General features: G+C 41.6%; 7 protein-coding genes across 10 annotated transcripts; 5 read left to right on the top strand and 2 right to left on the bottom strand.

Annotated features, from left to right (window-relative positions):
• Window positions 1-12,191: 12,191 nt before the first annotated feature.
• On the top strand, window positions 12,192-30,804 carry LRP11 (LDL receptor related protein 11; the record flags this gene model as incomplete). The annotated part of the gene is made up of 7 exons (XM_083857785.1): window positions 12,192-12,720; window positions 17,561-17,721; window positions 20,195-20,336; window positions 22,378-22,503; window positions 23,214-23,423; window positions 28,851-28,952; window positions 29,223-30,804. The coding sequence occupies 7 exons, from the start codon at window positions 12,192-12,194 to the stop codon at window positions 29,375-29,377; spliced, it is 1,425 nt and encodes a 474-aa protein (XP_083713911.1). The 3' UTR covers window positions 29,378-30,804.
• A 5,244-nt stretch (window positions 30,805-36,048) lies between these two features.
• PCMT1 (protein-L-isoaspartate (D-aspartate) O-methyltransferase) lies at window positions 36,049-71,889 on the bottom strand (the record flags this gene model as incomplete). Of its 2 annotated transcripts, none has more annotated exons than XM_083858445.1 (8): window positions 36,049-38,264; window positions 46,790-46,959; window positions 48,635-48,720; window positions 53,400-53,520; window positions 56,794-56,898; window positions 58,644-58,675; window positions 59,786-59,890; window positions 71,631-71,889. In XM_083858445.1, the coding sequence occupies 8 exons, from the start codon at window positions 71,887-71,889 to the stop codon at window positions 38,252-38,254; spliced, it is 891 nt and encodes a 296-aa protein (XP_083714571.1). In that variant the 3' UTR covers window positions 36,049-38,251. The 2 variants fall into 2 exon arrangements, with proteins under 2 accessions (XP_083714571.1, XP_083714572.1); XM_083858446.1 differs by having other exon boundaries at window positions 46,743-46,959.
• A 6,283-nt stretch (window positions 71,890-78,172) lies between these two features.
• On the top strand, window positions 78,173-86,380 carry NUP43 (nucleoporin 43; the record flags this gene model as incomplete). The annotated part of the gene is made up of 8 exons (XM_083856051.1): window positions 78,173-78,292; window positions 78,679-78,801; window positions 79,048-79,125; window positions 80,039-80,216; window positions 80,860-80,995; window positions 81,878-82,029; window positions 83,918-84,040; window positions 85,311-86,380. 8 exons carry the CDS (start codon window positions 78,173-78,175, stop codon window positions 85,523-85,525), a joined length of 1,125 nt encoding a protein of 374 aa, XP_083712177.1. The 3' UTR covers window positions 85,526-86,380.
• Window positions 86,381-87,453: 1,073 nt separating this feature from the next.
• LATS1 (large tumor suppressor kinase 1) lies at window positions 87,454-108,899 on the top strand. 2 transcript variants are annotated; one of them, XM_083856886.1, is made up of 8 exons: window positions 87,454-87,510; window positions 91,334-91,839; window positions 93,929-94,079; window positions 95,923-97,448; window positions 102,071-102,653; window positions 103,343-103,525; window positions 103,766-103,872; window positions 104,792-108,899. In XM_083856886.1, exons 2-8 carry the CDS (start codon window positions 91,489-91,491, stop codon window positions 105,305-105,307), a joined length of 3,417 nt encoding a protein of 1,138 aa, XP_083713012.1. In that variant the 5' UTR covers window positions 87,454-87,510; window positions 91,334-91,488; the 3' UTR covers window positions 105,308-108,899. The 2 variants fall into 2 exon arrangements, with proteins under 2 accessions (XP_083713012.1, XP_083713013.1); XM_083856887.1 differs by having other exon boundaries at window positions 93,929-94,064.
• Window positions 108,900-111,098: 2,199 nt separating this feature from the next.
• On the top strand, window positions 111,099-129,429 carry KATNA1 (katanin catalytic subunit A1). 2 transcript variants are annotated; one of them, XM_083858448.1, is made up of 11 exons: window positions 111,099-111,224; window positions 116,083-116,257; window positions 116,972-117,129; window positions 117,923-118,106; window positions 120,016-120,137; window positions 121,507-121,612; window positions 121,967-122,125; window positions 123,218-123,344; window positions 124,877-125,011; window positions 125,272-125,398; window positions 129,093-129,429. In XM_083858448.1, exons 2-11 carry the CDS (start codon window positions 116,087-116,089, stop codon window positions 129,289-129,291), a joined length of 1,488 nt encoding a protein of 495 aa, XP_083714574.1. In that variant the 5' UTR covers window positions 111,099-111,224; window positions 116,083-116,086; the 3' UTR covers window positions 129,292-129,429. The 2 variants fall into 2 exon arrangements, with proteins under 2 accessions (XP_083714574.1, XP_083714573.1); XM_083858447.1 differs by lacking the exon at window positions 111,099-111,224 and adding an exon at window positions 111,465-111,637.
• Window positions 129,430-132,672: 3,243 nt separating this feature from the next.
• GINM1 (glycosylated integral membrane protein 1) lies at window positions 132,673-151,655 on the bottom strand. Its single transcript, XM_083856137.1, has 8 exons — window positions 151,530-151,655; window positions 142,826-142,885; window positions 142,555-142,651; window positions 139,647-139,798; window positions 137,281-137,437; window positions 136,393-136,523; window positions 135,497-135,660; window positions 132,673-133,613 (listed from the first exon to the last, which is right to left on the bottom strand). Exons 1-8 carry the CDS (start codon window positions 151,647-151,649, stop codon window positions 133,505-133,507), a joined length of 990 nt encoding a protein of 329 aa, XP_083712263.1. The 5' UTR covers window positions 151,650-151,655; the 3' UTR covers window positions 132,673-133,504.
• Window positions 151,656-196,234: 44,579 nt separating this feature from the next.
• FNDC1 (fibronectin type III domain containing 1) lies at window positions 196,235-235,395 on the top strand (the record flags this gene model as incomplete). Its single annotated transcript, XM_083856550.1, has 19 exons — window positions 196,235-196,436; window positions 196,825-196,923; window positions 198,744-198,858; window positions 199,944-200,131; window positions 200,783-200,890; window positions 203,099-203,287; window positions 204,039-206,396; window positions 207,585-207,700; window positions 209,495-209,606; window positions 210,593-210,973; window positions 216,100-216,165; window positions 218,019-218,180; window positions 220,166-220,396; window positions 220,787-220,895; window positions 227,913-227,992; window positions 229,657-229,686; window positions 231,312-231,473; window positions 232,162-232,284; window positions 233,719-235,395. The coding sequence occupies 19 exons, from the start codon at window positions 196,235-196,237 to the stop codon at window positions 233,832-233,834; spliced, it is 4,947 nt and encodes a 1,648-aa protein (XP_083712676.1). The 3' UTR covers window positions 233,835-235,395.
• Window positions 235,396-288,358: the final 52,963 nt, after the last annotated feature.

The following is a 288,358-nucleotide window of genomic DNA, read 5'->3' on the forward strand; positions in this document are numbered from 1 at the left end:
CAAGCAGCATCTCTCAGTCTCTAATCAGAGCCTCTATCTTTTCTCCCATTGAGAACCTGGTTGCTTAGTAAATGCCACACTGACATCCAACCTTTCTTCAAACCCACCTCTACTTTAACTCATGCCAACTCAACTGTGCTGTGCAGGCAACCACAACCTGCCCCAACTCTTGGAATGTTTTGGCTGCCTAGAGGACTGGGTGGCTTTGTGTGGAGGTAGTGCTAGGTGGCATCTAGGGAACAGTATTCAGGTTTCCATGCAAAAGTTTGGGAGTGGGGCTGTGTACATTTGTGGAGTGTGGTTAAGGGGCAGAGCTGAGGTAACCTGTGTGCAAATGGGTTGGCAGAAAAAAATTTGGAGCACAACGACTCAAGACCTGGCTAAGCTTCTTCAGCTCCTTTCCTTCAGCTTGACAGCTGGAGATGGTCTGTCTTAACTGAAGTCTTCTTGAGCAACTCTCCACACCATGGTAAGCCTGATCCACAAACAATTCAGGAAAAGGGAAGCAGTAAACTCTGGTCTCAATCTATGTCTTTCCAGAGCAGACCAGGATAAAAGTGCCATGTTGTTATTCCCCAAATTAATCACAAGATTATTTTCAATAAAAGGTACGTAAAACTATCAAAATTTTTTCTAAATCCTTATCCCATCATTTTAATGTAGTCAAAGTTCAGAAGGATGCACAAATTTGTCTTAGCTAGACAAGAAATAGTGTAACAGCCCTGGGACCTTACTGGGGGAAGAAGGCAAAACACAGCCTTTTCATGACCTTGGTAAGCATTTCAATGTATTCCTTTACTCTCCACTGTACTCTGCATAATAAAGGCTTTACACACAGAAGTCTCTCTTCTCTTTTTGCATAACCAGAAAAAAAATCAAATAAGGGCTTGGGGTTTTTAATAGAATTAAACCCCGATCACATGTGGCTGGGAGAAAGTTATGGGCCTGAAAGGGAGAACAGGGGGACACAAGTGTGGAGGTCTGGTTGGGAGAGCTGGTCCCAATGTGCAGAGCAAGGAAAAGGGCTGTAAGGGTCTGCCCTGTTTGGTGGACGTGCTACAGGGGAAGGGAGAGCAGGGGAAAAGGGAGTAGAGTGGTTATGTTCTGCCTGGGAGAAGTGAGGTGCAATGCTGGCTAGTTTAGGGAAGTAGAGAAAATTCATAAGGGCTGTGGCCTGTTTAAGAGAGGCAGGGCACAAGGACTATTCATTATACAGACTTGGGGTGTAAGGAATGCAATTTTATTTCCAGTACAAATTAAATCTACTTCTCAAAGTGCAGGGTCAGACTCTTCCAACAGATCAAGCTCCACTTACTCAGTGTCCTGATCCAGAACTGGGATATCCTAGGGGAAATAAGTGCAAGAACAGCACTGAGGATTTTCTTCAAGATGTCAAGTATGGAAGGAATTTGCTTAGAGAGAAAGTCATGCCATTTTTCAAAAGCTCTTGGATGTAGAAATTGTTTAAGAAGATTTTCTCTTTCTTCTTTTTGTCTAACAAGTGTTATATGCCATAATACCAAAATAATAACACCCTCTTAGATAAATAAAATTCTATTAAATGCTAATGTTAAATTATAATGATAAATGCTATTTTTCACATTCTAAAGCTGAAGTGTTGTGTAGGGATGATCCTGGTGTCTCTGGTTTTGGAGAGGCAGCCTGGATTAGTGTGGCTGCCTGGCTGTTGAAAGGCCATGAGCTAGCTGGGGCAGAGCAGGGTGATGGTTGGGCAATATATTGTGAGGATTTGGCAGCTTTGTTACAGGAGAAAATTATACTGGGTATTCATGCAGGCTATTGCTAAGCTCTTTAAAGCAACACACAGATTAATAAATAATTGAAACAGCTTAAAGGAATAGGAGGATAAATTTGCTGTAATCAAGGGACACACAGCACAAAATAAGGCAGGATCCCAAACTCCATTAAGAACAGGTGCATGACTAAGTGGTATCTTGACCAAAGGCAATGCCAGGCTATGGATAGGTGTGCTATAGTCACTGAACAGCCTACAGGTGCTTAAGCAATTTTAAAATTTTATAATTGTGTAACAAATCTGCCATTCCTTTCTGTGACAGACCAATGGAGAGACAAAGAGAGAATATCCAGAGGCCATGGAAGACCGAGACATCATGGAGTCAGATCCCAGGTTTTAAATAGTCATTACCTTGAGATGATATTCCATCTCAGGATGTACTGAATATGCAATAACACCAAAGAAATGATCCTCAGACTCGAAGTTTCAACAACAGCTCACAGAAAGTGACTAAGCAAAGCTGGAATTCCCTATTAATACCATAGCTGACAAAACAACAGTAAAGTCTTTCCCTTTTTGCCATGCATGCTGTAACTAAAACATTAACTGGCTAATGGCACTATTCTTGAAAAAACATTACATTATTATTATTTTCAAGGAAGATGTTTGCTCACAAAAATTTTATCTCCACTAAGGAGAGGAGAGTTCTGCTGCAGGAGCTTAAATTTTTTTCTATGAAGTATGGAAATTACCTAAATATATTTCACCTAATTTTTTTCTTGAAAATAGGAGTTGAGTAACAATTACATAAAAAAAATATTATGACACTGTAGTTAAAATGCTAATTTGTGTAAACATTAAATTACATTATGCTTCTTCCCCTTTTCTTGGAAAAAAAAGAGGTAAACATATTGTTGCCTCCTCTGGATTAAAAAAGTTGATGATAAAAATGGAAAAGCTAAGGAATTAGAGGAGAGATCTTTTTTTAACAACATTAAATGAAGCATATAAACTTTCCTGAGAGCTGTTCAAAAATACCAGAAAACCCTATAGCACATACCATTATCACTTTAATCTACCTCTCAAATAAACTGTCAATCCCACACACTATCCAAACTTTCCATACCATCTGGCAGGAAGTTTATACAGAACCTGAGAAAATTCCTCAGATTCCAGTCTGGATGGACCCAACAGTGCGATTTGTGAGGTTGATCTAACTAAGCAACACATTTGAATCCTTGTCCCACACATAGCCAAATTTCTTAGCCCTTGGAGAAGACTTTCATTTTTTATATAGAGAAAGGAGAATGGAAAAGAAAAGGTATGCATTCCAGTATTTATCTAAGTGTTAGGAATCTGAACACTTGTAGACTGCATATTGGCAGAGAGCAAGAGGTTGAAGTCTGGCCCAGCTGGAAGAGATCCAGCCAGATCTACTCTACAACACTTACTTAGATAAGAAGAACAAATAAATTCAGTAATTTTATCAAAATCAGCTATTGCAGTGTGTGCATGCTTTACAATCAAACAATAATAACGAAGACATTCTACAGTCAGGTAGCTCCATAATATCCTATAGCAAAACCTCAGGAACTCTGCTGAATATGGTATGAGTTCCAGTCAGGAATATGACTTACCAGCAAAAGGCATCTCACTCAAAGAACTAACATTACTCTTGTGACATGGGCTCAGGACTAGTCCTTTGGCTTTTCTGCAGCTGCTGGAGATGCAAAAATATGGGCAGGCTTTCAACTCCAGAAGTGCCAAGCACATATGCACTACACAATAACTTGACTGTGCAGGGAAAGCGTTTTAAAATGACTTCATGATTCAAATCAAATACACTCTTACTGTGAATTGCACTACTTCTAATCTCAGTTTCCCAGTTTTGGGTATAAATAACTTCTGTACAATATTAGCATTGAGAAAACCAGCTAGGTGAAAAGTATACTGCGCAATGCATTTAAACTGTGTTCTGTCACAGCCCTTTACACTGGCTAAAGCACTGTCTGGTTTAAGTAAGAATGTAGTATCTTCATGAAATAGAATCACAGAATCATAGAATGGTTTGGGTTGAAAAGGACCCTGAAGTTCATCTGGTTCCAAAATTCTGGCCATGGGCAGGAACAACTTCCACAGACCAGGTTGCTCACAGTTCCCATCCAACGTGGCCTTGAAAACTGCCAGGAATGGTGCATCAGTAAGTTCTCTGGGAAACCTCTTCTAATGCTTCACCATCCTCACAGTAAGGAATTTCTTTTAATATCCAACCTAAATTTCCCCTCTTTCAGTTTGAACCCATTACTCCTCTTCCTATTACTGCAATTCCTGATGGAGGGTCCCTCTCCAGCTTCCTTGTAGGCCCCCTTCAGATGCTGGAAGGCTGCTCTTCTCCAGTCTGAATAGCCCCAACTTTCTCAGCCTGTCCTCATAGAAAGTCATCTCCCTTGACTTGCTGCCCACACTCCTTCTGATGCAGCCCAAGATAGATATATATGTATACAAACATGAAAAGTCAGACCCTTGTTTCTGAGGGTCTGAAATAAACGGTTTCCAGATAAGCTCAGAGAATAAGTGTAGAAACTCTGAGAAAATAGTTGTTATCCCAATATTCCAAGTCCAGTTTTGAAGTAATAAAAGGTATTCATGTGCATTTAAAAATTTTTTTTCAATAATATTACCAGCCAGTTCTGGAAATTGTAATATGCAATAGCTCACATATGTATTCAAACTTATTAAATTCAAGTTCTTATTAAATAATAATGAAATCTGAAGTGTTGGGAAAATTTTGAAACTTACACTCCCTGAAACAAAGTCTATATCACATTTAGGACCTTTTTTAGTTAATGCAACCAGTGATCTTCATTGCACAATTACCCTGGGCAATCTGTATCAAAATGCAGATATTCTCCCACCACAATGTATATACTGTGAGAACACTTAAAATACAGATGACTAAGATAAAATGACTGGGATTTTTAATGCTGACACCCTGTGTGTTATTTGCCTAGCCAAGTTTGTCACCTGTGAGGAAATATATGCATCCTTGGAGGTACATACTGGAGAACAGTAGGAAGAACATTGGAGGATTATTTGCATTCAAGTCATTTTGCCTCAAGCTTCAATACAAAATCTGTGATTTGCAGCCCAGTTTAAAGAAAATTCCACTCTCTCATCTGTCTAAGTTAATTTAACAGCCATCCTGCTTTGAAGTCCAGAAAGACTTTTTTAATGAGGATAGAAGTTAAATGCTTGGGATAAAACTCATGTAAGTGCTCCAATTAATAGGCCAGTTTTGACACACCTAAAACCTGTTTCTCCACTGGCAGAAAAGCAGAAACATCACTACACCACACCACTGATTTCATCTGGAGAGATTTGTGTGTGCGTGACCTACAATGCAACTGCTAGAATTGAACAGCCAGAGTGCTTAAAAAAACCCCACAGATACACAAACACAGAAATCAAAGGCAAACACAGTCAAATCAACAGCAAAAGAGGAACTGAATTGTACTGAGTGAGAAAGCCAACAACAATATTTTTAATTGCATCACTTAATTATTCAACACAATGACCTCAAAATGTGTTATTAATGTTAATTATTTTTTTCTCTTGCAACGCTCCATTTATAGATATCTATTAACATTTCCAAATTGCAAATAAGAGATGCAGGTTTTGAATCTGACCCAAAGACAACTAAAGCCAGCAGAAGACTTTTGTCAGAGCTGGGAGGACAAGCTACATGATCTGCTCTCCAAGACAGAGAGAGGATCTATCCATCTTTTTTGTACACCTTCAGACGACGAAAAAATGTGCTTCCAGCTATCATGGGTTCATTTTTTTATGCCTGCAGTGGAAAAATACATTGGATCCTACTTCTTTGACAAAATACTAGCTAGGCAAACCAACGTGGCAAGGCTTTAAGCTATCGCTTCAATTTTTAAAAATTAAGTGAAAACCTAAGAATGGTCTTCTACTGTTTCTGAACAAGGTTCAGAATTTCTTTACATTAATTTTATCATCTTTCCACCCAATCATGGCTGCATGTGCTTAAGACAGTAGAAGGATGGGAAAGCGTCAACTCAGGCAACTGACTGAACCAAACTGCACATTTTCCCAGTGCTAGCTGATTTATTAAACCAGGCAATGCATTCTCAGTGTTAAGACACAAAGTTTTATCCAAGAAATTGCTTTAGAAATGTCACTTTAGAAATGTCACATTAGCTGTAACACAATGGGTTAAAATTATATGCAATGATTGCTACACTCATTACCATTATTTAACATCTCCAAGAAAAGAGCAGAAAACAGAGAAGTCTGGAAGAAAATGGAAGTATATTTGAGTTTACAAGGAGTTTTATCTTTTGTAATGGAGATCAAAAGGAAGCTGTAAAAAGAATGGAGTGGAGGAAGCTGACTCCTTTCAGTATAGATCAACCTGTCAGTCAGCTCATGATTTTTACTGTTGCCAGTAAAGTAAACATTATCATCATTATATTTCTGTTTTCCTGTAGAATCAGGATACAAAGGTTCTGCTGCCATTGCAAAACATTCCCAAAGAGTTTGGAAACTGCCAAAAAGGAAGAAGTGCTGAGAAGCTCAAAACAATTCATGTAAGAGGAGCATACTAAATGAAGAGTTCATAAATGAAGAATTCTATATAAAAGTGCTCCCAATGACCAACTCTTTGGCTTCTTTTTGTCCTTTCTATGAAAATCATCAGCGATAATTTACAGAAAAAGGAGTGTTGGTAGTTACATCCAATGTATGTATTGTTAATTCTGTGGCATCTGCAGACCCCGCTATTATTTTGCAATGTGTTTCAAAATCTTGACATTATTGATCAATGTCAGGGCTGTCACCAGCTCCCATTGACTCACTAATCATGAGCATGTTACCCAACTGATTTTTATCACCATGCTGTGCTGCAGAAGAATCCATGGCTGAAATAGCAATGAGTAATGTTTTCAGCTTGATATTTTCCTTCTGAGAAGGGATCCTTTGTAGTTTTATGCATATCAAAACTTCATGCATGTCGAAAAAACCCTCCAAAAACCTAAGCATAAAGGATTTGTCAGTTCTGTATGTTCAGATAGTACATGAAATAGTTTTCCACACTTTCAATATGCATTAGGAATTTTTTTCAATGACTGATGGACACAGCTAATACAAACCTTTGTTTGGCTAACACCTTGGAGCACAAGTTGTTCTGCTACAGTACAAATACAGAGACAGTGTCTTCAAAGGTGATAATATGCTGACTGTAAAAAAAATGCATAGTATGGATCCATCTTCCTTCTCTCAACTGGTCCCCTCTTAATGACTCTGTTTACAAGGCAAATTAATTTTTCTGCTCCCAGCTTAACCTGGGCTCTGACTGTTAAATTAGGTTTTTGCTGTTTGCAAATCATTGGCAACCTATTTCTACAGAACTGGCTGAAATTCTGGGTAAAAATCTGCAGCTCTGATCCTAACTAACCCTTTCCCAGAGAACTACTTTATTATATTTTTTTAAATAACTGTCCTTCATTGCTCAGACTGTGGTTTTACAGGTTTAATGCCTCAAGAAGCAGCTGCCACTGCTGTTGCACTGACCAGAAGGATGCTGAGGAGTATTTGGTGGATTCCAATTGAAAAGAAATGTGTTTTTCCAAGATCCAGCAAAGATATGTGCTAAGAGTGATAGTATTCTGTCAGCAATACCAGGATTTATTTGCTTAGTTTTACGCTGCCTGATTTTAATTTTGATGAAAGAGTCAGTTCACCCTAGTAATGACTTAGGAGAAGGCAGCAAGGAGCATGATGATTATGTGACCTCTTCCCAGAGGGAATTTCACCTTACGCCAGTTAATAAACACTGCTAACTTCACTTCACAGAAATGGCTCCCTTCATCTCACCCCTACCCATCCTTGTTCTCTACAAGGAGGGGGTTTTGTTATTTTTTTGGAATATTTACCTCAGAGGCAGAAGCTCAGTGCTTTTGCCATCAGAGTGTCTGTGTTGGTACCACGTGGTGCCGGGCTAATGCTGTGCAGTCAATTATGCAGTATCCGGGCAGAGAAGCACTCGCAGCACCGTATGAACGTGATGTTAAAGCAATCACCTGATGCCTCAGCTGCATCCTTACCTCTGCTGCTAGTGGGGAAGGGTCTCTAAAATGCAATCTCTTGCATTTAGAGGAGTCTCTGACTCCTTCCCAGTTTTGTAGTGAAATACTTGCTTTGTGTTAGGCACAAATGCAGTCAGGCATATAGAAGGGAGGGGAATGTGGGGGGGTGTGTTAATAATAATCCACTTTATCAATCAGGAGAGCTCTCATTTTTAGTACACTGATATTTAATACAGCAGTAGAAAGACAAGCACAATTATAAATACGCATACACATTCCAAAGACAGGGCTTGGCTATTTTTGTCTCCTTTAAGAGGGCAATGAAAAATGTTTACCATACTTGGACTAAAACATCTCAAGCTGGAACCAGTCATACCTTTTTAATTTGCATCACCATGGGGTGTTCACAAAATCAATTTGATATGAAGCACTTTCACGATCACATTTACATTTTCATTCAGGAATTTGAAAAATTATTCCTCCTGCTGTTTTCATACTGGTACCACAGCATTACACAATTTTGCTTGAGAGGCATGTGAAATATTAAAAAAGACAAAACACAAAACCTGAGTTAAATACCTGAGTTAATTCCTTTGCCTTCACTCCAACATTTACCACCCCATCTTATGTTATCTATTCAGAACTCCTCTTACTCTCACGGTCAGAAACCTGAATTGTCAAGCTGCAAAGAAAAGGTTATCACTTCAATTCATTCGTGGGCAAATTGCTCAAACTCAGCTGTCAATCAACAGTCCACTCCAGCATCCGAGCTGATTTGTATCTATCATGGGTGTTTACTCGACAGATTCTCACAAGCAAACTGGAGCAGAGAAAATGTGTCTAATGATAACATCATGCCGACAACATGTTTTCTGCAGATAACATTTGCATTATGTGTTTACTGTTTGCAGAGCGTCTGGAAGGCATCAAATGAAAAGGAAGATACGTTTCTTTTTCTGAGCACATACTCCAAGAAAAAAAAATCCCTAAAAAACAAACTAACGAGAAGAACATGACTTCATAGGAAAGCACTTCAGATGAGGAAGCCTAGATATAACTTTGCCTTTAGCCTTTTCTCCCTGCTCCCTTTCTACATATTCCATTTCTTTTTTATCCTATTCCATTCCTTTTTGTCCTCCGCTTTTTAAATTTCTGTTATTCTGTTACTTTGGAGAAAATCAACTAAAGGAAGAGAAAAGCAGATGCACACAGACTTTATTCCCATAGTTTCAGCTATTTTATGAATTTTGAATATGAATAGAGATTGAAACTAATCAACAGATGGTTGGAAACATGAATATTCATGAATTCTGAAATCCTGTATTACTTTGCCAGGTATTGTTTGGATGTAAAGAATATATGTGTAGTCTAATCTCCACTTTTGGAAAAGAAATCTAGCAGTCTCTTTAGCTGGCCCATGCCTGATGAAAGGGACATTTTGGACAATAAACTGTGGTACATGTATCCTTTGAAAAGGGAAAAGAAAAAGTAAAACCTGACAAATATCTTTATTAATTTCTACGGCCCTCTGCATGAAAATCAGCCATCCCAAAACTTCAATTTGATGAGAAACAGGAATAAAATATTTTTAGTGTTACTCTAAACTAAATATTATTTTTGATTTGCAACTCCACAACCCAAAGAAAAGCTGGGGCACTCAAAACAATGAACTAGTAAAGAAATGTGAAATTAAGTATCAGTACTTATGAATCTAAGATTTGCCTTAGGCAGACATTGCTGTTTAGCAGCCATCTGTTTTTTATAAGTAATAAGCTGCTGCCACCTTCTGAAAAAAGCTCAGCATAACTACAAATGTCATCTTTCTCACAAGGCCAGGGTAACAACATCCATATTGTGAGCCAAGAAAATTAGGCAACGAAACAAGTTCTGCTCCAGCATCAATTAAAAAAAAAAATATAAAAAAAATCTGCTGCATTTAGAAAATATACCCCAAGAAGATAATCTGAGGGTGGTGTCAATACTTCCACGTCAAAATGTAAGAATGTCATCCTTATCCTAACTTAGGAAGATGTTCTGACATCCTACTAACTTTCAAACTGCTAAATGAGACACTAAAGGAAGACAACAGGCCTGTGACGTCCCTTTTGCCAAATCCTTCTTTATCTTTTACATGCTCATCTACTTGAAGAGTCTACTCTCCTTGGAGATACCTTCCAAGCACAGCTTCCTCACTATAAAGCATTAGAAAATGATCATTTTTATTTGTGTTTTCTGCAAGAACCTGCTGCTTCAGTGTCACCACCACTGACAACCAGGGATCAGCTTTCTGGTAGAACTGGATACAACAAGGATGGTGGGATGAGTGACCCTCTGTGCCCTGTAAATGGGCCCCCACTAACAAACAATAGCTGTGTGCTGATGCAGATGGGGGAACTTCTGCTCAAACAGAGCAGTTCCAAATCTTTGATGATTCTGAGAAGGGAAGATCTGGTACAGTTTTTCCTCTGCTAACTTCAATGTGCATCAAGCTTTATTTTGGTTTATATTCTGGAAGCAAAAGCAGTATCAGAGGGTACAACAGCTGAGCAGCAGCAAACCAAATGTCACCTCTAGCAAACCAGTGTTTCACGGTCAGTACCTCTGTTATGAATAGATTGATCACCTGTCCAAAATATTCCTAGAAATAAAATTGTGGCATTTTAGTCTGATTTTCACAGCAAATGAGGTTTATATCATCTTAGTGTCTAGCTCCTCCATCTTCCCATAATCTTGGAATGTATTGATAAACACATTTAATTTCAACTAAAATTGACAGGAAATTGAAAGTGTCAAAAATATAATTTATAGAAATTTAGAAAACCCATAGAGCACATAGAGAAAATCAATCTTCAACAGTTGCACTGCTGACAGGCCAGCATGCTTCAATGAATCACTCACTGAACTACAGTTCTGGGATTTGGGAGAGGAGGAGGAGAAATCATAATCCAAACTACAAGCTGCATGTGAATTTCCTGGGCAACACCCAAGGCTCCATGACGGCAGAATATTAAAGTGGATTTTTTTGGAGGCAATTCTGAGTTATACTGGGAACGTGGCCTAAAACAAGCCAAAAATACTAAGGAGTACAAAGATGTCTTAAAACCATTCCTAATATGTCTTCTTTTTGCTACTTATTCTAAGCATCCTGACATAATGACATTTTTGATGCAGCTATTAAGCTTTTTGAAGTAATTTAAGAAATGAGTCTGCTTAAAGATGCTTGGAAGAATGAACCAAATGAAAATGAAAATTTGACCTGTTACAACATCCCTTAGCAGGCAGCTCAAAACCCATCACCACCTCTCTCCATTTACTGTCAAACTTATATTTTTCAGTGCTCGTAGACAGGTCTCAGTGTGCCATTCCAGCACTTTGAGGCTCCATACATCTGACGAAAAATAACCAAGCAGCTGTTTTGAAGGATTGCTGATTTTCAGGGATAATACTGTTATTAATTTGTGTTAAAGAATCGGCAATAATTTCATGATAAGTTGTGACAGACGTAAAACTGACTAATTTAATTGCAAGTATCTCTCTGAAATTCATTTAGCAAAGACTTCAGAGACTTGCACGGGGAGTTCTTCACCATTTTTTTGGGTGGTTAAGATCCTAGCTGGGATTTTTTTTTTTGCAGGTCAAGATTTCACAGCTCTGTGCATTATGTTCTGACTACTGGCTTTCTTTTTTTTTGTAATTTCTGAACAGAAATGCCATGCCTGGGATGGAGTCTTTCACAATTTCTTTTTTGTCTCTTTATTTGTTTGTTTCCTCAGGTTCACAGAAGCACCAGCAGTTTCAGTGACCTGCACCCAGTCCCGGTTATTTGCAGGTGTCATCTCCCCGTGTGGAGTCATAGAATTGCCGAATCACAGATTGTTAAGGGCTTCCACAGAATGGAAAGGACCTTACAGGTCATCCAATCCCACTCCCCCTGCCATGGGTTGGAATGCCTTCGACTAGACCAGACTGTGCCAGGCCCTATCCAACCTGGCCTTGAACGCTTTCAGGGATGGGGCACCCGCAGCTTCTCTGGGCAACCTGTTTCAGTGTCTCATCACCCTCACAGTAAAGAATTACCTTCTAATATACATCTTAAAATCCCCCTCTTTCACTCTGACCCGCTTACCCACTCCTCCCGCCCCCCGCGGCTCCCGAGGCCTGTCCCCGTGGGGCGGTCCCGGGGCGGGGCGGGGCGGCCGGAGCTGTTCGCGCGGCGGGTGCTGAGGCGGCCGCTCCGCCTGGTGCAGCCGGGCGGGGCCGGCGCCTCCCGCGCCGCTGCCTGGGGCTGCCCGGGGAGCCGCTCCCGCCGCCCGGGGCCCGGGGCCATGGCGGGGCCGCTGCTGCCGCTGCTGCTGCTGGCGGCGCTGGGCGGGCGGGCCGTGCTGCCGGGCGGGCGCTGCGCGGCGCCGCTGGCCGACCTGCGCTCGCAGATCTCGGGCGTGGAGACGCTGCTGGAGGAGTTCCGCCGGCAGCTGCGGCAGGAGGAGCCGGGGCCGCCGGCGGCGGCGGGCGGCGGAGGGGACGGCGGGGAGCGCTGCGGCGGGAGCGGCGGCTTCTCGGCCAGGCCGGACTCCATCATCCGCACCAAGGACTCCATCGCGGCCGGCGCCACCTTCCTGCGGGCGCCCGGCGGCGTGTCGGGCTGGCGGCAGTGCCTGGAGGCCTGCTGCGCCGAGCCGCGCTGCACGCTGGCCGTGGTGCAGGGGCCCGCCCGCCCGCGGGGCTCGGCCGCCGAGCCGGGCTGCTTCCTCTTCAACTGCACCCACCGCGGCCGGCCCGTCTGCCGCTTCGCCCCGCACCGCGGGTACAGCTCCTACAGCCGCCGCCCCGCCGGCCCGGCCCCGCCGCACTCGGGTAAGCGGCCTGCGCGCCGGGAGGCGGCCCCACATGGCGGCGGGGCCTGGGGGCGGCGGGGAGAGAGCGGGTCCCTCAGGCTGCCCCGGCCCCGCAACCCGCTCCCGGGCCGTGGGGTGTCGGGGTGGGAGGACGGGGCGAGGAGAGCCGGGATGCGCCCGCCGTGCCGTTCGGAAGGGTTCCCTCGGCCGGGAGAGAGAGACCCTGCCCCTGGGAACATTCCCAGCGTGTGTAAATACCGTAAGGGGAGGGGGGTGCCAACCTTGGTGCTGCCCAGCAATAGGACAAGAGGCAACGGACAGAAACTGATGCACAGGAAGTTCCAGCTGAAAATGAAGAACTTTACTGTGGGGTGACCACGCACTGGAACAGGTTGTCCAGAGAAGGTGTGGAGTCTCCTTCACTGGAGATACTCAAGAACCATCTGGACAAACCCTGTGCCCTGTGCTCTGGGATGGCCCTGCTCGAGCAGGGAGCTCAGACCAGGTGACCCATTGTGGTTCTTCCTGACCTGACCCGTTCTGCGAGGGCTTTGGGGTGTTTGGCCTTGGGGGCACACATCCCTCAACAAACACCTCTGCCTCTGCAGAGCCCTTGGCAGGGCATTGTGCCATCCAGCTGGTGGCTGGGAGCCAGAGAGGGGGATGTACATGTTCACAGCCCCTGCACTCCCTGGGGAACCAGAGAAGTCCCAGCTCCCCAGGAAATGTGCATATTGGGCACCTTGGAAAGCATGAAGTGCTGGTCCCAGCTATGCCATAACCTGGTGTGTAGCCTGAGAGCAAGCACATGCCCTTCTTGGGGCTGCTGTCCAAACGTCATTGCCGGAGACAGCTTCTTACGCACTTAAATCAAGATTTTTCATGCTTAAGAGCTCGAGAGCTAGACTGAAGAAGACAAGGATGGCTCACCAGTAGTCCAGACGTAGCAAGGACATTCTCCACAAGCACATCAAAACTAGGCCACATCAAAAGCAGCAGTTTGTTCAACTCTGAAGCAGATTTAAGAACAATGTAATCCAGAGCAAGCAGCTGTAGATGAAAACAAATCTGGATTTCTAAATTTGGAATCTGTTTCCTAGCACCTAGCATTCAAAGAATTTATTTGCCTTTCCCTACCTCCTGTTGTTAAACAGTCTCCTCTCAACTAATTTTTGACTTCATTTCATTATCTCTGTGGATGATACTTGCCCAAATGTCATCTGCATCTTACTCAGCAATAGATCTCATCTGAAGTAAATTAGTCACTGTGTGCAACATGAAGAAGTGTTGGTGTGGATGAGAACAGTGCCCAGATGTGCCTGCTGTTACTGCTCTCTTGGGAGGGGAGACCTCAGGCTTGAAGTCTATTCAGTCCTGCATGTTTCATGAAAATGTCAGTGGGAATCCCCTGGAAATACAAGAGACCAGGGGCTCGATTTGTAGAGCCATTATGATGCCTAAATATTTTTTGCAAAGTGCATGAGCAGGTAAATTAGAGAGCTGTAAGGAAGGGTCTTACAGCAACAGAGACGAGGCAAGCTTAAGGTACCAGAAATACCCAAGGTGTGATTTTGACATTTTCAACAGGAGGAATATTAATTCCACAGTATTATTTACATAGCAGCTTCAGGGTAATTGTATTTCATAAGCCTGTATGCACTTGTGTGATAGAAGGCTTAAGATGAGATTTTACATCAAAGTCACACAGAATTAGGCTTCAGTTTGAACTGCCTTAATTCTGTTAAAACCTGGAACTAATTCAGAATGCAATATAAATAATATATTGTATAAATGGTGTTCTGTCTATTAGAAATCTTGAATTTCTTGAATTCTGGAGCTCTTAAATGCTTTGCCTTTTTGGCAGCTTTTTTGATTATCAGCACTGGACTTGCAAGGCAATTTCACTTCCTAGTCTGTAAATTGCTCTGTGTCCTGTTGGTTTTATTTAAAAATCTGCCTTGTGGATGATGGTGGTATTGGAAACAGGGGATTATGATTTCTTAATGCAATTACACTGGAGCTGAAGCAAAGCCACAAAGGAGAATGAACTTTTATTCAAACATCTGTCAGATGTGACACAGACCAGGAGAGAGAAAATGAAGATTGAATTATTTTGCTCTGATGTTTTGTTACCAGTGCATTCTTGAATTACATTGAGAAAACAATCTGCACAACAGGATAATGAAGGCACATCTCTTTTCCATTCTGTCATGAATGAGTTTAGGAAATTTAGGAAAGAAGCTTTCATTTCAAGATTTTTTTTTTTCCAATTTTAGCTGCTCCTTTTTTTTTTTTTTTTCCTGTCAGAGTACTTTGTTCTTGAGTCTTCCACTGTTTTCTTTCTGATAATACCAAACCAACGTTTACCCACAGATGTGGTGCCCTCATAATTGCAAAATATTTCTGTGCATTGGGATACAGTGATCTCTAAGATCACTAGTGGTGAGCAGTGGAAGGATTCAACATCCAGGTAAACTAATACCAAACACATTCAGGAGCTGGCAGTGAAATAAGCTTTTATAACAAAGCCTTCATTCAGAAAACTAGCTGGAGGCTTCATTATTGGCAGGACAAGTTGGTATAAAGGTTGGAGGAAGCAGAATAAATAAAATGCAGGATAAAAAAAAAAGTCTGCTGTGTTTGCTCCCAAAGAAAAAAGTGCTTCACCCCTTTTTCTAGAAAGCAGCCAGCTGCAACCTCTCAGAGTGTTGCCCTGGTATTTCAGTTCCATACTGCTTGTTTACATTTAACGTAAATGCAAGTTGTAAGCAGAAGTTAAGAGATGATTTTTCTGCTGATAGTGCTTTAATCCCACGAGTGGTGGTTGCACGTGGCTCCTTGGAGTATTCCTCCAATGAGTTTGCCTCCTTGGTTTTGTGTGCTGGCTTCTTATTCCCCAGATCTGGAGGTGTTTCACTCTCTAAGGATCATGTATTCCATTGCTTAAAACTTTGCTGTGGAAAAAGAATCTTCAGCTCAATAGGCTGTCTCTTCCCATGCCAAATGTCTCTATCAGGCCAGATTTTCCTTTTTGCCGTAGATTTACCTTTCTGAAGATGATCTGGTGGCTTACAAGCAAAAACTGATGCCTCCATCCTTTGGGACCATAGGTCTGTGTGGTCCCTCACTCATCTTTAGCAAAGGGCTGGCATGAATTTTTGTGCCTGTCTCTATGTGAAGTGGTCCTTCTTTTGCAACTCTTACTGCTGGAGTATAAAGTTAGTCTAGGAAGAGAGTGCCCTTATTGCTTAGGGGAAATGGGGCTCATCTCTACCCCTGCAGTGTGTTTATCAAGTCATTTAAACCAGAGAGTAACATGAAATGCCTTTCCAAGGTAGAAGCAGAAGACTGGGCTGTGCTCTTTGAGATCCAGGTCAGTCTCTTTTTGACACTTATTTGTAAAGTAATTGTGTGAAGACTGCACATAACTCATTTCTATCAAATGAAAGTTGCCCTGGCACCATTACGATAGTGTTCATTAACAATTATTTTGAGGGGTTTATTAGCAATGAGTTTTGGGGTGTTTTTTTGCACTTGGATGTTGCTTTTTTAAAGAAAGTTGTTTTTGAGGAGCAAGTGTATACAAATTAGGCAAAACTTCCTTTGTCATCAGATGAATAAGAACCGTTTCATGATGTCTGTTATTAGACCTGGTTTTAGTTATTTGTATGTTTTCCTAACTTTAGGCATTTGCCTTGAAATTTTCTATGCCTGACCTACTACTGAAAAAAACACAAAGTAAGAATTTTGCTGTTCAGTCGGAGATAAACAGTTGTCCCACTGCTCCCATGAGTTCCAAGGTTTCAAGCACATTTGTGATACTGTTGAAGAGCATGTGCAAGGAAGATTCCCCACACTGATGGGAAAGCATCTTTCCTTGTGCAGCTTTGCCCACACGGAGTGCATTGATAACCCTGATTTCAGTAATTGCTCTTTGGAGCATAACACCAGTATCCTTTACAGGATATCCTTTGCAGAGGTTGAAGAGCAGAGGGCACCCTGGCACTTCAGAGTGCCCAGAGAAGGAATGAAACTTGAGTGAGGAACTGTAGATTGATACAATCTTGTGGCCAAAGTTGTCAAATACTAACTTGTAGAACCAGATTTTTTATCCCTCTCTTCCCTGCCTGAAGGTTGCAGAATAAATGACTTAAACCACTTCTGACAGGCTGTGTCACCTAACAGAACTTGGCTTTCGTTAGTCTAACCCAAAAGCTTGTGGTCTGATTAGCATTCACAATTTCAATCAATAAGGATTGTACTTTGAATATAGCAAAATGCTATAAATCCTACATATTCAGAAAATCAAGCTTTCAGAGTTTAAAATGAGGCACTTAAAATTGGTAGTCTCTGATGATTTTTAATCATTGTGTGCACTGCTTCATCAGGGTGCCACCTTATGCTAAATAGGTCTTTCATTTCTATAATGACGTATTATAAATTGGGACTAGAAGCCTATTGAATTTTGCAGAGTGCTATAAAAGGTATAAAAAAGGTGCTGTAACTGCCATCTGTATGTAAGTCATATTTAAACCTGTTTTCCTTAGTTCAGATTTAAAAAGTACTCTGATGCAAATAATCCTGTTTGTTGTATTGCTGAAACATCCAGGTACCTAGAGAGGTTTTCTACGCCAGATGCTTCTAATGTTAATTCCTGAAGCCATCATAGGACAATTAACTAAAATTGAAGCGGATACTACTGTGCTTAACAAAGTGTGCACTAATGAACATGTTCCTCTTTCAGGAGGTTGCAGAGAGGTGAAACAAAACCTTAACCAAGAAAAAAAAATGTTTTATATAAAAAAACCACTCAGCCTCCCCTCATAAATAACTGATCTTCTCCTTTTTTATTGAAGAAGAAGAATATGATGAGCCTCCACAGTGTAAGGCGGGCCAGGACCTCGTGCTGCAGTCACCTGTGGACTGGGTGCTTTTGGATGGCCGAGAAAGTTCCGATGACCACGGGATTGTGCACTATGAGTGGACACTGCTGCAGGGCGACTCGTCGGTTGAAATGCAGGTACATGTGCAGCCCCCTTTATGGCCAGTTACTGCCAGATTGTTGTGTTTTAAATGTACAGCTAAAAATATGAAATATATTAAAATTTAGGTACAACTTTACCATTTATTTCACACAAATGTAGGACAGCCCAGGTTGAAAGGGACCTCAAAAGATCATCTGGTCCAACTGTTTGTGGGACAAGGAGCCTCAATGAGATTATTTTATCTGTCCAATCCCATCCTGAAGACGTCCAGTGAAGGAGACTACACTGTGTCCCTGAGTAGTTCCAGTGATTATTTCTAATGGCTTACAGAGTTAATCTCTATCCTGGATGGCATGGGACAGCCAGCAGCAAACAACTGTACTTGAGCTTTGCTTTATTTGCACTCGCTGCACTTGGTTTTCAGCTTCTGTCACCCCAGTTAGAGACCCCTCAGTAATTTCACTCAGTTACTAAAAATAATAAGGGATTTTCACCAACAGTCTTCTGTCAGTGCTTATGGAGAAGGTACAAAGAAACATGATGAAAACCTTATGAGATACTTTATCCATACATTTTCTCTGCACTTTGGTGTCAAATTAAAATTACCCATGAAGAGAGGAATTCTTAATTTTAGTCTTTTTTGTGAATGCTCTAGGATCAGCACAAAAAGAAAGAAAAAATTTCTCAGGTCCACAGACTCTACTCATAGTCTGTTCACAGCCCACAGCATCCAGGGCACACTAGGAACTCCACCTAGAGCAAGAAGGATATGTAGAGGTGAGAGAGTGTGAACCAAAATGAAGCTTTAAGAATAGTTGCTAGGTATCATCTAGATAAAAGTAACATTTTGTTACCAAAGACTTGTTTATCTACCTCTTGCAGCATTATTTTCTTTAAAGAGCAATTAAATGCTTTTTAAATTAATCTGTGATTTAGTAACATAGAGTAAAACAAAAATTAGAATTTAATAAAAACATTTAAAGTTTATATTTTTAATATTACTCAAAATCACTTCATAAAATAGAGAAAAGTCTTATATCCTTTCAAACTTGTAAAATTCACATTAACCTTGGTGGCTTCTTTGTATTTGTTAACAAAAGATGAATTTGACATACATTTATGCTTAAACAAATACTTTTCCATTGTGTTCAAATGAGCAGGGATTTCTCCTACAGATATGTACCCTGGTGATTAGCCATGATAATTTCAATTTTAGAGTTGAATTAATAACTGTGATTTTTTTCTTCATCCATTCTTCAGTTGATGTCTTTAGTGCTTTGGTTACTGCCCTGAAGTTACTGGATTTCATGTCATTTATTCTTTGAGAATAATGTATGAATCCATAGCTACGAGGGAGAATGGGAGTGTGTTTAAAGAAGATAAAAGGCAGCTGTTGCATTGCTCTTAGGTAGCAAAGAATAAATAGAAGGCAGAGGAGGGGGAAGGACTGCTATAAAGAGATCTTATCATATTATAGAAGGAAGCCTTTTTATTTTTTTCTATTGTGACTGATTATTGCTTTTTTAGATAATTTGCTTCTCTGATTGTTACCCCCCCTTCTGTAGCTGCACACCTCCTGGACACTTAGGGATGGATGGTAATGGGTTGGGGTTTTTAAAATGCTGATTATCTGTTTTGAGCCAAAGTTTCTGTGCAAGCAGATACAGGGCAGTATTCTTCAAGGCAGCATGAAAATAGGAAAGCACAGAGGTCACTGGGAGGTGTGGTGGAGTATTCAGAAGTCAGTGGCATTTCTCTGTCTCTGCACTGGGAACAGACTTGGACTCCATGGCTCATGAGTTTTAAATACCACATTTGCTCTCCCAGCAGTCACAGTGAACAACAGCAGGTGTTTTTTAGAGCATAATAATTTCTTTAACACACTAAAGAATAAAATTCTAGGGGGTCATACGCTCCATCAGGAGGTACTCAACGGTCTGATCAGGTAACTGAGTGCATTCATGTAAATAGAAAAGAAATTTCAGTTAGGAAATATTTTCACTGACAGAAAAAATGTGTTTATCAATACATTCTTCTATAATAGAAGGTCTAGGACTCTTTAGACCATATTCATCAAAAATTCTTGTTCTCTTTCAGTCATGAAAATTTATTTCTGTGGATCTATGATATATATTGTCTACAGACTAACTTGATAAAGAGCAAAAGGCCAATATTTTACTGCCTATCCTCTAAAATGACATTTCTAATTACTCAAAAATTGAGTTAAATGTATGGGACCATTTGTTCTCCATTTGTGTGCTGAGATCCACAGCTCCAGATAACTGAGTAGATAACGAAAACACTACCTGAATGTTGTGGGGTTTTTTTTACAAATGAATGCAAAAAAAAAAAAAAAGAGATCAAATGTTCCATGCTGAAATACATGCTTGAATAGGCTGACTAGACTGAAGAAAGTATTTAATCTCCATGATGAGCTCCTTATTCCTGGAAGATCATGGATAGATCCATTGTACCAATATGTTTTTTTTACTGTGTGCCTTTCCTCAGGTTCCACAGCCAGGAACGCTGAAGCTGTCCCATGTCCAGGAGGGCGGGTACATTTTCCAGCTCACGGTGACAGACACTGCAGGTCAGCGGAGCTCTGACAACGTCTCTGTCACTGTTCTGCCCATGGTTCATTCTGCAGCAGGTGAGAAAATCACTGGAGCCGTTGCCTCTGTGACATCTAGGGTATGGTATTCAGAGCAGAGCAAGGGTCTTGATAAAGGTAAAAATGTTATTCTCCATTTCCAGCATTTCATTTTGCCATTGTTCATTACATAATGACATCTCTTTCAGCTTTTAATTGCTCTTTCAAAGTGAGGAAACAGCAAGCATCACTTGCCTGTTAAAGCAATAATACTTTCAGGCACTGAATATTTGTCCATCTGTTGCTAATAAGCGTGCAGGGTTGGAAGAGTGAAATATTGACCACAGGTATCAGGTGCATTGTAACAGTCAGATTATATGGGCAACATGACAAGGCTTTGCTATAGGGAAGACCCAGTTAAAATTACTTAATATTATGTTTGAGGAAGACTAATAATAATATTGACCTTCATCTGTAGTCTGAAAGTTGGCATGGCTTTTTGTTTTAATGCATTTAAGTTTTTCTGTCTGATGGTTGGTGTTGAAGCCTTATGCCACTGGGGACACTGAAACTGGAACTGACCCATCATTTTTAAACTCTGACCTTCAGAAACATTTAAACAGTGTAAAAGGTTTAAGGAAAGTTAGATTTCAGTAGCTGTCAGTCCTGGTCTTAGATGTAATAACTTCTAATTACATTGTAATTAACAAGTTGCTGGTGCAGATCTGCTGCTCTGGCACAAAGTAAAAGTTAAATAGCGTTTTCACCATGTTCAGCAAAACCAGTGAAACACCAGCACAATATCTCTGTGTGAGAGGCTGGTGGCAATAAGCTGTTATTACAAAAAAATCTGCTTAATTACTGCCTGTGTTCCAATAATGGATGATAGAGTTGTGTTCATTAATGTTTAATTCAGCTAAAGCAGCCAGAGAGGTTTGCTGGTTTGTTTATTTGCTGCTGTGGGTATCTGGGGTATCTTTTGTATGGAGCACATAGGGGATTTGCTGTCCTTTTTATTTTTCTAATTCCCCAGCTACATTAGCAATTCAAGTGCTACTGCTATAGATAAACCAGTTCCTGATGCCTTAATGCATTTAAGATCAGTGCTATTGCTAGTGCTGAAGTTCAAAAGATGTATTTTCAGATTTTAGGGGTTTTGAACAGTTGTCTGCACTCCTGGCATCCTTCCCTCAGCCTGGTGCAGCGTTTGGTACACAGCAGGATAACAGCCAAAGGCTTGACTCCCTTATGCAAATTGATTTGCTCTTACAACACTAATCAAGTACTGAACTGGATAGTGCTTTACAAAGTGATGAACTGCACTGCTGTTGGAAAGACAAAAGCACAGATGTAAACACTTGATAATTACAGAATCAGAATGGGTTTCAGGAAAGCTTTGAGTATGTAAAATGGAACATCCAGGGATACTCTCCATTTCCAGGGGAATCTAAATGTTAAGGCAGGCAGCAGTCCATTCTTTGTGGTAGAGGTAATTTGTGAGAATGTGACCTAGTCCTGTTCTGGTGTGTGCTGTATTGAAGTCACTGCACTGCTGATGTCAAGAAATGATGAACATTCTTTAAGTATTTTAATTTGGTTGCAGAAAAAATGCCGTAAAAGATCCCATATAGTCCAAATGTGTGCATCTAAAGCAGCATATTGGTGTTGAATGGATATGTAGTAGGTGTTACGTGTTGGAGGGATGCAGTTACAGCCACAGAGATTTCATTTATTTATTTTCAGGACTGTTCTGCATCTTTTAAGCCTAGGGAGATCTCCTTTCAGCTTAGGCCAGCAGAAAAATCAAAGCACTGTAAGGCTGCAGTACAAAGAGTAAGGTGCAACAGCCTCCAGGTTGAGTATTCCTGTAATAAAGAGGTTGCCAGGCTAGAGATGAAGGTGCCAGGAACAGCTATTGCCTGTATTTACTTCTGTGTCAATATGATGTCACACAGCTGAGTCTGGACTTTCTGCCTTGTTCATGGTGCCTCTTGGCATAGCGCCGTTTTGCTTTTTCCTCCATGCCACAGATTTTAGGCACTGACTCAGTATTTATGACTTGGATTTCTCTTTTGGTAATTTGGGAATTGTTTCTCAACAGCCTGTGCTGGGGTTTGCTCTCGCTACCAGTTTATCTGTGATGATGGCTGCTGCATTGACATCACGTTTGCGTGTGATGGTGTGAGACAGTGTCCTGATGGATCAGACGAGACTTTCTGCCAGAATCGTAAGTGTGCCAGGCCACAGTGGCACAGCAGACTGAAAGTAATCACAGCCTCAGTGACCAAAGGGGGAGGATGCTGCTTCTGTGGCCTCTCTCCCTATGAGCAAGCAGTTTGCTCCCAGCCTTTCACTGGAATTAGCAAGAGGGAAAGGTTTAATATCCACATACTCAGGTGCTCAGAAATTTTCTTCAAAGCATATTAAAATTGTCAAGGGGCCCTAAGTGACAGGTTTTGTGTTCAGCAGTTAAAAGATCGGTTTTGCACTTGCATGGTGATTCTGGAAACAAGAACCATGTTTCTGTCTGAAAAGGTGTCTCAGAGGTACCCTTCACATTGCTGTTAGACACCTTGCAAGAATCTGAAACACTGTGGACACGCAAGGGAACCAGCTGATTCACCATCATGCTGTTTATTTGTGTTAGTCATCCCTCAGCATGTGCCCATGCTCAGCTAAGTGAACAAAACCCATGAGAGGGTGAATGGCCACAATGGCTAACCACTCTTTCATTATATTTTAGATGCTGGACTTCACTGTAGAGGTCATGAGTGTACTCTTGCAAGCAAGTGTTAGGTATCTGTGACTCACATTTCATCATACGTTGTGATATGAGGAAGTTGTTTACTCTGCCTCAAGGCCCATCTTGGACAGATTTCCTTAAGAACTCTTCCATTCCCTTCAACGTTGTACAAAACCTTTTGTTTCTGTTAACAGTCAGCTTGGGTCGGAAGACAGTGACACATGCAGCTCCTGGCACCACCCAGCAAAGGACTGCAGGACTGACTGAAAACACAGAGGAAAACTCTGCAGAGAATGCCCTGAAAGCCACTGCCAGAAATCAGCCACTTCTCCCAGTGGATGCAGACATGTCTAACCAATCGCTTTCTCAGGGACCAAAGAAACAAATCAGTGGATTTGTGCCAGGTAAGAATTGAATCAGTTTCAATAAATCCTTCTTCTTAAAGAAAGGAAGTGGCTTGCACCCTAAATTTAATTTAATTGTCTTTTGGTGCCTGGCTAAGAGGAAAAAAAATTCAAATGTAGATACAAAAGAAGTAATAATGTAATGATGAAGTTCTAAGTAGGTTTTGATTTATTATTGTTAAGTCTGTTTTCTACTAGGTACAAAAAGAAAGTTAAAATGTAGGAATGCTAGGGAAATAATAGAGTCTAAAGATCAAAATGTGCAGTGAACTAAATAAAAATACTGCCACAGGTTCAGCTGTGTAGGCTGATGTATTAAGGCTCTTTAAATCTGCAGGGGAGTACTTCAGGGGAACATAATAAAGTACTGTTCAACCTGGGTGCTGGTGCTAAGCATTACCTTTTTTTTTTTTTTTTTTCTTTTCTCCTGAACTAATATCTTTATTATTATGGGCATTTTTTTTTTCTGAACTCTGTCTCCAGGGCAGGAGAAGTCTTTCATCACTGTAGAAAAGTCTCAGGCTTTGGTAACAAGTTACCTCATGTGTCTGTGTACAGGTCCCCAGTATTGTTCTGCACATTGGCTGCAAGCCTGTAGTGAGTCACTGTGAGATGTTACAGGCAGAGCCCCAACCTTGGCCTTGGTAAAGCTCCAGAAGCTGCAATGAAATTGATGTGTCTTTTAAGGTTCATGCTGATGAATTAAAATTATCTGAAATGGTAATTATATGAAAGCAAAACTGTGTGCAAAGAGCCTAAAATCAGTACGAACCCTCCACTTTTATTTCTTCATGGTTTAGACTGATTCCTGTGCCCCAAGACACAGCTATTTATAACCAGCTTTATTTTCCAGTTACAACAGCACAGTGCTCAGTGCCCTCTGCTGTTGACTCTGGAAAAGGGCACTGCCCTGGTTGGCACCTGGACATTACTTCAAGGTGCTTGTACTTCATCTGTGGAGTGCAGAAGGGGTGAAAACTCTGCAAAGGGAACACTCCATGAACACTCTTGCAAAACAATGTAGAAACCATGTTCTCAAGAACTTGATGGCCTCAGTGAATGTGTGGGGCCTGACAGCAAAATCCTATCCCAAACATTTTCTCCTTTCCTGGCAGTATAGATGACCTCTAGATGATACCTCACTGCTGACTAAAATTCTGACGTCTGCTTAAACCCTTTTCCCTCACACAGTCTTGAGTGACACCTGATATGGGGCCACCCAAACTAAGTATCAAACTTCCAAAGGGCTTTGCAGGCACCACTAGGAAGTCAGCTGCAAAGTAGGTCTCAAAAATCATTTGGCTTGTGAATCCAGGCATAAAACCAGAACTGAGGTCACAACCTTCAGCAACTGATAGTCAAGGGTTGTAACTAGAAGTACAATGCAGAAGCATTTTTGCATAATCATTTTCTGTGTTTACCCGTTGTACAGTAACTTACTTGGACCAGTTTTGCTCTAAAGGTAGCCTTTTGCACAGCAGTACACAAGCAAAGAAAAAGATTCTTAAAAAATTAAAGTTTGATGGGGCTTCAGTGATTAGTGTACTACCAGTACCTGTTGTAATCTAATTTCCAACAGGCAAGATTTCATGTTATTTTAATTCTTGTGGGTTTTTTATTTTTCTTTTGACAGGGCTCAGTCAAAATTTAATTTTAGATGCTTAGTAATTTCCCTGTAGAACAGAAGGATCCAGTCTTTACTGACCCAGGAGCCCAATGCTTCTAACAAAAAAAAAAAAAGCAGGAAACAGCTCAGAGAAGTTTGAAATTGCCTACGGATCAATTCCAGTTAGGGTGAATGGGGTGGGACGTGAAGAGGTGCTAGGTATGTGCTAGGTACATGAGTCTGAAGGGCAGCTGCCAAAAACTGCTCTGTCAAACCCTGCTCTGAGCTGCTGTCTTCTCCTGCAGACACTGAAACTTCACAGAGTCCCATGCTCTGTGTTAATGCTTCACAGAGGTCCAGAGAGGCTCAAGTCCTGCTCCACTGGGAAGCACCACAGTGTTTATGGGGTCGAAGAGACAGGCATCTAACCTATTCCTTAAAATCCACCCAGATGCATTAATTAGACTTTATTCCACCACTGCCATCTCAAGGAGGTTACAGACCAAATCTAATAATTATGTGATACAAAAATGAGAGGCACAGAAATGCTGGAGTAGCTCCAGGAAGTTTATCTGGAAATGTGTCCAGGAGGGCAGTAATGCTAGATGCATTTTTGAGGAGAGGTAGCAATGCTGAGCAGAAATCATACCAGCAGCCTCAAAAGTTCAGCAATTCCACTGGCAGAAATCCCGTTCTGGGAGGGATTGTCTCCTGCTGCTGGGGCCAAGGTACAACCTCTGCCTCTGAAACACTGTAAAGCTCTTTGTTGGACCAAGGCAATTGTGTTCTTGTTGGCCTGGAGCTGACATTGCAAACATCCTGGCTTCTTATATACTATTTTACATAAATTTTGGAAATAAGCTTTAGTGGTTTTAATGTCACTATGGTGAAAATCTGTCTATTTAAGATACATATTAGGGGATATGGCTTTACAGTGGCAGCACAGGTTCCAGCTTTTCACTTGCAAGGGCTCCATTCAGGGCCACATTTTTCTTAATTCTCAGCTTACAGTTTCAGATCATCATGGAAAAACAATCCAGGAAGGAAAATGTAATGCTCTTAAATCCAGTGATTGCAAGGCAGAGTAAAGTGGTTTTACCTACTGGTAACAGCATTTGGCACATTCCAGCTGGCTGCTAGACTTGATGTTTGATACAGGAGCTTTCAGTTGATTTTTAAAGAGAAGTTTTTTCTCAAGACGTTGTAGGACTGGGGAGTTAATTTGTTTTGGTTTTTACATTTGTTTTTTTATTAGTGGTGGCTAAAGTACTGGTAAAGACCTGTCCCTTCTGCTACGTACCTTTCCATAAACAGCTTTCATCTCTGAGATTTCAATAAAGATGTCTAATGAAAGGACTTCCTTGTCAAGTATGACCATATTTATCTTTTCTTTTTTTCTCCAAAGGAGTTGGGCTAAATTGTAATGTTTTGGACTGTGAGATAGTTCCTGCTAGCAGATAAATGAGCTTTCTGCCTATGAGGGTGATACTGGGGGAACTTTTTTCCAGAATCCATTTTCTCTTAATAGTTTCTCTGTTCCAAATTTTCTTTAAGCTTCCTTAAAGTGGCCCTTCATGCTTAGCTCTGACTTGATACAAGCTCTTAAATGATTTACACTGAAGTATGAAAATATGCAAGTCCAAGTTAAGGACTGTTCAAAACTTCTGCCTGACCTAAGAGGGGATCTATTCACAGTAAAGGAAAAAAAAAAAAACAAAACCACAGCCAACCAAAACAAAACCCAAAAATCATTGATTGTTTACAATGGGTAAATCTTCTTCTGTACTCCCACCTTTTCAATGGGATTCCTCTACAGTAGGGCAAGTCCAGGGGAACACCAAGACTGACTTTGAGATAACCCCTTCAGACACTCAGAGCACTGAGTCTTCTGCAATAGACTCATGGTCTACTTTTGCCCAAGCTGAAAGGCCAGACATTTTCTTTTAAAGTCGGGAGTGGATGGAGGAAAAGGCATTTGATGTCAATAAGAGTCCTTTCTCTCTCTGCAGACATGTCTCCATGGTAGTAAAGTTACCCAGACAGCATCTCCTGCAAAGGCCAGTGCAGCATTTCTGCATGGCTGCCTCCAAATAGCCCCAGTGTCCTTCTCCAGGGAAATTCTTAAGCCCAGCTGCATATTCTGGCACTCCTGAACTTGCAGATGAATACAGAAAACGCTGAGCAGCAGCACAGCACTCTGGAGTGAGCAGTGGGCTGGTTTCTAAGCAGCAGTGGCCAGTAGCAAACAGCGTCATGCAGACGGGCTGAATTCACGAGCAGGCTGAAGATTTGCACTCCCCAGCACAGCCAACCCAAGTGTATAAATCACCATAACAGCTTTGCATTCCCCTGGCACAGGGTCTCTGCCTCTCCCAGGCTGCCCGTGCAGTGCTGTTCTGGGCTGGGATTACAACATTTGACTGAGTGCCCAAGCCTTAGTCATGTTTTTACTGTGGAGGCACCCACAGCAGTAGCAGTAACCTAGATCTGTAATTTAGGGTAATTGGAAAGGGCTGTAAATGGCAATTTCCTTGGAATAGACTAGAAAATCAAGAGAAAGTGAAAACCAAATTAAACCCATGTAAAATGCTTTATGCCAGGTTCCTAAACTTCTTTGGGGAAATTACTCTTTGTGCTCTAGAGATAACAGATAAGATATTGAGCAGCATTGACTCTGATAGTCTCTCCAGCCATGTAAGAACAGCCACAAGTCCTAGCAAAACCCTACAAGCTTTATTGAAAGCATTCTATTCTTTCTACCCTTCCAAATATTTCCCACTAAACTTCTCTCCATATTTGCCAAATTTCTTTACAAGCAGTTGACTTAAATATTCCCTTTACTTAAATGGCAGAGAAACAAATTTCTAAACCAGGCATTTAGATTCAGGCTGGAGCAGCTCTTCAAAAGAGCTGATGTCTTTTGGGTATTTCCAAAATAAAAACAAATATTAATTTAGTTTAATTCAGGAAAAACGGAAGCAGAAAACAGCTGCTGGTTTTGGTGTCAGTTACATTCAGGTTGTCTTGCACATCTCTGATACCATAATGGTATTTCAAGGGCAGTACATTTATTTACTCTTGGGGTTTTTTCAAGGCCACTTTACATACCAGGACAACATCAGGGGCCCAGCGAGGAGAGGGCCATGGCTTGTTTCTGCAGTTTTCCCTGCGGGTGTTTATGCACCCCCAGCCAAAATGGCAGGGCAGTAAAGCTGCAGGCTGGGAGAGGCTGTGTTCTGCCTTGGAGTGGGGACATTAGCATGGACTTCCATGACAGTACCAATGAAACTATTTAAGCTTTAATTAGCAGTTGTGTGCATTTGCTGCTGCCACTGCCAGGGACACCTTCTGCAGCTCTTCAGAGCTGGTGGTGGTGGGTGGGACTTACACACAGTGAATGTTCCAAACTAATTTACTTAAACACTTCCTTAGCACCCACCACTATATGTAATTCCAATTACAACATTTCACATTCATATTCTACAGATCTTGCAGCATAGTGTGTTTCTGCTAGCTCTGTCACACTTCTGAAGGCTGCCAGCAAATGTATCACAGCACAATCAAAGTGCCCTTGCTTTTAGTTGAGATGCATTGTGGTTTGGGATTTTACCCAGTTTTGGGTAAAATTGAATTTAAACTTTAGCTTTAGTTTCACATTGTTTCAAAAATTCAAGTTATACAGTTAAAGTTCTTAAGCTGTCCTTTTGTTTGTGTTTTTTTTTTCCCTAAGTTTAAGCACTTCACATTATTTAATACTAGTGGGTAAGACTTCCTGAGTCACTGAACTGCAGTATTCATTTGTCTTGCTTGATTTTGTGCAGATAACAGTTCCTCAGGGAAAAGAACAGATGATAAAAATGGGGATGGCATAATGATGCCAAAGAGAGATCAGCTTGGAGGTGGTCGCCCAGTCCCAGAAACAGGTAAGAACAACCATGTGAATTAATTTCGAATTACGTCAGTTTTTCCCTCAGGTGCTATAGATACAGATAAAGTGGTCAAGAATTCAATAATGTACTTACATATTCTGAACTGTCTCTAACATGATCGTACAGCTTAGTTTCATAGCAGTTGTTCCAATTACTATCTTCTAAGTAATAGACTAGCTGTATTTTAAAGAAAAAAATTCAGGTTTTCTCTACCAGCATCTCACTGTGTTAAATAAAATGTAATTTCTCTTAACCTCATTGTAGGTGCTGTGTTACCCTTAGCCTTAGGCTTGGCAATCACTGCTTTGCTGCTGCTTATGGTTGCTTGCAGACTGCGCTTAGTGAAACAGAAGCTCAAAAAAGCTCGACCCATTACATCTGAAGAGTCCGATTACCTCATCAATGGGATGTATCTCTAAAAACTGGATTTGGGTCAGTTGTTTTCTCCCCTTTCTCCTGTGTCCATGAATCTCTGCCTCTATAAAAGGACCAAAATCCTTAGTTTATTTTCAAGTGTAGAAGAAGCCTATGAGATGAAAAAGATACTCTTCCCCTTTGGTGATAATATAAAAAGTGGGTAGATGTCCTTGCTCAGAAAATAAGAAACATTCAGGCTCCAGAGAGTAGCTCCAGTTGATTGTTGTGCAGAAGACACTGCAAGGTGGGGAGACCCCAAACTGTATGTGGGGTGCCCTTGCCCTCCCCACAGCAGTTGGGTCTCATCCAGGGCTGAGTGCACCCCAGGGCCCAGGCACTGGAGCAGCCAAGACTCCACAGCCCAGCTGTGTTGGCCAAGGTGTGGGGGGAAGCCTGTGCCACCTTGCTCTTCTCAGTGCTGCCACCACTGTGGGGACAGGGATGCTCCAGCCAACCTTTTCCTTCACCATCCAGCAGAGACCAGTTGAGTTCTTTCCACCTGATGTACTGGGAGCATTTTCTTTAAAGAATGTGTCTTGCTTTGTTAATTAAAAGCAATTGCTATCCAAGCACCAGCTTTTGCCAAGAAAATTGGGATTTAAGGAAGAAAGCATCTTACTTTCACTTGGTTTAAACCTCTGTGCTGCTAGCAGACAGCCATGCTTGCTAAATGCTGAAGTGAAAAAATGCAGCTCCTCAGCAGATGAGCTTGGACTTCCCAGTGCTCAACAGCAGTTATGTACTGCTGCCTAAAGAATCTGTGGATGCCCCATCACTGGCAGTGTTCAAGGCCACGCTGGATGGAGCCCTGAGCAACCTGGTCTAGTGGAAGGTGTCCCTGCCCAGGGCAGGGGGGCCAGAGCTAAATGATCTTTAAGGTCCTTTCCAACCCAAGCCCCTCTATGATTCCATGTACGATCCCAGAGCTGTGTCTCTCCCAAGAGCTCAGGGCTTGTTCAGCTTTTTCCACATCCAGCCCACCACCCTCCCACAGCCTGAGAATGCAGCACACAGCTGTTTCTACCCGAGATGCCAGAGCATAGGATTCCTGCTGGTTATCCCCTAGCTCCCTGCAAAGCTTGAAAGCTTCGGTGATCTGCCCTCACCCCAGAAAAATTCTCATAGAATTAGAGCAAGTAATTGATATGTGTGAGTGAACTGCAGATGTGTTACCAGTAAAATGTGTACAGTACATGTTATATATATCTATATACACACACACACACTGTGCTGTCTGTCTTGTTTGGCTGTCCAAGGATGTCACATTCCTCATGGGTCTCAATAAAACCAGAGTCAAATGAGGCATGCATTGTTTTGTATGTTGTCTTTTTGTATTTCAGTAACTCTGAGTCAGCAAGAATATTGCCATGGTATACAAATAGTTCTTCAAGTAATTTGTTCTTGATTACTTTATGTAAAATAGCTCTAATAAACCGATTCTATTCTTATATTTATTGCATTGTCTTTCGTTTCCATTGCCAGCTCAATTTTGTGCTACAAGACTTTGTCATGAGAGCAGACAGAAGTACATTTCTCCTTTCTGTGAAACAGCCTTATAAGAAGCTGGAAATGTATTCTGGTGTGGTGGGCGTTGCTGAGATACTTGTTTCAGGGAAACAGAGAAGGACAGGGCATCTACCTGTGTGAGCCGTCTCTCAAGCAGTGCTTGAGCTGAGCAGGACAGCAGTTGTAGAGCTGGCTGTGCCAACCACTCAGGGAATCTGGTTGCCAGTGTTCCTCACTCGTGCCACATGAGGCAAAGTCTGGTTGTTTGTACTTGGGTGTTACAGTGGGTCCAGGAGACCATCTGCTGATGCTTCCCATTTCCAGTTTGGGAGTACGGCTTCTCTTCCATCCCAGCCCCCAGCAGACATGGCAAACAGCACAAGACCAACAGACCATATTTTAAATACAGCCTTCTAGGGAAGACTCACTACCCATTTGGTTGGAGTCTTATTTTCCACCATTGAAATTTGCATTGGGTTTTAATTAAATACCTAAATGTCCTTCACCACCTTACCAAAGCAGCAAGAAAAGTGGTCTTTTCTCTCTGTGCTTACACACAGCAGCTTACACACAGCTTTCTCTCCTATTATCAAAACCCATTACCCTGGCACACAGCCAGCAGCAGAACAAAAGCCTTGGTTTTGTTCTGCTGGGCAGGACAACAGCAAGATGTGGCACAAAGCACAAGCCAGCCAGTACAGCTGTGGTGCAGGAGTTCAGTCACTTTACCCAACAGAAGGCTCTGTTTCTGTGCTGCTGCTAGTGGAATAATCCTTCAGGGATTTTGCATATGTCAGCTGAGAATGAATGTCTCCAAGCAGAGAGCAGCAGACAGCAAGCACGGTACAGGACTCCGGCTAATGCTGTGGCAGAGCTGCCACAGCCTTCCCAGGGACTCTTCTTTCTGCAAGGGGAGATGGTGACAGTTGCTGCCCTGCAGGCCACCAGCTCGAGGCCTGTTACTTCCCAGGTGACAGCAAACTCCATGGGCTGGAGTGAAATAAAATAGTTTTCACCTTATCAGAGAGCCTGAGGGCATTGTCAGCTGGATGGAGAGCAAGAGAAAGTTAGCAAAGTAACAAATTGGCTTGGCAGCTCCTGCAATTAACACACACTGATCTCAATACCATGTGTTTGCATTTAATAGCTTTCATGTTATTTGATTTTAAATAAGTTATACTGAACCACTGAGCTAGAGCACACCTGGGAGTAGCAGAAAATACTGTCAACATACTCAGGATGCTTTTCCCCTCTCCCCAGCCACTGCAGCTCCCAGCCACTGCCTTCTGCTGACACCACTTTTGTAGCCCCTTCCCAGCCACTCCCAAGGTTGGGTTATCTCCTGATGTCAAAGGAATGCTCAGAGCAGGCAGTACTTCAAGCCCATCTTCATGGCTGCTTTGCTAAAATGGCATTCATGGCCTCTCATGCAGACCCCAGAGCTGGGGAGTTTTACACAGTCACACATCACAGAATATTCTGAGTCGAAAGGGACACCAGTGTTCATCCTGTAGCAGAAGTGAGACACTCTGTGTGAAAGTTGTCACTATTTGAAGTCTGTCAGATCCATTTTTTCCTGTCCTAAACACTGACATTTATCTATCAACATACCTGTGAATATGTTCAGTCCACCTATTCTTACCAGCATTTTAGGTAAGCAGAGACTATTGACTACCCTGACTGCATAAGCCTGTGAATGTTCCTCCTCTGTGTATTAGGAGAGGTCATTAAAATTTATTTTGTCAGTGTATTTTAATGTTGATCAAGATTCTTATTTCACTTAGATTGTTTTTTTAAAACTGTTTTGCCCTTCAGAGAGCTTAAGGGTACAAATTACTTCAGAGTAGCAACCACTACAGTACTTCCCTAGGTTTGATCCATATTTAGAAGTAAGGGGTTTTTTTTCTTCCATAATATTTTTGCAGGGGATCCTAGCCTAAATATCTCACTGTAATCATTCCATAGCACTGTAGGATAATAGCAGAGGCAGTTCCAAGAGCACATTTGCAAAACAAAAAGGCTGAAATAGGTCAGTGTGATGCTCCATTTGCTTTTCAAATCCTAGATAAAGCATAAGAGTTTCAATCCCAAACTGCACAGAGCCAGTCAGAGACAGGAACCAATAGCAACACAAACACGCCACTCCAAAACAAAGGGAGAGCCTTTCAAGTAAGCCCTAACAGAATCGACAGTCATGCATCACTGAGGTCTGTGCTGGCTGTTTTCATGTGCATCAGGAATTGGGACTTTTCAGTTTCTAATGGCAAAAGCTAAAAGAGTAAGAGCAAAGGGAAAAGCTAGAGAAGATTCAGAGAGCGTGGATGGGCATAAAGACCAGACAGAGGCAATAAACAGAGTAATTAATATGAAAAAGATGCCCATGACACAATTGGTCTGAGCTGAGTGACAGGGAAACATGCTGTAAAACAAGGAATATTTAAAGGGGGGAAAATGTGTAAAAGTAACTCTGCTCTATATTTTTCAAGTAATAGTTACTTAAAACAACTGGAAAAGTGAGCTGCACTCTGCACTGGAGCCCTGAAACACAAAGAAAGAGAAATCTAGAACGACTGGATCATCACACTTCAGAAACAAGTTTTTAATTTTTTTAAATAAAATTTTTAAATTTTGCAAGTTATAAGGCTCCTGGCCGACACTTATAAACCAATATAAATCAATGAAAAGTGTCTTTTGAGCAAGCTGGCGGAAACCAGACAAAGCAGAAAAGTTCTGTGAAGGACTGAGAGTCACCACTTCCTTGGCCAACAGAAATGTTCTAAAGAGGGCAGAGTGAGACATTTTAATATATTTCTTAAAACTACCAGATCCTAATGCATTAAAGAGATGCATTTAAGATTTCTACACTCAAAGTAAATGATGGGACAACACAGACACAGAGGGAGAAGGGAACTTGAAAGACTGAAGGACTGTAAAGGACTTGAAAGCAGGCAGCCCAGTGGAAGATTGGGCCTACAGGGAAAGCACTCCTGAAGGCTAATTCCATGCCCAAGAGATGACTGTCCTGAGACTGGCTCTATATGCAGAAGAGAGGAGCTTCTCTAGAGCTCTGATCAGAGTAGGAGCCTTGGTAGGTGCTCTCAATCATCCATTTTCCTAACCAGAGGCTTCAAGAGTGTCCTCCTAGTCCATAAGGCACCTGCAATTAAAGTTACTGATTTATCTCAGATGTCACTTCTCCATTATAGCTGAAAAAGGATTTGGCAGAACATAATAAACAAGAAACATGGCTTGTTCATAGTACAAACACATAAAATGCAAACATAAGCCCAAACATGGCTGAAAAAGGAACTTCAGCTTCTCAGAAGTATTAGGAATGTTTTCAAGAGCATCTACCAGGTCAGTTGCTCAGAAGCATATGATGAAAATGGCTGGACTACAAAGAAACCTTAGAAAATCAAAGTGAGATCTCAGAGTAACTTTATCAACAGTCTTTATGAAATAGTCTGTTGTTGCTAAAAAAGTTTTGCTAAAAGGCACAGGATTGTCTCAAGTTCTGAATTTGGTATGATGAGACACAAAGTGAGTTATTTTCATGTCTCCTTCCTGAAGCTTTCAGGCAACTCTCAATGGACAGCTGGATCTCCTCCATACATATTTCAGCAATAGCTATGTCCACTCAATTCATAAGTTAAAGAAATACAATTTTAGTTCCCAAGCACATCCTGCTGAGCATCTCATTAACACCCTGCCAAGAGCATGAGAGAACAGTAACAGCTTTTCACAGGAAAATTCAGAGTACATCTGCTGCATCATGAACTTGTGCTGTGTAAAAAACTACTACCTGGAACAAAAAGCAGCCCTGTATTTCAAGGATGAAGTGTGGGAGGTAAATAGGCCAGGTAGAGGGAACTTTACATCACCTCTGGCAGTGTAAGGCCAAGTTTTAGTCCATGCTTATTTCCTCAGACCTGGCTGAGGCATGGAACCCCAAACCTTGCCAGCTGGCGGGTCTGAGCACACAAGCATGAGTTATTTACAGTAAAGGCAAAGTGGGGTTATGATAGCTTAAGAGCGTCTGTGCACTTACAACAACTGGTCTGCAGTTCACGACCTTTCACAGTTAAAAGGAAGGTTTAAAGGACAAAAATCAAATAGACCCAACAAAGGCAAAATGTATGAACCCACAAAAACCACTGAAACCCCATGCTTGAAGCCATCTACTGTATACTACAATATAACTCTAATTTACCCTTCTTCCTGGCAGGAAGGAGAGTACTAGTTCAGAATTTTCCTCAGAATATTTTACTCTACCTCTTTGTGCTGATGTGTTAATTCCACAGTCCCTCCACACTCTAAAAGCCTGGAGCTTGTCACCCTGTCACAAAAACAGTGTACATGTGGAGAGAACTGCTGCCAGCTGGAAGCTCCAGAGCCTACCACGCAGAACGCCCTTGGCTCCAGGCATTATTGCCTGTTTCAAACTCGATGACTACCAAACATTTCAGGAATCATCCAGGTGGCTTCATCAGCAGTGCTGGTGCATACGTGCTGGTTTCCCTCCAGAAAAAATCATGTTACAGGCTCTGTGGCCTCAAGCCAGCTGACCAGTCTGAACAGAAAAAGTATATTGTCATTCTTGCAACATAAACAGAAAGAATCCATTCAGCACATCAAACTCCTCCGTGGAGAACCCACAACTCTTGGTGTGTTTTCAAAATACAGGTATTGGCTTCTAAGTCTTCTACTGTCTGGATCCCAGAAACAACTGGATAAACAACTCAGAGTTCAGCCGATCCATTCTCCCAAGCTGTTCTGGCTTAGAGGTGATAGTAACAGCCCAGTAACATGACAGCACCTCTTAAAAAGAGACAAAACTTCAATCCTTGCAAGTGGCAAATCACACTCTCCGAGGTAGCTGGATTTAACTATGGACAGCAGACAGAACTGTGCACAGAGCCTGTTCACCAAAACACACAGATGTGAACTAAGAAAAATTGCAAACAGCCACCAAAAACCCCACTGACATTCCAGGTAGTATTAACAGGCTTTGTAACTGCTGCAATACATTAATTGACTGAAAATGGACACATAGTTCTGGTCAGTTAGCAAATCAGTATTTTTATATATGTTTTCTTTTGGATATGTGACATCCTGTTGAAGGTTAAAAAACAACAAAACCAACAACAAAATCAGACAGACACCTAAATACAGCTTCCTCTCAATTTATTTGGCAAAGTAGCAATTCAGACAGTTCACACAGCATTTATTCAAGCTCTTCAAGTCTTCTGCATTTCAGCTTGTCCTTGTCTCCAAGTTTTTACTTCAGAACCATTGCTCCATCATGGAGGAGATTCCATTTTCGACTCCTAAATTCTACTCCTGGATCTCCTTTCTGTCTGAGTACCTTGACTATCATTGACCCCTTCAGTGGAATGGGTGCACTATTCTCACCAGCCTTGGTCCCAGAAGCCTTACGCCTCCTGAAGTGGTTCTTCTCCAGGAAGCTGTCATCGGGTCTCAGCTTTAACACCACTTCCAAGTCAGGCTAGCTTATTACACTGTGTCCAGAGACAGGAATTTGGATACAGTTGAGCTCATATCTTTCATTTAACGTATTAAATTAGTGAGAAGATGTAAATAAAGCTGAACTCAAACTGAAAGATACAGCGACCAAAAGGTTGAACGTTAGCATGCATCAGTTAAGATATTTCACTTCAACACCAAGAACTAGAGTCACAGTTGATTGTGGGTTAGTACAAATTTGTCAGACGCAAGTGGATTTTTCTGGATTGTATTTTCTAGAATACACGCTATATTAGTTTCTTTAGAAGATTAATCTTGTGCATGTGCTCCCAGGCTGCAGTCAGATCAGGAGGTGGTACATTTATTTCCAAGTATTTAAATAAATTAAGTCATATAGTATCTTTTACAGAGGGACAAAATGGGTCTGACCTTCAAAAAGCAGGTTATGTAAAAAGTTCCATATCCAGAGGCCTTTTAATTTTAACCTTTATGCTTCCAGGGATTAATCCTATCAAAAAATTATTGCTCTTCCACCATAAGAAGTTGTTATGGTTTTTTCCAGTGATCACTATGAGTTGTTTTATTCTATAATCCTTCTATCATAAGAAAAAAAGAAAATATAGTAAGCTGTTTATTTTAATTCCTGGTTGCTCAAATATGAGCAGGATGACTGAAGACACACTTCCCCCCTTTCCCAGAGCAGCCTACCTTACTGTACTGCTTTGCAATTTGCTGTTGACATTTTACAGTACCAAACAGAAAACTTAGGGCAGAAAAAAGGGTTTATAGCCTTCCAACTATTCTTCTATATGAAAACTGAATAAGTGCATCTGTCTGCACTTAGGGGTCCAGGATTCTTTCTGCATGCATGATGTGTTCCTTCTATAGCAATTTGGAATTCACTTTCTAAAAAGCCAGAATTTTTCCTGGGTACCCACAGTTTTAAAAATAAGAATGTTAATATAGCAAATGGCTTTGCCAAAAGCAACTTTCTTTTAGAACCAAAGGGGGGTTTGGTTTTTAATAAAGAACCTAGTAACCCATATCTCAGACTATGTACCCATCCTAATCTTCCATACAAGCACAAAACCCCCCTTCTGCTTTTAACTTTATTTGGCAAAGCAGTATTGCATAAATTGTTCAGTGATTGGAACACACCTCACCTCACATTTATGGAGGTTGATCCATGTGCATCACACCAGCACTGAGCTATAAACCACAACAGAATTTCAAGATTACATTAATGAATTTTAGAAGGAAAGGGAAAACCATGTCTGTTACGTCCAGCTTGAACAGCAATGTTTGATAAGAGCAGCCACCTACCTCTGATGTCTTGAAATTTAATATATACAAATGCCTGGCTTTAAGGTAAAAAAGCAGCTGATTGTATCTACTACATGCTAGTCTATGACACCATGTCAAAAGCTTAGAAAGGAAGTTCATCTCCTTTTAGTAGCATCTAGCAGACGTTGGAACACAGAAAACCTGGTATTACCTATGTAGTGTCGTAAGGTGCACAGAAGCAGTTTTACCAAGGGACACAGGAGCCGAGAGAAGTGAGTGTTCAAGTTCCCCCATCAAAATTAGAGCTCACAAGCCTATAGGTCTTTATCTGCACTTTTGCAGAAATTCACTTTGAACAGAAGAAAGTGAAATAAAGGCATGTTAAATAAAACAGTGCCCACATAAAATTTTCCACCATTTCTTTATCGGTTTTGCCTTGAGCATCTAAAAAAATAAAACAAACACCACGCTTTTCCATGCTGATAACAACAGTATAACGAAGTCCAAAACAAGCTGCAATGCTGTTGGTTTTCAAAAAGCTTTTAGAACTGGAGATGAGCAGTCCACTGTAACACTATGTTTGGGTCAAGATGATGTAGCTTTTACAATTCATCCCTGTAGAAAGAAAACACATGCCGTTATGTTTCTTCTCCCCTTGGAAAGGATATTTGAAAAGTTTTCATATATTGAATCAGGTTACATTTAAGTGCTCACGCACATCAGCAAAACTTCAGAAATCTCTTCAAGCATTTGGAAAAAAACCCCAAACAAACCAAAGGAAAGGCAACAGCAATCCCATATCATCTCATACTATTATGTGACTTATAGTGAAATATGGGACCCTCCATTTTACATTTAATGGATCGTTTGCTTTAAGGAAACTCCACACACTGCACAGCTAGTAACACAGCTACCTGCCGTCCAAATTCTGCTGGCTACACCCTGGCAAGCAACTGAGCCAACTTACTAGACAGAGTATTGGCAAAACCATCCTCTGTAGCTGCCAAAAAGGCAAGTTTAGCTTCAGCTGCACTCAAGAACTCTCAAGAAAGTGGGAACACAATCTTGCATCCCTGTCATGCAGTTTGTACCACTCAGTTTATTTATTTCTCAGAGGAACTCGATTAGCTCCTGGGAAAGGCTGGGGGCAGGGCAGTGTGTGTGTCTGTGTATGTGTGTGAGCTAAAAGAAGATCTAGTTAGGAGAAAGAATGTATCAGAAGTCTCTCTAAATCGCTGAAAGGAATCTAGAAAATGCAGAGGTTTCCTGTAGGACATTTAAAACACACTGAAACAAGAAACCCATAAAACCTGTATTAGAACCATAAAGTTATCATATAGTAGGGGTTTGTTTAAGTATTTCTAAAGCATTAATTTTAATGCAAAATGCCCATCAAATTTGAAAGCTGTGCACTGTGCCACTCTGAGCACTGGAAAACTCAATGAGAAGTGTTTTGCCTCTTTTTTTTTTTTTTTTCACAAGGCACAAGTGATCTATAAATTCAGAATGAGTTTGCCACAATTTTTCTTTTCATAGGTGCATCAGCCTCATTAGCCAAAGCAGTGTCTGAATTAGAAAAAACCCCAGTAATGTGATTGCTGGCTCAATATATAATAGTACTTCCAGCTATCATGCAAACTAACGCACAAAAATCTAGTTCTACATGCACACATACGAAACTTTTAAGTTACAAAGATGTTATTATGCTCCAGGAATCATACAGCATGGAATGACAGCATGCAAAACATTTTAAAAAGCAACTGAAAAGGCTGTAGAAACTAGTGCTTAAATGACTAGTTTTCTATCTAATGCAGTTGAGATGCAAACCTTGTGATTTGTAAGTGATAAATATTTGCATTCTTTGCACTTTGCACTGCCTCCTAATAGTAAGGTACTAATCACACAGCTTTAGAGCACTGCAGTAATTACAGACAGCAGAAAAAAGCAGGAGGCAGAAGAACACATCTTGGCAGGGATAAAGAAAAATCTTTTTATAGCTAAAGGTTTGGAAGCTCTCCTTATTTGTCTATCTCACAGAATGGGTATTTGCTTACTTTAAAAAGAAAAAAAGAAACGAACATCTGATACCCAGTTTAAAATGCAGTGCCAGTGAATTCAGACCAAGTGCTTCATTCATCCCTAACATTTCCAGGAGCTGCATCATCAGTTAATTTTTACAACTTCAATAAGTGTATGTAAGTAATGACTATTGCTGTTGCTGGCTTAGTCTCATATGCCTAATTGTGGGTGTGATTTTTATCCTGATTCCTACCACATACTCACAGCTTTAAAAAACCCTGATCTTTTATTGTGACAAGCAATTCTTCATCCTTCAAACCTAAGGCAGATAGAGCCTCAAGAAACTATAAGCCTAAGAAACATTCTGTATTTACTTCGAAACTATTAAAGACAATGATTTTATCCAGCTGCAGATGTTAGCAAGGCTTTTGCCTTTTTGCTAATGCACTTAAGGTATTTAAGCTGAGGGTTTGTTTTTTCTTTTATTTTCTTATAAATAAAACATAAAAGTATTATATAAATAAATAATTTAAAATAAATATATAATTTACTATAGATTATATTAAAATGGCAATGTTTTAATTGCTGTATTTTTCATTGCTTTAACATATTCCTGACCACTACATCCTATATGTGACATTCAAAAAAAGGATTTTCACATTTTATTTTTTAGAACATTTACTGTATTAAGGGAATCAGCTTTCCTCAAGAGATTTTCCACTTGCTCTTCACTACTCATTAATCTAATAACAGCATGCCAGCCCAAACCAATCCACGATATAAGTGTTAAAAATATACAGCACTTATTTTCTACAGATAGAAGTTGAATTTATATGTCCATTATTGGACTGTATGTATTAGAAAGTTCCAGAAAAGTCTCAGATCACCAAAGTTAACAGTTGTCAGCTTTCTCCCTAATGTAGTACAGCTTGCAGACATAAATACATATTGCAAACCAGCATCAGCTGACCTGAGCTGATCCTGTATGGATCAGAAGCTGCCAAGCTATGAAATGTACCAGGTTTCAGCTACTGGTAAGAATCAGGATATACAGGCCTATCCTCCCAGTCAAACAACAAAATCTATTCTGCTACAAAGCTTAAAAGAAGACTCAAAAGATAACTCTTTCCTTGTTAAAACTATCCTGTTGTCCCCTAAAGACACAGGAAAGATCTACTAATTTGCATTCTTTCTGGCCACAGCTGTTTGCTGTGATTCTTACACAATTTACAAAATTTCTCTCCACCTTCATATATGTACTCCTTCCAATCTGCTTACCAGCTCCTGCTTAGCAAGCAATATATATATATTTAGGGTTTAAGTCATCACAGTAGTCCTTCTCAGGCCTTTGGAATTCCAGCAAGAGAACCACTCATCTGTCAACTGAGGCATCAAAGCAACTTCATAAGCTCAAGTTAAAGCAAATTTCAGAAGTCACTAGCTCAAAATTACTATTCTTGAAAAAAATGTAAGAAAGTTTGAAAAACTTTGGCTTACTACTAGGGAAAACATATACATGAATATTTGAATATTCCATGCTTCCCATTATGAATATTCAACAACAAACTAAGAAACATTCCTAGAAAAAAAAATCCAATAGACAGCATTTTGGGTAAATAACAGAGTTCGTCAAGAAATAAAATAAAGAATCTATAATCTTATCAACAATAAATTTGGGATACAAGTAAGTCATGCAGCTATGCAATTCCTCACCACCTCTTTAGTGGAAGGCATTCAAATTAAGTATTTGAACAAACATTTATAAATCTATCTGAAGTCTGTATCTCAATCTTTTAGATTCACTTCAATTTTCTGGTAATTAGGCAGCATTTGACTTTCCCTTTTCAATATGTCATTCATCAATGAAAAATATGTTGTCATTACTGAAAGCAAAGTTCAGAGTGAACTTTTATGAATTAGAAATACAGCATCTACTCAGTGTTTCAGCAGGCCATTATTTCTCACTTTATAACTTTAAAGATGCAATATTTACACTTGTAGCATTTTAACCTGGAAAGGTGCTATTATAAAATATTTATTATTTGCTATGATCAATCATAAAATTGAGAGTAAATTGAAATTATATAGAATTTTTTTCTATAATCTACCGTATCTGTAATCTACTAAGATATATCACATGCACTTCTAAATAATTGTATTGGGTTTGCCTGGCAAGGTTTGGAAGGGGGAAGAAGGGCAGGGCTGCAGGGTGGCTTCTGTGAGAAGGTGGCAGAAGCTTCCTCCATTTTCTATAGAGCCAACACCAGCTGGCTCCTACTCAGACCCTCACTGGCCAATGCTGAGCCAGTCAGGAATGGAAGCAACACCTCTGCAGTAACACATTTAAGAGAGTAAAAAGTTATTGTGCAGAGAAGAGCGGGGTGAGAACATGAGGGAAGAACAGCCCTGCAGACACCCAGATAAGGGGAGGAGAGGCAGGAGCTGCTGCAGGTACTGGAGCTGAGATTCCCCTGCAGCACCTGATGCAGACCATGGTGAGGCAGCTGTGTCCCTGCAGCCCATGGAGGATCACAGGGATGCAGAGATCCCCCTGCAGCCCATGGAGGAGCCCATGCTGGAGCAGGTGGATGCCTGAGAGGAGGCCATGAACCCATGGGAGGCCTGTGCTGGAGGAGGGTCCTGGCAGGGGCCTGCAGACCCATGGAGAGAGGAGCCCACTCTGGAGCAGGTTGCCTGGAAAGACTTGTCACCCTGTAGGGAACCTATGCTGGAGCAGGCTGTGCCTGCACGACTGCCTCTAAAGAACAGTGACCCACCTTGGAGCAGTTCATGAAGAACTGTCGCCCATAGAAAGGACTCATGTCGGAGAAGTTCATGGAGAACTGTGTCCTGTAGGAGGGAGCCCACACTGGAGCTGACAAAGGACTCCTGTCCCTAAGCAGCAGTGGGAAGAATGTGTGATTAACTGACTGTAAACCCCAGTCCTTGCCTCCTTGCACTGCCTGGGGGCAGGAGGTAGAGGTAGGAAGGATGGAGAAGGGGCACAGGAAAGGTGTTTTTAAGGTTTGTTCTACATCTCATTATCCTGTTTTGATTTTGCTTGGCAATAATTTCAATTAATATCCTCAAGTCAAGTCTGTTGTACCCATGGTGGTAACTGGTGAGTGATCTCTCCCTGTCCCTAACTCATGAGTCTTCTGTTGTATTTTTCTCTCTGTCCAGTTGTGGAGGGAGCAGCTTTGGTGAGCACCTGGCATTCAGTCAAACCACCACAATAATACATACATAATTCTTAAATTTAACCTAAAATATTTTGTGCAGAGATTTTTTTTACCAAAGTAAAATAAACTTGAACCATAATCATTATTCTGCGTGGTCTGAGGAATTCCAGCAAACAATACCTGCTGAATTGAAACTAAACTGGTCAACTAGCTCATCAGGGGCACTTGAAACACTGAATTAAGAGTTTCTAAGCAGAAACATATTAAAATATAGCCTAATAAATACATTTTCCAGAAGGGTGTTAATTGTGGTTGATGTACAGATAAGAGAGTACAGTAATAGCCTCAGTTTAGTCACTTAAGTTTTTCCTCAGAAACATCATACTGTTATTATAATTTTGTATTTTATCAGCAAGTATGAATTTAGCATGACATTTATAAATAATTTCTACTAATACAATATGTAAGACAGAAGTAGTTGTTAACATTTTTAAACAGCTGCCTGTCTGGAAATCAAATCCAAATTGCAACAAAGACTCATCGCTAAGTGTTATTAACATTGTCATTCTCTTATGCATCACTATCAGCAGTAGTGTGGCCAGCAAGACAAGGTATCCCCTGGAGGTATTTAAAAAGATGTTAGAACTGGCCCTTAGGAACGTGGTTTATTGGTGGACTTGGCAGCACTGGGTTAAAATTTTAGTCAGACTCAATGACCTTAAATGTGTTTTCTATCCTAAATAATACCCTGATTCTGTGACTTTTTAAAATTGTCTGTCCCTATAAGTAGTAAGTGAACTCTCACAGAGAAATAAAACCAGAGAGATACTAATTTATACAAGATCTGCCAATAAGGCAGCCATCAAGTCATGTTCCCAAGTGTGCAACACAAGAGGCCTTCTCTCCATCCTACTTTTCAGTAAAAAAACCCAAAACAATTGAAAAGTTTTATGTGATAGGATACCCTTATCAGTTTAATCGCATAAGTGGGCATTGACTGCTGGATCTCTGGCAAACTGCATTGTTTTGTTTCGTACCAGAGTTATGGTTCCTATGTATATTCTACTTCTAAATGTCCCAGACAGTCACATTTGAAATGATTGCACTAATACTGGGAGATTGAAAAAAACAGTACTTCAACTGAACCAAAACTAGAAAGTCATGGCCTAAATTTAAAGAAATTTAACAGTATTTACAAAAAAGATGCTTTATTTAGCAAATGTATTGAAATCCAAGGAATCTTTTCCTTCCAGCTAGTCCAGACCTCCTTTTGCTAAAAGTTCCAGTTTTACACAGTGAAGCATGATACAAAATACCTGAAGATAGGTTTGACTTCAAACACCACTTAAGAGTGTTGTGCTGCTTTGCAAAAGCACCTTGCAGCCCCATTAAAGAACATTCCAAAATGTGAATGGCTCAGCAAAAATGTAAACAGCTTCTTTTCTGCCAACTGGAAGGTCTGCTAGCCTAGGAAAATGCTGCTGGCATCATATTCTGTGAAGGGACACCTTCCTTCAATGTGATGGAAGAGTTACTACCTGCATTAGGAATGAAACCACATAATGTAAACTAAAAGAATGACAAACTAAAAACATATAGAATTGAGCTAATCTTAAAATGATTACTGTTTAATGAATTTGAGATTTACAACAACTAGTCTCCCATACCCTACAGATTTTTATCACAGAAACACTTGGAGTTGCTTTTTCAGAGGAGTCTCTAACGGAACTCTTCTCACAGATCTTGAGCAATTTAGAAAAGAAAAACTGAAATCTAGGAAGTGAAGAAAAAACACCTCCTTCATCTTTGATACCAGCATAGATAGCAAATGCTGACTTATAATTAGGAATTTCCTTAGCAGCAGCTGGGTGACAATACACTTCATAGTCAACAATAGGAAAAACAACAAAAAGAAAGATGTGACTTCCTGTAAGGTCAGTGGTACACTGACAGTTATCCTAGAAAATGGAATGGCAATTTTCTTCAGATCAAATTTTCTTCATGACAAAAAAGACAATTAAAAAAATATCAAATGTTACAAGAAGTGGACTTCTGAGATTTTCTTTAACAGAGAGTTCCAAGACTGAACGAAATTTAAATGTGCAAGGCAAGATAAACCCTCTATGCCACTGCAAATGAATCCTTCAAGCTAAGCACTTTATTTTTCTGATAACATGACTGCAAATTCTTAAATTAAAAATAAATAAATAAAATCAAGAAGTGCTTCAGAAAACCACAGAAACTGGTATGGATTTCTGGGGAAAATAACCCTATAGTATGCATGACTGAAGAAGGCTCAAACTATTAGCTCTTCCCAGGCTAGCAGACAAAATGAAATACCAAACTGCACCAAAGAGATGCAAAACCCTCAAAATTCTAGTCTTTAACATAGCACTCTACCTTCACTTGTAGCAAGGGATAAACTATCATTCAAGAGACTCTTCCTAAAGTGTTTTATGAATACACAACTGCTGCTACCAAAAAATCCCAATTGCTACTATAATCAGATAAGGTGGAAATGGAGAAAAATCTATGAAACCTTTCAGAGAGAAGGAAGGCTTAAAGAGATGACTATTCTTTTTTAGAGCAGCAAAGCATGGACTCCAAACTTAAATAAAACATTTGCCAGAGGAGGAAACCGACCACAAAGGAAAGCTTCCAAAGCCTTACAAGAGGCAGGAAACCCCTGAGTACCACACTGAGGGAATACTGGCAATATTCGAGGCCAAAGTATTCATTTGCATAACAAATACAAAACATTTGAATAACAAGCACGCTTCACAAGCTTTGAGCTAAGCTGTATTTCACTGAAGTTGTTTTAAGAGTTATTTGTACGTGGTGGCTATATAGTAACCCAAGAAACACTGAAATAAGTTTTCACTAAGCAACAGTATGCAAACTGCATTATTTGTACTTTTTATGAATGTTTTGATAGGTTAGACTAAGTATTCATGTATTCAAATCACAAGCTATACTCCCGAATATCAAGGGAAAAAAGCCAAAATTCTAAATTTAGGTTATAAAGCTCAAGAGTTGTTTTCAGAGCTCAATGCACATCTCTGCACTTCACTAATGCCAATAACACATTCAACAAGCACTTTCTGCCAGGAAGCAAAACAGCAGTGCTGCTTTGTTCATTCACATACTAATGTCTAGCATGGCTTAAGCTGACAGCTGCATTAAGTCTATTTATTTATTTATTTATTACTGGCTATTCAATTCAGCAAACTGGAAAGTTTCCTGCTTCCAGAAAGGCCTTCAGAGTTTGCTGTATCGGCAAACGCAAATACTGCCCCATCAGAGACAGATCATACACTTCTAATAACATGTCTGAGAAAATTTTCTGAACACTACTCAACTACATTTATACTCTAGGGAAGAAGGAATTATCTTCTCTACTTTTTGCTACTTGGGGGCTAAAGGAAAAATGCTTGCAAGATCATCTACATTTTCCACAAAGGATTTTGCAAATATTTTTCTTTCTTTGTAGTGCTTCAGAAAAATAAAAAACGAACACCCAATTACCACTAACTTAAAGGACAAAATAGTATTTATTAAGTAAAATTTTACACTTCACCTTAATTATTGGGCAAAATAGTTATAAAAAATTCATTAAAAGTGAAATTTAACCTTAGAAAATAATGTGTTTAAAACAACAAATAAGAATCTTCAGAACACCAAAGACTAAAAAAAATACGTCCAAAAAAGACAAAGTGCAACCCATGCAATATTTTTCGTCTGCTTTTAATTTAACTCAAACTTAGCATAACCTCCTTTGGGTGATGTAGTAATGCAGACTGAGTCACTTTTCATGGTATGGAGGAGCAGAAAGCAATGACAGCAGCAAAGGCAGGCCTTGCAGTCTATCTGCTTAAAATTCACACCCTTTCACCTTGCATGTGTGTGGAAGAAGTAAGTGGAACAGAAAATCACTTCCACCTGGACCACTGCTTCTCTTTATCTGTTAAAGGCACATATATCACTCCCATCAGAGGCTTCATTTTGACACTGCCATCTTCTAGTTTGTCATACTGTTCGAGCATCTGGTTTCCCCCAGCAGGGCCAACTGGTAATATCAATCTTCCGCCAGGTTTTAACTGGTCTATAAGCTAGAACACAACACAGAAATTAGAATGTAACCAGCCACTTCAGAGAAGCTGGATCCAAAGTTTGTTACAGTAAATTAATAGCTTTGCCAGTATGTATCTATCTACTTTTATGCAGTAGATAACTATTTCCATTAGGGGAAAAAAAAGTGCACTGAAAATGAGAGTATCACAGCAACACAGTACAACAACTGGTATTACAGTAGAATAATTAACTGGGTAGATTGCAGTTTTATTTTCTATATATGTAGGGGAAACATGTAAATCACAAATTAATTTTACAGCAGATTCAATCTTTTGAAAATGTTTAACTGTTCAATAGATATTGTGCATCAATACAGGCCCATTGCCAAAAATTCTGGGGGTAACTGATTTCCCCTTAAGCCTTTAGAATAAAATATGAGATTGGTGACTTTTTATTACTTCTCTTCCTGGAAAAATTTTGTCTACAACACACTCACTAACCAACAGCTCCTCTTTCATTCTGTGAATGGAACAGCCTTTTATGAAACTTGTGTAAAATATATGAATATGAGTAAGATAAGTGACACATAAACATAGTATGTGAGAAATGCTTGCATTTTTTTTTCACAGTTAAAGGAGGCTAATCACAGTAGTCTCAAGAAAAATTTCATACTTCCCAGATGTCATGAAAAAAACCCTTGATCCCCATTGCTAACAAAAGTTATACTTAAGAACTGTTTCATTCACAAATAAGCTTTCAATTACTTTTTAAATACCTGTCAATATTTTGCTGGGAACACCCTCCCCACACACCCCCTCCCAAAAAAAAAAAAAAAACCCAAAAAAAAAACCCAACAAAAAAACCACAAACAACAAAGCCCAAACAATAAATCTGCCTAAAAAACCCCAAAAAAACCCCCCAAAAAACCAAAACAACAACAACAAGAAAAAAAAAATCCTCCCAAAAACCCCACAACCAAGTTTAAAAAAAATGAAGCAGAAAACCGCAACAAAACAACCCACCACCACTGGTCGTTGTCTGGAAATGTCCAATCTATCTATAACAACTCAAAACCCAGTCTTTCACTATCCCTCGCTAAGTTTAAAAACCTTAACTGGCATCTAGCATATAAAAATCATGCTATGTATTACCATGTGCCTGATGAAAGGAAGAGAAAAAAAATTATCTGCAAAAATGACTGTATGTATGCACACTCTAAAGCCCCTAGTTACTCTTCAGCTTCTCTAGTGGATGGATGGATACTGCCCTGTATCCATTCTGGATACTGCCCTGTATCCATTCTGAAAGCTATGAACAAATGGCACTGTTTGTACCTCCAGCTGAGCATTTTACTTTTAACAGACTCAGTGCTTTGGAACTTAGAAAACACACTTAAATTCTGTAAGTCACTGTTTGATAAAATTATCCCATTAAACAAAATGCTCCAGTTCACTGTTGTAATAGAGGGCTGCACACATGTCATTTTAAAACATGTTTATTTAGAGCAGAGTTATTAGAACATACAGCTTTATCAAACCAACAGGAAGCCCAGTTGTAACAGAGACAAAACCCCCACACCATACAGTAATACCACACTGCCCACTGATACTCCCAGCAGTGCAAGCTACCAAGTATTTTACATATAGATGTATGCAAAGCATTCTCTACAGCTAAGATATTACAGAAACACACACACAAAACATAAAGGCTTACTGCTTGGGGCACAACTGGGGCTGCAGCTCCAACATGAATGGCATCATAGGGAGCTTCTTCTGCATATCCCATTCGTCCATCTCCCACTGCAAGAAAACACTATTTTTAAAAACATTTTCAAAAGCACTGTAGAAAACAGCTGTTTTCCCATATCTATACGTTAAAAATAATCACATTTGTATAACAAATGCAACAAAACTCTCTTATGTATATACACATGCTTATAAAATATACTAAATAGTATTGAAGCATCTGAAATTAGAAAGCATGGATTTATAATGAAAGTTCTTGGAAACACATGGTCTGCCTAGAAAAGATACTAAAGTATTTATGTTCCCTACCAACTCCAGCACAGCTGAGTTTCTCCCCTCATTACCCTCTTAGAACATACACTTTGCTTTGCCTTTATGCACACCATTCCTAAATATTATGCAAATCGTAAGTCCAAAGCATTAAATGTCAGAAGCACGTATCAGAAGACTCCAAAGGTGAGGAAAAGACAAAGGAAGTGCTCCACGGACTATATGCCTACAACTGCATTACCAGTTGAAACAAGAGCCCACACGTCTTTGCAAACATTAATGCAGAACTGCAGTAACCTCTGCACACCCCTCGTTCCAGCAGAGGGGCCTCACTATTCTTCCTGCAGACAATCACCGGACTAACACAGAGAGCCACGTCAGACTCATGGCCAAAGCTCCAGGTGGCTGCTTGGAAAATGCTAGGAGTAATTAAGGTTTTCAGGGGTTACCAGTGCTGCTGCAGCTTTGGTGGAGAGCTCATGGAGAAGCACCCAATCACAGATGTCTCATACCATCCCAGTTATGCAGAAGGAAAGAGTAACAGTTTGGGGTTTTTAAACCAATGAAATGTGACAAACTAAACTGGACCTCGGGTTAAGTTCTGTAAGAAGACGATGTGAATATGGCATCCACAATATTTACAGGAAAGCAACAGGAAGTCAGGCTCTCTCTGCAGTTATTTAGAACAAATGTAATAAATAAGGCTGAACCATCCATAAATTCATACTCTGTGATTACAGAAGATCCAATAATCAGTCAAGAAGAAAACACATGGAGGTTAATGAGCATAGATAGTCCTCTGATCAGCACAAGTAATTTAGGGTTTCCCACCTTCAGGCTAAGTTTTGACTTCTGTGCAAACACCAATATCACAGGTTAATTAAAACTGAAAGAGTCAAAAGAAGTGCTACGCCCCAGTCAGAGGCTGAAAATCTGTCAACTGTTTGCCTTCCAAAAACTCACAAGGCAGGAAAAACACACAGTTACCCCAGCAGGTTTCATTCTGACCTCCATGATAAGGAGGGCCATCTGGATAGTAAGAACACCCTTAGGAATCCAAGACAGTACAGGACCTGGACAGCTCCTCAAAACAGTTAAAACTGAGGTGTTTGTTATCTTCCTTATGAGGTCCTAAAAGATGACCCTGGCAAGGACCTTCTGCATCCATGCTCTTGAAGAGCCTCTTAGTGGTCAGTGACATAAATACTCATATCACCAATCCTGACCAGCACAAGCTCCAACCAAGGGCCACAAGCAGAAGCTGCCAAGCAAGAAGTACCACTGCTTCAGGAGAACTCATCCCTATCAAACACCATTTCCACTAAGTCAGATGGCAACAGAGATCACCACTAATAAAAGTTCCAGTATTTCCAGGGTGTAATCCCTCTGACTGCCAAAGTGGGTTCTACTGGAACAACCACCTCAAAGCAGTCAAGTATATAATTTATACTTATATATCGTAGTACCACTATACAACTCTTCTAAAGAAGCAGCAATGATGTGTTTGTTACTGTATCAAGCTGCTCTTCCATCAGAAATGGCAACAGAGAAAGACTTACTTAGTTTAATCATACAGATTCTGCTAAAAATTATGTTAGTTACACAAGGAGGCAGATCCTCATTCCCCAGGGTGCACAGCAGGCATTAGAAGCAATGATCTACAGTACTGCTGGCAAAAGAAGTGACTTCCAAGTTGAAGGAGCAGCTGTGAAAGAAACTGCTGTCACTTCTGAAGAAGAACACATGTATTCTGACACATTAATGTCCCTAGTGCACTCTCCAAAGAAGTCTGAATGTGACTTCTGCACATCTTAGCACTTTACTGACAGCAGTGAAACAGACTCAAAAACAACTAACCCCTTTGCTCTTAGCAATAGCTAACCTATTGCTTAGCTAACATCTTCATCAATAACACTAATAGCTAACATCTTCAAAAACAGCACACACCCAACCAAAGGGAAAAAAAAAATCATGCTCCTTCATATGTATCAGGCACAGCATGGGTCTTTCCTTTTAAAATCCACAAAAATTCTTATGGCTACAGAAGAACCATATCCACCTACAACGGCAACACTTTTAGATATACAGAAGATTTAGAACATGATTAAATTTGCATTCATATATTCAACATCATTCAAATTATTACATTATTCAATGTCCAAGGGGAAAGAGCAGCCCAAATTTTCAGCTTGTGTTTACATCCTGAATAACGTCACCAATCCTACTCACATCTCCAGTTACATGCAACCTGTTAGTGAAATAATCGTGGTGGTGGGTGATAGGTGGTGATGGGAAAAAAAAGGTCAGGACTTTTTGATATGAAAGGGTTCTGTAGCTTGTTTATAAATCTAGACCTGACCTGCTGATCACCATACTCAAGCCTTCAGTGCCTCTATGTAGACCTGTTTCACACAGAGTTGTAGCATGAGCACAGAAACAGAAGAAAATTACTTCCCTCAGTCATTTAGAATCCCTCATCCCTGCTGGCTATGGCTGCATCAGCAAATAGTGCAGTACAATAGAAGCAGATCTGTACAGCAAAAGCTTTTGCTGAGAACCTGGCATCCATGCAACATATGCATTTCAGGATAATCGCTGCAGTCTAGATCTAAATCTTATCATCTTAATATCCACATATCAAACATATTTGGTTGCTTCTTGGAACACAATCTTGTCAAGTTTCATCCAAGAGAATCAAATTTTGTGCTTTCCAGGAGTACTCTCATGTGAACCAAAGAGTGGTAAGTAGAAGCACTTGAGAGATTCACCTCAAAAGCTTCCTCCTGATATTAAGAAGAAACAAAATAAAAATTAAGCTATTAAAAAAAAAGACCCACAAACTAACAAAGACATGTTAGTCCAAGTATATCTATTCCCAACTTCTCAGTGCAGTTTTACTGAGACACCCCAAAATAACTTTAGTATTCCTGAAATACAATTATGGTATATGTGAGATATGGCAAAGCAGAGTAGAATGTCTGAAGCACACTGTGAAAAGCAGCAATTGACACACCTGGTCTTATTTCATACAGTTCCCATCATCAATCAACTGATTTTCACAACTTTTTTGTGTGTGTTCGGGATGGGGGGGGGTTTGGGTGGGGTTTTCTATTGCTGTCTTTTTGTTTTATATAAATAGCTGTCTGGATTCTTGCTCCACATCAAAGAGCTCCCAGGAATCCAGCACAGCTGAACCATTCTTCTCCACCTAATTCACAGAGGTATTACTTGTCCATCTGTACTTTTTAAAAATGTACCACACAACGAAATTATTCACAAGTCTCTTAGTTACCCTGCTACATAGACAAAAATAATATAAATAATGATGATTACTTAGAATTCTAGACTTGCAAGACCACCAGAGTTTGTTTCTGGAACGACCAGAAGCTTAAGTCAAAATTGCTTTTGTACAGCAACAATGGAAATTATTCCCTCATTCCCCCTCTACAGCCCTAGCAACTCCTTTTCCAAGAAGTTTTTAGACATAAGTAGTCTCAGTGAGATACATTGCATTTTATACATGCGTACATGTTGATAAACTTATTTTAAAAACATTTGGGAAAGTCTCTCATTTACAAGAAATGACCAAGAATCAAAATAGTAATTAAACTAAAAGCCAAACATCACATAATAATAATTTTTCCAAGTGTTCTTGGAAGAAGCCTCAAAAAGCATCCAGACCTTCAACTTCTTTTTTAAACTTCATGAATCGAATGACACTTTCCTCCTGTCAGCTTTGCATCTTCTAAGAAAAACAAACAATAACGAAACAAAATATCTCAAACAAAGAAAGAAAAAACAAACAAAAAATCCCCCTCAATTTCTTTTTTTTAATTTAAAAAAAACATTATTTAAAATAATACACTGTCCTTGCATTGTTTGGGCATTATTTCCTCTCAGTAACTCTAACTGAAATAAAGTACTTTGGTGTCAATCACTTCCATAACACAACTACTGTCAAGATAGTAGATTTTAAAATTAGTGAAATAAACTTCAGTGGTGCATACTGCCAATCTAATACTTTTTCCACTTGAATCTTCACATGCAGCTTTCTCAACTACTTTATCAGAAGTGTGAAGGCTTTGTTAAAACACCCAAATTTAGACAACAGGGTATTTATTCAAGAACAGTTGTGAATTCAACCCCTATTTTAAATAGCAAATATAACATGACAGACCTTTAGCATGTATTTTCACCAAAAAACCATTTCCCTGTTAACCTTTTCTAGAAGAATAATAACATAGTCGTTGAGATCACCAGAAGTCATATTCTGAAAACTGGAGGAAGATACTGTTTTTTAAAGGCCTAAAGACAATTTAGATTTTAAAGTTTTCATTTGGCTTCTCTTTCTTGGGTTTAACTTCTTAAATTCAAACTTTTAATAACATCCAATTCAGTCATTTTCAACCAGCTGCTAGAAAGAATATCAATTTAATTAGTAAGTATATCAGTCTGATGCTCACCAATCAGTTTCACTCTTCCTGAAGACAGCAATGTGGGATCGTCTTTTTTGACATTATTTATTGAGTCATCTACTAGTTCTTTGATATGATCAATTCCTACAACTTGTCCTTTGGGACCAACCTGGAATAAAAATATACAGTTGAAAATTTTCTGCTAGTTTTATTTACAGAATGAGTACTTACACTTCCTGACCTCATTTCTCTAAAACAAAAACAGCAAAGAGCGAAGTGGAAGTGTATTTTCCCAATGTTATTAAAACTACCATTGGAAATGACAAATCCTGACTGCTAGAAGCACTTGATAATTAAAGTATGTCTGCACTGTTTTATAAACACTTGTTAGAGTGATCTTTTTGAGATGGGATTCAGTTGTGTTATACTGTTAGCGGAGATTTCTTCTTGGAATTTTTAGAAATTAAATTTCATCATGTTTGTTTTCATTACCTGCAATAAAAAGTAACAACATCAAGGACAAAGACTAGAACTGATCTCCTTTCACACTGAACAAAACTTACTAAGGATTAAGGTTTTTCTAGAAAAGACACTACTTCAAGGATTAAACCATGATTTTTATTCAAAATCATCTCAAGAGTCCTATTCTTTCAGAAGCAAATGCTGCAATTACCAGGGACAAATTACCTTCCACTCACCCTTGCACTCATGAATCTTCTTTCAGATTTACAGCTCTCCTCCACAGGAAGAGTGGAACTTGTGAGAGCTCTTAACTCAAAAAAGGTCACAAAAATCTCTCTATTCTGAGAGGGGGAAAAAAGGACTACTAACAAAAACTTCTCTATTACAGGTATTTCTTCCAGAATTTTGTCTTTAGTCCAGAAAAAAACATTCAAAACCAATTCAAATCTTCAAAATTGTGACCACTTTTAAGAGGATCCAGCTCAAAGAACACAACAGCAGAGTATGTCCCAGCAGCAGCCCAGTGCTGCCTAACAACTGTCTTTGAGCACATCTGAACACTTTGTTTATGTTTCTGTATCTTACATTTTAATATTGTTAAGACACGGACAATTAGTAACTGGTTATCCTGGGGAATTTTTTTGGTTTTATTATGAACAAGTCCCACATTAAAAGCATTAAAAGAGCAGTGCTGGGTTTAAGTGGAAGACCACCACCCCAGCCTTTGAAACAGAGCAAGACACAGAGCAAGTTCTCACTATGACAGCCATGGGTTGCTGGTCAGAGGAATGCCTGGCAGTCAGTTGTACTCCAGTATATTCCAAACAGTAATGTCACAGAAATGAAAATTTAGCAAAATGGTCAGAGCATGAAATAGCCTGATAAAGTAAGAGAACCTCCTGCTGCATGTGACAGCCCATTATCTGAGTCCTCATCAATTAACTGTCTATTACTCTGTAACTGTGAAGTCCATGCAATTGAGACATCAGAAGGATGGCACAGTTTTTGGGATCTCCATGTTAGGAATAAAAATATGTCCCACTCTTGTTTATAAATCCAGTACTGACAGGATGAAAACACTAATTCATTTAATTTGCCAGCAACCCTCGGAAGTAAATAAACTTAATTTTGCAAGCTGTGTAGATAAGTTTATCACAGAAGTTTAACATGAAAATCCAAACAACAATCTTAAAGATACTTTACTAGTCTAAGTAAAGATAAAGCTTTCCCAGAGGTACCACAAATGAGATTTTCATCGTAAGAGTAAAGTTGTCATTTACGTGCACTGACACACTTGTGCCACAAATGTGAACTACTAATTCTAGATCTCAAGTGGACCGAGAAGCAACATCAGCATAGTCACAAAAAGCACATCCCCAACTGAATTTTGGTGGCAAAACGCCCTACCATTAATTCCCATAATACACTTCTTTCAAGTTTTTGTTACTGTCACAGTGCTATCAAGCAGAATGAAAGCATTTACTCAGTTTTTTACGACACGTTTCTATGCCATTCCAATGCAAACCACCAAGGAGGATTCATAAGAGGCGCATGACATTCATATGCCAATAGGAATTTAGAGGGATTAACTGCAGAAAATTTGGAAAGGGATTTCCTTTTTGTGCTGATTCTGACTTCTCCATAGTTGTTTTAGTAGAAAAAAGTGCACACCCACAATTTAGCACGTCCTATTGCAAATGGCAATTCCTTTATGCATTCATAACTTCAGTGAGAAATACATCCAGCCTGGACAAAAGTTTTAATGCTTGTAGGATTGGCGTTCCCATGCCAGTAATTGATTACTGACTTCACAGACCAAAAATAATAGGCAGTTGTTGAATTAAGTGCCATTTAAGATTTCTTCTAAACTTTAGTTTGGTTAACTTATTTCAACTACTTTTTTTTTTTTTTCTTTTTTTTCTTTTTTTTTTTTTTTTTTTTTTTTTTAGGTTTCTAAGTGTTAGTTGCAAAATTAAATACTTTTACAAATGGATTGCCCAGTCCTAAACATTCTGAGCTAATTCTTAACACAGAAACAGAAGTGATTGCAGACTCAGACTGGTGCTTGAAAACAGAAAACTAAGTAGCAAAGAAACCTTAATGAGAAATTATCATACGTATTAACACATTTAAATTAACTTTGCAGAAAGACAAAACAAAAAATCTAGTTGGCAGTTTAATGAAGGCCCCTACTAATCATAAAGCAATTATAAAGCCCTGGAACAGAGAAAGAAGAACTGATTATATTTCTCTTCATGGATCAGTCTAACAATACAATAGCTACAGCCACTAAACCCCAAATTTTTTCAGCTTTCCCCCCGCCGCAATGTAAGATAGCTAAGAACACAGAAAATTCCTTAGATACAGGTTGAATAATACAACTGAGATTAAGTTACTTGGCAAGGATGTAAAACTCAAATTAATATCTAACTTACAAAAGGTTAAATGGACATTTATAGTAATGCTTGTGCAATATAACAAGGAAAGAAAGGAATTAAATTCAAAGACAATTTATATATATACTTAAGATTTTTTTCCTGTGGAAATAGGATTCTTTTAGGCTTCACTAAGCTCCCATCATAACAGGAATCCATGACAATCTATCACGAGAACATTCAAAGCCACACAAGATAACAAAAATGGAACTGTTCAAGACAAACATCTTCTTCCTTCAAGGTATAAAGCAACAACTAAAATTCAATCACTAAAAAAAACCCCAAAACAATCCAAAATCCCTAAACTTCCTTGTTAGGTAGTTTCTTCACCATTATACGATTTATTGGACCATTTACCATGAACATCTAGTATCAGCTACCATAAGAAATGGGTACCAATCACAGCCAGGAGAGAAAGTTATTTTCTGTATAATATATTTCAGTGTACTACAAAGTGGACAAGTGCTTTTCTTTGCCCTGTAATTCAGAGTTACACTCGAGTTCAAGCAGTTCCGATGATCAAGTGATTAAACTGAACAACTTACCATTCGTGAAAAGCATGCTGTAAGAATTCCACTTCCAGATCCTACATCAAGTGCTTTGGCTCCTTCATGTAACTGCTCAGACAGAAGTTCAAGTGCGTATGCATGCTAAGAGAAGACAGAGACAAAATTTCAAATTATTTTAAGTGTCTTGTTCTACTCAATATATGTTAATTTCTTCAGAGATTTTGGGAAATGCCCTGAGCATCTGTGTAAGGAATTTCAGAATCATTTCTATTACAAAAAATGGGGGAGAGGAGTTAACTTCATGACATAATCATTGTTATTTCATTAGCTTCAACAAATTTCATGGGTGTATTTTTTTTTTGTTAGTATCCATATACAAAGCCTCAACTGACCATTCAAGCTTCTAGCATAGACTCTACTTATATATTGGGAAAGACACTATAAATCAGTTTATTTCTCCTCAGGTCTGGTGACTCTTACTATTCTGGTAGTATATGGCCAATAAAGAATTTAGTTTATCATTATGCTATATGCACTGGAATAAGCTGGTACAAAAACTAGCTAGGAAGAAGGCAGCTCTAGAGCATCAAGAAAAATGGCTATTAAAACTACCTCCTGTATTACCTGCACACTTGCTGAATCAAAGAATAGGAAAAACTTTATCTGTCTCTTACAAAGGCAGATAGCCAGGCTCAGGTATGAAATGCAATAGTCTGTAGACACACTTGATGACTTTTGCTTTGCTACACGGTGGACCAGTACACAAACTAAGCTTAGGCTGCACACTAAAAAAACAATTTGTTCTTTCATGTTTCAAGGATAGCCATTACCATACTCTTTCAGCTTAATCCATCCCCCCCAGAAAACCCAAATAATTAGAATACTCTCTATTAGAACATTTCTTGTTAATATTTGCTTAGAAGATGTATTACCTTTTTGCTCTAACACTTCATACACTACTACTGCTAAGCAGTGGAAAAATAATGACTCAAGAGACTTAAAAATTTTGAACCATAATTACTACTTATTTTTCCCCTTAGCAACAATACTTTTTTCTGTCTTTTCTTGAATAGTATCATTAACATCACTGTACAAAAGTCCTGATTTTTTTGTATTGATAACTACGTAAATTCTAAGCAAACTACACAGTTTTTAGTCAAGAGAAGCAGACTTTTACTATTTTTATACACTTTCCAAACATCACAAAGACAAAATACTTGCTTCTATACACCTTTTATCTCAAATAAAGATACACAGAAAAACTGTATGTGGGTTAGATGTATCCTCTGAAATCCCAACTGGAACACTCACTCTGGTCACAGACCACTTGGCAAAAACCCTGCAACTCAGTACAATGTATCTTTTTTCCTGTCCAAAGATTTAAAGGCATTACAGCAGTACCCTACTATAGGAATCACTGTCATTCACTCCTGAATTCTTATGATTTTATAAACTACAGAGTAATTTACAATGGAAAGATCTCTGGAAATATTCTGGTCCAATCCTCTTTCAATACAGGGGCATTTTAAATTAGGTTGCTTAGAACCCTGTTCAGTGAGCTTCTTTGTGTATCAAAGAACAGAATTTCCACAAGCTGCAAAGCCTGTTTCAGTGGCCAACTATCCTCATTTTTTTTTTAAAAACTCTAGGAACTAATCAGATTTTCCTATGTTGCATTTTTTTGCCCCCTACCCCTCATTCTATTATTGCACATCTGCAAGAAAAATGTTGATCAATCTTTTCTACTTCCTCCCAGTAGGCTATTCACAGAAGTGTCACTGTAACCAACTGCTCATTAAATTTACTAGGGTAAATACTTTATTTCAAAAGCACCTGGATGTTTATAAAATCACAGTTTATACTAATCACCTAGGTTTAAAGCTTACCATATGTGGAGCACTGATTGTTGCTTGGAAACCTGTAAAACAAGAGAATGGAAGATGTTCATTGTTGTTCAGACAGCAACATTAAAATCTTTATTACCTTGACTATAAAGTGCAACACCTTCACTGTCACCCTCATTTAGGCTATAATATCCACACCCCAGCAGTCACACAGGTACTCTACATCAGAAGTGAGTTACGTCAGCTGAAAGCTACTCTGTGTCAACTCTGGACAGGAAAAAAAAAGAATTTTATTCTTGATCTTAGCTACAATCTCCATTTTGTCACTACACGTTGAATGAATATCACATATTGAGCAAGTAGGTTTAATTCAGAAGAGTAATGTCCCCCAGAATAATGTCATTCCTTTTTTAGTCAGCCCCTATGTAAAAATCTGAATTTGTTAGTTAAGAGTTTCATGTAGTGGTGACCATAGAACACCTGGAGAACAACCTCGTGTATTCTGCAAACAGCAAATGAGGACAAACACCTATAAGAATGAGAGGAACACTCACCTATATTTGTTTTTGTAAAAATACATAAGCATTTGAGTATGTATCTTAAAATATTTTTTAATTTTCCTATACAACTAACAAAATCCTAATAAAATTCACTCACCATGTACTACTAAAAGCAGGAAGAAGATCAAGAAAAAAGAAATTAGTACATTTACATAGCTCTTTCTCTTGTCTTGGAAAGATAAAGCAACTGTCCTATCAGTAGACCTTCCCATTCAAAGCCTATTTTTAAAGATTTCATGTAACAGTTAAGAAACTTTGCATTGGTCCCAACTGATTAATTTCTGTAAAGATAAGGAATGTTTCTACCATAAACTGGATATAAATTATTTTTAAGTATTCATCAGCTGCACCATCACAAGTTGCTGTGGCTTGAAAAATAAACACATATTTACACATATTAATATTGGCTGAAAAACACCTCTCTACCTGATGTATCCAAATAGGCCAACTGCATTCCACAAGAAATTGAAGCTTAGTTAAAAAGTATGCAATAAATTGATGAAGAACTAAACAACCTTTCAAATTAAAAAAAAGTATTTTTACATTCTTAACACATAAGTGACAAAAGCAGTCAAAGTTACACAAATTAAAACAATCTCAATCACTTTTGCAAGATGCTCTTACCTATAGACTGTGGAGAGTCCATGTAAGGGTTGTATTTTGCATAGTGGCAACGGTCTGTAGCCAGCATTACTTCAAATACCTTGTCTGTTTTGATTATTCCATTTTCTATAAACAAAAAAAATATATAAAAATGAAGAGATTGTTTCTCTTCTGCAATGCAGGAGTCTGTGAAATTTATTAACATATTCATAGCATTGGGAGAAATCATGTGTCTCACACAGATCTCTAACACTCTTAGTCTCATCATACTGCCTGTGGCAGGGGTTGGACTACACCATCTTTAAAGGTCCCTTTAGCCCAAACCCTTCTGTGATACTGAAATTAAATCTGGGGTCCAGAGATCAAACAATGCTTAAGCCAGTGAATGTTGAACAAGACTTTCCCTGCAGTTACAAATGCTTTTCTGAAGCCATTGGTAAAGATCTACACCCCAGGAAAACTCAACTTCATGCACACCTTTGATAAATCCCGAAAATACAGTCAGTAAGACATTAGTATTACTATGCACACCAAACAAGATATACTTCACATTTCTAAGAATCTATACAAGTAATTATTGAAAAATACACAAAAGCAAGTTGGAAATGTGAAGCATCATTGCTCAGTACTTTAGTCTCCAGATCTCTTTGCCTTCTGTTAGCAAAGAAAAAAAAATCCTTTTGTAAGGAAACTCCCACTGAATTGGAATTCTTTTGCTGGGACAGACTGAGGCAAAAAAGTTTCTGTATCAAAACACTGAATCTTTTTACACTTTTCAAAATAAAATATAAATGCATGTGCATATAAAATGTCAGAAGTAGCCATTTTTCCTTGCTGTTTTACTGAAGTTTTTTTAAACATTAATAATTCCATTTTTTTGAAGTTCTGAAAAGCCCATTAATGAATAACAAAAAACTTTGGAAAACAAATGCAAGAAATTAACTAATTACTTGCATTAAGAGATAATTGACAAATAACTGACATTTCAATGATGGATTGCTTCGTTAACTACTTTCTTTAAATTACAATTTCTTTGCAAAATTGTACTTTAAAAGACAAAAAAGATCATTTGAGCACCATTAATATCTAACCCAAAACATGAAAATCAGATTATGGAACTTCTGTAAGATTGTCCTGAAGTTGCACCAGTGAGTTTTTTTCAAGTACCACCAACAACAGGACTGGGCTAACTGCTGCAGAGACTTTCCTGACTGTTTACTGGGTGCTCCCACCTACACCTATTAATCATGGAATTTTCCTGTCTTTTTTCCTTATCTACTATCTGTGTCCAGAATTAATTATCCTATATAAGATAGACTTGAATTCAGAAAGGAAAATAACTCCTCAGATCACATTCCCTTTGGTCTGAAGACAAAGTATCACTTAGAACTGCAAAAGGAATATACTATTACTAAGGAACATTTTAAGAAAAACAATTCCTTTTAAAAAAATATTATTTAAAAAAAATATTTCTGTATCTGGTAAATCCCAGAAAAAGCATAAGCTCCTCTTACATGTCCCTCTACTTACAATGTCCCCACACAATAGACATGTCCTGTTCTTTTACTTCATTTTGAACTAAATACTACAGCAGTTCCAGTTAGAAGAAACTCATTTTTAGTAAGGTTTTAAACCCGAGCCAGCAACCCTTTGCAGCAGTTCATATGTTTACTTACCGAGCAAAATTGTACCCAAAAAACCACAAAAAAAATCAATCCATTAATACATTGGTACTAATAACAGAGAATAGTAAGGAGAAAAAAAAAAATCCCTGACCACTAGAAATTAGTTGGATTAGTTGTATAGCAGTTCTGTGAACAAAGCATAAAAACCAAAAAATCAAACTTTTACTGTTAGACTCTCATTAGGAATCACTAAGAAGTTAGTATCTCCAAATCAATTATACTTTAAAAAAAAAGGAATAAGCAAGCCTGATTATAACAAAAGTGAAGAGATAAAGGCTCAGGATGCTCTCATTCAGCAAACAATTGTGAGATTTTCTGACTCTTGTATTGTCTTTGATTACTGTCGTCTCTTTTGTCAGTAAATAAGAATTGAAAGATATCCATATTCAGAGTCTCCAGCAGAATCTGTGGGAGAAGCTGAATCCGCTGTCAGCCGTTTATTTCAATTACTGAATAATGCTCCATCCTCATAAAAAAACCCCACTCTCTCAGCTATCCCCCCATAGATTTTCAAATTTGCTTATTATACAATGGAAATAACGTCAAATTTTAGGTGGGAAATAAGAAAAACAATCAAGCCCTAAATAGTAAGGTCAATATTGACTTAGTTGTAATTTTTATTGTGTTGATAATAATAATATTTTTTTTCTTAGTCTCACAGCTGAATATAGGGAAACACAGCAACTGTAAGGTACCAAATTGCAAAAAAGTCCTTTCTTTCCTGCAATAGTCAGTCCCAAGATGATCCAGTTGCCAGGATCTTAATTCTATCTAAAACATGTCTCTAACAAATTCTCAATTAAGTCCAGAAAACAAGTATATCCCCTAAAGAAGCCAATAATAGAAGCTTATATTGCAAAGACAACATTCTAATTTCATGCCATCTCTACCAAAAAAAACCACAATCAAAAATAAATTAACTATTAATAAAATGCTAACTAAAACCATTTTCTAGATCTTAAAATGAAGCTGTATATTGCAAGAAAATAATTGACAATTAAATGTACAGTGGAATATCCTTTCCAATTCTAATGTGCAGAGAAAACTCTCCTTGAGGAGACTGTTGGGTTTCAAGACCAATAATCAGTTTGTACTGCAAACAAATCAGGTATTAAAGTGTTTACAAGGAAAGGATAATATGCAAACACACTGACAGCTTGAAATAAACAGTAAACTCAAATAAAACAGAGTTATATCAGCACAATTTCCAAGCTTCAAAGGGCTGAAGCCAAAAAGTAAGTACTTAACAGTGGAGCACTGCCTGCCAAGTTCAAGAGTTACTCTGTGCAGAGGCTGTGGCAATGACAACTTGACATAATTGGAGCATGTTTTGAAAACTCTCGCTGGTCTGCCTCTTTTCCACAAATAACACCATGAAAACAGGAAAAGAGCTCAGAGTAGTCCTTGGACTTGAAGGTGGGAATACACCACTGTTGAATGTAACCTGGGAAACTGGGCAGTTGGCTGTCAGAGAGCAAGGAAAGAAGAATCTGAAAAGGCACCATGGACTTGAAACAAATAAAAAACCTATCTTTTTATTTTGTCTTTTATTTAGCAACAAATGCACTACTGAAGTGCTTATGTTTCAAAGAATTGCCTACCTCACTGATGGTATCCTGACTGTTGATCAAACACACTTCTAACCAAACCATAAAATACTAGCAACATCTACACCAACACTGGCTTCCAGAGCAGAAAAGAGGATGTGTCATTGCCACATGATCCAGCACACAAGCTTACTATACAAACTATTACACCTACTCAAACTCCTCCCGTGGCTGAGTTTATGTATTTAAAAAATGCTCTTGCAAATCCCAAAACCATTTACTGTGCAACTACTTCAGCATCCACAGAGTTCAGCTTTGATTACTTTCTCCATAACCACGACAGAATACTTCACTTTGGAGGACAAATTTTCAGCAAAACAGTGATATTTTTAAATCATACAGAGGTCTTAAGGCATGATGCAAAGCACATATAGCTTTATGTTACAAAAGATTCATTCATGTAGATTATAATTACTGATGTGACAAATCATAGAATGGTTTGGGTTAGAAAAAACCTTAAAGGTCAACTAGTTCCTTCTTATGTTGGAGGCCCCAGAGCTGGATGCAGCACTCCAGGTAGGGTCTCGCCAGAGCAGAGGGGCAGAATTGCCTCTCTTGCCCTGATGGCCACGTCACTTTTGATGCAGGACAGTTTGTTCTCCACAAACTTGCAGAGGGTGCACTCAACCCCGCTGTCAGTGTCAATAACAGAGATGTTAAACAACACCAGTCCGGGTGCCAGGCCCTGAGCAACATCACTCATCACAATCTACACTCAGACACAGAGCTTTTGACCACAACTCTTCTGAGTGCCACCACCCAGCTTTATCTATCAAACGGTCCATCCATCTAATCCATGCCTCTCACTTGTAAAGACATGGATATAGTGAAGGACAAGGTCAAATGACAGTCTCCATCTGACCCCCACAAACCAGCCAGCAGCTTTCCAGAGGACAGGCTGGAACAGAACAGTATCTTGATTTGCAAGCAATGTCAAGATTGTTGGTTTTAAGCACTTGATCAACTGACATTTTTAAATTCAGGGTCTTTTTGTTTGAGCAGAGGAAGAAAGAAGATGGGAAAGAATGTGGTTCAGTTAACAGAATTTTATTTAAGTAACAAGCATTGGAAGATTTTACTGTGAAGCATGAACACAAAGAAAGCACTTAGAACAAGAAGTGATGCATCAGCACCCTAAGATCCAGTAACAGACACTGACCCAATACATACAAAGCTCTTTGTGCTAAAGAAATTGAAAGTAGGTGTTTGTAAACAAGTGTTTCTTGTACAGTTCATACATGCAAACTTCTTGTGCTTTGCTGATAATTTAAGAGCTATCTGCCTCAAACATTCAGCTGCCCATCTATTGTCCCTGTGATTTGGATTCACGATATCCAAATATTATCCAAACAGGATGTTGCATACATCTCACTGGAAGGAATCACTTGAGAGCCCATCGTTCAGAGACAAAGACTGAGGAAAGCAAGACTCCATCAGAGCTAATCTTACAGTCCATATATTACAAAGTCAGTATAAAGTTCCATGAAAATTCCAAAGTGACTGAAACTAAAAAGAACGGGAGTAATAATAATAATAATATTGAATTACCATTTAAATGCTACTCAAAAGCTGCAGAGGTAAAACAACATGGGAATCATAAGCTAGGCTCAACACAACAAATTAGTATATAGCCTCAAGCTTTGGTTAAATACAAACTTACCTATCAACATTTCACTTTTACTTTAAGGTAGAATTCCTTCCCTACTTAATTAGAATCACCTTTAAAAACAACCTATCCATTTTGGTGTAACATGTAAGAGTTTTCTATTCATTTTCATGGATCTGAAAGTCTGCAGTTAACTAATTTAGACATTTTAACCACAGCTGTATTGCCCTCTCCTACTTCAGGCCAATGTTACAAAGTTGGTATTAACAATTTTCTTCTCCGGGGAAGGAGGAAGGCCTACTAACACAGCCTGGCAGCACATGGATTTACACAGAAGTTCTCTGTAATGTACTCATATTTATCATAATGGTTATGTTGATTTTGTCTAAATCCGTATCAACACACGAATGAAGAAACTTTGAGGAGTACACAAAAGAAGAAAGTAACTTTAAGGTTGGTTTCTGCACACAAAAACATAGAACTTCATCTTCCAATCAAGTTTAACATCCACGTGCAGATGAGGGAGACTTTAACTTCAGAGCACCCCTCAATCCCTCAACATTTGAGAATGCTGAACTTTACTTACACATCACATGGAAAGTCAAAACTAAAGAGTTCAATACAAACTGGCAACAACCATCGTAATAACGAAAAAATGTTGCAGAGCTTAAGAGAAACTCAGCTGGATCAGACAGATAGACAAGAAACTCTCTTCACAGTAGGGCTTGAGGCAAAACTACTTACAGCTTTAGATCCGTAAAGAAGGCAGATGGTGCACATCTCACACCTTACTGAGCAGATTCCATGCAAGCACTCTGCAGTTTTCTGAAAAGCCTGCGCTGTTAGGACCAGCAGCTAGACCACATGAAGAGCTTGTTATTATGAAGGTGGTTCCATTAAGGCAGGCACTAGTACTACACAGAAATTGAGGAAAATCAGAAGACCAGCAAAATATAACTCTGACTCTTGGGACAAAAATGACAAAGAGCTGTCCTGCTAGAAGAAATTAGGAAGAATTTCTGAAGCTGTATTTCAATAGTGCAAGCATTTAAAACTATTTTGTGCTAAAGTCTACTATTGAAGTATTCATGTTCTGAAGTCTTAAAATGTAACTTACAAGTCAGCCAGCCCAGGAGAAGTCCACAGTTTACTGATCTCAAGCTTTAAAAGAGTTCACTCAGTTTTTGCAAAGTGTTAGTAATTCAAATTAAAAATGAAAACATTAATAAAATTAACCTAATTTGAAAATTAATTAAATTATTTACTTAGTGTTATGTAGCACTAAAGAACAATACTTTGAGGGATAATATTCACATAAACAATCACTCAAGAGAACATAAACATTATACATTTCTTTCTAGGCTTTCCAGTAGCCCTTAGTGATCTCTTGATACTACATCAGGATGAAAGAAACAGTAGCATTAAAAGAAAAATTTAGAGTTATACTGAAGCTAAACCATAGGAGATTCCCTCTTTTTAAAACACCTACATGCAACGGTAATGACTGGTTTTGGACACATTTCTAGTACCATTTCTATTTTTCTATGGATTACTAGGCAGCTCCAAACCACCAGGAAAAAATTATATCATGCCATTATATTCATGTACAAAAATAAAAATCTATCTCCAATCAAGCAAAAGAACTAAACATTTTTAATTAAAATGATTTATTAGGAGTTATAAAAAAATTTGATGTAAATAATCAGAAAAAAAAAATCCCTCTTTTTTTCTTGAATGATCGAGGACTTGGATTTTGATGCGCTGAATTTTGGGAGTTTCTAGGAAAGTATAGGTATATTTTTAACATTACATTGACATCTTGTCTAACATTAAGGGAAAAAATGACAACACAAAGAACCAGTTAAGAGCATAATCTTAATTTACACACCAATAAAACATAATAAGTGTTCTTAAATTTAGGTTGGGTTCTTTCCCTCTGTTATCATTTCCTATTATCTGGGATATTTAGTTGTCTTGATTTACTTGAAGGCCTGCATTTTAAAAGATCAAGAGTGTAGAAATTCCTTCAAATGTTTCATTGATATGGGCAACTCATTAAAAAATACTCAAATCTTATTTAAAAATAAAAAAGTTTCACAACAACTCCTTTAGGCAATTATTCAAATTACTTGCTAACAATCTTTTTTTAAAATCTCAGTGCTCCAAAAAATAGCATCACAGATTTCAAGTCTGCCACCTGAGACATGAACTAAATCTAAGAAATTTTAGATATTCTTAAATTAACATATCAGTGGATTGTTAATTTTTAATTGAAAATAATAGTTCACTTTCTAACCGTTTCCCTACCCGGTCCTAAGTTACAATGCTTAGTCACTGAAGCCTCAATTCATTTATGATGAAGGAAAGGGTGGTCACTGAATGCACACAACAGGCTGCAGAAGTGCTCGTACAGGGGAGTCATTAAATTTGGTCTAAATTTCCATTATCATTTCCCTTCTTCATGTTCATCTAAGTTACATTACTCTTCCTTAAGCAAAATTAGATGTAGAAGAGATTTGGATAAACCAAGAGAAAAGACATGACATGGGAAAAGAAACAAAACCAATGTTTACTGCTTGCTGAACCTAACTTAGGCTTATTATATCCAATGCTTTCCCATTCATGGCAGTTCCCAAACAGATTTGTCCTCAGCAACCAGAAACCTGCACCAAAGGTGCAGATTCATTGCAGGTAAGTCTTCATCATGATAATGCATGCCAAGATGTCATTTTTAATTATTTAACAACTAAATAATTAAAACACTTGGAGAAATACCTTTAGCGTGTTTAAAAATAGAATTCTCAGACCTTGATAGTACATGAATATGTACCAATTTGAAGCATCATTCATACTGAAAAATTAACATTTGATCTTAGGTGAGGCTCAAAATTCTATGGATTTTTGTAAATTAGAGTTGCTAACTTCTGTGACACAAGATAATTAGGTGAGGAAGGTAAAAGAATGTAGCAAGAAACAAACCTACAGTTATTTAACAACTTCAGCCACGGCCAAGTTAATTGACCTTCACTTTCACCGAGAATAGGAGTGCAAGAGCAGGTATTGGTAATGAAACACCATTGACACAACATGATCAGAGAAATAAGCAAAGCAAGCTTGTCATGTGGCAGCATGACATTGACTGGAGGAAAAAGGCACAATAAGGAAACTTAATGAACTTTGCTTGTGAATTGGACCAGGAACCAATTTTTCTGTCCTTCAGATGTGAAAGAAAACCTGATTTCTAAGATGTTGGCAGGTAAAACAACAGGACTCGGCAAAAGCCCAAATATGAAAGACAAAAGATGAAATAATCTGATAGTGAGCTATTGGCAGGTAGCTCAAGATACAGAGAGGGGAAAAAAGTTACAGATTTAGACTCAAAAGACTTTCAACCAGGCAAGACAACAGTGAAAAACTCACCAATTCTTTTCCTTTCCCCAGCACTTCTATATGACAGATTCATAATCTAAAAAAACTCCTGTCAGTTGTTTATTTAAACACAGGCAATTATTTCAGTGTTTAGCGTGATCTCTAACCCTAGAGTAACCTGCATTTACAGAGTTTCCTAGAAATGTTGTCTGTTAAAAGATCTTACTTTAAATATATTTTAGGGGGATGTTTGCTCAAGTTTGAAGGCACGTGTTCAACTGTTTTCAGTTAAGAAGAAACAAAGATTTAAATAATTACTCTGTATGCGTTTTAGGCTTTAATGAAGAAAGAACCATTCAGATTAAAAAAGGCATTTTTTAAAAATGAGAAGTACTTTCAAGAATCATTGAAACAAAGCAGCTGAACATCTCATAGCAACAGCACAATCAAGGACAGCATTTTTGTTGTGAAGAGCATGTTTTAAACAAGTTTATTTTGCATATGTCAAATTGTGCATCTATGATGTGTCATTAACAGCACAAAAACATGTTTACAATGCAACAAGAAGTTAAAAATCAAAACAACAAAGCAATGTACTGCAACACTCTTCAGTCACTTCTCCCTAAGCATGCGCTGAAAAACACGCAAAGTTCCAGGGCCCTTTTTATTAGTTTGTTCCTTTCAAGACAGGACAGCAAAGATAAAGCCTATAAAGAATAATTGCCTAAATCCACATTGCAAATACCCAAAATCACTTGTCACTGTCCTAACACAGATTGTTACCGTTACAGAAAAGTTAATTCTATAGTTAAAGCATCAGTGAAGTGAGCAGTAAAGCAAATGCCATGGAATGGAGAACTTTATTGCCACCAAACAGAAACACCAGTAACTGTCAATAACAATGATGTTTTTATTTGGAAGCAAAACCACTTTACAAAGTTCCCATTCTCCCCAGCCCAAATTTACCCAGAACCAAGTTCACGGTTTCTTGAACCATAACAGTACAAGGCTGACAGACATCGAGGAGTTCAAATCTTGATGTTTCTTTGACAAGTCACGGGAAAGTGACCCGGTCTTACAGCACTGCCTCCCTCACAAGCAATTCTACAAGAACAGTCAAGAGAAGAATTGCAGCATAAGGGCAGGGGCAAGAACCTCTCTACCAGGATTTGCTGCAGAAGAAAACATACTATGTCACTACAACCTGCACTATTTTATTTAAGTTACACAAAATATACACAACATTACACACACTTTTACAAGTTACACACAAGACAAACACTGGACAGCATCAAATTAACCTCATCAAATTTGCATTCTTACTTTTAGCATAAAATGCTGTAAATGCTACATTTACTGTTTTTAGAGAAGGGAAAATACATTGACGGATCTACTACTTACTCCAAAATAATTCTCTAGGACATTTTAGTCTTTCTGTAACCAATAATTTTATGTTTGTTGAAACATATCTGGGAGAATTGTATCATATTGAACAGTACTTTCTTCTAAATCTGCTCTCAACTTTAGCAACAAGGTATCATCTTACCTGAGGAACTCTAACTTGAAAGTTAAGGTCTTAAATTCAGCAGCTGCTTTGCACTGATAAAGCCTCACACCATGGCAAGAGTCCCACTGAAGCTGACAACACAATCTTGCTGCAAGATCAAAGGCCTCTGTGCTTCCACAATATTTTATTGCCAATCCCCTATTTCCCTGCTTAACACCCCTCAAAACATTTTAGCATGCATATGCAAAACAGAGAGGGGGAAACTACAGACTATAATTACCATCAGCGCATACTTTGAGATTACAGTATTGAGTGCTTCTATTTCACTTTCCTCTTCCTATGCAACTATTGCTGTACACTAATTACAATGGGTTTTAGCTTTGTCATCATTATTTGCAACGCCCTGAACAGTTTCCATGTGTTGAAAACTGTCATTGTCTTCTGCAACAAAGAAACAGGTTTTGCCTTCAGGTTCTGAGCACCACAGACTATTCTGGCAATAACTGCTTTTTGGATGTATTTTGGAGCTTAATGTTGATTTTTATGTCAGAAAGCTTTTCCCTGTTGTGTAAGAGAACAGTAGTATTTCACTGAAACAGTATTTCTAGCCCTTTCAGTTGCAGAACAAAACAATAACAAAAAAAATGCATTGCAACACTTGTAACTAGAGAAGTTATTATCTATTTATTTAACAGAATTTTTACAATGAAACTCTACAACAATTAGTAGTTTTTACAGGGAAACAGAAAGACACTTCAGCATGTATTATTCTTCTGGATGGGACAGTTCTCAAAAGAAATACTGGAAAAGACCACAGGATCAGATGCTCTAACATAAGCAGAGAAAAGGAGAAAGGAGAAAACAACAAGGGTGATTCTCCTAGGACAGCTGAATAACGAGGAGGCCATAGAGCTGAATTGTCTGTGGTCTTGTAGTATCACTAAAATAGGAGACAACTGCCATAATACAGGCTCCAAATCTACATCCTTGTACATCTAGGACACGGACTTGAGAAGAGGAAGGGAAAAGGCCAGGAGCAGAGACGAGAGACACCCTAAGTATATTTAAGAGAAGTTAATTCTGTTCTAATATGAAAAATGGAAGCTGCGAATACAGAATGTGCTGACTGTCCGTCCCCTCAGGACCTGCAGACCTGAGGATGTACCGAAGCACAGCGGCGGAGAGACGCCCGCCCCGCACCTTCCCTTCCCCGTTCAGCACGGGGACAGCACAAGCCCAGGGCGAGCACGGGGAGCGCCCAGCGCCGGGCGGGCACCGCAGAGCTGGGCTGGCAGAGCTGGGCTGTCACAGCGCGGCTCCGCAGCCCGACAGCTCCTGTCCTGCCCCGTCCTGTCCCCGCGGCCCCAGCCCGGCCCTCGGAGCGGAGCGCTCCGGACCCCGCCGGGAGGGGGAGGAGGGCGGAGGGACGGCTGCCGCACGCCCCTTCCACACAACACAAACACCCGCGGCCTCTCCGGCGCGATTCCCAAACGCGGGCGGCTCCCGCGGCGTTGTTCGGCCCGGGCCTCAAAGAGCGGAGGGCGCCCGCCGACACCACCAGCCGGTCCCGCCGCCCGCCAGCCCGGAGCGAGGCCAGGCGGACGCCGATCCCGGGGCGTGCGGGAGATCACGGCCCTCCGGCCCCGCCTCGGCTCGCACAAGGCGGACGGGGCCGAGCCGGCGGGAACGGGGCCGGCGAGGGGGGGACGCGGCGAGCACGGAACAGCCAGGGCGCTTCCCTCCCCTCCGGGCCCGCCATCGGCGCCACCCCGCCCGCCGCATCGCCTCCCGCAACAACAGCCGGCCCGCCCTGCGACACCGCCGCCGCCCGGACACACACCCAGCCCGGGCACCGGGCTCGCCGGACACACCCCCGTCCGGACACACAGACGCGCACATGCCGATACGGAGGGACGGACGGACGGACAGCACGGACCCGCGGCCGGGCGCCGGTGCCTCTCCCCGTGACAGTCGGCGGCGGGGCGGGCGGTGCTAACGGGCACCGGGCGGCCGGTAACGGCCCCCCCGGCACCCAGGCTCCCCCCTCGGCACCCGGGGCCCCGCCTGCCCGCGCCCCCACCCCGGGACTCACTGCGGAGGTTGTGGATGAGCTCGGAGTGGCTGGCGCCGCCCGACTTCCAGGCCATCGCTAGGCACACTCTGCGGAGCAGGTAGAGAGCCGCCTTCAGCGCCGCGACTGCGCACAGCAGCTTCCCCAGGAAGGACACAACCTCCAGCGCCGACACAGGCGCCGCCTCCTCGCCGCCTCCTCCCGCCGCCGCCGCCGCTGCGGCCGCCGCGCGCTCGCCGAGGGGAGGGGCCACGCGCCCACCGCCCCGCGCGCCCGACATGCCCCGGCCGGGCCGCCGCCGCCGCTCCGCCGGCCCGCGCCGCGGCCCCCCCGCGCATGCGCGCCCACCGCGCCCGGGGCCGCGCGTGGGGAGATCCTCGCGCGCCGGGGCGGGGATGCTCGGCGGCCGCTCCCGGCCCGCGCGCTTTATTGCCGGGGCCCTGGATCTCGCGCCAGTCCTGCCCTCGCCTCAGAAACGGCGGCGGGGCGGGACGGATCTGGGGGCGCGGGTATGTGAACTAGGAGCTCTGTTAATGAATGAGATAGCGAAACGGCCCGTTGGTGCGCACGCACTTTCCCCCTTTCCCCGGCCTTAGCCGCTCCCGTGGCACAAGCCGGTACGGGCCGGGTACCGGAGAAGGCGGTGTCCGGGCTGGCGAGCCCCATCACGGTGGCTACGCCGCCAGCTCCCGGCTCGGGCCCAGCGCGCGACCCGCCGCCCTTGCGACGGAGCCAATTAGCGGCGTCTCCCGGCGCGGTGTTTTGCATGGGGCGCGCCTATTGGCCGCGGCCAGCCCGCGCGGGCCAGGCCTACGTGTTAGAGGCTGCCATTGGCCAGGCGGCGCGGGGGCTGCGTGTCCCGTGTGTGCCCACGGCAGGCCGCGGCGGGGACCGGCACCCGGGAAACAACGCGAGAATTGGGGCGGGGTGGAGGACAGGGAGAGTTGGCACAGCCGTGCAGTGCTGGGAGCTGCCGGGGTACCCCGGTCTCACGGGAGCATCTGCCCCTGCAATGCCGATGACGTAGGACCAAGTTGCAAATTAAAACTACTTTTAAAAGGTGTCCAGGACAATAGCTCAGAATTTGGTAAATGCCGATGTGTCTTTATTCGGTCCCAGCATAGGCCCATGATGAAGTAGCAATCTTAAGGGAAAAGTAGCACCTTCATATCCTCCCACAGCTTGTAACATAACGAGGAAAAACAGACAATTCACTTTCCACAGTCATGTAGTGTTTCTCCCCGCTCTGAATCTCCTTTATGATCAATTTTGTCGCCAAAATTCGTTTGCCACCTGTTATTTATAAACGTTTCTATTGTTTAAAGGGAAAGCATATACCATCTTTGCAATTTTGGGGAACCCACTGTCAGTGGGTCTGTGACTTCTGCATTTGGGCTGCCTTCTGGTACCTGCAGATGGGCACATTGCAAATTCACACCCCTAGGAATAGTTTTACAGCACTTCTTTCTTAACCAGGCACACTGGCACAGGTGTTTAATCTACATGGTACCAGACAGCAGGGTTTGCAGTTCTTGGCTTTTGAATCGTGAGAATAGTGATACATAACTATGGATAGGTCAGCCCTATCAATAGTGTATTGTATAAACGTTGGGGGAAACAAGATGTCATCCAGCAGATATAATTTCAAGTATTATAATTTTTTTTTTCATAAAAGCATTTCTGATACAAGGACATGGCCTAAGACACCACCACGGGAGATTACACAGATCTCTCTGTGAGAAAGCCCATCTTGGCTGGGAGTGTTGAACCTGTTCCAGCTCCACACAACACATCTATTTCATCCAATCATTGCTGCTTCAAGTGAAGAAGTGAAGGTGGGAATCTGCTTCTCTACCTTGCAGCCACTCCAGGGCAAATATGACAGCTGCTCAATGCATATAGCAACCAGATCCTATCCATAGACTTCCCATCTGGTTCTTTTAATCCTGGAGACAGATCCACTGCTTCATTCTGTGTTCTCCCTCTAGCTTCTCCTGAGCATGATCTGGCAACTGCAGTCTGTGTGAGGCTCCCAGCCTGTCCCAGAATATAAAAGGTCTCCCTGTTACACCCAGTGGGCTGAGAGAGAAGGAAAGAAGTCATGGATTTAGAGGAATTCCCCAAAGGGCAGCAAGTACAGAGAACAGATAAGACATTGTAAAACTACAGCTTAGAAATACTTAATTGTTTTAAATGCAAAAGACATTTTCTGTTGTCAGTTTCAAGCAAACTGCATTGCTCTCACATAGAGAGGTTGCTGGCAAGAAAATAGCTGGCCCATGTTTTAAAGCATTCCAAGGATAGTTACCCCCTTGGGAAACCAAAAACACAACGGAAACCATTTACATACAAACTGATGCTGCTTACCAGGACCAGCTTGAATTAGGCTTAGGCTTGTCACAGAACACCAAGAGCAAGCCTGAATTTCTCTCTTAGGAGTTTGCAGTCTTGCCCAGTTGCTTTCTGACTGAATGTATCTACTTGCCATGTTCTTGACATGAGTATTCAGAGAATTAAAACAAGTGTGGGCCTTCCTTAACAATATCTGGGGTGTCTTGGATGGATACCAGGCATGTGTGAAGGAAACAGCATTTGGCTTGGCAGGTTTCCAGGAGCTCTAAGACAAGCCAAGTTGCTTCAAAGGGCCCTGGGAAACTAGCATGCACCAGTAGTGGCAGAATGCACCCATTTATGCAGTAAACAAATGTAGGAGTCCCTAACTCTTTCAGTTCCACAATCTCAGGCCATGAGTCCATTTAAAAAACCTATTAGGAGCACATCCATTGAGACTAAACTAAAAGCAACACAGACATTATTTACTAGAGTAAAATAGAAGCAGAAATAATAATTTAAAAAAATGTCTTCTGGGCATCATCATTCATGTGGAACCTCTCCATTGCTCCGATACTCAGGATTTCTGTATCCTGCTCCCCCTTACTTGTCCAAACCAGTGTGAGCACCTTGGTCCCCTGATGCCCAAGGGGCATCTGCAATTGCAGGCACTTCCATTTCATTTTCCACATGTAGAGCCATTTCCCTAGACTCTCCAGGGAGCTTCTGCATGGACAGTCCTCTTAGGGAAAAGGCACAGGAATGCCAGCAGCCAGAGTGGGCCACCATATGGCAGTTCTGACACTAAGATTCCACTAACTGTAAGCACATCAGCTCCTCTTCCTTTGCTGCACATTCACCCACATCCCAATCCTCTAGCTGTACTTACATGCATTTATATATAAATCCCTCCAAGCTACTATTTCTGTTTCATTCCTTCCCTCCCACCTCATAGACCCATTAGATTTTTTTAAATTCTTTGAAATTAGAAGGAATTTGAAAAAATGCTCATCACTGTCTGCTGCCATCTGCTTCTGCATATCACAAGCAGAAATTTCCCTGTGAAATGTTCCTGCTGTACATTTCCGCAGTTATGTCCCAAACCCTACACTAATTGGCTTTTACACCTACACTCCCTCCTCTTTTTGACTCCATTCTGTTTTTTAACTTAATCACTCTCCTTCATCTCATTTCTTTTCCTTTAAGCTCAAGCCAGTTTGGTGTGTAGCTTCCTTCTGTATTACCATTTCAGAAATTTACATTATTTGGAACTCCACATCCATGTTTTACCAGCTCTGCACTCAAAGATGAGGTGAGAAGGACTCAGTCCCATCAGTGACTTTCCCCATTAGGGAGCAGCAGAACTGGGACCCCTTCATGAAGGAAGGTCAGCCTTCCAGATGGGACATCTCAGATGACACACTGTCCCACAGCATCTATGCAAAACAGAGCAGAGCTGGGGACAGAAATGGTTTTGCCATCAAGTGAAATGACAAGTCAGGCCCCAAGTCAAGCCAGCCACCAAGTCTGGGCAACATGTCTGAAGCCAAGAGCAGCTGCCCCAGCCCAGATGGGAGCCCCAGACAAAGGCAAGGCTTATGAGTACACTCAGGGCTGGGCCCTCTGCTGCTTCATCTGCTCTGCAGTGCCCTGCACTGTCACTGCACTTGTTCAAGAGAATGGACTGGGCACAGCTCCAGGCATTCTTGCCAGCTGTAAACATTGTTTTGGCATCTTTAAATATTGTTCAATGATGATTGGAGGAAAGCAGATTATAAGCAAATCCAGTTCAGTATTAGCTTTATCCTGCCCTAGTACAACCACTGATCTAGTAAGTGCCTTTGTTCTCAGGCCCCCTACCTTGTCTCAGAGACAGGTATGCCTTCAGTCCAATTCCCTTTCACTCGCACTCCCAGCTTTAGCCATATTTAAAGGTAATCCATAGATGCTCCTTGTTTTCTCAGCTGATGTGTTTGGCCCAACGCTCAGAGTCAGCTTCATCTAGACTTAACATCCTTTTTGAAAACAACAGAAATGCTAGATGAGGTGTATTTTCTCCTAGTGCTTATTTTTGCCTTTTATATGTTTATTTAAATCTGCCATTACAGAAATAATATACTAACACAGTACACATCTTTCACAGGGATCAAGCACAGAGAATATATTTAAAGGTTTACAAAGCAGCCCTAAATCTATCACAGCTCTCACTTCCATCATATAACACGCTGCCAACATTTTCTCTTAAAAATGTAGGACAGGGAAGAAAAACTGTAACTCTTCTTTTCCTGTAAGTGAAAATAAGCCTGTATGTCCAACTTATTTCCCTTAATACTTCCCAAATGCTTTTGAGCAAAGAAATAAATCATACAAAAGCACAAGGTAAAAAATATACACAGAAATCACAAACTAACCAACAGAAATATTTGCCTAATAAAACTTTTCAATAATCCCAAAGTGTTTTCAGCTTTCAGTTGTCTGGTCTGTAGCTGTATTCGGAGGCTGCCTATTGATATTTCTCACAAGTGTTATAAGATTTAGCTGAAAATACCCTTGGAGTTGACAGTGACTTGCAGAACTGCTGTTAGCAGCTTAATAAAGGGTGCCAGAAGCATTTGCTACTGTAGAATAATAATGCTACTGCCACATGCAGCAAAGCTGTTTTAAGGTTTGCAGTAGTCTATCGACTACTACAGCATCCAGCTTTTGGAATATGTTCAGTGTTGGATTCTCTTGGATTATGGAAAATAAAGTCAAATGAAGTTCAAAAGATGCATGAAGCACATAAAATATCACTGGTTTGGTATCAGACCTGAGGGATTACAAAACAGCATAGCAGACTTGAGGAGGAACTCAAAAATGCGGTACAGAAGAAATCTGACAGATGCCTTTAGCAGGAAAACTGCAACAATACAGTGGAAAAATTGTCCAAGCCACTGTTAAGTCCATCTGACAGAACCTCTGAGACCCGGCAGCATTAGCTTTGGGAAAAAATGCAGCAGAAAACAAAGTTGTAAAAATCTTTGTGAGAAAGTCCCTTACTGGACTGCAGTGATTGGGCCAATAGTCTCATCCTCTGAAATGACAGCTGACAACACAACTGTGTCAGCCTTTAATTTCACAAGTAACCTCTGAACTTTTTATTGCATACTTGTTTAGGTCTCAAGTGAAATACTAGAAAGGAAGTACATGTGTGCTCCTCTTTGATTTAACATGCCATTTGGGACAAAAAAAAATCTGTTTATTTCTGCATACATAAGAATCTGTCAGAGCAAGGAGAGGAGCAGAGTATCAATCAGAAATACATTATCATGTTTAACCCCAGCCAGCAAGTACCAGGCAAATATTTGGTCACAATAGCCCCACAAACCCCCCCAGCCCACCCTAGGGGGAATAGGGAGGACAACTAGAATAAAACAAAGGTAAAAAACATGGGTTGAGATAAGAATAACTTACCTCTTAATAACTTTATTAATTTAAAGAAGATAAATAACCCGTCTCTGAGCACTAATTGGTCCCTGATGGCCAATGCCCCCCAGTTTATCCAGTGTGTGTGATATTCTGTGGTATGGAATATCCCCCTGGCCAGTGTGGGTCAGCCGTCCTGGCTTCTCGTCCACCTGTTCACCGGCAGAGCGAGGACTAAAAACATCCCGGACTCGGGGTAAGCGCCACTGAGCAACGAGTAACACATCAGGGCCTCGCCAACATTATTCTCACATCAAATCCGAAACTCACCGCTGTGCCTGCTATTCGGACGAAAATTAACTCTGCCCCACCTGAAAGCAGGGCACACTTAAAAGCAGATCTGGACCAGAAATGCTCAGTCGCTGTGTAAGTCGCTCATTTTGAGAAAACACCGGTCGGTGCACGCCTTGGGAAGGTGACGCATGGACACAGCGTTCCGGTGGCCGCGGCCCAGCCGGGCACACAGGTAACACAGCGGCGCCATCACTTCCTCCGGTATTTTCTCCTCTCCGGACCCGACCTGCAGCCGACGTGGAGCCGATACGGGCGGGTGCGGCGGCTCCCAGGGGTCTGGGCAGGGCGGAGCCTCCCCCCGGCCCGTCCCGGTGCCCGCGGGCAGCCGCCGCCGACCGGCCCCTGCAACCGGCCCGCGCCCCCGTCTGTCTCTCCGCGCCCCCGGTCTGTCCCTCCGCGCTCGCCGTCGCGCCGCAGCCAATCAGCGCGCGCGGCGCGGGGCGGGCGGGAGCGGGCGCGGGGCGGGCGCGGCCATGGAGGACGTGAGCGCCAAGTTCGTGTCGCAGAAGATCAGCCGGACGCGCTGGCGGCCCCTGCCCGCTGCCGCGCTCCAGCCCCCCGACATCTTCGCCACCGGCTCCTGGGACAACGAGGTACCGGCCGGGCGGGCCCGGAGGCGCGGCACGACCTTCCCGCCCGGGCACGGGGCGGACGGCGGCGGCGGCACCCCACGCCACCTCATCCCCTGCGCCTCCGCCGCTGGGTGCGGGAGAGCGGGGCCGGAGCCGGCCCTGAGCACTGCCTGGCGCCGCAGTCCCGCCCTTTGCTTGACCGTGCCGTGCTCGCGTCCCCAGGGAAGGCGTGGGGCCGCCCCGCCGTGCGGCAGCGTTATCCCCCTGGGCAGGCGCTCCCCTCCGGCCGGCGGCGCCTTCCTCAGGAGCGGCGCGCAGCCCGCTGCCTTCCCTGGCTGAGGCTTATTGCTAGCTTATTGCTAGTTTCAAAAGCATTTTCCTGTAAATGTGGTATCGTTTCCGTTCAGGATAACAGGATCTCCATTTGGTCTGCTGGCGACCTTGGAAATACGGGCCTCAATGGTGAATATCATGGAGAACCTCGTCTGCTGTGTGACATCCAGCACAACGGTGATGTTATGGATATGCAGGTAAAATAGCTATGATGAATAGATCTGGACTTTTTAAAGGCTTGTCACTTAGGAGAAGTTAAGTTAAAGCAAACGGTTAAAATGCTGAGATTGGCAAAAAAATTCTTATGAAGAAAAAGGACAAACCAGTCAATATTTCTTTGTGGGTTTGGTTTTTTCCCCTCCAATAATTTAGGTTACTCTAAGATCAAAATTATCATGTTGGTACTAACATTGACCAATAGCATTCTTGTTATCTCTCTCTAGTTTTTGGATCAAGAGAGAATTGTGGTTGCCTCATCAACAGGAACTGTAACTATATTCCGTCATCATCAAAATAATCAGGTATGTGACATGCACTGGCTTTAAGATGATATTGTCTGTAATGCAGGTCACTTTGATCTTAGCATTAAAAACATCTGGCTACCAGAATCAATTTCTTTTTAAAATCTGTTAAAAAAAGCTTTGACTTTACACATATGAGGAAAGAAAATAGCGTTTTGCAACACATGCTAGGTAAACTAGATGCCAGAGCAAGATAAACTGGAGTATCTCCTTGCCTGTATCTGTAACCATACAGCCCATTCACTGAAAACATACTTTAAGACATTAGAGTGTTTGGGGGCAGTAGATATTAATGGACTTGTACCTGCCTTATCAGAGTTTTTGCATTCTTGAACTAAATAACTCACGTTCGATTCTAAAAAATCATGAATGAATTCTTGTGAGTGTCATGTGAAGAAAGATATGTAAAATCCGTAGTCTTTTGCTTTGATTATAAATCACTGGAAATAAATGCATAGTTACCTTTCTATATATGCTAACAACGACACAGTAAAGCTGAATGTCAGTTAATGTTTTGGTGTGGTACCTAAAATAAACAAATTCCTTGCAAACAAGATCTCAATCTGACCTTTTATTTTCTAAGGGTCGTATTTTTTTTCCCCCTCCTGGGGAAATATTGAAGACATCAGCCTACTGAAACACATTTTACAGTCCATAGTGTTATTTCTAATTGCTAGATCATGTGAAAACGGTGGTTCAGAGAAGAAATGATTAACATTTTGTAGAAGGGTTGTGTGCTTAAGAGTTGATGAAAATTTAGATCTCTCAATTAGTATTTGTATAGGAAGCTCTCATTCCCATGTAATAGTGTGGCTTTCCTGGCGCTTGTTTCTGGTTTTCTGGGTATTCTGGAAGCTTTGTTCTATCAGGTTCATTATTTAAGACCATCATTTCATGTCTGGTTACTACATAGACGTTGTCTGCCAACCACCGTTGGGACAAAGCCCATTATCACGTGGATCAAGACACATCTTGTGGTGGAGCTGCCTGTACTGGAGTCGTCTGCAACAACCCAGAAATTGTCACTGTTGGAGAAGATGGTAGAATAAATCTCTTCAGAGCTGACCAAAAAGATGCAGTAAGAACTATAGGTATGTGAAATACCTGGGTTTTAAAATTAGTTTAATTCGGAGGGGGTTGTTTGGTTTTCAGCTTATTATAACAAAACAAAAATGTTAGTTGAGTATGAATTTCAGTATTCCAGGCTGAACGTGTTTGTTACAGATTATTCCTGTATCCCTCCAGAACTGAAATACTTGAAGCATATTTCAGACATATTTCTATATTCATGTAGGTATTTGTAAGTTCATGGTTTTATAGTAACAGAGAGGGAAGAGAGAACATCTTGGAAGACGCTCTCTGGTTCTTCAGGATGGAGTTCTATGGTGTAAGCAATGTGTTTTACTGGTTCCCAATTCACTGACACCTTGACATTTCCCTGGCACTAAGCTGAATCCCTAACACGAAAATAGAACTCTTGTACCTCACTCAATAGTTACAAAGGAATGCCTTTGTATTTTTGTTATTGTTTAGTGGATTTAACAGTGCAGTACAAAGTGAATAGGTTTGTAGTCAGTTAACATAGGAAAAAAAATCTCTAAAGTTAGAAATTATGTAAAAGTCTTTTGGAGCCATAAGCAGCTGTGTTCTATTCTCTATTAAGTTATTTTGTTGCAATTAAATGGAGACTAGCATTCCATAGGCTTACCTGAATGCTTTCCTCATCTCTTGCAGACAATGCAGATAGCAGTACCCTCCATGCAGTGACTTTCCTTCGCACAACTGAGATCTTGACAGTAAATTCAATTGGACAGTTAAAAATATGGGACCTCAGACACCAAAGAAATGAGCCATCTCAAATATTTTCTTTGTAAGACCTCCACTTTTTTACTTCTTTACTGAAAAGCATGTGCTACTTTATGTGATCTGATTCAAATCTTTCCTAATAGGTCCCTAACAACAGGATGGTAAATGACTGAATTTTTTAAAGGATTTTAACTTTTTTGGTACTTAAATAAGCAAAGGCAGACTGCTTAATGGCTGAAACACTGTTGTGACTCAGCATTGTGCTTAACAGGTCTGTTTTATAATTTAACTTTTGAAGGATTATTACACCTGTACACTTCTTTTTTTTGGAAAAAAACTTTCAATCCTCAACCCCAAACTCTTTACCCGTTTATATTTGCTTTTCTTCACAGGCCTAATCTAAGATTTCTGGCATTTGGAATGTATCTGAATGGTAACTTTGTGCCTTACAAGTACTATGGGAAAACACAATGAGCTAGATTTCAATCCTGTTATTGTCTGTGTAATAATTCCCATTGCTGTTCCTAGACTGATTTTGTTACTGCCCAGTCTCCCTTTTTAACTCTGAATATATACTAAAATGATAATTATATTATTATTATTATTATTATTATTATTATTATTATTATTATTATTATATGTAGAGTATTATTTGTTTCTCTCTCCTATAAAGTTGCCAGATGCTGTGTAGATGTCAGATGCATTCCATAGGGCACAGAACCCGATTGTAGCTTCATGTTATTGCCATACCTCTGGTTTCCAGTAGATGTCATGTGCCTTCAGCCTGGGGTGGTCAGATGTTACAGGAATTGAAGGTGCTGTCGACACTGGTACCTCGCTCATCAATGCTCCTGATGCCAAATTAGGGATTAAGAAGGGGAAAATAGAAGCTAAGTAAAAATTTCATGTTTGGGTTATTTGGTTGTTTCATTTTTTCTTTTTGCAGGGCAGGTGACAGAGTTCCACTTCACTGTGTGGACAGGCATCCCAATCAGCAGCATATTGTGGCCACGGGGGGCCAGGATGGAATGCTGAGTATATGGGACATCAGGCAGGGTACTATGCCAGTGTCTCTGCTAAATGCTCATGAAGCAGAAAGTAAGTATCTAAAATGGAGGGGGAAGAAGGTGGCATTTTAGAGAACGATTCCTGTAAAAAATAAGTTGTTGTAACTGTGGTAATAAACAATCACATACTTGCTACTTCATTGAATCATGGAATGGATTGGGTTAGAAGGGACCTTAAAGCTCTTTTACTTCCAACTTCCCCTGCCAAGGACAGAGGCACCTTCCACTAAACCAGGTTCCTCAGAGGCCTTGAATATTTCAGGGATGAGGCATTCACAACTTCTCTGAGAAACCTGTTCCAGTGCCTCACCACCCTCACAATAAGGGATTTCTTCCTAATAACATAATCTAAACCTATTCTGTCAGTTTAGAGGCATTCCCCTTTATCCTATCACTATATGCCCTTGTAGGAAGTCCCTCACATGTCCTTCATGCATTTTAGCATAGCTTCTAGGAGGATTTGTTCCGTGTTTTTCCCAGGACCACCAGAGCTGAGGCTGACAGGTTGGTAGTTCTCAGGGTCTTCCTTTCTGCTCTTTTTGAACATGGGTTTGTGCCCATCTTTCCCTTTTTGCAGTCCCCTAGTTCTTCACCTGACTGCTGTAGCCTTTCAGATATGGAGAGTGGCTTGGCTACTACACAGTCCAATTCCTTCGGGACTCTGGGATGCAGTTCACAGATTTATGTACATTCAGGGTCTTTAGGTGATGATGAACCTGAGCCTCCTTTATAGTGGGAGGGACTTTGCTCCCCCAGACCCTGTCTTGCAGCCCACCCACTTAAGAGGTATGGGAAGAGAGGTTGCCATTGACGACTGAGACAAGCAGGTTATTGAGGTGTTAGGGCTGGGTTGGACTCGATGATCTTGAAGGTCTCTTCCAACCTACACATTCTGTGATTGAGTACCTCAACCTTGTCCCGTGTTACAAGTTTTCCAGCATTGATTACTGGGGGGCATACACCTTCTTGGACCTTCCTTTTCTGGCTGACATACCTGTAGAAGCCCTTCCTTCATCCATTGCCAGATTCAGGTTCAGCTTCTCTTTGGCCTTCCTCACTCTATATCCCCAACCTTTGTCTCTATACTCTTCCCAGGATACCTACTACTGCTCCATGTGTTTTCATCCAGTTGGCTTCCTTCTCTGTAGAGGAGACCATTCTTATCTAAAAGTGAACTCTCTCTAAACTAAAAGTAGACTTAGTAAGCAATTCTTCAATGAGCTGTTAGATGCATTTGATCAGAATGGCTGTGTTTCTAGCAGGGTAGGTGTATAAATAGTCGTGGAAGCTGGTGCAGTGTTAGGCAGATAGTAAAACAGAATGCAGATACTAACAAACTTGAAAACATGGAAGAAGGGGAGACTCAACATTCATTTAGTGTCTCCACAGTGCTGAAACAGCTCACTTTCCTGGTAATTATGTGAACAAGACAGCAATTAATTTTATGCTGAAAATTTTGTGATTTGATGCTACAATTAAATTAAAGGAGTAAATATATTTCTTGACATTAAGTTTTACTGACTTAAATGTCTTCTGCAGTTGTGGTATTTAGACACAAAATAATGTGTGTCCTGGGAAGGAATGCATGCTGTGTGCAGATTTAATAGCAGGGAAGATGACATGATACTATGCAGAATTCAGATAAGATTTTAACAATTTTCACAGTACTGAAAATGCAACAAAATAGGGTGTTTTTCTTTTTTTTTTTCTTCTTTTTTCTTTTCCCCTGCCAGCAGAGGGAAAATTGCAGTATATAACTTAGGATGGAGCTTTGGGTTTCCTACCCACACACAATTAAAAGTGAAAGGTTTTGATGGAAGCATGGGTTCTTGTAAATGCTTGTCTATATCATACTATACAAATGCATTGATCTAAATACTTGAGACTTGTACTGAAGTGGTTTTGTTTGATGCTTCCAGTGTGGGAAGTTCACTTCCATCCCTCCGACCCTGATCATTTATTTACATGTTCTGAAGATGGATCTCTTTGGCACTGGGATACTTCCACAAATGTATCTGAAAAACCATCTTTTCTTCATCAAGGTAAGGATGTTTGAAATCCATCTGCACTGAATTTCTCAGTTGGTAACATCATTACAGTCTGTGTTCTTACATGACCCAGTTAATAACACAATCCTAATACAGAAAATGAAAAGCAGGTTTCTTTTCTTAGAAAGCGAGTCCTGATAGGCACTTGAGGAAAACTACTTATACGGCAAACAGTTGGGCAGGATTTTTCGTGGTCTGGTTTGTGGTTTTTTAATCTGATACCCTCTGACAAATGTGTGAAGGGGCACATCTGTGATTTCAAAGACAGACTGTGTTCACTTAAAAATTATCTGTATGTATAAAAGAGACAGAGGCAGCCTGACTGACATTAGTGAGTCTCTGAGGGAGTTACAACTAAGTTAGAATACAAAAATAATTGATAGGCTAATGAGATTGTAGAATTATGAATTTACAATTCAGGGTAATAATTGGATTTTTCAATAAATGAAACTGGATCCTTTTGCATGATGGCAAGATTTTAAAGTTGTGATACTGACTTTTAATGCATGCATTTATTTTCACATTCTAATCACAAAGGCTGCTAAGTGCTTGCCACTTTAGACTGTAAATAGTGGGGAAACTTTGAGATGCCACCTGCTGCCTTTGGTCTCAAAGTTGTCATTCAAAGTTAAGTTTTATCTGTGGAAATTACAAGATGACTGATTCAAGTTAGACTGCATGTTTTCAAGTATATGAAGTATAAATCCTTTAGTGTCATTTCTGACACCTGCTAATCTTATGCTGAATGACAATGCTAATCTTATGTGTCAGTTTGAATCTAAAATGTTTCTTGGAAAAAATTGGAAGTCAAATATAGGTATATCACTTGCTGCATAGTAAGTAGGGAGGAGGAGCAGTAGGGGATAAGTGTTATTGCAGCAAAGCTGAAAACCCCAAATACAGCAAGACACTCTATAAACAGACTTGTGTTCTTGTATCCTTGCTTTAGTATCTGGGTAGAGAAACTTGCAGGTACTTACACAGTTCAGTGAGATGAGTTAATAGCTGTTGTGATGTATTTGTCTTAACTGAGGTTAGAGCTGGTAGAAAATTTTTGTAATTATTTCAAGTACTTGATCTTTTTAAGCTGTTTTTATCTTAATTTACCAAAGAAATGACATCTCAACTAATCTGAAAACTGACTTAAATGTAAAATTATATTTCCGTTATGTCTGACCCATGTCTACTGTGTTTCTCCAAATTCTGAGAATGTGTAAACTAAATTGGAACTTACTTCCTTGTCTTCCCTCTTTCCTTCTTTCAGGAGGAAGAAGCACTGCCTATCTTTCCCACAGTACCATTAACCAGTCTGTAGTAAGTGCCTGGCTAAGCAATGATCCGACCAAAGACCGCATGGAAATCACCAACCTGATTCCAAACCAGACTTTGTCTGTGAATAGTTTAGACGTTCTAGGACCATGCCTGGTATATGGTACTGATGCAGAGGCTATTTATGTGAACAGACAACTTTTTGCATGAAGTGACTGCGGTATCCCTTTGAGGTATTGACCAGCTTGAACCACTGGGAAATGTCAGGTTCATTCTTAATGCTACTCATTAGTCTGTTATTGGCGTGTGTGGGAGAGGCCTCAGATTGCTCCTGGTGCTGTGGAAGAAGTGAGAGACTTCACATTCTGACAGTTTGATGCTCCAGGATGGGTAACTGAGCAAACTTACACGCCATTTCTTCCCTTCTGCCTGCTTGGTTTTGACAAGCAGGAAAGTAGTCACTAAGGGCAAAATCTTTGCTGTAAAGTGATGTCCATTATACACATGCACATGAAAACAGAAGAAAAGGTAAACCCTGGATTTTTATTTTTCCCTGTAAAGGTATTTTTCAAGTATTATTTCTAAAGCAAAACTGTGAGCTTCATGGAAATTTTTATGTCACCTGAAAGAGATGTGGGGTTTTTTTTAAGCTGAGGTTTTTTAATATGTATAGGGGAACATAACTTTTAATGTTAGTTCATGAGAGTTGGAAGGAAGACTGTTAAAGCTATGAAATGTGAAAGGTTCTATAGGAATCTAAGCATTCTAGCAACATTATTTTGAATTATTTACAGCTTCATCATGGATGCTGCATGTTAAAACTTGGTAATGCACCAGTAAATCTCCCAACAGAAAAGTGGGGTTTATAATTAAGAAGTCATAATTGACAGATGTGTTGGCTGTGTTTTCAGGTGTAAGAATAAGAGTTTCTAAACTTGAGACATAGTCTGTCAAAAATTCACATCTGGTTTATTGAAATCTTACCTGCTAATTTTATTATTAGCATTGTACCTGCTTTTTGTTACAAAGAACCCTTTCTCTTTTTAATAAAAAGTTTTGCACAAGTTGTCTGACTTACTAAAATAATTCCAGTAGATGTGCTTGCAGGAACTTACTTTGATTGAGCCTGAGTATTGAATCTGAAGGATGGAGAAACGTCTGTATTTGGGCAGGAGCAGGTTAGTTATGAGGTGTTACATGGCATTTTCAGCATAGCCGCTCTAGAGGTCGGCGCCGAGAGGCTCTGCTGTGGCAGGAACACCTGGTGCACATTCCCTGTGTGTCTGCCTGCAGGGGCTGCACGAGGCGCTGGGGACAGGACAAGGTACTGACTCGCCAGTGAGCTCCTTCGAGCAGCTTAAATTTTGCTTCCCGATGTATTTGAAACGCAAAAGACGTAAATGAAATGGATCACTCCGAGTGCCAACCGGTTGGGTTTTCCTTTCTGTCGGTCTGTACCGAATCCATCGTTAGGGCATCAGCTGAAACATGAGGCTCAGCGGAGATTTCTCCCACTCGTTAAAAGAAAATGGGTAAATTAGAAAGTGGGAATTTGTCCGTGTGGCTCGGCAACGGTGGGGGAGAAGCCCGGGGCTGTGCAGTGCTGTGCTGTGCGGTGCTGGGCTGGGCTGTGCCGTGCAGAGCTGTGCAGCGTTGTGCCGTGCAGTGCTGGGCTGTGCAGTGTTGGGCTGTGCAGTGCTGGGCTGTGCAGTGCGGTGCTGGGCTGTGCAGTGCTGGGCTGTGCAGTGTTGGGCTGTGCAGTGCCGTGCAGAGCTGGGCTGTGCAGTGCTGGGCTGTGCAGTGCCGGGCTGTGCAGTGCAGTGCTGGGCTGGGCTGTGCAGTGCCGTGCCGTGCAGTGCAGTGCAGTGCCGTGCGGCCCGGGCGCGCAGGGGTTACAGGCAGGCGCTGCCCGCGGGGCGGCTCCATGCGGGAGCGGCCGGCGCCGCGCGGGGCAGGCCGGGATCCGCTCATTTCCGGGCGGCTCCGCGGCGGGGACACTGACAAAATGGCGGCGCCGAACTGAGCGGCCCCGGGCGGCGGCGGGCGCTGGCGGAGGGACCGAGCGGGCGCTGCCGGCATCGCCGAGGGGCGGAGGAAGGGCGCAAGGAGGGGAAGGGTCACGGCCGTCGGCGCCGCGCGGGCGGGGCCGAGCTCTGAGCGCCCGGGGCGCTGCCGGCGCCTCCTTCTCGGCGCAGGTAGAGTCCGCCGTGCGGGGGGGCGCGGGGTAACGGGCCCGGCCCGGGTCCTGGGCGCTCTGCGGGGCCCGGCCGGGGCAGGAGCGGCCTCCGGTCACGGCCCGGGGCCGGCGGGGGACCACGAGCGCAGGTGTCCCGGCGGGACGCGATTGGGATACTCCTCCCGGCGGTGGAGCCCTCCTGGCCTGCGTGGTCCTTGGCAGGCCGGGTCCCGCTGTCCCGCGGGAATCGGTGCCGGCCCGCGCCAGCGCAGCGCGGCTGGGGTGCTCAGAGCCTGCCCTGCCGTGAAGATCGCTCCGAGCTGCGCCCGAAATGACTCCTGCTGCTCCCAGGAATGCATGTGAACCCAGGAGAGCTGCATCCTGCTAAAGGAGATAGCAGAGCGTAAGAATGGGAACAAACCGAGCGAATGCACAATGTTCCTAGTGTTCAGCTGGCCTCTGGTTCTTTCCAGCTGTGGTTTCTCTGACCGTATGTAGTAGTGCTTATGTGCTAATTTCGGGGTCCAGTTTTCTCCTTATCCCATGAAAACTTTTAGCGTTGGAAATGCATCCTTTGGGAAATTGCTGTTGCAGCTCAATGACTTGTTACCTGAAAGAAGAGCTTCCTTTCGTTGGTCTGAACCACGTCCCTACAAACTTAATTTTATTACTTGTGAAGTCTCTGTTACTTTCGTTATCCCTAGCAGTGAAACACTGTGATTATGTGATTATAAAATAAGCTGTTGGAATAGGTACATGATGGAGGGTACCTAAGTACATTAATAAGTGATGTTCAGCACTTAGTTGGAAATGTGAGCATTGAAAGTATTTTTATAAGGAATGTTAAAGTTAGGTTATAGAGCTGTGTATTTTTTTCCCTCAGAAAATCATGGGAGTCACTGACAGTTGCATGTTGCTGTTCAGAGCATCACAGACTGGTTTGGGTTGGAAGAACCTTAGAGATCATCCAGTTCCAACCCCCTGCTTCTAGGCCAGGTTGCTCCAAGCCTCATCTGGCCTGGCCTTCAACACTTCTGAGTGTTCAAGCACTTATTTATACAGGTCTAATTTATTATGATTATAATGTAAAAAAAACACAAGGTGGGCTTTTTTTTTCCCTTAGAGTTTGACTTGTAGAAAAAAATATGGTATTCTGATATTTTGAAAAGAAGTGAAAGATAATCTTTTTCAACTCCTTTAGGGAAAGTAATTTAATCAGCACAAACAGCTGCATTAACAAACAGATCATTTAAGGACACAAAACTACAAGAGGGAATAGACATCCCTTCCATTGGATACAGTTGGTGTTTGATAGTTAGAAGTACAAATTTGAGATAGATTTCTTACTCAGCATTCTTTTTCCTTTAAAATGTCTGCCAGTGTCTATAAACAGAGGTCACTTGTGAATTTTGAAGTTCATATATAAAGCAATGTGAGCTGTAGTAATTCCTGCTTTCTAGAGGACTAATTTAATTTGTTTTCTTAGAGGTAAGATTTAGTTTCACATGTACATGCTGGTAACCATCAGTCCTGCCAAAAGGAACAACCAAAAAAAGTTATTTATTTGGGTAAGTTCCTTAGCTTGGTTCATGCTGTGTGGCCTTACAAACAGTTATGCTGGTAAGTGGTGGGAGATAACTGGACTGGCTTGTTTACACTCCTAAACCTAAGCTGCTGCTAAAGATTTAAGTTAGAGTGCAGCTTTATTTTCCAAGTCTGCTCCTGATTTATGATTTTAGTGTCCTGTTAATTTAACCTTGATTTCTTTTAGGGGTGTTAGATTTGTCTGGCTCAGCTACCCGAGGTGTAACCATAAAGTGAATATGGAAATACAGATGAAATTTGTAGGTGCAAACCCCCTGTGTTCTCCTGAGATCCAGGCCTTTGGAATTTTTAAAAAGCTCATGTATGGGTATTTTGTCACGTTCTTACTTCATTTTCTTTGGAAAAAGTTCTCTGTGGAAAAAGTATTTTCACTGTGGTCTTAAGTACGGCATGTTTGGAAAACTATTTTGAAAGTGGCCAAAATTAAATTGCATTTTAATTGCTCTCATGCTGTAATTTCTGCTGATTTCTGGATTTCTTAATGCTTTGAGCAAAATTTCACTGTTAATTATTGAAATCCACTGTTGTGTCTGATGATCTCTTCTCTTTTCAGTGAGCACTGAAGAATTATATGCTATCAGACTGTATTAAAAAAATACAACTACCCAACTACACTCATTTATGATTTCAAAAGTATCACTGCAAAGAAAGCTTGTGGATGCAGTTATACCCTTTAAGATTTAGAAAGGTTCATAAGAGAAGTTCTATTATTTCTAAAATGGTTCTCCAAGGAGAATGGGTATCCCTTGTGTTTCTTTTCACAGTCTTCATTTATGTCTTACTTTCCAATTTTCAGGTTTTATTTATATATGGGTACCATGAGTATTTAATTAATATAATTTTCATGTGTTCCAGAGAGTTCTTTTTCCTGTTAACTTGTTGTGTTCTTCCTCAATGCTGAATCACTAATTGGTTAGTGCAAGTATTACAGAAATGAAATGTGAAAGAAGAAAGAGTGACTTTTTTGTAGACTATGTACACTTTAGATACTTGTTTAATTTATGTCTAATAATGAGAAACATTTAGCAACACAGTAGTAAAGGAACAGTGTGAGTTGAGGTTCAACACTTTTGTTGCCTGTGAAGAAAAGACAGCGCTGAAACATTTAGTTTACCTTGCACTGTCTTAGTAACTGATCTTCCTCTGTGAAGCAGTAGAGACTGAAAAGGTTTTATTTCATGATACTCTAACGAGGCAAATGCTGGGCAATTTCTTCAGTGTTACACTGGGGTTGCTTTATCCTTTGACATGGCAGTTGCAGTAATAATTAGTGCCCAGCCTGGACACAGAGATTTGAGTTCTCTGCAGACACGGGGCTCTTTCCCTGATGAGTCAGCGCCTTCAAAATGCAAACGTTTTTTATTTGGCTTTTGGCAGAAAATTCTGTTTCCCTTACCAAATGTCATAGCTATGCTCTCAGCAAATTTGATGCTTGAGTTGTTAAACAATATTACATTTAAAAAAAAAATCTGATTAAATTTTCTTTGTTTCTCTTCCTGCTCTCATTTTCCCTTATGTAAAATAAATTTTAAAATTACTTAACTATTGATGAAGACTGGTTCAAGGAGACTTGAGCTAAGAGACTGTGAAAGCCTCAGAATCTGATCCCTTAAACAGATTCAAGTGGCAGATGGTACAAGAAATCATAAAGTTGCATGTGATGAGCTAGGCAAGTGTTTACTTTTAACACATAAGACTGTGTGAGAATGGATAAAATCACTGTAATTACATGCTATTACTGGTGTACTTCTAACTTCCATCTTTTTCTGGAGCTGCATGTCAGAGTCATTGAACAGCAAGGTTATTTGACCCATATCCTGAGTAACTGGGTAGTAGAGTTGGCCCTTCTGTCTAAAAAGGTGTTGATGGGGAGAACACAGGTGACAAATGGACACAGGAGAGAGGGGAGGCAAGGAAGCAGTGCTGGGTTAGCACACACCAGTGGTTCATATCTGGTCTTGAAACCTTTGTCCACCAGACAGAGGAGTTGCTCTTTACTGTGTCCTCATCCTTTGCTATTCAGGACTGTTTAGAATTGAAGCACCTAAAACATTTGTTATTAACAGTTAAAAAACCAGCACAGTTTTTAAATTAGTTTGAGTAAAGACTGCCTGAAGAATTTGCTTAGCATGTTTTTAATATCTGTGAAGACAGTGCTGCATGTGAGCATTTCAGTGCTACATTGTGAATTTTTTGTCCTGCTCTATTAACTGTGATTTGTTTTGTTTTGTTAACAGAATAGCAGTTTTGGGTTGTGACAAACTCCAGTGCTACAGGAACCAAGGTTTCACAGTGAGGAGCCCCTGCGTTCACGAGTTCTGACATCAGCCAGTCTTCCTTGAATTCTGGTGTGTGCGAGTCCTTGGTGGAGGTTGCATATATACATGTTTTCATGAAGAGGAGTGAGAAGCCAGAAGGTTATAGACAAATGAGGCCTAAAACTTTTCCTGCCAGTAGTTATACTGGCAGCAGCCAGCAGATGCTACAGGAGATACGAGAGAGCCTCAGGAATTTGCCTAAACCCTCAGATGCTGCTAAAGCTGATCACAGCATGGGCAAAATGTTACCTGAAGATCCTAGACAAGGCCGAAATCCCCCCAAATTCGTAACATATCATAAGGTTTTGCAGGAAATAAGAAACTCACTTCTGCCTTTTGCAAATGAAGCAACCTCAGCTGTCAAAGGAACATCAGAAGTTAATCGACAAATGCTGCAAGACTTGCAGGCTGCTGGCTTTGATGAGGTGAAGTATTTTATTTTGAAGATTTGGTGTTCTGCTAGCTATAAACTATTAATGCGTGTTGGAGAGGGTGTTGGTCAGGGAATGTTTGAACAGCATGATAAACAAAAACTTCAAAATCTGGTAGGTTTCTGATTAGGACATGAAACTGGTAATAGTGGGGGATGTAGAAGAGGACTAGAAGGATTTAGAGAGACTTGGCGTTGTTTTTTTGAGCATCGTGTCAGATTGTTCTTAGGTGGTAGGTTGTTTTAGTTATTTGTATAGTTTTAGGCAGAGAGGACTGGACACTCTAGAGCATCTATTTTGCCTCTGATACTCAAAGTAATTTTGGATTGTGATCACTTAAAATAGGTTGATAAAATATGGCTGTTCTAAACTAAAAGGCAATACCAAATATCTTGGAAATTAATCTGAAATGTGGTTTCTGGAAAGGAAAAATTAATGCCCTTGCAGCTCCTGTGTTTTAACTTGTTTTTACATATCAAAGTAAATCTCACTTGTTTTTCTTTGTAAACCGGGGTACAAAAGCATGTTTAAAAAAGAGCTAGCAAGCCACTCATCTTTCCAAAGGAAAAAGGCACAGTACCACAATAGGGATTAACTTTACAGGCGTGCACTGCTTGCAGTAGTGACCAGCTCATGAGTTCTGCTGCCTGTGATGCTCTTTGGTATTTACAGAGAGATCTACCTCTACCAAGAGTGAGCTGCTCCAAAACTACCAACTGTCTTTTCCTCAACAGCATCCCAGTGTCAAGTACTGATAGTGGCTTTTCGTGTTCCTTTCACTTGATCAAAAATACACAGTCCAGACTGTGTGTCAGGAAGAATGGAAGGATTTTATAATAAGAAATGATTTTTGTAATAATTTGCTTCAGCTCTGTTGTTTGTTACTGAAGTTGAGGAAGTTTTTTTATGTTATGTGAGAGAGGAGGGATGTGCATTTGTTTTTCCTAAGTAGATCAGTTCTCAGCTCCATTTTTACATATTGAACCAGCAGCTGGTTTTGCAAACTGTAGTTTGTGGTTCATGGCTGAACAATAAACTAGAAAGGTATCTTGAGTTGGTATTTTTGTTGGATCCTTTGTATCTTGAAGCCTTTTGCTCCTGCTCTTTGTTCTTGGATACAACTGCAAATTCCCATGACACTTGTGATTATATGGGGCTTTTTTTCAGGCACGGTGCCAGCATAAGCCCTTTCTGCCATGTGTTAACCTTCAGTTGTGTTGCCACAATGGCCCATATGGCACTGATCCACATATGTCACTAGGAACAGAAAAAGCTGGAGCAGGAAAGCATTTTTCTTGAGTGAGAGGTTTCAAACTGCATTGATTTTATTTATTTTTTTTTTTTTTTTTCACATGACACATCACAAACATTCTGGTTATTTCCCCCTACCTCTCATGTAGTAGGTAGTATTAAGGGTTAAAGTAGAACAGATAGATATCTATAAGTATCAGGTGTCTGTGTATAGATACATACATAGTTTTATATATAAATATATATGTATGTATGTATTTGTGCATATAATAATCAGGGTAGAATGCTGTTCATTGTATTTGGGTTTTTTTAAAATCCTAAATAGCTTATTATGCTTTTATCTCTTCTGCTTACTATGGTTCAAGTTCAATCCTCCTATATTCTGTGTACAGTGATACTCTTTGAGACATTGAATACTTTGTATCATGTAGGTGACCAAATTTTTGAGCTGAAAATACTGTATCTGCTTTTTCAGCTGGTCTATAAAGATTGTGACAACTTTATTGTATAGAGTTTTTTATTTTAAAAGAGCTTTTTTAAGGATTGTATGACCAAGCTGTTGTTTGAATGGCAAGATGACATAATTTACATCAAACTACAGTGCTTCAACAAGTTAACTTTTCTTCCAAACAGCGAGACTGCAGTACTATTTTGGATGATCTTTTTTGGAGAAAACACTATAAAATTAGTTTTTGAACAATTGAGAGAAGTAGATACTTTGTAAAATTGCTTTGGTAAAATTAGTGGAGGTTATTTGGCTAAATAACCATGATTTTGGGTATTTTTTGTGATTCTCTAGTAAATAATTTTTTGTATATAATTTTCTCTTCAGGATATGGTTATACAAGCTCTTAGACAAACCAACAACCGTAGTATAGAGGCTGCCATTGAATTTATCAGTAAAATGAGCTACCAGGATCCTCGTCGGGAACAGATGGTTGCAGCAGCAGCAAGACCTGTAAATGCAGGTATGAAACCACCAGGTAGGTGTATCCATGGTGACTCAGTAACTCACTCAGTGTATTCTTGTAGGTGAAAAATAGAATATAGTAAATTTTGCCTTCACGTGCTCACAGTAGAACAGAGATGCTGAGATACAGGTTTTTTTTTTCTTTTAAAAAAAGCATTTTATGTATCTGATGAAATCCTTCTGAAAGATAGGTCCATTTGACATGAGTTTCTTAAGCATTGTTTTATAACTGCATGGTTTTATTACTGTGTGTAAACATTTATTACAAGGAATGGCATTCAGATCTTGGTAATTTATGTTACCTTGCTGATGTGGTGCCTGTATTTTGTTCTGTGTCAGGGGCCACTTAAAATTAAATGCTGAGCATTGAATTCTTTTAATTTTTTATCTCTTGTTACACACACTCCCACACAACAGCATTCTGTATGTGTATTTTTGTGTCTGTATGTGTCTATGCCTGTATTTATATACCATACGACTACGATATTTGTATTTTAGGATGTTATGTTTCAGGATCCCTCTCTGTTTAATTTCCTGCTTGGTTCCAGATTTTGTTTGTATAGTTTTTAAGGCAGGCTTCATGTTCTTAGAGATGTTAGAGGACAGACTGTGTCTTTACTAGCAGAGTCAGAATTTTGCCTCTTGCTATTATTGCTTTCTTAACAGATGCTAGCACATTTTTAATACAACTTGATGCCTTTTTAGTAGCATACACCGAAAAAAAAGAGTAACTTTAAAATGCAGCAGAAATACTGATCTTTTATTTGACTAAAGTTGGGTGCTGAGCTGCTGATGCTGGAGTTGGATTTTAAATTAACAATATAGGTAGGAGAAAAAAATAGTCAGGAGTTGCAAAGAACAGCATTATTTTCCTTTAGTCTGTTAAGCAGGATTAGTTCATGCTTGTATGAAGTTTGTAGGTAAATTCCACTATTTAGACATAGTTTTCATTGTTACCTGCAAAAATACAGTGATTAGCACATTCTTTAAGTGAGGACAGAGTGATTTTCAGCAGTTACAGTACTGCATGTGTTTACACATATATTAACATTATAAAAACCACAGTAAGACTGCCTGCACTATCAGTTCCTTGTATGTTTGGTTTATATGCTGCAAAATAGCATCTGTGAATACATGAACTATATGTCAGGGTTTTGCTCTGTAAGTTTTGCATTCATACAGTTTTAATTCTTGCCTCTCTATCTTCAACACTTTTACTCAAAAAGATACAACTTTTAAAATTAAAGTACTTAGTCAAATTCTGCATGATGGGAATATAAGAAGTCTGGGTGATCTGTATGCATATAAGGATGCAAGGCTTGATTTTATGGTATTCAGTAAAATTTTAGTTTAAGAACAGTAAGTGTTTTGCAAATGTTAACTGGAAGGGATAGCAATATAACATTTTTCCATGCTATTACTTTTTTGGTGTTTGTGCTGAACATTCTGAGAGTCTCTTGTACACGTGATTAAAAATACATTGTGTGTGACTAATAATTTTGCACGTTACAATTTTTTCAGTTAATTTTGCATTTTTACTGAAGCAAAATACATCTTCAGAGAAGTGATTTCTATAAAATGCTTTCTGATATTATAGGGTTTTTTTGTAAAAAAACTACTATAATTTTTTTAGTTTGTAGTTTCAAATCTTTTTTCCTCTTATATGTACACTGAGCACATTAGCATGCTGTGCTGTGTATTACTGTTTCTGTATGAGGTACAGTGGATTATATTGTGTCAGAGAATTCAAGTCCTGTTTCTGTAGTAATTAACGCAAAAAGAACAAAATACTCAAGGCAGTAAATAGGAATAATATCTAATAATGTAAATGCTGTGTTTTCTTCTTGTGGGAGCAGGGGCTGTCCAGCAGTCAGTTAACCGCAAGCAGAGCTGGAAGGGTTCTAAGGAGTCCCTGGTTCCCCAGCGGCACGGCCCTTCCCTGGCAGAGGGTGTCGTTTATCGCTCGGAAAGTCCCAGCGCCCAGCCGGATGTAGGAAGGCCGTTATCTGGATCTGGCATTGCGGCGTTTGCTCAGGCTCATCCCGGCAATGGACAAAGAGTGAATCCCCCACCTCTACCGCAGATAAGGAGTGTCACTCCTCCTCCTCCACCTCCTCGGGGGCAGACACCCCCTCCAAGGGGAACTACTCCTCCACCTCCTTCCTGGGAGCCAAATTCTCAAACAAAGCGGTACTCTGGAAACATGGAATATGTGATCTCCCGTATTTCTCCGGTGCCACCAGGAGCATGGCAGGATGGTTATCCACCTCCACCTATGAATCCTCCTCCTATGAATTCATCCACACAGGGTCAGAGAGGCATGAGTGCTGTCCCCATTGGCAGGCAACCAATAATCATGCAGAGTTCTGCCAACAGCAAATTTAGTTTTCCCTCAGGAAGAGCTGGAATGCAAAATGGCAATTGTCAGGCAGAATTCATAGTTCACCAGAACGTGGTGTCTGGAAATTCGGTGAGTCGCCAGCCACCCCCGTACCCAATGAATCCAACTAACAGGCAGAGTCCCACAGCACTACAGATGCAGGCAGGAGGATCTGCTCCTCCTTCAGCATACACCAATGGGAACCTTCCTCAGGCAATGATGGTGCCAAATAGAAATAGTCACAACCTGGAACTTTACAACACAAATATAGCTGGAATACCTGCATCCTGGTCACAGCCTTCCCCTGTGCAGCCGCAGTCATCGCCAGGCAATGGGCACGACATTCCTGCATGGCAGCCCAATGTTCCCGTGCGGTCAAACTCCTTCAACAACCACCACGGCAGCAGGCAGAGTCACTCTGGCAGCTCCCAGCCTTCGGCCACCACAGTGACAGCCATAACACCAGCTCCCATTCAGCAGCCAGTGAAAAGCATGCGAGTGCTGAAACCAGAGCTGCAGACTGCCTTGGCACCCACTCACCCTTCCTGGATGCCGCAGCCCGTGCAGACTGTTCAGGCCATTCCCTTCTCCGACGGTCCCTCTACCAATATGGCAGTTATGTCTCCTGTTGCGGAGGCTCCAAATTACCAGGGTCCCCCACCGCCTTACCCTAAACACTTGTTACACCAGAATCCTTCTGTCAATCTGTATGAGGCAGGACCCAAGCTCAATAAGGAGGAGCCACTTCCTTTATCCAGGGAGGATGAGAATGAAAAGAATTACGAATGTGTTGATTCAGCAGATAAAGAGAAGAAACAAATTACAACCTCACCTGTTCCTGTTAGAAAAAACAAGAAAGACGAAGAAAGAAGAGAATCTCGCATTCAAAGTTATTCCCCTCAAGCCTTTAAATTTTTCATGGAGCAGCATGTGGAGAATATACTCAAGTCACACCAGCAGCGTTTGCATCGGAAAAAACAACTAGAGAATGAAATGATGCGGGTAAACTCTTCCTTCTTTCTAAATCTATGACTAAACTGTTCCTGTATTACTTCTATGAGATATGTCTTAATTGTAGAATTAAATAGTACAGATAAGTAGAACATTTAGAACTGTGGTATTGAAGTCTAGTTTCAATCTTTGTATTTGAGATGTGGCAAGTTTCTTCCTTGTCTTGTTTACATATTTAATTTTCTTAGAAATTGATTTTTAAGTAAGTTTTTTGCATGTCTAAAGGTAATTCACATGGCCTAGATATCAGTCAGCAGAAGCAAAATAATTGTTGCATGAACTGAGATGTAGCTACATGGCTCGTAGCTTTTTGTTATGGGTTCAATTGAATCCTGATTTTTGAGCTATAGGCAATATTTAATGATTTTTTAAAAATACTATTATTTTTTAAATAAGTACTGAAGGTACAAGCAAATTGGGGACAAGCTGCAGGCTGGCTAGTGCACTTATATAGACAGCCAAATAGTGATAGTCTTTATATTCTTCAGTTTGTTACCAGTAGGGATAGATTTTTTTAAGTTCAAATTAAAAAAAAAAATTAAAGGTTAGCTGGGTTTTTTTTTAGAATGAAAGAGATGGTATCTTTTGTCTAATTATTTTGTAATCTGCACTGTAAATGTATCTTTTTACTGAAGAGCAATTGAAGCGCATAGTTATAAAACAAATACATGTGAAATCAACTATTTTGTGCCTGGATGGAGTCAGTGGTCTATTTCTAGTATTTCAGTGTTCCATTAAACCAAATCAGAAGGGTAAAAACTGGAGCTGACAAGCATGTGTTATTTCAAAAGAGAAAACAGTGAGAAGCAGTGAAACTAAGATTTGCAGAAAGGTGAAAATGAGATGTCACACATGTATATTTCTTAACAATTGTAGTTGAAGGTTTGAGAAAAGTATGATGTTCCATTTTATTTATTCTATGAGAGTATGTATTTGGCTTATGCCGCTTTCTTGACATGCTGTTTTTTAAGTCTGTGTTTTCTTACTCTTTGAAAATTCTTACTGTAAGCTGTAGTGTTTTGTAAGTGTTTGCTTAATCACGAATACATAAATGTTAGCAAGATTTCATCCTGGAACTCTTACTAGATCTTTATTCTTAGTCTTCTCTCTTTCCTTTTTCACTTCACTAACAGCTGATTTAAACTGTTAAGGTGTGGGAAGCTTTCCTGAACTCTGTAGCCTCCATCCCTGTGTAGACAAGTAAGATTCTGAAGCAACAGTGTTTCTTAAGAATAGCATGATCCTTTTTTAGAGGGCTTTGCATGCAATCCTGCATCAAAATTAAGCATGAATTTATTTTGGCTATTTTTGAGTACTTAAATGTAAGATTACAATTAATGTTGATATGCAAACTTCACTTTCCCTTCTTACTGTGTTGTGTTCTGTAGTATCTCAGAATAAGTATTACTTATATGAAAGCACTGATATAACTTTTCTTGATTTTTTTTTTTGTGCCTTAAAAGCACCTTAGTAGGGGTATTTTATAATACTTATAATATTAATGCTATAATTTTAATAGTTTATGCTAGATTTAAAGCTGGGATGTTTAATTACAGGCTGGAGGGTGGATGGTGGGTTATTGTGCTGCAGCAGACCTCTCCTTTTCCATAAACATACAAGAGAGGAATGCCACAACAATAAAGTGTATTTTGGGTCTTCATGAGAAGGAGAAAGGGAAAGAGGCTCATTATTTATTTTCAGGAAGTTTTAAGAGATTAAGCAAGTATTGAATCCCTTCGTTTCTCCCCTTTGAATTTTAAAAGAAAAAAATTCAGAATGCCTCCCTATGAAAATGCCTGCTTTAGCTGGATGCTGTATTTCTAACATATGTGACATATTTCTATGGCGTCAGGTCTCCTAGGAGTTGAGTGGCCTCAAAAACTTTTGATTTAGATGTATGAGTTTGGCCAAGAGTTACAATAGGTGTCTCTCCTGCAAAGAGAAACTTAAGTCATCCTTTAAAACTCAGCAAGATGAAAAGGAAGCAAAATGAGAGCACATTGTGTGATGATAGATAGCAAGTCAGGAAACTTCTGGCGTCTGATGTTTTCTTTAAATAATGGGAGATACATGTGCAGAAAAGTTTGTGCAGCTGACAGGTTGTTATTTTTTGGCAAATGCTGAAGCTGAGGAGAGTTCCAGGGAAAAATAGAGCAATTCATAGAGAAAGTTTGTAATTGACATTTGGTTTAGTGGATGATGGAAAAATGAAGGTGGGTTGAGAGAAGAGATGACAAATTGCAGTACTTGGGCTAGTTTTTTATGATAAAACTGTTCAGATGCAAGAGCTAGAGAGCAGGTAGAAGACAACAAAACTACAAGGATTCTGGAGACTCTTTGTATGTCTTGCAGTGATTAATTATTGTAATGAGTCTCACTCCTAGGGGGTTGTTGCCCTCTAGGTTTTATTCTTTGCCAGCTTTGTCAGTGATGGGTAGGGTTCAGTTTGTGTCAGGTGGGTCTGTATTGAGGCACAGACTTTAGGGTTCAGGTGGGCCTTAAGAAGGTGACCCACCATTGTCTGAACTTTACCAGGCTCAGGTCTTTAGTTGTCCTGACATCTGTAAGTCTTAAAAAAATCCTTCCTTCTGTGTTGAAGTGTGCCTTAAGCCTGCTCGTTCATAGAAAACTTCAGATGTTTCTGTCTCTGAAGACAGTACACAGATATTCCTGCAATAAGACAATATTGATTCAAATATGATTCAAAATATGATTCAAATAGTTGAACCTATTTCCCCCACCAGCCTTGAAACTAAAGCTAACCAGTCCTAACTACTGCCTATCTGATGTCTACAAAAAATTTTGTCTCAAATTTGAGACAGCCTTTCCCACTGAAATTTTACCAAATATGTATAACTTGTGAAATTCATTTGGGTAGACAAGCATTTTGTATGCAGTTTCCTAATTGCATCTCCTTTGGATGCGTTTTTGCTATGATGCCTGTAGGCAATTTTCTGTGTTCTAATAGTATTTTCTTTAATAGGTGACATATAATAACTTGTGAAACCATTTTTAAGATACTGAATGATCGCTAACTGATTTTTTGTGCCTTTTTTCTTAGTCACATCTATTATATTTTATTTCAAGTTATATTGGAAGTCAGGCAAGGCCAAAGTAATTTATTAGCATAGTCTATTACAGGCCTAGACTAGTTACTTAGTCCTATTGATAGTCCTGAGTACTGCTATGCAGGCAGTATCTCAGATATCTGAGGCTTTAAAGAGATGGAAGCAGCAAGATTTGGTATCAAGAATTGATGTGACAGTAAGAAATGGAAAGCTTTTAAAATAGTGCTTGAGTACAGTTGTGTTGTTTGACTTTATGATCAACATGTCCATGGAAAAATAAGGAAGTATGCTATAGGTTGAATTTGGAAATCACTGGTGTGGGATTTCAAGCCAAGTAGGCAGATAAAATAATTGAGATGCTGTGAGAAAGGTAGCATATAGTAATTTGAAAATGCTGTCAGAAAAGAAAAGAAGGGGAATAAACATCAAGCTACATGGGGATAGTGTCACAGACAAAAAATATTAAAAAATTGAAGACAGATTCTATTCACATTAAAACAAAGAAGGATTATTCTGATTTCAGGCCTTGAAATTTGCCAAGAAAAATGGCAGCCAAAATTGGATGGGACTCTTAAGGGAATTGAAAGCAGCAAAAATAATACCAGGAGGGCATGCAGGTTGGAGTACAATTAGAGTGATTCGTGTGGTTCTTGTAGATAAGGGTTTCCAGACTCTAGGTGATGAGCTGTGTGTGGCCTGTGAGTGTTTAAGTTGTCAGAATGTTGGTGGCATTGGCTGGAACACTAGGGATGTTCAGTCTAGATGGGGATATGTACACAGATGGGAGCCAAGAAAAGATACTGTTGGCACGAGTGAGCCACTTCAAAAGAAAATGCTCTGCTGAGCTGGTTCCTGGGTAGAGTGGAGAGCAGTGGTGAGAGTGTGAGCAAAGTCCTGTTAGGAAGGGGTGCATTATGTGGTAAGAGGGAGTATCAGGCCCAGGCTTGTGGGTTTGGTGTGGGCAGGCAGTAGGGAGCAGTGCCAGTAGGATCTGTTTTGGGTAGCTACACGTGGAAGTGACAGAGTGCATGCTCCCTCCTGCAGCTGAAATTCCAGAGCATGGTCAGGAAGTTCAGTGATTTCTGTCCAGCTAGTCTGCCTTTCCCATGGCAGCTCCTTAGCCCTCAGCAACTTTAAGCTCTTAGACATGTTTTGGCTTTCTTTAACCCTGAAAAGAGAATCTGGGAGGCAGCTGATGCACACTGTTACTCAGATGATATTATTTGCAGTGGTTTTTATCAGTAATTTGTAAGTTACCTTTCTTAAGAATGTAGTAGTCCCTTCTCTAGAACTTCCTGGTGCATGGCACCTTGTGCATTTTGCTGTTGAAAATTACCACACTTCAGTTTTTTATCACTCCTATATGTTTTCATAGAATCCTAATGTGTAAATTAAAACAAAATTAAATCTCTTTAAGTATTATTCCTTGTGCTGTGTATAAGTATTTGGTTTGCTTTGCCTAAGCCTTGTAATTAATTATGAGAAGATCGCCAGGAATTAAGAGTACTGTTCAGTCTTCAGATTTAACTCTTGTTTGCTGCACAGGTTGGATTGTCACCAGAAGCCCGGGATCAAATGAGGAAAATGTTGTGCCAGAAGGAGTCCAATTACATTCGGCTAAGAAGAGCTAAAATGGACAAGTCAATGTTTGTAAAAATTAAAACCCTGGGAGTTGGTGCATTTGGAGAAGTTTGCCTAGCAAGAAAGGTGGATACTAATGCTCTATACGCAACAAAGACTCTGAGAAAAAAAGATGTCTTGCTTAGAAATCAAGTTGCTCACGTTAAAGCTGAGCGGGATATCCTTGCAGAAGCTGATAATGAATGGGTGGTTCGCCTGTACTATTCATTCCAAGATAAGGACAATTTGTACTTTGTAATGGACTACATTCCAGGAGGTGATATGATGAGTCTCCTAATTAGAATGGGTGTCTTTCCAGAAAATCTGGCACGCTTCTACACAGCAGAACTGACATGTGCAGTTGAGAGTGTTCATAAAATGGGCTTCATCCACAGAGATATTAAACCTGACAATATCTTGATAGACCGTGATGGTCACATCAAATTGACTGACTTTGGGCTCTGTACTGGTTTTCGATGGACCCATGACTCAAAATACTACCAGAGTGGTAAGAGAAATACAAGTATTCTTTACAAGGAATTAAATTATAAATTAGTAGAAAGATGACTGTGCTGTTTCCTTCCTGAAAAGGTTTAAGTAGGCTTTTCAAAATCCTACTTGATTACTTTAAACAGCAGCTGAAGAAAACGAGCGAAAGAGAAGTCACAATTTTGAGAGTAGTTAAAATACAGATTATGTGATAACTTGTTTTTAGTTTCCAAAAATAAAAACATACCTTCAAAAACAAGGTTTAAATTACTTTTGATTAGTTTTTCTCAAAATATCACATATCTTAGGCCAGACTGTTACACAGTCTCTGGTGAGAAGATAAAGATTTAAAATCTGATTTTTTTATTATTTAAATGTTACAGGTTTTGTGTTTATGTAAGTATATACACCTTATACACCCAATGTGGTAATGTTAAGAAAAATCTGAAAAATATAGAAATTTGTATTTTCTCATTGTTATGTAAAAAATTAGCTTAAAAAATTGTGTCCTCAGAGATTGGTATTTTATATCATAAACAAAAATCAACATCTTGATGTTGATTTCTGTTTTAACTCTGAGGTTGAGTACTGAAACTGAAACAGGTTCTGTCTCGTAACACGAAATGTTAATGGATAAAGAAAATTCCATTTTAGATAAGAACTAAAGCAATGATGCTCAATTTTGCCATCCTTGTGACTCCATGGTAGGTGATCACGCCCGTCAGGACAGTATGGATTTCAGCAGTGAGTGGGGTGACCCAGCCAACTGCCGCTGTGGGGACCGGCTGAAGCCGCTGGAGCGCCGGGCGGCACGGCAGCACCAGCGCTGCCTGGCCCACTCCCTGGTGGGCACACCCAACTACATTGCACCAGAAGTGTTGTTACGGACAGGTAATGAATGCAGCTGTGTGCTGCAGTCTCACTGCTAAGTGACTGGTATCCTGCTTCACCCTTCCCACACCCCTGCTTTTCTCAAGATGCAATATTTTACCAAATAATGAATAGTTGTTAATACGGTAATCTTAAATAAATATCGAATATAATTGAATTCTCTTGTGAACTTTTTGTTCTTAGAAATTCAAGATTAAAACTATACAGAGGCTTGACTACCTTATTTGAACTTTATTTCAGGTTACACACAGTTGTGTGACTGGTGGAGTGTTGGAGTAATTCTCTTTGAGATGCTAGTGGGGCAGCCTCCATTCCTGGCACAAACACCACTGGAAACACAAATGAAGGTAACTAAAAGTATTTTAACGATCTGAAAAAGGCTTGAAACTTACATAGTATTGCTAATTTGTAGTGGAAACAAAGGTCATACTTGAGAGTGCTGCCTATCCAAGCATGTTACAAACCATGGAGGTTTTAAATTTTACGTTACTATGGAGGTGCACTTAATTTATAAAGGGACTTCTAGACTCACATTTGTTTACTTACCTGGTTGTACAGTAAACATGACAACTAAAAATCACATTGCATCTCAGCCTTTCACTGTTTGTTGCAGTTGTTATTCCCTTCCCCTTCCCTCTTCCATTATCTGTGTGTTCTTTTCCCTCTTGGCTTCCATGTTTGTTTGCCTGCAGAGGATTTCCTTTGGTGATGTACCTGCAGGTGCTTAGCATGGGAAGGTGGAGAAGCAGCAGATGATTGACAGCTCAGAGACTTTGGTCCTTTCCTTCGTGAGCCCCTGCTGTCTCAGAGAAGGCATTAAGGCAGTCTTCTGCAGATGTCATTTTTGCAAAATTGCATTCAGATGGCTCAAATGTAGTGCAGTATTGTTTGTTGTTTTTTTTTTAACTTGAAATCTGTTAGTCTTTACAGCAGTCAAAACTCATCTGCCTCACCTTTTTAGGATTGTGCCTAATCTCAGGTTCCAGGTGCTGGATTTTATGGTATCTTTGTTGGTTTATAGTAGGGGGTTGTCCATGCCAGACTAGATTTGGAATGTGAATAAACTTTACCTGCATTTTGATAGATTTCCAGACAGAATACTCCTTGTGTCTCTGAAAGAGCAGTTTCATGCTTTCCCCTCTCCTGTGAAAAACCTTAGACATACTGAATTATTTCTTTGTGGTCATTTGTCTTGTTTTGTTGTTTTAATGTGTTTTTTCCTTTTTGTGAAATTATAAATAAATAACACATCTTTTTGCTTTTAAGGTTATCAACTGGCAAACTGCACTTCATATTCCACCTCAGGCTAAATTGACTCCAGAGGCCTCTGACCTTATTATTAAACTCTGCCGAGGGCCAGAAGATCGTTTAGGCAAAAACGGTGCCGATGAAATAAAAGCTCATCCATTTTTCAAAACAATTGATTTTTCAAGCGATCTACGGCGACAGTCTGCTTTCTACATTCCCAAAATTGCTCACCCTACGGACACGTCAAACTTTGATCCAGTTGATCCAGATAAATTGTGGAGTGATGATGATAAGGAGGGAAACAGAAATGATACCCTTAATGGGTGGTACAAAAATGGAAAACATCCTGAACATGCTTTTTATGAGTTCACCTTCCGAAGGTTTTTTGATGACAATGGCTACCCATACAACAATCCAAAGCCCATTGAGTATGAGTATGGTAGTTCCCAAAACTCAGAACAGCACTCAGATGATGATGATGATGATGAACAGGCAGGTAGAGGAGTTCAGTCTCGTGATCTGGTTTATGTTTAGTAGAGGAATAAAGGTCAGAAATGAAATAATCATTTTTGCAGCTATAGCTTTTGGAAAGTTTCTTCGTTTAAGAGAATTGAAAGAAGGTTGCTAGGGTAAATGTGTGCATGCTTTTTTTTTTAATGCTAAAAAAATTATTTCTTCACTTTCCCTCTCTGTACATTTTGTTTCCCCAGAATACAGGGAAATCCTTCTCAAAAATTAATTTATTCCAGTGATGTTAATTGTTTAATTTAGAAGCGATTTGATGTTAGGGGAAAAAAAAATCACTTGAATATTGTTATTGGTCCTCTGTGCTCTAAGTACTCAAAATAGCAAATAGTGATTTTTTTTTTCCTGAGATGCCTGGTATCTATTTATACAGATATTTAATAATTTTAGAGAACAAATCTCTGCTTCAGAATTTTTAATCACTGTTTTTCCATGCATTGACCAAATATAAATCTTACTTTATGCTAGTAAAGTTCTGTGATTCATTTCTGAAGAGAAAAAAAAAAAAAAGCTGCTGTACCCTCAGTCTCATTGTATTTAGCCTTATTATTCACAGCCTTGGAAAAACAGCCGCCTATTTGGTGAAATGTTTCCAGCTGCTGTGGGAGTGGCCTAGTTCTCAGTTTTGAAACAAGTGTCAGTCTTGGCTATAGTATGATCATAAGATGATAAAACATTAGAACTAGTATTTTATTAAATAGTAATTGGATTTGATATTAGTAACACTGTAGCATGTGACTGGTACTCTCAAAGCAAGACTTCTCACTCAGAAACAACTTGATTGTCTCCTGTCGTTAGTCCTCCTACAGATGTAAGAGAAAAAGAAGCCTTAGAAACAACACTTTCTGAAATCTAGTTCAGTTTTCTGACTATAACCAAACTGTAAAGTGTGTACAGTGCTGCTTCAGTTGGAATTTTTAGTTTGAAAACTAAATTTTAGAGTAGTGTCTTTATGAGAAATTCGAGATAGTAATGGGAAAAGATGATAAACTATGACTTTTGAGACTTTTGTTTTGAAGACCCATTTCCCTTGGCTGGAACAGTTTTCCTCCTGGTAACAGAGGCACTGAGGAGAAGGGCTGTGCCTGGGTCTGTCTGAATTGGCAGTACAGTTTCAATGCTGTCTTTCTCAGCCTGGTTCTGAACAGAATTGGGAACTTATAGCTGTGCCTGCAGCCTTCTGCATTACTGCTTCCATAATTTCCAGCAGCAGATGCTCAGGTATCTCCTAGGGTCTCGTGGTGGGAGGGTACTGAGCCTGTTAGGCTTACGTGGAGCAGGGATGGGAGCATTACTCTAAGCAGCTCCACTGAGACAAGACCAGCAGTTAGTGTTGAGAGGCAGAAAGAACTATGTTTTTGTCTCTATCCTTATTTTTCCTAAAATAAACACAGTGGTTAAAAAAATGCACTATTTTTAGGAAACTTAATGTCTTTTAAAACATTTCTTCTTCCTTGGAATTGAATTCCAATGGATAATCTAATAACATGCATGTAAGCATTACTGCTTTCCTAAATTATTATCTGTGCCATAGCACTGGCATTACAACTATCTAAACATCATGAAATTGGTGTTCATAGCTGTTCTTGCAGCAAACATCAGTTACCAGTTTACTTTTCTCACCAGCTGGTTTGTTTGCTTATGGCCATTTGTTCTCTTTGTGCTCCAGTCCAGTGTCTCTCTGTGCCACTGCAACTGTCTCTACTATTGTCCTAAATACTGGATCAGTGAAGAAAGTGCTTGTTGGTTAGCATTTGGAGTTTCCTTTCTTGTAAGTGGGGTCATTTGCGCGATCCAGTTTCTTGTGTGGTCCAAAAATTATTTATATTGACATAACTGAGGAACTGCAGCAGGTTGGCAGTGAGGAAACTTCTTAAACATACTTTGTCACAGAAGAAAATGTTTGTGAAAGTTCACCCCTCTGCTGTGAAGTGTTTAAAATGGTTAGAAGATGGTTATGAGAAATTGTTTTCTCAAACAAGTAGTTAGTTAGTTGCTTTCTATAATGAGAAAGAATTTGCAGCTTAATAAAACACTACCTGTTCTGCCTTTCCCACAGATGTTGAAATAGAATAGCTTTTAATTTCATTTAGCTTAATTATTATAAAATGGCTGCAGTGCATAACTACTCCATTTTATATATTATGTAAAAAAGATTGCTTTTCATGTAAATAAACTTTAAAGATTATCCTCCTTCATAGTAAGTATCCCAGTAAAACTGGTCTACTTGTCTGAGAGCAAAGTATAATATATTGCTGGATAAAGGTAATTTAATCAAGCCTGCCTCACCATTTTTGAAGTGTGCAGAAAAATAATGTCAATTCATTAAATTGACTCTTAAAATTGCCTTTTCATCTGAGTATATTTCTCCTCTGCCTGCACTATACTATGGTGTATTCATGTTAAATACTATTACTGATCTTAGGCAATTTAAAATAATTCTAAAAAATTTTAGAAAAGTGTCCTGTAAAGTCACCATTGGTCTAAAAAGAATAACCAATTGCTTTTATTAAAGGAAATTATTGATTATTTTAAGGACATATGCAAGTACTGAAATACTAAATACTCTTTTGCCTTTTTTAAACAAATACATGAAGTGCTCACATCTTTAGAATTTGGTAGATACTTCTGGCATTTTCTAATATCATGTGTTAGAAGTTGTACCTTGTTTGAATTTTGCCATCTGTATGCTGCAGTATTATGTATTTCCTTGCGAAAAGTGGAGTTTGTTGCAGTCCAGGTTCTCCTCTGAGAAAGTTAGTTACGCGTGAATGTTGTCACAACTCTCCAGCATTTCAAGTTTTGAAACTTGACGTTTCATACATCAGAGTCCGTTGAGATTCTTCAGTTGCTGCTTAAAACATGGGTGTTTCGCTGGTGACCTACGATGGGGATTGGTTTGTACAGGCAGTGGAGAAGAGAGGCTCCTAGCCAGCATCCATAGGGTGGAATTCTGCAGTAAGTTTTAGTTCAGGTTACTTTTACTTTGTAAAGCATGAAAACAAGTTTCTCTTTTATGTGCCCTTGTATACATATTAATTGTATTTATAAAATGTTCTATAATCCTATAACTTGTACTGTAAATACTATTTGATATTCAGTGGCATTCTATCCTCGGGCAGGCCCTCTTGCTGTATCTTTTCTATCCTCAATTTGTAATAGAATCTATAGAATATATGGCTAGAAAGTCTCTTTGAGACTGATGTATCTTCGGCTGTTGCAAAAACTGTGAGTGGGATTGATTTATTTAGACTGCTTTTAATAATATTCAGCTGATAGGCAGTGCAGTGGGTGGGTTCTTAGATGATGCTGCTATCACTGAAGATACTATTAGGCTTTCGTTTCAGATGCTGTGGGTGTTTCAGATCCAACCTTTAAATCTGTTTGCTTTATTTCAGCCAAAGCAAAAAGATAATAAATTTGGTCAATGTCACAGTAAAATGTTTGAATGCCTTAAGATGCTCATGATAAAGGCACTATTCGAGTTTACTGATTTATATATATCTATATAGATATATATATAGACGAATTCTGTGTGTATATGTGTATATATAATGTCTTTTTTGTATTATAAGACTATCAGTTCTTTTGGATTCTCCAATTAAATACATAGACCACAATTCTGCTTAAGTGGATCATTCATATATTCTGTGTGTAGCTAGTAAACATAACAATCTCACATTATCTCATGGCCATAGTAAGTTATTCACTGGGGGGGGTTTAGTATTCTTTACTTGTCTTGATCATGACCTGGGCATCCCCTTTTGCCAGGTCTCTGCATTCCTGCAATCCAGCTACACATGTGCCATATAATCTCTGAATGCCTATTGGCACATTTGGGTCTTAGTGGCTTAGGGGGTGGTGGCTTGGACCATGATCTCCAAGCCTCCTGATGTTCATATGAAAAGAATGTGCATCTTTGCTGACTTTTCCACTAGGTACACTGGAGCATCCATCCCCTTCATCCAGGGGTGCCAGGTTTCTAGTTCGTCAGTGCCCAGCAGTTGAGCAGTGGAGTCTTCCTTGCCCCTGCTGAATGAACACACAGCATGTGTTGTTTGAACTGGGGGATAGGATGTGAGTGGGTGGTTGCACTGACGCCTTCTTAAAAGTTATTTCAGAATAAGAGAATTCCAGCTCTTGTGAGCAGCCTGAGTTATCAGCTACTGGTAGTCAGTGACATTTCTTGAGTTAATAGAAACCGTTCCTGTTTTCTCAGAATTGGTTTCTGTAGTGTAACACTTGATGGAATAATAAACCCCACACTGAATCTTTATAAGAAGTGAAAATCACATTCTTATTTTGGCTATTCAAATATGAAATGTAAACACTAGTTGCCCAACTGCATTTATTTTTCTGTCCTCTTTCACATCCCTCTTCTACAAGTTCCCATTTATGCTGCAACAGCTCTGTTGGTTAACAATAAAGTGGCACAAGTGTAACAACAGGAATGCTATTGTACTTGGCCATCACCTCATGTTTGTAACTGCTTCTCAAAAGTATGCATGTTGATTCAAGAGTTCAATTTGTTGGTGTTCTTTGAGTCCTCTGCTCTCTCCTTCATCAAAATAAGTAAACCTTGTGAATTACTATTTTTATTATTGAATATGCATACATTCTGTACCATGAAGCTGTTCCTTAAGAGGACAATGTATCACAGCTTTCATCTGTATTTGTCTGTGAAAATCTCTTTAAGTGCACATCTCAAAGGGCTAATGCAGAAACTAATGTGTTATTGGAGAGACTGAGTTATATCCTAATTCTGCTACACTTGGGGAGGAGGTTGTGGAAGTATAGCACCATTTTTTATTCATTAGCACCTACAAAGGGGAGAAAGGAAATTCTTCCAGCTCTCATCAACCAAGTCATGTGGCACACTTAATTTTAGAAACTCGGCAGCTTTCTGTGTCTTTACAGCTGAGGTAATGTAGAAATGGTCGTTTTAAACGTAGACACTCATTAAAGGGATAGACTAAAACTGCCAGTTTAAGAATGGGTAGAAATAGAACAACAAGACGAGTAAGAATGAATGTGATGTATTTAATTAAAGGATGACATAGTGCTGTGGGGGGTTGGAGTTCACCCTGAAGGACTATCATAAACCTCCTGCATTGTGCCCAACCTTTAGATCCTATTTGTTGCTAAGCAGCTGAGTCTATTTAGACAGGTGACGAGGTACTGCTCCATCAGGGACACTTAAGGGCAGTTTCCTGGTCTGACTGCGCTCGGCAGCAGCAGGTTTTCCTCAGCACTCTCAGATGCGGTTTTTTTCCCCAGAACGACACCATCTATGAAAGTTTAAAGAGGTGCAGACAACTCACAAGCAAAGAACACGTAGATGAAAGTGGGTGGTTGCTATTCACTCGGCAAAATTCGTATATGTGAGTTACGGGAAGGAAATAGCCGAAGGAAAGAAGGCTCTCGACCACCAGGGCGGGATCTCAGGTAGGTGTAATGGGGCGGGTGAATTCGCGTTTTTTACCTTCGAGTAATGAAGGCAGGAGAGCTTCTCCGCACAAGCATTGGTGGTTCAGTGGTAGAATTCTCGCCTGCCACGCGGGAGGCCCGGGTTCGATTCCCGGCCAATGCAGTTGCTCTTTTCTCGTTTCTGTTTGTTTGTTTGTTTTTTTACCGCTACTCTTTAAAATTTGAACCAGAACCAGCTCTTAGCTTTTAGCAATAACACTCAAACATCCACGAACTCCTCGTCGGCCGGGCTGGGCGGGCCTTCTCCCCCGTCCCACCAGGCTGGAAGTGACGCAGCCGGATTTGCCTTCAAAAATTGCCGGCGGCGGCGGCGGGAGGAGGCGGCGGGCAGGGCCGGGGCGGGGCCAGCGGCGTGCAGGAGGAACGGGGCGGAAGAAGCGAAGGGGTCGTGGCCGGTGCCGCCGGTAGCCGCCGCCGCGGGTCCGGGCTCCGGAGAGGAGTAAGTGAGCGAGAGGGGCCGCGGGGTCCGGCCGGGCCGCGGGGACAGGCGGGCCCGGGAGGGGGGCGATGGCCGCGCCGCGCCTGGCGGGGCCGCCCCCAGAGTCCCGGGCACGGGCGGCTCCGGCTGCTCTGCCCTGGGGCCAGCGGGCGAGGGGCGACACCACCGCGGGGCTCATCCTGCCGGGACTGCGGCTCACACGTGCTCGGGGCTGCCCGCAGGTGCGCGGCCGGTGCTCCCGGCCCGCCTGGGGGGCTCCTGCTGGCGCTGCCCCGGCCCCGGCTCTGCTTCCTGAGTCCCCCTTCACCCTACACCTGCTTTCTGGGTTTTGGGGATTTTTGTTAATGTGCAGTAGTCTGCGGTGATGCAAGTTTTCCCTCCAGACAGAAGGAAGCTACAGGCAGCAGTTCCAGGTATCTGTTCAGTCGCGGACCTCTCTGAATTTCTAGAGAATTTTTTTGATTTAACATTGATCATCAGAAAGAATGACAGCCCCCGTGGAGTGGGGGCAAAGTAGCCTGTTCAGTAAAGCCTTCTGAAAGGCTTAGCCTGGAAAACATAAACTCAACTAGCCACCAGTGTATCTGTACCTAGTGATTGATTGTTTTTAATGTTTTTTATTTTGCACAAACTACCAGCCATACTTATGTTTGTGGCTGGTGCTGCTGGTGGTTCTTCTGCTACTGTTAAATACAGCGACTGCACCAGAACCATTTTGTTTAGTATACGGTAAGTCTGGCAGCTCTTCTTCCCAAGTAATCAGCACAGTCACTTGTTGATCCCAGTGTTGCTGGCCATGGATGTGATGAAGAAGAGTATTCAAGGCGGAAGGGAACCTGGAGGTGATGCAGGCCATCCGTTCCATCTGTGAAAACTGATTCCTGAAGGCTGGGGTGGTTTTTTTTTCTCATCTGGCTTGCTAAGAGAACTTTGCAAATATTACATTTACAAATATTACATGGCTGCTTTGATGTCAGAGCCTGTATAGCAGGCTGAAATAATGGAAACATGTGAGCTCTGCCAAAATCCGAGCTCTGGCTTAGTCCAGACATTAAGGTTGGAGCAAAGAACTCCTTAGAGGTATTTTCCATGTATGGCTCGTGCTGTTCTTCAAGTCAGCGGGTCCACCATGGTAATTGACAAATGGTAATACTCACTTTTAATATCTGCGTGTCAGCCTCTTCTTTTATTTTTTTAAATTTGGAGGACTTCTTTGTATTACAGGACACAGTGTGATGCAGTGTTCCTGGATTCTAACATATGACTGTGAGCAGAAATTACTTACAGTCATCTCTGTTGATGATTTCTTGAAGTTATTATGGAAAACGTGAAGTATCCCCAGTGTCTTCTTGATAATGGTTAGGCTGGTATCTTTCAAATAAAATACAAAAATTAGTTCCAAAACCTCATTCTCACAGGCTGTTGGGTTCTTGAACTTTTGTTAGGTTCCACCCTTGCTGGACTTGGCTGTTCTATACTCTAGAAATCCTTTAGGTCCTTGGAGCAAATGATAAAATGTATTTTGTAACTAGAGATGGGTTAATTTACTTATATACTCGCAGCTGGTGTGAAGAGTGATTATTCTTGTTGTGAAGTCTTGTGTGTTTGTACAGTGGAGAATTAAACTTGCAAGACAAAGTGCTGAGGTTATTTTCCTTATATCCTGTTCACTGTAAACTTTGTGAGCTCTTCACTGTTTCAGCAGCTGTTGGAACACAGATAACTTCACTGGTCATGATTCATGGAAAGGTCGTGGCTGATAAGTGCAGACCTGCTGCTTTGACATCCTGTTACGTGATAGCACCAAGTATTTGTAAACACATGTGATATTGCTAAGTATTTGTAAATACTTTAAAAATCATTAAGTAGTGCTGGATTAGTTTTGTGAGAGTTTTAATCCCTTCAGTTGTGGTTTAACTCTGGATTTGTGTGTAGTCACGCCTCTCCTGTGTCCTCCACCCTGCTGAGCTGCCCCAGTATATTGTGACCTTCTGTCACAAACTTCAATCTGCTTTCAGATTAGTACTCTAGCTCTTCTTTTTCCCCCTTAGAAGTGCTTTACCATCTTCACTTACAAGTGCAGCAGGCACATGAACTCTCATTAGTGTATCAGCTCTTACACTGCCTGAAGTGGCAACAGCAGTGGCATGTCCAGACATAAGCAGAGCCAGCAGCTTTTTCTGCCTCACTTGTACTGAAGAACCTTGTATTTGAAAGCCACTTCAAGCTCTTTTGCTCTCATGAGTCAAGATGAAGCAACAAATTAAATTGGTTTTCTAGTTTAAACCAAATTATCCTGCATTTTCAATAGCACTGATGAAACAGGTAGATTCCAATAGCATTAGAAACTTGAGTGAGCACCTTCTTTTTTCTTTTTTTGTCTTCCCACAAGTTGCTAGCTTCTGCTTACATGTCTGTTTCTACTTTCTGTCCTTACATTCTCTGCCCTTTCTAACCTGAAAATGTCATTGACTCTTTTATTATGTGCAGTGCTATCCTTTTGGTCCCAGGCTTTCATATATTTCTGACTTGGCTCTTTAGTTTTGTTGGTTTTGATTTCTTGGGGGTTTTTTGTTTGTGATTTTTTAATTCTTGTTATTTTCACATTTCCAGGTGAAAACTCTTCTTACAAACTTTTTTTTTCTTTTTCTGTATACATAAAGTTGCTGTTCTGCTTGGATTGCTCTGCAGCATTCAGTGAAAAAAATAAGTTACCTATGACTTCCTTCTGTATTTAAAAGTCTAGTTTGGTTTTAGTAACTTGCTATTACTTGATTTTTAAAATGTCTGTTAGCACCTTGCTCAACTTGTGATTTCAGTAGTGTTAGTCATCGGTTTGAATTCTCAGGACAGGCAAACAGGTGTATCTGGTAGGATGAGCAGGAGTGGAAGAGCTTGCTCCTAAATACAGCAGGGGGAACTTTGTTGACATCTGTGTGATGATCCATACAGCAGCTGACAAACATCTTCAGGCTCTTTGTTCTGAGGTTAAAACCAACAAACCTCCCAAGCCAAACCGTGTCTCCACAGCCTAATTAGCCGGGGATATGTTGGTCTTTGTAGTTGGTGGTCACTTTAACTGTATCAGCTTGTAGACATCATGGCCAGCTGGGCGAGTCTCTGGCCAGAGTGAGATTACAGGGTGCAGGTTCTGTGATAGCAGCTTTCCTGCTCACCCCACGGGTCCCCTCTGCAGGGATGGGTGTGGGCTCTCGCAGGCCTCTTCAGCTCTCCTGCTGCCTGCCAGAGTTTTGCTGTTCTGGACTGAAAATTTTGACAGCAGCTATTAGCTCCCAGGGAAGCTGGGGAAGGAAGAGGAAGGAAGCAAAAAAAGAAGAGGATGTTGGCTCAGGATTGCCTGAGCTGTGTTTCTGTGCATGAAACTAACTTGGGAAGGGTCAGAAAAAGGAATGAAAGCCCTATAATGTTTGATAAGTACTTAGCAGCCCATCTTTACAATGGAGAGCTCACATTTCAGCAATGGGTTGGCAGGTGTGAGCAAAGAGTGGCTTCTGAAACCTCTGATAATGTGTCCGAACTCGACCCTGACCTGGTCTTGAAATATATTCAGTCTTAAGTCTGTTTATTGCGCATGTGAATTTAGTGCCTCTTACATTCTTTAAATAGTTGATCTGTATCAAGTATGCTTCATCCCAGGGCTTAGCTGGAATTGCTTGTCTGCAGTTGCTTCTTCCTGTCACTGGGCACAGGTACCTAAATGAGAGCAGGGTGACTCTTGCAGGCATGTTTTTTTGCTGATTTTAGTGTTTTCTGTGCCTGGTCAGGAAATGATGAGGAGAGTGAGGAAATTCTTGGTGTGTAAGAGACAAGAAAAGCAGAGACAGCAGGAGTATCTTAGAGAAGAAGGGGATGAGGTGTGTAAGACACTGACAGTAATGTGGGACAACTGCTGTATGGACAGTGGCACTGTAAAGGATGAGTCTGCTTCTACTGTTCTTGTATAAATAATACTTCTGTGCTCTTCTAATCCAAAAGTGCAGATTCTGTTAGTGCTGCAGAGTGGAAGTAGTCACAGTCTATGATGTTTGCTCCAAAAAACCACTAACAAGCACCACTGACTTGGGGAATAAAACAGCGAGGTTTGAACAATACATTAAATAAAATGGGTAGTTACACACTAAATGTTTAATTGTGGCTTTTGCTTACCTTTCAGTGATAACTTAAATAGCCTTGATGTTTTTCAGAGTTTTCTTTTTAGGTGTAAGAATGAAGGTGATAGGAAGGTGCAAGCTGGGCATGGAAGGTGGATATTTGTTTCAAAGAAACATTATGTAAAATTGAAGAATTGTAAAATCTAGCTAATGGAAGAATAGTATTTTTCCACAAGGCAAAATCAGGCTATTAAAACTCACATGCACGTAATGTTAAGGTGAAAAAAAAAAATAACGAAACAAAATGCATTAGGAAGAAAGACTTTGAGTTATTGCTTGTTTGGTGTTTTTGCGGTTTTTTTTTTTAAACCACACAGCACAGGCCAGGCACAGTAAAATACTAATTTATCTTACAGTAAAATAAAGAGGTAAAGGAGAGTATGCAATTGTGACTTGTAGTAATGCATTTAAATATCTGCACATCTTACATGGGCTTTTTGACAGAATCTCCATGACAAGAAAAAAAGCTGTGATGTGAAAAGTTTAATTTTTACTAACAGAACATTAATTGTATTTTTATATATATGACATTCATTTTAGGCCTTTTTTTTTTGTAACCAGTATTTTCTCAGCTTCTATGTTTTGATATGCTAAATGAGGTCATAAGCATATGAAAATACTTGCAAAAAAAATGTTTCATACTCAGTTGTTTTTTTACTTTGTTAATATTTCCTATTTTTTTTCAGCTTCATGTTGAACATGAGCCTTGTTATGATCATTGAGAATGTGAAGTTGGCCCGTGAATATGCCTTACTGGGAAATTATGACTCTGCAATGGTCTACTACCAGGGAGTTCTTGACCAAATGAATAAGTACCTGTACTCTGTGAGAGACACCTATCTGCAACAGAAATGGCAGCAGGTAAATAGCACTTTTCTGGGATGTCTTGAGGGAAGAGCATTGAAGTAGCAAGAATTGCCTATCTTATTGTAAACAAAAATATAAAAAGACTTACCCCATTCTCTCATAAACTAGTGTTGTTATGTATAGGCCTCTTTTTTGTTATATAGACTTGTTGAAGTTGTCTTTGTGATTTCTTTGTCTGTCAGTGGCAGAACAGTCAATGGAACATGGCTCTGAGGAGCCAGTGCACTGTCTGCCCTGACAGCTATGCTGATGAGTACCCCTGTTATGCTCAGGTCTTTTAGCCTGGTCTTATTTCCCTCAACGTTTTAGTGGGACTGAGGTCCTTAATACCAAGTGAGTTGATAGTTTGTCCTCAACAAAACCCCTTTTTTTTTTTTTTTTTTTTTTTCATTGATAATCTGCCCATTAGGTTGATACTTTTGGTTGATATTTACTCTCTTAGATTCTGTCATACCTGTTTAATCGGCAAAATTTGTCAAAAGTCTCTTTAGTGTTAAATACAAAATCTCTTTGTTTGTTCTTTAAATGTGCTGAGGAAGGCAGAAAAACATCCTTAATATCTAATGTGCATAATTCTTGCTTATTGAAGTAGAATTAGGTAGCTTGTTAAACCTTGTGGAATCCATCCAGGCATTACATGGGCTTGAACAGAGGACTGTTACAAACTTATTTCCAATGCGCTTAATCTACCTTCTTTTTTTAAATCAGGTTTGGCAGGAGATAAGTGTGGAAGCTAAGCATGTGAAAGATATAATGAAAACACTGGAGAGTTTTAAACTAGACAATACTCCATTGAAAGCCTCACAACAAGAATTACCAGCTCACGATGCGGAAGTCTGGTCTTTGCCAGTACCTGCTGAACGTAGGTAAGAGGAAACCTGAAGACCTAAATTAATATTTGTCAGGACAAAGTGTGCTTTGACTTCAGCCTGTTGTGTAATTTTTGTTCTTGAACTTAGATGTGTGACACTTGCACCAGCAGCTCAACACCATTTGTGGTGAAGGAGGTGTCATTTTGAGGCAGCCTAATCCAGGATGTTCTGGGGGTTTTATCTTACATAGTCCTGACTAATGTCAGGCTTCTTCCCCACACACTGTTGCCCGAGTTGTTTGGTTTTTGGTTTTGAGTTTTAATTTCACTTTTGTCTCTATTGGCATTAATTAGCTGGTTCAGGATGCTAAAGACATTGTTCTGTCTGTGTTGTGGTTTTTTCTTTGTTTCTTTTTGTCTTTTTTGTGTTGTAGCTATCTGACATGGTTCACTGGAGGTTCTAAGAGATGCCAGTGGTAGGGAGGGGACAGGAGTATGTACAAAGCACACACAGAACTGTGCATTTTGACATAAAGTGACTGTTAGATTGATTATTTTAGCTGTATTGCCAAATTATTGTTTGTTTATCAATTTTTTCTAAGCTCCATATTACTTCTACTGATGAAATATACAAAACCAGGCACTTGTTTTAAGCAGGTGGACCCTGAGCTTGTGGCACAGGGAAAATGGATTTTTAGTCACTATCTAAAAATCCCTGTCTTGTTTCTGACATACGGATTTTTATCTTGAGCAAAATGGCTTTTCAGATTGTAACCAGTTGATTTGGTTATGTAGTGCTCACCAGTAGCTTTACACTGAGGCTTTTTGCATATGTTACAACTAACTAGACCTTCGCCAGGACCGCGGAAGCGTCAGTCTGCTCCCTGCAGCGATTGCAGAGGTCACAATAACCGTGTGAGTGCGGCTGTCAGAGGCTCTCACCGCCCGTCCTCTCGAAACCCCAGTGATAAAGGGAAGGCAGTCCGCAGCCGGGAGAAAAAGGATCAGCAAAATAAAGGAAAAGAGGAAAAGGTACACTTGCAAATAACTTCATGGACTTGAGAAACTCAGTTGTGCTTTCTTATTACTGAGTGTATTATAAAATGACATGCCCAGAAAATGCTTCTTCTGTTCATGTCAGTGTCCTGATTTGAATCTCACCTTGTAAGGTGTCTTTTCTTTGTGCACAGTGTTGCTTTTGGATTAATTAAAAACAAACAATCGCTCTGGGAAGTTGAGATGTATCTGAAGGTGGGTGCCAGGAGGATGTTTCCAGACTCTTCTCGGTGATGTCCAGCAATAGGACAAGAGGCAATGCACAGAAACTGATGTATAGGAAGTTCCACCTGAACATGAGGGAGCACTTTTTTACTGTGTGGGTGACGGAGCACTGGAAAAGATTGTCCAGAGAGGTTGTGGAGTCTCCCTCACTGGAGACACTCAAGAACCATCTGGACACAATCCTGTGCCTTGTGCTCTGGGATGATGCTGTTTGAGCAGGGAGGTTGGATCAGATGATCCACTGTGCTCTCTTCCTGCCTGACCCATTCTGTGATTCCGTGACATGTTTACTGGAACTTGAAGGCAGTTGTTTAAAATGATGCCATTGAATTTCTGAAGTAGAGCCTGGTGAAGCTCATTCACATGGGATGTCCTTGTAGCTTAATTGCTTTGAGTATAATTTGTACCAAGATTGAATTGCCTATTCCAAAGCATATCAAGATTTACTTAATCCCTAAATGAGACCTTTGCCTTTTTTTTTCTTTCTTTTTTTTTTTTCTTTTGAGATATGTTGCTAACTCCATACTCTCTTCAGTTGTAAACAAACAAAACCTCAGCATACTTGAACTATGATCTGTTCTTGGCATTTAGAGTGCTTTAATTTTTGCTTTGTTCTGTGGTCTCCATAAATTTAGCAGATGACCAAGGTAAGAGGCCATACAGGAAACAGCAGATTCATGGTTTCCCAGGGTGTAAATAAATCAAATATCCATGCAATAGTTTGTTAGCTTCAGCAATCCTAAGTTGTGGCAAGGTGTCATGTCCTGTGGAGGTAGTATAATCTACAAGGGTGGAATTGTTTAGCTGTGTAAGGTACTACTTTTTTTAGGAGCTAAATTAGATTGTCTTTGAGTAATAATCCTCTATCCATTAAAATATACCCACAGAGAGACAGGATAGGTCTCTTTTTCTCTTTTACAGTTATTCTGTCATCACCAGTGCTTGCTGTTAAATGTATAAAAACAGGGTATGTCTAGTGCATTTTATTTCCTTTCAGTTGCATGGTCTCTGCTGTTTGAGCCCTTTCAACTATGTAGCTTGTTTGCTTCAACTCTGCTGCAGAGCTGCTTCTCTGCTGTTCATGTCCATGCCTCTGTATTAGTTAATTAACTCTGGGTTTATCCCGTGGTCTCCCTGCAGATCACCATTGCTCATTCTACATATGGAAGTCATGCTTAATTTTTTTTTTTTCGTGTCCCACATACGTGGCATATTTATGACACTTAGAGAATTTGAGATACTCTCAGTGTGACACTTCATGGTCCAGTCTTACTGGACCACAATTTTCCCCTACTTACAATTTTCCCCTACTCTGTCTCAGATAGTTTCAGATTTCTGTGGGAGAAGAGGCAGAAACTCTTACACTGGGATAGGTGTAGTTAGATAGAGATGCAGTTTTGATTAGGTACCAAAACAAAGAAACTGCTTCAGTGCAGTATGGTGGCTTTGGGGAGAAGGAAATGGAACCAGGGCACTACAGAAATCTGGGTGAAACACACAGGTCCATCCTGCAGTGCAGCTGTAATTCAGATGCTTCATAATTTTCATGCTGGTTTATGTTGCCACCTTCTTAAAATATGATGCTGTTGTAGACTTGTAAAAATTCATTAGTAGCATAACCATTGCTATGTATTTACATTGTTGTATCTTTTATATGTAGAACAAATCCACATCTGAGATTTCAGAGTCTGAACCAAAGAAATTTGATAGTACTGGATATGACAAAGATTTAGTAGAAGCTTTGGAAAGAGATATAATTTCTCAGAATCCTAACATTCGATGGTAAGTTTGAGTACTGCTGCTAGTCTCTTGTGTTGTTTCTGTTTCCCCTCACATGATATGACAAGAATTAAGTATTTTAACAGATACTTACATGTAAAAAGTACATATAAGTTTTCCTTACTGCCTTTAAACAGGGAACTAAATTTTAGTTGAATACTTCTAGAGCTCAAAAAAATTTTTTCCACCCATAGATTCATGTAATAGTTTGGGCTGGATGGGACCTTTGAAGATCAGCTAAAGCATTCCACTACCGTGTCAGGGACATCTTTCTCTAAATCAGGTTGCTTAAAGTCTTGTCCAGCTTGGCCATACGAAGCTTCTCAAAATCTTTTGAGAGTCCTAAAATCAATTTTTGAGATACTATTTTGCGATGTAAAAGTTTCTAACATCTGTCAGAATCTCCATTTGAAAATCTGTTTTGCTACTCTGGGGCATATCAAGACAGAAAACTGATTAACAAAGAAGTTATGTCAATATAGGAACCCTTTGAAATGTTACTGGGTGTCATGTGGCCACTAATATAAAATATAACCCTGTGCCAGTACCTTTACATAAATGTGTTAAATATTAAACCTTATATAAAGGTTGTTTTGTGTTCTGAATATTTCCAAGCTTAGGTGGTTTTGTGAGGATTTAATGAGCAAAAATCTTCTGGCAAATAAAGTAGGCTTTAAAAAAAAACTGAACAGTCCCACAAAACACTCTATGTGTGTGCAACTGTCTTGTATTTCAGTTTAATATTTATGTTTCAATTTTTATATTGAATCTTAAATTATGACTTCAGATTTGAAACTAATTCTTTATATAGATGTGTTTGGAAACCAAAATATTACCTGGGCACATGCTGATAAGAGGAATGCCCTGACAGTTACTTTCAAGGAAATAAGACCATCCTATAAGGTATCTAAGAATTAATACTTCTGTAACTCTGAAAAAGAATTCTAAAAATTCTGTTTACATCCGCTCCATTTACTAGTCTTCAGCAGGTTGTTCTTGTAACAATGAAAGATGGTATTTAAGTTTCAGGGGCATCCAACCTCTCAGTGAAAGAAGAAAGCATAATTGGTAGTGAGCCTAAGTTTAACCAACCTGCTTTCTTCTGCTTGCCTTTCTCTGAATACTGACAGAGGTGTTCTAGTGAAAGAGTTAATTTTTTTGGTTTTGCATCCATCTGGAGTCTGCCAGGCAGATGTCAATTATAGCTGTTACAGGCTTTTGCCATTAGAATGTAAATAATTCAGGAAAATTAATTAGATTTATGAGAGAGCCAGTGAGTAACAAAAAGTTTAATTGTGTGGTTTTTTGAGCTGTGGAGTGATTCTTTTGCCTGCTGTCTGAATCTGTCAAACAACTTTCACTTTCTTGGCAGGGATGACATTGCTGATTTAGTAGAAGCCAAAAAGCTGCTTAAGGAAGCCGTAGTTTTACCAATGTGGATGCCAGAGTTTTTCAAGGGGATTAGAAGACCGTGGAAGGTATGAAAAAATCTGCTCCTTCGATCATAAATAGGATTTTGGGATTGGATCTTGGCAGAACAAGAAATTTCAAATGTTTTACAGTTTAAATAAATTCTGCCCATGTTTTAGTAACAAAATTTATTGTAAACAATAACACCAAAATAAACAACAAAATTATTGTAAATAATAACAAAATAAACAGTAACCTGCATGCTGTCTTCATGTTTGTGAGTAAGCAATGATATTCATTACTTACATTTGAATAACTTTTCAAGGGGAAGTTTACATCCAGTAGTTTACTATTACACTAAACAAACTGTAAAATTCTCTGTTGATTCTTGTCATAATAGTGGTTCTTTTTCATTTTAATAGGGTGTGCTAATGGTTGGTCCTCCTGGTACTGGAAAGACCCTCCTAGCAAAAGCTGTAGCCACTGAATGCAAGACAACTTTTTTCAATGTTTCCTCTTCCACGCTTACCTCAAAATACAGAGGAGAATCTGAGAAACTTGTTCGTCTGCTGTTTGAAATGGTGATTTAAGTTTCTGAACATGAGCAGTGGGATAATGTAGAATCACCTCTGGAACAGAGAAACCTTACCAAGGTTTCAAACTCATAACATACACAAACAGCTCTCCAAGCTTCAAATGCTTGGGGCATTTCTGATTTGCCTATTTGCATTTCAAGATTATTCCTAAATGGATTTATAAAAGCTGAAAAATAGGTTGTCTTACGTTAGAGGTAGCTCACTATAAGCTGGTGAGTGCTGTGGAACATACTTGAATGTAAATCTAGGGATGGAATTAATTGCTTTCTGGGTGAGAACCCTATTTAGGCTGTGTGTTTTGTTGTTTTTGTGGGTGGTTGTTTGTGGTTAAAAGAACTGGCCTTCCAAACTGTAGTTGGCTTCAGAGCACATAATACTTGAAATGGGCTAAGAAAATAGTTGGCTTTTTTTTCCATGTGTTACCAGGTGTGCGTGCAGTGTTTGCTAGAGGGCCCAGTACTTAAGGGGAGAGCACAGTTGCAATTACAGTAATCTGAAAAGCAGGAAATAAAACATCTTTTACATTACAGTTTGTTAGACAGAATACCAGCTCATATTTAATGTGATTGGTCAAAAATGCAGATAACACAATGAACAGCATCTTAACTGCTCTAATACAATAGCTTTTACTATCCTGGGTCCTTGTCTTTAAATGCTCTTGATCTCAAAAAGATCAGTTATTTTGCAGTTGTCCTATCTCTTGGACGCGTTCCGTGTCATGGTGTCCCAGCTCTACATGCATCCTGGCTTTAACTGAAATCTCATTCAAGTTTTGTGATGATTTTCACAGTTAAAAATGTCACTCCTAGTTTGGGAAACTGCCTATAGCTTATGAAATGTTTGTTTATAGCCCAAACAACTACAGGACTTTGCTAAAAGCTTATCTACTCAAATGCTCTGAATGAATGCACAGTGCTCTGTACCTGAGTGCTGGGGTCCAAGAGGCAGAAGGGTGGGGATCTTTGGTACTTAGAAGCTGGGGTAAAGGCATCATTATTCAGCTCTGAATATGCTGTTACTTCTTAAATGGGAGTGAACTGCTGTTTCAGCTTCTGCTTTATCCTTTGCTTTCTTCAGGCTCGATTTTATGCCCCAACTACGATATTTATTGATGAGATAGACTCCATCTGTAGCCGCAGGGGAACATCAGAGGAGCATGAAGCCAGCCGACGTGTGAAGGCAGAACTGCTAGTTCAAATGGATGGTAAATAACCTGATCACTGGGAACTGCTGGACTGGAGGAAACTTCAGAGACAGGAAAAAAAAAAAAACCAAACACAAAAAAAGGGGAAAACTTCATTTTCCAGAAGCAGCTTTTTAAAAGCCTTACATGAAATTGGGGTTAAAAGCTACAAGTGACATTATTTAACAGTCTTTTGGCCTCTGAGCTGTCATCTTGTATTAGTGACCCAGAATAAGGAAGATTCAGTGGGAAATACAAGCTTTCAAAAGAGCAGCAGAAAAAAATCCTGCTTCTCTCAGTCTTTGCCTGGCATATCACTCACTTCTTCAAAATTAAGTAAAAAATGGTTCAAAAGAACTGTTATCTGTTTATGTTTACACTTCAAAGGCAGCATTACATTTAACTTCCTTGCAATCTCTTTTTCTCCTAAAAATATAAATAACAAGTGAACATCTTCTGTTCTTTGGAAGTGGTTGGGAGAGTTTTCATTTTAAAACAGAGTTCACTACAAATATGTGGCTAATATTTCACAAATCAACAAAGTTCAAAAGTAGGTAACAATGCAGAGTTGCTATAGAGGCATCTGTTTTATACATTGGGGAGCAGAGAGAAGGAAAGGAACTGCTGAGAAGTGCTAATATATTAACTGATCTGTGATAGAATTCCATGAGTCAGATTTGCATATTTATTTCTCCATCTCTGATGTTGGTATCCTTTTATTTTTGTCTTTAAAGAGCAGCAGAGCTCTAATACCCTTATGTCAAGCATGAATATAATGTGATTTTATTAGTTAGAACTATTTGAATCCTTTTACTTAGGCATTCATAAAAGGTATTTTATGTGGAGACTCTCAGGCAGACTAGGTACAGTGGCTATCCCACAGCCCAATCCTGTTGTTTTAAGCAAAAACTGTAGAGAGAGTAGCAACTTTGCCAAAATTACTTTCTTCCTCTTGTAGCAGATTCATAGGATTTAGAAACAGGTGTTCTATCTGTCTCTAAGAAGTTGTGATTTAGTCCACCAAATTTAAACATTCACCTCAGCAGTTTGTACAGTCCACCTATACATACAAAAAACACAAAGAAACCTTTGGCCTGGCTTCAGAATTGAAGAGATCTTGTGGGGGAGTCATGCTGCTTTTGTGTGGCAGTTGGTGAATACTGTGGGGGATGTTGGTTTTTGGTGTGGTGATGGTGTTGGGCGTTGTTTTGTTTCCTCACCTGCTGCTACAAGATGTTGACATGAAAATTGAACCACTGTTGTGGCAGAAGTACAAACAACTCTGCTGTAAAACCATTCTGGCCATGATAGAGAGGAACTTCCTGGTCTGAGCAGTGGCCTGTGCCCTTGCTGCTGTTTAAACTAAGCTTCCATTTATGCTTGCAGGCTGTCATAGAGATGAAAAAGCAAACTCTCTTGCGCTCAGTGATTCTGTTATGCTTGGGCTCATTAAAGTGCAGTAGAGGTGCTACTTTAATACTGCAGAACTGTTTTCTCTCTACATGAAATTTCAAAAAAAAAGTATATTTTACCTCCTCTTTTCTCCACTGCAGGTGTTGGGGGTGCTACTGAAAATGATGATCCTTCTAAGATGGTCATGGTACTTGCTGCTACTAATTTTCCTTGGGATATTGATGAAGCCCTGAGACGGAGACTAGAAAAGAGAATTTACATTCCTTTACCATCAGGTATGAAAAACTGGGGAGAGGAGGTTAAAAATTCTAAAATCTAAACTTTAACAACATTCCTTTAGTTTTGATCGCTTGGTTTAAAAGCCTAATTGATGTGTGTATGCAAATTCACGTATGGATTCAGGACCAGCTTTAACATTTACTCTTGTAGCAAGTACAGTGTCCTTTTTCTCATTCTTCCCTCTTATCCTCCTTCAATTTATTATTTATCTTCAGAAAGCAGATTGTACAGACTCTCTTTTCTTTTCTGTGATTAGCCAAAGGTAGAGAGGAACTCCTAAAAATAAATCTGCGAGAACTGGAACTGGCCGATGATGTTGACCTTGCAAATATAGCTGAGAAAATGGAGGGTTATTCAGGTGCAGACATTACCAACGTATGCAGGTAAGTTGCATTGCATCATTTGTGTTACTACTGCTGCAAACTTTGGGAGAACTGTTTGTAAGATAGCCAGTTTACATTATTAAAGTTATTGGATAAAAATGGACTGTAACTTGTCTTTTATGTATGGCTAAAAGGTGAAATACTGCATTAATATTTACCTAAATTTCCATTTGAAGAGTAGTTGCAACTTAGTAATCTAATAAGCTGTGATTTAGGTAAAATTCCACCTTCTTTCATACAGGCTAAATTCCATGCATGAGGACTATCCAGAGGAGGGTAAACTTTAACTTGCAGAGTTGCAGTCATTCTGCTCAGGCTGTATGACTTCTGCAGAAATCCATATGGAAGAGGCAACAGTGATAGAGACTGGAATAATTAAAAACATGGAGTTTTCTTGTTTCATCACATGGAAAAGGTGTAGAGTCTTGTGTGATGGTACAAGAGCTGTGTACTCAGCACATTGTTTTTTGGGATGAGACTGACAAAAGTTTTCTGCTACCTCCTTCATTTCCCTGTCTCATCTGTGCTGTTGGCATACAGCTGTTTGTGGGCCTGTTCTCTAGGCTCGATTTCTGAAATAATTGACTAAAAATATCTTCTAATGCTTTCCATTATATTTTCTTTGAAAAATTGGAAAGGGAAGGAGAGGATTGATCTATTAAGAGACAAGTGTCTGTTCTCCTGTTTACATCAAAAGACTTGCACTGGCACAGTTGCAGCAGTGGCAAACTCAGATCTGCAGTACAGGACAGAGAACTGAAGCTGCTTAAGGTGCTGTTGTTATCTGACAAGCACCTCTGTAACAGAGGTAGCACTGAAGTGTGGCAGGGCAAGGCTTGAGCTCCTGGTTGTTGCAGGGGCTTTTGTGGGGCTGTGCTTTGAGCAGGATGAGAGAGCTGGAGTAAAAGCACCTGGCTGCTTCCTCAAATGTGGATCCATTTCTTGCCTAGATTCTTAACATGGCTCTGCAGACACGTGTCAGCACAGCTGAGAAGACAATGTGCTGTGCCACAGGGATGAAAGCGAGTAGCCTGTACACAAAGCTGCCACCAAAGGCTCTGTCAGCAGGGCCACTGCAGGCTGAGCTAAAACTTTGAAGCCTCAATACAGTTTCCTGAACAAACCTTGCACAGTGTCTGGGAAAAGAATGGTACGTTAGTTGTTCTGGATCTGTGTTGTGGAGATTTGTTTCATCTCTAGGTTTGTGAGACGAATTTCTGGTGTTTTTCTGATCAGTCTTGGTTCTACTTTGAAAGGAGTTTGTGCTAATAGGTTCATGTTATATAAAAGAGAGTTTATTTGGTCTGCTGCTTTGTGCATTTTAGCTGCAGTTTGTCTCCTCCAGTCTGTTCAGTGTTTGTTGTTTGTCATTAATTTTACACTGAATGTCAATACACTTATTTTAAGAATGAAAATACTTGTAATGTTTTTCAGTGAATTTTATATGCGTATGTATTTCTGCACAACTACTTCGGATTTTTTTTTTAACCAAAGCCCCTTCATACAAATACTATTAAACAAAACAAAACAAAACAAAAAAAAGGCAAACAGATTAAAAAACACAAAGAAACATCTGAATCTTCTAATTGTGGCAGTCTCTGAAGTGATGACTGAGGTGGCAGCAAGCACAAATCCAGATAAACTGAGATTTGGATGTACATGGTTTGAAATCCCTAAGAAAGTACTTGTATTAGCCTGTGTATTTACACTTTGTCCATGGTGTCAGGAGAAATAGCTCTTGGATATGATTATTTCATTTACATTAAGATAAAAAGATGTGGATGATTTAAAAGTGCTTTTTCATGGTTCAGGCTCTCAGTATATAAGCATCTAAGTTCAGACCTGTAAACTATGACAGTCCTTGCTAGTGACACAAGCCAAACATAAGAATAAGTGGGCCAAGAACACTGGTTTACTGAAATGACTCTCCTATCCTAGAGAATTTGAGGGGAAGTCCAAAGTTTGCTGAGCCAGAGTGAAAACTAGTCAGAGGTAATACTACAGTTCCCAGCAGTCAGCATATAACCAAGGGGAAACAAAGGTGAACCTTTGTTTTCAAATGACATTCAGGAAATACAAAATGCATCCAAATTGCAGATTAGATGTGAGTATGAACTAACTTTGAATTGTTGTTTTGAGTGGACTGTCAATGTTAAAAGGCCTTTAGAACAGAACTGGCACCTGTTGTGTCTTCCAGTGGGTGGCTGCCTGTTTTTTGAATAGAGCTTTGGTGCTTCTCCAGGCACCAAGTGTGCATTTGAGAAAGCACCAGTTCAGTTTGGAATGTCTGTCCACAAAATGACTTCACAAAAGAAAGTGGTGGCAGCTGCAGTTCAGTTCTGTTAGTGTGTTATGGTATGATGGGCTTGCTGGTTGGTTGGTTGGCTGGATTGTTTTCGCTGGACTTCCTGGGTTTTTTAACTGCTGTCTGGAAGCAAATTAAATGCATGGAATGTCCTGACCACACCGTTGTGTTTACAGTGGCTTATGGTTTACAAATGATGTTGTAACAGTGAAGCATGGTGATACTTGGTTGAGATGGAGTTCAACAAGGCAATCTTTTGGTTGTTCTGAAATTTTAGTTCCTGCATTAGAGATTTTATTTTATTAACACTGAGACTAGTTCAGGTGGTCAGAGCACAGTGCTGATAATATCAGGACTGTGGGTTTGATCCCTATACAGGCCGTTCGTTTAAGAGTTGGATGTGACGATCTTTGTGGGGCCCTTCCAACTTGGAATATTCTGTGATTCTGTGAACAATTTAGTAAATTCCAGAAGTCTCACAGTTAAGGTTTTCTTTAGTGGGAGGAGATGGTACTGAAACAGAGTATGCTCAAACCATTTTTCTAAATCCTTCTGGAAGACAACGTGTAAGATTTTCTCTCTTTGGATTCTCACCTTGTGATATGACACAATTTACTGTTGTAGTATCACCCAGATTACACTTCCATCTTTTTTACCTCTAGACAGATAAGCAGTGTTTTCTTGTTATTGTAAGATATACAACAATGAATTAGCAGGAACTTCAGCCTTCCAGTATTATCTAATTATCACCTCACCAGCTTATCACTTGCTGCTACCAGATTTGCTGCTGGAAATCTAAATGTAGTCAAACCTAACACGAAAGAAAATGACACACTTGTAAAAACATTCAGTGCTCATTAAGGCCAGAAGTTTGTGGAGCTACAGACAGAACAGATTTTGTTATTTAACATTTAGTTCTTGAGTGTACAGGTTGGAGGTAGATACTGTTGACTCCTCTGTCTTTGAAATGGGATTCCTGTTCAAACCAGGAAACATTCAAAACACTCCAGCTACTCCCTTCTATATCTAGGAGGAGTGAAATTATTACTGCCATGTTCCTCTTTAAAAGTACTATAAACAGCAGCTACATCATAGGCATGCAGTGACATCAGCTAAACCAGTTTGTCTTTACCTCTTTTGCCTGTGAATAGTAGCTGTTCAGATATCCAGTAAAGATACTGGATATGTTAACCATGTTTGAAAAATATGGTTAACATGGTATTGTAGCTTTGTACAAGCACTTGGAGATCTTCCCATAAAAGTTTAAGTTCTTTACTGAATCTTTTCGAATGCAGCAGCTTAACTGGAATGCTGTGTTGAGCCTTTCCAACAACTGAACTCACTATGCTGTATTGAGTAATGGTTTTATTTTCTTACCCTCCTGACTAGAGATGCATCATTGATGGCTATGAGGAGGCGTATTGAAGGCTTGACACCAGAAGAAATAAGAAATCTTCCCCGAGATGAAATGCACATGCCAACAACTATGGAAGACTTTGAAATAGCTTTGAAGAAAGTTTCTAAATCTGTTTCTGCTGCGGACATTGAGAAATACGAGAAATGGATAGTTGAGTTTGGATCATGTTGAGTTGTCTTCTCTTGAAGAAACCACCTTATGTCTTAAAACAGCTTTAGAAGTAATCGGTGATGTGTCAGTGCACTGCATGCTCTTTTAAACTTTTGTAATTTAAGAGCAACAGCTGTCTAAATAAATTTTTTTTCTAAAATGCAAGTTCTGCCTAACTCTCTTTGAACAAGCTCAGAAGTCATCCATTTTTCTCAAATGCTGATGGTATCTGATTTGATTTTCAAGATTCTAAAATTACTTTAATACTAGAACTCCTTTCATCAGAGTATTTATATTTACTCTTGAAAAATTGCTGTTATGTCAAAAAAACTCGCCAAACTAAGCCCTGCTAAGTGACTCAGAGATGCTGAGAACTCAAAAATGGGGCAAACAAGGTGCAGTTACACAGATAGTTTTCCTAGCTGATATTGGAGAATTCTGTTCTTAGGCTGTTATTAAAGAACCTTTGCAAAGGCTGAGATGTGGAACAGCAACCCTCGTGCTGGAACAGTCAATGGAGTCAGTGAAGTTTGAGCAATGGGTTTACAGGAGCTGTTAAATAATATTAAAATACATCCAGCCAGTGTAAACTAACTCTGTGCAACCAGCAGTGATGTTGTCACATGTGTAGTTTCCTTGTTAGTCTGAGAAATCAAAAGCTTTCTGGCATTAATTCTGAAATAGGTGTTCCTTTCTTGACTGCAAGCAGCAAAACACTGGACTGGTGAGTTGGGTCAGGTTTACATGGTTGTTCTGGTAAGGCAGCATGTGTTGTGTTTGTGCTCAGTTGGTAACCCTGGCTTTACATTTGACATAAAACCTAAATTCTCATTTTTTTTTACTTAATTGCTTCTACATGCCACTTATTATCTGAGAATGGTTCGGTGGTGTCCATCCAGATAATAATTTTATATTTTGCTGAACAGTGGTAATTGTAACTAAACCACCTTTAATTTCAATCCATCATCTACTGTTTGGGAAACACTTCTTCCTGCTAGCTCCTCCCAGTGCAGCCAGCTGTAGCTCTGCTTATGGGTAAACTTCATGATTTTTTTCATAAATCCAATAGGTCTGGACTTGTTCCAGCTGGTAGATAACATGCTGTATAAAGCTGTCTGTGGAATTCCTGCTCATGTGTCTCTTCAGATGCTGCAAGGTAGGTGGGAAGGACAAATGGTAACACAAAGTTGCAGTCTGTGTAAGGAGGCAAGTCCATCTCAAAGACACAGCTGTGTAAATGCCATTATTGTGAGCATCTTGTTCATGTGCCTAAAATTCATCACTATGTTGAGAGTGACAGCTGGACACTGAAAAGGGACTTCCAGCAGTGTCAGTGATGAGAGGCTTAAGCAAGACACTGAGATCTTGTGAAAGCTCCCAAATCTCTGGGTGGAGCTGGGATGATGAACCCAGAAATGAAAGGCAAAAGTTGAGGTGAGTACACAGGTGTATGTACATTTACAGACTTTCATTTCCAGAATGGAAAACAAATTTATTATTTTTGGATAAAAATAAGTCTTATGTGTCAGAGTTAATAAAAATGCACAGTATTTTGAGGATATGGGTACTCTTAATATTTACTTTTCAGTTTGTAAGGATGAGAGTGTAGCTGTCAGCTGTTGCTGCAGGAGATTTCTTCTCAGTTCACTGCAAACAAACCAGAATACTTAATCTCTCTCCCACATAAGAAGAGAGAGTTGGCAGCAGTCCATTAAGGGGCCACTTAGACTAAGTGTGATGCATTTTGAGAACTCCTAAAGTAAACCTCAACTTAAAAGCAGTAGTTTAGTACTCAGCCAGCCCTGTTCACTCTGAATTAACAAAATTAACACGTCTGTGTTGCGTAGTACAGGACAGAAAAAGTGACAAAGGCTGAATTTGTAGCTCAGAGGTTGATTTTGGTTTGAAACACACAACGTGGTGATACACAGTTCTGAGGGCAGGAAGGGCTGCAGTGAGGTGCCTGAGAGATGATGCTGCTGTTTCTATGAACCTACCACTCTTTTGGGTAGATGGGTTTTGTTGGGTTTTCTTTTTCAGTTCCCAGTGCCCCCACATACCTTCCCCTAGAGGGCACATGTATCCTGATCACTTCATGTCCTGGAAAAATGAGACCTACCCTGACTGGCATGCAGGACAGTTGCCCATTCCTTACTGCCTTAGTTGGGTGAGACAGTTTTTTAATCGATTTACAAAATAGTTCAGAGTGGCACTCCTCTGAAAGGCACAAGACTCCTGATTTGGAAAACCATGTGCAAGCTAAAGCAGAAACACAAAAGCTTTAAATTTTTAAAGACTCGGTAACTCCAGCTCCATAAAGCAGCAGAAACTGTCTAGCAGTTACTGTGTTCAAGATTTGCACTATTTTTAGAATTCCATTAACCTGATGGTGGTATTTCTTTCCTGGTGCTTTGTAACTTTGCAGAAATCAGCCAAGTTCTGAAGCAGTACCAACACTTTCAGGCTTAACCATGGATTTGTTGCAGCTGTTTAGAACAGCTAAATCTTGTGGCTGTTGCAGGTGCTTGGGTTCCAGTTTCATAAGGAGGGATGCAAAGAGCACATGCAAACAGCTGCCAAGTTTCCATCTGCACTGTAATTCCTACTGTGTTTGTGCAGTAAGGGAGAACTATTGTGTTTCTTGTCCATCCTATTTTTTTTTCCCCAGAAGAAGCTAACTTCAGCCTTGTACATCACTTCTTGAACTATGCTAATGTGGGGACCTGGGAGTATCCGTGTACAGAGAAGTTTGTCTACACCTGTTTGAAGATTTGCTCTTCTCTGTGCAGTCACCATTCCTGTGCTAATCCTAGTAGTTTCCTGTTCAGCCATGGGTGGCAATCCCTCTGCCACCACAAGGTACTAGAACAAAAAACTGAAAAACAAGGGGAAGTTTGAGCAGTGTCCTCATTACCTTGAGCTGCTGTGGTGAAGTGCACCACACTCACTGCACTACTGGGTGGTGGTTTGGTTTGGTGTTTTAACAATGCCAAGCTGGTGTTAGAAACGTTCCTTTTATCACTGCAGTGCTGTCAGTTCAGTGAGAAATGAAGAGTTGCTCCTGTCACAGACCAGCTGTAAGGACCAGCATCTGAGTAACCTGGAAATTAAACTCACGATAATGTCTCCTTAGGGCAGGAGGAGGGAGGAATCCCAGCTTTTCTCCCTCTCTCTTTTAACAACTCCAGCTGCACACAGGTAATTCTGATCACTCAGATGATAACTGTGCTCAGTCTAGTGCCAGGTAGTTACAGTTGTGAGTTTTTTTCCTATTCATTCTTTTGACAAACAATTTTTGTAAGTAAGAACAATGAAAAGCTAAGAAACAGATAGTGCCCTGAGTCTGAAATGTTTGGCAAACTGCTGTTTTACCTAACTATAAATGCATACATGAACACAGTGTAATAAACAATTTAAATGTTTATTTGAAAAATGTTAACAGTACAAACTGGCATGAGCAGACTGGGCCTACTCAGCAACAGTAAGCCAGTATTTCTGTAGAATTTAATGGAATTTTCATTTTTCTTTTGGGGCTTCATAGATTACTGCTGTCACAGATACAAAAAGCAAGCTGGTTACAACTGCTAACAGTTTTTATGAGTGGAAGGGACCATAAAAATGTAAAGTGCTTGAAATACAAATCTGCTGTTCAAATTTTTGTTTTGCATATATAAAATGTCAAATCTTTTTGAGTAACACAAATGTTTGGTAGTGGTATCTTCCTTGCAACACATACTCGATCCTATGAGACCTGGAACCAGGTGGAGCAGCTTTGCTTAGGTTTGCAGGCACAGCTGATGTTTGCAATACTCCCTCATCTTTTTCTGAAGAATTCTATCTGCAGACTTAAGGACACCCTGAATTTCATCATCATGTTAGTCAGGACAGCTGACTCGGTTTATGGGCATGAAGGCAGCCAGCATCCTGTCTGAGGTGTGGAGAAGTGACTTCACAGAAGTTAAAACCAATGGTAGCCCTCAGGGTGGAAAGCTGCTCTATTTTGAAGCTTCTGAAAAGGCAGCTGTTCTATTTTGAAGCTTCTGAAAAGGCTGCTTGTTTATGCAGAGGCACAAGGAGGTCAGCTTTGGGCCTCGGCCTGAGTGGCCCTTTATCAATTAATCAACTGACTTAGTTTTCTTAGTAGGAAAAAACCAAGGTATTAAGATCAGGTGCCAAATATAAGATCAACTAAAAGTGTGTTTTTAAAACCAGTAACTCCAAAGTAAATACAGTTTTAAGTACATGCTTTCTCATCTAAATCATTTTTCCTGTCTGGAAGGTCTGAAGGCAGGCTGATGGTAGTCACAGGTACAAAGCTGACTTGATCCAGGAGAAGGATGCCTCTGAAAAGTAAGGTTACCTGGCATTAGACAACAATACACAAAACGATTCTGTGTTCTAAAAATTAGACTAATTCATAAACTCTCCAATCTTAGTTTTAATGACAGTTTGATGCATTTAAATCAATGCATCAACTAGTAATATCATAATATCTCATAGTATCCCTTACACAGAATAAAGGATATTACAATAATATCCCTCATAATATCTCTTACATGGAGTTGCAATGAAAAATGCTTCCAACATGTACTGGCTGTGGTTTCTGAAGGCTCCCCTTGCCCAGTTTCTACATCTGAAATGTCAACAGCGTAGGCTCTATCTGCTTAGTTTGACAGTAGCCTAAAACTGTTTGCTGTCAGGACCTACAACTGATTCTCCAGAACTCAGCAAGAGCCTCCAGTTTTATCAGTGTAACACAGAATGGTGTTAAAGACATAGGATGAGGTCCCAACTCCCATCTGCAACTGTTATTCACCAGAGGGGATGTTCTGCTCATTCTCACTGGTTTACAATGCTGAGTTAAACCTTTACCATTCTTTAGAGGACCACTTTACACAGGTAGCAAGAAAATAACTGTGTGGTTTAGGGGTTGTTTTTGGTGGGTTTTTTTTTTTTTTTTCTGGTTGGTTTGTTTTTTTTTAAAGAGGAGGAGGCAGTTCAAATTCTTTATACATTCTATCAAGGCATGAGCAAGCCCCACGTTTCTCAAGTGGAAGAGAAATTACTGCAGGCTGGTTCCTCTGCTCCATACTGACCTCTGCTATGGACAGGCCATCATCCGCTTTGCTGAACAGTCTGCTGGGATTAGAATTTTCTTCCTAATTCTACTTAGTTCAGTTTCATACATGGCAGTGTTAAGCTACTTACTGCCAGTGATAAGCTTCTTACTGCTGGGGAAAGTACAGAGTGTTTCTCCACTGTTTCTGCTCTAGCCAGAGAAGCCCTCCCATCTGACAGCATGCTGTGTGAAATGCCAGGGGAAGCACTGCCTCTTTTGTTACTGCAGTTTCCAACCTTCCTGATCTTCCAGCCCTCCATTTTCCCAGTTTGTCAGAGGGCCTAAGGCCACTCCTACCCCTGAGTGGATACATAAATGAACTGCATGCAGAGCCATTCAGAGGCACAGCTGATCAGCTCCATCTGATGACATCAGCTGTGCTTGAGGCTGATGCAGCATGTTGTACTGTCATTGCTTCCCAAAGAACGTGAAGTTCCAAGGCACACTCTTCCAGAGCTGACTTAGGTTGCTTTAAAGGGCACGTGCTTGCCCTTTGTTACCCACAGTTACTAATTCATCTTTCTGCCCCTAGTTCTGAGACCTTGCTTTCCCAAAAAATGTCAGTGTTGCTGGTAACACGCTGAGTGGATACAGCTCTTGCAGGGAATCAGCTTTATTTGTGGCCTCTTGCCACCTATGCCAGCACCAGTCACAATGGCTTGGAAGCTGCCTACAGAGGTAGGTCCCCCTTGGAGAATTCCCACACAAATTTGCAATGCCGAATTTGAGGCTTTTCAGAACTACTGTACAACTCCAACACGGTACGAGTATGAAAACATTTGGAGATGTTGGAATTGTTTAGATCTAGTTTCTACCCTCCTTTTTTAAAACCATGTTATTAACGTCTCACAATGTAGTCCTTAGAAGAATTGATAAAAATTTGGCAGTATGAATGCTCAGCTAAAGACATTTCCAATTAAATACTTTTCCATGTCTCACTGAACTGCCTATTTGTCAGAAGTGCACTTGGAATGGAAAGTTACCAGTAGCTTTCTCATTGAATTCTTGCTACCATTATCCTACAGAATGGGCCTGCTTCTTGGAAGATTCTTTTAGTCAATGTTTTGTCTTCATCACAGCAAAAAAAGAATTACAAAAATTACTTACTTTTTTTCACAGGAAGGGAGAATCACCTTTAAGACTTTGATAATAAGAGCTGCTCCAACAACTCCAACAACAACAACTTCCATGAAACTAAACAAGATTGGTAAAGATTGAAACCAGAATCTGCACAGCCTTTTTCTCAAGTCTTCCACCCACTGGCACATCACCTACAAAACAGGTAAAAATACAAAGATTGCAAAACAAAGCAACTGCTGGGCTTTTGGGGTTTTTTTAAGCTACTGGTAAATCACATTATATGGTGATAATTTTACTTAAACTCATATATTCTTAAACATACCTAAAAACATGATGGAATTGACTGGTGGCTCAGATTTTTATTGTTCAAAGTTTGAAACAGGTGAAGGTTTAGTTCTCTGTTCATTAAAGGCCCCTTTGGAAAATAAAGGACACTTGAACAGAGCAGACAGGGTTATAACTCTGAGTGTTTTGGCCACAGAGGAGGCCATGAAACCCATCCTTGCCTAAGCTGGAACTGAAACTTCTCCGATGTTACTGTGTTTCCTACAGCAGGTGAGACCAGTGGTCCATTTCTCAGAGGGACAAGCACTTGAGCAGAGCCAGGAGAAAATGGTGGACTTTAAAGCTAAGCAATATTTGAAATTGTCATAAATGCTTAGCTCAGTATAATGTAAATATCACAAGCGACTATCATGAAGTATCTGTGTGGCCAGAACATGGCAAGATTTAGAAGCCCAATGGATTCCTACTGGACTTGTCATTGCTGAATGGTAATTTAGGAGAGGGCATTTTTTAGTTTATTTGGGGCTTGTTTTTCTGCAGGAATCCACTTGTCTTAGTGGTTGTCTGTCTTTAAATAATTATATTTATATACTAATAATTATACTAATAATTAAAACAAGCAAACAAACAAAAGCAACCTTGTAAGAAGATGGAGGTTCTATCCTAAGAGGGGTTTCTGGTAACTTGCCAGGTAATGTCTCTTCATCCACTGTAGTTTCTACTTGCTGGATGAGGTACTGGCTGGTAGTTTGCAGTGGATCTTGAATATCTGAAGAAGAAAAGCTAGATTTAGTGGTGAGTTTGCCTTTTGTTTGACTCACTCTGCAGGAGAATAAAGACATGCTGTGTTTCTCTACAGAGGGTACAGTTCTCACACATTTACAGCAAGAACACAGAAGGCATTTTTTTTGACTTGAGTAGTGAATTGGATAAGAAGCAGCAACAGTGTTACAGTGCAGCCTTTAGCTGTGACCTTAGCTGTAAATTTCAGCTGTCATCAGATTAAAAGGTGATGGACTAGATCAAAATATTCTACTCCAATTAAATCCTTGACAGTTTTTGATTAAACAAAACTGAAATAAAATTAAGGCATCAAATAACTTCTATTGCTTTTAAGTTACGCAAGTTTAATAACAGAAAACTGTTCTGTGGTTTGGAATTGACCCAGACAGGTATTTCCTCTACAGTTTTCTCTTTCATTCTCAGGAAACAGGGGGAGCTGTAGAGAAACTTCCATTGCAGATCTGAGAGAGAAATTTATTCCTATCAGATGTCTGGGCCGCAGACTGCCAAGTATCAAGTCCTTCAAAGGAGAACAGATTTGAAAACAAACAAATAAAATACCTAATATGAAGAGTTGAATTTCGGCGTTTAAAAAAAATAAAAACCAAGACATATAAAATAAAACACATCCCTGATAATGAGGAAACTCTTCCACTATGTAAAACAAGGGATAAATGATGCTCTCTTACCCTGTAAAGCAATACATTGAATATGGATGAAGAAACTAAACAGCTGAGAGATACCTTTTCCTGAGAGGTTGGGCAGTGTAAATAACACATCGTTGTCCCTTGGCAGGGAATACAGCATGCTCTCTTTCAAAGGGACGGTGTAGTTGGAATGTCTAAGTACTCTCAGGTCCTTTACTAAAATATCTATTTCTGTTACTTCTTCCTGCTGAACCTACAAAAGATGCAAACATGGTATTACTGAGTTTAAAGCAACACTGAAGCAGGCTGGCAGAGAACACCAGTATATCCCAGAAAACTCTAGGCCACTAAAATGTACAAATAGGACTGTTATAACAGGAATTAGTATTCTTTTGTTCACATATCACACTTCTGTAGACCATACCACATCAAGAAATACGCTGAGCAGACTGGGTCTCTCTCCCTGCAAAAGCACATGGTAGTCTATACATGGGCTTTTAACCAAGTCTTACAGAGTACATCACTATCCTCTTGCAGGGAGGCATTTTAGGGCATGGAAACTCAGGTATGTAGTGAAAGCACTTGCAAACATTCAAAGTCTTGCTGAGTCAAGATCGACACTTCTGCTTTTGCAGGAACAGTGCTTGTTTTCAACAACTGAAAGCCGAGTGTCACAGCATTTGACAGTGTCCTGCTTGACATCCTTGTCTCCAAACAAGAAACTTGCACCTGACAGATGGACCAGGCAGTGGATAAGGCATTGCCTGGATGGTTGCACTCTAGGAAGTTGCTGTCAATTGCTCAGTATCCAAATGGAGGTCAGTGACAAATGGTGTCCTCAGGGATGGGTATTTAACAACTTTGCTGGCACCATGGACAGAGAGACTGAGTGCACCTTAGCAAGTTTGTTGATGACACTGTGTGGTCAACCTGCTGAAGGGAAGAGCTGGCATCCAGAAGCAGCTGAGCAGGCTTGAGCGGTGACCCCTCAGGAAGTTCAACAAGGCCAAGTGCAAGGTGCTGTACCTGGGCTGGGGCAGTTCCAAGCACAAGTACAGGCTGGGCAGCGAATGGATAAAGAGCAGCCTTAGAGCAAAGGACTTGGGAGTGCTGGTGGATTAAAATCTCAACATGACCTGGCAATGTGCACTCACATTCCAGAAAGCGAACTCTGGCCTGGGGCTGCATCAAAAGCAGTGTGGCCAGAAGGTTGAGGGAGGTGATTCTGCTCCTCTCCTGTGCTTATGGGAGACTGTTTTTGACTTAAAGGAACAATCAAGGAAACAGCAGTAGCTTTCTGGTTATTTTTACTAGGTCTCTACGAAAATCTGAAATGCATTGTGATGTCTAGTTTGAGGCCTGAAATACAATGCCACTGTTGTGTAACAACTGAATCAAACCACAGTATCTTAGGCTATTATCAATGGGATAAAGACCTCATTGGAAAAGCTACAGATCTCTCAGTGGGGCTTTTCACTAACAGAGTAAGACTTTGACATGATACAGATCCCTGTAAAAAATACTACATGCTGACCATGCAATTCATCAAGGCTCAGTGGTATTATCATCATTATCCTTTAGAAAAAGAAAAAGGCAGCAGAACACAAGCCAGCTTCAAAAAACTCTGGCCATATGGAAGATGCCGAAGTGCAGAAACAGAAATATGACACAGAAATAAGCCAGTTGCTGACTTCAGCAGCCGGACTTTTTCTACAGAATCTCAGTACCAAAGGTTAGCAAATTTCTACAGAATTTGCAGTACCAAAGGTTAGCAAATCAACCACACCATACAAGTGATTTTGAGAACTCAGTTCTGCACATTTGAATCTCAGCTGGAATTGCAACCCCTCACACTGACTGCTATTTGTGCAAATACAGTTAGAATTGGAGGGGTGGAGGTGCTTGTTCATCTCATAATCCATGTTCATTATCAAGATTCAAATTATTTTACATGCAAAGTCTTCTAAGGCTAAGCTCTAAGGTGTAGAGGCTTTCACAGTAAGCCCACTTACCAAAAGTTTCCTGCTGCAAGCTGTTCCCCATGCTACCTGCCTGAAACCTTTTGTTAGCTTGGAATAAACAATGAGGAAAACCTCAAGAGACAGAATGAGCCCGTGCACCTTTTGTTTGTTTTGTACATTACTTTATAAATCAACTCTTGCTTGTGAGTCTGGCTTTGCTTGCACAAGTTCACTTATTCAAAGTGCATGTGATATAGTAAATGATAATTATTAAAATATGAATAGAAGCATTAAGACTTGAAGCTTCCTCATGAAACACCCCCACTGTTATACTGCCAACTCTGCTGTTATCTCCTTCAGTACTGTGTTAGTTAACATTAATTACATACTTCATGTTCTAATCACCAGCCAGATCCATGTAAACCTTTTAATCCTTGGGAACTACTTGCCTCTTCTTAATTAAAACCAAGTAGAATGTTGTATCAGGGCTTTTTTCTTTACCTGTTTTCCATCAATTTCTGTCACTTCCTCCTGAACTACAATCAGCTGCAAATCAGAAGTGGATGCCAAAGGCCACTCGTGAACCATGATGCGAACACCGACGGTTCCCAGGTGCTGCTGATCCGGTGAGTTATCCAAGCTCCTGTTCTCCACTGTTAACACACAATGTTATCATTTTCAAACAGAAACCACCTCAACCAGAAAGCAGTACCCAGCCATAGAGAAAACAGGTGCAACTCTGACAAAGAAGCCTTTGCATGTGCAGCACCTGAATGGAGAAGTCAGAGTACCACTAGCATCAAACCAGAGATGCCAGAACTGCAGTACAGAACATCTGTACCATGCTGATGTCCTTAACACTTCCAGCAACTGCTTTTACAACCAGTAGTAATCTGAGCAACAGCTAAAACAGGTGCCATGATTTTTTTACCAGTATATCACCAAATCAGACTCAGAGCAGGTCTCATAACACAGCAGAGCTGTACAATCAATCCCCTGACTCAGGGAACCTGCAAACTACGTCACATCTCTGCCTTTGAGGTCTGCATTTAAGCACTCTAAGCAGAGCTCTTTGGCTTGGTTATTGCTGCATTCTTATTTCAGTTGTCCAAAGGAGTTCATAAGAGTAATGCCAAAGCCTAGCCAGTCACCTGTGTAAACATCTTGGTTTGCACAACATTCCCCTTCCTCTTGAATACAGAAACAAATATGCTCTTTTCCAGGCACATTGCATCTCCTGCTCAAGATGAGTGCCAGTTCCCTCCTACATATTTTTCTATCCCCCTCTCTGTTTTCATATGTGATTGGTGACACCTCAACCTCTCTTCCTACCCAAAAGCTTTCAGCTATTTCAACAACTTAATATTCTACAAGTACACAGAGAACTGCCTTCCTACCCTGACTGTTTCTGCAGAGTCTTAGTATCCTCCTCCCAGTTACTGTAACCACCTCTGCTTCAGCGAGGGCATGCTAGAACTGAAGTCCTGGAAAAGCACAGGAGTGGAAATGGGGATCTCTCCAGCATGCAGATACCACAGGACGTGAACTGAGACCAGACCATCCCTGCTGCTAAGCCACTGCTCACCTGCAGTGCTGAGCCTGTCAGGTAATGTGGGATAAGGCTTGACTTGGGTCTCTCAGTCACACAGTAACTACTCAGCGTGTCCACTACTTTTATACTGTGATCCCTGTCCTCATAAAGCTATTTTTCTTATTTAAAATACAGAAAAATACTTTCTGGCATAATTTACTAATGTCTTCCATTGCCAAAATAAGTGGTAGAAAGAAAGTTCCCTACAGGTGTGAGCCAGGGCACTAACCTGGTTGCTGAATGTTTTCTGACTTGGAGCAGCAAGCATGCACTAAAGGCCCAAAGCCTCTAAGATGCCAAGCAGCTGAAGCTCCCTGTGTTCCCAGCTTTTGCCATGTGTCAGACTGTTCAACCCCCACCACATTCCCAGGAGTGTGAGATACACTTCCAAAACTGACATCTGGGGGAACTTCAAGTGGAGATGTAGGTGCCAAGAATGATCTGACAACCATGTCAGAGTACGTGGTCTCTAATATTCAAAAGCATGATTATTAAGGTAAAGTGTTTTTTTTATACACTCAGAAGTATTTCCCCCCTCTATTAGTAAGTATCTTGGTATTTCTTTAGCATTTTACAAACACTACCTAAATCTGTTGTCAATAATTTAGTAAGTAAATAGTATAAACATTACATTACAGGTAACAGAGAGGTAGTGTGCTGGGGACTGAGACCCAAACATGGAGATAAAGAGTTCCAGGTTTCTAGCTCTCGGGTCAAATCAGTATTTTCCTCACTGTTTCAGATTTAAAACTAGTCACTGCAAGTGCTACAGCTATGCTTTGGGAAACTAATAGGAACTACAGAAGAGTACTCAGGAGCTCTCAGAATTAGTCAATAAAATAGTATCTATTTTTCTTGAGTGAGTTATTTTGCAAGTAAATGACATTTTGCCATGATTTTGTACCAGAAAAAGCGAAATTGATTACTGCTCTCTCTCTCCAGAAAAGAAATACTGTCAAATTAATAATTGATCATGCTTGGGAAACAAGGGTTCAAGCAACAAGGTCACAGCTCAGAGAAGCAATTTGAAAAGGTGTTAGTATTCTGTAAGTGCCTGACGAGAATATCAACCTAGAGACTGACTGAATCTCATGCAGCAGAAAGACTGTTCTCAATACAACAGAAGCTTAAATCAAACAATGGTCCTTGTTTAATTAGTTATACAGTGTGCTCTGTGAATCTCCAGAAAAATCACAGTGTTTTCTGGTTTTTTTCACAAAAAAATTGCCACTGATTCAGTGGAAAAGCAGCAGGTTCGAGACAACTTGAAGCAATTAACTACTGCAGGACCCTAGCAAAAGTGCAGTATTTGTGCTATAATATCCTATCCAGCAGAAACTTGTTTGTCCAATAAACACAGAAGTGATATTATTAAAAATCTTCCTAACAACAATTCATACTTCTGTTATTGAATCTCCTTCTGGATATATGCCACCAACCTAGGGACACAGCCATTAGCAGGGTGGAGCTGCATCCTTCTGTTTACATTGTCTGGCTTGTAGTGCAAAACATTATTTTGAAAAGATGGGCAGAGTCTGGATTTCAGATTAGACCATTTACACACAAGCCTGTTAATGTGACTTGAGATGAAGGTGGTGAGATTTTTTTTCATCCATTTTAATACCAGAATTGTCCTACCTTGGGAAATGTTTTGCTTCCACAATGCTCTGGTTTACAAAATACAGAACACATAGCCATTGTAAGCTTTGGTTACCAAACAACATGGAAGCCAAATACCCCAGGGGAGGGAGTAAAATTTAAAAAAATAATAATAAAAAATAAAAAAATAAAAATAAAAATAAAAAAGAGAATACTCACCTATTATTGTCTGACATGTTATATGGGAAACCCCACTTTTCATAGGAAAGTCATTTAGATAAACCTGTCCATTAACATAGGTGATGTTAAAAAGAACCTGAAAGAAAGAGCCAGAATGAGTGTATGCTTCCAGCCCCTGTGTTGTAATTCTGCTGTGAGAGGAAAACACTCCACAGTGACTGACGTCAGAATAAAGGATATACTTGCAGCTGCTGCAGACTTTGTTTCGCTGCACATTAATTCATTGAATAAACAGAAAAACTGGACAAACCTGTCCTTTGTGAAATTCTCCACTGGTGTCCAGCATCATAACACCAACTCTGACTGCTTCCTGGAAAAAACAGTGAGAAGAGATGTAAGTTTGAGAAAACACATGGGCTACTACAAGCAACTTTCGTGTATTGTCCTAGCAGAAGGACTCCTTACTAACCCCCAGAGCACATCCCCAGGCTTTCTATCCAGCAGACACAAGGAAAAGGAATTTGCTTTCTTGGTTCATGTAAGGATTAATCTGGTTTTTTCACCCTTCTTTTTAATAGAGAGGATTGATGAGAAAGAATGGCATCTGCAACCCCTATGTATAGCTTGTGGGTTTTTGTAATAAAGATAAAATAATAATAATAACTTGTTTCACAAGAATATGATGGAAGTCTCTCATATTAAGTGCAAAATAATAGACCACAAAAGGCAAAAATCAGATTTTCTGCAAATGCTTTTTTAAGAACTCCAGTTAGTCTTCAAAGTGAAGTTTAATACGTGTTCGTCTGTAGTAAAGAACATTCAGTTTTGTCAACAGAAATCCAGCTTCTTTGGTCATGATTTCCAAATTATGCCACATGAGACACCTCAAACACACAGAAAATGGGGGTTTGGTCCTTTCTTTCAAACCTCAATTGCTTTAATTTATTGAAACACTCATTCTGTCCTCTCATTTCTCCCTTGTAATTTCAGGGGCTGCTTTGCAAATGGGACCTTAAATCTCCCAGGTTTGTCCCTGAAAATTCTACCTACAAACATCAAATCTTGCTTGCAGATAGCCAAAAGTAATGATTGCCATACTTTTTTCCTCAGACACCTCTTCAAAAACAATGTTAAGCTCCATATTTGGTTTGTGTGAGCCTTAAATCATTATAACTTCATTTCATTAACACCTGGACATGGCACTTTAGTGCTATGGTGTAGTTAACTGGGTGGTGGCCAGTCAAAGACTGGACTTGACCTTAGAGGTCTTTTCCAATCCAAATGATTCAGTGATTCTGTGGATCTGTTTTCTCTGGAAAATGTCTCCATACCTTCAGCATCTTCTTTAGCTCTGTAACTGAGCCATTGTTTCACAACCAACAGCTAAAAAGCGAGTCATGCCTCAATAAGAAGTTGAACATGCTCAGAATTTAAAATAAATAAAAATGTAAATACACAAAAAGACTTTTCATTTAGTATTTTTACACAACACTGGATTTGCGGCCAGAAAATACGTGAAATATACAATATCTAACACAATACAGCCCTGGCTCATGAACAGAAAACTTGTGAAGCATGATTATAATGTCAAAAAATCACTGAAACAATGGGTGTTCATGAGCACACTCAAGTAGCCAGACCAGTCAAAAACTGAAAAACAACCTCCAAGTCCGATTCAGCTGGAATCTGGCATCATGAGAAGAATGGTTTAAAACCTAACACAGATAATCTTTTGGTTCAAAGTGACTTGGAAATACTTCAGACCCATTTGGCATATCAGTAGGAAAACTCTCTAGCCACCAGAGAGAGACCAAAGAGGCCAAATCTCTTCCTCAATGCTCCTTCTATGAAACAGGTTTTTATACTGATTTTCCTTCAAAACTTAAATCCTAGCTATTCAAAGGAAATAAAAAAATACCAAATTAGTCAGACAAGTGAAGTCTGTAACTGAAAATATAAACTGAATTAAAAGTATAAACATAGGATATATTCTATCCTGTCTTCCTGTAATTTCCTCAAACCATTTATTTTATTCTCATATTTTAAGAACTGTGTATATTAATAATAAAACAAAAATCCACCAAACTTTTAGATCTTTTAGCTCATAGCATTCAGAACTGTAAGTCTTTTACACTCCCAAACTGTTAGGCAGATTACCAAAACTTTGTGGCATCACATCCTTGATTTTTCTGTTTTCTGGGAATTCAAAAGGCACAAAAGATGCATTTTCCAGGCAGTCTTAATAGTCATTCATTTTTTAAGCCACAAATTATGGCTGAGGTTTTCTTACCCATGAAGTATTGCACAATCTTTTTTCAAAATCTACAAAGGGACTTAGATTACAAGAAAAAGGAAATGACTGATGAAAAATAGGAAAATCCCCTCCTTTTTTTTTTTTTTTAAATCAAATGCTTTATTTGAAAGTGAAGGGCATGAAGGAAGCTAGATATGCTCAACAATTGACTGTTAAATGCACAAAATTAGCTATATATACAATGCTTAATTTCCTTCAAAACAGCTGTCGGCTTTGTTGATACAGTATCCACAAGCACTGTTTCGGATTCTGGAACATACTTAAAACTTGCACTTGAAGAACACATTACATGTTTAAGAAATTAAGTATTTCAGTGGATCACTTCTGTGCTGTCAAAGGTTCAAAAACCAGATTGTAAGGTGCAGACACATAACCACCAAGTTTAACCACTTGCTGCCTCTGCAAGGAGAGAGTGCAGATCTCTCCTGCACATCATCCTTCCCAAGTCAGTGAGGTAACCCAGCTCATTAAATTGGCACAAACACTTTCCCTTTTTTGCCAGACCATATTTCTGTCAGTTGAACAAGCAAGGAAGAGCTGGACAAGCAGAAGAGATGCACGAACACAGCTGGGAAGCATGAGCTGGGCTCCTTGCGCTGATGGACACAGACTGTCTGTCGCTCTGCCTCTGCTGCGTGATCTGTCCATCCTTGCAGCATCCCCTCAGGAGACCTCTGTCCTCACCACCATCTCAGATGATACTGATGCATCTCCTTAATGGGACAGGTTCATAAAGCTCCTCAGTAACTCAGAGCAGTGATCAGTATTCCCCTACAGCAGCTGCATCATGACCCTTGCAATTCTGTGTTCACGCACAACAGAGAACTCATACTGTTACTATTCTTGGGACTAGTCTGTTCACATCCAGATCCAACAAATTCTACTGATCTCTTCCCATATTCTGTACATCCATTCTACTCAGTTGTCACATGCAATTTATGAACAGGTTGTTCATTACTCTTCATATCTTCCCACAGAAAATAGCAGTGTTCCAGCTCAGTCTTAACCCTTCCTCGAAGGCAAGTTTCACACTGCTGTCTTCCCACGGCTTCCCACTGGTGTCTCCTGCAGTGTCACACTCAAAACTCAATGGGGCTTGCTGTGGCCTATCTTCCTGACCCTACAAATACCCCATAACAAAGTCTACAGGATGGCAAAAACAACAAGATGCATGCCAAATGCAATGAAAAGCTGGGCAGGAGTGCTGGGGGAAAGGAAGCAGCAGCTCACAGGAGAGCAGAGCACCATCCCAGCTAATCCCCTTTCATCCACAGCAGGGAAGAAGTGATGCATGGCACTGCCCCTGTTATCACAAGCCTGATTGGTACCCCTTCAATATCTGCATGTGGATAAGTGCCCAAGAGCCATACATTGCTTATGCTTCCTAAAGGGGAAGGGAACAGATGTGGCAGGCCAACAGCTCTTGTACCAGTCTCTGAGGATGAAATGCCTGGTCACAAGCCACACTTGCTAGAAAGTGCTCCAGTGATAATTCAAATCCCCGTCTTTCCAATCCTAGGGCTGAAGACTCACACACTTACAGAACATCCTTTCATTTCAATGGAGAATTTTTTTAATGTTATCATAATAAAATTCACAACCTGAGGGTGAAAGGGAATAAAGTGTTTTATAGTGCTTTGTAGATACAGCTTGTGGTTATGTACTTCAGTACCAAGAAAGGTAAATAACCCCACATCCCTTATTTTGTGAAAGCAGAGTAAGCCAATACTGCAGTAACAAAGCCATGAGAGTAGAGCATGGGAGCTCTGCAGCAGTCCATACTATTGCACTGTCAGCTGCTGGAGGAGCCTCCCTCAACTGTGAGTTGTATAACTTGGTTCTAAAACTTGGTTGTGTAACTCCCAATACACTTTTCAGTATTAACAGTATCATGTAAGTTTCAGAGGGGCCTGTAATTTAAAAGGTTCTGAATTCACTGGGATATTTCAGAAAGCAGCTTTGACAGAGCCAGAATGAAATGACAGCCCCAAGAAGCAATTCAAGTCTCTAAGAATTTGGGTGTGCTTTTAGCTTACCATTGACCCTGTTCCATACTTTGCAGCCCCTTGTCCCCTCCTGTGCTGCTAAATGCCTACACAAAACTCCAGTCTGCACTAAAAATGGTCTTATCATTCTTAATTGTCTTACAGGATGTAAATGTCTCTCCTGAGTTCTCCTATGATTTTTCGTCCCTGTTTTAGTGCTCCAGCAGTTATATTTACAGTGGTACTGGCCACAGAACCTGCAAAGAGGACAGCACCCCTACCACAAATGTAAGTCCTTCTGTTCTAGGACAGCTAGGCAGCAGCACTGACAGTGTGATGGCACAGGTTACATGAACTAGTGAATTTCGGTGAGCTTGGATCAGCACAGGTAAATGGGTAGTGATCATTTTCTAATTCTTTTCTCTTTCACTATGTGCTGCTGCAACAGAACCCAGGACTGTTAACTGGGGCGGTATAATCACAGCAGCAATAGAAGAACAAGGGGAAAAGACGTCAGCCAAGAATATAAAGCATCTGGCATAAGTTAAAAGGGAATATTCATTAATTCTCAAAGACTAACACCACACAAATCTACAGAGAACATTTCACCTGATACTGCTTTTTAAGAAAAATGCCGCAAAAGAGAAACCTCATGGGTCCAATCACGCAGAACTTCAAACAGATCTGTTTATCTGATTAAAGAATCACGGAAAAACTTTATCCACAGGCAGTGAACGCCTGATGGGGTGCACTGTTCAGCTTCTCCCAGTAACAGGGTAACTGTTCAGTCCTACACAGCTGCAGCAGTCCCATAAACCCCATCAGGATTCTGCCCCTAGCAGCCGGCCCACTTGAAGCACAGCTGTTCCCTATTGAGGCTCTCCAAACAAGGCTCTTTCTGCACTACAAGGCCTGTGGGAAGCCAAGTGGGCAGCCCTAGGAACAGATGGCACAATGCCTTACAAGATGTCCAGCTGTACAGAGACTTGAAAGGCAGACAATCCCCTCACAGCCATTACAATGATATCCTGTTTGCGACTGAAAAATGTAAAGCTCGATGCAGGTTGCCAAACAGGTAAAAAATAGACAAAACTAATAACATGTTTCTAAATTTGAGAAGAGATTATGGGAAAATAAGTGTCTGAATAGAAAAACAAAACTACCACATAAACTCATACCACTTGAGTCCTGGCACTGACATGGATAACTGGCTCCAAGTAGTGTAACTATATATTGCAATTCAGGGCTCCATGATCCATGCTTCACATAATTCTTTAATAAGAATCAAAACAGAACGATGTTGTAGAGTCTTAACTGCAATCAGGCATCACTGAATTGAGGAGTAACCATGGCAAAAGTTTGACAAGTTAGAATTTCACAAGTTTGCAGGATGATAATTTGTCCCTCACATTTCGGAAAATTTTTGTACAAAATTTTCTCCATTAAGATTTGGCATTATTAAACTGTATGACAGGATTTAAGGTAAGATAACTACATCCAGTATTTTCTTAACTAGCTAAAACTGAACTCTTTCTTAATATAATGATCTAACATGATGCTTTTGCTTTACTTTGCTTTTCTGAGCAAGCACACTTACTTTCATTCCTTCCTTGTTTTACAGTGACTCATTATAACATGGCTTATCCTTCCCCTTCCTCTATGTGTGCTACTGGAATTGTCTTTGTATCCTCCCTATTAAACCTGCTCATAGGACAATATTTCATCATGAGTTTCAAAAGTGAATATTCAGTCTTACATCACAGAGACACAGTTGCATCATACTGCTTCAATTTAATCAAATATACATAGGAAGATGATGTCAGCTCCTTTAGGCCTAAAATTCACATGTGCCAGGCTCCTAATAGAGAAACTGGCATAAAGTGATGGAAGAAACATTCCAGTGCGTTGCTATTAACAAGTTTCTTCTCTGATTAAAAGACACTGTACTCACTGCATCAAATGGTTGATGTAGTGAAAATTATTTCCTGCTGCTGTGAAATGACCCATCCACACAGAGGTTTCTTGCAGGCAACAAAAAATACAAAAGCTTTTTTTTCAGGCAACTGAACTAATAAGAAAAAAAAGTCTGGTAGGCAAGTTTGTTATTTAGAAAGAACTGTGCTAGCCTAAATTATCAAGAGGTAAACAGAATAAGCAAATAACATGGAGTTAGCACTGCTTTTAGCCAGTTCCTATCAGCAAATCAAAAAAATACTCTAAAGCACAAAACCTTATGCTGAGCTTGCATCAGAAACGTTACTCGAACGTGAAGGTCAGCTGTTTTATTGCATCATTCCCTTTAACTTTTTTTAAAGAAAAAAAAAGCCCAAAACAACAATAACCCACAAATTTTGTCTAAAGTCAATCAATTTTTAGTCCAGCTTTGCATATCCAAATTTTTTGAGGAGAGACAAAAACCACAACAGATGTGCTAATGTTAAAGAAAGAAAAAGTCCAGATTTCAAAACAGCTTTTTTAAGAAACTACAAGTATTGCACAACAGTTGAGGCGTTCACATTCCAAAGCTGAACAACAGCATTTCAGCCTTACAAAATGCAATTCCAGTGTCAAAAGGTTTTTCCTCTATAGTCCTTCCACTATGGTTTCTCTAACACCATTGCCATCAGCAAGGAGGTAAACTTTAACACCAGCTTTAACCCCTGCATGGAAGAGTTAACAAAATGTGAAGCTGTCAGTGGAGTGGGCTGACAGAGTTGTAGAGCACAGTTGTGGTGTCCAGCCAAAGCAAAGCTGACCATGCTGATGCTGCCTGTTCCCAACCAGTCTGCAGTCCCAAGCCATCCTAAGGAAACAACACATCATTCTGACCCCACTGCCCACTGTCACTGAACTCATGGCTTCTGAAAGCAACCTGACAGCATGGCATTCCCACTCTGCCCATTCCCACTGCCTGGGCACTTCTGCTCCTAACAGGCCACCAAAAACCAGCCCAGTGTCAAAAAACATTGATTCTTCTATCCAAAACTTTCTGAGGACACACTGTTCCTTTTGCCTCAAAACTAGCCCACTATGTACAAAACTAAATAGCGCAGGAGAAAACACAAGTTCTTATTTTGCTCAGTTTAACATTGAAAAAGAAAAAACATTACAGTAAAAATTTGTAAGTCCCTTTTTGACTCTTAGAAGAAATTTTCTGCACATTCTTAGGCCACCAGACCCGTATAAAACTGAAAGAGTGAAGACATTTCCAAACTAGCAAATCGTGAGCTCACAAGACCACCTGAGCAGTGTGGCACAAACGGACAAACTCAACCTCACAAACAGCAGAGCCGTGCCCATAAAACATTACAGTTCCTGAGTCAATCCCTGCTCACACTCCAAAACACAGCTGTTCTATCTCTGACCCCAAGCTGCCTTACGAGGGACTGCCCCTGCTCACACTTTCACATCCAAAGGCAGCAGACACCAACGTGCCTCTGTGTCCTTTAAAACTGCCAGCAGTGACAAAGAACTTTAATGCTACCGAGCTGTAGTTTCAGTGTGGAAGTGTGACAGTTTCTGGGTAGAAGGTGAGGAAGAACATGAGTCTGTATTACACTGTCACTTCACAAGCCTTTCGGGAAATTCCTGCCAGCAATCCCTTTCTCAGAGGGATAAGCAAAGTACCCACGGATTGAGCTCCCTCTGCTCCCTTTAGCACACCTCACTTCAGGCATTCAGGCACTTTTATAGGTGTCTGAAGATCTAGATCCCTGTTTTGAAGTCAGAGCTAGGGAGGTCTTTCTTTATAAGTTCATAAAGAGAAGCAGAAACCAGGAAGTAAGGCCAGGAATGAATCCTGCCTCGCAGCACAGGATGTGCCAGTGCAGGGCCTCTGTCAGCCCTTCTTGGAAATGTTTCACTTAAATTACACTGGTAAATAAATAACTCTGGAGGGAAAAAAAGACATAATAAATTGGCCAGGTAACAGTAACTTGACCCTGTGTAGACAAGTTGACTTACAGCCCCCTCACGACTCTTCCCTCTGTGATCCTACACTTTGGGTTCACAATTATACCAATTTTAGAGGATGCATCTGATAATGATTCAACCTCAGGCAGAAGTACCCAGTTTCTCTGTAATTCGACAGGTCATAACTCACCTGGCTCTGTGGCAAATCTTTTTATTCACACTGGCAAGTTCTCCTAAGTAGCAGTAAACATTCCTTCCCCTCTTTTTAAAAGCCACCAAATTTAACACTGATGCCACCAAGATACAGCATAGATATTAGAATAGAAAAACAGGCAACACAATGCCCTTGTGTCATTATAGATATACCATAGATCTACCATAGCTATACCAATACATCAAACCCCTTTTCGTGGTTCAGCTGACGAGAAGGGCAGGCACAAGTGCGGCCCTGCTGCGGCTGTACCTGCACGGCTGTACTGACCCATGGAGGTGTGGGCGGCCGAGCCTGACAATCCAAACACACCGACACTGCACAGAAGTGACTCCCCCCACCCCCTCAGACCTGTCAGACACGGCACATCCAACCCGATACAGACCAAACAGCGAAAGGAGAGGGGGATCTCTCTGGCCCCGCGGCAGGGCCGGCTCTCCCGTGTGAGGGAGCGGGGCACGGGCAGGGGCAAGAGCAGACAGGGACGGGACGGGGACAGGGACAGGAACAGGGACAGGAACAGGGACAGGAACAGGGACAGGGACAGGGAAAGGGCAGTGGCCAGGCAGGGAGCGGGCTGGCCCGGCGGTACCTGTCCCAGCGGCGCGGCCGGGCCCAGCAGAGCGGCGGCCAGGGGCGGCAGCAGCAGCGACAACAGCGACAGCAGCGACAGCAGCGACAGCAGCTCCCGACGTCCCAGCGCCGCCTCCATCTTGCGACCCGGGAATTAAAAGCAAGTGAAACATCAACAGGCGGGGCCGGGAGGAAGCGGGGGAGGCGGCGGGAGGGGGCTGGCCCTGCCCCGGCCCTGCCCCTGTCCCTGCCCCTGTCACTGTTCAGTGCTCGCTGTCCCTGCCCCTGTCAGTGTTCCTGGCCGGGCGGCGCCGGGACATGCCGAGTTGGGCGCTGTGGAATAAGGCGCGAGTACCGAGCTGCGCCTTCAGGAGCCCGTCACCCCTCGTAGGCAACCTTTGAAGGCACTAGGAGAGGTACCCGTGTAGTGTTGTTTGCAGGTGTTTGTGAAGCGGCCGGGTGTGTCCTGAGGCTCCCGTGGTGTCCCCGCTGCTCTCCCCGCCCCGCCTGGAGAGGGCCATAGGGCCGGGCCGGGCCCTCAGCCCCGCGCTGCGGGAAAGGCCTCTGGAAAGCAAAAGCAGGCAGAGTACTCCAGGCACTTCTGCTCCAGGAGGGAGCAAAAAGTCATCGGAAAGAACAAAGCACAAGATAAGGTTTTCAGGAGCTAGAGATCATCATCCTGAAGAAGAGAAAGCAGTGGGAAACTTAGTGGTGGCAGTCAAAACCATGGAGGACTGAGACAAACGCGAAGAAAACAAGCTGGACCACCAAGTCCTCAGTGGGTTTGAAGAAAACAAGTGTTTTTAGATTCAGCAAAATTCAGACTGGGTTCTTATCTGACCTTGAGGAGTTTAGCATCTCACCGAAATGGAATAGTAGATGAATTCCTATTCATTTTTTACTATCCCCGTGGCAGTCAAAACCATGGAAGTCTGAGGCAAACGCGAAGAAAACAAGCTGGACCATCAAGTCCTCAGTGGATTTGAAGACAACAAGTGTTTTATTTGCCACAAGAAGGACTGCCTTTACCTATTAGCAAAAAATAGTAAGCGTGGTAAATCTATGAACACCTTGTCTAGGGAGATTTTAATACTGCCATAAATTAACTGTCCTGTTGAAGCAATCTTTAGCCTGATTTAAATTGCTCTGTGACTCCCTATTGGTTGATAATGAACATAAATCAGAAAATCCAGAGAAACTTCTTATTTGGTATGCAGTTCGTGTTCACGAGACACCGATACAAACATCTGGCACAAGGAACAAGGCATTGGAAAATGAGACTTAAGAGAGTCATATATTGTGAAGTATGTTTCACACACTTCCATGAAGCCCTCAAATATTTAATCCCTAAACACATTTATCATCAGCAGTTTCTACTGTTTTAGACATTGCAAAAATACGAAGCTGACTGCCTTTTTAATATCCACAGAAGTCAGCAACAGAAGAAGGGATAAAATCTGGCATCTTAATTTCCATCACCTCTCTTCACCATCAATCTAGTTTACCTAATTTTTCGCATACTTTCCCTCAAGATTTTTTTTATTTTTTTTTTATTTTTTTTTAATCTGTTGTGTTTGGTAAACTGAAAGCAATGGGTAAAGGATCTGTTCCCTGTGCAGGGAGGGATGCAGTTCCCATGAGACAGAGAACTTCGAGGTGAGTGAGTTTCCCAACACAGTATTTTACTGCCTCTCCTGACGGCTGCAGGAGCATGTTCAGGGATATGAGGGCTGTCAGAATGCAGCTCTTGTCAGTACTTGCAGTCATTTGCATTTGCTGGTGGGAGGAAGTTTAAATCACCGAAATTCCTAACTGTGAGTTGCATTCTCTAGCATTCTCAGAGTGGGGGTTGCCTTCCAGCAAGAGAATAGTACAGTGTTTTGTGTAATAGCTTCATTACCTCAAATGTTTACAAAATGTACCAGAGGCAAAATAATTAATGTTATCAGGGTATTTTGAAAGGGAGGGAAGCAAAGATCCCTGATCTGCAGAATTTATAGATTCAGTAAAATTCAGGCTGAGTTCTGATCTGACCATGAGGAGTTTAGAAGCTCACTAAAATGGAATAATAGATGAATGCCTGTTCATTTTTCACTATCTCGGTTTGCAAGTTTCCTGGTAAACTGCCTATCAGGTAGTGCTTTCCTTCTGTTTCCATTCTTCTTTCCTTTTTCTTCCCATCTTTCCCACCCTCTTTTCTTCAATCCTCTCTCTCACTCTCTTTTATTCTTCTGGAACTTAAAACTTCAAAAATTATGGACTAATAGTGTTTTCAAGTATTTCTGTTTTCTTCAAATTTCAACGCTTTTATTAGTCTCGCAGTACAACAAATATTGTAACAGTTTTATTCAATATAAATAGTAAAATTCCTTGCAGTAACTAAGTAACTTATGATCAGTTTCACAGGTGAACTGTCCTTGGGTGGAAGAGGAGCTACACAGTGCTGGGAGAAGCTGGGAGGATAACAGGGCTTTCCCTTTGGGCTCAGCTGTGAGGCTTTTAGGCTCATCCAGTGAACATGTCCTGACATTTTAAACTATTATTAGAATGTGTAACTTTTTAAAGTATACAGTATTGAGACTGACTACAGCTTGAGCTGCTGTGTGCCAGAAGTGCTATATTTCACTGGGTTTTTATTTAAGTTGGAAGTGATGTCTTTGACCTTTCTAGGTCATTGTGAAAAGCTGTTTTTTCTTTGAACCTTCATTACAGGCATGGGTTATTAGGAGAAGAAGCCAATGTAAAGAAGAAGGAAATTCGGATTTAGTTTCTTTTATGACTACAACGAGTGATAAAAACCTGCTCTTAGTAGTATGTTTTCTTACTGAAGTGCAAAGTGAGAGTACTTAGAGTAGCAAGTAAATAGTTAAATTTCAGGCAGCACAGACTTGCATGAGACTGATGTACCATTTACATCCCTCCTAAAGTTTCAGAATAATAAATGTAATGTGTGCTATAGTGCTTTCTTCTGTCGATAACTGCCATATGGATGGCTTAAAACCAGCCTTGAATCAATTCTGGATCGACATACAGGCTGGGAACAAGCTCACAAAAACAATACAACCCTGCCAACCACTCGATGACAGCACAAACAGCTTTGAGAAGTAGCACAATGTGGAGGCAAAACACAATGCCCTGCATTGCAGATATTGGCCCCAGGACCAGCCCACTATGGCTCCAGGACCATCCTGCAGCAGTATAGCATCAAAAAGTAAATTCCCTGCTTGGCTGTTTATAAAGGTACTATTAGATCTGCTATTATTTTTACTGCTACTTAAAGAGGAGATTCTGCTCTCACCAACCTACAAACACCTCTGCACTCTCAGCTCCTGCTCTCCCCTTTCCCCTTTGCTGGTTCCATTTTACTGTATGGTGAGTCAATTCAGGTCACTAATCTGGCAGAAAACAAATTCAGTGATATAAAAAGAGAAATAGTTTTACAGCAGATTAGTGACTTGGACCAACACATTATGAGGTAAGTACCAGAGCATGGTCTGGGAGGAGGTGAAGACACAAGTTCTCTATGCTGGGGAACAGGATCCCCTCTTTGGAAGGCAACAAGCCTGTTTAGATGAGTGCAGCTGTAACACATAAGCCCAAGAACACGCTACAGCATGTGCACTACAGGAAGGGAATAAATTCTGTTTGCTTGTCTGTCCTTTCAGAGGTGCCCACAGTACTACAGGTCATGTTGTGACCATGTACTCACATTAAATACTGGAACTGTTAATAATTTTGAAACCCTCTAATTAATATCTGTGAGATAGACTGGGTAAAATAAACACACGGCCCCTCAGTGTGCACCACGCTCAAAAGCTGAGTGATCCACATCAAAATGTGTACTCTCCCATAGGAGGTTGCTCCTGGGGCAGTGTGGGTGTGTGTCTTTCGTTTTCCACATCCCCTCCAGGACAGGCTCCCTGGCAGCCTACTCACAGCATTGTCCACAAAATCAGACTCATTACTTGATGTGCAACAAGCTGATAGTTATGCATTCGAAAGAGGTGCCCTACTTTAATTAATAAAAGGTATGTCCTGCATAAGAGATGGAGATCAACTCTGAAAAGGGCGTGTCCTATTAAAAACAATATAGTATTGTAAGTAAGCATCATCTGTTTTACTTGAAGGGTGGCCAGTTTAGGACTAGGCAGTCTCATAAAAAGCAGTTACTCATTGTATTCTAGTGCATATGATCCTGAATGGAGAGGGACCCCATCCATATCACCATCATCTCATTCCACAGGAGTGCAAATTCTGTTGGATGCTATCAAAAGCAGGGAATAGGATAAAATCCTTTCCTTCTCTGTGAATCAGTCCAGTGGCAGTGTCCTGCACTGTAGCTGTGACATTGAAGCTGATTTCTTTTCAGCTAATGGGGTTGAAATTTTTTTTGTATTCTCATGGAATGCATCTGAACATTTCCATGCATATCTATGTAGACAAGATGCATAGTTGGAAGGGAAATTTAACATGAAAATAGATGTCAGCAGCTAAATTTAATTTTTTTGTATTTTGCAAACTAACTGTTGCAATACAGAGCACAGTAAGCAATTAAAGCTCATTGTCTGTATACAGGACTAATATTTTGTTTCCGACTTCACATGATTGTTGTGCAGCTGCATAAGTGAAAAGAATATTGAGTTCCTAAATGCAGACTTTTGTTAAGTGTATACTTAATTTTCTGTGACAATCGACACAAAATAATAATAATAATAAAGTAAAATAATTGTCTTGCAAAAAGCATTTGAAATGTGAAAATGAGGTGCTCTGGATGCTGTTATAAAAAAAATGGGGGACTTAAGCAGCTTGGGAATTAAGGTAAAGCTTCTCTGCATGGGAACTGTTTGTTTCTCTGTGTTCTGACCTCATCACTCCTGCTGCACCTGAAATCTGTTCAGAGTCACAGAGCAGCCAGTTCTTGCCCACCTCGCTGTGGCCTGTGCAGTCAAAAGTTGCCTTTTTGGTGCAACAGAAAGCAGCTCTTACAGAAGCACACGCTGCTGAGGCCAATGCTTAAGCTGGGAAATTCAACTTTGTCCCACCTCCCGTCAGTCTTTACCTTTTTGTTGGAACATTGTCTGCTCCTGAGTGTTCTCATTTCCAAACTGCTGGGAACACGAGTCTCCATAGAGCAAAGTACTTAGCAGTAGACCTGGTTAGAAGCTTTTTAGATGGAAATCAGACAGACATTTGTGTTCATTTATTTAGGACTCCCATGGTCTTAGCAGAATGTGACAGCAGATCCCAGCAACAGAAAATCACAATGACTCTGGCAGTCAACTGAGAAATGGAAAATGCAGGGTAAGGCCTGCTTTCCCAGGTTCCAACAAGAATCTTAATGGGAATCTGCTAGAAGAAGGGATCATGTTGCAGAAGTCCCAGTGGTCTGGTAGCAGTGCCAGTGCTGCTCAGGCTCTGCAGAGCCCTGGATGGAAGCACCAGGTGCCCTGTCAGTGTTGCCTGGTGTGCCTTTGGGGTGTGTATGCACAGAGGACTTGGAGACAGGGTACTGGGACCTGGACCCTAGGGACTAGGATCTGGAATTTGGTGCTCATAGAGACAAACACTGACAGAGACAGTCCAGAAAGAATAAGAAAAACATTATGGACTGAAACAAGATTTTTTTTTATTTCAGTGCAGTACAAAGAAATGGGAGTGACTTTGCTTTGGATGAAAGTACTGAAACTAAAAAATTAAGCAGATAAAATACATTTGTGTAGTACTAGGAATCCCTGGATATCAAAGCAGTGAAAAATGATAGCTATTATGCTGCAGCACTCAAATATTTACATATCTTTAATATTTACATATCTTTAAACTGATGCACTACTACCTTGATTTATGTTATATCATTGGTAGCTTAGTTTCCAGCAGTAAAAAATACTACCACTGAAAATGCTGTCTTAAACTATCAGTCTTTTAGCCAGTGATTTCTTTATGTTTAAAATGCATTGGTACAGAAATAACACTCAGTGCCAAGCCAGCTCTCCAAAACCCCAGCAAAATCAGTCAGTCTCTCTTTTTTCTTCAAAAAGAATGAATTTTATCCATTTTGTTAATTACATTGACCTTTGGTTATGTATAGTAATACTGTAAACAGTGGGCCCAGTTCACAATCAAATAGCATGAACTTATTGTATTATGCTCATAAGAAAGTATTGTTTAAAGGAAATAAAAAAAAAGATTGTTCCACTGTCATCCTGCAGCACCAAACAATGGCTGCTCAGGGTTGGCTTTTTCGATTACAGCACTGTTTTTCAGCTTGAATCAGGACAGATCATCTATTTTCCTATTAAATGTAGATGTTTTACATTTTCAAAGGTAACCAAGCAGACTGACAGTGGTTTGCAGCAGAGTCAATAGCCCCATATACTGATTCAGGGATGCTCTTTTAATAAAAAAAGCATTAATTACAGAGGTATTGCTGTGAACCAAGCCCATTGTCCAAAGGAACCATATTTCTTTCCTAATTAAAAGCTGTAACATAAGAATATGCTTTCATAATGGATGTGAATAGCTGCTGTGAAAGTTATTATAATCATGTGTCTTTCTGCTCACACTTTATACCACTACAAAAGAATGAATAAACAAGCAGTAAAAATGTAGCACCATTTAGAAAATAATGTGTAGGAAAAAAGGTAGGTATTTCCTAGCACTGTAGTGGGACATCTTCCTTCCTTTGGTGGGGAGGAAGATAAAGGTGTTAGTAATGTGATGGCTTCCCTCTCATGTAAGTGTTCGAAGAAAATCAACAGATACTTTCACAGGTGCATTTGGGTGAAAATGTAGTCTTTTTTTGCATTCATAGTCTTCTCTCAAACTGTAGTGAATAAAGACTGTATAAGACTTCTGTTCTGCTCTAAGTTGTGGATTTGGCTGCTTTTTCAAGGCAAAGTCAATGAGTGTCTCCGAAGATCATGTTGCAAAGGAACATCTTTATTGACGTGCTTGTGCAGTTTGTATGCAGGTGTCATGACTTTCAACCAGCCTTTCCAAAACAGCGTTTCCAGTGGCTGCAGTTGTTAATGCTGCTGAGCTCTCCTTTTCTCTTTATCTGGAAGTGATGAGCTTTAGCCACAGAACAAGCTCCAAGCTCCCCCCTGTGGCACCACAAAATTTATTGTGCAAGGAACACACTTGGCTTTGAGGGATTCATAAGCAAGAGCTCTGAACTTTGAGAAAGTACTTGAGCCTTTGCTGGAATGATTTGGATACAGCTCATCCTCCTGAGCAGACCTCTGCATCAGGGCAGGTAAACCCAGGGGTTTGCTTGTGTAGCTGGGTCTAGCTGAAGTTCTTTTGAGTTGAGTTGAGGGGACAGACTGGGGAAGCATGAGTGAAGGAGGATGTCCCACATCATTATTTAATTGTATTTTCTTTCTAAACAGTAAAGTCTTGTAGACCTGCAAGCCTTAATTTGATTTCCTATGCTGTGGTTGTATCCACTGGATTTGTGTTTAGCTTCTCCACAAAAGTGAGAACAAAACCAGGTCACTCATCTTTCACAGCCCTTGTCCTGTTATAAATATTCTAAATAATGCACATTGTCTTCAGCTATATCTAAGAGAGAAGAAAATTACTGGCCATAAACAATCACCTGATCATCACTACCTGCTGCCTTCTCCCAGTAAAAGGGGAGCAGTTCTTAGGCTGAGAGATGCCAGTCATCCTGTGTGAAGAGAAATGTGTTTCATTTGATGTTTTCTTTTGCTCTCTGAGGGTAGCAGAGGTTGCAACACATTTTATATTCTGTTTCAAGGTATCTTCTCTTGACAGCAGTGGATGTGGAACTTTGAAAGTCAGATTATGGACAGAAGTAACATGTAATGATCTAAACCATGGTCTTCTAAGCAAGATATGGTGGCCAGCTGATTCCATTTGTGCTGACAGATCTTCATGCCTCATTCCACATGGAAAGTAGGCTTGACTATTATAGATCATTAGAGAATTTCCCTTAAAGAGAGGAATTTTCAGTTGCTCTCCAATAGGACTAATAGATGAAAGCATTACCATGTTCTTAAAATTCTTGGTATTGGTGAGTGACTTTAAAATTTCTGAAACTACATTTTTAGTATGGTTCAGCCTGTGGTTATGACTGGAATAGTTTTAGTTTGTGTGTGCTCACTGACACTACTGAGAAGAGAGAGAAAACTGCTTAAAATATAAAGTTTATTTTATAGCATGACAGTTTATATCAAGTGAAGAAAATGGAATCCAACATGATAAAACCACTTGATGCCTTTTAAAAAATACTATGATGCCTTAAAAAAATATTTTTTGACACTTTGTTGAAGATCAGTGGATTCTCCTGAAGAATCAGGCATTTTTCTGTTTTAATAGTGTTGTCTTGAAAACTCTTGTTTTAACTTGACTGGGAGCGTTGTCTCTCCCTGATTCACCAGAAGGTGGGGCTTAAGGTATTGTCAGTGAACTGGAACTGAAAGAATTTCACAAAGTCCTTTGGATTGGAGATTGAAACGTGTATTCTCTCCTCTCTGTTTTGCAGAGGAAATCCTGGATCAGCATGGCAGTTCCTCAGGCCATAGCACCTCACACTCAGGAATCTTTGTGGTCCCAGACTGTCTGGTACCAGCACAATCTAATTAAGCCAAAGTATCATCACCTAAGACACATCAAAGAACAGAATCATTGTACCAAAAATGAGAATCATTGTGCCCCTGGAGATGCTAGTGATGTTCTTTAGGATTACTGGGAAACTAATGAATGGGAGAGAGACGAGTGTTTGCCTCATGTTTCTGCCCCAGTCCCAGCAGGCACTGCTGTTACAGAATGAGAGAACAGTTTGGAAGGGTCCTTAGAGATCCCCCAGTTCCAGCTCCTGTGCCATAAACAGGGACATCTTCCACTAGACCAGGCTGCTCAAAGCCCTGTCCAACCTGGCCTTGAATTGTGTCCCCATGGGCCAGAAGCTGGTCAGCTTGATTCCCGTGTGAGGGTTTGCAGTGCCGGGCTTCACACACCTCTTGGCAATCTTAGGCTCATGGGAGCTCTCAAAGAACACACTCTCTGGCACCCAAACCACTGCTGCCTTGATGTGGAGTAAATTTTTCACCTGCAGTCATTGCACTGCAGTAGCAGGAAGCCTTTTGGACAGCAAACCCCACAGTGCCTCGGGGACGAGTGTCTCAGATGTTGAACCTGAATCAATTCTCCATGAGGCTGTGACGGAGCAGCAGGGGTACATAAGGGTGTCTGCAGTGACATGTGTTACCAGGATGCTGGACACCAATGGGCTGCATGAAGAGGAGCATTCTCATGGATTTCTGCTTATGTACACCAGTTGGTTAAGTTTAGTCTGGATCATGCTAGGCCATGTTTAGTAGATAATTGGAAGCTGGATAGATTTGTCTAGCTGCTTTATGGATGTACTCAGGATTAAGACTTTGTACTGAACAGTACTTGACAAAAGCATAATATCTCCCTTAGCTTTCCTCAGCTCTAGTTTGGGAGGAAGGATAGCTGCCTTCTCTGCACGATGCAGGAAGTGTTTGACTCAAAGCAGCCCTTGTCCATGCTCTTTTATGGGTCAAAAAGATAGAGCTTGGTTCCAGTTATTTTTAGTGGAAGTCCATGTAGATCCTTTTGCTGGACAATGTGGATGGAATGAAATTTTGATCCCTTGCCCTTATGTGAGCTTTCTACTGAAACTGTTTGACCAGAGTAGCTGCTCTCTATGGTGGCAACTCACATCACAGCACCAGAAATGTCTTTTTTAAGTGAAACCAAAGTTTCAACTAGATCCTGTCTTTGTCACTGTCCTGTCTTTGGGAATGGCCAAAGGCTGATGCCTAGTGAAGAGAGTAAGAATAGAGCAAATGTATAGCAATTGTCCCCTACTGTACTTCTCTGACCTGCAGTGATTTCCAGCTGTTAGATTCATTGAATTAGAGATTATGTTCAATCGCCCTTTTAGAGACTTGGAACAATTCTAGTGGGCAGTTTTCCCAGGGCCTGTTTGTCCTAAGGCTAAATTCCCACCACCTCAACTGAGAAGCTGCAATGGACCCACTGGAAATCACTCCAGTGTTGATTGTAACAGATTCCCTTGGTTAGCCATCTAGGTGCTGACAACACTGATCAGTGAAGATTCAGTTCTTTCAATTTTACACCATTCCCGTGAATAGTGCAAAATCATTTGCCCAAGAAAACAAAACCCAAGAGGGGTGGCAAAAATTTCGACCTATTGAACCAGAATGAGTGGTTCAGTGTCCTCATGAAAAAGAAATGAAAAATAATTTTCTGCCTATTTTATTTCAATACAATAGCTGTATCTCTATTTCAATTATGTGTCCTTTTTAAATGGTGAAGATAAGTTCTGATGTGTATTCAAAACATTAATCTCTTTCTTATTCTGAAAAACAATCAATAGGCTCAAAGCACTATTGGCACCTAGCAGAAGCTAATCGCAACTAAGAGTGAGGTTAACAAAGCAAACCCACTTGGTCAGGAAGTTTTTGAGACAAATCTGAAACACAGTGCTCCTGTCTAGCAACAAAGAAGAAATTAAGTGTTTTTCTTAGCTCTTAAAATGCATTTAAATGCCAGCATTCTCATGGGGAAAATTGGTTTCTGCAAAGAATTTTCATCAAAATTATCTTTGTACCCACTTCTTTAGAAAAAGTTGATTGTCATTTATTTTCTTAATCACTGTGCCAAGTATTCCAAGTATGAGGAAATACTGAATTCTGCATCTGACTTGCAGCAGCAGATTTGCTCCAGACAGAGTTGTCTCCCAGAAAATTGATGGCTGTTCCCCTTGCAGTGTGGCTTGGAAGGGGTGCTGCCACCCGTCTTAGCCCTTACTCTGAGGCACACCTGCCATAGACCTTGTTCATTCCGAGGCTTCCAGAGTCCAACAGGGGTGGAGGTCTGGTTCTTCTGGGTTTCATATAGCAGGAGAAAAGAGATTATTAACTCTGCAAAGAAGTACAGGCAGAAAAAGTAAAGACATACAAGAGCAAGGCACCAGAGACTGCTGAGAAATGACCATGATGTGTTAAGGGTTTTTCAAAGGCCTGTGGAGGTAACCTAGATTACCTGGAGGTATAAATGCAAAGGAAATTAGTTAATTTTAATCTCTATCTATCTGCACAGGTGTTCTTGTTCAAAGTGAAGATGACCTGGTTGATGCCATTAAGCCAGTCTGACTTCACAATTTTCATGTGTTCCACTGGATTTTTTTGAGTTTTTCATGGTAGACAGATCATGGTGCTGTTCTCTTTTCCAGGCTGGGGCTGGGAGAAGGAAAGAGGAACCATTCTTCTTAGGGTCAGAAATGTGAGAATTGAGTACCTTGTTAAAAAGATGAGGCTTGAGCAGAGATCACCCCTTCAGAGCAATTTTTCACTTGCAGAAAATCTATACAGGAGAAAGCAAGACAACATCAAAGGCTGAAGGATGACAGAGGCTGAGAACAATTACCTAGGGAAGGTCTGAAAGGTAAAAAGAGAAGCCTTTGATGAGGTATAGCCAGTGGGTGCTAGGAAGCAAGAGGACAAAAACAGAGTTAAGAAAATGATTGGGAGCAATGCTCTGCAGGGTATGGGTGCAAGAGAGGACAAAACTGGAAAGGAGAAGGGCTGTGAAAGGAGAAGAAATGACAAGTTTTAGAGAGGCTGAGGAAGGTAAGAAAGCTGAGACATAGAAACAGTCATATCCAGAGGACAGTGTAAGTGAAAGATGATATCCAGGAAGAGGGTGGAGGGGGCTTAGAGGAATCTGGTATTGACCAGTCGAACACAGAGGGCAGTGCTAAAGCAGATATCAACATAGCCAAGCAGACCAGAGGGAGTAGTCCATGGCAAAGGTGAGATCTATTCCAGTGGATTAATTTCTGTATGAAATATAGACCATAGCTGCGGGGCAAATCAATAAAAGAAAGATACCAGGTAATCAGATGGGCACTCGTGTGGAGGTAAGAGTTAGTGAGGCTGTGATTAAAAGGTAATGATGTGAGGGAAAGGTGATGATGTTCACTTTGTGACCTCCAAAATAAGTTATCCAAGAGTTATCATGGCACAGCAGTGTCAGGATGGGACATGTAGAGAGGTTGGATGAAGTTGGATGGGAAGAGGGTGAGAAAGAGCAGGGAGGTGCTGGAATTATTGATGATGAGACGAAAAGCTCAGCAACCTCTTTCCACTTTTTATCCCTGGAGTAATTAATTGCTAAGAAAGATGTGGGAAAGAAAAGAAAGGAGTACAGTGACTACAAAAGCAAGAGAGCTGCACCCCTCAAAGCATGGTAGTATCATATTCAGCAGAGCAGCCTCTGTGCCTGGGACACAGGCACATCTGCCCTGTGTTGGTAGTGTCTTCCAGCCCCATTGGGCAGCCCCAGGTGTGCCCAGGGGCAGTTCTGCCCTCTGAGCTGCCCCTGTGAGATCAGCCAGGCAACACTGGGTCACTCTGGGGGCATCTGTCTCGGGGAAACCTTCAGGCAAGAAGTCCTAAGAGCCAAATATCAGCAGTGCCTGCTGCTGAGCTCAGGAGCAGGAGCAGCCAGCTCTTGTAGGGTGCACATGGATCTGGCCTTCCTCATGACCCTGGTGACAGGCAGACCATTCATAAAGAAATTACGCACAACCCTTCAATGTTTTGAGTGCTGCTTGTGCAATGGCAGCATTGTTTCCAGTCACCAGACTGACATGAAGATTCAGGCAATGGAGCTCCTCAGCAGGAGGGACCTTTCTGAAAAAGATGATGAAGCAAAAGCATATCAGTGTTGCTGGAGACTTGCTTGGGGTATGTGAGGAACCTGTGGGGCTTTGGCTAATTCCTGTATGCAAAATGAGCAGGAGGAGGATGCCTTGGCCAGGATTCCCCTTTAAAGATAGCCTTAAATAGCCTTCTCTCTGCATGGGCCAGAGTATTTAATAGGTCAGAGTGATAATTTATGCTCATCAAGCAGGATTTTGTAAAGCTCTTTGAGAAACTCTGACTTGAAAAAATATATAACATTGGGGGGGAATTGTGAATAATATTTTGGGGGTGATTTCTTGACCTCAGAGAGTTCATTTATTCTTCTTTTCTATTTAATTGATGAAAAGTCATGTCTCTCCCACACTTTTTCAATTATCTGTTTAAGATCTGTAACCACAAATAGCTCCAAATATTTTAAGTATATGCAAGTCACCCTAAAGGTTGAAAATCGTTTATCTTTCTTCCAAATATAAGTAGATACATCCACAGTTAATTTCATGTCTTAAATACCACAGATGCAAAGTCACCTAACTCTGCAGATCACCATCTGCCCTTTACCATGTTTTCAGGTTACTGTTACTGAGGGATAACGTGACCTCGGCGATGTGACTGACAGTAAATTCATAGGGTCATGCTGTGTAGCAACTGGAAGAATTAGTCTTGACTAGTGAGATGCCTCTCTGCCTCGTAGCTGTCAAAATCAAACACTAGTTTGAAATTCATTGCACTGGGTACTTGCCAGAAAATGCAGTGCAATGCAGTTTATTTGAATTCCAAATATCCTGAGTAAGGCTGAAGCAAACAATATCTCAAAAAAAACCCCAAAACACTGTGAGAGCAAAGCAGTTGTAGTCATTAAGGAAACAATAAGCCTAAGCCATTGACCAATCCTAATTCTTTTCTTGCCAAATACAGCCATAACAATAGCCTTCTCTTTTAACAGAAGGATCTCAGAGAACAAATTTCCTCTACTGCTGTAAAATTAGAGTTGTCTTCTCACTCCGGAGTTTTGTGGAGGTGCCTACAAGAAATGGGCTGTCACTTGCTCCTAGTGGTGGGGCAGGGGGAATGTTGGGGCAAACAAGCTTGGACAGCTTTGTAAATCAGTGGCGTTTATATGGGCCCAGCAGACATTTATTAGTTGGGAGATGAATCATCTGAGGTTCTCAAATTCACAAAGCACGTCCTCTCACAATCTGTGACTGCCGAGCTTGGTGAGAGCCCTTTCCTCACAGGACCAGAGCTCCGCACCTCTGTCTCCGTTCCCTTGCCAGTCACCCTCCCTGGGCCAGCAGCATGCAAGTGTCCCTGCAATCACTGCTCTGAGCTGCTGGCCATGGTCTCATCAGACACAGAGGAGCAGTAAGGGTAGCCCCTCCTGGACTATGTCCTTAATGCTCCTAGTTTCTGTCAGAGTGGCTGGCTACTGCAGGACTTAAGGAGAGGAAGGTGAAAACAGGCATCTAGAAGTCCTAAACTCTCCATCACGTAGGCAGGCTGTGCTGCAGGGCCCATCCATGCAACTCAGATGGCCCTCACCCCTCGGAATTGTCATGAAAGTCTGTTTATTTTGGCAAAATGGCAAAGGTCAGGGGTTTGTGTAGAGCCTCAAACACACCAAGTCTCTACTGGAACCTTTTTTTTTTTTTTTTTACATCTCAAAGTTACCACCATCTGCAATGTGGGGGTGCAAACACCCTTCAGGATGCTTAGAATTGCTCCACATGCCTTTCCAGTTCAGTGGTCTTCCAGTGTGGAGGGCTCAGTACAGAGGGATGAGGCATTTTTTCCTGTTTTAGAAGGAGACACAATTGTGTTTAATTTGGAAGAACCCATGGTAAGAGTGGCCAAGATGACACACGTTTTATTAGACTGCTGCTTGCCATGATGAAGCTTTCAGGACTCAACACTTCATTGTGCTGACTGAGCTTTAGCAGAAGACATAAGAAGAGACAGAAAGGAAAGAAAGAAAAGAAAGAAAAGAAAGAAAAGAAAGAAAAGAAAGGATAGTGAAAGACATAAGAAGGCATAAGAAGGCATAAGCCTGGAACATGGACAGATAGTGTTGCATCTCTGATGGTGCCCATCATCAAAGCCTGTGTCAGTCTCTCTCCTGACAGTTCCCAAGGTGTGAACACTGATGTCCAGGCATCACACTGGCAGAGATCCCATACCATTGGGGATTATGTGCTTCAGGCAGTCAACAGCACCCAGGCCTGACATGCTTCAGGGCTTTCTTCATTTACCCAACTTGTCATTTCCAAAGCTGGACTTGAGTTTTGTGACACCAGGCAGGAACAAAGGGAACTTGTTCTTGAGGCTTTAAATACAAATTATGTAAAGACTTTCATAAGTAGCACTTATATTCTGCTATTTTAATGCTGACTAGTTGCAGCGTTGAAAGATGTTTGGCAAAGCAGCAATGGCTGAATTATATCAACTCAGTCTCACCAAGAGATGAGGAATAGGGGATCATGACATGGCATTATTACATTCACTGTTCTGACAAAACTGCATGGTAGAATAACACAGCTATATCCATATGAATAAACACTCAAAGGAAAACATTAATTTGCTCCAGAAGCTGAAGCAGTTTAATGGAGAGGAAAAGCATTACTGCCACCCTGTATTGAGGTATGTGACATGGAGTGGGAGAATAGGTATGGCTTCTGTAAGAAGCTGCTAGAAGCTTCCCCATGTCTGATAAAGCCAATGCCAGCCAGCTCAAGAACAGATCTGCCAGTGGTCAAACCTTGAACCCATGAGTGACAGTGGCAGCAGCTGTGGGATGACATGTTTAAGAAGGGGAAGAAATTGCACAACAGCAGCTTCAGCTAAAGAAATGAGAATATATGAGAGAAACAGCTCTGCAGGCACTCAGGTCAGTGAAGGGGCAGAAGGAGAAGGTACCAAGTACTCAAGCAGAGATTCTCCTGAAGCCCCTGGTGAAGACTGTGGTGAAGCTGTTGTCCCACTGCAGTCCATGCAGGTCTGTGGTAGAGCAGAGATCCAGTTGCAGACCATGAAGGACCCTATGCCAGAGCAGAATACTCCGAAGGAGGCTGTGAAGCATGAGAAGCATGCCCTGGAGCACGCACCTGGAAGAAACTGTGGACCCAAGGGGAGAGAGAGAAGCTCATACTGGAGCAGGTTTGCTGGCAGGACTTGTGACCCAGCCCCAGAAGACTGGAGCAGTCTGTTCCTCAAGGACTGTATCCTGTGGAGGGGATCCATGCTGGACCAATTCATGCAGTCTGTGGGACAAACTCACATTGGAGAAGTTAATGGAAGACTGTCTCCTGGGAGAGAGACCCCACACTGGAGCAGAAGAGGAGTGTGAGGAGTCCTGCTCTAAAAAAGGAAGGAGCAGCAGAGATAATGTGCTGAACTGACAACAGCCCCATTGCCTGTGTCCCTGTGCTGCAGTGGGAGAGGAGGTAGAGAAAAATCTAAGTAAGCTGATGAAGAAGAGAGAGGTAGGGGGAAGGTGTTTTGGTTTTATTTCTCATTTGATTTATAATAAATAAAATAATTTTCCCAAGTCAAGCCTGTTTGCCTGTGACTGTAATTGTTGAGTGATCTCTCCTTACTCTCATCTCAACCCATGAGCCTTTTGCTATATTTTCTCTCCCCTGTCCAGCTGAGGAGGGCAGTGATAGAGTGGCTCTGGTGGGCACTTGGCATCCAGGAGGAGCTGCTAAAATGTAGTGCTGGGCACTTTTGTCCATAAAAGTCAGAGAATCAGAGAATCATTTAGTTTAGAAAAGACCCTTAAGATCATCAAGTTCATCCAAAGCCAGAACACTGACATTGCTATAGAAGAATGGCATGGAAAATACATGTTTTCAGACATAACACAAGAAACAAGGCATGCCAGCTCTACAGCTGCCTAAAAAACTTCGGTTGCTACTTGTTTGTTTGCAGCACTCTTTAATGACGTAATTGCCTCTTCTTTAGTTTTTGTTTAAATGAGTCTACCAGATGGGCATACAGGAATTCTGATTCCATTGACACTCATCTGGTAATTTCATTGAACTTAAGCAGCTTTTCATTTTCTTCTGGAAGGTTTTTTTTTTTTCGAATCTCTGCTTAGAAGCTGGATTGGGTAAATATCCCACATATCTTCAAGAGCACATGCCTGAATCATTTTGCTATTAAAAAAAACAGAAATCTTTATTTTGGTTTAAGTGGGAGGATTACCAAAACATACAAATGTAAATACATTAAAGAAACTGTTTCCAGGCAAGTAAACCAGAACAAAAGGCAAAATTCAGCAAATAAATTATTGGTTACTGTGATTTGCCCATGACAAGTATATCTTCAACACTGTCTTCTTTTTTAGAAATGAGCATTTATTTTACATGATGCAGCTATTTGTGCTTTTACAACCTATAGCTAACACTGAACTAGGGCAACCTGCAACGAAAAGGAGTGGTTACCAGGGGCATGTAGTTTTACATTGCTGGAAGACATTTACTGGCTTTCTTTCAGCCTCTTTTCTCTGTTAGTGGCCTTCAACAGAATTATACACTTCAACTCAAGAATTACACGATTAACCTACTTAAAACAGTTTCTGTTCATTTTGGAGTAAAATAGACACTTAGGGTTATGCATTTAAATATTCCTTGCATTTTGTGAAGGTTTAGTGTTAAACAGATGCAAAACATTTACAAGACAAGGATCTTAGGTCATTTAAAGAAAATTGTGTGGAATGGTGGTTGCCATTAGAGTAAGTGGTCAGAAACTTTCTTGGCAGTGTTTAATAGGGCAGTCCTCCTTTCTTGTGAATAAATAAAGCAAATGTCACTGGAATTTAGTAAAATTGCTATGCTTTCACTTGGATCTGAAGCTGCAATTGCAGATTGTGCAGATTGCGTAGAAGACACTCCACGCCATGTGTGGCTTTAGCTGTTGGGTGCTGAACCCTGCCTGTATTGTAGCCCATGCTGCCATACCTGGGCTGATGCTGGGTTGAACCTTGCTTGCTTGTATCCAAATGAGCTGCAGCCAGTGCTGTAGAGAACTACAGCGAAGAGAAAATCTCTGTACAGAACCCTTGAAATTTCTTATAAGTATCTGGACAATTTGGCTTATTAAAATTCTTCCTTTATACGTCTCTCTCTGCCTGTGTCCTCCATTTGTAAACCTACCCCTACAAACTGTTGGGAGTACCATTTCTGTCTCACAGCCTGCAGCTGCCTTTCCTTTGCATCAATGACAAACATTCTAGAAGTCAAGACTCAGTAAGTTTGTTCACCAAATACAAAAAGCTGTTTCCATTAGCTGGTATAAATAAAAGACCTCCACAGAAATGAAAGGAGGTGAGGCAAGAAGCTGTGCTAGACTATGCCAGCTGAAGACCTGTTGCAGCAGCCCTTTTGTTGGAGGGTAGAAATAAGCCAAGACAAACTTTTTGTTTCTCACAGCATGAAAAGGGTCCTGGTTTATTCCTCCTTACAGTTTATCCTGACTCAAACTATTCACTGGCTCTAGCTGCAGCAAGCTCCTACTGTAGGTTTCCCTTGCAGCCTCTGACTGCTGGTTATTTCCTGCTAAACTATGACTGCATGTATTAGTTTGCAGACTCTGACTGAAGGCTTTTACCTGGCTAGACTGTGACTGCAGATTCCAACAACAGACTAACTGCAGACCTAGACTGACCTCACTGGAATGATTCTCTCTCCCCAGGATCCTTCTTCTTCATGAGTCCCTCTTCCTCAAGGTTCCTCCCCCTTCATGATCCCCCTAACCAGCTAGCCCACTCCCTTTTATCACACTTCTCTTTATTGGCTACAGCTGTGGCTCATCAGGGGCGAGGCTCTATTGGTAATTAACACAGCTGTTACTTATCAGGGACAAGGTCAACTGTATTTCCTTCTCCTACAAAGACCTCTTTTAAGGAATTTTCTAGAAATCTAGAAAGCAAACTGCTGGTGCATTGCACCTTCTCTGCTCAGGATTTTCCAGCATATAGTGATTATTTGTCTGGCCTAATATGGCTTCAAGAGAAGCATTTGCATAAATAAGACAGAAAGAATTAGCAATCCCAAATATCTCTTGTCTTGGTTTAAGCTATAATTTAATCTGAAATGCTACACTAATATTAGCTGGGCTAATTACAGAAAATTCCTTTCCTGCAAAGAAACAAATTTCACATTGCCACAGAAACAAGTCCATACTCATTGCAGTATGGCATCTTGGTTGTTTCCTGAGTAATCCACATTCTCAATGGAATTCTGTCTTTTAAATGAAAAACCTCCAAGACTGCACAGCCCATACAGGTGAGCATGGTGGATCGTTTCATCCAGACAGATGGCTGCACCCCTGCATGTTCAACTTTCTCTCTCTTCTGGATGCACTTCACGGAACAAGCAATGAAGAAACAACTGAGGAAAATAAAACCCTGTCCAGATTTATGTACTCTGCAAAGATTCACTCTTTCCAATACACCTATATACCATTTTGCCTCCAGTTAGTAAGTGCAATGTTTTTTCCCTTTTCAGAACTGTGATTTAAAAAGCAGCAAGTGGGCTTGAGCCTGCTGAGTAATGTCAGCTTCCATGGGGGATCCCTCTGCCACCTATGACCAGCTGGGGGGTGAGGGGGGATGTGTGAGTGCTGGAGGAGCATATTGAGGCCATTCTTCCTGCCTTGCCAGGTACCATTTTGTTTTAGGGCAAGCTCAGACATCCTTGTCAGGGAGTACTGACACAGTCACATTGTTCCACTGAGTACATCCACTGCAATTCCCAAATGCCCACCATGTACAATGATATCTCCCTCACAAAAAACAGCTCTTGCTGCAGATAACAGGCAGGATTTGGATTTCTGTGATACTGAGATCCCTGACTCTAATAGATACTCTTTACCCAGGTTTACTTGCTAAAACTTTTGACCCAAATATCCAGGTCTCTCAGTGTGCTTGTTTTTGTCTTCTACCTGTCATGCTTTGCTAGTGAAGTGTACTTTCTCTCAGAAACAGTTGGAGTCCCACGTGAGAATTGCATATCTTCAACCAGTCAGTGTTCAAGTCAGTCCCTGATTCATAATCCAGAAAAGGCCTTTCAATGCTGCACTTTGGCATTCCATTCCTCACTATATGACTGATGCTACTGCACTGTGAACCACAGCCTTGAGAATGCCACTTAGGAAGGAGAGAACCAAAGTTGAAAGGGGATAATGAAGCAGTGATGCTCAAGCAGGAGGACACCATTCAGAGCAATAAGGGACCAGTGATGCCTGGTGTGATGCAAAGCCAGGAGGCTGCAACAGACAGCAGTCTACTCAAAATGTGGTATTACAGATGTGTCTTAACTCAAGCTTCCTGAAACCCTGTCATCTAGAGACTCCTTCTGTTTGGTATGCTGCTTTGATTTTAAAAGCCTCTCCCAGGCAGAAACAGTTAAGTTCTAGGAGGAAATATTCCAGGAGTGGTGAAAGACAGCCTTCTGGAGATGCCCACAACTCAGGACTCCCTTTGCTTGTCCCAGTGTGGCTTCCTGCTTCAGTTCTGGACTACAGTCCCTACCTTGTGCATGGCTGCTCCTGTCTCAGCTTGCTCCCGGGCTTCCTTACAGAGTGCAGATCACCTTGCAAGGACACAAAAACTCAAGTGTAGTTCTGCAGGAGGGTGCCCCATACCTGTAGCATCATGTGGCTACTGTGATCATCGTGTCCAGGGAGGTACAGGCGCCAGCAGAGAAACAGATGAAACAAGTCTCTGTTTTGTTAAGCACGAGGGTCCATTTTATTTCCACCTCACAGCCTGAGCCGAGGAGGGAGGAGAAGGCAGAGAGAGAGAGAACCCCAGCCTTCTCCCCTTAAGTAGAAGGTCTGGGGGTGGGGCAAAGGGCAGGTGAGGGCATTGACCTGAAGCCAATGGAGACACACCCAGGGGGAAGGAACCACAAGGCCCAGGTCATTGAGATGGGGACAACTGGGCAAACCGTTGTGTACAGAGCACATGGGAAGTATCCCCTCAGGCAGGAGGGGTAGCTAGAGCCTGTCTTGCCAAGGCCAGACCCTGGCTATTACATTGAGTGGCTGAAGGGACTCCACACATACCCAGCATAGATAAGCAGCTGCCAGGTTTGGCTCCCTATGTCCCACAGAGCTCTCCAACACCATCCCCCTGTAACATCACAGGGTGTGTAGCCTGCAGTGTTCTCCTGGGAGCCCACAATCAGCTCATCATTTAACATTGTCTGCACGTCATTTTGGATGCTGCAAACGATGAAAATGCATATATGTAACATGCAGGGCATGAAGGATACTGTGTACTACTCACTGATACCAGTGGGGACATGGCCAGTGTGCTCCTGTGGGACCCTGAGCAGCTTGGCCAGGAGGGCCAGAGTGGTGAGCAGGGCCAGAGTCCCAGAAGCAGGTACATCCAGCAGCAGAGATGTAGGTGAGACTCTGGAGCCACTCTGTGCCAGTCCTCCGTGTGCTCAGCCATGGAGCTGTGCAGCACCATGCCAAAGCCAACTCTTCTCTGGGCAGAAGAGGTGTGGAGCCAGATTCCTGCGCAAAGCCTGCCCGTTATTGCCTTCCTTTGATTTGTGCTTTTGTTTGTTTGGTCCATTTGTGTCTTTGTTTTCCCCAAAAAAATATGGTGTTTATTTATCCCAGTATCTTTCTTCTCCCTTCATAGCAGCAAGAACTTTTGTGCCCAATTTAGTTTTGTTTTTGCTTTATTTTTGCTTCGTTTCCACAGCAGAGGACCCATTATTAATTGTTGCAGAAATATCCTTCAATTATGCAGCTATGTAGTAAGAAGTAGATGGGGGATATGGGTTGGAGGGTTGCGGGAAGAGCCAGACAAGTTGGACTGCAAAGTGCCCTGTGGGTCTAACAGTGCATCTCTCCAGTGCAAGGCTTCTGAAGCAAAAATCCCGGCCAGATATGGGGTGGAAGTTCAGAAAGAACAAAAGATGATGTGAAGAAGGAAAGACAACCTGGTATAGAAAGTTCTGTATAGTGAACCCTGTGCCCGCGCAGGACAATCCCAACCCCAGCCGGGAGGGCACAGTGCCACAAGGGGAGAAGACGAGGTGTAACACACCACGCAATTTCAGCGTGGGCCGGCTGAAATCCCCCTGGGTGCCGACGGGCAGGCTCGGAGCTCGTAGTTTCCCTGGGGAGGCATTTCCCGAAGGAGCCAGGTGCGCGCACCCAAGGCAGCGGATGCTGCGGGCCGGGGGGGGCGGAGGGCCGAGGGGGCCGGGGGGCGGAGGGCCGCTCCCCTCTCCCGGGGCCGCCCCGCTGCAGTGTCCCGGCAGCCCGGGAGGAGGAGACGGCGGGGCGCGCAGCGGCAGCGGGGCAGCCCCGCCGAGACGCTCTCCGGGCGGGCGCATCTCCGCGCCCCGCCGCTCCCGCCGCCCGCGCCCCGCGCCCCCGGCCCCATGGCGGGGCCCGCCGCCCCCCGGGCCGCCCCGCTGCTGCTGCTATTGCTGCTGGCCGCCCTGCTGCCCGCCGCGCTGTCAGGTAGGCGGGAGCCGCCCCGGCGGGGCCGAGCCGCTGCCCCACGCGTGTCGCTGCCGGCGGCGGGGGGCGGGAGGGGCCGCGGGGCGGGGGGCGACACGGGGCTCGGGGATGCCCGGCGGCGCCGCTCTCTGCCCCCGCCCGGCACGGCGACGGGAGTCGCGGTGGCATCGCGGGGACACCCCGGGCGAGCTCCTGCCCCGGCGGAGGCACCTGCCGCTGCCCCCTGTATGTGCGGGACCGGAGGGAGAGCCGAGCGGGGAGGGAGCCGCAAAGCCGGGCAAGCCTCGGCACCCAGGGTCACCCCGCTCTCGGGGGGCGGCCGGGACCCGCCGTGGGTCAGCCCGCTGCGGTTCGGGCAGCTCCGGAGCCAGGGCTGCCGCCCGCAAGGACTCTCGTGGCCAGACGTGAGCCGATGGCACCGGAGGGTGACCCACTCCCGCTCACCTTCAGCCCGTGCGTGCCTTTCCCCCGTGGAACCGCGTGCTCGTTCCATCGGCCCGTCCGGGCTCTGCTGCGGAGCCCCGCTCGCTGAGCCCGGGCAGCCGGCGCTGCATCCCGCGGGGAGCCGGGACAGATCCCCCTTGCCTTCCTTCCCGCTGCCGGAATCCTGTGGCTCCAACCTGGACCAGCCTGGGGGAGGCTGGCGCTGCTGTCAGAGCTCCCCGGGCCCGCAGGATCAGGTTGAGCTGCTCTGGAGGTGGCAGTGGCAGATGTGCCCTGTCCTTTCCCCTGTTGGGAGCAGCGCACAATCATTGCAGCCCCCGCGGCGCTTTTTGCTCCCCGGGCAATGCTGAACCGAACCTCCTTAGCTTGTGGCCACAAAATCTGCACCAGAGCACGGCTAAAGACAGGATATAGACACACATACCGGAGGCATTTCAGCCAGACTGTATCTGTTGGGGTTACAGTAGCCAGAGCGGCACAGGGACACAAGTCTCCAGGCTGTCCCATCCCCAGCCCCGTGCTGTAATCACAGAGAAGCCAGCCAAGGGCGACAGCATCCTCCCCAGCCCTCCCTGCAGCTCTGTCACTTCATGTCACCCGTGGCTCCTGGTGAGCTTTAGTGTGCAGCTAAACAACCGGATTGGAAATGATCTGCTTGACCTGGAGCTGTAGTTTCTCTGCAACTTGCTGTGCCCATCCAGGTTAAGCTTGGGATCTGGTTCCCCCTCCATTTACTACTGCCACAAGGGAGCACTATTATAAAAGCTGGAAGCGGTTTTCTAAGAGTGCTCCCTTGTGGCAGTGGTAAAAGGAGGGAGAATTGGATCTCTGGGGCTGCCTGCTGGCAAGGGAGAGGAGGATGGAAGGGAGCAGGGCAGTTTGTGTTCTGCTAGTGAGGGAAACATCGTGAGACATGTCACAGCCTCTGAGGAGGAGTGTTGGCTGTTGAGTGCATGCAGGCTCTTGCTTCCCTGACTGTGCAATGTCTAAGAGTGATTCTTGGATATTGTGATACTTCACTAAAATTTTTGCATGTGATATCCATATAGTCTTTCCTTGTTTGCAGTCTCACACCAACGTACTGTAAAAATTAGGCCAATTTCTGAACAAACCCAAATGTGTTGGCATAGTGCTCCACAGAGCTCTGCGTGCTTCCCAGCTATGGAACTCTGGAGCACACCAAAACCTGCTGGAGTGGGAATACTGCACTGTTAACCCCAGAGTGGCTGGACAGGACTGGATGTGGGCTGCATGTGTGCTCCCTGTCCTTGTTAGTGTGCTGGCTACATTGAGTGGACACCACATTCCTTCCCCAGTCTGGAGAGTAGTTTATAAACCACTAAACACAGGCTGTGACCTGAGCAAGTGCAGTCTCAGGCAGGAGGGCTGGTGTGTTCTGGAGTTCTTTCTCAGGGTGTAAAAGCCACTGCTGAGTATTTTTGCTGCCCTTGGTCCTGCTTTCTCACGCTCTAGCTGTGTTTAAAATGGTCCTGCTGACCACCTTTACTGCATGTGCTCTGTCTAGGGGGCCTGTCCCAAACTCACTCTGCACTTTGGAGCTGTTGTCCAAGTACCATGTCTGTGAGACAGGGAGGCTGCCTTGGCTCAGCAGACAGGCTCCAATGAAGTGAAAGAGCCCTTCAAATTTTGTCTGTGGAAAGAAAGATTTTTCCCCAGTAAGGGTCTGGCACTGGGCTGGTGCTCTCATTGACTGTGTTCTGTTTATCAAAATAGAATGTCAGTGTGGGGCCTGTGCCCAGGATTGTTGTGGCAGTCCTCGGGCCAAGAAAGCATAAGAGAAGGGTGTTGTGCTGGAGCCAACTTAGGGGGCAGATCCTATTTGTGTATTGCCAGGAGAGATTTGTTGCTTGCTGCCAGATCCTATGTGTGGAAGAATGGATACTGACTATAGAAAACAGTAGTCACCCACCCACCCACCCACCCACCTTATTAGCTTAGACAAACAGTATTCAAGCACCACCTGCAGCAAGTGAAGGGAATTTGGGAGAAACATTAAGAAGAGCCTATGCTCAGAGCAAGAGCCTTTCTGACAGCAGCACTAACTCTCATTTTCCTTTCTTGTCTAGACTGTCTGACATAAACAGAGAGAGCAGAAGCGTTTCTAAAGGAATTTTCCATCTCATTTAGCTCTAAGGAATGTATCTTCTCAGTTATTTAGGACAGTGCTGTAATGGTCTTAACTGTATAGCTCTGTACCAGCCTCTGGGTGTGTCAGATGTATGAAAGCTCCTGTCCAAGTCTGTGATTCCAGCTCTTCAGACAGCACATGGACTGATTTTGGCTGGACATGTGGTTAAGAAGATGCTTTCAGAAGCTGATCTATAGAGAAAGAAATTAGAGGGGGGGCTGAGTAGGTGATGCAACAAGACAAAGACGCCAGCAGGGGGAATGGGATCTTGTGTCTATGATCCGGTGTGCTGAGTGAGCATTCAGTTGCCCAAAAATATAGCTCAGACACATGCAGTGATCATATTTCCCATGCAGGACACTGAAATGTGACTTCTAAGTTCTCAAGGTAACTTAGGTTGGGCTTTATATCTGCTTGGTATTGTTTGCAGCTGTCTGCAGGTGGGCTGTTGTCTTCACATGAGGGAAGCATAGCAGTATTTCCATCAGGCTCAGTTTCTGGTGCATGTCTAGGACCCATGGTTTCTCTAGCTGGGAGTTACGTAACACATCTCTGTCTGTCACCCAGGAAGTGCTCAGGAGTGTGGCTAAGTTGGCATTGGGATGTGCTGGCACCTGGCATTAGAGCTCTTAAATTTATGCTGTTGCTGCTCAAGTATAATCAGGACTGGAACCTCTTCCTAACCAGGGACCTCTAGAGTGAACCTGTGTTTAGTAGCCTGGCATGATCCCAAATATGCAAAAAACTGCAGCCAAATCAACATTTTTCCCCCCCTCAATTTTAAAGTGTCAGGATCTGCTTATCTTGTTTAACTTGAGTTATCTATCTTCAGAAATTAGTATTTCTTTGCTCCCCCTTTGCCTGCCCAAGTGAATCATAGCTAGTTGCATGTATCATGGGAACATTTGCCTTTTGTTGTGCTTTCTGCTGGGAAAGAGGAGGGAGCATGGATGATAGGCATGTCTCCCACAGACTGCTAATGCACTAAGCAGGAGAAGTGGCCACTTCTCCAGAGGAAATGGTGTGGACATTGATGTGCCTTCCTCTTGGGAAGCTCCATGCTGATGTTTTCTCCTCCAAGCTGAAGGTGTACCATACTTTTGTGCAGCCTTGAAAGGATTCTTCCAGCCCTGCAGACTCTGTACTGATCCTTCAGGCAGATGCCAGCACTCCCTGTTGGTTTTTTCTACCCCTGAAATTGCCTCGTGTCATTTTTCTTTTACAGCTCCCTAAAGCAGCAACACTTTCACTGGTGTTCTGCACTGTGGGATTGTTTTTATTCCTTTGAATGCACATGAAATTTAATTCACTTGGAACTATGAGTATTTTCACTATTCCCAAGATGAGAAAGATGGCTTCACCTCTGCAGCCAGTGCCACTCACCAGCACAAGAGGGAGGGATGAACTGCTGGGTTGTGAGGCAGTGAAATACAGAGGAGAGCAGCAGATATTGAAGATGGGGAGATCCTTTCTCTCTATCTCATGAGAAGCCCAAGTATTTTGCTTCCATATGGGTTAAGAACTTGCATTTTTGCTATGTTTGTACTAACATCATAGCCCCTGAGGAGTACATGGGTTACATTTTTCAGGTCAGTAGAGGAGTGATGGGTGTCTTGAAGAAATGTGGGGTTGTCTGAAAGATCCTTTGCTGTGCATGACCCAATAGAAACCCTTTGAAATCATGTTTGCATTTTCTTATATGTGTTTGCTATACTGCTGCTTATTCTGCTGCACTGTTGGCTACAGTCTGTGTTGAATGTTCACAAACTGTAGTGCCAAAATAAGCACTGCCAGAATCAAGACAGTGGCTTAAATTGCACAAGATTTAAAGAAAACCAAAAAGATCTGCTTTGCTGTCTGTTCTCTGAGTCTTGGGACACATGTTTCTTAACTTTCCTCCACACCTGGATGCCTGGGGATTTAGAGGAGTGGTGTGGTTTAGTCCTGCATCTACACTGCTTGCTTCTTACCAAAGAAGCATTTAGACCAGCAGGATTTTGCACTGCCCTTGTACCTGGCTACATTGGCTATGGACACTCTGATCACAGTTCTCACATTTATTATTACTTGACGCACCGGCAGCTTTTGCCTGCAGCACCTCTGTAGTTGGATTGATTTCCTCTGGGGAATGTACAAGCACCTGGAAAGTGTCTGCTTTCTCTGGTTCCTCTTTAAACTTTAGACAAGCTTGTAATGCAAAATAACTTTTTCCACAGTGTACCACATGGTTGAGTGCTTAACTGCTACACTGGCAGGAGAGTTAACAAGACCAACATCAAACAGTGTTTACACAGCGTCCCCTTCATTGTGTGATCTTGATTTGCCTGGGGAGATGAGAGGTTGCGCTTGCAGCTCGTGTGCTTCTGATTCCCAGCAAGACCTGTGCAGGCTGCTGAGCTCCCTATGCCTCCTCTCTGCTGGATGTAACCTGGTGCCCACCTCTCTCCAGACTTCTTGTCCCGTGTCCTGCCCTCCTAAGGCACATATCTTCTGGGTCATGTAGCTCTGGAAATGGCAAATTCTCCTCCCCAGTCCCCTGGAACTGCTGTCTGGGATGTCATATGGGATATCTTTTCTCTTACTCAGAGTTTCTGCAAATGCGTGTTTAAACTTCAGCATCTCTTGTACTGTTCAGAGCACTTTCAGGATGGTTAAAATCTCAAAATCTCTCTTGAACTTGTAACCTCTGGCCCACTCTTAGCTCTTCAAAAATGACATCTGTGCAGGGGGACACAGCAGCTTTTCCCACGTGCCAGGTTGAGTTGTGTATCCTGGCTGTGTCACATCTCTGTGCTGTGGTGAGCGCTGACCACTCTTCAGTGCCTCTGAAATCAGCCTGCATGTGTCTCCATTTTAGTTTAGGTGCTTGCATTTGGCAGATCTGTATTTAAATAGTTTTAAGGAGTGGAGAAGGAAAGAAAAGTGGAAGAAAGACCCAAGACATGCAAAAATTGTGCTCTCTAAACAAAGAGCTTTTCCTAAACAAAGAGAAATTGTTAGTTACATCAGATGTAATACTGAAATCCAGTGGTTAGGAAGGCAGTCCAAGCTTCTCCTCATCCTGGAAGAACACATAAAAAGTACATCCAAATTTAACTATGTACACATTAAAAAGGGGTCTGGAGAAGTGTGCATTTTAAATCACTCCTCTTCAGTGAGTAACTCAGTCATCAAATCAGCTCTTCATTAAACAGAGTAAATTGCTCTTTGAGGACTGTGGAGTGTGTTCATATTTCACGGTTCCAGTGCAGCTATTCCACTATTACATAGTTATTAAGTCCTCTTGGGCATCCTGCAATGGTCCTGGTTCCAGCAAATCTTTCCAACTGTTGTATTCTTCCTGCGCTAAACTGATTATTTTTCCATTGAAGGAGTTGGTTGTTCTTAATATATACATTTGCTTAAAATAAGAGGCCACTCTTCAAATGGTGATTTATCGTGTTTACTGTAGAGTTGAATGCAATATTTTGGCTGAAACTTTGTTTTGGGAAAAAGTGCAGGACTGTTGGAGGTGGAATGTTAGTGTTTCCTTGTCTCTAAAAAAAGAGAGAAAAATAAGAGAAATTGAATAGTCAAAGTAATTAGTTTTGGTATTCTATTATGAAGTGCTTAATCCCTTCTTTCAGAGCAGTATCCTTGGAAGGATGTACAGAAGGGTTTAGCTGGTACCAGGGAAAAACTAAGGAGTGTGCTTTAAAATTCTCACAATGGAAAGCAGCAAATGTAACTGGCAAAACCTGCTGCCATGGCTGGAAGCTTGTGGTACCCAGAGACCAGCCCAAGCCCTGCCAGCTGCCTGGCCAGCCCTCTCAGAGCCCCTGGATGCTCCTGCTGCTGAGACAGGGGACTGTAGGAGCAGCACCCAGTTCCCAATCCTAGCACCCATCCCACAGCCTGAGAAGTAGCCAGGCTTCATGTTTTCAGCCTCAGGAGTACAGCATTCAATTTTGCCTTTGCTGCTGAGATCTTAGGGCAGGTCTGAGAGCACTACAGGATGCAGGCTGTAGCCAGATAGATGGAGAGCTGGATTTAGATGCTGTAACTCCTGCTGGGTAGTGTCTCGCTTCATGTGGCAGCCCCATGGAAGTGCCTAACAGCATCAGAATCTGCCCTTGCATGAGTAACTGAGCTGCACTTTCACATAGCCTGCATGTCTTTCTCTTTCATTGCCTTCTGAAGCCAAGCTGAGTTTGGTGACATAATTTTGTGGTCTTTAGCACGGGATGCATTGCAGACGTGCCAAGAGGCTGCAGCAGTGTGAAGCCAACATGGATCTGGTGATTTGGCCGAGGGCTCACTGCACTTTGCAGGAGCAGGTGCTCTGGGTTATGTGTTTGCAGCCTTGCTGTCTGCATCAGCTGAGCTTCATGTCAGCCTCTGTCCCAGCTGTGCCATTGGTTTGATGTTTCTGGTCTCCCAAAGCAGAAGTGCCATAAACAATTCAAAACCAAATGGCAGTGATGGAAATGCTGCATTTGGCTTTGCTGGTCTGAGACTTCAGGCTGATTTCAGGTTGCATGTATTTTTAATATATGTATCTGGTAAGTGGCTAAGGTTGTGTTACTGGGGAGGTGGGTTGGGGATCACAAGGCCTGGTTTCATTCAAAAGTCTAAAACAAACTTTGAAAGTGACATCTCACCTTTCCCGAGCTCCACTGGCCCTGTTTTAAAAATGAGTTGAATCTTTTTCCATGCTGCAGTGCTGAAGAACTGCCCAAGCTCAGACCCTACTCTCTTCCACTTGAATTTTTTCAAACAAGAAGTAATGACTGATGTCTTGTGAATTGCCCAGTTGCCCAAAGCTGAATGTATGCAGAAGCAAAACTGCTGTTTTTACAAAGAAACAAAGCCGAAAGAAAATTAAGTTAACCAGAAAAACTCTTCTGTGATAGCACAGCAACAATATTGAAAACCTAGAAAGTCTAAACCTTAAACAGCAATCTTAGCAAGCCAAATTTCCATGTTAGATGTGTAAAGTGAGGTATTATTTTGTTTGCAATGTGGTGATTGCTCTACCAGGGCTCCGAGTTCCTTTTTTTGACTCTTAATGGCTACTGTAAGCCAAACCAGTCCTCCAAGAGCCTGACTACATGCTTAAATGGGAGTCAGGGGACTGAATGCTCAGTGTACAAGCTGTACATGTTTTCATGAAAGCCCTTCCTAGGCAGGTCAGAGCTTCTGGGTTTCACTTGCTGAGCACAAATTTATTGCCACAAGATGTCTCAGATCATATGTGCTCCTCATCTGCCCTCCCAGCAAGTCAGCTCCCAGTGCAGGATGTGCCATACCCCTTGGAAGTGCTGACTGCTGAGTGCCAGTCACCTCTGCAAATAGATTTCCTTTCCTCTGCAAAAACAGCTGTTTAAATTACCCTAAGGGAGGAATGATGAGTGGTACAAGACATTGTGGGATTCTGGTTGTATTTAGTATCACATCATGCAGGTCGGGCTGGAAACCTGCAGCTGATGATGTGACGTGGGAATGGGAATGAGTGTGAAACCTTGGAGGATTGGAAACAGATTTCAAACCACTGCTTAAGTGAAATTAAAAGAGAAATGGCTTTGAACTGGCTTAAGTCTTTCCTTGTGGTGGTGACAAGCCGGCTGTCCCATGTTATGCTAGCACAGGGTAGTCACATGTAGTGTGGTGTGGGCACAGCTGGGAGTGTGTCTGGGAGAGAATGGTGTCCACACTCCCACTGGGAGTGGAGGGAAGGAACCACGTGTGTGTCAGCAGAGGGAAGGGAGAAGGAAATAAAAGAAAAAAACAAGATTTTTTTTTTCCTAACACCAGCAGGGAGAGAGGAAGGATTCACCCCTTCCTGGGAGAGAGCTGAAGCGAGAGCTTAGGTAACTGATGGACCTCAGGGTCTGGTGGGTGTAAGTATCAGAGTATCTGATGAGTTAGTATAGATGTTTCTGAAAGAAGGTGGTGTGTTTGAAGATGGGGAATTATTTTTAGCACATGCCTACTGTTCTACTGGTTGCTTTCCTTTGGGAGAAGCAAGATTTTTCTTAGGACTGGACCCTTACAAAACAAGCTGCTGGTAATTGTATTAAGGGTGGCAGAAACAGACCCTATGAATCCAAACATAAGAGCCTTATAAAATTAGACATAGAGTTTGCAAGATTTTTTGCAATGTGAAATGAACCATTTGGCTTTTTCAGCAGTTGGACCTTTTGCAAATATATTTTTTCTCTGCTTGTGCTGTATAAATGTATTTTTAAAATCCCCAAACTTTGGTTATGCTTGCAAGTAGTCCCTATAAAAACTGAGAAGGCAAACAGTGAAACTTCAAAATCTCTATAGGAGCTTTTGAGTAATTTGGGGCCCCTTTGTATGGAAGGAAATCAGTGTGTTTCAGGAGGCTTTGCAGCTTCAGCAAAATGTTTGTGCTACTGAATGGTAGCAGATGGCCAACCCACAAAATGGTAGCAAGTTGCTTAAGCTACTTGTAAAATAGTGCATATTTCCTTGCCTTGCTCTTAGCAGCCAGCCTTGGTTTGAGGGATCCAAGCTCGGACCTTGCCTCGGCTGTTGCTACAGGGCTGCTTCCCCAGCACTGGCCACATGGAACACCCAGATTCAGGCTGCCCATGACTCTTTTGGGTAACCTGTCCTTGCCATGCAGATCTAGTCAAAGCCCTGTGACAGTAGAGGATACTACCACTGCCACAGAAATAAGATTTGGTTTTCATCAGAAGCTCAGGTTCAAAGAGAGGTGGAATTACTGTTCATCGCCACATCATTATAGGTCACTGGCTTTGGTCATGGGTGGGCCAGAGCTCACAAGCAAAGTGGGCAGTGCTGGCTGGGTGTTTTGGTATTGGAAAGCTTTATTCCTCTGAACTGCACCAGTACCTGCTTGGTGTCGTAGGTCACCTAGCAGAAGTCAGGCTGGACTGCATCAATACACCCTTCCACTCCATCCTTCCTTCCAAATCTCCCACTTTGGGTGTTCAAACACAAACATGAATAGCGTAAAATGGGAGTCCATGAACATTGGCACATAGCTCTAGCAGGCTGCTAGCTCTGGCATGTTAAAGGATCTGGAAGTGCTTCCTGAGACTTGCTCTTCTGATTTTTACAGAGGCTTTGTTAACAGGAAGAACTGATTTTCTTCTCCAAAGGCTCCTCTTGCTGTACATCCCACTGGTCAGGGATATTCTGTGCCCTGTGGGGAGAAACTGCAAGTCTTGAACTTCAACACTGGAGACCAAGCCAATGTAGATATATGTCTTTTCAGTTATATATATCCCTGGAAGATGGCATAGATTCTCTTTTACAAACCTGCAGAGCTGTGACTGCATCTTTTTGATCTGTTCAGATGCTTTTCAAGGTTATTAATTGGGTAAAATCTTTGCCAGATGTCCCAGTACTTGACAAATAATGATGAGGCAAATCCAAGTGGCTGCTGCTGTGTGTCTCAGTTGTGTCTGCTCAGCTGTGATAGAACTGCTTATAATGTGTGAAACAGCCCAGGGCTTTGCATGAAGGGCTTTGGATATGACTGCAGAAAGTTGCTCTTTGAGAAAGAAATGAAATAAGAAAGTTATGTATCAATAGTGAAGATATGTGCCTATCTGAGCCCAACCTAATACAGAACTCCTAAAAATAGTGATCATAGTATTCTGTCCATTTCCCTGGCATGCCCTTTATCTAGGATCTATGAGTTCTGCACTTTTGGAGCCTTGGAGGGTGTGCCACCAGCTTCCCTTTTAGGGAACAATGCTACATGTGTACTTTTTGAAAGAACTTTTGTAATAATGTGGAATAAAGTTAGTTAGAAGAATCAGAGTGGATATTACTTCAAGACATGAATTGTGAACCTTTTTATATTAGAGATAGAAAAATAATATTTTAGTGGCTTTTATTTGCATTTTCCATTAAGAGGAAGCAGCAAAGACTTTGTTATTTTAAGGTTTATGTTTTCCAGTCTCTGTAAAGAAACTTAATCTTTGAGAGCTGCTGATGAAATCAGAGACTAATGTTGAGCCTGAGTTTTGTTCTTAGCAAACCTGAACCTTGGGAAATTAACTTTTCTGATTTATAAAAGGCTTTGAAATGTGAAATAAAAATTGAGAGTTTTAAATTTTATTTTCCTTCGATGCATGATGAATCTTGAATTCTTACTCTCTGACATTGTGTGTCTGAGGCATTTTTGGCAGTTTCAAATGGAAAGTTGAACATGCACTTCAGCTAGAGATGGAATGGAAAGACTTTACATAAACATATGAATCTCCAGTAGATTAAAAAATCTGTGCTATTTCACTGGGTAAGGAAGAAAGTTTATCTATATTGAGGTGGTTTTGGAGGGAGGTGTAAACCAACCACCCCAAATGTAAGTAGGATGCTTGAGGACGATTTGGTGAAATCTGTGATATGCCTAAAGGAGTGAACTAAGAGCAGAGCCACAGCATTCAGATTGCCAAAGCTTTTGGATTCAAACCCAATCTTCATTTCAGAAGTATCTTACTGATCATAATTTTCCTTTTTTTTTTTTTTTTTTTTTTTTTTTTTTTTTTTTTTGTATAAGAGAAAATCAATTTTCTGACATCTTCAAAATCCTAGATTTCTGAGTAAGAGTTGAAGCAGTGAGTTTTTTTACTAGTTGTGGCTTTGTTAACACTTGTTGCCGTGTCCACAAATGACAGATGTAATCCCTTTGCTGAGTATTAAACTGGCTGAGATTAACAGGTTTTTCAGGGGATGTGAAGGTGACTGAGAGTTACCACTTTCCTTCCCCAGTCTGTAACAAACCAATACAGAGTAGGCTATAGGCTACCATTTGTCTCTTGCTTTGAGGATGGGCCATGAAACATCTGAGCAACCAACAGCTGAGAAAAATTTGGAAGAAAATTTGGTATTTGGATAGAAATATTTAATTAAAAATAAAATTCTCAGATAAAGTGGACAATATGAATGAAGCATGTGAAGCTTTGTGCTTTATGGATGTTGGTAACTGCTCTCTGATGAGGTTGAAGTGAAAGCTGGTGCAGAAAGAGAACTGTGGTTCCTGCTGTGACTTTCCATAAGCCTAGTCCATATCTTCCATCAGGATAATTACATACACTCTTTTCTTCAGCCTTTGAACAAGCAGAGCCTTGTTCTTCACTTGAGTGCTTCTATAACATGTCACTGGTTTTAATGAGATTACATGGATGTGAAAGGAGAGCAATGGAGTGAAGATTTAGGTTCATAAGAAATGATCCAGGTGCACAGCATAAAGATGCTGCCACAGTTCAGTTAGCCTCCTAATGAGCAGTGCAATTTTAATAGGTGTGTTTTCCTTATTGGAGATCTATGGCCAGAGCTGTGGGGAACAGGACAGAGGCTGGCTCACAGGAGCACATGCCCTGGCTCTGACTTGTGTCCCTTGCCAACCCACTTCAAAGCTACCTCAGGCTGCAGGCACAGGGGGAGGGAGCAGTGGTGGAGGGGATGCCTGACAGCCTAGAAACAATACTCTCTCTTTTTTTACTACCTCACCTGTGGGCATCTTTTGAGGTCCAGCTAGAGAGAAATAAGCTGTCTCATCTGCAAGCCTGCATGGGAGTGATGATAAATCAGCAGTGGTGGCAAACAGCAGTGCAGTAACACACACCCAGGACCCACATCCAGTTTGGGCAGAGCAGCATCATGCAAGCACCATGCTGGTGTCAGTGCTGGAGAGAAGAGCATTTGTGGGCTTGTAACCCTGTCATCTTTCCCATCTAGCCATACCTGTGAGTATCAGCTGTGGTTGGAGTTTCACCTTCAACTTAAAGAAAGTTCTGCATGTATTTCCTCATGTGGAAATGAAACATTTCCTTGGTGGCAGCTTCATAGAATATGAAAAAGCCACTGAGACTAAGTCAGTCTGAGTAAATATTCTGTCTTATTCCAGGTTTTCATGAAACCACCATAAACCTCAGTTAAATGGAGCGGTGCTAGCAGCTAATGTTATTTCTTCCTACTGCCATGCTGGATTTTACCATGTGCATTTGTACCAGCAGTCAATTCTTTGTCAATGTGTGTGTGCTCTTGGGTCTGCCCTCAGGAGCCATGGAGTTGCTCAGGGAGATCCTGCTGCCTTTGGAATATCTCAGGGATTTCTTCTCCTACCTTCTCATGCAGTCAGAGAGAGCAATATGAACTGTGCTTAAAACCCACTTCTCCCCACCAAGGAGAGCATTATCACTTGTGATACCAATGGGCTTCTTTAACATTGATTAAGCTGTGTTTCCAGGGCCAATGCTGTTAAAGGCTTTGTAGAGGTGGCTGTGGGGAGAGTGTGAGGATGGTGCATGTGTGCAAGTGGAAGTCAGGGATGTCCCAGGGAAGATGTAGCTTCCAAGTATCCAGAGCCTTGTTGTGGGTTTCTCTTCTGTTGCTGTCCACTTCTCTTAAATAGACAGTGTGATTTCAATACTTGCTTTGACAACAAAATGCACATAAAAAGTAGTATGAGTCAGGTGTGCCTAATTTTAAAGAGGAAACTAACCAAAACTGTTATCTTTGTGGCAATGATATGTTTGCTCTTAACTTTCCTGACACGGTTTTGATGTAGTGTGTGCTTCATCTTAGACTGTTAGAAACAAAGAAGTCACCACAGTTCGTAGTAAATAAAGAACATAAGAATGAAAACAAGAACAAAGTGTAGGTGAAAACAATGTGGTGACTACAGTCATGAACACAGTGTGGAAAGACACAGACTTTGAAGGGGGATGTTTTATTCCTGACAGTGTCTGGCCATGGTGTGAGTTGCTTGGTGTGGGTTCATGTTCTAATTTTCTCAGGCAGGTTTCCTTCCTGCCACTGAACTTCTGACTAGGGCTAAAGGACAGCGTGTACAAGGATTATCTAGGGGAAAACAAGCTTGGTTCTAACTTTATCCTGTGCTTTTGTTATATTTGTGATTGCAGTCAGATTAAAATTAGACCACACCATTTAAAGCAGCCTCAGGCTCTGATTTATCTCAGAAACAGGGCTTAAAATGTTTTAAGTTGATATTTGTGCTATTTCTACACTTGAATGTCCAGTGAAGCCAAGAAATGTGACTTTCTTGCACACTAGGAAGAATCTGAGTGTCACAGGAGCTGCCAGCTGAGACAGCCAGGAGTCTCATAAGGCAGTGTGGTGTCAGCACTGGGAAACCTCAGATGCATGTCAGCACAGAAGCACTAATATTCCCTTTATCCTGCAGATGAGGAGTTGAAGGGGTGTATATGGAGTCATTTGGGATCAATGGCTTTATCAGATCCATTGACACCTCTAGCTATTCCTCCTTGTTGATGTAAAAGAAATAGGTGAGCTTTGCTATAAACTTGTTTTTCTATAAAATCAGTGAGCCCTTCTTCTTGCAAATCAAATTTCCAGTGTCAGGCCTCATAGAGTAGAGGTTTCCACTGAAGGCAGGGACCTTTGGGTCAAACTGGAGTACCACAGGCATCCAGTCCCTCCTTACAGTTTTCCATTTTTAAGTTTAGGAAAGGTTAGACTTGAAGTCAGTAAACAAAGACTGCAAGGATACTTGTATTGACATTTGAAACTTAGTCAAATATTATAGATCTGATTTTTATTTGTTATCAAAAACTCAAAGGCTGTAAGCCTAATTCTGCTGATGATACCACTTAATCCTCTGCCAGTTTTCTGGACTCTCAAGGAACAGCTGGAGTCAGAATTGTGATTCTGTCCTCTACAAGAAGAAAAATCCACCAGAAACAAAACTATTTTCACCAGATGAAGAACTTCTAAGACTTCAAATGTAAACAAGCTAATATCATCAGGACCTTGAAAGGTGCATTGATGATAATACCACAGAAAAATAGACTAATATCAATGTGAGTTAGTATTAGACACTCAGGTGGAGAAAATACATCTAGTCAAAGGGATAGTTTGAATGACAGGTTTAAAAGCCACCTTTCACAGTGCTGGTTTTGGAGTAGCTGGTTTCAAAAACGCTTCCGAAATGGGTCTGCCAAATGTTCAACTTTTTCCATATTTTGCTTATTAGGGAATTGGGAATAATTAAAGTTTTTATGACATACAGAGTACATTTTTCATAAATGCTGCTCCCTTTTCTGTTAGCGGTTGAGGATTTTATTTTAGAAGGGTCACACCCCTACATACTGTGCCTGATTTACAGAGTATGCTATATCCATCCATATCTGTCTCACTGCCTGATGTTTGGAAGCTTTCAGGAGGCCTGCTGCTGGAGTAGGTTTCATGTTCTGCTCTACCAGAAGGGGCTGCTGAGTTGAGCAGTGGGCTGTATTTCTCCAGGAACTGAAACACTGGCCTGATGTAAACCATGTGTTTTGGAGCCCAGGCCACGCACATTAGTGTGGGTGGCAACAAGAAGCCCCAGGGCCAGAGCTGTGCAGCCAGGAGAGCTTGAAAACCACCTGCTCAGTTCTTATGTCCTCTCATTGGACCTAAAGGAGCAACGACCTGATGCCTCTACGTCTGGAGCAGGAGCAGGTTTCAAAATAAATTGGTGCTGCCACACAAAGTGTGCGGCCAAGGCTTCAGCTGGGTAGGTTTGAAACTAGGAAGGTTTGGGCTGTGAGAGAAGTGAAGAGCTTTGAATGCAGTCTTGAATCCAAGAACTCAAATGCATGTGGTGAGGGATATTTTTAAGTGCTTATGAGACTAATGTCAGTCTCCAAGTGACAATTATGAGTGAAAAATGTATGCTGTAGTAGCACAGCGATGTAAAATAAAGCAAGGGGGCTGTCTTTAAGGCATAGCTGTCCACAGCATCTCTTGAGGAGAATGTGGAAAGAGAAAGATGGAAAACACAAGTTTTAAAATTATAACAGTGGTGTTCTGGGAGCTGTATGGCTCAGAATGGATGGCTTTTGCTGTTGCAGCTCTGGACCCAGTTGGAGGAACTGTTTCCATAAATTTTTGTAGCTTGGTTAATACATGCAGCAAAGCACAGCTTACTGAGTCTCAGTTCTCCCTTGCCAAGTATCACGCTGGCTGGAGACACTATCCATGTCTTTGTACTTGTCATTTTAGAGGGAACCACAGGTGGACCTTAATCCATCCCAGCATTTCTCTATGTGGTACATTGTTTGTTTTCTCTGGAAGTCTTGACTGACAAACCCTTATCCAAGTATATGCTAGGGCTGGAGGGTTGCACTGATACAAATGATGCTTTTCCATCCCCTGTGATGCCTGTTCAAGCCAACCAGTCACACCTACAAGGCAGTGGGGTTAGAAGGCAGCTCTGTCCTCATGGTGACTGACAAGAGGAGGATGTCCTGCCAAGGAATGTGCACAACCACATACCTGTTGTCTGTACCTCACATGTGGTTGCAGTGACTGTGCACTTCATCTGTTTTGATGCTGGAGTTCCTTGTAGTGCCTATACCTGCCTGGTGAACAACGTGGTCACCAATGATGTCTTGCAGTTTAAAGGTTTTTGGCTGTATAAATACGCTAGCAGATGCAGATGAGCAACATCATGACTAGGGCAAGATACCAAGGGTGCAGTCTTCACTGACAAGACAGACAATTATAGCTCAATAAGTTAATGGAAAAGAGTCTGCCAGCTCAGTCTGTGGGTGAAGGTCGTCCCTGTACCTTTGCCAGCTGGTTTCACCCACTCTGTCCCCGCAAGGACCCCCAAAGCTGTTGTCACTCCAGTTTTGCCTTTTCTCAAACTCAGTGAACAGGCAGGTGTTGGACAACACCCTGGATGGGCACTTGTAGACCAGGGCCAGGGCTGCAGTGTACTCTGACAACCTTTGTGAGGTTCCTGGGGGCCTTTGCACAGTGGTTTGATCACTGAAGAAGCCCAAATGTGAGGCATCCAAAGCCAGTAAGTATGAGAGACAGACATAGCCCAGCCTCAGTGGGCTCCCTTCAAAGGTCACTGATGCAGAAGGAAGCCTGTGCATTGATGTCAATGGGAGAACGTGAAGCCTTCAATAACTTGCTGTTGGTTTTTCCTAAGTCGTAATACATGTGTTAATCGTGTAGAATTACATTCCTGAGTTTGAAAAATGCCCTGATCCACTGTGGTTAGCATTCAGAGGGCTCTTCAAAGGGAGCAATGGAAACTGCTGTTGACGCTGTCAATTTAAAGAATGTCCTCCGGATGCCAGGTAACTCCTCTACAGATGTATAATGAATTGCTTTCCTTAAGTCAGACATTACCATTGGATACTGGTCCTCTGCCCAAAACTCCTGACCAAAGCCCAGTGAGTTATGGCACAGATTCCATTGTGCTTTGCAGGAACTGAAGCGTTCCAGTCCCTGCTTTCTGCGCCAAGCAGAAGTGTGTGGAAATGTGCTGAATGGTTTTTTATTTTTTTCTGCAAGAAACAAAGGATTTTTATGTTGCTCGTTTCTACTGCTTTAACTGATTAGCTTATTTCCAGGAGGAGATCTGATGTTGACTATATAAATTAGTGGCATTACAAGAGTTGATCAGCCCATACAGGGAAAAAATTTAACAGTGCATTTTTAAATGCTAGGGGACTTACCAACCCAGTAAGCCTCTGGGTGGATTTGTTTTTCCATTTCAGTCCTACTTTCTCTGGTCATACACTTAGACTTTGACACGTGTTAACTGCTGCAGTACTCTGAAGATCCTCACTAGAGCTCGTGCTCTGCTCTGTGCCAGGGCAGGTCTGAGGGAAATCATTGAACCCAGAGTCTTGTGCGTTTAGAGCAGTCAGCACATCGCAGTTTAGAGGGCCACATCAGCACTGTTTGAGCTGGCTCACCCACTGCAGGAAATATCTTTGCAGAGTGAACTCTTCTTGGGATGGCCCCAATCCAGCCCTCATTGAAGCTGGTGGGATTGCTCACATTTTCTTAACTGAACTTGGGTCAAACCATCAACTTAATAAGAAATCCAGTAACACTTAGCCAAAGTGACATGGGACATTAATTTTTGGGTGGAAAACAACCATCTTCCTGTGATATTGTGTTTGTCTTCTTTCTTCCTTTCTTTTCTGTTGATATGGCTTGAGGATAGCTGTACAGTGACTGGTGACAGTCAGCATATGTGAAGGGGAGGAGGACAGCCTGCGTGGATTGTTGGATGAGAAATGTGAGATGTTTTCTTTCCCCTGTGCTTTTCAGTTATGGTAAAATGACATTTTTCTTGTCCTGATCATGAATAAACAACAAAGGTTGAAAGCCTTAAGTTGAACAAAGAACTACAGAGCTTAGATGCCTGGCTTTGCTGGTTAAGCTCTGCTTTCACCTTGTCAAACACACTGTGTTTCATAGTCTATTTCAAAGCAGGTGAAAAAATAAAATGGTGTATCTGAATTGCCCCAACCCTTAAAACCAATATACAAAGTGATTTACCTACTGGAAGATGGTAAAGTACCATGTGGAAAACAGCACTTGTTGGGGGCATGAAGAAGAAAGGAGTGGTCATGTTGCAAAGTATTTTTGAATACAATAAACTTTTTCCTGGTGAAGGTCTGGCCATGATACAGCCAGTACATGAACACTGCCACGTGAGCATGGGGCTTTACTCTCTGACTTCCCTGGTGCTTTCTGCGGGGCTGGCATTCCTCAGTCTTTCTGCACTCCTGGGAAGAATCCGGTCTTGGTGTCACAAGCTGTCCAAAAAGGGCATCTGTAGAGTTGCCTTAGGATGTGTTTGCCATGTGTGTCCTGAACTTGAGTGTCACTGCTCAAGCAGTTGCATTTAGGAGTGGCCAATACAATAGGTTTTATGAGTATGAATGTTTTACAGAGTCTTACCTCACAAATGGAAGTAAGTTTAGAATTGCCAGCTAAAGAATTGAAATATAATATCTCTTTTTTTCCTGTTCATTAATTAACTATTATTTTTTGGTACAAGTACAGTTGATATCTTCATGGAGGTAGGGCTTAGATGCTTATGGAAGTACATAGTATACAGAGTGTTCTTTCCCAAAGAAATAGCTCAGAGATCTAGGAACCCCATCTGGCTGGGGTACTTTTCTAGTCCTGGTGATGGTTTTGAGTGGAAAAGTGCAGGGTGTCTGTAAACTGAGTTGCTCAGCTCTGAAATTGGATTGCAGATTGTTGTTGGTGCAAGGTTCTTACCTCAGAGGACAATTGATTGCACTTAGGGAGTAGTTAAGGACTTCTTAAGACAGGAATCTACTTTTTGAGAAGGATGAATGAACTGAGCATTTCAGTACTTTTTCTTTAACCTTTCATACTGTTTTGTCTGGTAAAGCAGCAGTAGTCTCAAGTACAGGGTTCAGAATCTGTAAGTCTCATTTGATGCCCAGAACTTAATTTAAAATAATAATAAAAACCGAATCACCACTTTTCCCCTAAAAAACCCTGCAAAAATCCTGCCAGTTTGCTGCTGTAGTGCAAATTCTGATGATTATTGGTCAAGTTGCCCATTGCAGGATTTCATTTACCAGCTACCATTTTTGGCCTTTTCTGATGACTTTGTTATCTCCTAGCAGCTACAATTTCTGCCTCCAAGCTGTCACTTTGGCCATGGCTGGGTCACTGAACTGAGTCTCCCAGACTTCTCCCTGAAGTGAACAGAGAGATTGATAGTTGTTTATAAACTATATGGATATTGTCTACTGACTGTGCCAAGTTATGTGTCATCTCTGCAGCAGAGTGCATTTTATAGGTCCAGTTTTCCAGTCCTGAAGTTATGGTGCACAAAGTATAGAAAAGTTTTTGTTGACTATGGAAGGCAAAAGGAAAAAATTGTACCTTGATATGGTGGTAAATTCAAATGCCTGATTTTTTGTGACCTCAGATTTCAACTGCTTTTTTTGCTTTTATAATAATAAGTTTGAGTTGTTTGGTATGTTTCCCCCTGCAGTTATAGATTGATTGCTAGGGGTCAGTACTTTCCTTTTCGTCTGGAACTATTTTGTGTTTTCCTTTGGTAGATAATTGATGATACTTCCTGGAGAATCTGTATGATTTGGCAAGTGCAAGCTGCCTCCTTGTGTGGTTGTTCAGAGGATGTTTTACCCTTAGCTTAGACCTTGTGCTTTGGGCTTACATAATTTGTAAAATGCTTTCCTACAGTACTGAGACACGGAGAAATTTTTTACTAGTGGATGTTTCATCTGTGAAAAGTCTATACCAAGGCTTTAATCAGCCCTGAATTTTTGGGGCCAAGATACTGTACACAGATTCCTGCAGTTCTAAGTAATGTTGAATTTCTAGACTGAAGAGAGTACAAGGGGGTGACTCTTTCTCATTTTCCAGAATATAGAAAAAACTTTTATTTTAATGTAATTGCAGGTAGCTCTTTAGATGGGTTCTGAAGATGATTATCAGTTGGTTTAGTTTGACCAGAGAGGAAGTCCAGAAGGCTGTTAAATCAGTTTTGGAACAGAAGAGAAAAAATACGTAGAGGTGTTTACAGGGGTAGATAATGGGCAGATGAGGAAGACTCAACCTTAAGTTCAGTCAAGTACACGGTAGTTAATTCTTTTAAGACTGTTTAAAACTATTGCTCCTGGGGAGTTTAGTATCCATGCAGGAAGGGGCTACATTGGGAGTTGAATGACTTAAATTATGCATGGGATTTATTACTTCCTCCTCCCATCCCTTCTCTGATGAATATAGCTTGTTTAGGACAGTTCTAATTTTTTGGTGTGATTTTTGTTGGTGGTGATGGTGGTGGTTCTGTGGGATTTTTTTGAACATGAATAAGCCTGGCCAGGAGAACAAAACTCTTGTCTTTAGAATACAATGAGTTTTTCTAGTTGCTTGCTCACTACAGTCCCAGGGTTACCCTTGTGGAAATTCAGATTTTTTTTCCCAGAGTTAAGATGAGAGCAGGAGATGAGGGCAGGGGGATGCTGAGGTGCAGGGGCTGTGACTGCAGAAGACAGTGACATTGTTGGAGACTTAAGGAGTGTGAAATTTCCTTCTGACTGGGAAGTGCCAACCCTTTGGCGTGGCTAAACCTGGTGGGACAGCAGCTTGGTAGGTACTTCCATGGAGAGGTGTGAATCCAACTTCACCATCCCCTGTGTGGCTGAGGTCAGGACCTTCAGCCTTATCCCAGACCAGACTGATGGCTCCTGGGCTCTGGTAAGCTCCTGCTGCTGCTCTTCATTTTTAATGAGAAGTCCCTTTCTTGTAAAGCCTGGCACAGACTTCACACAAAAACACTGTTTTTGATGGATCAGCACTTATCAGCAATGCCATTTTAACAATTGCTGATAACTCCATCTCAGGTGCCTTCAGGCTCCTGCGAGTCAAACCGTGATGAGGAATGATAAATAGAAACTGGAACTAACTAGTGAAATGGGAACAGTGGGTAGTACCAGTAACAGTGGTACTACCATGAGGAAAGTAAATGAAGCCTTGGAAAACCCTGGTTTTAAAATCTCTGCTGATCCACCACATTCAGCCTTAGGGTTTATACAATTCTCTTTCCCTAAAACCACATTTGTTTTAGATTGAATACTTTCCATATGGCTCTCTGGCTGGGCTGGTTCCTTTTGTATCCTTCATCCCTTGCAACTCTCTATTTTAATTGGAGATGAAAGCTGCAGCTTTGACTGGGGAAGCAGAGCTGTTGGGCTGCAGTGTTCTTCCCAGGACATACAGGGTTTTTCTGAGAGAATAGCAGCACAGCGTGCTTCCACTGCAGGCACCTGGGAGAGCATGGCTGGTTGAGGGGAGATGTTACTGCCCTCAGCCAGGGCTGGGATGCTCAGGAGAAATGTTGAGATCTGGGGATGTGGTGGCTACCAATGGTGCATGGGCTCCAGTGAGAGCCTCAGGGAGCGGGGCTGGCCCAGTCTGACAAACAGGAGGACAGGGCTGCTCCTTGATGGGAGGCTGCAAGAAAGTCACTTCTTGGTGGGAGCACATGTAATGCTGGGCAGCAGCTGCAGGTAGCTGTTTGGGAGGTTTGGGTTGGACATGAGGAAATTGTATGAGAAATTGCATGGCCAGCAGAACCCCTGTACTTGGACTGGTGATACTCAACTACTTTGAGTTCTGTGTCCAGTTTTGGGCCCCTCACCACAAGAAAGACATTGAGGTGCTGGAGAAAGTCCAGAGAAGGGTAACAAGGCTGGGAAGGATCTGGAGCATAGGTCTTATAAAGGAACGTTGTGGGAGCTAGAGTTGTTCAGCCTGGAGAAAAGGAGAAAAGGTCTCAGGGGAGACCTTGTTAATCTCTACAACTGCTTGAGAAGAGGTTGTAGCGTAGTGAGAGTCAGTCTCTTCTCCCAAGTTGCAAGTGACAGAACAAGAGGAAATGTCTCAAGTTGCCCAAGAGGAGGTTTAGATTGGATACTAGGATTTTTTTTTTTCACCGAAAGAGCCTTGCATCAGTGTCACTTCTTAAAAGAACACTGCTGACTTGTCAGCAAATGTTAAAAAATACCTAACTTGAATGAAGTACCTTTTACAGTGCTCAAGGGATCATGTGATGGGAGTTTGGGGAATCAGAAGTTGAGGCATGTGCAGAACAGACATTTTAGATACGACTGTTGGGGAGCAGAACCATTAGAGATGGGTTTAGGAGAAAAGAACCTACTTTTAAGAGTAAGACTGTTCTGTGCTACACTGAACTTTAGGTCTCCCCAAAAAAATAATGTACTGGTGGGCCTGAACTAGAGAAAGGGGGTTTAAAAAAAGGAAAAGATTTAAGCAGGAAAGCTACAAAGCATCCTCAGTTTCTGGCAGGAGTCCTTATATTACGATATGTTTTCAATTTGAAGGTCTTGCACCAGTCTGTCTGAAGGGCCTGGGAAAAGACACTGTTGAGTATTGTACATCACTCTTGGAAAGCTCGCTGTTACTCCAATTTGGTTTTACAGAAAAAATTAGAAAGCTGTAAAATGATGCCCTTTATTCTGATCTTGATAGATGTGCTTGCAACAGGTATATGTGGACTGCAGTATGTGTCATGTGCTTCATAGTAACTGTCCTGGGGTTTGTGTGTGTGTTTGCTTATTTTGTGCAGAGAAAGACATGCCAAGCAGACCTCTGAGAGTGAGAGCCCGATCTCCAGATGGCAAGTTACCTTTCCGGTGGAAACCACCTTATGGAGCAGGCCTCAGAGGTCCACACAGCAGATCCCAAGGTTATCCCCGTGGATATGGAGAGAGCAACCGAAGGATGAGCTATGCTCCAATGCCACAAGAGCGACAGAACCAGGAAGCAAGAAAACTAGGTGAGTGAAATTTCCCTGATAGCACCTGGCTTAGCTAGTGCACTTCTGTAGTCCCCTGTGGCTGCTAGGTGAGCACACACCACATGCTGTCCTAGCTATCAAAACCCCTTTTTTCCTATAAATGAAAATACTTGTTATAATTGTGTTCTGTATATTAGCAGAGGGAGGGTATTACATAGAGAATAGGGTAGAAATTGTGGGAGAACTTGATGCTATGTTAAAGAGACACCATGTACAAGTTTGTCATATTAACAGCAGAGGAAAAGAGTAGAGAGAAGAGCCATAGCTCAGATTCTGCTTGCATGTGGGGGGACGCCTCTGAAATCCATTCTTTCTTTTAAATGAAAAAGGTTACAGGAAACCTTCTTTTTTTCCCCTGCATGCGCAGCCTCTGAATCAGTTCATGTGGTTTCACTGCCATCACGGAGCTCACAAGGACGGAGCCAACCTGTCTATAGGTCATCTCTAACTAAAAGAAAAGTGACAGGTATGTTTCTTTCAAATCTACTGTCAATGAGTGGAGATGATTGTATGAAAAGAGATAGCTTTTTGATTTTTACACTGGAAATCTTTTGGTGCTGGAGCTACTAGGGTTTTCACTGTGTGGTAAAGAGTTTGATGGATGTTTCTAATTCTCTAATTCAAGCAGGATTAATAAAATAATGCAACTTTGTAATATGATTGGTTGAGTTTCTGGGGTCCTGTTTGGCTTTTTCTTTAATCTCCTCCTTTCTATCTACTGACAAATGTTATGCATTGCAGTAACTGCATGAGAAGACTTGATTAAATCAAATCCAGGACCCCCAAAATGATATGCCTTCTTCTTCTCAGATCCATAACCCCTTTTCTGAAGAGTTGGTTACCAGAAATGTCAACCTGGTCAGCAAAAGTTTTCACTTTCTTTGGAAAGAAGTTATTACATGCTGCTGCCATGGTTGAAAAGGATGAGTGAGATTCTGAGTCATCTCCATGACAGTGTGCTTTTTCACCGCCTCACACTGTGATGTGAATGGCATGGGAATAGCAAAGTGCTTAGGAGATTTTGGTGGTGATGAATGCCTGTGCCAGAACTGATAACTGTGATTGAACTGTTGACATCCCATCTCACACCTTTTCTGGAGAGGTGATGCTCACCCATTTCTCATGCTCTCTTTCTTCAGGTGCTTCCATTACAAAACTTTGTAAATAGGCACCCTAAGCTACTTGTGATTAGTAGATGGATCCTCTTGGCCATTTTTGTATAGTAGCTGTTTGGCTTGGAAAACCCAGAACTGTCTGAAAACCCTCTGCATTAAAAACCTATTTGGAAGAGGAGAAATGTGCCTCCCTGCTGCCTGTCATCTGTGTAGGCAGTGCTAGATTTTGGGCCACTTGCTGAAGAGAAGGGCAATCTCTCACTGAATTTCAGGCATAGATGAGTAAGATCCCTAAAGAGTGTGAGATCATTCTCCAGAGTTTATTGGCTCCTTTCATTTCATGAGACATCGATATTTTTTCCAATGTTACTTGTCTATAAAACTTTGTCTGGAAGGTCGTGCCTTGTACATTCTGTGCCTTTGGGAGGCTTGGAAACAGTTACTATTACACTAGTAAGGAAAAGTAATAAATCTTTCATTGGCCAGTAAGATAGACGAGACTAAAACAACTCTGATGGACAGATAGAAAAAGGAACCTGATCAAAATTTAAAACGTAAAAATATCAAAGTAGTTTCACTTAATTTTAAATTTTTGTGAATTATTTGCAAAAGGTACTCTGATATGTCAAAACAGCCCACTTCAATGATTTTTTTCATTCTTTTTCTTGTATACCATAAAAAATTAAGGCTGAATTCAAATAAACTGTTTGAAGCACTCAGAACCATAAAATATACACTAATTCTCCCTTGTGAAAAAATTTTTGAAAAGGTTTTATTGCCCTTCAAAATGAAACCTGATTTTAAAATCACAGAATTTTCTTTAAGACAAAATTTCTGCTCTCCAGGTAACTCTAGCAGTGCATTTTCCAGAGATGGTGAATATCATTATGTTAGTAAAACATTTGCTGTGAGTTACAGTTCGGGGATGAATAGAATATTGAAGGACCATAGAACGTATTAATACTTTGGTCTTGCAGGCACACAGCTAACAAAAGAAATTACCTTTCCTTGAAATACCATCAGTAATTAATGTAATTAGTTTTCCACTCCCACACGTATTTCTAAATCAACTGTGCTGTGTGGATATTACAGTGTCAGTTGAAGACATTTGCTGTTTTTTATGAGAACTCTAATGTTGTTAATGATATGCTGTTCTGTTTTGGCATTTCAGAGGAGGAAGAGGTGGAGGTGGCACAAGACATAACTGTTCGAGTTATGTCCTCTCAGTCTGTGCTTGTTACTTGGACAGACCCACTGTATGAAAAGCGGAAGGTTGCAGCAAATAGGTACTTAGCCCTGGGATTTTTAAATGAGTGCTGAAGGGGGACTGCTGCCAATGCTCTACTGAATGCTTTTGCATTTATTTAATTGCTGTTGGTTATGAGAATAATTTAGCTTGCCTCCTAGCACCCTGCTCGTTAGCATTTAGAGATCTGTGTGAGTGTTGCACTACAGGGGTTTACATCTCTTCTGATACGTTGCCAGCACCAGCTGGGGTATTTGGCTCTTCCAGTGTTAGTATATCACCACAGTCAGCAAATTCCCAAAGATACATGGGGAAAGAAGGAGTGGGGGGCAAGGCACGGCCCACAGAGGTGAGGTGTTGAGTTTGTCAAAATAGACTACAGCTTTGAGATGACCATACTGTGGGTGGAGGAAGCATCGCTGCAGTGGGAAAGACACTCATTGCACCCTCTATCCTCTGACCCTCCAAAAGCCCCACACAGCTGAGGCTGAGCAGGCTGGGGCTCTTGTGAGTGAGAGCTTGGCTTGTGGCAGCATGCTGCAGTAGTTAGAGACCAAAGCAAACAAGGAAATGGGCTGGAAACTGCCAAAGATCTGAAAGCACTGGATTGTGTTGCTCAGCCTGGGAACACTGAAGAGCTGTGCAAACTAGTGCTGAAATACCCTGAGAGTCACAGCAGGAAAACTAGTAATTTTAGATGTTCTCTATTTCTTTGTGGAAGTAGTTATTTAGGCAGACAGATGGGAACTGAGCCACTGATACTGCTCTGGGAGCAAGGGCCTGCCAGCAATCCAGCCATGCTCATGGCCATGGGGGCAGTGAGATGGTGGTGTGGAAACCCCCAGGATGCCTGCTCAGTTCAAGAAATCCTGAAACTTTACCCCAGGGAAGAGGGTGTTTTGAGTAAGAGTCTTGAAAGAATGGTCCATCCACTCTTTGGAGTGAAAGCAATTACAAAAAAATACGCTGGGTTTTGTTGTTGGCACCTTATTGTTTGCACTTCGGTAGGTTCCTCCCTAAGCCCCAGCAGGCTACTTGAGGGCAAAGCATCCCTGTCCCACTCTGGTTCTGTTAATGCTAGGTTTCCGCATGAAGACTTTTATTTTGCTGTGTTTCTGATGCCAGGCAGTATAACGTTCGCTATCGGGAGAAGGGGGAATCGGCGAGGTGGGATTACAAGCAGGTGCCCAACCGGAGGGCACTGGTGGAGAACCTGGTGCCAGACACGATGTACGAGTTTGCCATCCAAATCCTGGAGGGAGAAAGGGAAGGCAAATGGAGCGTGTCTGTTTTCCAACGGACCCCAGAGGCAGGTATGCATTCAAAGGGTCCTTGGGGTAACACAAGTTGTAGGGCTTGAGCTGTGGAATAGGGCTGGCTTGAGGGAAAGCCAGAATGAGCCAAGTGATTGCTTGGGGCAGCAGAGGGTTGAGATATGGGAAAGGCCTCAGTGCTGCTGCCTGCATCCTTGCAGTAGTGAAGCACACCAGGGGAGCACACCCAGCTGCTCTTGTGGTGCAAAGAGAACAAGGGGACGCAGCTTAGGTATTTCTGTGGGTCGGGTCAGCACCTTGGACCCTTGCAGCTAGATGTGCCCCTTCCTTTGAGAAGAGCAACCTGGCTTCCATTCCTCTCTGTGGACAGCAAATTTAAATCCTCCCTCCTCCATGGAGAAGCTGTCAAGCCCCTTTGGTACAGGGAAGTGATCCATAACAACCAAATTACTGTGTCATTCCAGCTAAGCCACAATAGCAGTCTTGTGCAGACCTGTTCCTAAAAATATGGAATAAAATTTCTCTTTGGCAGTGAGAGAGAGTGATGTGACAGAGACAAGCATGGACCTGAGCCATGTGTACTCCTCACATTTATCTTTGAGGTAGCTGTATAGGGATCTCTGCTATAGAGCAAAAGGTGTATGCTGTGTTGACTCTTACTTGTCTCTTCTGTGTATGGCTGTTTCCCAGCTCCTGCCAGTGCACCTGAAAATTTGGATGTTTGGCCATTAAAGGGGAAACCAACCTCTGTAGCAGCATCCTGGGATGCTCTTCCAGAGAGTGAAGGAAAAGTCAAAGGTGGGTCTTCACTTTTGGTTTCTAATTGCCTCAAGGAGCTGATGTTCTTAAAGGCAGACTGCTGCCCTGCAGTAAGCTGGAACCTTTGCTGTACCACGATTCTTTCTCTTTATTAAAGCCAAACAAAATTTTCATGTTTCCAGCCCAGTGTCTCCATAGTGCCAATGAGAGCCCACTGTCATTGTCTGCCTGGGATGTCGCAGAGGTTCCTGGGGTATCATGCATGCAAATTATTTTACCTCTTCTTCCATTAATAGGTCAAAATGAGGCTCAAGAAGGAAGTTTCCAGAAAGATTTTTAAGAATTAGTCAAAGAGGAAAAAGTTGGGTAGTTGCCAAGAAAGTGAGTGGGACTGTGTTGTGTTTTATTTCTAGTTTGTCACAGAAGGAAATCCTCAGCTTAAGAAGTGAACACAAATCTGATTTCAGCAGATATCATGCATAAATCTTGTGTACTATAGTATTATTGTACATAGTCATAAAGATAATATGCCAGTTGGCTAAGTTTTTGCATAGAACTAAAGAAAAAGAGAAAGCTCTTTCTGGGATTTTTTTTCCTGTTTCCCTCTGAAAATGAGGCTGATTTTTTAGCCTCCTATTCTTCAGTGGTTTAACAAGATTGTGTTCTCAAACTACACAAGTTTTTGGAGGTCCCTTATCAGCACTGCAGCATCTCAGGATTTGAAAAATCATTGGCCTGGAGGGAGGTACACCATGTCTGCAAGACCTGCTTTATGTGTTCTTCAAGGCAGTGGTGGAATTCCTTCCTTTTTTGAAGTCAGTAGAAGTCTGGCCAATTGCTTCAATGGAGCTGCAATTGTGTCCAAGAATCATTATTTCTGTAAGAAGGGTCATGCAGGGACATTATCTTAAATTTCAAGTCTGCTCCTAATTTTGACCAATCTGTAGCCCTTTGTGCAGTTTTGTCTGCATTGTTATTAAATGATTCATCCAAGGCAATCATTTTAAAGATACCTAATGTTCAAGGGCTGAATGCTTATACACATCTAATATATCATTGTTTGAGTATGAAGTGTTACAGAAGAGGTCTTATTTTTAAACTAAATAAATGACAAGATATTTTTACTGGCTAACTAAAATCACTGAATTAGCATGGCCATTTTGATAGCATGTGGTAATCAGGATTTTTTAAAAGTCTTTTGATCCGTTTGTTTTTCAACCCTGTCCTTTTATATATTTATACCACATATTAAAATAATGAGGAAAAAATGTTCTCCAGTAGCCATTTGAGAGTTACCAAAAGCTACACCAGTGTCTCTGACATGGAAGCAACTCTTGTGTAAAAAAAAAAGGAAAAGAAAAACCATTCCAAGAAAGAAGATTCATGCCTTCTGATGCCTTGATTTGTTTTTCAGTGGACCATTAAATGTATTTGCATCTAAAATATTGATGATTTTTTTCCTTGATTTTTTTGCATGGCTTATTTCTTAACACAATGAATATGGGCTCACTTTCAGGAAAAAAAAAAAAAAAAGAAGATGCCATTATGTTCTAGAGATTTCTCATTGTGGCACTGTGGCTCCTTAGGTATTATTGTGGGTTTTTTTTGTAGAGAGAGAAAGCTGGCAACCCATGAAATTTATTATCAAAACCCTGGTTTTGCCTGGTACCTATGCCTCTTACAGAGGATTTGAAAAGAAAACAGAGCTTGCTTGTGTCTGAGATCTCACCTGCACTCTTTGGGAGTATTATGGGAAGATTCCTCTTTGTGCCCAGAATTGTTCCTATAGGGGTGAAATTTCTCTCAATACAGAAGGCTAAGATAGAGCACAAGTATCACAGTAATTCAAAACTTGAGGGTGAGAGCAGGGTGAGCTTCAAAGTGGCAACCAGACCTTGCTTTGTTCTCTCTACTGTGGTGTTTGGCCCTAGCTCTGGTTAAGCACAGTGTGTCATATATCGATTTTGTTGGACAGACGTGATGTTGCTACCATTTGGCAAATCTGCAGTGCTGATATTTTCTCACAGAAGTATCTCTTCTGAATGAAAACAGATATTCAACTTAACCTACATATATACGTGTATCTCTCTCTCATGTCTTTATACTCCAGCTGTTGACTCGGCGTGCATTGCTAGTGTATTAATTTTAGTAATGCACGTTCTAATTCATCCTACCCATACAGTCTGTCCGCTGGAAACAGGACTGTTTTCAGTTTCCTCCTTCCAACCGTCTGCCAAATCATTTCAGAATACATTCTTTCATACGCCCCGGCTCTCAAGCCATTTGGAGCAAAGTCCATCACCTACTCTGGAGCTACAACATCAGCCATAATAGATGGTCTGCAGGCCGGGGAGCGCTATGTTTTCAAAATTCGTGCAGCAAACAGGAGGGGACCGGGTCCTCAGTCAAAAGCCTTCAGTGTCGCCATCCCAGCAGGTGAGCACCAAGCCATGAAACAGTGCTGTAGTTCACCCACTCTTGCCTTGGTCCTAGCTGTGTTAATTCTGACTCAGCTCCTCTGCACTCTGTCTGACCTGTGCGATTTGACTTCCTCAATTGCTCTTTTCATCATTACATTGTCCAAATAAGTCTTTGTCTCTCTTCAGCATGTAAAAGGACATCTTTATGGATGTTTTAGTCTCTTAAATAAATGCATGCCATAATCTATGACAACATTATGTGCTCTTGTTATCCAAAGGCCAAAGAATGCAATGCTCTAGGTCTTCGGCTGCTCTGTTCCTGACAGCTCCTGCTCTTGAAAGTCACTTAGTGTCTTACTCAGATACTACTTCTTGTGTTTGACTCTTGCCAAAAAGTTACTGTTGTAGGGGCAGAATATTTGCTGTAAGGCCACAGCCTTACATGGGATAATGCAGCAGCATGCCATCAACACAACTAAATTCTGCTGAAGATTTGGTTCTCCTGAAAGGGTGTTGCAGTCCCTGATTTTAGAGATTTCATTGTAGTTGGTCTATGTTTTACCCAAGCTACAGTAATTCCAAATAGATACCTTCCTACAACCTAAGACTTAGCTTGGCTGGACTCCACAGCCTGGTTAATACAGAAATAATTATTGTCTCATATTCTCATAAGTTGTTTTGTTCTTGCTACCTGTGTGGTTTCTGCTTTTGGTCAGTTTTGTGAATCTTCTGTTGTTGTGAATGAACACTTTTCTTTTTGCCTCTAGCTGCTCATGAGGATTCAGTTGCTCAGCAAAAGACAAACATTCAAGATAATTCAGAGGCTAAAAAGACTGGGAATGCTGGCTCATCTCCTTCTCAAAGTTCATCTGTTTCTTCAAAAGCCCAGCTGTTGCCTTCTTCTAAGCAGTTGTCTGTTCATTCACCTGGTGTTAGTGATAAAAAGAGTCTTCTTTCTGAATATAAGAACAAAATCTTGCCTCGAGGGGTCCTAAGTAAATCTCAGTTACCTTCTAGAAAGGCCGGAGAGCTGGAACCTGACCTCCAGTCCACGGAGGTCACAGATAATCATGATTCTTCCCAGGAAGCTACAGCGTCACCGCCAAAAGCCCAGGACCAGAGGAGGAATGTTAAACCCTTGTCCCCTAGTCGGCCAGTCCACCCTGTCCTTGCCTCAGGGAGGATGTCTGTTCGAACCCACACACCTGAGGTGCCAAACCAGATGAGCACAGAGAAACGTGAGCCAGCAGCACTGTTACCATCATCAGCACAACATTCTTCTGCCTCGTCCATTCCCAGATACACAGACAACGAAACAAAGCAATTGAGGCAAAGCAACAACAATGTGCCTTCTAAGACCTCTTCCCATCCTCTACTCGCCAAAAATAATGGTCTTGCGAGTAATGTGGAAGGGAAGCCTGACCCCATGGTGGTGAAAGGGTCTTCTAAAACTTCAGAGCCTGGTCGCCAGGCCTTGCCATCAAGTCGGCAGTCTGCTGTCTCTCATGAGGGTGTCTTAGGCCATCGCAGTAGAATTGGCTCTCTAGGTCATTCACATCAACCTGCTTCCAAATCAGCAGATTCCCATGCTCATGACAGCCGTAATGAGTTTGACAGTGAAGAAGCAGAGGACAGAGTAGGACAGCCCACTTCTAGGTCACAGCAAACGAGGCTATCCTCAGGCTCCAGTTCCCGCCCATGGAAGGATTCAAAATCAGCTGTGGCAGCAGTTTCATCGAGGGCTGCTGTTCCTGGTTACACTTCACCTCACTCTCATTCTTCCACCAGTGCCAAATCCAAGGGAAAGGATGTTGATAAGAATTATGGGGAGGACTCACAAGATGAAAACCCCTTATCTCCTTCTTTGCCCTCTTCCAGGCAGTCTTCTTCAGTAATCTACTCCAAGAGAAGAAATCCTCAGGTTGATTCTGATTCTCACCCCAGAGAGACACATGGTGAAAAATCACCCCACTCTGAGTCAGAAGAACAAAGTCAAACAGCTGCTCCAGAAAAGCATTCTCTTTTGCAGTCTTCTCTTTCCAAAAACAAACCAGGAGAGCAGAGCAATCGAGAGGTAAAAGAAACGCTTGCTCGATCAAAACCAAGCGAGTCTTTGCCTAGAAAGACATTCTCTTCTCGTCTTCCAGTGGAGAAGATCTCCCACTCAGAGCATCCACAGAGGGCACAAACCAGGCCTTCCATACTGCATTCAAGGGGCCGGCGCCTCCCATCTCACATCTCATCCCAAAGTAATGAGGAGTTGCAGGAAGATGATGATGAGGATGGAACAGAGGGCAGTGACAGAGCAAGCAGGCGATCTGCGTTTCTTAAAGATGTGTCCTCGTCTAGGGGATTATCTGCATCTTTCTCTCAGGGAAGCTCAAGTTCATCTCAATCAAAGCAACAGCAGCCAGGTTCTCAGGTACCTTCCTACAAACCAAAACATACTCAGCCAGACTCCAGTTCTGCCAGTGATACAGCAAAAGACAGCCAGTATAATCAAAGATCGCCACCCACTTCGAGACAAGCTCGTCCTTCATTACCCACTCGCTCAGGAGTTGTTACAAGAACAGCGTCCCAAACAGAGAAAAAATATAGCCCGTTGCCCTCAAAAATGTCTAACACTGAACTTCCTCAAAAAGTTCCTTCCCCCTCTTCATCTAAATCTCATCAGTCAGTTTCTAATGAAGAGGATGATTATTACAGTGAATATGATCAGAAAGAAATGGAAGAGAAATCCACATCTTTGGCAGCAAAACGATCCCCTTCTGTTTCTAGAGGTAACAAAAACGCATATGAAGATACTGCTAACAATAAAAGAAAATCTATGGACACTCTTCTACCTCACAAAGTAAGTTCTGAAGAAGAAGAGATAGAAAAACCTTTAATATTAAAAATGTCTTCTCCTGAATCACCAAGAAGCTCTGCCGTAGCATCACAGATTACTCAGTCCTCTAACAAACATACCCCATCTAAACCAAGCTTTGTCTGGCCACGTTCTTCTGCATCCACCACCACCATTTCTCCAGCAGTCTCTTCCACTTTGTCTCCTCGTCAGCGACTATTGAACTCCAGGCTAGGGAGCCCTTCTCAGCGGCAGTTTGTGAGACCTCCTCATAGACCAGGTATCCTGCCCTTGTACTAATGTCACTAATTGTGTTTTTCTTAACACAGCAGTTAGATGAAAAGTCCTCCAGCAGGATGCAGGTTCAATTATTTAGTATTATGTGTTGATTTTTTATTTTGGTGTTTGGTGGGAAGCCGAGTTCTTCAGGACATTGCCTATTTGGTGTAATGTGGTGCCCCAGACCCTTTTTCCTGTAGTCTGATCTGCAAAGGATCCCATGATTCACAAAGGTGGTTACAGAGTTAGATGCTAAATTGGAAAAGTTCCTTATTGAGCAGTGACTTCACCGAATGCTCATTGAAAGCCCATTTGTACTCAGAATATGACAAACTCTCAGGTACTTCGCTCTTCATTGTGGATTGCTAAAAGACTTTTGTAGGTTCCATAGTACCACCTTGCCCATGCCTAGACAGTGAGGTGTTTCCTCATGATGCCTGGGCATTCCATGTGATGAATGATGAATTTTTAAGCCACTTTCCTCTTTTTTCTAAGGGACAGCTCAGGATTGCCCATACCTGTTGAGGACTGTGCCCATCACAGTCAGGGCATCTAATACCTTTATGGCTGTGATTTACCCCAAAAGTTAGAAACTTACTTTCTGACAGAATATCTGTGGACCTGGGTAAGTAGAATAGCGGGTCCACTACACATCAAGGTATTGATTCCTCATGTCACCTATGGAAAATCCCTGACAGCCCCAGTGACTTTGCTAGGTAGAAATGCCTCTTCTCCCTCCAATGTACAAACATCCAAAATAGTATTACTGCCCTGAGTGTCTCAGTAAATATCTTCTGTGTCATCTGTAAGGTAGCACTTCTGAAATGCTTGCAAAGATCACAAACATTTTAATGACTGTAGTGCTATGAAGAAATGTTGCCCTGCTTTCTTAGAAAAAAAAACAAAAAAGAGGGAATAGAGAGACCAAATAAACATGATAGAGACAAACAAGGAGTGTTTAACCTCTTCAGAAAAAAACAATTTCAAATTCTTGTGTTGCAAAAATCTGACAGTGTCACATTTACTCCAAGAAGAAATGGAGTGCCTGGTTGGTGGAGTGTGATGAGGCCTCTTTCTTTTCTTTTTTTTATTCAGATCAGCCAGAAACTGCTTTTACTTGCAATTTAAAATATAGCTTGTAAGTTGCACAGCTTTCTTCAGAATAGCGTGTTTTTCTTCCCTGTTTCAGGTTATAATGGCAGACCGAATCTTACAAAGAAAAATGGAAATGGAAAAGTAATCCCTGGTAATAATGGAAGACCAAGTGGACAGAAAGTAATCAATGGCCCTCAAGGAGCAAAGTGGGTAGGGTGACCTTCTCTCAAAACTTATGATGTTTTGGCCTTTTATTGTACTTGTATTTTCATTAAGAAAAGACAGGCAAGCAGTGTCCTCAGTCAATGCAGCTGTAAAGTGAAGCTATACTTAGTGGTTTGGTTTCCACCGTCCCACTGAAATCTAATGACAAATTCTGCGTTTTGTTATTTTAACCTTTTAAATTTAAAGCCTGATGGGTTGAATTTTAAACTATAACATTACTCCTATAAAATTTAGAGAAACATTTTTTCATCAAAGTCAGTGAGATTTGTGCTCCCCAGTGACTCAGGGACTCTTGACCCAGCGGGTTCTTGTCAGCTGTGCAGTGTGAGTGGAGACTACCTGGGACAGCTGCTGTGAAAGATGTATTCAGCAATGCTTCTCCCAGACTCGCATGCCAGGTAGAAGCTCCTGAGCAAGACTTCTGAAATAAAAAGTGACTCCATAACTATCACAATGCTTTAAAGGCACTTATGTAGGTTTTGCTGTTCTTAGAGACGTGTTTCCAGAGCTATATGTAGAAGAGCTCAGATGCCATTGATAGGAAAGACCCACAAGCTGTGTACATGCTCACACCTTGTCTTTTGAAATCGTTTACAATGAGTTTTTAACCAAGGAAAAGGGAAGGAGCTGGTGTTTCCTGGATGTTTTCCCAAGTGCTGAGCAGTAGGAGTCTGTGATCAACCACCCTGGCATCAGCAGAGCTGCTTTCACATGGCATGATACATAAAGACATTTATTATATGGCCACTTCAATCTTACCATTTTCCTTAGAGGAACATTAAAAAATGCATCAGGTGTGTCACATTCAAGGGAGGCATTTTGAAAAGCATGCCCAAAGTCCTTCAAATGGACTTCAGAAAGTGGACTAGAAAGGTCCTTGGAATGCCACGGGGCATTTCTCTGCCTCTTGAGTGGAAGGCATTTCTTTGCCTCTTGAGGGGAAGGCATTGCTGCAAGCAGGATGAACACCTTGTAAAACAAGAGGATCTATGCCAAATCTGGAGCCTGGAGGGCTTCAGAGACTGATCTCATCATCTGCTGCCTTTTCTGCTGCAGTCTTTTCCTCAGCACCAGATGTAAGTCTGTCTTGCCAACCTGGAATTGTTGCTTCTGTCCCCTTCCCAGTTTCCTCACAGCACTTAACACCTTTTGCATTTTTGTGTTCTGTGGCTCTGTGTCTGTTACCTCAGGTTAAAACAGCATACAGTTCAGCTATTTTGGGTTGAAATAGCAACAAGGACTGAATTTTAACTGCAGTTAGCTCTGGAATTCAGTCCAAGCTCTCAGACATATTTGCTTTATGAGACAGAGGCTTTTCTTCAGTCTCCTAGCCCAATTAAAATCTTAGCTACTTTGTTTTCACTGCTGTTTCAATATAAAGTAAGTAGTCTAATATTTAATTTTTGTTTAGTTAGACATAATTCTAAATCCCATCTTCAAAATGACTCAGTGTCATACTGAAATCAGTATTACAGGAATTCACCTTAGCAGTTGCACAGCCCAAGAAGATCAAAGGATTTGCTCATTTCCACATGAGAGCTACAGTAGGTGATATGAATATGGCTGTGCAACTCTGGAGCCCAGTTCCTGGGCATATGCTTTCTTCAGCAATGATATTTCAGTGATTACTTTACACTTAGTTAATTAAAAGTTCAAGTGTGCTGTAGTGTCCTGAACGTCACACTTAGTGTCTGAATTTCCCCAGGATTTCTGTTACTGTGAAATTTCATTTCACCTCCTCTTGGGTTGGCTAAACATGAGTGCATCTATTACTTTTAGATTGTAGATCTTGACCGAGGGCTAGTGTTAAATGCTGAAGGAAAATACCTCCAAGACTCCCAAGGCAACCCTCTCCGAGTGAAATTAGGAGGGGATGGACGTACAATTGTTGGTAAGTTACAGCTTCCTTCTTACAGAAAAAAGCTCAACAGGTTTTGTATACATAGAACAAATCTTTGAGCTGTTGAATGGTTCAGGCATCCCCAGGTCCCATGCAAGCCATTTGGAATTGCTTGTACCTCAAGTCTCCGTCAGGCAGTCAGCACATTGCAGGATCTGGGGAGGCTTTGAGTCACCCTGTGGGACTCCAGAGTACGAGGCAGTAAAAATCACTCAAGTCCATCTCACTTGTACCAGCATTAGAAAGGACTGCAGAACTGAGCTAGAGTAAGGATTGATGATTAGAATAAGGAATGATGATTGTTTATATCTTTGTGTATATAGAAATAATTATTTGCCACTGCCAGCACTGTACCAGCCATATGGATGTGTTTATTTCATTTTTTTCTTCTAAAACTGACTGCAAATAGTAAGAAACCTTGTTTGTGTTCTCTGAAGACACTGCTGTTTGCATGTCAGTCCATCTGTACAGATCTCTTGAATACAAATTTAGTGCCTATTGTTAACCTGGCTACCATGAATATTTACAGTACCCAGAATTTGGCACACAAGTTTATCTGCAATGACAACATCTTGCCAGCTCATCCCAGTTTTTCCTTGCACATGTTTGACATCAAGGAGTAGAATATGGATTCATCATACATTTCATCAACAGTTATGAGATTGACTTAGATGAAATGCTGTCATTGTCTGCTCATTGTGATTTTGAAATGAAACCTCCCCAGAGTGTTTATCAAACAGCTGAAAAATGTGAACACCACTGTGGTTTCTCTGAGATTCTTCTGAACCATTTCCCAGCTTCCTTAGGCTCTTTTCTATGTAACATCCTCCTTCTCTGTCAGTTTACTTACAGGAGGCTGTATTTGCTGTATTCAGTGCTTTTGTGGCATCTACTGTGATAAAACACAGTAATGTTTAACGCTATAATCCTGAAGTGGATAAATGGTGAGATTTTTTGGTTTTGTTCTTTTCTCTTAGATGAAAAAGGTGCTCCAATGGTGAGTCCTGATGGATTGCCTTTGTTTGGGAATAGCAGATTTAGCAAACCTGTAGCGAGTGCGCAAGATAAACCAATAATAAGCCTTGGAGGAAAGCCTCTGATTGGTCTTGAAATGATTAAGAAAACAACCACTCCTTCAACTACAACTACAACAATACCAACAACAACTACCACGACAACTACCACAACCACTACAACAACTGTTGCTACAACCACCACCACCACCCCTGAACCGACCACCACTGAGCCACCCACCGAGAAACCCGCACCAACCTGTCCTCCAGGCACCTATGGAGAGTATGATGATGAAGGAAACTTGCTCCTGGGCCTCGATGGCCTGCCAGAGTGCAATGCAGAAGGTAATCTCCTTTTGTGCTGTTTGAATTTCCATGGCTGCTACACAGATGTGGCGTGGAATCTACCTCTAAAGATTTTGGTCTGTTTGATAAGGTAGGAGCTGAGATTAGAGCATGTGAAGAAGCGTTTGGATGTTAACTGGATTTTCACTGGAAAATGCCAACTTTCACCAAAACTGAGTTTTTTTGTTGGAATTGTGTTGTTTTCAGCAAATTTCTTACATTATGTTGGATCATATTACATATGATTATATATTATCACATATTTTATTTATATTTTATCACATATTAATAGGGGTACAAGTATAGGCAGTAGCTTTGTGGTCAAAGCACTTTCCTATAAGTTTTTCTCATTCCATTTCAGGCCAGTGTAGGACCTGGAGGAGCTATACATTTTGTCTGTTTTGTGTTTGCTTATCACGATGAATTCTGAAAAGTCACTCTTTTGAGCCATGGTGGAAACACTATTTGCAAAGTGAGATTCTTGTTCTCTTGCCAGCCCTTGGAGACAGAATGTCTAGCAGGAATGCAGCACAGCACAGATGAAGCTGGTGAAAGGCAACCCAGGTTTTGCACAGATAAGACAGAGAGTTGTACACTGATTTCTTTAATGTATGAAGATGCGAACCAGTTTCAGTGCATGTAATTTTTCCCTGTTGCAGTTATGCAAGCTTAGATTGTGGTGCCAAACTAAAATCCAAAGTAAACACATATAAATGCACTAGAGTCTTTGGGTGTTGAGCCTGTTCCCTATCGTGTGTTATGCTTTCAGCACCTGGATGTTGCATTGCAAGTGAGTTAAGCTGCTTGTTTTGCCAAACCAGATCAAGGAAGCACCGTGGTAGCCCTTACCCTTCCAATTTGTAGGTAATCCTCAACTCAGTCTACTAATGGGCAATAGCAGCACAGCCATAACTTTACCAGCATGTTGGCAGTCAGACATTTGACAATTGCAGCAGCTAGGTTTAATGGGTAATGAAGGCACTTTCCTTTCTCCCATACACCTATATTTCTTAAGTCAAAGTAGATTTACAAGTAGGTCACAAAACCATGGCCTAAAAAGATGAACTATCACTTTTAAAAGGGCAGTTGATGCCGAGAGAGGCTACATGGAACAGAGGCTAGAAGAAAGGAATTAAAGGAATCAGGTAGGTATTTATTAAAAGGCCTTCCAGGGATACACCTTGGGCAGTACAAGAGCCTGGCTGTGGCTCTGCCCAGGATGGTGGCAAGATGGATGACTGGTCATGAGTTTTGGTCCATTTGCATATTGGGGTTAATTGTCCAATTACAGCTTCAGGTTATGAAGTCCCACACTCCCAGATTGCTCTCCTCAATTTGCAGATATTTATACCTTTTTGGGCTCAAAGCTGCAATGGTGTCCTTGGTTCTTAGGCTGTAAAAGGATTGTTTTGTCTAACTACACTGTGAAGAGAGATTGCTAATACTTTATATGAAGTTCAGAGTTACACACTCAGGCAGTACAGAATCTAAAAAATATGAAAGCTAAGCCTTAAGGCATCACAGTGATATAGAAAGGTGTGGCTTCAGCAACTCACAGTGAGTCTAAGGATGGCATCTTGGGAGAAGATCTCAGAAGCAGAAAACAAAATTCCCTTCCAGCAGCCCTAGGTAACTAATGAGTCAGAAATGTCAGTTCCTTGTGCAGGTGAAATTACAATGAGTTATAGTGTTAGTATTTATTAACAATTAGCCATGTTGGCATGTGTAGATATGCACAGATGTGTGCACACACAAGCATATGTATGTAAAAATCATAATCATTAAATATTAGTATGAAGAGTTTTCCTTTTCCCTATGGGAAGTTCATAGTTCTTAACTGTACTTACAAAAGTGCTACAAATATTGTTATGTGTAGTCACTCTCATACTTTCAAAGTTGCCTAAAAGGAACCATGATTTTTGGTAGTTAGAATCCTTCCCACACCCCTCAGCTCCTTTTGCTTATCTTAAATATTGATTATATCCTGTAATGTTTCCTCTTTTTTAGCCTCTGCTGTTTGGACAACCTCTTCTGAGAATACATATTGTAAGAACAGTAGAAGTTCATGACATATATCTGGGGTTAAAATGAAAGTAGGATCCAGAAGCTGAGAAACAAAATCCTTTGCAGTGCTATGTTTAGTAGAGTTGTGGGCTGGGGAATTTTCATGTGATTTTCTGAACACATTAAAAATTCTGCTTGGATTCTTTGCCTTCTACCAGATGGGCTTGCTGAATCTTTGAACTTGATAGAGGCACAAATGAAAACTAAGTTTTTATTCAGGCTGTGTCTTCAATGACAATGGCCTTTAAGTAACTCATAAACTACTTGGCATTTTGACAGTATGTCTGCAAATGCATCGCAGTGGAAGACAGAAAGGACAAGATGGTGCTGGATTTCTGCTTCTTACCTGGTCCTTAAGGCTTCTTACCTATAGCTTGAGCAATATTAGTCCCTTCCTGGGAATTTTAGAAGCTTCTTTGCAGTCTTTTTTTTTTTGTTGTTGTTTTTTTAAATCCTAGTGACCTGCTTCAGGATTAGATAAACACGGCAAAACAGCCTACCTGTTCCACAAAGGAACTTGCTTGGAAAAGAAAGATCTTTCTGGTATTTATTTAATGATGGCTGTTATTGTTTAACAAGGAAAGTGTATATTTCACAAGGAGTAAACAACTACTACTTGAACTATAAAAACAATGCAATTTTCACTTGACCATTTCCAAATTATATTAGATTATATATTTATCGTGTCTTTCCCTTTAATCTGAGTCTAGAAATTGCTTCACATTGTTTAGTGAAATACTTTTGCTGCCAAAGCTTGATATTTGTTGCTAAGTGCTTTATTCACAAACAGACAGGAGCTGCAAGTGCCAAAACCCAGCTCCAAATGTTCTACTTAAGCTTTGGAAAATTCTTTTATCTCTGGCAGGATTTTTTCTCAATCCAGCGGAATTTATTATCAGCTTTTCACTAGATTCAGCAGTCTTTAACTTTCAAGGAGGAGTTTGGCCACACAAGTGTGATTTGTCAGTGAAATCAACTAAACTTTATTCACAAACTCAAAAAGGAAAAAAACAGTGGAGACTTAACCACGTGTTACATGTGATAAAATCAAGTGATGGATTTTGTAAGACAAGTAAGGCAACAAGACTGTCCTTACAGATGCCAAAAGTCTGCAGCAAGTAGTCATAGGAAGGTTTGGCACCATTTGTTACAGGCAGGGTTTGCTCAAGAGCTTCAGCAAAGGGTGATGGAGCAAGGTGAAGACCTGCAGCTGGAGTATGTACAAAAATAAAATAAAATGAGAGGTCTGTTGGGAAGTACTCTTATTGTCACCATGGAACAGCTAATGCTAAACAAGCACAGACATTGAAATTGAGTAGAAAAAGTAGAAAATGAAATTTGGCTTTGCTGGACTGTAGATAGGCCAAAGAATTACTAGCTAATAAGCATGGATGAATTGAAATCTGCCCATGAAATATTTGAATTTCTGCATATCTGATCCTTTTGATTACTTGGATATAGGCAGTCAAAGGTAAATGCGTACATTAGAGATGTTGGCCAGTTGTGGGTAGGTCTGCAGAATTCAGTAAAGAATCTACTTTGTGACTGGCTACCCTCAGAAAAGTCAAGTGACTTCCAAGGGGATGATCTCCTGAAAAGTAGCTGCAGAAGTCTATCATAAGGAAATGTCAGATTCTAATACAGGAAAGTCTGAGAAGAGTAAACCCATTTCCTGTGTTTTAAATCTTGTTTTGGTATTAAAATCACAGTGTATTTAAAAAAAAATATTTTAGGAGAAAAAAGCAGTTTTACACTAATTGTCAGTTCTAAAAAAATCAGCAAAATGAAAATGTATCATTCAGATTATATTTGTGAACTATTTAACTTCTGCAGTTGAAACTTTGCACTATTAGGAGTTCTGGTTTAGTAAAAATAACACCATTACTTCCATATTGAGTGTTGCAGGAATGTGACCAATGTATGTGAAGTGTCCTGAGGTTAAAACTGTCTTTCTCTTGTCTTTGTTCACATGCTGGCCACTCCCCAGTCCCAGCATTGCACTGAAGACTTCTGATGGTACCTGCAGCAGGTTACAGCACAGTGCTTTTGCTTTGTTTGCATGGCTTTTTATGACTGTGCTGAACTTTGTGTATTCTTTGGCTTCCCTGAATAATGTGGAGAAATGCTTTCCTCAGAGTGTGCAGGAAAGCCTTTGGGATTCAACAGATGAGGTACCTGGTGGTTGTTGTATCTGGTGCTGCATTCATGTCCTGCAGAGATAATGAAAAAATATAAAGGGATGGTCAGCTGGGAAGTGTATTGATGCATCTGCATTGGATTTTGGGGTGGATCAGTAAAGTGTTTTTGATGCATACCTCATAATCATCTGTCCTTGCTATGCTTTCATTTGCATCCTGGAGCAATCTGATGCTCACTCTGGTTTCCTGAACTGAATCCATGTTGGATGGAACTAATGCAGAAGCAGTGCTTCAGGATTACACCTATGTGGCCCAACCTGTAATGGGGAGCCATTCCATAGGGTCAGGGCAGAGCTGGTGCAGAGTAAAACCCCAGAAAATTCAGCACTAATTACTTCATTCTACAAATCCATTCCTTTTGGGTTGCATTCCTTACAAGACCATTGACATGGTCTATAAATATCATGCCTCTGTGGGCTGTTTGTTTTTATACCTCCACAAAAATATTTGGGTAGAAATATTTAATTGCTTGGTTGGTTTCTTTGGCATATAATGTTTTCACATTTGCTGCTTCTGAGACTATAAAATATTGTCAAATCCAGATGTGATCATTATGTAGTTTCTGGCAGCCTACCTTTGCTCCAGAGCAGCTGGGGCCTGGGGCAGAGCTTCTGGAAGGTGATTACTCTTAATTTTGTCTAGCAGCTCTGAACCCATTTTCCTCTAGCAAAACTCCTGACTACTGCACTAAGCTTCTCATCTGTTATTCCTAATGTGTAGAGTGGACTGTCACTGCGTTATCTGGAAACCAGGAAGTTATCTTATTTATTTACAATTCAACTGGCTAAATATTTTTATTTTAAACTTTATTCCAGAATTATTTTATTGAATTCTTATAGCATCTTTTCCTTTCTCTGTCAATAGATACATTCTCAGGACTGGATTCAGATGTGACAGCAACTCCAGAAGCATATGCAATATATGATGACGGTACGGTTTAACTGTAGAAGTCTACTGCAAGTGGCATGTTGCCTTTTTGTCTGTTTTCTTTTTTTGGAACTGAGTTCAAGGAGGCAGATTGGTAAATGGGAGCTTAATCAAGTGGTGGTGAGCTGAAAAATGGTTCTGCATTACATGTGAAGAGAAAGGGTCCAAAACCATTTGTTTCTGGACATAAAAGTCCCTTTCTATCAGTCTTGCATTCTAACAGGAACCTGTTGGGGAAATAAATTACTTTTCAGAGCTGTGTCATACAGACCCTGCTTCAATCCTAGATTCACTTTGTCTGGTACAACTTCTAATTCCAGCCCAGTCAAAGCCAATTATCTCCTCTAAAATAAAAAATCCAAATAACATTCAAGCCCTGAATAATTGAAGTACCTTAGTGAGTTGTTTCTTTAATGTGTAGTCTGCATTTAGACAATTAAGCATGCTCATACTAAATGACATCACCTATGTATGAAGTAACTAATCTGCTTAATTCATGTGGAATTGAAATCAGATGAAAGGAAAAGAGGGAAATATTTTTTTCAGTTATATTCGTGCCATCTTGATACTATAATCAAGGACATAAAAAACTTAGCTGAAGAGGAAGCATCAAGTCACAGCATTTGATTGTAAGTTTGCATAGGGAATGTAAATTCTCAATTACTGGAACTGAAAATCACTTTCTGCCATCAGTGACATTCTATCCCTTTTGGTCCTCAAATTCCTGCTCCTCCCCCCACATATGGAAGTGGATAAGTACAGACCTCAGTCAAACAAAAAGTTTTTTAGTAGAATTTATGGCTCTAGAACAATGAAAGTTTCATTATTTGTGGTTGTAGTGCTGGGATCTTAAGTCTTACCAACAGCAGAAAAACATTTCAAAACTGCAGCAGCTGAGTGGAAGATATTATAGACATTTTTACTTCTAATTACGATCACGTCATACTGAAACTGACATTTAGAATGTGAGGAGGGAGGGATGAATGAGAAACTGCACAAGATATCTATCCCACATTCCTTACATCTCCATGGATGCAGAATATCCTCAGTGCACAGGTCTTTTTCCAGGCCTCCCCTTAGGTACAGGTCACCTGCAGAAAACATACTTTTTTAGCAGTTTAAGCACAAAACATTCAAAGACATGAGTTGAGTTTCTCAGCCTGCATGAGGTCATGGCAGGGATGCCAAATGCTACTTTCCCTTCATTTTGTTGCCAAATCAAGTAGCACAGTAGCTTTGCAAAGAGCACTGAATTTAATAGGGCTGAACATAATGAGATTTGTGTGGGACAGTTTGCTTTCCTTCATGGCCCTGCAAGGACCACAAATGGAAAGTAATGGACTCACATCCAGTTGCAAGGAGGGTTTGGAGGCAGTATGGACTACCTCTAGGGCTTTAGAATTGCAACACAGTTTTCTTAGAAAGCCATTTTTTTTCTCTCCCTTCTCTACTTCCTTTGGCATCTGAGGGCTTTGGCCAGGGATTCAATTACTGTGGATTATCTTCTCTTGGGGGTTGTGAGAGGGGGTGGCAGATGCACGTTCAGGATATTGCTGTACAAATACATTTGTTACTTTTCATCCTGTTTAACTGTGTGAGTAAGGTCTAAATCAGCAGTGACATGAGTATTCTGGGGCAAAGACTGTTCTTCTTGTCTATCAGTTTGGTAGAAACCATTGCAAAGCTGAAGCGTGACCAACCTTGACACAGAGCTCTGTAAGGAGTGTGCAGTGGCCAGGTGGGGTGTGTAGCACTTCTTTGGGACTGGGGCTGGTGACAGAATTGTTTCCCTTCTCGTAGTTAAGCTAAAATTAGATGAAGCATACTAACATTTTCATCTTATGTTTCCTCTGAAGACTATGAATTTTTTGAGAGCACTTTGCCACCTACTACCACCACGGTCACCACTACCACTGCTTCTACGACAGCAGAACTGGAGGTTGTCTATCCTGAGACCAGTGTTGTTGGCACTGGCCCTGTGTCAGAATATGATATTGCTGGGAAGAAACGCTTCACTGGTAAGGAAGTCCTTTGGTTTATGTACCTTACTACTTGTGCTGCAAAGAATTCTCATTCCAGCAAGGGCAGCCCTTAAGCTGAGGCTATTGTACAAACACATCCAGTAGACATGTGTGTGGTCCTTTTAAGGATTGCCACCTTGGAAACCTGAACAGCAGTACTTTTTTCCTTGCTTCAATGCTTGCACGTCTCTGTGTGGGCCCACAATGATTTTGCTGAACCAGTAAAAACCTCTTTCAGAGTAAGTGCTATGCTCTGTGTTCTGCATTGTGTTTGGTCGAGCTGAAGTTAGTAAGAGAGCAAGAGTGTCTACATCAGTGCTTAGTGCTTAGTTCAGCTTAACTGCATCTAACTTCACACCAGTAATTCCAGCAGGGCAAGTCTCCACATAGGTGTGAGTGTTCCTCTGGGGGACTTGATTCTTTTTCACTGATCTGTTCAACCCCAGTAATTTCATCCACCTTGCACAAGCATGTAAGTCAAAAGGGTGCTTCAAAGTCAAGGAATGAATGGTATTTTGGAGATGAACTTTCCAAAAAATAAATCCAGTAGAGATAAATATTATTTTGGTCTTTGAATGTTTTCTCAGTAGAAGGCATTTGGTGAAGGAACCCCCATTACAAGAGCCATGTCTCCTGTGCACGCGAGCCATTCAGTGTGTAGGTTGGAGTTGCAGCACTGACTTCAGAGCTGCTCTGCTTCTTTGTCAGAGAAGCAGCTGGGGGGGCAGAACAGAGGAATATGGAGATCATAAGGCACTGCATTCCAGCCTCCACCCCAGGCTGGTTACACCCCCTGCAGCCCTTTACATATTTCTGGCACTTGAACTGAGGTCAGGTCAGCTTCTGACTCACCTGGCATTTCAGAATAGATTTCAGGGGATGGAGAATCATCTTTGAGATATCTTGGCTTCCCTTCCAATATCCACAAGCTTCATGTGGTTTAGAGTAGAACTGTGCTGCTGGAGTAAAATATTTGTTTTTATAGATGCCAAAACTTTTTCCAGTGCATCTTCAGTTTCCCTGTCCAAACAATTTCATGATGTTTCTATTCGGCTCTCTCACTGACAGTGCTTCTTGATTCATTTAGCTGGAGAGGCTAAAATTAACTTCATTGCAAGATCTGGAAAAAATTCCTTTAGGGCATGAAATCCAGTAAGATAAACCAAGAAACGTTGGTTTATGAACATTTCAAGGCACTAAGGAAATAATATTACCATCTCAATGAATTGTATTATTGCAACTGAATAAACATTTCCAAAGCAAGTTTTATAGTCCTTACTTTGAATGTTACGGTGACTTTTAAGGCAATAAAAAGATGGTTTAATCTTTTCCTGAACTGAAGTGCAATTCCAGTCAGTATAAAGCTTTTAAAAATAGAAGTTACAGATTGAGAGCATATGCCTGGAAGGTAGGGACTCATGGCTCCTGGTGCCTTAGTACGCAGGAGATCACAACAATCCCTTTAAACTTGGTTGGACTTCACCTTGGAATTACTCTTCACATTTATTTTTTTGTTTTACTCTGGCTTCAGAATGTTTGTATAAGAACCAACCATTTAGACCTGTAAAGTCTTAGATGATTGAAGGCCCTTGCAGGGTTCTATCCTCATGTTGGAAAGACAGAATTTGGGTGACATTTTCATCCCACCTTCCAGAGCAGCTGGAGGTAATGTGCAGAGGGTGCTGCAGTCAGACTGCTCTCTCCTGCCTCTTGTAGCAAGGACAGTCCTTCTGCCTTTGCATAATTGGGTACAGTTGTGAGGGTTGGGTAGATAAACCTGAATGTTGGCATCCCATTCCCCCTGCTTATCAATCAAATTGACTATAAGCCACGCTTTGTTGGCAGCGGTCTCTGGACTGGAAGGTGAGGAATTTTAAAATGCACCACAAAACTTGGCTCTCTTTAGGAAATTTCCAGCCTGTGTGCTACTCTGGGATACCTCAAACTGCTAACTAAATGCCACTCTTCCCTGTCTTTTCTAGCTCCTTACGTGACCTATCTCAATAAGGATCCAGCAGCCCCCTGCTCCTTGACAGAGGCCTTGGAGCATTTCCAAGTGGAGAGCCTTGATGAAATCATTCCCAATGACTTCAGAGAGAAAGATCAGCGTCCCCTGAAAGCCCCTCACAACATCACAGTTGTGGCAGTTGAAGGCTGTCACTCCTTTGTCATTGTGGACTGGGCCAAACCTGCTCAAGGAGACATGGTAACAGGTACTCTCCTGGGGGTTTCCTCTCCTGATAGGAGAGTGGAGAAGGGGAAGGTTTTCCTAAATGACCATTTGTACTAGTATCTGCATAGTCAGTGTATCACTTAGAACAGTGAATGACAGGTTACCTCTGTCATCTTTTTGCCTTCACTGTTTTTTAAATCAGAATTCACAACTGGGTGCCATCCTCTGATGTAATGCTCCATCATTATGAGCTAATGATAATAAATTCTTATAGGCCAGGATTTTCAGGAGAGTTAGGCATGGAATCACTTTCATATTCAAAGATATTTCTACTCCTTTTAATCCTTAAAATTTACCATGACACCTAGGGAGATAATTTATTTAAGATTTAATTAGAATCCTCACAACTATTTCTCTTTCCTGTTTACAGGCTATCTGGTTTACAGTGCATCCTATGATGACTTTTTAAAGAATAAGTGGTCAACCAGGACTGCAGGGTCTACTCACTTGCCAATTGAGAACCTGAAGCCCAACACACGGTAAGGATTTGATCCACTCCTTTTCAGTACTGTTAAGGAAATAAAACGAATTTTGAGAATTGTCAGTTGTTTTTCTTGGTCTTAGTATAAATGTTTACATCTGATTTAGATTTTACTCATTCTGTTGGACAGCAAATTGTTCTATAAACTGCACAAGAACAATATGATATCTTCACCACATTAGCCCTGGAGCAGATGGCAGTGTGTACATGTATATATGTTTGTATTTATGAAAACACATATCAGTAACAAAGAAAATCTTGTTGTAAAATGCATTTTCTAGTCTTTTGCATAACTGAATCAAATTTTTTGGGGGAACTATACTAAAATATACTACAATATACTAAAATATACCCATAATGTGACTTGATGTGATGTTGGCCATTCCAACAGATGTGTGGCCAAGATTTGATGCCTCAAGGCTGCTGGGGAAGTGCTGCCCACTGATCTGCTTTTGCTTTCTGTTTACATAAATAGTGCTGGAAGAGAAGGCTTGGTGGTATAAAGTGAGGCTGTGGCAATTGTTTAGAAGTCAGTTTAGCAGGAACTTTAGGTCTTTATCTTAGGAAAAGTCTGACTGAAATAGCAGAACAAGAATGCATACTTCACATGATACTGGAATAATTTGTGGCAACTGTGGGGAAAGTAAACAGCTACAGAGGGATCACATTCAAAGTACTCCTTTAGAGAGATGCTCAGTGTCTCACAAACTTGTCTCTCATATTCTGAGCCTGAAATTCTTTTGGTGCTCCCCTGGGCTAGGCCCTTCAGATGTTGCTGTCTGCAGTCTCTTAGGCACTGGTGGAAGGTGTTGCTCACACAATGGAGAGATGCACTGGGATTGTTGGCTGGAATTAGCATGTGTTGCTTGATAGTGAGCTGGAAATCTGAGGATTGACTGCTTGGACAGGCACACAGGGTTTGTGCTAGGACAACACAGAAGAAAGATACAGAGTCAGCCAAAGTATCTTTTCTTTATAAGACAATTCATAGACAAAGGGAAAGTTCTGAGTGTTAAAAGTAGTTGATTGAGAACCTCAGCCTAGAAAACAGAATTGTTTGAGCATGGCCTTCATCTAAAGCACTAATAGACAAAATGATAAGATAAATAACTAATGAAAAGCCAGTGCAGTGTAGCCAATTGGGTGTCAAGTATGATGAGGCATATTTTTCATTTTGACCACATTATGATACTTCTCCAGACTTCAGTGTAGGCTCACACAGGTTTGCCCCTGCAGCTGCTCCTGCTGTCTGGGAAACATCCAAGCACCAAGAAATCACCGTAGGTTTAAAGAAGGGGTTGCACTCCCCTCTCTCCTCCACAGAGACTTCCCTCCAAGCACAATTCTGAGGACGTGACATCTCCTTGGGAGACCCAGAGCCTGAGCAACTTCAGCAGCAGTTCCTTACTCAGTTGCACAAGGACCATGCTCAGCAGAGGACACCTGCAGTGTCAAAGACCTGGAAAATTAGTAGGGGAATGCTAATTGTGGAGAAGTAGGATAAGCACATTCAGAACACCCACAGTGTTAAAAGTACAGAAATGAGATGTGACAGGAAAACATGGTCCATCTTATCCTCTCCTGTTCTGTCTACAGTACTGTCAATCACAGGCTTCATGAAGCACTTTCTTACGTATCCAAGAGCCAAAAAAAGGCCAATTATTCAGAGTAATAAGGTAATCTACACCTTAGTGACAGTATTTAAGGATGGTTCATGGTATGCTAAAGCAAAATTACTTTACAGTGGAGAGGTTCAGTGGTATACTCTGCATCTGCTAGCATTTTCCTTACAAAACGTTGTTCCAAATGTATACAGGATGGGATGTGGCACAGCTCTCTGTGAGTTTCACCTGTTTCAACAAGCTGGAAGAGGTTTGAGATCTCCTGTTCCTAGCTATTGAAGGAAGGAATTGCAGACCATCCTGCCTTTGTACATCTAGCTCCTTGTGACTTGAAGACTCCCTTTCCCTAGACAACTCTCCTCTTGCTGCTAGAACCCATTCCTGCCTCCACATCCCTGACTCCCCTGTATTCCCAGCCCTTTTCCCCTTCACCAGTATTCATTCCTCCACTCTCATGTTGTCCCCATGCAGGCCAGGGAGCCTTTACACCCCAGCTTCTCCTGGCTGCAGCCCCCCATTTCTTACTTCTGTGCCATTTCCACCTCCCTGAAGCTCCTCACCTCGTCAGCCTTTCAGTCAAGTCTACCTCTCCTGACGCCCAAAGGACAGTGTTGAAGGTCAGAGATAACTCTCTGCTTCTCATACCCAACACCTAAAGGGCTCCAGAACACCAGAAGGAGTGGTTGCAGTGAAAGCTCACAGGAGTTCTGCAGCTGCTGTCCATGCTACACTCAGTGCAGGGGAACTGGTGGGAGTTGAGCTGCCAACGTGTCTGAGATGTGCATTAACTCCAGGCTTCAGGTCACAATTTGTCTGTGTGTGAATGGAGTTTTATAGGAACAGCAAAGTTATAGAGTCATGCATCTCCATTAACCTGGTGACTGTCTTGTCAAATTAAGGTTCTGTTTCATGATAGGGAGGTTCAAGCAAGTGCTATTTATTTAAGCATATTGTTTCACCAGCAACTTGCTGAAGATGTTATAATCCATTGGCCCCTATTGTATGCTCTGTGAAGGCAATAAAGGCTTCATGTGGGGTCTGTGGTGGAGAACGAAGGATCTTTATTGCAGAAATTGTATGTATCAGCATTCCCATTTACATTCACCAAACCCACAGACTGAATTGATTACATACCTTTTGTCCTAAAAATAACTCCCTAACCACTAGAAAAAGATACCATGCCTAAGAAAATATGGTATGAAAGCTGAAGTTAAAAACTGTGTGTCTGCACTGTTAGTGCATTTTGTGAGAAATGTCTGATTAAGTCATTGACTGTAACCAGGTGCTGTTGGCTGCTGGGTGTCCCAAAAGGGCCTATGGGTGGTGCAATTTTGCAGTATGCACAGTGTATGAGAAGCAGGTTGGCATCTTGGCTGAAGTCAGCACCAGAGAAGGTTTGAAGCTGTCAACATATCCTGGGAAACATCTGCCTGTTATTTAGGTTTTACAAACAAAACAGAAATCTATGTTTAATCCATGTCATAAATTTTCTTCTGAGGCCTGGTCTGACCTCCATTTGAGAAGTGGAAGTTTTTCCACTAATGAAACTCTGGTCAGCTTCAGTGGGCACAGGAGCTGCTTCCTTGTGACATGTGATTGTAAACACTAAAATTACTTTAAATGGTATTAAATCTCTAAATGTAGTTTTGACAAGGTCCCCTCCCTAAGTTTAATTCTCAGTCACAGAAGATGATGCAAAGGGCTGGACAGCATCTGCTCAATCACTAAATCCAGTCTTTTGCAGTCAGAAACATGATAATCCTTGCCATAAACATTTCAGTCCCCTTCCTGAGCATGGTGAGACGTTTTCCTGCCTTTTTCAGGAAAGCTGTGTCAATGCCTGATGAGAGTAGCTAGACAGTCTCATGATTTAAAACCTTTACCCCCATATCTCCATGTCTTCTGAAATCTTTCTCTCTGTTCATAGGGTTTTGTTCCATCTGGGGATATTTCAATGCCACGGTGCCTGCTACCAATTCCAGTGCTGTAGAGAGTGTTTCATAGGAATTTCTTAAACATTTACTCAGGGCTTACAACTGCAAACAGAGCCTGGATCTTCTGTTTCAGGGGACCAGATGCACCAAAAATTTCTATTTCTTTTCTCTATCTCCATTAAAATAAAGCCCTGGTATGCCCAACAAGCAGCATCAACCACAGATGGCTGCTCTGTGCCACCAGGGCCACACCAAAGAGCTAAAATGTCCATGAAATGGTTGTCCTGTGCAAGTGGTAGACCTGTGTGGCACATACCTGCCTCACACCAGCTTTGTAGGAAGCTCCTCTACCAGCTTGGCTCTAATGTCTTATTATGAAAATAGTTGTAAATATTGATGAGGGATGGAGTGGTGGGCCATTTTAGATGGAGGGAGACACTTTGCATTAGCCCATGAATCTGCAAGCACTGATTTACATATTTTCCTTATGGAGGAATGATGTAATTGTAGGAAGAGGATTTTAGCCCTTGCTATGGGGGTATATCCTGCCATCTCAGCCTGCCAATGAACAGAGTGCAGGGCTGAGGATCCATGCAGGCATGCCTTTGGAAAGTCTGGTAAAGGAATTTGCAGCTAACTAATTTTTTTAAACTTATCATGCTGAGTTATTATCTCACTTTGTGCTGTCAGTGCCAGCTATTTAATTCCAACAGAAGGGAGATACCTTGAATTAAGTCAAAGAATAATTTTGCTCCAGTTGACAGGTATATTGAACAATTAGTCATGTAGTCTAAATGAAAAAATGTTATATATTCAATGCCCTGTTGCAGTTCACTATGTCCTTTCTTGATGTATCACTAGAATTGGTATATAAAATCTCAAAGGAAGTTTATTCTTAGGAGGAAACGCTTTTTTCTTGTCTGAATTGAAAATTAATGACAAATGGTACTGCATCTGTTGTGATGCACATTCTTCTACGCCTAATGGTAACAATTCATACACTTCTGTCTAAGCAAAGTGTAAATCAAATTATATATTGCAAATTTTGTTCATGGATTTATGTGAATGAAAACCAGTTGAGTTATACTGATTTGAGATTTCCTGGCAAATTCATCAGCTGAAGGATTCTGACTAATGAAAATGTCAGATTCCTGGACGTAAAATGGCTTAGGCAATTTCTTTTTTTATTTGTCATGTCTGAGAAAGAAATATATTCCAACTGCATTATTTTATTGACATTCTTAATACAGCAGTCATAGCATTGTCTATGTTTAAATCACAGGTCAGCAAGTCATGAGATCTGGCTCTCTTTCTGGTACAACTAGAGCCTTCTTGTGTATATAAAGGCTTAGGAATCAATTTTCCAATTTAGCAAAGAAAAATGTACTCATGACTTCATAACTGTTTTGTTTTTTTTACAACAGTCAGGCAGGCAACATGAACCATCATATGCCCTAGATGCGCTTCTATGTGTGTAACAGGATAGCTCAATGCATAGTTGTCCTGGATTCATAGGTAATCAGTTCCTGCATTATCAATTGGATACAAATCTGTGTGGTTTTCCCCAGTTGAAGAGGTGCACAAGATTCTCTCTCTCCTGCTTTGAGGGGGATTATGGCACTTGATATGTCTGATGGAAATGCTTTGAGGCTACCATGAAAACATGTGTAATCAGTGTATTTAGAGTTACTCAGACAGTGCCACTGTGTTGAAAGGTGGTATCTGATTATACTTTGGAGGCAGGGGAAAGTCAGGCATCCGTACTTTCCACTATGCTTTGAAGTGTTATGGGAAAGGTGTGGGCTGGAAAACATTTTTTTTCTGCTCTGAAGCAGTTACACCAAACACTGAACTAAGTCAGGAAAACTTGGTCTTGCAGCTCTTTTAGGAACCTGAGTGAGGAATTGCTGTCTTGTGCCTTGTCCCTTTTTATAAAGATCAGTTTGATTTTAGGGCAAAGCAGTTCACTTTACTTGACAAAAGATATCCTTTTAATGCAAAAAAAAAAATAAATAAATCAGTTCTGCCAAAGGGCTGGTTCAACCATGTCTGCTCTGGTTTATCTTTGTGAAGTTTCATGTGTGCTTAGCTGTGCTTAAGCCTTTCAAGAGTGACCTCTAGGTCCTGCTATGTGGTTAAGTCTGAGAGGAGCAGATACAGCTGATGATACAGGAAAGTGCACATGCTAAATATGAAGTGCCAAGCCACCTAAGTCCTTGCATCTGGATTGTGTTGAATTTCCCTGGTGTCTGGTAAAGTGAGAGCATTGTGTCTCAGCCCAGGGTGGCCCGTGCAAATGAAGCAGCACTGGCAGGTTTTTGTTCAGGATGGGGAGAGCTTCACCAGGAAGGGCAGCCTGATGTTTTTGATGGAGTAGACTCCCTTTCTCCAGCTGTGATACATCAGGCCTGCCATTCAGGTGGGACATTGTCATGTGAGGTAATCCAGTGCTTGGTGGCAATCATCCATGCAAGTAATCATTTGCCCTGTTATGTACGTAGAGATTTTGGATGTGTCTGCTTTTGGATGAGAGGCTAAATCAAGATCCAAATGCTATGTGGATATTACAGGGGCACAGTAGTTTAATTAAAAAAAAAATCTTTACAAGAATGAAATTGAGCAAACAGGCAAGAAAGGAAAAACCTAAACTCCTAAACTCAGGAATTTAAAAAATGCTGTGCTGGAAATTTTTCTGTAATCTTCCATTCTAGTTGGTTTCTGTTGGACTGATACAAATATAAAAGGAAAAGAAGAAAACATTAATCTAGGGAAAAATGTCAGGGTAGGCATCAACTAAAAATTATTGTTTCTGGAAATGAACTAAAAATGTACTTATATGTATTATTCTCTAAGGGTGAGGATAAATTTGCTTCTATTGAGCAAAGAATGAAGTTCTAGTGGTGATTCATGCGCGTTGAGTTAAGCATGTGATTTAAATACTTTGGAGGAATCAATAAGACATCATGTGATGCTTTCTTCTTTTACTCAAGTATTGTGATCTTAATGCTGGAGTTTTTACAGAAAGGTCAAAAGCTTAGCTTCTGATCTCATATAAATCTGATGCAGTTTCAGTTTGCAGTTTGCACCACTGCTTCCCTAGGAGTTAATCTGGTTTAAAACTGTTCCTGAGATCAGAATTTGATTTCCTTGCAACTTTTTCTTTTAGTCTTTCACTATTAGTTGTTTCATAGAAAGTGGACGTCGTTGTATGTGGTTTTTGGAAGGGAGATGATATATAAATAAGTGTTCCAAAAATATGCATGGGAGCAATTGCAGAAAGGAGACATTTGTCTGTAACAGCCAGCTCATACTCTGGCTCAGTGTCTAACTCCATTTAATGCAAAGGATACTCAGTGGAATTCTTCTGGTTGATTCTTACCCTGTTTTAGTATTATTTTATGATTTAGCCATTGCAATGGAACCTGTTTCAATATAATTTCCCCTCTCTTCTTGTTTCAGGTATTATTTTAAAGTCCAAGCAAAGAATCCCTTTGGTTATGGACCTGTTAGCTCTTCAGTCTCATTTATCACAGAATCTGGTATGTTTTGCTTTTTATTTTCATCTCAAAACTCATAATAACAGATGTGGCAGGGCAATGACTGAAACCAGCATGCCAATAACAGTGATTATTCTGGACTTGCTGCTTTCACACTAGGTTGTGGTTTTTTAAACTTTAATTATTTATTTTCAGTTAAGCTAAGAAAATAATACGCACTCCTAATGCCACTATGAAAATCTAAGTGATGTTAAAGTCAGTTCCAGGGGAGCAGGAAGTTGAATTTCAAATGCGAAAGGCTATTAATGTTCAGCAATACAGAAGCAATGGGAAGTTAAAGGCTTTTGATAGATTGGTGAAACATTTAGTAAATTAGTTTCCTATTTATGGACAGCTAAACAGTTGGAAGCAGTTGTCTATGGAAGAAATACAGAAAGCAATAGTTTCATCAGACAAGCAAAGTTCTCTATTTTTTTTTATTTTTTTTTTTTTTTACAAGGCATGCTGCTGTTTCACAGGGCTAATAGTTAATTCGAGAGCAATACCCCCTTCTAAAAATAGTAGGTTAAATGAGCTAATTTTTGCCTATTTCTACTTCCATTGAGCCAGAGGACAGTGACTCCACTGAATAGTAAAGAACAACTTTCAGTCTTTAGTTGAGTGAAAGGTCATGTTGTTTCTTGCAAATTTTGCCCTTTCAACGGTATGGAGTTTATGCAGTCTCTGCCCTTGCTCATTTGACTTCACTCTGTAGTGCTCACTTCAGAAGCTCCACTAAGAACTGTGGAAGTAAATCATCACGAAAGGGAGACAGAAATGCCTGCTGAGTCAGTGGTCCTGGATAACGTATTCAGATTTTCATTAAATGATTAAGAGACTCCAGTATTAATCCAAGCATAATATCTGACATTGTCCTGGTGGCCAAGAAAGTCAATGGCATCCTGGCCTGTATCAGCAATAGCATGGCCAGCAGAACCAGGGCAGTGATTGTGCCCTGTACTCAGCACTGGTGAGGTCGCACCTCGTGACTCCGTTCAGCTTTGGGCCCCTCACTACAAGGCAGACTTTGAGGTGCTGGAATGTATCTAGAGAAAGGCTGTCAAGCTTTGGAACAGGCTGTCCAGGGAAGTGGTGGAGTCCCCACCCTGAAGGGATTTAAAAGACATGTAGATGTGGCACTGAGGGTCACGGTCTAGTGGAGGACTTGGCAATGCTGAGTTGACAGGGGATTCACTGATCTTAAAGACCTTTTTCCAATGTAAACAATTCCACAATTCTGTGCTGTATCTTGCAGATCATTTTCCTGCTGCCAGCATATGGGCCTGAATGCCTAGTTTCCCCACCCAAAACCAGCTCCTTTGTGAGCTTTATTTGACATCTTAAATACACCAAATTTAAATTTTTGTTTGCAGCACTGATCTTTCATTTGTCATGGCAAAAGGTGGCTTTGCAGTTGCTAAATGCAAGATATATTTTACAGTGATGGAATAGGTCATAAGAAAAAGAAATTGCTAATTCAGAGTGCTCTTCTAATGCAAGTGTAAGATTTGAGCTGATGGGAATATTCAATAAATAATATTCATCATATGCTTCATCATAGGATGAAGCACCTTATTGAAAATGTTAAATCAGTGACTCCGTATGTTTTGTGTTGTAAAACAAGGTTTGGAACAAAATACTAAATTTTCTGTGTGTTTTTCTTTTAGACAATCCTCTCCTCATTGTCAGGCCACCTGGTAAGTCTTAATCTGTTGTTTTATTCATGAAGTGTATAAGGCCTGTGCAAAACAGTTAGAATATAGGAATTGGAAACATTTAAACATGCAGTTTTAGGTACAGTTTTAAGTGGGAACAGGTAGTAATTAATGGGACTAATTCATAAAACATTTTTTTGTCTTAGGACTCATTCTATTTTCTGAAAAGAAATATTGTAAAGATATGTTCAAGTAAGCACTTGATTTTGGCACATCTTTTTCCATGGTACAACAGCTTTAATTGCTTGGTAAAAAGCAGTAAACTGTGTTACTTCAGCATCTGTGTCCTTCAGTTGCCTAAGCATTGCTTGAATAGCAGGATCAGGTTTCTCTCTCTCAAGTTCTGGTACTCATCTGTACAAATCATCATGCCTTTATAAATGCTAAAAAATTCAAGGATTTGTTACTGACCTGAATAATATGCCACGAAGCTCTTCAGCTTGCTTTGTATTTCCAAATTTGCAATAAGCTAGTTTGGGCCATAACCAGAAGATCTGGTTTCCTGGTGCTGGGACTAACCTTGCTGACATGCCCATCAGTAGTGTAACCCCAGGCAGTATGTGCTCTTAGAAGAGATGCAGGAAAAAAGGCCTCATGGTTATTATGCTCCATCACCCTTCCTAAGGAGTTAAAATGATTGATTCTGGATTTTTTTGCTACACTTTTTATGAAAACAGTATCCAGTATATGGTCTGGTTTCTTTGTGTCCTCAGAAGTCTCTGATCAGTGATTGCTTTTCACATGCAAGTGTTTGCAGGATTTGGTCCATGTGCCTAGTGAGAGGAAGAGTGACTAACAGAAGAAACTTCCAGTCTCATTTGTAAACCACCTAGAACTAGCAGAGTAAAAACAGGGCTTTGAGCTGTAGCTAGAGAGAAAAATACCAGTTATCACATTGGAAGCTTTTTGTGTCATTCTGTATACAACAGCAATTTCACAATAAATTATATTGTCTTGGTAGTACAAAGCAAATATTCAGGTAAGCCAGTAGGAGTATTTATTATTTTGCAATACAATTATGCAGTCTTATCTGCAGCAATGCTCTGAACAGCGTTCCCCAGGAAAGGTCTCACTTGTCTATTATTGGAAACTATCTGTTTTATGTAATCTGGGAAAACAAAACATAGAAGTACATTTGTGATATGATCTTTTAAACCAAATAGCAAGAAGAGGCTTCACAGGCTGTTATGAACCACAGAGGTCTTAACATCTGTTCTTCTGTAAAAGGGTTATGTTTTATAGTCTTAAAATGCAAGTCACTGTCAGACCTAAGTTCAGGCTGCTTTAAGAAGAGAAATTGTAAAACTAGGTAGACAAGAAGTCTTACTGAAATAAGACTTTACTTAAAGCTGTGGTTCAGTACATGAAATCATATTTTAATAATTTTAAGTTATTTTTGTCTACTGCCTAGGAGAGATTTAATAAAATCTGTAACTTTATTAATAATAAATATTTTTTCTTGAAGTACTATTTCTGAATATAAAAAAGTAATGCGTTAATCTGTTGCCATATGTCTTGTGAAACATATTATTAGATGTTAAACTCTGCAAAATTTGTACTGAAGTGTTAAAGTCTGTCCCTAATGTGGAATTTATTTTTTCTCCAAGGTGGTGAGCCTATCTGGATCCCATTCACTTTTAAATATGACCCCACGTACTCAGACTGCACTGGCAAGCAGTACGTGAAACGAACTTGGTACCGCAAGTTTGTAGGAGTGGTTCTTTGCAACTCCTTAAGGTATAAAATTTACCTCAGTGATGACCTGAAAGGTAGGCACTAAGATTAATTTTCTGCTACTTGATTACTTGTCTCTTCATCTTCTGGTTTTCTTCATTTCATATGTGTCAGAAATGTGTGACCACTGTGTTAGAGTCCTGCTCTCCAGAGGAATTAGCAGCAGCCCTTATACAGGTGCATTGCCTGAGAGATAATGAAAAAACTTCCCATATTGTTGAGCTGGGGTAATGGGATCATCTTTCAGACTATGCTAATGGCTATTGTAGTGCCTTGGTATAGTTTCAATACAGTATTTGAATAATAAGTGATAAAGAGTCCTGTCTGTTTGAGAAAGAGAGCTCCACAGCTCTTAATTTTCATTTGAGACTGAAGTCAAATTAATGGTATTGGCATATTGAGAGATTTTACTTTCACATGATGTATTTCAACTAATCCAGTTGAAATTCTCTCCACCTGTCACCTGTGGTGCACTGCCCATGGACTTGCAAAATGGGGACTACTCCTCACTGAGTTGTAATACATTTATTTTCCATAATTTCTGCTTCCATACTATGAAGTTAGCATTCTCCCTCTTTCCAGTCACTGTTTGTTCATTGGTAATACTGTGTCTGTCACTGCAACATTCTTCCTGCTTTCTTCCACACCTACTTTCCTGGTGGTAAAGAGTATCCCAAACATAAATATTGCTGAGTTAAGTAATCTGTCTGTATCACTCTTCAGATACCTTCTACAGCATTGGGGATAGCTGGGGAAGGGGTGAGGACCACTGCCAGTTTGTGGATTCACACCTGGATGGAAGAACAGGACCTCAGTCGTACATTGAAGCCCTGCCCACGATCCGAGGTACAGCAATGGGGGAGTGGGATGCTGGCCAGGAGCCTGTTATCCCACCTGTAGGATTAAGGGGTAAGGAGCAGAGCACAGAGTGGAGCTCTGTCCACAGCTGCTGGCAGCTCTCCAAGGAGTCCAGCTGATGCAGTAGCTGAGAACAGATTATGCAAGTCCCAGAGGACTTGTGGGTGCAGGGAGACAGAGACAGAAAAAGAGGGGCATATGACTCAAGTACTATGCAGCAACAAAATGCAAAAACAAACCAAAAAATAGTTGTATAGGTCTGTGAAATCTTTTTCATTAGTAAGACCTGCTTCATTGAATCAAGATGCAAAACCTCTTCCATGTGCTTAAAGGGACCAGCTACATCTTTGCAAATACAGCTTTTCTGAATGATTTCTATTAGTTCATTCAATGCAAAACACAAAGAAATATGTCTAGTGACTTAAGGTCAGTACTTTTATTCTGGCCTGGTAGATATCTGTCTCAAAAGGAAAATTCTTGCCTTGAAGGAGCTCCTCTAAGCAAATTGCTCGCCTCACATAACCAGGTAGAAGACAGGTTGCTTTACAAAATGAAACCAATCATGGAAGTCAGCCAGTCTTTTCAGTAAGTCTGTTGGTTTAAATTATTCAGTTAGCTTTAGTGGTTTCCATGTTAAATTGTGTGTTGCTATTCTTTGCATGGTGGCGTTACCAGGAAGAAACTGAAATAGTCATTGATATTTATATATATCACTGTGAAGTACTGCACTTCTTAGCTCGGAAGACAGATGATTAATCCAGATGTGTATATACTAGGTCTAGGAGACAGAGATAGAGAGCACACAGAAGTTTTATTGTTGGCACAAGCCATGGGTGTTTCAGATGTTCCAATGCACGAGCTATTCAGACAAGAATGCTGCACGTCTTCTAATGCTTTAAGCAGTCACATTCTTTCTGCAGATGAATTAAAAGGGGAAGGGAGGGCTTAATTCAGTATTTACTGCGTGAAATGATACCTTGTTGTTTTGTGAAAAGCTGACTTTTGCTGATAGTCTCTTAAGTCCTGTGAGATAATGTGATTTGATGGTATTTTTTGCCCCAAAGTCCTTCATATATTTAAACTGACTTAGAAGGCTTCATAAACACAGCTGAAATATGCCCACCTTTTGGAGTGAAATGCAGAAGCTCTTTGGCAGACCACAGCATTACACAATAGTTAAAGAGGTTTTGCGCAGTAAAACCAATCAAAACTACAAGAAATACGAAGGACCAGAGTTAGATTATTGAAGAAAGATCTCAGCCAAATACCAGGGCTAGCCAATACCCTTTTGATACAACTCCCTGCCAGACAGTTTATAAATTTTTGTTTGCGCTGTGGGGTTGACTCTCACTGCATCTGCTACTTTTGTTAAATTGCTGTGTCTGTGTTGTGGAATACCAATGGGTGTTTTTCTCCCGACAGGGTATTACCGCCAGTACCGCCAGGAGCCGGTATCATTTGGACGCATTGGCTACACAACACCCTACTACTACGTGGGCTGGTATGAGTGTGGTGTGCCCATCCCAGGGAAATGGTAGCAGTCTGCTTTCCCGTCTTAGGTAGACTGTGCTTTTCAAATTATTTCTACCAGAGGACTGTGAGCAACTGATTTGGAAAAGGAAAAAATAAAAGATAAATGGGGAAAACCAGTTAAGACCAGCTGCTCAAGAAACCCTCATGAAGACAAACATGGACACCTTTTACCAGCCTAAATCTGTGGTGCTACTTGATTTCTGCTTGGAAGCAGGGATAGGATATAAGTTTGGTGTCCTGCCTTCCTCTTCTGTGTCTTTAAGGCACAAAGAGAAGGTTGCAATGTGTGCAGCCTGTGAATATTAGAACTGTATTAGCCATGAAAATTTGGAAGTTTATTATATCTTACAGGAACGACCTAAGCATGCTGTGCTTGCTTAATGAGATGCAAAACTGTCTTTTGCTACCCAATGGGGCTCCCCTATGCAATCATGCCATGTAACTGGCCACCCACCAAAGGCAGTATATTCTCCTGAAGACTTACTCTGTGGGTTCACCCACTGCTGGACTAATCACCAGGCCACAGTGTAAATTCACTTTGAGATATATCTGTATCTATATCTATATAAATACAGTACTGTACATCTGCAGAAATACTTCTTAGAGATGCTGAGATTTTCTTGTTCACTAGATAAATATGTTTGGAATTTTTATGTAAAAGGTGCTGTTAATTCTTTGAAATATTGCTATGCACAATATATTAACCGAGGAAAGAGCTGTATTCTTCTTGTGAGTACTGTTGATGTAACATTTGAATTATTGACCAAAACCTGTGTCCCACTTCCCTGGCAGCCTTTTGGACTGGCTATTCAATGGGATTCTACCCCTCTATCCATGTCAGAGTGGCACTGTATAGTCCAGCAAAAACACACACACAGCAGTTCATCAGCATCAGTTAAGCTTTCTATCCTTTACTATTTAAAGGTTTTAGTCCAACTTCCTTCAATCAATTCTCATCTTATTTTGTATGTTATTTATTCCTTGTCAGTATCTTTCATGTTACTGTGCAGAGGCATAGGATGAGTAATTTGGAAATTAGAAACTGCTTTTAACTTATTTGCTGTCCAAAAAGAAGCCCAAGCCACCGATACAGGAGTCAGCTAGCAGGAAGCTCATTTGACCATGGTGACAAATTGGACTACGCTTCTTTTTAAATACTACCAACATCTCTTTCAAGAAGACCAGAAAGCAGAAAGTGACATGAATGAAAAGTATTATGATTTTTTTTTTTTAGAAAGCATTTGGAAGCTTGCGGTAATGTTTCATGGCAACAACTCAACAATCTCTGCTCATGTTGGTAAGACTCACCTGTTCTGGCAGCCTAGGAGAGTAGCAGCAACCTGGGGGACAGATCCATCTTTCCATCTGGTCCATCTTTCACTTTTGTTCCAGCTTATATGTAGCGTAGGTCTAACACCTCTTTGGTTGCTTCCTGTAGTTATTTTAAATTGTATAGGGGCAAAAAAGGGAATTAAAGTAATTAAAAGAGCATTTTCTTTTTCATGGTGATTTGGGTTTTAACATTTTAATTTTTTCACATATTTTTGCTTCAGTACAGTGCCAAATATATGGTCTTGAAGTATAACTTTTTTCCCTAATAAACCTATGATACATGGTTCCATTTCTATTTTATCCTTTCGGGTCATCTGTGTCAAGTAACCTAAGTGTTAACCTAAGTGTTTTGAAAAGTCCTCCTTGGGAGAGGACTAAGTGTCAACTTTTGTAGGGGACTGGAAGCACGTGAGTGTGTTGTTCTCTTTCAAAGATGGTTAGCAGGTAGTGTGGTGTTACCAAGGGCAAATCATGCCCGACCAGCCTGATCATCGTCTTTGTTGAAATGATTGCTACCATGCACAGGGGAGAAAAGGGAATGTCATTGGCTTCTGTAAAGCACTTGCCGTGGTCTTCCACTATCCCCTTGTAGCAAAACTGGTGGAATATGGCTCAGGGAGCTGGTCTTTAAGGTGGATGTGAAATTAACTGTGTTGTGAAGCTCAAAAGGTTGTGATCAAAAATAGTGCTAAGTCCAAATTGCTGGTTGCAAGTACCACTCCCAGGGGCCTGTACTGGATCCAGTACAGTCTAATGACCTGGAGAGGGGAATGGAGTGCATGGATGCAGTGTACCATCAGCAAGCTTGCCACTGATACTAAACTGGGGCTGGGGAGTGGTTTATGTGCTGAATGCTGCTCAAAAGAGGGACTTCTGTGGGCTGGAGAAATGAGATGTCAGGAAACTCATGAAGTTCAGCAAAGGGAAATGAAAAATCCCACATGTTGGTCCTTGTGGCAATACACTGAGATGTACAGTCTGTGATGACTGTCCAGAGAGCAGCTTTGCAGAAGAGCTGCGTTAATTATACCTTCAGAGAACACACGTAAATTCTGATTTGTTCATCTGAAAAGACATAGTTCCTTCCCTGCTGGAAATACTTTTGGGGTGGGACAGTCCCATTCAGAGGTGCCACTAGGGATGAAGATCTGAGACAGTTGTTTTTTCTGCAGCCTCAGCTGAGAAGGAACTGGGTGGTGCTGGGGTAGAGGTGGAGGGCATTGTGCACTCTTCCCCTCCAGTGTAAATCTTCTCTGAGGCTAAAGCAACCAAGGCAGAGCCAGCAGTAGAGCACAGCAGGGAAACACATGAAATACAATGGTATGCAGTCTGTTGCCTTCACCTTGAGGTCTGGATAAGTTCTCTGTGCTGTATGAGGTGATCTGATTGACACATTTGCATCCTTTGCTCCATGCGTAGGGCAAACATATTATTGTGATACTAGATGGTTTCTTGAAGATCTTGCTCTTTGGTCATTTAAGAGGTGGTGGGATTACAGAGGTGACTAAAAGCCGGTGAGGAAAGTCATGTCCCAATCCAGATCCTCTCTCCAAGGCCCTGCCAGTGTCCTGAACAACAGGCAATCTTCCCCTTTCCTTGCCTACTTCCCTGCTGTCCCCATGACACACTGGTTCTGCCGTGCCAGCACACCCGCTTGGGAGCCGAACTGCCTCTCAACTGAAGTGTCTGTACAGCTTTGTGGCTGCACTACATATCAGGGAGTGATTATACGACTTTGGGTAGTGCTAATGGGAGAGGAATGGGTCTTTTCCTCTCTCAGCTCTCCTCCCATGCCCCTCTTACTGGCAACACATCTGCATCTGGTTTTCAAGCTCTTGGCGCCAGCTCAGAGAATGCCTTGTCCCTTCAGAGGCTCTGAGGGGTGTTGCACCACCACTGCTTTCTTGTCTAAGTGACCTTGAGGGAACAGGATGGAGGAGAAGGAGGATCCCCACAGAGAGAAAATTCACACAGCTTGGGCCTGCATCGCCTCCGGTCCAAGTCTCTCAGGGGTGGAGGGATGCCAGGGCCCTGCCTAGTGAGGAATTGTACAGAGTTGAAAAAGAAAAGGATAAAAACACAACAGAGGAAGGGGTGGGGAGGAAAAGACAAGCAAGCTGCTCAAAGCATTGTCTGGCCTGGTCAGTTCCAGATGCTAATCTCTGATCACTGTACCATATTTTTGTGAGAATTGGGATTTCTGCCTCAAAGACAGCAGGAACAATTGCCAACATGTGACAGATGCCAAGGGTTCTCAGGGGCAGCCAAAGCCCTGCATGTGGACCCAGCATGTGAACAGAGGAACTCTTTGGTGATGAAGGAAGCACTGAGTGTCACTTGGAAAGATAATAGAAGGCCTTTGTGGGAGGTAACCCAACCCTCTGAGCAATGTGAAATGATCCTTGCAGTTCCTCTCTATGAGGAACTATGCAGTTTTCTGTCTGCAGAACCCATGTCCTCTTTTCTTACCAGGCAGATAGATGTTATTCAAGTGAAGAGCTGTCTTCCTCTGGCAGAAGAGAAAGAGGTAAATGCAGAAAGGGATGAGGTCAGTGTGGCACTAGCCCAGCTCTGCTTCCTAAGGCAAAACTGGCATCCATGGATGTTTCAAGTCCCACCCAGAGAGTCCTGCCAGCCTGCCTGAGGGCCCTTAGCTGGTAACATTTGAAAACAAAGCCATGCCTTCTACTGCTGCTCCCTTTCTCATTATGCTTGTGTGTCCCATAAAGTAGGAAGCACTCCCACAGGACTTCTACCACATCACTCTGCCAACTGCATCATGACAGTTAGTGAAATAATGTAAGACCCTGGTGAGAATGAGCACTCAGAGAGAATAACTCTGGAATTGTAGCTGAGTGCAAAAGTCCTGGTGTCAACACTGGCAAGTGTCAAAGGCAGCAGCTTGGAGGCCAGGTGCTCAGGTACCATCAGTTGCCATAACTCCTCAGGGCCAGTTGTATCACCAGTGCCAGTGTCACCCAGCTCCAAACACAGCCTGACCAGCAGAAGAAGAGCTGGAGAACCTCCATGTCACATGCCAAGGAAGCACATATTTGTGTCAGTGAAGCTGAGCCACAGACCGAGGTGCATGAGCAGGACACAGTCAGTGGGCCCAGTACTTCTCTCCTCAGCATAGGAGAGCCTGCACATGGAGTATCTTCTGCCCTCCTGTGGAAGGCCAGCTGGAGGACATCAATGAGAGGATGACCATGATGGTTAGGGGGCTGGTGCACAGGACATACAGGAAAAGGCTGAGCACTAGGTTTGTACAGACTTGGAAAGAGAAGGCTTGGTTGGCAGTGATTTGATATCTCAAATGGCCTAATGGAATCATAAAGAAGATGGACCCACACTTTTGTGAGCAATACACACACTGAAAGGCTGAAGGGCAATGGACACAGACTGCAACATGAGAAATTCCAAGAAATACTAAGAAAATGTGTCTATCATCAAATTTATCAAGGACAGGGACAGCCCAGAGAGACAGGGACAACTCCATCCCTGAAAGTGCTCATATCTGGCCTGGACAGCTCCATGAACAACCTGGTCTAACTTTGATGCTGGCCTTTCTTTGAGGTTCAAGTGTGCTGGATCTGATTTTCAAAGCTTCCTCCAACCTGGAGAATACAAGTCTCTGAATGATACCAACCACTGTATTATGCAGCCAGACAAAACCAGAACCAAAATTTCACAAAAAAAGAAGTTCAATCTCCACACATCTTCCACAGTAGATTTATTTATTGGACAAAACTCACCATAAATTCACAGAATGGCCGAGATGGGAAGGGACCATTGAGAAATATCTAGTCCAATCCTGCTGAAAGCCAGGTTAGCTATAGCAAGATCATGTCTTCTTGCATTTTAAAGATCTCTAATGATGTAAATGTCACAGTTTCTCTGCAACCTGGGTCGGTGTTTAACCACCATCCCAAAATAAAAAATATTTTTCTTTTGTTTAAATGGATTTCCTGTATTTGATTTTGTGCCCATTGATTTCTGTCTGTGACTGAATACCACTGAGAAGAACTTGGGTCCATCACGTCAGGGATATGATTCCGCTGTGCTTTCTCTTCTCCAGGCTGAAAAGTCACAGTTCTCCCAGACTTTTGTTATATCAGTAGTGCTCCTGTTCCCTCATCCTCTTCATGGCCCTTCATTGGATTTTCTCCATTATGTCCATATCTGTCTTGTACTGGAGACTCTGTAATTGAACACAGAGGACTCCAGGTGTGGAACACTGAATAAAGAGGAAATAAACATCTTCAATTAAAAAAAAAAAAAAAAAAAAAAAAAAAAGAAAAAGAAAAAAAAAGGGGTTTTTTTTTTTTCCCTAAATGGGAGTTGCAAGCTGCCTCCCCGATAATACATGATCATTTGTGAGGAAGTGAGGGAGGCTCTGAGGGCAAAAGCAGGGAAGGAGTGTAGTCTCCTAGGCTCCCATGAAGAATTTTTGACCTTGGTTTCCTATTGAGAGTAGTTCCTGCCCATGCTTTCCAGATGTGACTTGTGGAAGCTCTCAGCTGAGCCTGAGGATCAGGTCATGCATGACTGTGAGCAGTACCCTCATGGTTTTGCAGAAAGCCTCTAGATGGCAGGAGATACTGTTTGGCCTTACAGCAGGTCCATGCTGCAGGGCGTGAGTGGAGGGGCAGAGGAGTGGAGGTTTAGGTTGGATATCAGGGAAGACATTTTTCATCCAGACGGTGGTCTGGGCACTGGAACAGGCTCCCCAGGGCAGTGGTCACAGCTCCAAGCCTGGCAGAGTTCAAGTGTTTGGACAATGCTCTCAGGCATAGGGTGTGACTCTTGGTGTCCTGTGCAGACCCAGGAGTTGGATTCCTTCCAGCTCAGCGTATTTTGTGATTCTATTCTGTGTGCATTCATCATTTCACACACATTGCGAAAAAATTCCTTTAATGAAGGCACAGTTTTGGTTCAGGAGGAGCAAAGTCCATTCTCAGGTTTTAGAGAGAATCTTCAAGAAGTCCGACCCTCACAAGACAGAACTTGCAGCCCGCTCTGTCTGAAGCTTTTGAAGGTTCTAGGTTGAAACAAGTATAAAAACACTGTGTGGTCCTGCTGAGCTTTCACAGGTGATAATTTTCCTAAGGTTGCAGGCAGTGTGGTTTTCTCAGGAGTACTGTGGGCAACAAGAACCAGTTTATCTTGCAGTAGGAATAAAAGCATTACTGACTATTTCCAGGAGGCTTCCAAAGTCTTCTTGAATGTACTAACAGTAGTGTTTCTGCCCACCTAATTGCTTTCCACACTTCCATCCTTCCAAAGGTTTTTGTTATGTGAAGGTCTTCTTCGTAATTAAAAATATGGGCTGCCTTTGTTTAAAATGTTGATAAAACCCAGAAGCTTTTGTTCATTCTCCATAATTTACCTCTGTTTTTCCTTTTAATTTCCTTTCTTCCTATGGTAATTGGAGATTCTTTCTTGGAGCTGAGTGTCTTTCTTGAAACACTATGTCTTGAAAGTATGATCTAAGGTATATCCAAAAATATTTCATGATTTCACTCAGAGGTTGGTGTTTCTCCCTGGCACCCATGGGCATGATCTATATTGTCCCACTCAATGTCTGCTAGCAGATGTTTAACCTGCCTTGCCCACACATTTCTCTCCTGCATAAACATAGCAAATGTTAATGCCAGAAACTTCAGAACAAATGTAGCAGCATTTCCCCTTTCCCTCTGATCAGTAGCATCACGAGGGAATAAAATGGAGGCAGTAAGGAGAGGGCCTGGGGTCAGATCTTCTCTGCTCCTCCCCCTCACCCAGCATCCTTGTCTTCATGCTGGCCCCTGTCTTGCCTGGTCCAGGCTTCGAAACCTCTCCTATGTGAGCCCTTCTTGTGCTGCCCATGGGTGTCCCTGCTGAGCCTACTGAGTGCCTGCATTGCAGGTCTTGACTGGGGCAAGCTCATGAGCTGGAGTCAGTCACCAGTGAGTCACCTTCTCCCAGAATACGCAGAATACATCGCACTGGATGATGAGGATCATTTTGGGTTGCCTTGGAAGGTCGATATTCATAGACCAGCTTTGGAGGGGACGGAAGGGCTGCTCAAAATGGCTCCTCAGAGTGTTGCAGAGTGCTGCTCTTTGGTTGGACAGCCTTGGGAAAGGCAGAGGCCAACTGCACAGCTGGACAGCTGTCACCCTGACAGACATCTCAGGGCAAATACTGGGAGTCCCTTCCTCCAGAGAAGGGCAGGGTGAGAGCCCAAACCTGTGCCATGGTGACCCATGCAGACAGAGCTGCCTAAAGGCAGGAGCATACACAGGAGAGGTTGCCCAGAGCAGATACACTGTGTATTTTTTTGTTCTCTACTGAAACAGCAGAGTATGTAAATACAAGTCAGCTGAGATCTGTTCTGTTTATGCTGCTAATCACCAGTGAATAAACAAGAGAAAATTGTTCTGAGCTCTGAGTATATTACAATTTCCTCTCCCTAAATGTGAGAAAAAAACCCCAAAAACATACCAAATGAATAGTATTGTCAACATCAGCTTTAGGCAGTGCAATCTAAACAAAACAGAGAAGTAAGCAACCAGAATGAAGACTTGTCCATTCATTTCAGGTAGCATTATGAGTTGTTATTATTACATCTACTCTTCATTTTTTGGTACCCTCCTGCTCTGAAACTACCTTGCAAAACTACACACTGATGATCTTGTCCACTGTACTGCATCAGCCTGGCTCCTGCACAGATCATCTGTGGTGACACTGAAGCCCCTTTGCTTTCCTACCAGGAACTCTGCTGGTCCTCAGCCTGCAAAGGCTCAAAACTGAGCTTGCCAACAAACATGGAATGACTTTTAAGAGGATGGGGAATCTTCCTCTGATGGGAAGGCCGGTAATTTCCAGTTTTACACCACTTGCTTTTTACACCGCAATGGTCTAGGTTAGGTCAGGGCTGACCAACTATTTCCCAGTTACCTTTACTGCTGCTGCAGTTGTTATTTTACATTTTAAGGTTATATTCTTTTTCTGGATTTAAAGCTCCCCTACTAGAAATATGCTTTTATTGCAAAGAAAACTCTGCTTTGGTTTCTTCCTTTTGAAATTTTCTTCTGAAAATTATTCTAGAATTGTGTGCTGAGAAATCTGCTTGGCCTGTTTTTCCTTAAAACACCAAAGGTTCAGAAACCAGGAAAAAACTCATGTTGCTCAGAGTAACTGACATGCCATTTATTCATACAGTTAGTAAATTCTTATGTGCATTATGTAGGATATTATAATATTTTATACATCAATCAATATATCACAAGACATTTGAGCAACCTGTACTGAAAACAGAATTGCTTCAAAGAGACAGCATATAAGATATAGGGACAAAATGTTTTATAAGGATAGTTTGAGTTGCATCTGAGGACAAAAATGTATGGCACTGAAGGATATAATATGAACAACACATGGTGTATAGCAAATTCTTAGTGAGTTCCAGCGATACACTGATGTTTCTAACAAGTGGATTAAGTAGGTATTAGAAGAATTATGATGCTTACAACTTGGAAAAATCTGAAAAAATTTCGAAATTTTTCAGTGGTTCACCTTTTACAGCTCTCTCAAGAGGCTAAATGTCCCTTGGTACTGCCAGTTATTCCAAACAGCTTGAGGTTAATTAAGCTGAGTGATCAAAATGTGATGCAGTTTTGTGATCCTTCAAACTTCTGAAATTCCCAGGCCTTGGCTTCCTTTTCAAGAAGAGATAGACTACAGTCTGCCAATGGAAATGTTCTTGGTTCAGGGATATTTGCTGTGTAGCAAAAGCAAGCTGTTGAAGACAGGTGTCTAGTTTCTCTGTGCTGGGAGGTGTTCCTGTCATCTTGGTGTATAACTGCAGATTTCCTTTCTTGTCATCCAAATTTTCATTTTTACAAACATTCCATTCACTTGAGAGGTCACAGTTCCTAAGAGCTTCAGACTTGTGAAAGAACATTTTCTTGAAATAATCCTGTAATGTGTCACTTGGGAAGTAAAAATGTTGTGGTGTGGGTTAATGTCTGCACCGCGTAGAATGTTGAGATTTTTATAGCTGTTGTGTAAAACAAGTGAGATTGTGTAACTTGCCTCTCTCCCTTTAAGGCTTTGGTTGTTGGCTCCATTATTGTGGAGGTGAGCATGCTTCTACATGGTGGACATTCCCTTTTCTATAGCTATTATCTTCCACCAGCCACATCAAAACCAACACATTTTTTTTTTTTCCAAAGAGAAGAAGAGGCCAGAATCAGTACAATGGCCTGGTGCCCTCTGGGGTTTCACTGACTTTGCCAAGTCTCCCTTGTTCATTCCTTGCACGCAACTAAACCTGAGATCTCCTTATGTTAAACACATTTCATTCAGTAGCAGTACACCAATGCAATGCCAATTTGATCCTCTCGGTTCTCACTCTGCTGAAGAATAACAGGAAAGGAGATTGCAAGAATGTCAATGGCAAAACCTCTGAGGGTTTTCCTCTACAAGAAACACCCCTGATCAATATTATCATTGTCTTTTTGTTGCTTCATGCAATTACAGAAGTATAAAAGGGATTCTTTGGAATTCTCACTAACTCCTGATGCTTCCCAGAACCGGACTTTGGCTATCTTGGGGAATTCTCAGCATGGGACAAAATTTAGTCATGGGTTTCTCCAAGTTTCACTGCTCCGTAGAGACTTGCACATTGTTTAGGAAGCCCAGTTATAGGAAAAGACCCTCAGTATGGAGTCTTGTTTTCAATCTTGTGTCTTTTCCACAAGCTTTTGTTTCTGTTGTTGTCACTGAGCCTGAAAAAACTTAGTAAAAAGGCCCTTTGGTACAGACTCCACACATTTCACACACATGGGTTTGTAGTTCTTTTCAGGGTCTCAACTACCAGCTGCAATTGCAACTTCCTCCTTCATTTGGGTCATCAGGGTGTGGTTTAGCCAGCTGCCAACAGCTGCAAGGAGACAGTCTGGAGCTGGAGGCTGGAGATGATTAATCCCCACCTCCTTCCCTATAATGCCGTTGAAGACCTTTTCACTTCTTGAAAATGCAAAATCTGCCTTCTGAAAATCTGAGGTTTCTTATAAAAAAAGGGCATTAATTAGTAGTTAGTTGACTCAGTACTGAACTAGGGACAAGTTATAGTTACATTTCAGTTTTCAGCTTCCACAGAAGAACATTTAGGGATCTTGAATTTAAATTGGTATATAAAATTGGACAACTGTTTACAGATGCAATTAATTGAATGCTTTTGTTTGGTCTCACGTTGTAGTTTCTGCCCCCATGTGCTGGCAGGAGAGCAGAGCAGCTGTGCCCACAAACTCATGCTGTGGCTCAGCAGAGATGCCTCTGTTGAGCTTCACCTGAGAGGGTCATTACTTTGAGGCCGGAAGTAACTAAATAGAAATTAATATTTTAGAAAGAATGTACAGTGCCATGTAAGGGTCTCTTTGCCATTTCCCCCTTTCCTGACTAATTCTAGGCATTGGTTTTAGTCTCACAGCTAATGTGCCTTTCTCTACATGCTATTGCTGTGCTCCCCTATTTTGTGAGTCGTGTATTTGGCTACTGTTATGTTTCTTTGTGTTTTAAGATGTTGAAGTGGGAAGATCCTTCAAGATCTAATGGGAAATAATGCATGCCAGAACATACAGGCATGGTTTGACAGAAACAGTCAACCCTCAGATGAATTGCACTTCTTGCACTTAGGTAGGAAATGGACCACAGAGAAGCCAACAGAGCAATGCCAGGTTTACTTTTGGCTCCCATGATGTGTGGATGGTCTCATTGGTGTCTGTGTTGACATGGATAGCTTAACCCACTCTAGAGTTCCAGGAAGCTCAAGGATGCACTCAAGGAATGGTGTATCCACATCTGAATATGTCCTGCTTGCTTAGACTTGTATTCCGGAGCTGTCAACTTTTTGTACAGAGCTTAAGTAGCCACATTCAGACACATGAATTTGCTTATCCAGTTTGTTGCTATGAAGCTAGAAGAAACTAGCCAGCTGTTGAGGGGCTGGGAGCCAGCTACAGAACAGACTCTACTGTTCCTGAAAACAGCCAGTCAATCAATCACATGCTTTTTTTCAATGCTGCATGATGAATACTTCATATGAACCAGCTACAGGGGAAACTCCATATAATAAATGTTGGCACCACTACCAACATTTGATATTTTCCACTTGCAAATGGTCTTTGAAACAAACTGCACTGTGCTTCCAGAATTTCTGAGCAAACATGCTTAGACAGTAAGTTATTATAATCTAGAGCTGCAGGAAAAGGAAATGGATGGTAAAAATGCTTTCTCATCCTCCAGAAAATAAAAGGGGCACAAAATAAATTAAGAAGGTGAATGTGGGTGATAAAAGAGACCTTTTGGAGATCTGCCATTAACAAAGAAGGAGAGATGTGAGCTAGGGCAGTGCTGGGGTTGTGTCACAGGGAGATGTGGGAGTTATCTGAGACCAATGGACTTTGTTTTACTGTAACATCTCTATGTGCCCGACACAAAGCAAAAGAGCTGCCAAATGCCAAGACCTTCTCCAGAACTTTGCTTCCAGTGGCCAGAGTGCTTTTCTCTAAGCCATTAGCACAGATGGTAAGAGGAAGAGGAAGAAAGAGGAAGATATTTAGGTATGGTAAAGACATAATCCCACAAGAGAAACAGTTGAAAGCAAGGAGATTAGAGTGTCCTTCAATGGCCAATAAAACTGGGACAGGTCCATAGCAGAGAGCAGTTGTCCCAGGAAAGATTTGGAGATGAGAAGAACACAGCACAGTCCAAGGACAGGATGACTAAAAATCCATTGTGTTTCTCTTGAGGTTGGTGTGAAAAAGAAGTAGCAGAAAACTTGGCATCCAGTGTGTGAAAAGCCAACTGCTATGAAAGTGGAAGGAAGAAGGGTTAATTGCTGAGTGGGAGGGAGGCAGAACTTCACACTGGGAGGTTTTACTTATTTTATGGGGTTTTCTGGGCTGTAGAACTTTTATGTGTCTCTGAGGCAACATCTGAGCTAGCTAAAAATCCTGCTGAACTGGAAAGAGCACAAAAGTGCAGTGAGCTAGAGATAAGAAAAAAAATTAATCCAATTTATATTCCCCTTTTTGTAATACACACATTATTCATATGCTGATACTTGCTCTTTCCACCCCATCCCCCACCAATAAACCTTTCAAAGCACTGAAGCATCAGAATTTTTTTTTCCTAAAGAACACTGAAAAAGTCCTTAATATCTTTCACTGAAAAATAATTTTACATTCCTAAACCTTGCCATTTCCAAGATGTTGGGGACAGGGATAAAAATCCCTCAAGAAATGAAAAGTCATCAGCATGGTTTGGGGTTTCAGTGGTTTCACTGTTTAGCCTGTGCTGAGAAGGCATTCCAAAGTACACAGCTCCTGCTAATGCCACTGCCAGAACACTACTCCCTCATCCATGTTTTGAAAAGTCCTCCCAAATATATGAAGTAGGAGAAAGGGCCAAGAGTGGAAAGTGCAAAGCCCTAATAGAACCAGAACATTCTGGGGTGGGTATCTATGTTACAGCCAGACCGTGGCTGGCCAGGATGAGTTCGTGCCTGCTCTGTACTGCCAGTACAGCACAGCGTGGTGGTATAGGGCAGCTCCAATGCTGTGCTTTTCAAGCCAAATCACTTTCCTCTGTGATAGAGACATCCTATTCCAGGTCCAGGCCTCCCTTGCCTCTTGCAAGTCACAGATAAGTGTGCTGTAGTAAGTAGTTTCTACAACTGTAGTTCATTTTTCATTTTATAAATACAATTAATAGCATTCTAGTTTCAATGCCGAAACTAGAATGCTATTGAAATGCAGGCCCATGTTAAATACCCTGTTTGGCACTTTGAGGTACTATAACAAGCCCTTTAGAAATTTGTGGAGTGCAGCAATCACCAAAAGAGCCCCAGCACCCCCATCTCTATTAAGTCTCACTGTGAATCTAGTGTTTACAAAGACTTGTTCTGAATTTAGCACCTTCTATCAAGGAAATGCTGAGCTATTTGAACACTTTAGAAATGTGATGTTTTCTTCAGAGCAGGGGTGAGGAACATGTTCCTTGCTGAGAGCCAAGTAGACCCAAGTACTCTGGCAGGCCAGGTCCCTTAATGATGTCCATTATTGGAATGGCATACAGCTGGGGACCATAAGACCGATGTCACAGACCACAGCTGTTCCCTAGCCAATCTGGTCACCCATACCTTCCTTCACAAATTAGACCAGAAGGTATGGGGGGCTGCTCTCAGGTCTCACCAAAACTCTCTTCTGCAAGCTGAGCAAACCCAGCTCCCTCAGCTTCTACTCACAAGGCAAGTGCTTTAGTCCTGACCATACTGGTGGCCTTCCAAATTTCTCCAGCTTATTGATGTGTACCTATTATTGGGAACTCCAAAATTCCACGTGGTATTCTGCACGTGGTCTGTTCAGTGCTGAGTGGAAAAAGCAGACACTTCCCTTGATCTGCTGGCTGTGCTTCTGTTCACACAGCCCAGAGTGCTGCTGGCCTTCTCTGCTGCCTATGGACAGAACGGGCAAGAGAACAGTTCTGATTTTGTTCATGCTTAAATTAGCCACCAATTTTATCTTGGCAAGCCTGAGAGCAGAATTTGGTTCAGAGTCAACAGCTTTCAGCCTCAGTACTTGGGTTTTGTCTCCCATCACGAGTTAAGGAGAAGAGCAACAGGGGATGCAGAAACTAATTTTTAAAAAAGACATAGCTAAAATACCTTGAACCACAAACCCCAGTGAATCTGTAAACTGCTAACTACTAAAACTTCAAGGGATGAATGTAGAGGAAACTGCTGTTTATTTGATTCATACAATTAAATTCACCTCCCAGCCCTACACCAAGACCTTTCTGGGCAGGCATCTCCTCCCTGTCTAGCACAAGACCAAAATCCATGGTGGTGTCAGTCTGAATCTTTAACTGCTCATCCATTTTCCTACACATCCATGTAACTGGTGCACAAAACACTACCCATGAGTTTTCTGGGACTTAAGAGACCTGCACCAACCCTCTAGGTTTCCCTCAAAGCTCTGCCTTGTGAGGCCCCCAAGCTCCCTTGCAAGTGTGCCATATACTGAGTTGCATGACTATGCAGAGTCCCTGCTTATAGTGGAGCTGTATCCAGCATTGCAAAACACAAGATTGATACAGAAATTCAAAGAGGTGGTGAAATGCTGGCTTTGTGAAGCCAATGAGAGCCAAGGGAAGATGTTTGTATTCCTTCATCTAGCTGAGCTAACTGTTTACATCTGTGATTCCTTCCTCACATACTTTGCACTTATGGTCATGGTGCTGCTTGGGAAACACTTGCATGGGCTTGAGGTCATCTGCCTACAGGATCCTGGAGGCCTGGGGCAACTGTTGCCACCAGCCAGCAGGACAGTGGCATTGCTCTGATCAGAAGCCTGGAGCAGTGACGTGCTGCATTTCACAAAACAAGAAGACTGAAGTTACAAATCTGCTGAAGGGTTGACTGCAATGAACCTGGAAAGGTTGGCCATTTCTGGTAATGTATCATATTCTTTCCATCTGCAACTACAGACTGCAATTTCAGCAAAGTTTGGTTAATTTAATTTCCAGTGTTTTATTCTTCTTCATGATGCTTTTTGCTCTTCAGGGGTCTGACTAATAGCAGAAATGTTACAATTCTTTCCACTTTCTTACTGCTTGTATTTGCAGCCAAGCATGTCGATCCACAAGTTTTGGGTAAGTATAACCAGCATTTTGCTGACCATTACTAAAAACATCCTTTTAGGTAAACCATCTGAAACCCTTACGCACAAGAGCAAATTCCACAGGTGAATTATGAGTAGTCTTGGGCATTTGGAGAGGTTCCAGCTGACTGGAAGGTGGTGAAGATTGTCCCAGTCTTTAAGAAGGGAATGAAGAAGCGAGCCATATGAGGAGTGGCTGAGGTCACTGGGTTTGTTCGGTCTGGAGAAGAAAAAACTGAGGAGAGACCTCATTGTGGTCTTCAGCATCCTCAGGAGGGGAAGCAGAAGGGCAGGTACTGATCTCTTCACTCTTGTGAGCAGTAAGAGGGCTTAAGGAACCATCGTGAAGCTGAGTCAGAGGAGGTTTAGTATAGGATCAGGAAGAAGTTTTTCACTCAGAGGGTGTTTGGACACTGGAACAGGCTCCCCAGGGAAGTGGTGGCAGCACCAAGCCTGACAGAGTTCAAGAAGCATTTGGACAATGCTCTGAGTCACAGGGTGTGATTCTTGGGGTGTCCTGTGCAGGACCAAGAGCTGGACTTGGTGATTCTTCTGGGTCCCTTCCAACTCATCATATTCCATGATTCTATGATTTATTTACTTGTGGGCATTTGCTGGTTCAGAACATGCAATGTTTGTAGTTTAGAAATTTCCAACTTAAATGGAGTAGCTACGTCTTTATGGATCCCGGAAAACGATTCAGGTCATTCAAGATAAAGATTCTGAATTCTTTTCAGGGATGAAAATCCATTCCTGAACAAGGAGAGCGCAAGCACATATGAAGTACTCAATTCAGAAGAGAGTTTGGAAAGAGTGAAAAGCTTAGATATCCCTTAGCCTTAGAGTGTGCTATTCACATATTGCAACTCACACAAAATCACCAAGTGATAGTCTATTTCTCACCTCAAAGATAGTTGTGTAAATGAAACTTTTTTTTAAAACAACAAATTTAGAGTTCCCTTCATTTACATTCTTGAAGTGCAGCATTTTGCTGTCACAATGTTTCCCACGAGATTGCAAAAGCTGGGCTCAAGAAATAGAATGCCTCTGATACCCTTCTGTTACTTTGATTTCAGAAGTTAGAAGGCAAGCAGAATACCAAGCACTACAAGAATTGTCCTCAAAGATGGGAAACTTGTCCCTAAGAGCTGACAGTGGTGCATTTGGGCAGCACTGTGCTCTTGCATGACAGCTATATCTTCCACTGAACTAACTGCATCTGTTATCCCTGTGTGGGTAGAGATGGGCCAGTGATCACAGAGAGGACAGGGCTGCAGTGTATTCCCTCTTTGGTGCCTGCTCCTCCAAGCAAGAACAGTCATATAAATTACAATTAAAACAAGCCTGAACTACTGACTCCAAGCTCAGTCCAGCTATTGGGTGATTTATGTTTTTATGGGCTGGATGAACTGCAAGCATCCTGCCAGGTGTTACTAACATCCCAACAGGTAGCTCTCAGCACCTGAGTGCAAGCTCAGCTTATTAGCACTGATTTGGGAGAGGCTGCTGGAAAGGAGCTTTCTCCCTCTTCCTTTCTTAATGATGACAGCTTAATGTTTAACTAGTTGTTAATCACTTCCTACACACTAATTTTTGTACTCACAGATGTTTTGGGTGGGTTGGATCAGCGTGGTTTGTGTGGCTTGTAGAAAAAAAAAAGTATGGAGCTGAATATAGTTAACGTCCTAATAGCAGTCACATCCAGCCCTACAGGCTCATTTCACTTCTGCTGCCACTGACACTTCCTGAGCAGTGTGGCTGTGCCTAGGAGCACTGTGGTGCTGTGTGCTGTCATGGAGGTAAAGAAGAAAGTTACTCTGCTGCCCCTGCATTACAGAAACCTGGGGCTGTGCTGACACCAGCATTCAGTAGCAGCAGGAATGTGTTTTTGAGGTATCTGCCTTCCCCATGCACAACCTGAAAAGATTTGTACTGCAGACTGGCCTCAGGAAACTCAGACTGGCAGGTGAAATGAGGCTGAGAGGGATCCCTGGGAGTCCTTGTAGCATGTGCCACATCTTCATGGGCATCTGAACCAGGCTGGAGGAGACCTGGGTGATGTGAGGTGGGTCCTCAGCACTGACCCACTCCCAGACCTATTTCAACTGTGCTACACTGCATGTTGGTGCAGACAAAGTCATGGCCTCCTCAAAAATCCACCTGGGTTATTAAGCACAGAGTTTTGAAAATAGCGGAGCATTTCTTGAAGTGGTTATGTACAGCAACAGGAAAGCTAGGAAATAATAACTGAAAAATAATCCTGCACACAGAGAGTGAATCTAGGAAATCTGTTTTGGATAAAGGCAGCACAGCCCTGAACTTTCACCGAGTTTCAAGTTGCAGTCTCACACGGTTCAGAGAAATAGTTTCACCTTGTCCTCCTTCGACCTCCTCCAGAACCACTTCTACTCCTGAGAGTCTCCTGTAGCTTTTTATTGCTCTACTGCTTTAAAATTCCCTTGTAGCATCCCTGTACAAGTATGTGATCTTTGAGGTTATTTCTGCCCCACTTTAAGATCTCAGAGCAACTTGTCTGAATTTTCTCTGTGGTGCCTGATCCAGTCCAGCTCACAATCATATGCTGGAGAACTAGAGTCCATGGAAATATTTTGACCACAAAAATTAGGGGTAAAATCTTGCCCTTACTGAAGTTCATAGGAGACTTTCCATAATTTTTTAGATGGATGAGGTTTCAGCCTACATCACTGCTTGCCTTTAACATCACTGTGAGGAGTGAATGTGCAGTCACAAAGTTTTCAGCAGACTTCCAAACTAAAATTGGAAAGACATGCATGCTAGTCAGTATTAAAGAAATTTGTCAACCTGATATTTATTTTAAAATAAACAAAATAATTTCCCTCTGTTCTCCCCACCTTAAATGACTAAAACATTTCCTTGGAAAGAAGTCAATGCTTCCAAAGAATTTTTCCACACAAACATGAAGAACCCCTCAATGTTCACCTGTGTGGTAGTGGTGGTGGTCACAGCATTCTCCTAGAAAAGGAGTCTCCAGCACCTGCAGCACAGCTGGGTGGATTTCCTGTGCAAAGAAAAGAAAGTGACAGGTTTTGTGGAAAAACTCAACTCACCCTGAAGTGGGGGAGGGATGTAGCTCTAGGCAAACACCTGAGAGCTAGTGCCTGCTGCTTCCTAGAGGTAGGACTCAGATTCCTAAACACAGGCCTCTCCCCAAGGTGCAGTAGTGTATCTTGTGTGGTCCCTAGACAAGATCATGCAAAGCTGTGGATCACCTGTAGGTCTGGTGTTTTACCCCCCAGCCCCACAGAGTGCCCATCCTTAGGCACCTCTATTTAGGCAAGGGAGTGAAGGTGAATGCATGGGGTCTACAAAGCCAAAATTCTTCCTGGCAGCACCCATAACACTCAGAGAGCGTCCCTGTGAAACCTGCACTTATGGCAGGACCAAAATATTTGTTGTGGCTTCATCACATTTCATGTATCAGATGCACGGTGAGAATAAAGGCAGGGTAATTTAGCCTGTGTTTGCCGATAACCTGGTCAGTGAAACCAAGAGATGTCCCAGACTGTTGACTCCACAGGGTCAGAGAGAGGGCACCACCAATACCTTAGAAATCCCCACTTGTCAGAGGACCACCTTTGAAATAGATATGTCTTAAAATTAATGCCAAGGACAACAAACACATTTAGGCTAGAGGACAAATTGCTGGATGACTGCAGACACAGACTTTCTCTTTTATTTCAGAATCCAAATGCTGTAAGCTTTGTTACCAGTTTCAGATATTTGACTTTTTTTTTTTTTTTTTTTTCTTGTCTGGAGAGGAATGATGAAAACCCAGAAATTAGTAATAATGTTCTGCATCTGTTTGGCAATCAATTTCTCCTTGCTTTAAGTGTGCTCAGCAGCTCTACATCTCTGCTGAGTCAAGGATATTTAGTGAGCAGCAAGGGTGAAACATATTAACTTCTAAATAACTCCATTAAAATGGTAATGAGAAAAACAGAGGGAGAAAACTTCAAAGTCCTAACTCTTGTATGGCTTGGCATGTTCCTCTTTGTTTATTATCTGTACTGGTATAGTGCTTGCATCAGGGAGCAGTAGCCTGCTGTGCTTTGGAAAGTGGCTAACAAATGTGCCCCTGCTCTGTGGCCCCGAGAAGCAAAGTCAGAGAGGGAGTGTAAACTTGGTGCAATTCAGGTGATGCGTAACTGGGAGAAAGATAAGCTTTAGGTCAAGCCTGTGGAAGAGAGAGAGAATAGAATCTTTGTTTTCGAATGATACAGCTGTAGGAAATGGAATACAGTGGAAGCTGTTTTCAACACTGATTTTCTTTAAGACATTAAACAATAACTTTTGTTCTCAGCATCTTTTTCTGCTCTGGTGGTGGTTTCCTTTTGGAAGCAAATTGCTCAACTGGTTTATGGTGCAAGGGCCCGTTCCTGATATGAATGATGTGTGCACACAAGGGCTGGGTGGGAGAGCCTCCTCCAGCCTCATAAGGACTGTCAGGATTTGACATCCTTTTTTGACCAGAAAAGAAGAAATGTTGAAGTCCTGGGAAAAAAAGAAAAATTATACATAACAATTCCAAAGGAAATGAACATTTCACACTGAGTGACTGGATTCTCTATCTTCCAAATCTTTATTTTGATTTTGACCTTTTAAAAATATTTCCAAATGTTTTTTCTTCTCAAATAACAAATCTTTCAAAATGGAATGCCATTTCAAATGCTAGAAAGGAAATCCTTGGGATGCCAGAGAATCCAAATGATCCAACTACTCCCCAGCTTTTCTTTTCGCACTGAGCTGTACAGGGGTGTGAGGACTCTGTGCAGTGGCAGCTCCCTGTCAAGATGTGGGGAAGGCTAGAGACAGGGGTTTGCCCATGGCATGGCTCTGGTGGCCAGGCTGGTGCTGGCTGCTCCCACAAAGGCCAGGACCCTCACCCACCACCCCTGTGGCCTCCCACTCCATGGGGAAGGTAAGTGTGAGTGAGGTTTTGCCCTAAAGCCATAAGGACTTGTCTTCCTTCCAGCAGCTGTGTCAGCAGGGGGTACTTACGTCTCTCAACAGCCCCATTTTGTTCCAGTTTGCTTCTGACCACATCGACCCCTCTTAAAAGACAGGTGTGGCATCCTGTTCTTTTCAGACATGACCCACGTGTTCACTTGCTGTAGAGATGGGGGCTTCTCTGCTCACACTGGCTGCCACTGTATAATTTCAGAGAAAATGGGTGCAAAATGGTCTGACAGCCAGCAGAACCTTATAAAGCTGGCAGGGAAGCATCCTCAGTTTTTAGGGAAGAGTAGCCACCTGGGTTTCAATGATATAAAAGACTTTCTGAACTGATCCTAGAATGGGATTTTTTAGCTTTAGGATTGCATCTCAGAATTATATGTAAAACAATTTCATTGTTTTTATCTACCTGCCTACCAGAATCAATGATTCTCCATCTTGCCTCCTCTGAAGTACAATTCATGACATCTTGAAAGCCCTAAACTGAGTTGCATTCCATTCCAAGCATCTTCCAGGCATCCCAAATTTGAGTTCCCAGAACTGCTCTCCCCAAAATCCTTCCAAGCTGGGCTCCCTTACACAGTGGTTTTGGCTGCCACAGGGAATTTGTGACTTGAACCTTGATGAAGTCTGAGTTCTGCTATCAATCAAAGGAACATTTACTGCCACTGTGAAAAAAAAGAAAAAGGAGGAATGGAAAAGGAAAGACAAAAAGAAGATGAAAAAGGAAAAAAGAAGGAAAAAAAGCAGGGGATAACATGTAAAATTTGGAAAGTATTTTGACTTGGAAAGCAAGTATAGATTGGAGATTTAAGGAAAATCTCACCCAGTTTATGTCACAAGACTTCACCCTTCTGAACTGGAAAGGACAATAATGACAGAATGAATCTTGGAAAGAGCTACTAGCTGTGAGGTGTTTATTTCCATTTCATCAAACAAGTGAAATACTGGACTGAGGTAATTTCCATTCCAGAAAGCTTATCTCTGCAAATAATTGGGAGAAACTCAAGTCCACCAGAGGAGGATGAGTCCTTATGGCAATCAACAGTTTTGTAGCTCATTATCTCTTTCTTTCAGCTCACAAGATTATTTTCCTCATAAATATTTCAACATCCAGGAGAATGTGGTGGGAAGCCAGAAGCCCAGCATGCATTCAAACCTGCTGTCATAAACTTGTCTCACACTGAAGTTGTCCTGAAGCCTGACTCAACTGTGGGTATCGTCTTACACAAGGTAGAAGACAGGAGGGCACCTTCAGATGCCCAGTGTAAATGTCTGCCTGAACCAGATAGTCTGATGCACAGAGATGGAGGGCAAACCTGGCTCCCATCCTTCTGTCTGGACCACAGAAGTGAAACCAGGCATTAGCCTGCTGCTGCTGGTGGTAAGTGGAAATAATGTCACATGCTTTCACATTTTATCCATGTGACACTGAGAAGCAATAGTCCCAAACAGACTACTTCAGATACTTAGAAACAAGCTCTACAGGGGAAGGACCAGCACATTTTTACATAAAAAAGTAGCTGAGCTTTCTCCCTTTCCTTGCAGTGGATACCCTGCTCCTGCTCACCACCACATTCTCCATCCATTCCTTTCCAAGCTTTCATTTTCTGCAAATCTATACAAGCAGCGTTAGTCCTTTTGGGTAACAACAGTGCAACAAGCAAAAGAACCTCAGTTATGACCAGGCATCCTTCCAAGGAAGAAGGAAATTAACAACTGTGGCTCCAAAACTCTTGGAAGGGATGTGTTGAACATACGTCTGTGGTAAACAGAAATTGCCAAACCTTAGTAAAACACCTTCCTTCTCATAACACAGATGGAATTACTGGGAACTTACTGTGCTTGGTAATTGATCAAGCTGTTTAAAATCGTAAGAGAAAACATCAGTTGCAATGTCAGTGAAAAATATTTGCAGAAGTGCTGATGAATATGATTTTAATCCCATATAAAATTGTGGTGAGAAAAAGGAAATTTCTATTGGATGCTCTCCACAGTAAACCTTAGTTTTTGCTTGGTATTAATCTACCCTGAATACCTTCTGATCTGATCATATTTTACAATAATGTGGAAAGGCACACCAGGCAAATCATTCATTGTCCTTTGTTCAGGAAATTTCTCACATGAAAAGAGAACGGGAAATTAGTGCTGGGAGAAAATAATATATATTGATGTCTGTCTCTCATAATTTTAAACTTTATACCATCCTAGAGGAAAAGATGGTAACAAATGAGTGGTCCTACACTGGGAGACTGGTACATTTCACAAGCAGGACCTAGTCTTGCCAGATCCGTGAAGGAGGCAGAAATTTCAAAGAGTAGTTTAAGATTCTGGTTTGGTTTCTTTTCCTTGGAAGGGTCACGGGGTGTAATTGCAGACTGAACTGAGTTTTTGCAAAATGAATGCAGAACTAAATATAACTAGGGAGTAATTTCAGAAAAGTTTAAGTCTGGCTTCCATTTTTGTTCTCCTAAGTCAGGAAATTAGATTTCCATAGGAACATCTGCATAGACCTTGGTTTATTCAGTCTAGAGAAGAGGAGATTGAGGGAAAAACTCATATCAGTCTACATCTTCCTCACAAGGGGAAGGGAAGGTTGGTCTCCTTCTCTCCAGCCACCAGCTGTAAGACCTGAGGAAATATGAATCTCTGTCAGGGGAGATTAGGACAAGTTTTTTCACCCAGAAGGTGGCTGGGCACTGGAAAAGACTCCCCACGGACATGGTTATGGCAGCAAACCTGGCAGAGTTCAAGAAGGTTCTCAAGAAGCTCTCAGGAACATGGTGTGATTCTTGTGCCCGAAACAGAGCAGCCACGGCAGCACGAAGGTTGCCATCAATTGTTTTGGAGATGCCTGGCTCAGCTGAGGTGAAGGTGGCTGTCTCCCCCTTCCCCATAAGCTCTGGGGCAAACATACTCCACTTCAGTCCCATCACCCCTTCCCCAAAAGCAGAGGCTGGAGTGTGGACACCAGACCTTTTCGTGCAAAGGGCCCTGGGAAGGGTTGTAATTACAGGATGCAAAGACACAGAGGCCAAGTTCTTTGCTGCTAGGACTGTTTCGCCTAGCTCATCTGAACCTTAAAATATTGATCATCAGCTCTCCCTTTTTGTGGCATTCCCACTAGAAACAGCATGGTTCAGCTCACTATGTTATGGGTCCCAATTATTTTAACAATGCAAAAAGCTCCATTTGCAAAGCAATTATTATTTGGGTATCTAAAGCAAAGATGAGAAAGTGCACACACACAAAAAACCCCCTCAGCTCTTCCAGATTTAAATTCTTCACATTTTATGCTCTGGATATGAAAAGAAAACTTGGAGGAGATCAGATTGGAAATGACAGTGTTCTTTTGAATTACAAATTACAATTTGTTACAGGGGCACTGGTGAGACGTCAGCAGAGTGTCTATAATTTGTTGACATGTATAACAATTTGGAATTATGTACATTTTAATATAGACGCTTACTTTAATCACAGTGTGATTTTCGTGCTGGGATTTGACCTTTTCTGTGTGGGAATTCTGTGTTGCCTAGTACCAAAATGGCTTATAAACACTTTTAGCTGCCCTCAGGAGTGGAGCTGATGGTTCTGCACAATGGTGGAGGAAAGGTCTATGAAAAGACATGCAGCCCTGTAGCTCTTTGACTCCATGCACCTCTTTCTCTTCCATTTATTTTTTCACCTATTTGTGCAAAGTTTCAGTTTTCCTTTATTACCCATTTGCAACAGCTTTCCTGTAGGGGAACAACAGAGTAGGAAATAATCTCTTTCATAATACCTGTTAGAACATCCTTCTACCATGCAAGCTGTGATCACTTTAAATCCCTAGGACAAAGGATGAAGTTTATCAGGTGAAATCACAGGTGTTTCTCTAATTATTTAAAAAAATTTTTCCTGTAACAGAAGATGAGAGAGAAGGGTGTTCAAAGCTGCACCTTAGATTTGGCCTTTTGACTAGCATACATCTGCAGGGAGTTTTGGTTTCTATTCTCTGTGGTGTGCTATATTTTCACACACCACATTCAGCATTAGAACTAGTATTGGAAAGAGTATACATTGAGCCAGTTGATAATATGATATGGTTTATCTTCTGCATTTGTGTGACATCCATTAAAATGTGCATTTGACCTGGGACTGTCCAAGAAGCGGGCACTACAAGAGTTCCAACTCTGCTTCAGGAAGAGAAAAAGATTTGGAAAGTCAGTTTTGGGACCAGCTCCTGAGTAGTGTGCTCCTGAGGTGGCAATTCATACTAAATGAAGATGGTAAAACACACAACCAGTCCATACATCTGATCACAAAACCACCAGGAAAAAGCCAAGCAAAAAAATCGTCTCAAGATCACGCCTCATAGAGAAGATTTTCTTAGAAATATGTAGGTCAGCATGGGGAAATAGGGAAATTGCCATGGGGAAATTGCCATGGGGAAATCTATTGGAGGCAGCAAAAATCCCTGCCTCAGCTGTCTGAGTTTGGCTCATTGCAAACCAACCTTCACTATATTCCCTCAGTGTGGCAGAAGAGTCTGAAAACAGAGATGAAATCTGAGCATTCCTAAACTACTTGAAATGTAAAATTGCTTTAGAGGACATTTCAACGCCCTTTATAAAATTGTCTTCCCCAAACTGGGACGGTAATAGTTGATTTGACTTGCCTTGCTAAATCTCTGGAGGACTCTGAAACAGTGAAACCCACCCCTGCTACTTTTCTGGGACAATTAATCAATGTTGGGTCAGGTAAAACCTGGGCTTCTGGGTCCTGACTTTGGGACTGGCTGGTGAGTGGGGATGGGCTGTGTGTGCTGGGATGGGTGGCAGACCACACATACTGAGTGCTGGTAGCCACAGTGTACTGTCCAACCCTTTTGCAGAAAATTTCAGATCTTCAGAAGGTAAAGCCAGAAGCCAGAAATTCATCATATGCCTCAGGAAAGCAGAAGCCAAGATCAGGTACTGTCAATGTCCTCAGCCAATGGAACAGCAGAGAATTTATGAAGTTAAAATGAAGATGGGCATTTCACCTTTCTCCAGAGTTGTAATGAAACAGTCTGTAAAACAACTGGAGTTACCCTTCTGCCATGTATAAATTTCAAGCCCGGAGAAAGCAAGGCTTTGATACTGATGCTCACCAAGCTGGGCCCATAGTGGTCTGTTCAGGAGGGAACTTGTTTCCCTCTCTTTGCCTCAGACATCAGAAATAGTTAATAGGACTGTCCTGCAGAGAGGAGGAGCAAGACTTAAGTCCACATTAAAGTGCCCTGGGGCAGGGTGTGGCACACACTGTGAGTGTACACGTGTGCTAGACTGTGGCTAGCCAGGTATGGTGCAAATTCACTCACATTGCATCTGAGCCTGCTCAGTCTCCAGATGGATGAACTGGGGGGTGGAGACATACACAGACACAGTCCATCCCCAACCTGCTCCCTATGGTTTTCCTCTTGCCAGAGGTATGCTGCCTCTGCATCCCTTTCATCTCTTCAGGTGCCAGTGAACTGGGAACAGCCACTCTGCACACTCCTGGACATTGCTGGCTGGCAGCCCCTTGGCCTTTTGCTGTGTGACCAGTGGGTGAAGTCATGCAATTGTCTGCAACACAGAGGAATTTGAGATACCAGCCCAGCTGTAGGCTGTAAACACATCCATCTTAGTGCTGTTGTCACTTGCATGATTAAAAGGGGGGAAATGGAAAGAGACAAAATGTCTTTGGAAGACCAACTTGATGAAAAGGGAAAAAAAAGATCAAAAAGGAGATTGATTAATGGACTTCCATCCAAGCCAAGAGATACATACACTGAGAGATACATACACTGAGAAGCACTTTGACTTATTCCTGTCCACTTCCCATTTTGAGGCACACTGAGGTAGGGCTTGGGTGTCTCATGCCACGTGCACACTGACACTACGCCAGCAGCGATGAGGAGATTTACACAGACTCATGTTTGCTTGCCATCTCTCTTTCCTTGATTTTCTCAAGAGACATCTGGACAAGGATGGGGAGCAGGCTCTGATAAACTTTGGCATTACATCTCCATTCCTATCACACTAGTTTCCAGTTTCTTGTACCCCTGAAGTTACTGTGGCCCAGGATGAATAGTCAAAACTGCTGCAGCAAGAAATGAAGTGAAAACTTTGCAGTCACTGAAAGCTGCTTCTCACTCACATTTAGGCATCATATACTGTCTCTTTTCCAGGCTTGGCAGTAGTATGAAAACATTACATGTCCAACAACACAACACCTCAGCAGTTATGAAAGTGCAGAGCTCTATGCATTGCTTAGTAAAACCTTCAATTCTGCTGTCCAGGAGAAATTCTGAGCCTTCATTTGGAGAAGACTAGCAAAAGATAATCTCTCACTCTGGACTCTCCTGCCTGCCTGGATATTAACACCAATTGATAAGGTGTGCTCTTTCTGTATGAGATTCGCCAAAGACTAAAAGCAATACTGTCAAAAAGCTCCACGGGTAAAACTTGGCTGGACAGTGAAGAAGTAAAAATTTGTCACGAAAATTTGGCTTCATTCCCATACAGCTGTTGAATACTTCCCTTTCCAGCTATAAAATGTAAGGTTCTAGTTTTGCTAGCTGGAAAATGCTATCAGGGTTTTATGTAGAGATTTTGCTTGCAGTTCTGCCTTGTTAAAAGTTTTATTTGTTTTCCAAGACCTTGTTCTAATGCAGGTCTAAAGAGCATCTAGGATGTCAGCACTACTCAGAACTATTTTTTCAATTTGACATGTACTAGAAAGACTGACTTCTCCAACCCTTTCCCAGTGCCTGGGGGAATTCTGCTGGTGGGGTTAGAACTGAAGAAGGCAGAGTAGCCTTAGAGTGAATGGACAAGCTGTCAATCTACTCTTCTTGCAACATCATATCAGCAATACACTGAGGGCCTGTTTCACTAATTGACTCTAACCCTGGAAGACATCCAGACATTTCTAAAAAGAGCATGTCATGGCTTTTGCTTTTAAGAATCTGCAAATGGTCCAGATGCCCAGAAGAACAGATGCTGAGCCTCATCAGTAGCTTGAAAGCAGGGAGCTACCACTGGCAGTCAGAGCTGTGAGAAGTTAACATAATGGAAAAAACAACACATTTTCCATGTAAAACTTCTGTTAAGTAGAACACGGCTGCATGGATTTTTTAAGCATTAAATAGTCTTCAAAATTCATTCCATCTCCCAGAAAAGAGGAAATATAAACAGGCCAAATGCTGGGAAGATGGAGGAGATGGAACTGGTGACTTGCAATCTGGTTGCAAGGAGACCTTTGTACCATGGGTGATCAGAGATATTGTGTTGAGTACACACTGTTGAACTTCTTATCTGGCAGGCACAGACCATGGAGCTGAATTCTGGCTTAAGCAACCGTGTTCATGCCAACATGCAGTAATGTATTTGTACATGACAGTGAGCCTTGGCATAGCATATATGATCAGTCCTGCCTTCCCCTCCACACCCCAAGGTACATAAAATCTATATTCTTGTAGGCTGAAACACATCTGAATGAATGAACAAATGAATGAAAGAATGCATCTGAATGGCATTGCATTGCATGGCCCAGTCAATGACACTGTCCAGATGATGTGACTGAAGGGAGTCACTTGGAGGAGAGTTTCCCTTAGGGCAAGAACTAGTTATACAAATGAAGGATACCTTACATGACCCCATCATGTATCCCTAGGGAAGTATGAGAGCCCTGTTTCCCAAAGAGGCAGGAGTAGTAGAAGTGTCTTCAACTCAGCTGTTCCCAAACTTGCTAACATGGCAGTTTGTCAAACTTGAGCTGCCACCCACATTGGGCATAAATCCCCCTTTGGGGGGGACTGGGTTTGCCTTTCCAATACACACCCAAGCCTGTTTCCAGGGAAAATCCCTGCCTTTTGGCTGAGGCTGCCTGTGGTGTGGCTTGCACCAGCCAGGGCCCCCAAATATTTTCCTTAGACGAAAGGGCTTGACAGCTCTTCAGTCTGACAGCTCATTCTTCCATGGCTTTAATGAGGCCTGTAATTGTTATGGACTACAGTAGTTAATTTTGGACTGTATAAGCAGGCAGTAATTGGATAGGAAAAGAAGGGGTCTTTATATTGCCTGTCAAATCGACCTCCCTCTCCCTCTCTCTTCTCCCACAGTCCCAATTGTGACTTTCTTCTACTTCTCTCCTCATTGGCTCCAGGTATCACCCCATGCTCCTGCAGAGGTCCATATGGCTTTCCCTTCCCCTGCCTCCCCATAATGCCAGATTTCCCCTACACTCCTTCCTAGGGGTACCAGATGCCATCTCCCTCCCTGCCTGGTGCATTCCCCTCTCAGCACAGCCCCAGCCCAGGGCATGCAGTATAGCTGGGTGCTGGTCATACCATGCCCAATGGCCCTGCCTGCAGAGCCAGGTCAGCCAAATGAGAGATGTCAGTCTGAGTAGATTTTTAAATTGCGTTCATTTTTCAGTCTGACTGAATTACACAGGCACAGCTCCACAGCAGAGAAGACTCGTGCTGTTAAGCAAGCAACAGCCCAAGGAAGGCCAGGAGCCTTTCCAAGTGCAGAAAACAGTTTCAGCTCTGCAAAGCCATTACAAAGGTTCGTCAAGTCAGAGAAGTGATTAAGTGCTCTGCTGTGTCAGAGCCTCAAACTCTGCCACTTCATGACAGAAAAGAAAGACATCTTAGCAAAATGGAGCCAATTTTCTTTCACAAAACTTGTGACATTCTGGATACAGCCTCAGAGAAAATCTGCCAACTATGAGGGCATATATGACTGTGTGTTGGTATCAATGTGCTTATACATCAAGTCCATTCCCCCCTGGGGTTTGCTTGGCCTGAGATGATTTTTAGAAGTTAGAATTCCTCACAGAAAAGAAAAATTTTAATTCTGCTTGAAGCGGGTTATTAGAGCAAAAAGGTAATTTGACATGGAGGGTCAACTGCCAAGATATGCTTTACTCTGCCCTGGGTTCACAAGATGAGAAGCAGGTCTGCGTCGAGTTTGGGGTTGCCTTGCATCAAAAGCCCTCAGGAAAGCAGCTGAGGCAGTGCTGAGGCACAGCATGGCACAGCCAGAGCTGAGCACAGGGGTGTCCTCTGCCGTCAGAGGGCACAAAGCACCCACAGCTTTCATGGTGGTCTGGTGTGCTGCTGGTCATGTTGCTGGTTTTAGTCTGGGAAATGCTGGTTTCTGCTCCTGACCCAATGGCCTACTGCTGTATTTTGTTGGGCAAGACAACATTTTAAGGGACTCTGCAAATTTCTTTGTTCAGTCAGGCTCTGGCAATCTCAGTGCTGGGACCAGCTGATGGTTAGTTTGCTCAGGTACACTGAACTCAGCTGTAAGGATTGCAAATTCTCTGAGGCTTCTTGACATAGACCTTCAGAGACCTCCAGCGTTTCTACCAAGATAAATTACATTTGTGCAGGTGCCTAATTTTTATTTTTCCTTCTGGGCCTTTTGTATAATAACAGTGTTACAAAAATATCCCTGTAGGGTCCAAGGCCCAGGCAAGATTTTTGCATTACAAGCTCCCACAGTTTTGGAGCAAGGAGGTTGATCTGGAGGCTTTAAGTTGAAAGCTGCTGGCTGAGCTGACAGGTGCAGAGTTAATGCTGTTCAAGCCCTCAGGACTTCAAAGAACAGAGACAAGATAGGAGTCAAGGAGAAGAGAGACTGTGGAAAGAAGCTTAACCAGCTGTGTCACTTGGCAAGGCATTTTATGGGCAGCATCACACACAAGCCAGGAAGTACAAGGCAGACAGGATTCTGCTCCTGTCCCATGCAGAACTTGTGCAATTGATCAGGTGGCTGTTTCTGGCGTGTCCTGTTGATGGCCTTTAAGCTTGTGTGGATGGATCCCTGGGCTAGTGCCTCAGTTTGAAGGTGCCAGCCATGCTGGAGACCAGGATAAGAACACATTTCTGGTAACAAGGCTTTTCCATGACTGCCCTGGGGTGGGTAAAGTACCCTCCATCCTCATGTTAAAACCATGAATTTGCTCTTTGCTTGCACAGCAGTGGCACTGCAGGCTGGAGCTGCCCCATGCAAAGTAGAATTGAACCAACCCCCTGGGCCCTGCTTTTGCCAGCTCTGACAAGCAGGTTTTTTAGCAGTTCTCCATCTGAACAGCTGTCCTGTTATTACTCCCAGTGGAACAGACATGGTGGACATACTGTGAGGGGCAGCAATATGTTGCCTGCAGTTCAAATCTGCTAGCAGTTGAGGTGCAGGGGAGAAAAGCCAGCACTAGACTGCCCCAGCAATCTACCCCTGTGTGCAGGGGCTGAGCTGTGGCTGAATGCTGAAGCCCAGTTCAGTGAGATGCTCTTTACCCCCACCTGCTATGGCCAGGGAACAGCTCAGCTCTGAAGGCTGTACTGCTCTTTGGGCACTATTGCATGGGTGTTATGGGACACAGTTTTCCCCCCTGTTTTTAATTTGCTGTCAGGTATATTGTTACCTGTCAGCAGGACTTGTTTCCAAAGCGTTTGAGTGGCACTAGCTTTTCCTGCTAGTGTCAGTCATTTCTCACAAAGCACTGTTGTTTAAAGTATCTGCTGCAGAACTCACACTCTCTCAGAGCTGCATGACCTCATGGCTTTTGGTGGCAGTACTGGAGTCAGATCTCTGATTTCTGAGATAAATCCATGCATGGGTATGTCTGTTTAACCTCTTTTCTTCTCAGCCTAGCTGGTACATAGTAAGCCCTTTTCTGCCTTCATCATGTCCTGTCAGCAGATTCATTGACCTCAGTTTTGGAGAGCATAATCAGACTTGATCTGTTAATTTTTCATGGTTGTTTTCCAAATGGCCCACAGGAGAGTAACATGACTGCTTCCAGATCTCCTCACAAGTATTTTTTGTTGGACTTGTTCAGTTATGAGCTATTAGTTATTCCAGCAAGACACTCCTGGATCAGAGACATGGGACTTGGATTCCTCACTAAAAAAAGGATACTGGTTTTTGCAGAGGTGTTTTAGCATGAAGACAATCGATATCCAGCCTTAACATTGAGGAATGGCTGGTTTCTGGATGAGCATCACTTTTTCCTGTATGCTGTATTCTCATAGCTCCCAAGCAGACAGAAAAATTTGGACTCTGGGAGTGGAACATTTTGCTGCAAGGAAAGAAGTGGATTACTAGAGACACATGACATTGGACATCAACACGTGAAGGATAAAACATTAATTTTTGGTTTAAAAATGTGCTATTAGAAATTGCTCTCTTAGCAACAAACCACCTTATTTTGCCAAATGCTGAACCTTAGCAATACCATATTTGTGCTAATTCCATTTGTTTCAGTTCAAGACAAGAGTTACTAAGTGAATCAACAGTAAGCAGTACCAGCGTAATAAAAAATATATAATTTTAATGTAACCTGTACTTTCTTTGAGAAACTGAAATGCAGTGGTTGTCACAAAGTTTCTGGATTGCAGGGAAAAAGCATTTGAAGGAGGGGAACACTGGCATGAAGTGTGACTTTATGCTGCTCGGACTTAATGCAACTATAAATCCCCATTTTTATATATTTCCCCAAAGTCCTGGTTAATGTAAACAGAAGAGGCTGAATGATTAGATGCACAGAATAAATGTTTTCCTGATCTTTTTACAGTGTTTCTTTAAGTAGCTTTGCATCTCTTCTGGCTACACATGCTTTCCTCCAGGAGAAGAGACTGGGCTAGTGGTTTCTCAAGCCTGCAGAAGAGAACATCACTGCAAGTAGCTTCAGCTGTGGGCAAGGCTACATTGCCGACTTCAGTGGTAATCCACTGCAGCTGAGGGGGATTTGATCTCACCAGAGAATATTCATGTTTCTTTCTTCCATCTTCTTGCAATTTCAATTGCCAATTTCATCTACCAACCAGCAACTTCTTTTTCTTGCTCTGTAGTGGCAGGTGTCCCCTCTTAAACTACAACACTTCTTGTTCTGAAAAGAAATGAAGATGGAGTAGAAAGCTGCTTGGTTGTGTAAATTTTAATACTGACCTACCTTTCCTCTAAAGCCTTGGGTACACCTTTTAATGATTCTCTTCGTATTTCTTGTCTCCTGGATGGTTTCTGACACACAAAGCCCTAATGAGGAACATGGTGGAAAATGTTTTGGAAAGAAGTGTCAAGCCTCTGGATAGATCCATTGAGGACAACAAGGGTCTTCTTCTAGGTCTGCTCTACCTAGATGCAGATTTTTCTCCGTGGGGTAAACCCATGGAACCAGAGACACAGTGGTTGAGGCACTGGAGCAGGTTGCCCAGAGAGGTTGTGGATGCCCCATCTCTGGAAATGTTTAAGGTCAAATTGGATGGGGCTCTGAGCAACCTGGTCTAGTGGAAGGCACCCTTGCCCATGGCAGGGAGATTGAAACTAGTTGATCACTAAGGTTTATTCCAACCCAAAACGTCCTATGATTCTACAAATTTAGTTTGAGATGCAACACAATGCACCTCCAGCTGTAGAACACCTTATGCCTGAGCAGCCCTGTGTCAGCATCAGGTGATCAGATAAGAGAGGCAGAGTGTGTCTGAGTACTTGCAGGGCTGAGGAAGGGAGTGCATGCCTGTGGCATCATCTCTAGAGGAGCAGATTTCACTGATGGTGTCAATTATAAACTTACGTTGTCATTGTTGTTTGTTTCCTTTTAAAGCATAGTTTACAGGGAGATATATAGAAGCAGCAGGAAATTATTATAAGCTTAAAAGCTTTGCTTGAAATTGTAAGTCTCCACAAGCAGGTTCAAATATTCCTCCTTCCCTCCTTCCTATCATTGTCCTTCAGTAAGAAGTGGATGTTTTTACACAGAGCAGAGTGTGTGTCCATTTGGTGTAACTTGTCTCATATAAGCAGTAAAAGAAAGTGCTAGGGTCAACTCTAAACCCCATTCTCTTGTCCTCACTAAAATTTACTTAAGAACTACTTGTAAAGTACACAAAGTCGTAGGTCAGGGAATGATTTTCAAGTGTTCATGCATTAAATAAAGTGAAGATCCTTAAAAATGCAATCTTTAAAAAGTATCTTTTTCCATAGGAAGACATGGTTTGGGCTAATTTATTTATTTAGAACAGTAATTTAGAAATATACACAACTGAAAATGTCAAGAGTTTTAGTGTGAAGTAATGTTGGTCATGGCAGAACCAGTAAACACATCTCACCCAACAGGAACAGACTGTGACTGGCATAATAAAATAACCACAGTTATTCTCATTCCAGATGAAGCTCAGTTTAGTTATAATGTTAGCTGTGCCTTCCATCATCTGGGCACTAATGTCTCCAAAAGAATATTTGCAGAGAAATAAAGCAAGCAGTGGATTACAAGGAAATTGGTTCATATGTTGTCAAGGGAGCTGAACTTCTGGGCTTGCCCAGTAAGCACTGGCTGCTGGTCACCTGGGTTTATGTTGGTCTTATCACACTGATTTCCACAAGGAGAACTGCATTTTGTTCCTGCTCTGATACCCAAAAGCTCTTCAGTAGTTAGCTGAAATGCAACAGACTGTAAGCATTTTCACTCTCTTATGTTTCAAATAGTCAGGAGAGCTGGTTCAAATTACTGTAATTATTTCCGCCACAGCTTATTATACAAACAGGGTATTAGGCATATTATAGGAATAGAGACAAAATTAGTTAAAGGAACCTAATCTAAATTTATTCCCTAGTCTAAAGTGTTTAGTTATATTCATCTCAAAATGAAGATGTAGAAATGGGCTGCAGTCATTTTCAGTGAGGACAGCTTGTCGTGACATACACTGGGGAGCATTGCACAGCTGTCAATGTGTGACAGCCACAACAGCCAGCATTACACAGGTGGGATGTAGAACACTTCCAGAAAGGCATTCCAGCTCTGTGAGCTGGAAAACAACTCTTCCGGATATCAGAAGGCTGTCAATATGTGACAAGTACAGCACACAGCACCACACAGGTGGGCTGTAGAGTGCTTCCAACAAAATATTCCAGCTCTGCGAGCTGGAAAACAACTCTTCCGGATACCAGAAGGCCCTCAAGGCTAGATCCAAAAGGGATTTAAACAAAGTCACTCATGGGCTAAAAACCAACTCGGGATCACAATTTCTTATTAGGGAGTATTTCAGTTTTGTAAGTAATGGGAGCTCTTTTGAGTACCAGCCTGCACTACTGTTCTGAAAACTGCCTTTTTCCCCCAGAACTTCTCAGATTTTAGGCCCTTGAAATAAATTTTCAGGTCTTTCCCAAACCTATTTCCTACTTTTTCTTGGAAATTTCCTTTATATTTTAAAGCTATTTCTAAGGAATAATTCTTTTCTGTTTTCTCTCACTTTGTGTCATCACATAGTGATTAATACTAGTGTCTATAAACTCCCCTTTCTAGGTCACTTTATAGCCTACATGCTAAACTTCATACCAGCTGAGTTAATTGAGTGCATGTTTTTTCTCTCATGAGGCAGCTCCCAGTAGGTTGTAGGCAAGTAGTTATGTTTCACAGTATGAAGACTTCATAAGCATCCTTTTAATTGAACACTGGTACTCAGCAGAGATCACTCAAGACTGCTCATTTTGGGCTGTGTGGCATTGAAGGAATAAATTTTTCATTTATTCCCATCTGTTTCCAAAATTGTTTTTTCTGGAAAAGTGTTAGGGGGTTTAATGAAGCCTGTGAAAGGTCAAAAAACAACATCTCTAATTGAATGCACTCTTGGGAATTCACTTGGAAATAATCCTCTTCATTCTTTTGTTGCCCTTTCTGGCTGCCAGTGTTGAACCACAGAGTTAATAGCAGCCCTCTAAAATAAGCTGGTTTGTGTGTTGGGTCAGCCACAGCCATCTCTCTCTAAACCTCTCCATTTGCTGACACCAGCAGATTAATGGAGGAGAAGCATGCAGCTGAGGTGGAGTGTTAAGATGTGCTGAAGGTGGGCTAGCTGGGTATGAGAAATGCCTTCCTTTTGGCAATAAGCCCCTGCAGTCCATATGCAAAGGACCATGGAGTGAAAGGAAAGATGATGGTTGTTTCAGAAGAAAGCTCTGCAATTTGTTCCCCTATCTAGGGCTCCCAGGGTACAGCTTATCTTCCAGGTTTCCCTGATGGTCTCAGCTTGAAAGATCTCAGACTGAAGGAGACAAGCATATGGGGCTCCAAAACCCAAAGCAGGGGATGACAAGCAGTGCACAGCAATCACCACCTGGTCAGGCAGGAGCAAAGCCACCACTGTGGTCTCAAAGGGAGGGAACACATGCAGTGCTGTGACTGACTCAGGCTGGGTTTATCCTGCCTCTATCAGGAGCACTCAGCCTGCAGGACTGGTTCAGAGCAGGCTGCCAAGTTTGCCAAAAGGCTGCAAAAACAGTAATTAGCATCTCCTCCATAGCTTAGTTTACAGTGAATGGAAGATGGCCAAATCCCACATGATTTCCTGCAAACCCTCATTTCAACATCTTTGGTGCTCCTCCAGCTAGTGACAGCTACTGAATGGTCCTCCCATAACTCCAACTTCAGTGATGAGCTGAGTTCCAGACGTGAGGATTTTGTGTCATCTGCTGGCAAGTCCCTTGAGACACCCAGTCATCCGTGGGCACAGCCATGGAGGCACCATCCTCTTTAAATTTCAAGCTGGCAGAGCAGGAAAGAAATGACATTAAATTAGAGTATTTTAGTGTGCTGCCAAGTTTTCTATAAACTTGAAAAACTTAGCTCTGAACTAATGAACAAGCATCTTCAGATATCAAAATGGATTGCATCATATTTGAGACGTTCAAGTTCTAAACAGACCTTATTTTTAACAGGTGAGATTGGTCTGATGTGCCAGTTTGCTCTCATTTTTAAAAAAGCTTTTTGAATATTTTGCTGGCAAACAAGGAAAGATTAATACTAAAGGAGTATTATGGCCAGATCCACAAAGGCCCACAAAATAAATTAAACTTCTGCTAATTGTAAGAACACAGGGATTTATATATGTAAAGGCTGCTTTCTTGTGCTATAAACTTAATGAAATAGGTGAAAAATGGTCTTCACAGGCTTATTTGTGTTGCTGTAATGATTCAGTTCTGTGAGGTTTTATACTCCACCAGTCCCAGTAACATGGAATGGTTTACAATTAACAGCAGTAAAATGGGAGTGAGTTGTATTAATCTCTTCTGAGCCACCACAAGCATTTGGCAAGCAGACTTTTCTCATCAGGAAATCAAGGAATTCTTCGTTTCTACAGTGAGGTTAAAGCTATGGTGTCTGTCCTGCGTGGCAGAGCTCTTGCCACCCCCCAGGATGCAAGTCACCAAAACCTGCTGTTCCAGAATTTGGTATTTGAGGATGCTGACAGCCCATTGCAGAAACACCATTCCTTCAGAGTGTGATATAGCACTTGGAAGCTACTCAGCCAGGCATCACACACAGAGAATCATGCTATTTGCAGTATTTGTTTTTGGTGTCCCATTGGGAGCTTTCAGAGAGCCAGCACTTGGCATTGTAGCCTGCAGTTGGGCTCTGATCATGCAAATGTTCCAGTAGGATTTAACTGAGATAATTCATGATTCACCAAAAAGGAAAGTGGGACAAGTCAGACTCTGGACACTAGTAATGGAGAGCAGCAGTCAAGTGAAGATTGCAGCCAAGTGGTTAAGGCTCCATTGTGCATTTTTTTCAGTGCTGAGTCTGCCACCTCTGAAGGGATGTGACAGGAGGGATGGGAATGTAACAGATATGGGGATAATTTCTTTCCATTCCTTCTCCTTCCCTTTTTCTCTCCTGTAATAGGCATGATAAGGTCTTGTGGCACCAGACCTGCTCCTCCTTCCTGTGGCAACTGCTTTGAATTTTCCTCCACTACTAGGAAGCCCAGCGCAAGCTTTGGCATTAATAGTTCAGCTGGTGAAAACTTGGTCTAAACTGACTTGCTCCATCTCTACAGTGGGGTGTGCAAAATGTCCACTTTTATTAATTTCTCTTGAAATATCAACTAGAAATATACCTAGAGCCATATATACACATGAACGTACCTGTGAAGAATTTCTAAATTAATACAATCATACCTTAATGACAGAAGCTTTTCTCTTTGACCAAAGCAGAGATGCAGCATGCTTTGTATGCCTCTGTGCAGGGAGAGATGGGCAATATTGTCTATTTTCAATAAAATCCAGCTGTTGATTTTATAATACAGTCAATAGCTCTGCAACTTCAAGAGACACGTCCTTGCTGCAACTGCTGGATCCACAGCTGTTCTCTTAATGTTAACCATTGGAATGTGGGACTAGTTTAGCCCTGGGAGATCAAGCCTGACAGATGTTCATCACATCTGCTCTTCAGAGGTTCCAGGAGACAAGATCCCACCATCTTTCCATCACAATCCTCTCTCATATTGATCCAAAACCTCCTTTGCCACAAATCAAGTGGATTTCTTCTTGTCCTCCACTTTAAGTTATATAGGGAACTTATGAAAGAGAAAGTGCTATGAGGCAGAAGTGAAAGGCAAAGATGGAAAGAGGAAAGCATTCAGCCAGGCAAGAATGTAACAGAGAAAGGTCAAATAGCTAAACACAATCAAAAATAAAAATTAGTCTAATGCAATTTTAGTACTGTCTCTCTTTTTTATAAAAAAAATATTTTAGATTGGTTGCTGCCCTTGTCTGTCTTGTGAATAAAGGACTTCTCTCTATGCCAAGATCAAAATAGAAAATAGAAAAATATACAGATCAGACCTTATGATTCTCTATTCAAAGATATCTGTTTCATTGAACAGCATGACACACAGATGACTGCCCCTTGCACTTGGCTGTAAAACTGGTTGTGCATGGTGGTTCAATGGAGACTATTTCACTTTTTTTTTTTTTTTTTTTCCACAAAAAGAAATCAGGGTGGAGTGTGTAAAAAGCTCAAAGCAAGAAAATTTTGCTCGTTTCCCCTCTATTTTCCAGATGGCTTATCCCTTCAGAGGAAGAAACTAGGTTGATCTGGGACAACCACTTCTTCACAAGGTCATGCTGATGATTTTATACCCCATCATTCTCTTTCAAGCCTTATTAATTGTTTTGTTAACAACTGTGGTGCGATGGACATCATGCTGATGTCTGAGTCATTAAAAGAGCATATGATTGTCTGCTTCCCACTGCTGTCCTTTGATGAAGGGGTCTGAGTCCTCTGGGTCTAAGACAACAGATGTTCGTGAAGCACCTGCCAAAAGAGCAGGAGGGGATAGAATGAGGCATGCGGCCGTATGCTGCACCAGAAAATTAATAAAACCCAGAGCATGACTCTTCATTACTTCAACAGAAAGCCACAGCTTAAATGAACATCAGAGAGGATCTTAACACATTCTTGTGTGGCATCCCAAGCATACTGTGAGTGTCCTTCCAAACTGGTAAGTTCTCTCCAGAAGGATGCTGTCTTGGGCAGTGTCTCCCAAGTAAAAACAACTTTTCATGCCACAGATGACATGTTCTCTGAATCACCCCAGTACAGAGCACTTATCCAGCTCACCACAAAATCCACTGCACAGTACATCCTGATCTGTGGGGAAGGCTCAGCATGCTTGTGGCCCCCCTGCTAAGAAGGGGAGGAGCAGCAGGGCTGGGGCTGGGCCACTGGCCTCTGTTCTCTCTTTCCAAGCAGTAAGGTTGTCCCTCAGGTGACTTTCCCTTCCTATCCCATTGGAGTTCCTGGAGGAGCTGGGAAGGCAGTGCAGGGATGACTCCTGTAGCAGGAACTACTGAATGCATATGGATGGGGTTGTGAGAGCATGTCTTTCTGCCCAGGTTCTGCCTGTCCCCTTCTCTTAGACCAAGGGGAGCAGAATAACTACCAGATTTGTAGACGCCCCTTGGCTTGACTACTTGGGGACACTCCAGACTGGAAGGGACTGCTTTCCCATTCAGCACAGAACAACACAGGAGCAATCTGCAACCCCTTTTTTATGCCATGAAACAAAAAGCTGTCTTGGTCCTCCCAATTGCCCTGCTTTTGAGCCCTTCTTAAACCCTGCCATGAGAGGTTTGGACTCCCAGAGGCTTATAGCTGAAAAATACTCTCTATCACTTGTTGTTTGCTGAGGCTGAATTGTGGAGTTGAATGACTGGCTTTCAGGCTGCCAGCACCTTGGCAAAGCTCTCAGAGGTTAAAAACCAGAAATGTTTAAGAACTGAAATCCAGACTTTTCAAAACGACTCAGAAGCAAATGCCCTCATAAGTGTGGAGAGATTGGGAAGGGGACCTAAAGAAAACAAAACCAAAACAATATATCTCTAGGAAAGGTGTCAAATTCTGCTACTGGGGGCTTCTGGAGACACGCCTCTGCAGAGTTCTCTAAGATTTTCTCAATTTATACATTCTCCGATGCAGATACAACTGATCCAGTGTCTTTCTGAGAGGAATACTAAAATGAGGAGCACTTCCAAAATAAAATTACTAATCTTTCAAACAGTGATTTTACTTATGTTCACTCATAATTACTTAGTCATGAAGAAGCTGGAGATCTAATATATGCTTGGAGATTTTTAAAACCATTGCCCTTAAAGTATTGCAATACCTTTGCCCTCAGGTGCTAACATCAGCATATAATAGTAAGACCCATTGTCATCAAGGTACCCAGCCCCCTGAGCTGCAAGACAGAGACAGGGAGCAGAATGAAGCCTCCACAATCCAGGAGGGACTGTTTGGTGAACTGCTATGCAACTTAGACCAGCACAAGTCCATGAGACTGGATAGGATTCACTCAAGAGTACTGAGAGAGCTGGCAGAAAAGTTCACTAAGCCACTCTCAATCATTTTTCAGCAGTCCTGGTCAACCAGGTAGGGCCCAGGGGACTGGAAGCTGGGAAATGTGGTACCAACCAAAGTAGGGATTGGAAGAAGGATCCAGAGAACTACAGGCCTGTCAACCTGATCTTGATGCCGGCTAAGGTCATGGAGCAAATCATCTTAAATGCCATCATGCAACAAGTACAGGACAATCAGGAGGTCAGGCCCAGCCAACAAGGGTTTGTGAAAGGCAGGTCCTGCCTGACTGACCTGCTCTCCTTTTATGGCTAGGTGACCCACCTAGTGGAGAGTAAGGCTGCGGCTGTTGTCTACCTGGACATTTGACACCATTTCCCACAACATTCTCCTGGAGAGATGGTCTTCCCATGTTATATATGGATGTATTCTTCTCTGGGTGAATAGCTGGGAGAGATTGATTGTGAATGAAGCTAAAATCCAGCTGGTGGGCAGTCAGTGGTGGGTCTCCCCAAGGCTCTGTATTGGGGCCAGTCCTGTTTAACATCTTCATTGATGACCTGGACGAGGGGATTTTTTGCACCCAAACAAGTTCACAGACAAAACCAAGGCTGGTGGGAGTGTCCCTCTGCTGGAGGGTAGGAAATCTCTGCAGAGGGATCTGGAAGGCTGGATCACTGAGCCAGGGCCAATTGTATGAGGTTCAATTATACAATAAGATGAGTCCTGCACTTGGGTCATAGCAATCCCATGAAGCACTACAGGCTGGGGGATGCATAGCTGGAAACCTGCCTGGAAGGTTTGGGGGGAAAGGACATGGACGTGCTGGTTGACAGATGGCTAAATATGAGCTAGTGCATGCCCAGGTGGCCAAAAAGCCAATGGTATCCTGGCCTGTGACAGAAACAGTGTGACCAGCAGGACCAGGGCACTGGTTGTCTCCCTGCATTTGGCACTGCTGAGACCACGCCTCAACTCCTGTGTCCTCATCATCAGCATAAGAATGGTAAAATCATAATAATATTTAGTGAAGGCTGGAAAACTGGGAAAGCAGATTCCAACATAAAGTTTAAAAAAATCTTTAAAGGCAATATTTAAAAATGAAGGAGGTTCAATAGTTCATTCCATAGGTCATGATGTCCTGAGACTTGTGTAATTACCAAGAAGTTGTTTTAAGGTTTTAGGCAAACTGTAATATTATAAACTAACACTGTAAAAATGTGGGTGAGGTTTTCAAAAATACTTGAACAAGGTTTAACAGAGTTCCTTCCTGTATTGCATTGCATTTTGATGCAAGACAAGTCAGAGCCAGACAAGGATTTTGAAAAATCCTTCATCTTTTCTTCAGCCTCTAGTTTTAGTGCTCTTGTGTAGGAATGTATGCTGCAAATGAAGATAACCCATGAGTTGGTGGGTAATAGTGTCAGTGAAACTTGATTTGCTTCAGATTGCTCAGGCTCAAACCTGGAGTTTCTGGGCTCCTTCTAATAAGGAAAAGGCTGTACTGAAGTGTTGTCTTTTTTGGGGGTGCTAATAAATTCAGCAGTTCTGGTACAGTCATGTCTTTCCCTGAAATATGAAATTTATGTCTGCATCTCTCCTCTGTCAAATCTGAGAAAAACTGGCTCAGGGATTCAAGTCTTGGATATATATGCAAAGGTATACACCTATATTGCTGTGACTACAGAAGCCTTAGTTCTTTATGAACACAGGTTTAAAGTGTGGTAAATTAGGCTGAAACCAAAGTTGAGTGAAGAATTCTTCTACAATTTTGGTCAATGCTAAATCTATTATGATTTTATTATATTTCCTAATATTGCAATCAATGGTGGGGTGAGCTTTTGTTTTTGACCGCATTTGCTGCAAGCCATTACGTGCTGATTAATCATGCAAATACAATATTTTCAGCAAGCATTGGCTGAAGAGACCCACAGTGCCATGTGGCTTTGGCCAACTAATTGGGGAGCTCAAGTATTGGAGCTCAGATACATGAACAAATAGCTGTGGTGAACAACTTGTGAGCCAGTCACAGACAGGTGTTTACTGGTGGAAAACTTTCAGCTAATAGTACATATTTCTGGAGAAGTCATAGTCTGTTTGCAGGCAATTTCTGGCATGAAGAGACTATATTCATCAATTAAAATGTTTAGTCTGAATTGGTTTCCAACTCTGATTGAAAGTAAATTAGGAACTGGCTAATTTGCGTTGCAGCACTTTTCTTTTAAAAAGCTCCAATACATATGCCTCTTCTTGATGTATTGGTAACTATGCATGAGTTTATTCAACTTTGTCTTTTCTCCAGGGTGTGATAAACATGCTGCTTTTCTTGATCTTCTGTGTTTGTGGTTGAAAGGTTCTTGGTGAAGTGTCCCAAAACTGGAGAAGGAAATTATTAAGAGCAGGAAATTGAAGCATGTCCAAATAATGCTAAGGATATTGCACAGGTTTTCCAAACTGTGGCAACTCACAGCTGATCACAAAGTGGGTGTTCAGTTTAAGCAGAATATCCTTACTTTGTGCTTTCCATGGAAGCTTCTCTCTAACAGGACCCTGGCTGGGAGTCCTTGGAAGGCTGCACCACTTGCTCTGCCAACAGTAGCTGTAACCCAGCCACAGAGACCCTACTTTCCCTGGTGCATTTCTCCAGTTTCTGTTGATGCTTTGTGTTGTGAAGGACAAAACTCATGTAGCCATGTAATAAAATTAATGTAGACGCCAGGACGCTGGTTGGCTGCAAAATCACTGTAAATAGAAAAACGTTGCTGGCAACAAGAACCTTGGGGTCGGAGGGCAGAAGACTCTGCAGTTCATGGATGTTGCCAAAAGTCATGGCTATCCATGAAATAAGAAGCCTTTGAAAGATCTGCCCTGAAAGAAAAAAGGCATTTGGGCTATGGACCAGAGGTGAGAACACCACCAGGATGCTCAGCCCACCACATGGTATTCTTCACTGGAAAAGTCCAAAAGCACTCCCCAGGTGGGGCCAGACTGGGGCAAAATTAATGGGATCCCCTCCTTCCTGCTCTTGTTTTCATGCAAGAGGCCTGGGTCAGGTGGGAGGCAAACTGTGCACTCAAGACAGTTCTCATTTCCCTGTCTGTAGAACAGAGCTGTCAAAGGTTTGTATAGGTTGGTTCAAATTAGTAGCATTGATGAAACTAACTATTGTGGTTCCTCACTCTTGTGATTTTCCAGGCTTTCAAGAAGGCTGGATCTGTCTGTAAGAGAAATGTGACGCACTGTTTCTTAGTTTTGCTGTTGTTTTTGGCAATGTGGAAGTATCTTCAGCATGCTCCATTACCCAATACCAGCAGGCACACAGCCCTCTCATAGATGATATGGTTTCAGCTTGTGTCTTACTGTGCAATGAGCAGGACAGACTTGAAAAATATTACATTTAATGGCAGTTTAACTGTATATACACTCTTTGGAAAACATCAACAGCAAAACTGAAAACAAATATTGGTACTCAAATGTCTCTAAAACCATGCAGCTTGTGACCAGAGCCAAGAAATAAAGCCAGTATTCTCACTCTGTGTGGATTTAAACAGGAGTAATTGGGATCCATGGGTCTTGATCAGGCTGTTGCAATGATGGAGGGTGCTGGAGTAGTCACAGACAAATTAATGTCTCATAAAATGAAAACTAGTTGGTGCTTTTGGGTAAACTTGTTGAAAACTGGAATGCTGGAAACCTCTTTGTCTTCTTTGCCTTTTGTTTTTGCAGGAAAGCCAGTTGCAGTAAATTAGGCAGGTTTGCTGGTTGCAGACCTCAGAACAAAGGTTTTCCTTTTGGCCAACTTTATTCATGCCAATGATGACAAATATCAGAGGTTTCAGCTGACTAGAAGAATGTGACTAACCTTCCACAAATGTGTCCCGCAACTCCACAGTAAAAAATTAATAGAGGAAACAGCAAGAGCAGTGACTACTTTAGTGCAATAAAAAATGTCATTTTTTTCAAGATACTGTTCCATGAGAGTGAGGGAATTCTGGTCTAGATCTTCATTAAAAGGTGATCCAGATCAATGCAGGCTAGCAAAATATAGTCTTGAAGGCTCAAAAACCTTGAGACAAGGAAACAAAACCAAACCACCACATATATTATTTCTGAATTCCCATTGTCTCCTAAACTGATCTGACCTAGGACTTCTGGGCATTGGGGCTTGGCTGCAGATCAGAGAAAGAAAGAGAAGAGGTGGCAGAAGGTGGTTCAGTTCCCTCACTGAAGTTCCAGTGGAGCTGGCTTGCCTTCTAACACAAACAGAAAGCAAACAACACTCTGAGCCCCTGCTGGTAAGTGGTGTTAACTTATGCCAGTGGAAAGAGCAGACCTGAGCTCAGTATACACTTCTGGGTGAAGACAAAAGACAAAAGCCTTCCAGGCAGAGCTAGCAAACTAAGGAAAGTCAGAGGAAATTCTTGTGGGAGTGCTGTCAGCATTACTGTGATGGATGGTGAGTGTGGTCCCGGGCATGGGCCCCATACAGCTGAGACACAAACACCCTTCAGCCAAACACTGTCCAAGTGGTGGTGCCCTGTGTCTCTAGAGAGCCCCAGTGGCTGTCCACACAGTAGTTTGCCTCTACTGGTGTCCCAGTCCAACATCTCCATATCTACTAGTTTGTGTAGCCACCGAAACATTGCTATAACCCAAAACTGGCCAGGGTTATGGCTGATTGGGAAGCAGGCTGTGAGGAGGATAGAAGAGTATCAGTGAAACATCAGCTCTTGGAAACCTGATCAAGATTTCTCAGTATGCTGGCAGTTCTCTGAGAGAAACACAAATTACTGAGCCTCAAAATATTCTAAATTATATAAAATAATTGTGAGATTGGAGAGTCCAGCCAAAACTAGCTGCACAGAGCTTTTTCCCAGAAAGCTGGAAGAGTGTGTGTATGCATGAGAGACTTTTCTCTCTTTTAGAACCCCAACACCTGCTTCCTCCTCAGGCTCAGTAGGAGAGATGTGAGGTTGAATTCAGTTTAGGTACAGCCTGTCCTTTAAAGGTATCTGAAGACAGGGCATGCCAGGGGAGTGCTGCAGAGCCTGTGCTCCCATGTGCTTTCCTGTCTGGCACCAAACATCCTCGTTAGTTTGAGCGACAGAGGCTGCACTGCCAAGAGGAGATAGTTTAATTACTGTTTTCCTCCCTCCTCTCTTATGAAGTGGCTGTAAAACTACTCACTGCTGAACCTGAGCCATCCCAAGGAACTGACTGAGTGAAATATTTGAGAGGGTTATTTATTTAGGCGTCAGCTTCACAGGCTCCCTTCATAACTGTCTGTATAACTCTGAAGCTACTGAGTATTTCCATAGCAAATAATACGATTTATGAGGCCTGTCTTGGTTCCTGTGCACAAACTCTTTCAACCATGCACAGATGGATGGCATGAAATGGAGTCAAATACCAGATGAGCTGGTTCAAATCAAGGGACCTCAATATAAGGCCACCCCCAACCGGAAGACACTCAGACCTGGGTTTCTGAGATCCCCTCCTCTAGAACACAACAGCTTGCATGGAGTCTTCAAGGGTGGGACAAAATGAGATTGGTTTATTGGGAAATAGGAAGTCAGCTTGCATGTCCTTGTTCTGAGTGCTGGCTTGCCCATAGCATTTATGGATGTTTTTCCTTTCGGTAAAATGCCACTTTAGCTGTTGCAAGATTGTAATTCCCTTGTGCTCCCTGCCAGCACACAGTATATGGAATATGCTGGTAGCCCTTCATCTGGGGAGCCCTACAGCAAGGAAGTGGGTGTGATTAACAGACAAACAAAGCAGCAAGTGGGAATAGGCAGCATAGAATCCACAGACCACCAAGAGAGCTGGTCGTCCAGATGAAAAAATTCTGAAGGATTACCACAATGACTTGGATCAGCTAATTGAACTTTGTGGTAAAGAAAATGGAACGCAAGCGCTTTTCTATCTCCTGTATGGGGTACATGATCAATTAATACAGATATCTCAAAGACAATTTCAAACCACTCCTCATCCTTTCAAGGGCAGAATGACAGGTATGGAGAAGGAGGTGAAGCACATATGCAATACATCATGGCTTTGTAAGATTTTCACCTAGTGTTTTGCAACATATTCTTATAAGACAGCTTGAGAAATAGGAATCAAGGGGTTGCAGAACTGGTTTGGAAGCCATATACAAGGAGTAGCCATCAGTGGTGCAACACTGCATTAGAAGCTGGGTACAGAAACAGACCCTTCCTGTGGACAGCACAGTATTCACTGCTTTCCTCAGTGACCAAAAAGATGAAAGGAAAAGCATGCTTATTAAATTTAAATCTGGTGCCAACTTTCCAAAACACTGGAAGACAGGGTCAGAGTTCACAGTGATCTTGACCACTTGGAGCAGAGGCATGAACTGATGGAAAAGGGGAAAAACTTGGGAAGCAAAATGTAAATTATAGGGATGGACACAAGTCTCCTGTTGCTTCAGGTCTAGCTACAATTAACCAGCACCTTTCTAAGTGGCAGGATTCCTGTAGCTCCTAAAAATATTGGAAAGGATTAGCACACATCATACAGGGCTTGCTGTCCCAGATAGCTCTATGATCTGCTCCTTCTCCAACCAACTCCTGCATATAGTGAAAAGTACCTTCTGGTAAAGCAATTGCTGTAGGAAAGGAGTTGAAGTGATTTAGGTCTTCAGTACCTTGTTTTCTAAAAGGTGCAATTTCTTCAGTTTACCTTGAGGAGGTCAAAAAAACTTTCCAATTTGTGTTTTAAAATTTTCTTTTTGTGGGGATCAGATGTTCTTATTGATCAACCCTCCACTCAGGATGTTTCTTGTGAAAACTGAACAAGAAGTTCCCTGCTTCAGAAACCAAGAGTGAGTGGGCAGTCCTCTCCACAACAACATTGAAGGGCCAGTGGTGGCAAGAGCATGCAGGTGACCCTGCCAGGGGACTGTGCCATGGGGACAGACAGCAGGTGGTCCATGATGGTGCAATGCCCTGGGCATCCCTGAGAGAAAGAAGCAGGAAGAGTGTAGATAGCCACACAAGTCTGAAGGCTGGATGTGATCTTTGTGGTGGGAGATCAGCGTATTCAGCCTTTCTGGTGGAGTGTGAAAAAAATCAATGGCTGGAAGTTGGAAGCAGGCCAGTTCATACTTGAAATAAAGAAGTCCCTATTTTTGAAGCAGGAAGGTAACTAGAGTGGAGATTTTTTTATTGCCCAACGTCTTGAAGGAGATATTGGGTATTTTTCTAAAAGATGTGCTTTGACAGTCTCTTGACATCTATGCCTGCAGGTGGCTCAAGCCCAGCTGTTAGCAGTGTCACTGAGCTGTACAGACCCTTCTAGGGAGGAGTGGTCTTCTTTCACTGATGCCTGCCACGCTGGCCACCTCTAGCCCCATGGACATTTTTCCAGGGCTACCTCAGCCGTGGGAGGGTGTGTAGAGCTTGGAGGTGGCATGCTGTGGCTGACAGCTCCTGATACACAGGCAAATGGTGTCCCAGCCCCCCTGCAGCCCATGCCACAGCCACCAATGGGCATTTCTGTCCATTGGTTCCTCATTTTTCTGGTTTCCCTTGGGGTATGGGCCCTGCTGAAATCATAGCCCTTCCTTATGAGACAAATGCGTGAAAGGTGACAAACGGCCCATGACACTCGGGATGACACCGAGTGTCCCACCTTTGTTCACTGTGCCCTGCAAAGCGCACCCGCGCTGTGGACAATCCAAACATATAAGGAGTGCCATCTGCTGGCAGATGGGAACAGGGTATTGGGGATAACAGCGTGGACAGAGAGGGCTCTTCGGTGCTGCAAGGCTGTGCTTGCCATCCCTGGCTCCTGCTGTGCTGTGGCCATGGGTGCCAGCCTGGCAGACGGACAGAGGGACAGCAGGAGCCCCGTGCCATGTTCTGCATTCATGAGCTGGTGTTCCCCCCGGCTGTGTGTCCTGGCAGAGGCAGACAGACAGGCAGACAGCGGTGAGAGCAGCAGCCTTGCTGTGCAGGTCTGGCCAAGAGGCTTGGCTGATGGGATGGTGCACAGGAGGGTGGGGAGGGGGGGAAGGTGCCCAACACCCTAAAACACAGGATCCTTACAGCCTGGAATGTGTGGGCAGTGCTTCAGACCTCCTAACTTGGCCTGAGAACTTCTTTACATTGCTCACTGCTCTGTTTTAGGCCAAAACAAAAGGGAATTTGAGCGTGTATATGGAGGTATCTATGTGGTTTCTATTTATTATATAAAATCAAATTATAGACTAAATAAATCTATTGTGAATCTTTGCTGGTGAAAACCTCAACAGATAAGAAAATACTGGTCACCAAGTATCAATTTTTGTGCAGATTCAGAGCTGTAATAATGCAGTAAACCCCAACCCTTTGACAGACAGAAGTATTTCTGTGCAGGCACTTCCAAAACAAATGCCATTGGAATAGCATTCTGTAGGAGGTGTTTGCTAACAGATGTGAGGACTGAGCAGCACTTGGAGGAGTCATTTCTGTTCACTGACAGGATGGTGCTAATCCTACTAGAAAATAAGACAGCCATGTACTATCTGTGAGATAATTATACTCAGTGATGGGAGACAAAGCCTAATTATATATAAACTTATCAGCTAAAAGAGCTGAAGTGTTGTATTGACTTAGAGGGGACTAAACTGCAAAACATTTTTTTTCTGTTAATTATAACCTGCACTTACTACCCTTTTTATCTGGCAAAATACTTGTTTCCTTCCTGGCAGTTTTCAATGGAGTGTTGTTGCTGTACTTTCTGCCTGAGGATGCTGGAAACTTCTCAGAGAATAAAGACATGTGCAATGCGTATGAAAAACTCTGTTCACAGTGTTCAAGTGAGCTGCCTAACTGGCATGGCTTCCTTTTCCAGAACAAGTAATCACTAGTGGAGGTAGGTGACTCCACCAGCACTATAGATTTTTAGATTTTTTTCTTCAACTATGCAGTGAGATATAAGATTTAAGACCTAAATTAAAGAAGGTTGTCAGCCTCAAGGACCTCAGTTAATCTTGCAACACCCTTTGGGTGTGAATGTGAAAGCGCTGAAAAATGAAAACCATGAGCAGTATTTCTACTGTTTGGCTTGAATTCTCACTGGAATGTTTGTTCCACGTATTTCAAAACAGAACAAATTGAGCAAACTCTTCCAGAATTAAGGTCTGCAATGGACCTGCAAAGATGTAACACAGACAAAATGGGGAAAAGAGGTTTTTGACCAAGTCCTTCAAAGGCCAGATTAGTCCTCTGACATGTTAAGATGTTATGGGGAGTACTTATAAAAACACTGCTGCCACAAACATGTTTGGATACATGGCTTTTGTAAGATGCGATAAATTAAAACAATAGAATTTTAGAGATGGAAAAGTCAAGTAGTTATGTATCACCATAGCCAGCAGAACATAGAGCTCGGACCTGAGCTGAGGTCACACTTTTCCCCCTGGCTTGGGTGGGTATCCCATACAAGCCCATTGAGAAAAGGCATGTGATACAGAACATGCACATTATGCCCCAGGACAGACCTTGGTTTTGCTCAGGGGTCTAAGCAAGCTCCGTAAATAAAATATGCTTTACACAAGGGTTATATCCACAGGCACACATTTGCACATGGGATCCCAACCGAGAGAGGAAAGGCTGTTAGTGCCCTGGGTCTGTCCTTGCTCTATGGGATCTGGAGTTATGGAAGCATGAGGGATTGAAAGAACAGCTTGCCAGTTGTTAATGTAATAGCCTCCTTCAACCCAATTTATTTATACTTGAAAAGTTAAGAATGTAAACTTCTTCCACAAGAAAAATATTTACTGTTTATTTTTACGATGTGTGTTTTTATGGAAAGTGATCAATCTCCAAGTGAATTTCGTGTTTACTGTTTTTGTTCATGCGGTACATACACGTGCAGCAAAGGCAGATGCCTTGTGAAAGGGACTTAAATCTTTGAGATGAGTTTATAAGCAGCTCAAAGAGAGGAACTCACTGCTTCTAACTGAGAAGGACAGAAAGATCCTAGCTAGATAGAGTCAATTAATTATAAGCTAAATAGATTTATAATATTTTTTTAGAGATTGTATGTAAACAGAGATGCCTTGTTTATAGACAAACCTGTTAATTTCAGAGAAACGTGCATCTAGTTTCAGACACCAGTAAGTTTTCCAGAGGTTTTTGCTGTTGCTCTTGTGATCTCATGTACTTGAAGTGACACTCAGTTTCTTGCTCCTCCATACTTAGGATGTTAAATAATAGCATAAAAATCTGAAGTGGTTGAGAATGAGTAACGTATGTTGGACTGGGTTTTTTGTAACACATTTCCTCCCCTTGGAGTCTGTGCTGGTTGAAAACGGATGGACTGAATCCAGTGTAACATGGATCAGTGTTTGCAAACTCCAGCTAAAGTTTTTGGGAAGCAGATGTGCAAAGCTGGGCTTCTCAACCTGTGCTTGTTTCCCCTTGCCTTAGACGTCCCCAGAGCAAACCATCTCTGTTTCAGGAGGAGTTAAGCTGTGCCCATTTCTCTCTGTGTGAAGGCAGCCTGACCATCTTGTTCAGCTCCTTGGTGAGGTGCATCCTACCCTCCCTGGAATGCACCAAAAGCCTCATGCCAGCAGTACCAAGCTCCATGGCTGCTTGGGACATACATACCCAGACAGGTACCTTTAGTCCAGCTCTCTGTAGAGAAGAGTGAGTTGGGGGATGGAGCCTGAGGACCCCCTAGGAAGGCACAGAGGGTTCTGGCTGACTTGTAGAGCCTGTGCCAAAAGTCACATTGCCCTTAGGACCACCACCCCCTGCCCCAGCAGAGAGTCTGGGAGGCCTGGCTGCACATCCTGCTGGGGGACTTGGGGTGTGGGAAGGCTGTCCAGCCCACACACAGAGAACCCTGCTCTGCACAAACATCACACTGAAGAAGATCCTTCACAGATGAGAACACCCTGCTGTTCTTGGTCTTGGAAAGGCCTCTTTGACACATCTCTCCCTGGAAGAGGGAAAAACTCTTTCCAGACATATGGCCCAAGGTCCTTTGTCCACTGCTCCATTTGCATGTAGATACTCTCTACCCTTCCTCTATCCCTCACACAGTTCTTTTATTTTTGCAGGAGGAAAATTAGAAGAAGATAGTTAATTTTGTAATGGATAGCTGAATTTTCTGGGGGGATGAGGAATGTGGGAAAGAAAAGTTTGTTTTTGTTTCAGGATAAATTTTTTGGACCTTGTTACATTTTCTGTCTTTTCCCTATAATTCTTGGCAAAAAAGACTTAAACAAGATGAGGAGAAGAACTCCAGATGAATAAATCTGTGTGAAATTAAGGGATCATTGATTTTCATTTGAAAGAGGCTAATGAATTAGTACATTGGAATTATCTGTTCATGGTGTCCCCAACTTCTGTTTTCCAGACACTCAACTCTGAACACTGGATAAGGCTTTTGTACAGAGATCCTTGCTTTGAAGACTCCAGTTTTCTATATAATATGAAAACTGGGAATCCCAAGATATTATAGTGATTTTCAGTGCAATTGTTTTTCCCAGCAGATGTCTGAATGTTTATAAAGCACATATACACTTAGGTTGCACATAAGCATCTTCAGCTTACAAAGGGGAAGTTATAACATATAAAAGGAGAGTTGGCTTGTGTTGCTTCAGGAGCAAACCTGACACAACCACTTCTGTGTCAGCTGACAGGCTCTGCTATAGTGGATAAATTACCTTTAGATGATTCTCTTGAATATAACACTGTCTATTCACTTAGCTTGAAGAAATGTCATCCAACAAGAAATGTAGGTTCTAGACCTGCCATATAAAACAGATTTTAGAACCTTAATGAAGGTAAAAGGAGGCAAGATGTAAGAAAAAATGTAGGTGGAGACATAAACTTCAAGTATATTTGATAAATGCAGTAAAAATAAAGTCCACATCTGGCTATGTAACAAAACCTGGGGAGTTCTGGCAAGAAAAACCCTTAAACAGTCCTGTGATGACTCTTGGAGATAAAAAGAAGATAATGTTCATTCTTATATCTGAACCACTTGGATGCTGACAAGTCACACTAACAAAACTTGCAGCTAAGTTGCCCTTTAGACAGAGCAGCATGAGATCAGCCATCAGTGAGATGCTGGCTGCTTCCCTTCTCTGCTGACCCCCTTCTCCAGAACTTGGCCTTACCCACAGAGAGCAAGGGAGAGCAGCAGAGATACTGCTCAAAGTGTTTACACAAACTCTAGGTGGGGGAAATAAAATCCCCTTACTGCAGATATTGGGAAGAGTCAAGCAGCAGTGCAGAATCACACAGCGTGAAGATGGAGTGCACAGGTGGTAAATGTTCATGCTGTGTAAGCAGTGGAATATGGAGCTGCTTAGTGATGTGGAAAGGAAATGCAGGGATCAGGATCATGCAGGATTAAATTCAAGTCTCCTTTAAATTAGCATTATTGAGTAGGGATACATCTGTGCACATGAGGCTGGAATTAACCTTTTTAAACAACCTTGTAAATTTAACATTACTGGCTGTACCCTTTTTTTTTTTTTTTTTTTTTTTTTTTTTTTTTTTTCCATTTTTTTCTCACTTTAACTATACAGCTTTTATCTTAATTTCCTAATTAATTTTTAAAGCCAAATGAATCAAAAAGCAGCATGTAGTTTAGCACTGTGACTGGAGTTACAAATTTTTATCAGGATACATGCAAAGCTACTCAAAGACCTCTGATTTAATATCAGAAACAGGTATTTGAAAGCAGAACTGGGGGCAAACACCTTCTGTCTTGAGGCTATTGATTTTTAACTTCTTGATTAAAAATTTGATTGAGAATCCTGCTGACACAAAGTGCCAATGAGAAATTACAGTGGAATGAAAATATTCTGAACTCTCACCGTGCTTCTGTGTTCTTCCCAGCCACTGACATGGGACAAAGGCACATAATAGTCCATCTGTGTAGGTGAAATTTGGGTCTGATCCAGCATATCTACTGATGTTTTTCTATCACAATTTAGAAAAATTTTAGAAAATGTTTTATTAACTTCAGACACATAAAACTACAGTGGTCTGGACATTAAACACCCAAACCTCTAATCCCCCAGGCATTCTTCTACACCCAGTGAAGAAAAATGGGTATCCAGGTGCCTTAAAGACATGAAGAATTACACCTGAATGAGGCATTTTCTCCCCAGGAGATTCGAGGGGACTGACCTGGGTTTACATGGCTAATTTTAGGTACAGAAGTGAGGTAACAGAACTTCCACCCATCCTATTGCCAGGTGTAGAGAAAGTTCTGGAGGACTTTGAGTAAAGGTTTGAGTAATAACAGCTTTCACTCAGATCACAAGAGCTCTTGGCACCCAATAAAAAGAATATAGTATATTTGAATCAAAACCTTCCCCTTCCACTCCTATCCACTTGCCTTTTCATTTTGAATGCTCCTGCCAGGATCTGAATAATCTACAACATACTGACTGGCATGGTTCCCTCCAGCTGAAAGACAAACGGGAGAGAGAGGGGAGATTACCTCTTCAGCTTGCCAGCAGGCTTGCTTTTTAAGCTAAATCTCTGTGTTGTTGCAGCTCCTGTAAACTGCTGTGTGTGCAGACAGGGAGGCACAGCTGATGCACAGTATTGGTGCCAGCCCAGCCATAGCCAGATATGCCACTCTCCAGTGAGGAGCAGTGGTGGAGATGCACTGTTCCCTCTGGTCTGCCTGTTCAGCAGGCAGCACACAGCAAACTGGAGTACACTCTAACCCCACAGTCAGTGGGATTGTTCACAATCTTGAAGTTAAACACATGCTTAAGATCTGACAGCTCCACCTTATCCCTGTGAGGGTTTGGATGCGGCTCAGGACTGCACAGCTTTTGAACTCTGAAGTGTTCATTGCTCTCCAAACTGATGATGCTCAACTCTAGTGTCCAGGCCACTACCTTGGAGTAAATGTCTCTGTTTTGCAGTCTCCTCCTCTCTCCAGAGGCCTCAGACAGGACATTCAGTGATCTGTACCTTCCAGTGCTCAATTTTGAGCACTCCCATGAATTCATTCTTTTACAACCTGTTGTAATCACTCTCCCAGAGATCACAGCGTTCTAGCAAATCCACATCACAAAATTGGCATGATAAGGATGCAAATCCTTATCATAAAACTACGCCAATGAGTTAGCCAGCCTTCTACTGGCACATCCTCTTGGGTTTTAATGGAAAGCCACACATGCAGTTTCACTGGACCAAAAAGTCTCTTCAGCCTTTTCTCTTTAAGCCATGCAATGGTAATGGAGGAATTAAACTCTTAAACCTGATGTACAGACACGTGTTCTGCATAACTACACAGAAGGAGAAGCTATTAACTTCAATAATAGCTGTTGCATTTACAGCAATTCAGCATGTCTACCAAGGGTCCTATCAAGTCTGGAGCAACTGCTCTTGACAGTGTCATCAATTAATGTCAAGCTAAAAATGGCAGAACAGACATATGCGATCTTAGGTCAACTCCCATCATTTCCAGGGGGCTCTTCTCTGAAAGGAGATTGGATGGGTCAAACTGTTCTTTGCCCCAGCAGAGCCAGACAGGCTGCCTTCCCAGAGGAGCAGACAAACCTCTCGGCTCAGATCCAGCAATGTTATTTGGCAAGAAGTGGAGAAAAATGCACCCTTTCTGTTAATCTTGGACAATTACACGTTCTCATGGTTTCATCCATTGTGAAACAGATATTCTAATACAAGAACAAATTGTTTCATTTTAATTTTTTTTTAATAGCATAAACTGCACGACTTTTTTGCTGGTGGAAAATACTATAACTATGGTCTAAGCTATAGAGGTGCTTACTTTTCCATCGTTTGAAGATCCAATGATCTAAGCCAGCCCTTCTGAAAGAGACAACAATTCATTCA

Source organism: Zosterops lateralis (genome assembly GCF_965231275.1).
Source record: "Zosterops lateralis genome assembly, chromosome: 3".
Taxonomy (NCBI): Eukaryota; Metazoa; Chordata; class Aves; order Passeriformes; family Zosteropidae; genus Zosterops; species Zosterops lateralis.

What these genes read in the sequence shown, in the direction of transcription:
- LATS1 (XM_083856886.1), top strand. Translation starts at nt 91,489, where the DNA reads ATGAAGAGGAGTGAGAAGCCAGAAGGTTATAGACAAATGAGGCCTAAA. An exon ending in TAGAGAATGAAATGATGCGG is followed by an intron (nt 97,449 to 102,070) that starts GTAAACTCTTCC and finishes TTTGCTGCACAG; the next exon opens with GTTGGATTGTCACCAGAAGC. An exon ending in AGAAGTGTTGTTACGGACAG is followed by an intron (nt 103,526 to 103,765) that starts GTAATGAATGCA and finishes ACTTTATTTCAG; the next exon opens with GTTACACACAGTTGTGTGAC.
- GINM1 (XM_083856137.1), bottom strand. Translation starts at nt 151,649, where the DNA reads ATGGAGGCGGCGCTGGGACGTCGGGAGCTGCTGTCGCTGCTGTCGCTG. An exon ending in AACCTCCATCTTCTTACAAG is followed by an intron (nt 135,661 to 136,392) that starts GTTGCTTTTGTT and finishes CCTGTTTTGTAG; the next exon opens with GTGATGTGCCAGTGGGTGGA. An exon ending in CTCCCTTCCTGTGAAAAAAA is followed by an intron (nt 133,614 to 135,496) that starts GTAAGTAATTTT and finishes CTTACTTTTCAG; the next exon opens with AGGCATCCTTCTCCTGGATC.
- KATNA1 (XM_083858448.1), top strand. Translation starts at nt 116,087, where the DNA reads ATGTTGAACATGAGCCTTGTTATGATCATTGAGAATGTGAAGTTGGCC. An exon ending in CAGAATCCTAACATTCGATG is followed by an intron (nt 120,138 to 121,506) that starts GTAAGTTTGAGT and finishes CTTTCTTGGCAG; the next exon opens with GGATGACATTGCTGATTTAG. An exon ending in GACATTACCAACGTATGCAG is followed by an intron (nt 125,399 to 129,092) that starts GTAAGTTGCATT and finishes CCTCCTGACTAG; the next exon opens with AGATGCATCATTGATGGCTA.